Here is a 288,358-nt window from a genome sequence, read left to right as displayed (position 1 = left end):
CTCGCCCGTTCCTTAACTGATCAAGATCCCCCTGTAATTTATGATAATCTTCTTCACTATCAACAACACCTCCTAATTTCCTGTCATCCGCAAACTTACTGATCCAGCCTTTGCATTTCTCATCCAAATCATTTATATAAATAATGAATAACAAGGGTTCTGACACCAATCCCTGTGGCACACCACTAGTCACCAGCCTCCATTCCAAGAATCAACCTTCAACCACCACCCTCTGCTTCCTACCTCTGAGCCAATTTTGAATCCACCTATCTAGCTCTTCCTGAATTCCATGGGACCTAATCTTTCAAACCATCCTACTATGTGGGACATTTTTGAAGGCCTTGTTAAAGTCCAAATAGATGACATCCATAGCCCTACCCTCATCTACCTTTTTGGTTACTTCTGCAAAACATTCTAAAAGGTTCATCAAGCACGAATTTCCACACACAAAGCCATGCTGACTCCTCCCAATCTAACTCTGTCTATCCAAATGCTGGTAGATCCTGTCCCTCAGAATTCCTTCCAGTGACTTCCCCACTACTGATGTCAGGCTGATTGGCCTGTAGTTCCCTGGCTTGTCCTTTCTTCTTCTCTTAAACAACAGAACAATATTAGTCACCTTCCAGTCTTCACAAAATCTCCACAAGGGCCTCCGCAATTTCTCCTCCAGCCTCCCACAAGGTCCTAGGATGCATTCAGACAGGCCCTAGGGATTTATCCATTTTAATGTGCTGTAAGGCTGCAAATACCTCCTCCCTGGTAATACGAATGTCCTCAAAAACATCTCCACTAGTTTCCCTTATCTCATGACATCAAAAAAAGACAGATAACATATTGGAGTTGACCAGGAGAAGATGTTAAAGGCTGAGTCAGGTGTAAGTTGAGGCAGGACAGAGAAGAGAAAAATAAACCCTGTTGCGACTGTAAAATACAGAACGTAGGTGTTGCTGGAAATCTAAAACAAAGGGGATTGCTGGGAAAGCCAAGCAAATCAGGCAGCATCCATGGAGTGAGGGAAGTGAGTCATATCACATTGGTCAATGAATGAAAACTAAAAGAAATTAGAAGCTGGAAATCTTGAACAGTAAAAGAACATACTGCAAATCCACAGCAGGCCAGGCAGCATCCGTGGGGTGTGAAATAGAGTCAATGCCTCTGAATGGCAGCCATCCCCATCATGAGGGGTCATTGACCCAAAACACCAATGCTATTCATCAGCTGCAACCACCTGCTGAACGTCCACAGGGTTTTCTGCTCCTATACCAGCAGAAGCCAGTTCTAATGCAATCTAGAAAGCTGGTGAATTCGAAACTGATGAATTCAATATTAAACCGTGAAGACTGAAATGTGCCTCGACTGAAGATGAAATGCTGCTCCTTGTATTGTACTTACTTTCGGCTTCATTGAGAAAGCATAAGAGGCCAAAGGCAGAGAGGCCAGAGTGGGAATGGGATGGAGAATTAAAGTGACAAGATTGGCAGCCATTAGCAACCTTCTAGCACCGTCTTCCAGTCAGCACCAATCTGTGCCATCTGTCTTCTCCGGATTTCCACTCCATCACTGGCAGTCCCTTTGTTTCCTCCATTTCTCTTCTTTCTTTCAAGTTTACACATGACTGTTTTCTGAAGGCCATCAACCTGAAACCTTAACTCCTCTTCTCTCTCCCCACAGATGCTGACTGACTTGCTGTTTCTAGTATTTTCTATTTTTATTTTAGATTTTCGGCATTTGCAGTTTTTTAATTTAACCATTATATTTAAAAGACTGAAGAATCAGCACGTGAGGACTAAAAAAGAAACATAAATTAGAGCCGCAGAAGTCAACATCATATCAGATGCAGAGAGGAAAACAGAGGAAAAGAGAGGAAAAAATTGGATTAAGAGAGAAAAAAATGTTAAAGTTAAATGTTTACATTATCAAATCAACAATAACAATACTAAAGAAATGAAATTCCCTTCTTGAAATTCCTTTCTTTCAGTGACAGAGAGGACTTACTAGCATAGAATTTCCAATCCAGAATTATCCCACATACTCACCACTGACTTCCAAAAATAGCTTAGCCTTATTTTGTGATGAGGTGCCTCCGGGGAGAATTTGCAAGCTGGAGACTATTCCATCCCCTGCAATGTAACATGATCACATTTTGGGAATGGTGGTGGGTGTTGGAGGTGGAAAACAAGTTCCAGCTAAAACAACAGGCAAAACATTGACAGCCATCTAAGCCATGGAAATCTGTTAGACTGGCGTGCCACGAGCAATGCTTCTCCATTCATTTCAATAGACAAGGATAGTTTGGAAGGATCAAGATAAGTACTAGTTTATTTACTTTTCATTATATTGATTAGCAGGAAGCCAAAGCTATCAAACGTATTCTACGTTTCTGGTATGATACCACATCCAGAAACTGTTAAAAGCTTTAAATAAAATAAAATTAAAAAAGCAAAAATCAAGCTGTTGAAAGAGATATAAAACACTGAAAATATTTAAATAATACAAACAATAAAAAAAGTAAATTAACACTTACCTTGGTCCTACACAACTACCCTTGTCTATTGAAACAAATGCAGAAGCAACTTGATGCAGATTTCCATGGTGGGATTGCTGCAGAATGTCCAAAATTCAACTCCCATGTTGTCATAGATCCATACAGCATGAAAACATGCTCTCCAGCCAACTGAGCCTGCAACAACCATCAAATACCCATTTACACTAATCCTACAATAATCACATTTTATTCTCCTCATTTTTCTATCAAGTCCTGCCAGATTCTACCACTCACCAACTCACTAGGCATAATTTACAGTGGTCAATTAACCCACCAACCTACACATCTTTGGGATTATGGAAGCAAACTGGAGCACCAGGGGAAACCCATACTGTCACATTGGAGAACATGCAAACTCCACACAGAAAGCAACGGAATTCATAGTTGAATCTGAGTCACTGAAGCTGTGAGGCAGCACTCTACTAGCTGCACCACTGAGCCATTGTGTGGCAGAGTGCAGTTGAAAAGCTACATGTGAATAGCTGACTGCAAGTTCAGGACCTCCATGTATGCAAAGGAATCCTGAAGTTGCTGACAGTTACATGGGGAAACGTTATCAGATGTGCCATGTACTGTTAAAGTAACCTTCAAAATCAGTGCCTTTATGTTGTAAGAAAAATAATAAATTTTCCAATTACAGGGCTTAATTTTTTTGACTAAATATAGCTCATAGCTACTATGTAACTATAACAACTTCACAGCAGTTAATGTGCTTCAGTGGGAGGCCAACAGCAAGATGCTGTTTGTGCAAATCTGAATTAAACTCAGTGTTATTTAATTCTGGTCCAATGTCAGTCTTTGTTAGAAATGAGCAAGCAGTACACTATTAATCCAAAATTGTTTGGAGGAAGCTCAACCAAAGTTTCAACAATAAAAATACCAAGTTGAGCAAACAGTTCATTTGAAACTTCTTAACATGTCAGAATTAATTTCATGCATTGCACTGCAGACAGAAAACTTAACATTACCGAGCCCAAGATGGACAGAATGATGAACATGCATGCATCTTGTACATAGAAAATAAAAAGAATTAGACATTATGAACTTTTGCTAATAGAGTTTCTGTTTCACATTCCACCCCACAGGGGTTGATAATCTAATTTCAAGATATAAATCGGCATAAACAGCCTAAATCAGAGATTCTGCTCTTTTTGATTCTAGTACTTCTACAATCTGCAACAACTGCCATCTGGTAAAAATACAACAGATTTCAGCACCTTTTTGCCATATGTGAATCTCATTTCCTCTGCACAGTGAGGAAACTTCCTTTTCCAAAGCATTAATATCTGGACAACTAAAATCTGAAACACATTGCAAAATGCTTGGCATGCAATGTGATAAACCAAATTTTCATTAGTTTTTCATTCAAAAATGAATTGTTAATAATACTTTCTCCATGCAGTTGGTGAGAAAAATACTCCCCCGAGCAACAGCACAAAATCTGTTCACAAGAAATGAAAGAATGCTAGCACCAAATCCACTGGTTTGTCTGTATCTCTTAAATGCCACATTTTCTTTCAGACTTTGTTGATGCTAAACAGAACTAGAGATAAGCAGAAAGGCCTAGTAATTTTGCTAACTGGTGAAAGAAGTTGGTTCTACGGAAATCTGTGCTCCTTTCCCAGATAACAGACAGAATTTTACCCCAAAATGCAGCAAAATACAGCAGATGCTGTTTATCTGGAATAATAACAGTAAATGCTCAAAAATCTGAGGCAGCATTAGTGGAGAAAGAAACATTTGTAGCGGCTGCTACCACGATGTGAAAACAAGATACTAGTCGAAGGGTTTCAGAACAAGAACTGGTTTATCTTCCCGCCTTGCACGGGCCTTTTAAGAGAGACTGTTCCCGCCCACTTGAAACAGCAATGACGTATACGCTATATCATCAAACCTTTCCCGCGTGCGTGTTCTCCCTGTCGCTCGGGGAAGACGAAGGCCCAACGCCATCTTGGGCCTCGCCGCTCTGACGACGCGCAACCCGACCGCCGAGCCGGTTCGCTTGCTCGGACGGTGAGTCGCTACACAATCTTAGTTTCAGGCTGATAACATTTCACCAGTTCCATTGATACTGTAGATCTAGTATTTTCCAGTTTCTAACATTGCCCACTTTGCTAATTATTGGAAAGATTTTCTTGTATTTATGGCCTAAAAATTGCGGTGTTACATGATTATTGATGTGTAAATTGTGCATTTTTAACACATTTGCATCCATTTTCTGTGGAAAACTGAGCTGGTCATTTCCAGGCACAAAGTACTTTAGCGCAGCTGTCATTTTTTTCTAGCAACACTCATGCATATGATGATGTCATTAGCATGCATCAGGTAATAAGTAAGGATCTATTCACAAACTAAATCCCCCATCATATGTTATGGCCATAGACTCAGCCACAATCATTTCCATGAGCTGATCACTCTCCCCAAATATCTGATCTCTGTGTTGTGCACCTCAGTACAAGATGCTGGGATGACTGGCCCCTTGAGCAATCAAATCTCACTTTGGCATAGCCCCATTCACAGCAAATGTGACTACAGGATGGTGGGGAGAGGCTGTCCAATCCCACTACAGAGCACTGTTTCCCTCTTCCCTCCTTGTATTCATTTTTGCTTTCTTAAATTTGGTGGCATTTAACAGGTTCTGAAGCCGTGGGCAAATTAAGTCACCTTGCACAATTGCAGTCAACTACCATAGAACCAAGGGCTGACTGTAGAACTGATTACCTGACACCTAGACTTAAGATAAAAAGAAATATTGTTTATCAGAGTCTTTAGCAAGAGAGAAATTATCAGTAATCCAAAGAAAATAACAACAAAAAAAATATATATCTTCCAGCCAGCTGTGGGATATTTGCTGGTTCATTTCAAGTTATTTCCTAGAGTTTTTCTCCCATATTGAAGTGGCACAGAACACCAGTGTGCTTAGATAAAAAGGATACATCGTAAAGCTAGATTCTCACATGGAATAAGACAAACAGTATGATTTGCCCTAAGTAAATGCTGAATCAGAGGGGTAGAAAAAGAAGGAAGAAAAAAAACAATGAAAGTTCTTGATGTACTCAGCCAGTTGGCAATTCCTGCGGAGAAAGAAACAGAGTTAATATTTCATTTATATAGTAGCTTTCATGTTCCTTTCAGACTACCCTATAGCCAATGAAATATTTTTGAAGGGCAATTGCTTTAGAAATATGATAATTGTGGTAGCCAATTTGTGCAAAGCAAACTCTCAAAATAGCAGTGTGATAATGATTAGATTATTTGTGTTAAAAGTACAGATTATGTGTTAAATACTGACCCGAACACCAGGGGATAATGACCCTGCATTTCTTTAAGATGATGCTGTGGAATATTTTACATCCACTTAAGAGAGCAAGCAGGGCCTCAGTTTCATATCTCAACCAATACACAGATCTCTCCCAGCAATGTTATCCAAGTTTATTTCTGGTGTGAGATCTTAACTCTAAATATTTTGACTTAGAGGTGAGAGAGCTGCCAATTGAATGACAGCTGACATTCCAAAGAGAAACTCAAACTATATATCCCCCCAGCCCATACTATTTCACCACCCTTCCATTCACACCATCTCCTCCCCGCAATCACAAAGAGCAACATAAAAATCATTTGCTGCCACAGTTCAGAAGCTGTCAAATATTTCCATTTGCTCAGGCCTCATTTAAATTGAAATCAAATTTTGAAACTTATATCGTTCTCCAGCCATCAAAGAAGGATATGATTTGTTCCCAAGCCATATAAAGAAACACCTTGGCAATTTTCTGTTCAATGTTGTGAGAAATTTCTGGGAAAGGAGCAGCAGGCTGACCCTGTAGTAGCAGAACTGTGATACATTGTGAATTGTGGCCCTCTGAAATGTTTTATACCATCAAGGACTCTTCTTAATTAAAGAACAGTACAACACAAAAAGCCTTTTGGCACATTGAATCCGTGTCATCTCTTTCAAAGAGCAGCCAATTAACTCCGCTGTTTTCTCCTGATGTATCCCATTTGTTTTTCTCTTTCAAGTATTTATCCATTTCCTATTTGAGGGCTACTGTTGAATCTGTTTCTATCATTCTATCTGGCAATATATTGCAAATCTTAATTCTGGTTGCATAAAAAGGTGTTTCTGGTTCTTTTCCCAATCACCTTAAATATCTTCCCTTTGAAATAGTTCCTTTTTTTTATCTGTTTCATATGAATGTGTCGTGAATTTAAGCAGATGTATCAAATCTTCTCAGCATACGGTATTCTAAGATCAATAAACACATTTTCTCCAGACTGTCCACTTATCTGTAATCCCTCATCCCAGAAAATCTGTAGCTTTTCCAAGCCTTCAAAAAGTACATTGCCCAGAATTGAACCCAATGCACCAACTGAAGCCAAATCAGTGTTTATATGTAGGATTAGCAGATCTTTCTGCCTTCTGGACTTTTTATGCTTCTATTTATATAGCTGAGAATTTTTATGCTTATAAAGTGCTTTGCTAATTTTTCCTGCATATTCAAAACTTTATGTACAAAGCACTTCACTTTTTTCTTTCATCCTTTTCCCCCCATTTAGTATACACTCTCTCCTTACTCTCCCGATCAAAAAGAATCACCTCATTTTTAACTGCATTGAATTTCAACTAATAAATGTCCCACTATTCTACCAGCCTGTTCATATGCTCCTGAAACTTCTTACCATATACCTGCTTACCAAACTACCAAGTTTCATGTCTTATGCTGATCTTGAAAGAGTGCTGTGTAATCCAAGACCCCTTAATGTTTCTCAGAAACAAGCATTTCATGGCATTATAGCCTGGGGAAGACCTCACATACCTCACTCCAACCTAAAAGCAGACATGCATTCACCACAATTTGTAGTTTTCTATCCATCAATATTGTATATATGCTGTGATTGAGCTTTTAATCCCATGGGATTCAACTTTGTAAATAAATTGACTAAATAGTACTTTATCAAACTTCTCATGAAAGTATATAAATGACACTAACCTCATCAAAAGATTCATTTAGTATTGATATTAGTAAATACTTTGGCTTATTTTTGTACATATTTTTGGCTTATCAGTGAGGTAAGAAATTGCACATTCTGAGAGGATTCTACCCTTTTAACAATGAAGGGTTTGCTCAGCAGTGTCTTTGTGTATTCTCGGAGATGGGTGATATTTCCTTATGTTCTAAAGCTTTCTAACAGATGCCTACATAACTGGGTAAGTTTATAGATTTTCTACGGACCCAACAGAGAACCCACTCCACTTGACTTTGGCCTAAAAGCTTTGTTGTGTTTTTTGAGCCACCGAAACAATCTTCCATGACTTTAAAACATACAGAATGTTATTACACTATCATGTGACTGGATTTAGCTCCTAGAGGAATATGTGAAATGTAACAACGGCACAACATAAATTTTGCAGAAATTATTCAATTTACAAGTAGAAAACAGTAGACATCTTGTGTCATGGTTCCATTCCAATCATCCCCATGAACTATGACTCTTTCAAGGCTTTACAAAGGCTTTAAAATTTGAACCAGCTAATTGAATTTGGAGCAGCTGACCTTTTATGTAGACTAAAATTAATTACTTATCTGTTATGTACAATGAATCTAGTAACCAAACACATGTTTGTACAGATTCCAGAAGATGTTTGTATTTGAATTGAATACATTGCCTTTCTTCAAGCATGTGTCAGAGCTGAAAAAAGCTGTAATATTTGAATCAAGATAAAGTGGAATACTTTTTTTGTGAAAGTAGCATTGATTTTAACATTTTACATTGACAAGTTTAATGCAACCATATTTTAGAAAAAAAGCACACTTTTTTTGTCATAGCGACCTCTTACATTCCAAGCTCACTCAAAGGTCATGCTTTTAATCAGAACTGAAAATATATCTGTCTGAAAATAAACAGGCCTAAAAGCCTCTAAAGATCAGCCTTAGTTGATGCATTACATATAACAAATGCGGATGATGTTGTCCAAAACATTTCAACAATTGGCCAGCAGCCAATGGATTCCTCAATGTCTGCACTAGTTTAAAAGCATATTGCATGAAGTAGAACACAAATTTTGGGAATATAGGGCCAAAAAATTAATGTCTGAAGTAAGAACATTAACATAAAATTCAAAGTGATTTTATTTATCTAAATTTTAACACATTAGAAATATTAATATTACTGTTTAGTATGTATCACTTTTCTCTGGCCATTATTTTTGAACAGTCATTGTCTTATTTATTTTAAACCAGACAATGGATTGATTACAACGGCAGGCAAAAACAATACAAATCACTTTTCAGCCCTTTAGTAACCTTTTCAGTGCCTTAACTCTAAGCTTTTTTAAAATTATTTTTGTTCACAGCTGGCAAAATCAACATTTATAGTCCACCCCGAGTTGCACTTTGAACTAAGAGGCTATGCTATTTCAAACTGGCAATCACATTGGCGAGTCCAGATTTACAAATACCCAGACAGAGTAACAGTGACAGACTTTCTTCCACGAAGGACATTTCCTTTTTCCATTAATGGTGAACAAAACTACGACAATCACATAAATTGTCACTTATACCTCAAGTTCAAGATCTATTTAATCATTTAAGTTTAAATTCCTTATGTGCTTTGGTGTGATTTAAGCTAACGTCTTTTGATACCAATGCTATAAATTAACCATTAGGCTTCCATAGCTTGCCCTCCATTTCTAGTCTAGTTCATAGAGAACAACTCAAACCTCAAGTTGTTAGAACTTCTTATTCTACAGCAAATCAAAAGACTGCAGGAAAGTCTCACCTGGTAGTTAGGGAGTTTGAAATAGCTTTGAAATGCATGGGTAAAACAAAGTTATGCTAAATCTGTATGTAAGCACCAAAAAAGATTCAACTCAATTTCAGAAATTCATGTGGGATACAACACATAAATAAATCATTCATCCAACCAGTAATGGCATTCTCTTTTAAGGGTTCAATGAAAGCAGGACAAGCCAGATGAGTGGGCAAAGCGCATTCTTTATGGTTAAGCTATGAATTGGGGGTGGGGTGGGGAGGTGGAAATTAGAGGAATATTGATTGACTGATTCATTAAATAACACTTGTAATTTCTCAAGGGTGACTCTGTAATAGACAAAGAAGGAAAAAGCACATGTCCCTCCCCAAGGGTGGCAATCCCATTGAAATGAAAGGGGTACATGACAGAGGGACCAGATCTGATGTTGTTCAGCCCCTCACCTCAGGATATTACTGAAAGCCCAAGAAAGCAATGGTGAAACCAGGGCAGAGGGAGAGATCAGATGAGTCAGCATGATCCATAACCTCACACTGCAGCATGCAGATGCAGAATCTGGAATACTAATGACTGCAGCTAGCTGGTGGTTCTCAATAGAACTAGGGTGGCACAATGGAGCATCTAGTAGAGCTACTGTCTCAAAGCTCCAGCGACCTGGCTGCAAACCTGACCTCCAGTGCTGTCTGTGGAGTTTGCACACTTTTTTCTCTAACCACAGGTGTTTCCTCTGGGCACTCCAGTTTCCTCCGACATCCCTAAAACATGTGGGTTGGTGGGTTAATTGGCCACTGTTAATTACTCCAAGTGTATAGGTGAGTGGTAGAATTTGGTGGAGGAGGCACTTGATGGAACTATTGGGAGAACAAAATGGGTTAGGGTAGGATTACAGCAAAATATGATGCTTGATGGTCGTCATGGACTCTGTGGGCCAAAGAAACTGTTTCCGTGGTGTATCTCTTTATTGCTTTAGGACTCTAGAAATACTTGATAGCCGGCAGTGCAATCTTGCCCAATAACACAGTTGTTCAGGAAGATGGGTTAAACCACCTGATATTGGATTTATATAGCATATGTTACTGAACATTAGTTAAACAATTATATAAGATAGTGGTTTCATCTGCACTAAGAGTTTATTGTTAAAAATGCATAAGGCAGAAAAATAACCAATTAAATAACGTTCACGGGCCGATCACAGTGATCAAGGACTGGGGTGGCAAAGAAAACCTAGCTCATACAAGAATGGATATTACAAGTATACTTGTTGTCAAAGCTTAGCATGATTACCCAATTAAAGAAACTGAGTGACAAAATTTTCAACTGATTTAATAAAATTAATCATTTGAGGTATATATGACTAATAGAATGAAAATAAAGTGTTACCTACGTGTTTAAAGTATTCCAACAATGGTTTAATGACCTAATTTACCTTTCAATACATATCAGTCTTTCAATATATACATTTATATCCATTTTTAAACAATAATTTCCAATGAAATGTAAATGATGAATATGCCTACAGTTCACTTACTTAATTTGTTTCATCATATCCCTGCACCATGAATTGCTCTGATCAACTGATATCAGAATGCGTTATTGAATATTTTAGAAAAAAATAGATGATCATGGATTTTTGGGTGCTAAGAGTGCCAAAGTGATCCCAATGTGGTGGGATAGGTATGTCCATGCATCTGTGGTAAAGGTCACAATGGCAGGGTCATTGGCAAGTACCCCGCTAACACCCAAAGGAAAAATACCGAGCAGGCATATCTTGATGTAATTCTAAGTTGCTGAAGTCTACAAGGAGTAGTGTAGCAGTGCTGATAAAATTTCAAATCAGTTGATCCCAGATCTGATCACTTTAGTAGATGAAATCCAGAACAAGTGGATGAATGAGCAGAGGGCAGGCAGAACAGGACAAGCTGCTTCGATGGAGGAGAAAGAGGTGTTCTTGGTAAGAAGCCAGATCTGTCTGGGTTTTTGAGTCAACAATTCTCTCACCTGAGATTTAGCGAAGAGAAATATTTGTGACTTATGAAGGACATCCTCACTGGAATCCACTACTTGCTCCAGCCACTGTTGCAACCACACAATGGACAAAGCACCCGATTTCCAATGCTACAAATGTGGACATGGCCAATATCATATACTTTGAGTTCCCTCCAGGCAGGAACTGAAGGTATTTGCAGCATATCTCAGATAACTAGGGGAAATGGGATGTGAGGAGGAAAAATAGATATTACGGTGCCATCATCTTCTATCACTTCAGTCCTGAGTCTTGATTGATCGAGGTTGTTGGTAAATGAGTGATAGGGCCATGGTTTACTTAGCACTGTTTGAGACTGATGATGCAGTAGGCACGATATAGCATTCAAGGACATTAGCCGCATAGATGAACGCATTGAAATTCTTGGTTCATTGCAAGTTTGGACCTTGAGTGCTTGTATTGCCCAGTACAGTAACTTGTTAATAGATTACTGCCTAGACTTTTTTGAACTCATCTCTAAACAAAAATGATGCTCTGCAATCGAAAATTGGCAATGCAGAGTATAACTTTGGCCATTGGAAAATTCAGCTGTGGCTTTTTGGCAGGATCTTCATTGCCCTTTGCACTTTTTTTTTCCTGAACAAGACTCCCACAAATAATGTAACTCTCATATAACATGCAAAATCATCTCCAGCATAATTTTCATCCTCACTAATCTGAATAAGGTTCTTATTTACTCTCAGAACAGTCAGCTGTTACTGACACTGTTCCCCAGAAACCAATATTCTTTCTGCTCAGTGTGATCTGTGACTTCCTACAACCTCAATACAGTGTCACACATGCACTTAACCACTATGGAGGTTAAAGTCATGGCCCCCTCTGCTCCTGCCTTCAGGATCATTTCAGGATATTCCAACATTATTGTTTTGTAAATCTCAAAAATGAAAACTTTATAAAAGTATCTGGGTGTTCCACAGTGCCGTTTGAACAGAATTAAAAGGCAGTAGAGCACTTTGTAGGCTCACATCTCTTCTAGACCAAGGCCTCTGTGCAGGTTCTGTAAACTGTGAAGACTGCACTTTCCCAAGTAACACTAACCTTCACAGTTTCCTAAATCATCTTCTGATAAGGAATGCATTAGCTGCTGGTCAAACAGAGCTCCCCTTTAAGAAGTGCATGCTAGCATTGACTAATCCAGATAAGCTTTAATTGGTGCTACCCATTCAGGCTCACAGTTAAGGCATGGAAGTGCTGCATGTATCAGAAGCAATCATGTTTTCAAGGGCATTGGATTTTGCCCCTGAAACAATTGAAGTGCTCCCTTATCTCATTTTTCAGTTTCATTTCCATCTGGCTGTCTCTTCAATTATTACTTTATAAATTTTAAATTACCTCTATCTGATTTTCCTTATTCAAGCCTTTCTTTAAGTTTACTCACTTGTTTTCGCCTGTGTATGGGAGGGTGGAGCAGGGTGTCATAATTAGTTTAGCAGGTGGAAACATAAAGTAAAAATTATTTGTCTGAAAGCTACTCTAGCAGTCAGTACGAGATTTGAATCACAATAGTTGTCATTATTACTTCATCGCTGTGATTAAAATAACTTTTGGCACAATTTGCAAGCATCAAATCATTTTTCAATTATTATTTTATTGTTTTTCCAGCAGCATGCGTGGGCTTTGAACTCAATGAATTATCTGTACCAACCCTCCGAAGGCTGCTGCTGGTTTTGTGATGAAAGTAGCCGTGAGGTTACCAGCATACACTACTGTAAAGTGTTAAGTGAATAACGTTACATGCACCTTGAATGTGGTGATCAGGAAATTGCTGCCTGAGATGCCATCCTCCTCCAATAGTTTTATTATACTTTTATCACCCAATTTGCCAGAAAAGATGGAGTTAGGCCACACCAACTTAATAGGTCTTACTACCTAGAAATTGGTGCATTAAAGTGGTGTTGCCTTTAACACAAATGGAGGAAAAGCTTCACTAAATAAGACCTATGTGGTTTTTCTCTGTCTGTCTCTGTCTCTGTGTGTGTCTCTCTCTCTCTCCCTCTCCCTCTCTCTCTGAAAGTGAACTTTTTTGTTTTCCTGTTTTATTCCAATTTGCAATTGAACTAAGTATTCTAACAGACAATTCCTAGTTCAGTTACTTTCTGCGTCAGTCAACAATCTGATCAGCTAAAATAGAGACTTGAGTGTTTGTTCTATTCCCACAAGTTTCAGGTCCATAATATGGATTGGCACAAACAGCTTTAATTGTATCCATGTGATATAAATTACTATAAATTGTTTTCAGTGTGTGTGTTAAAGTTGGTGACACTTTTGTATCATTTATGTGCGTGCAAATCTCTAAATATAGACTTGTAAGAAATTAGTGAGCAAGATCATGCGAAACCCAAGGGGAAACTCATGTTCAACTTTGCAGAGAGACTTAGACAGTTTAGGAGAATGGGCAAAGAAATGGCAGATGAGATTCAATGTTGAGAAATGTGCGGTTGCACACTTTGGAAGAAGAAATAAACAGGCAGATTATTATTTAAATGGGGAGAAAATTCAAAGAACGGAAATGCAAAGGGACTTGGGGGTCCTTGTACAGGATACCCTAAAGGTTAACCACCAGGTCGGATCGGCGGTAAGAAAAGCGAATGCTATGTTGGCATTCATTTCGAGAGGTATAACGCATAAAAGTAAGCAAGTGTTGATGAGGCTCCATGGGACAATGGTGAGACCTCATTTGGAACACTGTGTGCAGTCTTGGGCCCCTTATCTTAGGAAGGATGTACTGACGTTGGAGAAGGTTCAGAAAAGACTTATGAGGATGAAATGGCTTATGTATGATAAGCATTTGTCAGCTCTTGGACTGTACTCACTGGAGTACAGAAGAATGAGAGGGGACCCCATAGAAACATTTCAAATGTAGAAAGGGCTGGACAGAGTAGATATGGCTAAGCTGTTTCCCTTGGTGGGTGAGTCCAGGACTAGAGGGCATAGTCTTAGAATTAGAGGGTACTCATTTAGAACAGAAATGAGAAGAAATTTCTTTAGCCAGAGGGTCGTGGATTTATGGAATTCGTTACCACATACAGCCGTGGAGGCCCGATCATTGGGGGTGTTTAAGGAGGAGATTGATAGGTATCTAATTAGTCAAGGTTCAAGGGATATGGGGAAAAGGCTGGAAATTGGGGCTAAATGGGAATAGTTTAGCTCATTGTGAGGTAGCGGAGCAGACTTGATGGGCCGAATGGCCTACTTCTGCTCCTTTGCCTTGTGATCTTGTGATATAATGCACCCTACATTCACCTCTCACAAGGATGACACTGGTTGCATTTACCTTTTGTGGCCACCCAGTTCCTAACATCCTGTTAGCCTGTCTACTGCAGTTACTCTGTGAGTCATTCAGGCAAAAACTAAGTTTATGTTGGTGATCAAGGACATTTAGAAACAGTTGAAAAATATTCAATTCATTAAAAACTAGAACAAAATTAAAAACTAAAACAACTGATGTAATTTAATTAAACATTAATATGAATTAAAATTAAATTGAAAAAAAGAACACTACTTACTTTGGTGAAAGTCAGCAGACCGATTCAAATGATTGGGGCTATGCTCAATACAGTATGTTAGCTTTGGCTGGCATAAAGCTGAGGGCAGGTACAGAGTGTATCCAGCCCCTGAACTCTGTACATTATGGAACGTCCATACAATGTGAGTTCAGGGGTAGAGCAGGAAGTTAGACTTGCCCACATCTGAGTTTTAGTGCGTTCCACACCCACACTGAAGTGCACAGAGACAAAGTCCTGAATGTACTGAAAAGTAGCTGGAGCTTCTGTACAGAACTGTCACCAAGATATCAGTGTGATCCAGTCCATAGATTTGGTTCTGGTGTTCTATCCCTTGCCAAGTGACCACCTGAGTCCAACACAACATGTTTTTATCCAAAGCCCATGGAAAATCTATAAACTTGTGTGATATTAATGCATGATTGCTACCAATCCAAAAGCAGACCTATGTATCTACATTAATTTGTTCTCTGACTGAATTTATTACTAATTTATTACAAGATTTATAATTGTTGATAAACTGCACATTTGAAGAATATATTTTATGAATGTAGTATTTTGATTTGCAGTGGTCCTCAAATTGTAAAAAGTATTTATGTGGGATTGCCTGGTGATAGAATTAGTTTTGCAATCTGATATGCATAAACCAAGTTGCTTTCCTAAGCAGGAAAATTCCTAATTTATTAATATCATCAGGGAAGAGTCTCAGCTTAAGTCATGTATTTCTGAGAAAAGAGACCAGTTGGTAAGATAACAGAGTGATCAGAGCTCAGGCACATCTAACACACTTCTGGTCACTGATAGTCCAACTCTGGGTAATATTCCCCAGAAGCCAATGAATCTTCTTTCCTCTATTTCTTAGCTAACCAAAAGGAGCAAAAGATAAAGTGAAAAAAAGACAAAATTAAATGCTTTTGTGCATCTTATATTTTAAATAAGTTTCACTATACAAAATGGAAGCTTACAATAAGATAAGATATCTTTATTAGTCACATGTACATCGAAACACACAGTGAAATGTATTTTTTTGCATAGAGTGTTCTGGGGGCAGCCCGCAAATGTCACCACACTTCTGGAGCCAACATAGCATGCCCACGACTTCCTAACCCATACGTCTTTAGAATGTGGGAGGAAACTGGAGCACCCAGAGGAAACCCATGCAGACATGGGGAGAACATACAAACTCCTTACAGACAGCGGCTGGAATTGAACCTGAGTCACTGGCGCTGTAATAGCATTACGCTAACCGCTACACTACTGTGCCTGCCCCAACTGTTTGTCGTTTATAAAAAGATGGCTTTTTACCAGCAACCAGGAAGCTAAAAAAAAATCTAATAATGAAAATCAAGAAAATGCAGATGCTGGAAATCTCTGAAGAAGTTTCATGGACCTGAAATGTTACTTCTGTTGCTCTTTCCAAAGATGCTGCCTAACCTGCTGAGTATTTCTAGATTTCTGGATTAGTTCTTCCAGTATTTAAGGACCTAACACAAGATATTTGCCATAAACCTATCTCAGATCAATATTATTTGTGCAATTTATCACCAGTAGTTTATCATTGTTATATATGAAGTTTGTCACCATTTGTTTATACTCATATATTCTGAGGTGTAGCACTCTGGTGTTGTATTCCAGTCATATCACACCCTCACCCAGTCTACACAAAAGGTGTCTTCACAATTCTGTTTGTCTGAATGCATGTGTGATAATCAACCACATCAAAATGTGCACTATGGTAAATTTTAGAACTATTGATTCACTTTCACCTTCCAAATCATGGGCTCCTTCTATGTTTGATTTTATACGAGGGATATTTCACAACATCCTGTACTATAATACCACCATCAGAGCACTTTATACTACATCCTCTAGCATAAGTTAATATCAATAAACCCAAATGGTGCTCTACTAAACATAAATCTAATTGCTAGATTAGGACTGTAGCACTGGCATCTTCCCCTGCTTATCCACGTTTAAAACTGATTGGCTGTCCAGAGGTTCTGACTAGGGATTTTTTTTAACCAGAAATCCTTATTCTGTGGTGAAATACCTTTAGCTGAGGTTATGAGGTTACATAACCCCAATGTAACAGCTAACATAAAAGTACACTTCCCTTTATCTCTACCTCTCTATACTATGAATTGAATCCTGTGCATACTCGTGCCTGTCCCTGGGGTAAACCTGCTGATGATCCAATGAGGCATGGAATCTGGTGACTGTCCAGGCCACCTTTGTTCACAGCAGCCCATGCTTCAGTGGTCCACCTGCTGACAACTTATGGTGACTGAGCAGATCACCCTTCCTGACTGTAGTACCCCTGGTGCCTGGAAGGTCTTACTTATAAGGTAAAACCCCACTTGCCATAAACTACCAAAATTGCAGCTTTCTCTTTGATCATCTCCCCACCCCTCCTCCACCTGGCCTTAAGCAAGCAGCTCTTTTTCACTCTTCTATCAGGTATCTGTGTCAGGCATTTGTTGCAATTTTTAAGATGTTACAATATCATAATTACATTCCAGGTAGCCAAACAAAATTTCAATGGTTATCATGGGGTTAAACCTTTTACTTCAATTAAGTTTTCAGTGGGAGAGATAGATTCAATGAAACTGCACAGTCACAATGGAGACACATTTTAGGTGGCAATTACAAACCTTCCAGCATCTGCTCCCTTTTCAAACTAAGCTAACTCCGTGTTGGCTTGAAATACTGTAGAAATTGAAAAATTTTCTGATGACTTTTAAATGGCTCAACATTTTTTTTACTATTAGCATTTCTAAAGGCTCTGCGTGCAGAACACAGACATCAGGAGCCTATTTTATATTATATAAGTATCATGAATATTATGCCTCTATGAACAGTCAAAAGTCACATGGGGCCAGGAGATAAAATGGTTAAGTTAGTAAATCATGCTTTGCCCCACCATGACACCCCCCCCCACACACACATACATACACTCTCACACACACACTCTCACACATACACACACACACACACACTCACACATACACACTCACACATACACACTCACACACTTGTACATTTTACAGAGCCTTGGGTTTCTCAGGGCATTCTTGGATACAATACTTACACTACAATATATCTGGGATTATGGAACAGCCACTGTCTCCTGTACAGCCATCTACTCAACCACCCAGCCCCAATAATGTAAGTACAATTAGCCACTTTTCCTGCAGGTATTGCTACAGGGTATTATCATAGCTTGAAATTTGTTGGGATTTTCTGGCAAATTAGCACCACTTTTCAGCAAAAGTGCCACCAAGTATCAGGACTCATGCATGAATGCAGATGTCCAAGACGTACTGGCTGAGTTCCATTTCCCATTTCTCAACTGAACTCTACTCTACTCCGAGACATCCCATGGAAGCTCGCTAGACTCCCCAATATTTACATCCGCTCTCAGTTCCTACGGGAAGTTAGAGATGGAATAGGATCTGCACACCTATACATCCAAATGCAGGCTGTAGGGCTTAGGGGATAAAAGGGAAAAGTCAGGTAAGTAAATTTCTTTAAAATTATTTGAGTTTTTTTAACATTTTAAACTATTTAACTCTTTTAATTGTTTTTAGTTGATTTTAAAAAAAAACTTTTTTATTTTTTTCATTTAATCTAAATTCTTGTGAATGAGAGAGGTGTACAGCTCATTCTAGTATTCCCATTTTATTCCATTATAGCCTTAAGGTCATGCTACCTATCAAGATCCTGCTGCTTCTGGACAACTTACCAAGCAGGATTAGCATTTCAGGTTTAGCCAAAGTCAGCTCTGGGCAAAGGAAAACTTAATAAAGGAGGCAGATCCATGTTAGAAAACTCCAGGCCATCTATATCAGTTGATCATCTGGACTCACTGCCAGCAATCCCCACACACTCGCATTTACTTTTTCTGGATTTGTAGAGCTAACTAAGCTGACCCTTCACACCCGACTGGAGTACAGTGAGGCAGAGTCAGCCTCAGGTATCAAATACTGAGATCTTGAGAATGCTCTGAATGGCTTTGACTTGCTATTTAAAAAATTTCTGGTCCTGAGAGATATTTAAAAACTATTCAAATATGCATTTAAACATATTTTTAAAAATAAGAAATAAAGCTAATTTAGCACACATTACTGAGAAAAATTAAAATAAGGTAAATTAAGTCAAGACACCTGCACTTATATTTTTTTGCAAAAGTTTGCAAGCTTATTTAAATGAATGGAATAATCTTTCCTGCATCAATCTCCCCCAGTGTCACTTAGGCACAAATGCATAAATTGCTTCCAAATTGTTGTCTTTTTATAAAGAGAGAATATTTTTTTTTGCAATCTTCCATTTGGAACAGTAAACAACCTGTAAGTAGTTTCTGTTAGGCATTTTGGACATGCATAAAGTAGGAAAAGTGATCAGCAAATAAAATCTGTTCCAATGCTACTCACGTAATGAAATGACCCATTGTGTTATTATTTCAGATTGTAAACACTAATTACGTGTGTGATCATTTTCAAAGTTAAATTTATAGTTACACGTTCATGCAAAACCATACCAGCCTTCCTCAATAACTACGCATTTCATGTGTACAGAGGAAATTGGTACTTCCTCCCCTTGTACTAATTTCATCTTGCAGGTTTTAGACTGCAGCGAGCTATATGACGTCTGATCTGCAGATGATGTCATGAGAAAATGATCTTCAGTAGATCTAACCGCTCTCAAATAGTCACAAACAAAACGTCCATTAATACTAAGACAGGAAGCACACTTAATAGATGCAATCGAACATCAGAGTGGCAATGTCTTATTTGCATATGTTTTTTTGTGGTTTGATGTTTATAACCCAATTTCACTCTTCAATTTTTACCTCCAGAAGTGTTACTTTTTCCTGCTTTGTTATTTTTAAAAAAAACCTTGCTGCAAGTTTTGTACAGTTTTGAAATGACAACATTCACTGATGTGTTTCCATACCATTTTAAAAAAATGAACGTTGCTATGTTTGTCAGGGTCACTTAACTAGATCGTACATCTCCTTTTTCAAACACGGATATTATTTGTAGATTTAAATGTGCTTCAATGCAGTATAAACTACAGGGAAAGTGCATCAGCTGTAATCTCAGTGTAACATTCTCAATTCCAAACTGAAAAAGTTGTAGGTTCAGGTCCCTTAGAATATAGGCTGACAATTTTAAACAGCTCTCAAGGAGCACTGTATTAATGGAGGTGCAGTCTCCCCCATGAGACATTAAGCTGAGACCTGTCTCATCTCTCAAATCAATACAAAAAAAACATTTAATTCTTGAAATTTCTCCTGATGTTCAGGTCATTTCTGTTTGTATGAAGTTGCCTAAAGTGCACTATAAATCCTTTCTTTCATAGAATAACTTCATTATCATACATCAAGAAAAAATGCAGGTTGTTGGAGTTACATTTTAGTTCTGTAATCATAAGTATAGACTAAAGCTTAAAGGGTGAGCCCTTTCTTGGTGCTATAATTACCATGTATAGATCAAGAGTCATAGAGTCGTAGTCATACAGTGATACAGCACAGAAACAGGCCCTTTGGCCCAACTGGTCCATGCTGACCAACATTGCCATCTAAGCTAGTCCCATTTACCTGCCTTTGGCCCATATCCCTCTAAAACACTCCTATCCATGTACCTGTCCAAATACCTTTTAAATGTTGTTAATGTACCTGCCTCAACCACTTCCTCAGGCAGCTCATTCCATATACTGACCACTCTCAGTGAAAAAGTTGCTCCTCAGGTTCCTACTAAATCCCTCCCCTCTCACCTTAAACCTATGCCCTCTGGTTCTTGATTCCCCAACTCTGGGAAACAGACTGTGCACATTCACCCTATCAATGCCCCTCATAATTTTATACACCTCTATAAGATCACCCTTCATTCTCCTACTCTCCAATGAAAGTAGTCCCAAACTACTCAACCTCTCTCCATAACTCAGTCCCTCAAGTCCCGGCAGCATCTTTGTAAATCTCCTCTGCACTCTTTCCAGCTTAATGGCATCTTTCCTATGGCAGGGTGACCAAAACTGAACACAATATTTCAAATGTGGCCTCACCAACATCTTGTACAACTGCAACATAACATCCCAACTTCTATACACAAAGCCTTGACTGACGTAGCCAGCATGCCAAAAGCTTTCTTCGCCACCATGTCAACCTGTGACACCATTTTCAGGGAACCATGTACTTATACTCTAAGGTCCCTCTGTTCTACAACACTCCCCAGGGCCCTACCATTCACTGTGAAAGTCCTACCCTCATTCATTTTCCCAAAATGCAACACCATGTACATATCCGAATTAAACTCCATTTGCCATTCCTCAGCCCACTTACCCAGCTGATCATCCCTCTGTAAATCCTGATAATCATCTTCACTATCTATGACACCATCTATTTTAGTGTCATCTGCAAACTTACCAACTGTGCCTTGTACATTCTCATCCAGATCGTTGATATAGATGATAAATGGCGATGGGCCTAGCCCCGAGCCCTGGGGAACAGCACTAGTCAAAGGCCTCCAGTTTGAAAAACAACCTTCTACCATCACTCTCTGCTTCCTATCATCAAACCAAGGGTAAGCTTCTTGGTGTTTTTATTTACAATTCGAAAATCAGGGTTTCTGCAGCATGGGAATTCCATTACCCACAGGTTATTAATTCAATCCTAATAATTGCTTAACAAGAGTAAACTCTATAGCCGAGTTATTCTAGTTATTAGGGTGTCCTTCCAGTTTTAGTCCATTCTCTTTCATTATATGTAGCCAACTGAAAGTGAAACGAACATCTACAATGTATCTAGGTGAGCACTTGACTTGCCAAGGCATAGAAGGCCACAGATCAAGTGCTGGTAAATGGGATTAACATAGATGGATACGTGATGGTCAACATGGACAAGGTGGGGTAAAGGGCCTTTTTCTGTGCTCTATGACTTTATAATAAGATAAAACTGTCAGAAGCACACAAATCATTCTTAAGTTTCACTGTGGGTCAGATTAGATGTAGTGATGCAAATGTATTGAGAGGAGGTTTTATCTGAGAAAGGCTAGTTTGGGACCTGTCATTACTTTGGCTGCACCAGTTCTACTTAAGGTCTTGAAATTGACTTGAAAATGTAAGTATTTTGGGGGGCTCCCTGGCCCTGAGACTCAAATAATCAGAGGACCCTTAAATCATGCCATGTCTGCCCCACTCCAGACCTAAAATGTCAACACTACTTCTCTCCAAAAGAACTTAAGATTTTTTCTAGAATTTTGAGTTTTCTTTCATGGAGTAATTTTGCAACAGATAGTTATTAGTCATATAGGCTTGAGTTCTGCATGTCAGGGTTTTCTCTTGAAAAGTCTGGGAACATCCAACCTTTAACTATTAAGATAAAATGGCTTACAAAACCTGAGCAGCAAAAACTCATTTAAATATTATAATCACAGAGCCACATCCATAGAGCCAATCATTCCTAATCCATTGCAATTAAATTGAAAGTACATACCACCATATGGGGATTGCAATTGGAATTCACATCTTTATCAATTTAATTCTCCCACACTCCCACTCACTCTCTCCCACCTAGTGGCTAAAACATATCCCATCCAATTTCCATCCTATCAAACCACTTCATAATTTTATATTATTAAATCTCTACTTGTATAACTGAAGCACTGACCTAAGGGAAAAAGGGCTGAAAAGCTCTCAGCAAAACTTGGAAGCTCAAATAAGCCAGCCAAAGACTATTATTTTAAACTTTAATTTCCCTATTTTTTAAGTAAATCTTCAGTCAATTGCACCAGTGAAATGCCCTTCTACATTTTAAATTCCCCCAGTCTTGAACAATTATGGATGGCAGAGAGCTAATGCCTGGTGTTGCTTGGGCATAGGTGAAAGGAAATACTTGATGTGGCACAATTTCCTTTGTTTGCATGGTGTCATAACAAGCTTATTCCATAGAAAATTTGATGGGAAAGATGGGGGAGGGCTTGATTTGGCATACTTCAATCCCAGCCAATATTCCTCTTCATCTAGTCAGATAAATATTATTTCAAGCATTGCAGTAAGGAAATTCCAGACCATTGGGTTTGATCTTGCACTCTCTGTGCTTTGGTGGTCATGAAGGTGCCAATTACTTCAAGTAGTGTTCTACTTTTCACTGAATCCCTTGTGCATAACCCCAGTGTTGGCAGAGATGAATTACTTTACATTTCCCGCCTGTTACCACAAGCTATTTAAGGCAGGCTCAAAGGATCTCTTGTGGCTTTTTCACCTCTCCAAAATCATCCTGAACTGTACCACTCATGGATTTTGGTCCAATTAAGGCTAGGAAAGTTTCCAAATGAAGACAACTTCTTGAAAATATAACCTCAATGTTCTTTCTTTCTATATCTGGACAACCTTACCCAGGAGATACCCTGGTCCATTCTGTGTGTTAGCATTGCAAAACAGTGTGCATGCTTGGAGTGGCATTGTTTCTTCAAATATAACTTTAAAGAGTTCAAAACTGGAAATGCATCATAAAGCTTTTATGCAATGAAGATTGTGGAGAAAAAATTGTTTTCTCTGAACTCGTCATATTGTGAGGGGACAACCACTCAACATTATAATAATGATTACATTTACCCTGCACTTCATGAGGCTACTGAATGCATCTGATAATTGTTCTCAGATTGAACAGACCAGACGGCTCCACTCCCTCCACCTGCACAGTTTGTTAATGGATTTTATCAGGAAGCTGGCCTGCATAGAATCATGGAATGTTTACAGAATAGAAGGAAGTCATTCTACCCATCGTGTCTGCGACAGTACTCTACCAGATCAATTCATTTGTTCCACCTCTGGCTTCTTCTCCATGGCCTCATAAATTTTTCTTCAGAATATACATATCTCTCCAATTCCCTCTGGCGGCCATTTTGGAAGCAGCCTTCAACACATCCACAGGCAGTGCATTCTAGATTCCAATCAAATGCTGCACAAAAGAAACCATTTTTCTAATGTTCATTTTAATTCACTTCCTCTTTGTTTTATACATGTGGCCTCTAATCCTCAACCCCTCTCCAAACAAGAATAGCCTCCCCCTTTCCACTCTATCTAGACCCCTCATCACTTTATGTCCTTCTATTGAATCTTCTCTCAGTCGTCTCTCTAAAGAAAACAGTTCCATTCTCTCTAATCTATCGCTTTAACTGTGGCCACTCGTCCCGGAAACTATTCTTGTAAATCTTTGCTTGACCTTCTCTAACGACTTCACATCCTTCCCATAATGAGGCAACCAGAATTGAACAGAATCCTTCAGCTGGGGTCAGACCAGTATTGTTTCAAGGGTCACTGTGATTGACCTGCTTTTATCTGCTATGTCTCGATTAATCAAGCCCAGAATTGTTTATGACTTTTTTAACCACTTTCTCAACCTGCTCTGCCACTTTCAATGATTCATGCACAAATATCTCCAGCTTCTTCTACTCCAGCACTCCTTTTAGAACCATATCCTTTAACTTCTACCAAAGTACGTCACTTCACATTTCCCCACATTAAACTTCATCTGTAATGTGTCTGCCCATTCCGCCAGCCTGTTCATATCCTGTTGTAATTTATCAGCGTAGTAAAGGTTTACAAGAATGATTTCTGGGATGAGTGACCACAATATTGCCATCTACCATTGTGAATAAAAACTGTTTGAGTTAAAACTGCTCCTTCTTTAAAGACAGTATCACATGACTAACTACTCCTTTGGCTGCAATAATGCTAATCGAAAGTTCCAGAGAGACCGTCTGTGAGGACCCATCAAATAAAGAGGGCACACCTTATTTTGAATTCTTTGTGTCTCATGTGTGTTTATCTGCACGCTCTGTAATGGGATGCTTTTGCATGCTAGGAATGAAGCTAAATCTAAATAATGCATACTCAATGATACTCTACCTAGAGGCACAAGTTAATCAAGGACAGTTTGCATGGATTTCTTAAGGGAAGTCTGTGTCTGACTAACTTCTTTGAGAAGGTAGTAGGGAGTCAATGAGGGGAAGTGAATTTGATATTTTCTGCATGGATTTTTGCAAGATATTTAATAAAAGCCTACATGCCAGATTGATCAGGAAATTAAAAGCCCCTGAGATAGAAAGAAGAGTGACAAGTTGGACTAAAATTTGGCTATGTGGGAGAAAGCAAAGGATATGGTCAATGGGAGTTTTAGTCCCTGGAGTTTGCAAACTGTTGATCCTTTGTATCTGTGATTAATTACTCAGACTCAGCATGAAGTAAAAAAACTGGCTGCTTTCTTTATTACCACATTCAAGATATGGGATGTGCTCAGAACCACATGCCTATAAAGAGAAAATATACACAGTATTCTTTACAAGGAAGTATAGCATTGTGCAACATACCAAATCAATGCTACAGAATGATGGTACACAAAGTTTTTGTGAGTTAGGGCTGGATTGATCACCTTTTAGTAATGCATAACTAGATATTTATATTTCTAGTTACATATGTGAAGATACAAATGCTAATATCTATTAATAGGCATAAACATTAGCACAGTTGTCTTTACACGTGACTAAAAATATAAATACCTAATTACACATGATTAAAAGATAATGAATTCCACAAGTGCCCCTCAGAAGTTGTTAAGGTGATCGATCTGGTTTATAATCAAAAACCACTAGGGGTTAAAGAAGAAGTGACATGGTTAAACTAGCAAACACGACTCTTTCTGTCCCTTCTCAGGACAGGTACATTCACAGACCCCCTTTGTTTTCTCATGACGTGCTGGGATATTAAACACTGACAATTTCTTGGTATGTGGGCTACAAAGTGCATCACCCTACAGCCACCTGCTAATGTAGGTACAATGAGCCACTCCAACTGCAGATGGGGGGGGGGGGGGTGGTATTAAGTGAAAATGTTTGTACCCAAACAACAATGGGGGGCAAGAACTCTCATATCTCAATGGAAGAACATCTGAGGAACCATAACCTACATGGCTAAATACAGAAAGAAATCTAGGAAGTGGGATAATTAGGAGCTTTTTCAAATAAAAAAGAAAGCATTTCCCAATTTTCATCAACACATTATTCTTTGTGTTCATTAATCACCCTGGACAGTCACAGGAAGAACCCTTGCCATCAACATCAGAAACTCGATGATGCCTAGATTCACCAGCATCATCATCCGAATGACAGAGACAACTCTGAATCTCACTTCCCCCACAGCCACCACGAAATGCAAAGCCACTACTACCACTTACATGTGAAGATACAAATTAGGAGCAGGAATAGACCACTCAGCCCCTCTGCCCTTCCATTCAAAATGTCACAGCTGATCTGATTGCAATCTCAACTCTGAATTCCTGCTTACTTAACCTTTCACCTCCTTGTTTATCATGAATCTGTCTCAAAGAAGGTTCATTATTTCAGTTGAATTTTTAAGTGGATATTTTTGACTAAGATCCTTCAGCTATGGAATGCAGTCAGACTTTACATTGAAACTAATGGGAAATGCTTTATTGATTTATGAATTTTCACTTAAGAAAACATTCTCTTGGAATCCAACCATGTTGTAAATCATGGAAATTCCTGCTCCTCCTGTCTACAAAGAAAGTCGTTAAAAAAAATAGGGAAACTTTACTTGCAGGGTTTCTTCTGGCTGTGGAGCTATCCACCTGTTTTCCCTGCAGGCAATATCTGAGAGCTGACAGTTAAATTCACATTGAGATCTGAACGGCATCACTGGTCCCAAATGTTTGAAATATGAGACTGTCAAATCCTTGCAATGACTGCTCCACACAACTCCTGAAATCAAGTCATTTAAATATCAAGTGGAAGAATGAGGTACAATTAGAAATGCAAGATGACTCCCCTACAACGTCTGCCCAAACCCCCACCTCCTACATATAGACAGACAGACAGACACACACACACACACACACACACGCACGCACACACACACACACACACACACACACACACACAGAGTCACGGAAGAACATTTTTCCAAGTGTAGAACTGTTTTAGAAGTTTGGAGGCTTTTAAACAGACAATATCAGAATGATGGGATAGGGTAAGATGCAACGATTTCCTTCACTAGAGTATTGCATAAGGAAGACAGTCAGAAATGTGTTGTGCTAGGAGCTGTAGGTACACAAAGCATGGGTACATTAAGGTGGAGGTGCACAATACAGAGGTCTTTTCATGTGTTGCCTGAGGTATCTCAAGATCCGTTCAGTTCAACTTCACATCAACCTATCAGAATGTTCATGGGATGAGCTATTTAGTAAGGCATCAACATTCCTTGCTACAATAATAGTCAGAATGAATGGGCAATCTGAGAACCTCCAGATGAACCAAGAGTTTTATTAACCACACGAATTTCATTTCATCAATGCAAAATCGGTGTCTGTTCACATGAGGTTCAGATAGGTGTGCATCAAATTTTCTGGGAGCTGTCATAACAGTTCCGCAGTCTAACGCTCCAAACCATTTTGTGGCAGGAAAGTGAAATTAAAGGCTGGCTCACACTAGGCAAAGGATACTCCATTTTAACTTGCTCATGATACCTCTTAAGTATCTGGAAACAGAGAAGCACTGATAAAGAGCCACAGATGAAAAATATCAAGGAAAAATAACAAGGGAAAGAGTGGGATTATGGTATAGAGACATAGGATACCCATGATCCTATTGGGTGGCAGAGTAGGCCAAGGTCCAAATGGCCTCCTCCTGCTCCTAATTTTTATAATAGAACAACCAATCACTGAGTAAGCCATCAGGATGTTTAAGATGCATTCCTGATGCCCATAAAATTCTGTAGAAGCTCCCCATCTTGGTGCAGAACAGTGATGAACTGTGCTGCATAGGTAATTCTGTTTTCTCTTTCAGTGTAACTGACATCACCTGCACTATTGGTTCACGATCTGTGTGGGCCATAAGAGTCAAATTTGAATTTCCACTCAGCCAGCCATACTTTCCATTGGATATTCTTGCAATTTTTGCAAAATTGATCACTAATGCCAAGTTAGACACCTACATCCATAATAGAGAGAATGCATGCAATTTCTGCCTGTGCCTTGTAAAGTTGCTGTTGCATCTTTATTGTTCCCCCTATCAACCATGGGTTCCAGAATCTATGTCCAGCAGAGCTTTGAGTGGATTTCATACTCTCACACCACACTCCCTCCAACACAGGCTTTCCACAGCATTCTCTAACATTCATACTGGCTTATGCTCACTTGGAGATTGTGAAGCACAATATAATAACCCAACCAGCCAGACTTCACAAAATAGCCACATGTCAGTGCAAATACTCTCACTTTGGATATTTTCACTGACATGTGGCTATTTTGTGAAGTCATAAAGGCTGTGGAATGCATGTCTGTGGAGTACATGTAAAGGGCCACCTGGAAGACAAGGTAATTAGATGCTAATTAATTGTGGCAAAGTAACAACATTGACAATCAAATCACTCAGGCTACTCAGTTCGGTTATTGATGAAATAAAGTTGTTATCTGTGTCAGAGAAATTTTTATCCTACTACGAACAACCGTGAGTTCCCAGATGTGATACATGGAGGGTCCAGCAAGGGCAAAAATGGAAACTTTCACATGGATGCTCAGGGCATTGTTAAGGTTGGGCACCAGAAACGTGGCGTCATTTGAGGGCTGCCCCCAGAACCACCTACTACGCAAAAGATGTATTTCACTGTGTGTTTCAATGTATTTATCTTATAAATAAAAGAGGCGCTTCCAAAGTAATAGCAAAAAAGAGATAGTAGAGGCACTAGATATGTTAAAAATTGATAGCATGGAGCTACTAGAATGTTGGCTGAACTTAAAGTAGGTAAGTCAACAGAATTGGATGAAATGCATCTTAGAATTTTGAAAGAAGTACAGGAGGACTGGCCTTAACCTTTTCAATGCTTTTGAGTATAGAAGTGGAGTCAAAGGAGAACATGTTTCTCCCTTGTTCAAAAATGGGTACAAGGATAAACCCAGTCAGTTTAACATTGGTCATGGGAAACCCTTTAGAAACATTGACACAGGACAGGATTAATATTCACCTGAGAGGAAATTGGATTAATTAAGGCAAGTTGACATCTCTAACCAATTGAAAGAATTTTTTTGATGAGGTGATGAATAGAATTTAATGAAGATAATGCAGTTGATGTGTACATGGACTTACAGAAAGCTTTTGATAAGGTGCCACTTATCAGGTTCATCAGCAAAGTTGATGTGCCATAGCATAAAAGGAGCATGGATAGCATGGATGCCAGGTTGTCCCAAGTAACAGACAACACAAGGACATGATGAATGCTTGTTTCTTGGATTGGAGGAAGGTGAATAATGGCATTCCTCAGAGATTGGTATTAGTGTGATTGCTTTTTTGATCTACAGGCTGTCCCTGGGTTATGGATGTCTGTAAAATTGGGACCTGTTCATTCCCAGGGATGCCCCTGTCCACTAAATGATCTATACTCAACATAAGAACATAAGAAATAGGAGCAGGAGTAGGCCAACTGGCCCATCGAGCCTGCTCCACCACTCAATAAGATAATGGCTGATCTGGCCGTGGACTCAGCTCCACTACCTGCCTTTTCCCCATAACTCTTAATTCCCCTACTGTGCAAAACATCTATCTAACCATGTCTTAAATATATTTAATGAAGTAGCCTCTACTGCTTCCCTGGGCAGAGAATTCCACAGATTCACTACTCTCTAGGAAAAGCAGTTTCTCTTCATCTGCATCCTAAATCTATTCCCCCGAATCTTGAAGCCTATGTCCTTAGTTCTAGTCTCACCTACCAGTGGAAACAATCTTCCTGCCTCTATCTTATCTATCCCTTTCATAATTTTATATGTTCCCTCTCATATCTTATAAGATCCCCTCTCATTCTTCTGAATTCAGTGAGTATAGTCCCAGGCAACTCAATCTCTCCTTATAGGCTAACCCCCTCATCTCTGAAATCAACCTGGTGAACCTCCTCTGCACCGCCTCCAAAGCCAGTACATTCTTCCCTCAAGTAAGAAGACCAGAACTGCATGCAGTCTCCAGGTGCGGCCTCACCAGTACCCTGTATACTTGCAGCATAACCTCCCTGCTCTTACTTCAAAACCAACATTCCATTGCCTTCTTGATAACCTGTTGCACCTGCAATCCAACCTTTGCGATTCATGCACCAGCACTCCCAAGTCCCTCTGCACAACAGCATGCTGAAATCTTTCACCATTTAAATGATATTCTGATCTTCTATTTTTCCTTCCAAAGTGGATGACCTAGCATTTACCAGTGTTGTACTCCATTTTCCAGACCCTTGCCCACTCATTTAACCTATCTATATCTCTCTGCAGACTCTCTGCATCCTCTGCACAATTTGCTTTTCCACTCACTTCAGTGTCATCAGCAAACTTAGATATGATACACACAGTCCCCTCTCCCAAATCATTAATGTATATCCTGAACAGTAGCAGCCCCAGCACTGACCCCTGCAGCACCCCGCTCACCACTGATTGCCAACCAGAGAAGCACCTATTTATTCCAACTCTCTGCCTTCTATTGGTTAACCAATACTCCATCCATACCAATACATTACCCCCAACTCCATGCATCCTTATCTTATGGATAAGTCTTTTATGCGGCACCTTATCGAATGCCTTCTGGAAATCCAAGTATACAACATCCATCTGTTCCCCTCTATCCACTGCATTTGTTATACCTTCAGAGAACCCCAGTAAGGGGTGCAAGCCAGAATTTCTAAATTTGCAGATGATACAAAACTTGGCAGGATCGTGAACTGCAAAGAGGATACCAATATATTGCAGCAGGATATAAATAAGTCGGTGGAATGCGTTGATGCATGGATGGATGAAGTTTAACATGCAGAAATGTGACATGATGCACTTTGGTCAGAAGAATGAGGAGAGGCACTACGTAAGAAAGGATACTGTTCTAAAAGGAGTGCAGGAGCACAAGGACCAAGCAGTAACTACACACATCAATGAAAGTGGCAGAGCAGTTTGAGAAAGCAGTTAATAAGGATTACACAATTCTGTGCTTTATCAATAGAAACATAGGCTAGGAAAGCTGGGAAGTCATGCTAAATCTTTATTAAACACGGGTCTGATCTCAGCTGGAGTATTGTGTTCATTTCTTGTCAACCACATTAGAAGAAGATGTAAAGGCATTAGTGAGGGTCCAGAAAAGATTCACAAGAATGATTCTTGGAATGAGGGACTACATTTACAAGGATAGATTAGAGAGGCTGGGTCTATTTAGACTTCTTTTTAGTGAAGGCTGAGGGCAGATTTGATAGAAGTATATAAAATGATAAGAGGTCTGGACAGAGTGGATAGTGTGAGCTTCTCTTTTGATGAAGGGGTCGAGAACTGCAGATCACATGTTGAAAATAAAGGGGTAGAGGATTAAGAATAACATCAAGAAAAGTCTTTTTTTAACACAGCATCTGAAATGTACTGTCTGCAAATGTGCAGGAGGTAAGTTTCACTGTGGTCTTCAAGAGGAAAATTAATAAATATATGATCAAGAAAAATTTGCAAGCCCGTGATGAAAAGGCCAGGAGCTGCAACAAGAGTTGCTCTGGTTGGGAGTTTGCATGAGCACGATGGGCTAAATTGTCACCTTCTGTGCTATAACCATTCTGTGATTCTATGAACAACTTCTGATTGAGGGAGAAACACAGATATGCCATTTAACCCCTGGGCTCCCCCTTCTCTGTGACTGTATGTGCCAAGTTACCTCCAATGCATTCCTGTGTTTTTGCTCTCGTCTACAAGAGGCAGAAAACTAAGCCTGGGTGACTGAAGGCTGCATTTTCACCCTTTGGATGTTCTGCATTCAGTGTGTGTGACCATGCCATAGATGCAGTATATCACATAAAGGTTGAGGTTAGTGGCAGTGGTAAATGGATACATAAGGAAGTGAATGGAAGGTGAAGGATGGGTATTACTGATAGTTAAATGAGTGTAAGAAGCAATAGATGGAGATGGATAAAGTTATGGGGAATTAGTTCAATGGAGACACAAGAAATTCTTCAGATGATGGAATCTGGAGCAATACACAAAAAGTGCCAGAGGCACATTTTGACCTGCTGAGTTCCTCCAGCACCTTTTGTGTATTGCTGGGAGTTAGTTCAATTTGGGCATAATTTTGCTATTGTGGATGACATATTTCTGACATCTTGGATTTTCTTTAGCTGTCTATACCTAACTACACAGTATGTATTCTGGATATTGTGGAAAAGAGTGGAGTCAACAGAATGATTTATGAACTAATGCCTTGCCACATACATTTGCTCTGTACCAGCTTCTGCTGTAACTACAGCTAATAAAATCTGCCTATAATGTAAAATATCCATCCCTTTACATATTCTAAATCATTACTGTACTTTACCTTTACTTTTAACATGGCTTAAAACTAAGCCATATAGAAAAGAAAATCTTCAGGTTCGATTCCCAACCTAGGTTGGCCTAGGTCTTTTGGGAAGGAGAAGACCAAAAGATTTCCAGCTTTTTGGCAATACTCTGTGAAACTTTTATGGATATCAGATGTGGGTAGGATGAGGTTCACTGCTGATGCCCTGCTGAGATCCATCACATTATTAACAGGCACCTAATAAGATATTTGAAACCCAGAATATGCATGCAACTACATTCAAGGATGTTTCAATGTCTTCAATGTAGAAAGAATGAGGAGAAAATTCATGAGATATAACAAGAAAAATATATTTATGTACACCACATGTTCAATTGCTTTAAAAACTGTCTTTTCATATTGGGAAGAGACAATGAAATTATCAAGGTTAATCAGATGAAATTTCTTCTGCAATCATTATAAGACCACAGAGAAAAATAAGTTTAGCTAATCTCCAGATTGCATTAGATGGGATAAATCCACAGCATGAATCTTCACATAACTTGACACCATTTAATATGTTCATGCAGCGAGATCACAAGCGATGGTGTTCGCAGGAAACAGGCCATATGGGCACTCTTCTGAGATTGGTACTAATGCAAGCACATTCATTGAAATAGTAATTGGGTTGACTGGTATTGTTCCACTGAAGCAAAATATCTTTAGCACGGCCTAGATTCCCCCTCAAGCAATTTTGACACTGATCTGGAATGCTATCTCACTGGAAACAGATTTTCAGTCATAGGAATAAACAGATGAAACATAACCCTTAAGTAAAACGGTAACTGTGATTGTAGGATCTAGGTCACACTTACATATTCTTTAAAAATGTAACCAAAAAGATACATGGTTAAAATATGCACAATAGACTGCCAAAGTAGTTTTGTTAACCACAGAGATCCTGCAGCTTTACTTCAGTCATTGATGAGAATATTTACATACTGAGTTATAGCTGTTTCGCAACATCTCCTTACTAGTTGTAAATTTCCTCTTCATTCCAGATGTGTGGAAACACCTCTATTAAACCATTAGCAGTTCTGAGAAGCTGTCTCTCTATCCCATATAGTTCAAAAATATGGAGCACACCCCCTTCCAACCATCTTCACAATAAAAGTACAGAAATAATTCACAATATTCAAAACTAACAGTGCTTATTTTCTCCATTGATTTAATTTTTCTTTTAACACTCTTACATTCTCAGAGTAGTATGTAATTGATTAAGTTATGATAATCAATGCCTATGAAAACTGTATGTTCATTGTAATTCTTTAACTGGCAAGAAACTGAAGTTGGTTCATGTTGGTTGCATGAATTTTCAAAGTGCCATGTTTTTGAAGTTTACATTTTCCACAGAACCATGTGTACCATTACGGATAATTATATCACATAGGTAGTATGAGTTTATTGTTTCTTTCTTTCTCTTTTTCATTTTAGGATATATTTTAATTAGTTAACTTCATTGAATTGCTAGGTAGACAGGCTCATGGGCATTGGTACTGCCAAAGGTTTATTCAACTCACTTTCTAATTGAACTTTGTACTGGGATCAGGCAACAGATGTCAGAATGAAGTTTTGCCAGATAGTCTGGTCTTATTTCAGTAATTCTCTGCAATAATAAAAGTTTTTTGAAAGTGTATTGTATTTTAATTAAAATATGTTTTACTTAATATTTAATGGAATTGGCAGATAAATTGAAAATATAATGGACTGGAGTTCAATACTCAGATCCAGAAGCTGTAAAATTCCATGACAAATGTTTATTCCTTTGTGACATCACGAGCAAGCATCAGTTTTACACTGACTCATTCATGCTGATCACCAGTGTAGGCCAAGAGCCAGTTTCCAACCGACGTCACACTCCACATCAGAACACAATGTGCTGGCAAAAAAGCAAAAACTTACTCTGGCAAAGAACAAGCAAAAACATGTCCAGAAAATTTAGAGTGGTTGTTGAAGCTAAGTGGCTTTAAATTATTTCACCTGGCTTTCATCATTCCATCCTCCTCCTCCCATGACTGCTTCTGACTGGAAGGCACCGACAGGTACAGGTATTAAAAAAGCATTTAGTGGGAACATAGGGCAGATGGGTTTAGTTTCCTGATGTGGTCATTTAATTAGAGCCAGTTAAACTAGAATGATCAGATGATCAGGACAAAGTTGAGTCAGTGAGGGAGGAAAATCCCACTGTTACACCAGGTCATGAACAGAAACTTTCCTTTCATGACTTGTTTTTGAATTTAGAAAGCAGGGAATAATGGTCTACATATATTTCCATGAATATTTCCAAATAAGGAAAGTCTTTAAAGAATATTTAGAAGGTTCTTGCTTTATTTAGCTGATCCATTTTTGTATGTAAAAGGAAATTCAGTGTTATTAGAAATCAAGGTGATGGTGCATAATATCTATTCAATTTTTCTATTTAAATTATGCTTTATTTTCCATTAGTTAAAAGACAACTAGAGTACTGATAATAAACACGGAAATAGAAAATGATTATCTAGTTAATTGTTTATTATCAATAATAACGTTGCTCTTTTCAGTATCATGCAAATGAAAATTTATCTCCCCACTGAGTGATACACAAATGACAATTATTTCCGGGTCATTTCACTGCACAGTGGAAATTCAACCAATGTTTTGTGGCATGAATAACCCTTGTGCATCTGATCTGATTTCCAGTTTGTTGTACGTGGGACATCATTTCCCTTCTTCCTAGAGCATTACTGGGGAACATAAAATAATTTTGTTTTATGAGTGACCAACATTGGACTCTCCTGGATTAACTAGGTCTTTACACCCTGGTATTGGATTGGAAAACCTGTACAATGGAACACTAATTTTTCATCCCTCTGGCAAATGCACTCCATGCCTCCACACTGACCACCTGCAGCTCTCTGTGTCCCACCCTTTCCCCTCTCCCTCAAGACCCAGGGCCAACCCCCAGTATCTCAATTCTTCACCAACGTGAGGCCTTTCTAATCTACCCGAACCCCACCTCCCCAATGATGCCTAACTACGCAATCCCTCCGCCATCACCGTAATGGAAGCATGATCTCCAACCCCAACGCTGATCCACTCACCTGATCACTGTCCCTGATTCCTGTCAGCTTCATCTCAGTCCTCAGCCCTGATGCAATGGCCCTCTACATTCTTTAGCCCACCGTGACAGTCAGTACCTCCACCACCACAATCCCTGGCACTCCTCCTCCCTTCCATGGTAACCACTCACCACTCGTCTTCACTATCCCCCAGTCCTCAGAATTCCACCCCAGTCCTCAGCAGTCCACCAATATATTTGGCAATCCCACAATACTCAGCATTCCCTCCAATCATTAAATGCAATAATCCCATAATTCCTGGCATTCGCTAACCCAATCCCTGGCAATTCCCTCAGTTCTTTGCCACCCCATGAACCCTTGGCAAGCCTCCATTCATGCGATCTTCTAATCAGTCCTCAGCATCTTTCACCCCAATCCTCATTCCTCTACATTCTTGGTCCCTAGTCCCAGAACCTCACCTGTCCAGATACCCCTATTTAGTTCATTCTCCTCTCCCTATTACACCAGTCACAGCCCCATATTGGTCAATGTTCCTCCCCTCTTCCAACCCAAGACATCAATCTTTTCAGAATGCCACCCAGGACCCCTTCCCTCTGCTGATCACAGGCCTCAATCAGTCCAGGGACTGATTTGCCTCACTTCTGCTTCGCCCCTCCTCTCATCTCCATTTGTCCTGATTACCCCTCTCCCACTGCAACGACTGAAATTTATAGTGGGGGCCCATTACAATAACAGTTATTGGTGCCTTATTACAATGCCAATCCATTTGGTAACACTAGAATTTCCAGAGAACTGCAGTATATTGTGATTATTAGCCCATACAGTGCATTTTGTACAAAGTAAACATTTGACTTAACATTGTTTGGTAAAGGCATCTGTATCAGAATATTGTGCTCCTTGTATTTCTAACAAAACATCAATGTAACAAATAATAACCTTGGGTAGGCGGGGGGGGGGGGGGGGGGGGGGGGATGGTGGGGGGAGGGAACCAGTCCCTCAGCTTACTTTTATGGTCCATAGCACCATCTAGAGGATTTCTGAAAGAAAATTGTGTGAGGACAGTCACGAGTGAGCTTCAATTGTCTCAGCACTTTGGGTTATAAAACAAAAACCTGACTCCCACTCCCAATCATTATACAAGTCAAACAGGAAAGGGTGTGTGTGTATGGCAGATGTCAGGTAAAGAATAGAATCCAGCTCAATTATGATGAAGTGGTTAACTTACTGATAATTACTTCTCTGAGTCTCAGAATTATGACCTCAGGTAAATCAGCACCACCTTTGGTCATACCCCCTGCAGGAATCACCTGAAGAGAAGTGAGAAAATACTGAGGAAAACAAACACCTTGCAGGATGTTCCAAAGCTTGCTTAGAATATGGCAAACGGTATGACAATTTCAGAATTAGAGGCTAATTACACTAGACGAATATCAGCTCCTGAAATTCCTCTCAGGTGGATGCAGTGGGAGTGTTGGCTACTTGTGTCATTGTGAAGGTGTTCCTGTATGACTTCTGGCACTTTTGTTCACTGGTGTAATCAAATTGCTGGTGTCCATTGTTTGCTGTTTGCCAGTTTGCCAGGTGAAATGTGAGAGCAGTGGGTGAAGAGTTGTCCCTTGAATCACAGTGTGGATTCCATCCATCTAGAAACAGAATGATGAAAAACATGATGATGCTGGAGGAACTCAGCAGGCCAGGCAGCATCCGTGGAGAAAAACAGGCGGTCAATGTTTCGGGTCAGGACCCTTCTTCAGGACTGAAGATAGGAAAAGGGGAAGCCCAGTATATAGGAGGGAAAAGCAGAGCAGTGATAGGTGGACAAAAGTGAGGAGGCGGGGTGGGCACAAGGTGGTGATAGGTAGATGCAGGTAAGAGATAGTGATAGGCAGGTGTGGGGAGGAGGGGAGAGTAGATCCACCAGGAGATGGGTCAAAGGTAAGAAGAGAGAGGTTTAAAAAAAAGGCTAGGAGGTAATCCCCAACTACCTTTCCCCACAACCCTCCCACCCCCCACCATGCTTCTTCTCTTCTTCCCTTTCCTAGACTCTTTTTTCTCTTTCTCCTTACCTTTGGCCCATCCCCCGGTGGATCTGCTCTCCCTTCCTCCCCCGCACCTGCCTACACTCAGCTGGTTCCAATGGATATGCCTGACACAAGACTCCAGAAACAGTCGCTTTACCCCAAGCTTTGTCACAGCAAGAGGTTACCAGGAGGACAGAGGAAACCATTTAAGGATTTTCCCAAAACCTTCCTGAAAAACTGTAACATCCTCACCAACCAATGGGAGTCCCTAGCCCATAAACACTCGAAGAAGTATTCAGAATGCCATAGAACCTTGAGACCCTATGTTGGGAGCAAGCAGAAGCCCAGCAATAAATGGAGAAAGAATGCATCAGCTCCCAAACAATTTACCCACTCACCCCATCAGGTCTCCTTTTCCCCACCTGTAGCAGAGTCTGCGAATTCTACGTTGGCATCAGCAGCCAATTTTAAACAAAACGCAACCAAGTCATTCTTAATGTTGACTGCTTCCTTGATGAAAGCTGATAGCAGGCTCAATATTCAAAAAGACTCAACAGGACCATAAAGTGGAGGCTGCGACGGCTCCCAGCAATTAATAAAGCCAATATAATATTTAAATACATCACACAAAGATAGGTTATGAGTCATAGTCTCAATTAAACTATGCCATACCTTTCAACATCAGAGGAGACCTCATTTTGTGTTCAGTTCTTTATATATATTTACTTATATAAACATTCATCCATGTATGGAACAGTTTTGCATCTAGAATACTGGAGGCAAAAAAATCCAGGAATAATTCAAGAAACAATTAGATCATGTAGATAGATCTGTAGTTCTTCTGGATAGATATAATATGGACAAATTGGCTTTTTCATTTATGATTCTTGGGAGTGGATTACATCCAAAAGGTCATTTTTAAGACTCTCCCACATTTACAATTATTATCTATCTGATAAGATCACCTATATTCATAAAGGGAAACTAAAATCTGCCCATTGGTTACAAATGAAACATTAACATAGGCCTACAACCTCTGAATAAGCCATCACTTAGTGCTCCATTTATGCTACACTGCAATTGAATTCAGTAACAGAGCAGTTTGGTAGATTTTTCAAGGTGAAATTAATAAACTGTTACTAAACCAAAGGTTATGGCCATATACTTTGGAACCTTTACACAATGTAGCATATTACCGGTGCACAATGGGGTATGCCTCCTTTTAACAGAGGTCATGATGAAGTTACATGGTGAAGCTAATAAATTAGGGAGAACTATGGAACGTACATCAACTGTCCTTTACTTGTATGTGTCATTATTTTCAAATTGGCCATCCAAATATCCAAATGTAAGAATTAGGATTGGCTATAATTCCTGTAGCATTCCTCCTTTGTTTAATCATTTGGGATCGTACCTAATTCTGGAACCCTACATGCAGGATGCAATCTCAGTTGTGATTTCTATTTGTGAAGTTTCTAATTCATTGCCATTCATTATTCCTTTTCCATTGAAGGAGGGATGTCCTAATCCTGCAATGTGCTATAATCCCAGCCTGCACTGTAGTACAAGAAGTTGCAAGAACCAGGAGACCACTCATGAGCAGCTGAAGAGGGAGAACTGAGAAGCAAAACAAGGAAAGAGGCTGTCATCTTTTGGTGTTCTCTCAGCAATGTCTGGATCCTATTATTAGTTGACCTTCTATCTCAACAGCCACATAAGGTAAATGATCCCAGTTTAGTAGCCCTCCATTTAACAAATTGTCTCCTCCCTTCCTGCTTCATTCTTCCTCTTTACTGGCTGATCCTCTCTCAACATTGCTCCAATTCAATAGTCCTGCTGCTGCTCTAGGCTGTGTAGAGAATATTTCTTATGAATTCCTTGGGATCAAGGATAGCTTACTTCCACTCCAGTTTGTGGGTTCTGAGGTGGGAACCACGAATTCTTCCACAGATGGGGCAAGAGTGTTTGATGGGAAGGGCAAGTGGGTCATTTGTGAGATGGTCTGTTTCTTCAGTTATTTATGCAGAGTTTCTATATACTCCCAATGCATGCCCACAAGCTCCTTAATACTATCCTGAAAGCACCTTCTCTGCTCTGAGTGGTCATGGACAAGGATTCCCAAAGGTGAACGAAGACGGTGCAGCTTTTCAAGGAGGCTTTAAGCACACCCTTGAAGCTTTTCTTCTGTTCATCTGGTGATTTCTCCCCACAACAGAGTTCAGAATAGACTGTCTATTTTGGGAGTCTGGTGTTGGGTATGTGAAGGATAAGGCCTGCCCGATGGATGAGTATAATTAGGGCATCAACGCTGGGGATGTTGGTTTGGATCCTGACATTGGTTTGCTTACCATTCCAGTGAATTTATAGGATTTTGCAGAGACTGTGTTGATAGTATTTTTTCAGTGCCTGAGTGGGTAATTAATATGAATAGCTCAATAATACCCTCACCACATGAGGTCCAATCTCCCAACCCTTTTCTCTTTATCTCCTCTGGATCCCCATTTCTATCTTCTGTCTCTTCTCATCCCCAGTTTCAGGGACCCACCCCTCCTCCCCCTAAATGCTGAGAAATCACCTTTCATAAATGCTGAGACACTTTGCAAAATGCTGAATTTCCTTTAAGTCCTGACCCCTTCTGCAAGTGCTGAAAACACTCCGTAATCATATCTCCTCATGAATGTCAACACCCATTTTCCAGCCTGCTTTCAACTGCCTTCCACTTGGTCTTGGCTCTCTACAGAGAAGGCAAGGTGATGATTCAAAGGAGGTGGATTGCAGTGGGAAATCTAATGCAATATTTGCCATTTAAATAATCAGGAGATTCATTCCTGATTTTGCAAAAGCAATGACAATTCTGTTGCAGTCCTCAGCTTTTGTGGAATGGGTAGGTTTTTGCTCAACCTTGTTTGTGACAGAGAACCCTTCCATCACTAGGAAAGAACCATGTAAACTTTCAGTCTCAGAAATAATGCAGTTTCTCTAGTTTTGTGCATGTCAGGTAAAGAGATCCCCTTTCTGCAAATGCTATTCCACAGTGCAACCCTCAACCCCATTCCTATTGGTACGTGTTCAATGTTTTCTGTTAAAAAAGGACCTGTGTATTGAAGATCATGATTCATAATTTGTAAATGCTTGCAGTTTCACAGATACATCACATTCCTATTACATGTCATTTGGGATTGTCAATAACTGATGTTTACAGGAATCTGTTTTTTAGGGATGTCTTTTTGTTTGGCTGTACTAGACAGTGTAACATTTCATCATTAATTCAGCCTCATGAACTGAATCTGTATGGTCAGGTTTCAATTTTTCAGGATACAGTTCAATCAGGATTCAATTCCATTTTTTCAAGCTTTGACATTCTTAAATCTCCTAAGTATTCCGACTAGCAGTACAGTTTCTGTCATCCCGTAACAAATCATTTTGCTCTGCTGGTAATTTTAACAAAATTATGATAAAACTCACAAGGCTAAAGTAGGTAGTCAGTGTCACATTTCATCTTTCCTTCTCTCAAACATTTGCAAAACACCCTTGGCCTCTTTCAAAAAATATAATTAGTTTTAATTTTATCTGAATGAATACACGTCTAAGTAATCTTAAAAAATAGGGCTTGTCAGAGGCTTGGAAGAAACATTATATCATTTGGCTAGCTTAATTCCTACATTTGCATTTTGAGAAATCATATATACTCTATCTTCTTGGAGTACATGATGTGTTTTCAGCTGAAATTGCCAGCAACCTGCATTAAAAAAAATCCAACGATAAGCTTTTGGGAGCTACTGAGGTCTTCATATTAAAACTTCAATGAAGGCATTTAAAACTGGAGAAAAATACTTGAGTGAATAAATGAGATCATGTAATTGTAAAATATGTAAAGAAATTTATTTTAGTATGGAAAAATTCATACATACACTAAGAAAAAAGTATTACTTTTAACCCCTCAACATTCAGATGAAAATCTCATTTGTTAGAATTAGTACCCATCATGAAATTGGCCCAGGTATTTTCACACACTAATTAGCCATGCACAGGAAATGATTTTTGGTAATGATTTGCACCACTAAAGATGTCATCACTGTGAGAGATTCCCTTTTCCAGCTTTAATCTTATAAACTGGAGTTTTTTGGGTGCAGCTTATCACTTTCAAGGTTCACTCACAGTTTAGCTGCAAGTACTTTCACTACTTTGCAGCAGCTTTAGTGATTTAAAACCTCTGGTTGGCCATCTTCATTTAAGCTACTGAAACACCATCCAAACCCCACCAACTCTGCTGAACCACAGTGAGCGACATTTGTTGCATTTAACAGCTAAAGTATTCATGCAAGAGGGGCCAGTAGTCACACCAGTGGGTGCCAATGTTCATTGGAGGAGTCAATATGGTGCAGATTGACTGCACAAGATGTTTTGGAGCTCTTGCCTCAGGAGGCAAATGCATGCCCATCAAAGAAGACCTTATTTCCAGAGAGTCTTCAGAAACACTATTTCCTTATAAGATCTTTCTGAGAACAAATTTCTTCATAGACTAAGCTTTCAAAGCCATTCACAATGGTGATATGCGACCTGCTCAAGGAAAACCTTAAGCCACGTTCACATGCCAGAACTGTTCTCTGCAACAACTTCAAAGTCAACTTCCTTGTCAAAGGATCATTTGAAACACCCACAGCAGATCTCTGCCATGACTTCCAATATGTTGCTCACTGCTGCATCAAAGAAGTTACACAGGTACTTTACATGGAGGGATGCCTTTATCTACTTTGATTTCAGCAAGGAGCAGATCACTTCTTGAGCAATGGGGTTTGCAAAATGGAGACAGAAGAGACTGCAGATGCTGGAATCTGGAGCGATGCACAAAAAGCTGGAGGTACTCAGCGGGCCAGGCAGCATCAATGTAGGGAAATGGACAGTTAACGTTTCAAGTTGAGTCCCTTCATCTGGACTGAAAGATAGAGGGGAGATAGTCAGTATAAAAAGGCGGAGGGAAGGGGTGAAACAAGAGCTAGAAGGCGATAGGTGGATGCAGGTGAGGAAGGGTGATAGGCAGATGGGGGAGGGGTGAGTGTAAATCACAGCAGAAGCTGGGAGGTGATAGGTGGAAGCCACAAAGGGATTACCAAGACTTGCTGGCTACTCATAATTGCAAGCAGCCACTGAATACACTCATGTGCCCAGAGCAATTCCATTCAATGTCCAACTTTTTATCAACAGGAAAGGCTTTTGTTCACTCAACATACAGGCCATGGTGGATCATCAGAAGCTGTTCCCTGTAATCTGTTCAAAGTATCCTGGCAGGACTCACAATATACTCATCCTTAGGGAAAGTGAGCTGCAAATCAAAAAGGTAGATGTCAGAAATCCAGCAAAAGGCCTTGGAGCTGAAACACTATTTCTCTTTCCATAGATGCTGCCTGACCTACTGAGTGTTTCCAGCTCCTTCTGTTTTTATGTAAATTTGCAATTTGGCTTCATTCATTTTGTGAGAGTTACTCAACTGCCACTAGATGGCAATAGATGTACAAAGCAAATTTAATAATGCCCACATTAAGATATAAATTGAACTAAATTTCTGTTTTATATCATGACTCTTGTTCCTAATTATTCCCTTGATAGCACAACCAATTTCTATCAAATCTCTTCAAAGATCTGGGATAATTATTTGCATAATATCAATGTTGGTTTTAAGTCCAGATATAAAGAATAACTCACTTTTATATAGAGCCATACACAAACTTCGGACACGCTAATGAATTTTATAACCAATAAAGTTCTTCTGAAGGGTCATCACTGTAGGAACGTAAGAAGAACAGAAGAAAATTTGTATGCACAGGATGCTATAAGCAGGAATCAAAAAATGACCAGTTAATCTACTTTCAGAGTTAATTGGGGGAATATATATTTCCCAGCACAATATGGCCACTCCACTTTCTTGAGATAATTCCAGGTGTGTCACCATTGGCAAGATCAAAGTTATTGGAAGATATAATAAGGTAAAGAAAACTCTGTTTTACTGACTTCAGTGAATCATGGAAGCTTTATTCAATAATGCCTGCTGGTGTGCAAGACCCACACATCAGTAGCTGCTGCACAGCATAGCAGGATACCCAGTACAAAGACAGTGACATCTGAAAAAGGGCAGCACACAAGAAATCAGTGGCTAATGTCCTTTGAATCTTGCTAGAAAGTTTATGTATCTAAGGTAAAGACTAACAGTGGACCCATGATAAAATAAATGTTATAACATATTAGAGAATAATTGCTGCTTATGATAAATGGTTCCGATGATTGAGCAGTTGTAGGCGATGCAGTAAACAAATAAGAATTAAAAATAACAATAACAATAAACCTTTTAATAGATTGGTTGAGAGTGTTGAAAATAGAGGTCTGAAGAAAGCAAAGGAAAATGAACTCGTCAAAACTCTGATACACCATCTGAAATGTTGTGGTTGACCAAATGCTCACTTGCTTAAATTTCAGGCCTGATCTAAATCACTCCTAATTAAATTAAGCTACTGCAATAAAAACAACCTTCTTGTTAATAAGAGTACATTAATTTTATAAATAACTTGGAAGTTGCCTTTTAAGAAACTATAGTGGCAGTGTTAATTGCTTATATGTTCAAATCATCTCTGGCTCCATTTGAGTAGTTTTAACATTGGGTCTTTGGTAAATGGGCTATGAATCAACTCGATTCATCCTGAGTTTGCTAAGCAAACTCAATTATGTAACTTCACAGAACCTGTCCTTCCGTCATGCTTTGAGATAACACAATAACATATCAGCTCCTTTCTCCTTCAAAATGTAAGTAACAATAAATCAATAGGACATTTTCAAGGAACTGTTAGGTTACTTGCTCAAATACCATAAACGAGCCAACAATTTCATTATTTTTCATTTTGCATGGTTAAATAGGCAGGAAAGCAGGATGCAATCCCACAACATTGTTACAGATTTCAGAAAATCCCATGATTTTTGAAATAAAAATGAAACTTGACATATTAAGTCCATGTGAACAATTAAGATTGAAATGGTTTCCCATCATACAATGCACAGATCAAACAAACCAATTCTGTTAGGTGGCAAGTTGTTAACTTATAAACATGATTAATTTTCTTGCGGAAATTCATGTAATATAACTTGTGCAGAAAATATCCTACTGCAGAAATTGTGCAACATGAAGGGCACTTATTCATTACGTAACATGTAACAGAAGCAGCTGCTTGCTTAGAATATTTTCTTCCACAGTGTAGTATTTCAGACCTTAGATCCAACTATTGACAATTTTGAAAAATGTTTGTCTAAACAGGATGATTTCCTTTTGCAAGTTACATGAAGCCCAGAAAGATGTCATGGGTTAGCCTTTAGATCATAGATAGCAGATTTGAAAGCTATTGCAGGTACATCATAATAGTTAGTGAAACAGACAAGAGATCTTTTTCAAAATCAAGGCTAATCAAGATGCACTTCACTTTTAAAAGCCAACTAAAAAACACTTCAAAATCATAAATAAAATATTTTTTCTTTTACTTATTAACTTGTTTATTTTACAGGGTGCTCTTCAAATATTTATTGAATAACTCCAGCAGAACATACAGAGCAGTAACTCAACCTTTGTTAGCAATGTTATCTTAAAGACAGAAGAACATTTCTATGTGCACTAGCAGCATTCTGCAACATTATCCAATGTAACCTTACACTGTGAAATCCAAAAGATGACTGATCCATAAAAGAAAAATGAAAATATTTTAGTCATAAAGTTAGTCAGTAATGAAATAAAAATGAAAATTATTTTGAGTGAAAAACATAGCTATGTGCATGGGATTTTTGTAAGAAACATAAGAGTTAATTAAATAGTCTGAGCCCACTAACTTTCATCTTGGGTGACAGGAAATGACTTGTTTTCTTTAAATGAGTTAAATTACATCTCTCCCAACTATTCACAACGTTATGCCACTACAGTTGATTTAATAGCAATATGATTGTCTGTTGTTGTATGATTTGACCCAGTCTCAGGCAAACTGGATGCAGGGAGGATGTTGCCCTGGCTGGGATATACGGAATGAGAGGGCTGAGTCTCAGGTAAGAGATTTAGGACTGAGTTAAGGAGAAATTTCTTCTCCCAGAGGGCAATGAACCTATGGAACTCACTACCACAGAAGGCTGTAGAGACCAAGTCACTGAACTTATTTATGAAGGAACAGTTCTGGATGCAAAGCATAATTAAGAGGCATGGAAAAAGGGAGGGAATATGATATTGAGAAAGATGATCAGTCATAATCTTATTGAACAGAAGAACAATCTTGAAGTGTTGAATGACCAAATCCTGCAAGGCTACTGTGAGAGCAAAAAGGTAATTCCAATTGAAGCTAGAGACACAATTGGATGTACGACAGCTGTGGCAGGGTTTGCATGCCATGACTTCCTATAAGGCGAAACCTAACAGCATAAATGTAAGTGATGCTTCACTCCCAGATGAGCTCAACGCCTTTTATGCACAATTTGAAAGGGAGAATAACAGTACACCTGTGCGAATCCCCACAACATCCGACGATCTTGTGATCTCTGTCTCAGAGGCCGATGTCCGAACATCTTTCAACCCTCACAAGGCATCAGGCCCCGACAGTGTACCTGGTCGGGTACTGAAAACCATTTTCAACCTCTCACCATTGCTGCAGTCTTAGGTTCCCACCTGCTTCAAAAGGGCAACAATCATTCCAGTGCCCAAGAAGAGCAGAGTGAACTGCCTCAACAACCATTGCCCGCTAGCGCCCATGTCTACTGTGATGAAGTCCTTCAAGAGGTTGGTCGTGGCTAGAATTAACACCTGGACCCGCTGCAATTCACCTACAGCCACAACAGGTCTACAGTGGACGCAATCTCACTGGATATCCACTCTGCTTTGGAGCACCTAGACAACCACAAAACATACGTCAAGCTACTGTTTATCGATTACAGCTCGGAACCATCATTCCTTCAGTCCTAATATCCAAACTTCAAAACCTGGGCCTCTGTACTTCCCTTTGTGACTGGATCCTTGACTTACTTATCGGGAGACCACAGTCAGTGTGGATCGGCAATAACGTCTCCTCCTCGCTGACAATCAACACAGATGCACCTCAAGGATGTGTGCTTAGTCCACTGCTCTTCTCTCTCTACACTCAAGACTGTGTGGCTAAGCACAGCTCAAACACCATCTATAAATTTGCCGATGACACCACTGTTGTTGGCAGAATCAGTGATGAGGAGGCTTACGGGAGTGAGATAGATCAGCTGGTTGAGTGGTGTCACAACAACAACCTCGCACTCAACGCCAGCAAGACCAAGGAACTGATTGTGGACTTCAGGAAGGAGAAGTCATGAGAACACACACCAGTCCTCATTGAGGGGTCAGCGGTGGGAAGGGTGAGCAGCTTCAAGTTCCTGGACATCTATCCTGGGCCCAACACATTGTTGCAAACACGAAGAAGGCACGCCAGCGGCTCTACTTCGTTAGGAGTTTGAGGAGATTTGGTAAGTCACCAAAGGCTCTTACAAATTTCTATAGATGCACGTTGGAGAGCATCCTGACTGGTTGCATCACAGTCTGGTATGGAGCCTCCAATGTACAGGATTGCAAGAGGCTGCAGAGGGTTATAGACTCAGCCAGCTCCATCACAGACATAGCCCTCCCCACCATCAACATCTTCAAGATGCGGCATCTATCATTAAGGACCCTCACCATCCAGGACATGCCCTATTCTGGTTACTACCATCAGGGAAGAGGTACAGGAGCCTGAAAACCCAAGCTCAATGGTTCAGGAACAACTTCTTCCCCTCCACCATCAGATTTCTGAACAATCCATGAACTCACGAACACTACCTCATTATTCCTTTTTTTTGCACTATTTATTTATTTTAGTATAGATTTTATGTCTTTGCACTGTACTGCTGCTGCAAAACAACAAATTTCACGTCATATGTCAGTGATAATAAATCTGATTCTGATTCTGCTCCAGTTTACTGTTTCCTTTGACAAAAGGTTGTGACTTCTCGGCAATTCCAAGATTTGAGTACATAATGTACACTGGCACTTTGGCATATAACTGGGGTAATGCTGCAATATTGAAAGTAATACCTTTTGGAAAATGTTATGACAGAGGGAAAATCTGCTGACTCAGGTAGATGTGGATCATCCCATGCATCATTTGAATAAGAACAAGGGATCAGAATCAAGATTTATCCTTCAATTAACACTTCCAAGGACTGATTATTCATGACTTTTGTGTATGTGGATAAACTCTGTTACTGTCTTTACAGATACAAACCTATTATTTCCTGAAAGTTGTTATTATTTTAGATTTGCAGCATCTGCAATATTGAGCTTTTGTGTCATATGTACAAATTGTCTACCTTGTCTGTCTGCAAAACAGAGTCAACATTTCATAAATAATTCGTTGTGCAGCACTTTTCAGTATTTTGATGAAGTAAAAGTTGCTACACAAATGCAAGCTATTTACTTCATACACATGCTCTTGGTGATGATTTCTCGTTAGCTTCATGGATCAGGCTCCAAGTTTCTGTCTATTATTTTCAAAATCAGGAAAATGTGGTGATCACCCAGCATGGTGTCCAATGCACCATAATATAGTTAGTGTAATTATTATTCCATTGGAACACCACTCCTTTGACAGAATGGATTCATGTGCAATTTTTAGCTTGTGGAAGATCCAATCTCTTGGTGTATTAGGTCTTCAGTAAAGGAGGTTATTAAACAAACTTAGAGCACAATGCATTGGGGCTAACATCCTGACATGCTTTGAGGAATGGTCCAAGGGTAGAAAACAGAGAGAAGGAATTAATAGGTAATTTTTAGGTTGGGAGGCTCTAACTGATGGAATGCTGCAGGGGATCAGTGCTGGGGCCCTGGCTGCTTGCAATCTATACCAATGATTTGGATAAGGGATCTGGTGTAAAATTTTGAAGTTTGTTGATAACACAAAGCTAGGTGGCAGCATATCCTGCAAGCATGATACAAAAAATTTAGAGGGATATAGCTGGGCCAAGTGTGTAGGCAAAGACACTTGATGGAATACAATGTGGTAAAATATAAAGTGAATCCACTTCAGTTGAAAAAAATAGAAAAAAAACCAGAATGACCTGCCTGTCCTTGTACACAAATCACTGGAATGTAATATTCAAATTTAGTAAATAATTAGGAATGCAAATGGCATGATGGCTTTTATTGTGAAGATTTGAATACAAAAGTAGAGATCTTGCTTCAGTTATATAGAGCCCTTGTGTGGCTGCATCTAGAATGTTGTCTAGAGGCTGGTCTCCCTACCTGAGGAAGGATAAACTTGCAATAGAGTGAGTACATTAAAGGTTTGCCACATTGATTGTTGGGAGGGTGGATTTCTCATACAGGAAGAGATAAAGCAGACTATGCCTGTATTCATTAGAGTTTAGAAGAACGACAGGTGATCTCATTATCACCTACCATCTTCTAGTCCAAATGTATCGCATGTATAGTAATGTCAGCAAAATGATCCACAAAATACCTTCCTATTTCTATTGGCCTTTTTGTTGTCTTTGTCCATAAATGTTGCAAAATCATCAAGTCCCCCTCTAAATATACAGTGCATATTTTTTCTTGAATTCATCTTGCTTATAATGATAGTGATTTATCTGAAGTAAGAAAATTCATATGTATAACATTCATATGGGGCTTGACAGTGTAGATGTCAATGTTTCCCTTGGCTGAGGTGTCTAGAACAAGAGTCACAGATAAGTGGTCAGCCAATCACATCAATAATGGGATTACTTTTCCCACAGGGGCGCAGCATGTGAGTGTTAAGACACAAGGCTGAGGCATTCACAACCACGTTCAGCCAAATGTACTATATAGAAAATTTAATGAGCTTCCTTCTAAGTTCTCCAGCCAATTCAATTCACTCCAGGTTATATCAAGAAACAGCTGAAAACGCTGGATAAGCAAAGGCTACGGGACCAGACAATATCCCAGCTGCAGCACTGAAGACCTGAGTTCTCGAACTAGCTGCACAGCGCCAGCGAGCCGGGTTCAATTCCAGCTGCTCTCTGTAAGGAGTGTGTATGTTCTCCCCATGTCTGCGTGGGTTTCCTCTGGGTGCTCTGGTTTCCTCCCGCATTCCAAAGACATACAGGTTAGGAGCTATGGGCATGCTATGTTGGCGCCGGAAGTGTGGTGACACATGCGGGCTGCCCCCAGGACATTCTACGCAAAAGATGCAATTCACTGTGTGTTTCAATGTACATGTGACTAATAAAGAAATCTTATCATCAAGGTGTTCCAGTAAAGTCACAACACTGACATCTATCCAAAAAATGTGAAAAATTGCCCATGGCACTACCAATCCAATCTAACTAAATTTCACCTAGTTAGTTTATTCTCAATCATCAGCAAAGTGAAGGGAGGTGTCAATGACTGTGCTCTCAAGTGACCCTTCTTCACTTGTTGAGGTTGGGCACTAAATGCTGGCCTTGCCAGCAACACCTGCAAAAATGAATAAAACAAATCATTGAAATTCACTGTTGAAGACTGCTGTGGAGAATCAGTTGCTGAGTATATTCAAGGCAGAGATCAATACATTTTGGATTTTAACAGGATCAGAGGATATGGGATTTGTGCAGGAAATTGACACTAAAGTAAGATCAACCATAATCATTGAATGGCAGAGAAGGCACAAGATGCTGAGGAACCTATTCTCACTTCTATTTCTTACGCTATTAATTTGGCCTATCACGTGCACAATAGTGTTTGTTTAAAACTTAAAATCCAAATTGTAACAGCAGTGAAGGCATGAAACATAATTACATTGCAAAAATATTTGAATTTTAAAGCAAGGCATTCCCAGTTATTACAGCAGTTCCTTTAGGTTGCATTATTTACAATTTCTTTAACATCTTAAAGTTGATTTTTAAGATTTCATGGAAATTACACTGTTGAAAACTCCATGACTAGATTTTATCTTTAACCTTTTTTATGAAGGACCAGATACCATTATTCGGATAAGAAGATCTATTTGCATATGGTGATCTCGGTTTGTTTTCTTCTGAAGTATTTCAATCAAAACAGTGCAAGATTTTAGCTACATCTGTGTGTGTGCGCGGAAGGGGGGGGGGGGGTGAAAGAATTGTCGACGTTTCGGGTGGAGACTGCATGAGAATCTCGACCCAAAACATCAACAATCCTCCCACCCCCACCACCAGATGCTGCTCGACACACTTGAGTTCCCTCAGCGGTTTGGTTTTTGTTCCAGATTCCAGCATCTGCAGTCTCCAGTTTTACTCTTTTGGTGGGGGCGGGGGGGGGGGGGGGGTCCAAAACTGTTTTTTTAAACAATCTTATTTGGAAGCTGTTAAGCTGAAACACACATTTTGGATTTTTCTTCACGCATCAATAAAAGCTAAGAGCTCTGAGACTACTGTATTCAATGATCCATAAAGAACTCAAATTTCAGAAGTATTAGCTGTGGTAGCTGGGCCTTTCCTAAAGCGGAAATTATGAAACTTGAATGTACCATCACCAATGGTCATGGCTTTCTTTCTTTCTCTGGGATGACTCTTCGGTGGGGTGGGCTGTGGCCGGATGCCATGGGTTGGGCTGGGCTGCTCACCCCAGATCACAGTCACCTTTGACTCAGAGACTTCTCCTCCACCTCACCTTGTGAGCTCGGCTTCTCTGTGCGTGTCGATGTGGTTACTTAGCTACCAGATCACGTGGTCATCGGGCTCGGCATCCGGACCGGAGACTGACCCGAGTCCACCACAGCCAATCAGCTTGCTCAGTGCCCGCCCTCCGCCCCGCCCACAACCCGCAGCCCAGCCGGCGCAACCAGCCCTGGCAACGCCCAGAACTACATCTCCCAACAGACCCCGCGAAACGTTGCGCATCCCGTCCGGCCCCAGAGAAACCAACTTCATGACTTTACCACCCAGAAGCACGGGAGATCCTATATTTATAGGTTAAATGCGAAACAAAAATCTGGCTCCACGGTTGTTGTGCCGGGAAGCGGAGAGCGAACGCCACTTCCGAGGTAGTGACTACAATTCCGAGTAGGCCACGCACACGCACGAAGGCGATTCCCCTGCGTGCGCTCTGATTGGTGGGGAGTGACGTCTGTCAGACTGCTGGTGGGCGGGCTGTTTCCGGCCTGAGGGTTGGAGCGCCTCTGATGTCAGCGAGCTGAGATGAGGAGGTAGGGTGGAGGGAGGATTTACAGTGTCAGTGAGGCCCGCAGGGGAAGGTACGGCGTAGCTACACCAGTCATGGAGCAGGAGTTCGCAGAGATCGACAGAAACGGAAGCTGGTCGACGCTTTATCAGGTGAGGGCGGTATGTGCGGCCGCGGCTTGAGTGCGAACACCCTTGATCCTCGGCCTCGACTCTCGGGGGGCAGGTTCCCTGTAAAGAAATACAGGCCGAGGGTCCGGAGTGGAAGCCGCGCCGAGTGCTGTGACTGTAGGCGGATGCTGAAAGCGTTAGCTCCCGCCTGCGTGTATGTGTGCAGGAGTGAGATGCTTGCGGGTTGTGGCGGGCTTGTTCAATTAATTAGTGCTATCAGCAAATTACTCTACAAGCATTCAAACAAAAAGCTGTCACTGTTTCTTGGGCGATTCACTGACTCACACTGGCAATTACTGACAAACGGGTTTGAATGTAGTTACCGTTTGCCTAATCTCGACATTACTTCACCCTTTTAAATGCTGAGTAAAAGATCACGAAGTAACACTTGTTCTCTGGAATCATAAACTTTTATCACTGCATAACATCAAGGTTCATTTTTAACAGAATATTTAACGGTGATTAGCGTTGCTTAGAGCAAGATAGAGTTTTGAAATCTCTAATCGAGTTTCACCCTACAACATCAACGGTCGTCTCCACCATACGCACATGTTACTTTCCCAGCGACACTTCCCCCGCTTTTTATGTGAAACCGACTGATGACCTACAAACTTTTAATTACTTTTAAGTAAAAATTGAAGAATTGTTTAGTTAAGTCTAATGTAAGACTCAGTGGTTTCCTATTTCTATGAGCTTGCAGTTGGAAGAATAAATATCTAAAAAGATTGGTCCTAGTAAAATATGCAAGGCCCCAGAATTCACACTTGCCTCTATCTTGACTTTATCATATGTGCCTCTAAGTGAAACCATACATCTAGGGGTCAATATACTTAAAATAATTATATTAAGAACTTTGCAAATATGCTGTGTTTCAGAGCAATGCTTAAGAGCTTTAATATATCATCTGAAGCTGTGAATGTAAAGTTGCAAAGCTGTCTATTCTATTTTCTGACACTAAGACATATACTTATGACTATGAAACTGAAAATGCATTTGATCAATCCCTTAGATTATCATTTGGACCATTGACTTCATAACTTAAGATGGATCAAGAAATATCATAACTCATTGTCTATGTGGGGGTGACTTATTTTTTTGTTCTGAGGCATCAGCAATAATCCTTATTTGTTAAATGCATTTCAAATAAAGGAAACCTTCCAAAACTGCTTTGCAGATGTATAAGCAAACAAGTGGAATGGAGAGCCAGTGAGGAGGTAGCATAACAGGAGGGTGAATTTCTGAACAGACTGCATGGGCTGTAAGTCTTAGACAACAGCTGCATCTAGTAGTATTGGTGAGAAGTAGGCATTATTAAAAGCTGAAAAGGCCATGGAATCCAGTGAACCTGTGCTTCTGTGATTGATTTTCAACCCATCTATTTTAGTGCCTTGATTCCTTCTCTAAGATTGGATCCATTTTCACTATTTACTTCAACGCCAGATGAGTACTTGAAGAAAGTATGTACATCTGGAAAGTCATTCTTTTTAAACAAAAAAGAGATGGTGTTCAACTTTAATTATTCCTTTTCATAAGTTATATTTGTATTTTTGTTCTCATTATTTCCTTACAACCTAGGAAGAGGACATTTGCCCCATTGAGCATGCTGGATGTCGGAGCATTCCCATCAGTCCTATTAGACTACTTATTTTCATGTATGTTGGGAATTTACAGTAACCAATTAATATATCAACTTTGCACTTCATTGGGTTGTGGGAGGAAACTGAAGCACTTGAGGGAAACCTACATGCGCTCAGGGAGAACGTGTAAACTCCCCATAGACAGCGCTGGAGGAGTTTTGTGGCGCTATGAGGTGGCAGCACTACATGCTGTTCTACTGTGCCACCCTTATTTCTTAGTGCTTGAAGTTTTTCCCATAGTAAACAATTTGTCTGGATCAATTGCGACAATCAGTTACATTATCTTGGAATTGTGTAATCATGAAGAGAAACTCAATTTTTAAAATTATTTTGGAGTAAGACATCCTGGTAACAATTGCCTTTGTTCTTCCTTCAGCTCAAAACTGCTCAAATCCACATGATTAAGTGATGACTGTAGTCAGACAACCAGGTGGTGTCCAACCATATAGCAATTTGACATCCTCTGTTTTGTTTAATGTGGTTAAGAAGATAGTGAAATCATTTAAAAAGGATGAAGACTTGAGAAAATGGGAGAATCAAAGTGAGTTCACAATAAAAAAAATTAGTACAGAAGAGGATACAGGCAAAATTTCAATAGATAATAGGATTGAAAACATGATGAACTTTGAGCAGGTTACTCATTTTGTTTAATGTTTGTCATAGGAAATCATTTAGTCTGCCCACTTTAATGAGTACATTATGTATCTGCCCCACTTAACATGCTTTTTTTTAAACTTCACTTTGATATGATTTCATGCATCCTTGTTGGGTGGTATTTGTCTCACAGCCTGCATCATAAGGATTCCAAACCTCCATCTGCATTCTATTTTTTTAATTTCAGTCCACTGATTTCTTTTAAATTTGTGATTTGCTTATTTCTTAATCTAGATCTTTAAACTCATAAATTATAAAAGGAGATCCTGTGTAACCTCAAAATCTGTCATGTTTTCAACCCTATTTGAAATTTTGCCTGTATCCTCTGCACTAATTTTTATTGTGAATCCATCTTAATTATCTTTTCTTTTCAAACTGTCATCCTTTCTAAATGACTTCACTATCTCCTTAACCATTTGAATCCTACAATCTTGAATTAGCTTGCGCTTCCTTCAAATCAATATTTTTGTTTCAAAAAACTGGAAAACAAATGTGCTGTCTCAGCTCTAAATGCTGACAAAATATTGAATGTTATAATTGATCTGGGTCACTGTATTAACTTTTAGATTTGGTGATGTCCCACAAAATTGCAACTCCGCTTTAAGATGATGCTATAATCTGCTTGTACCTAAGTATGATTGTACTACTTTTGAACCCCCCACTGGTGCTGCAAGGAGTATTTATTTAGGATTGTTGCAGGAATCATCATTTAAAAAATGCTGTCAATGACTCTCTCCTGGTTTAAAAACATACATAGAAAATAGAACAGTACAGCACAATACAGGCCCTTCGGCCCACGATGTTGTGCTGACCTTAAAACCTCGCCTAAGACTATCTAACCCCTTCCTCCCACATATCCTTCTATTTTAAATTCCTCCATATGCCTATTTAGTAATCTCTTGAATTAGATCAATGTACCTGCCTCCACCACTGCCCCAGGTGGAACATTCCATGCCCCAACCACTCTCTGGGTAAAAAAAAACCTTCCTCTGATATCTCCTTTGAACTTCCCACCCATTACTTTAAAGCCATGCCCTCTTGTATTGAGCATTGGTGCCCTGGGAAAGAGGCACTGGCTCTCTACTCTATCTATACCTCTTAATATTTTGTACACCTCTATCATGTCTCCTCTCATCCTCCTTCTCTCCAAAGAGTAAAGCCCTAGCTCCCTTAGTCTCTCCTCATAATCCATACTCTCCAATCCAGGCAGCATCCTGGTAAATCTCCTCTGCACCCTTTCCAACACTTCCACATCCTTCCTATAATGAGGCAACCAGAACTGGACACAGTACTCCAAGTGTGGTCTAACCAGAGTTAATGACCAGAAGTTAGTGACAAGATTTCCTGTAGATCAAGAAATGTAATTTGTGACAAAGCAAGGTAATCTTAGTTTGGATTGTTTCAGAATCAGTAACTCTGAAGTTAACAATTTGTATTGTATAAATCTGCAGAACTTTTAAGCAGGCAACTGAGTTCAAGGAGGCATATTTGATGGATTTTAAATGTAAACATGATGCTTTTAGCTTCATTCTGGGATTTCTGTATCTCTGAAAATGTTAAAACTTTTAAACAATTTATACATGTAGTTATATTTTCCTTTTTATTAAATTTAACTTAAAACAGTTAAACAGTAGACCAGTCATACATCTATTTACTGAAGCTTCTTACCAAATATGAGCTAGCAATGCTGCATGTTATCATTGTGCCAAAGTATTTCATTTTAAGAGGATGCATTTAAACAGATAAAACTGGTTTCAGGACATCAAAAATATCATAAAATCTAAAAAGAAAAATCTTGTAGTGAACCAAGGTAGCCAATTTGTATGTAGCATACTTTCACGAGAAAATGGTGTAGGTGACCTGGAAGAAACCATTTCAGTCCAACCTATGAAGTAGCTATGCACAAAGTAAAAACAATGCAGATGTTAAAAATCTGAAATAAAAACTGAAAATGTTCATCAGGTCTGGCAACATCTGTGAAAGGAGAATAGAGTTAACTGATGAAAGGTCATTGACCTAGAATTTTGACTCTTTCTCTTTCCATAGATTCTGACTGACCTACTGAGTATTTCCAAAAATTTTCTATTGGTCCCTTATTCTACCCAGGAGAGGGAGTTTTCAGTGGTAGCAGTATTTATTGTTGCACAATATAGGAAATTGCAATTTTTTCTAAGTAAAAGGAGTATAATTTTAGAATTACAGCATGAGCTGTCATCTTGTACTCCTTCAACCAGTTGTTAATGTAGATAACAAAACTGCTTGGCTAATTTGTTTACAGCAGGAACTTGCCTGAACAGCATTCAGTATAGGAACTTGTCCAGAGCTGCATTGACTAAGTCGAGTTCTATCTCATCTAAATGCAGCTTGTTCAGAGAAAAATTTCAATAATGGCGGATTACTCTGGGAAGCCTGTGAATGCCATGCCTTGATACTGTAGGGAAATCAAAATTTGGTGATGATCAAGTATGCTACATACATTACCATCTCTTTTTTCCAAAGTGTTATGTTTAGTCTTAATTGTATGTGCTGTCGTGACTGTACATAATATCCAGAGGTGACCAAAAACAATTCTTCAAATTGTATTGTTTATTCTAACCATGTGAATGAAACACATTTGTGCATTTTAAAATATTTGTGTATGTTAACATCGTGAGCCCCTGTTCTGAAATTGTTTCTGTTGCCAACTCCAATTGTAATAGATAGCCCTGGAATTATTTTCTTGCTCATGGTTCATTATGGGTATGTTTTTGACCTAAATGATTCTCAAAATCCAAGAGTTAGTTTATTTTGTTAGTCCTTTTATAGTCTGTCAGGTGAAAAATTCTCCTTTTTATGGCTTTTTTTTAGTAATTAAAACAAGCTTTCTTTGAGGAATTCCAGAGTTCTTATGTCCTGATGGCAGTGCATCCACTTAAAAGCACAGCTTCTTGTTCAGACCAGTTAGCTTCTATGTTTTAACTGCAAAGCTATTTGACTCGATCATGGAAATCAATTCTAATAGCTGCAGGCTTCCTATCCTGAATGTAAATCAAAGATGAGAAATGACTTTGAGCCGTCTTAGTTCCTGCATCCAAATCTGAATTCACGATATGTTTCTATGCATCGACTGGTTGGGTGGTGAAGAATGTCAGGGATATACATGCAGAAATCCTGGAACAATCCAGAGTTGGAGATGGTCAGACGGAGTGAACTATGCCTTGGGGGGGAAACTTGACCTTGAACCCCTCAAGTTCATATTTTCAAGAGCCAAAGTTGGTTAGTATTTGCAAAAGTAGTGGACTTTGGGTAATATATCTGCATCTGACTTTTTGCGGCAATTCAAATGAGCCAGAGATGCACATGGACAAAATATTACAGCTGAAATGCAATGGAAAGATGTGGAGATAGAAGCTTGCCTCTAGGATAAAAAAGATGGCAAGATTATGAATGATATAGTTCATCAATTTTCTTTCCTAACAGGAAGTAATTATACAAAACAAATTGAGTACTCTGGTGTCTTTTAATATAGCATTCATCCGAAGGCACAGTTGGTATCGGTTTATTATTGTCACTTGTACGGAGGTACAGTGAAAAATGTGTCTTGCATACTGATCGTACAGGTCAATTCATTACACAGTGTAGTTACGTTGAGTTAGTACAGAGTGCATTGAGGTAGTACAGGTAAAAACAATAACAGTACAGAGTAAAGCGTCACAGCTACAAAGCAAGTGCAGTGCAATAAGGTGCAAGGTCACAACAAGGTAGATCGTGAGGTCTGAGTCTATCTCATCGTATAAGGGAACCATTCAGTAGTCTTATCACAGTGGGGTAGAAGCTGTCCTTAAGTCAGGTAGTACGTGCCCTCAGGCTCCTGTATCTTCTACTTGATGGAGGAGGAGAGAAGAGTGTGTGAGGTCTTTAATTATGTGGAGGCATTAACAAAATTTAGTACTAAGTTGCATGAGATGCAAGGCCAAAAAAAAGGTTTTAAGGGGTGTCTTGGAGACGAGGGTTAGGGTGCTGCAAAGATTTGGAATGGGAATTCTAGAATTTTGGGGTTCAGCAGATGAAGATAAGGCTATCAGTGGTGAAGACATTTGAATTTGGGTATGATCAAAAGGACTAACAAAGAGGGTGCAGATATGAAGGCCATGGCTGCAGAGGATTACACGAGCAAACCATGGAAGTTAGAGCTGCTGCCTCAGCTCCAGAGACCTAGATTCAATCCTGACTTCAAGTGCTGTATGTGTGGAATTTGCATGTTCTCCGTGACTGCATGGATTTTCCCTGGTTGATCCAGTTTCCTCCCATGTCTCAAAGGCATGTGGGTCAATTGGCCACTGTAAATTGCCCCTAGTGTGAAGATGAGTGATAGAACCTGTGGGAAGCTGATGAGATTGTGGAGAGAACGTAAAAAAAAATAGGATTAGTATAAATGGATAGTTCATGGTTGGCATGGATTCAGTGGGTTGAAGAGCCTGTTTCTGTGCTGTATCTCGGACTCAAAGGAATTTGAAAAGGAGTGAAAGTTTTAAAATTGACATGTAACTTGATTGTGAGCCCATCTATTGATGGGAATGGTGTTGGTTTACTCAGTAAATTACACTTTGCCAATTAGAAAGATTTCCAGGGCCATGACATGTACATTGCTGCTGTGATGTCAGCAAAGTAGTGACTATGGCAAGGGTGGTGGTGAAGGGGGTGTGGCGCATATTGGGGCTCAAGCAGCAGAGCTTTGCATGACATCAGTTTTGGTGGGTAAGCCAAAGGAGATTGGTCAGGCATGCATTGGAATAGATGGGTTTAGAAGGAACAACAAGTAAGAGGGTTTTTGTCTTAAATTTCTTCTAATGTTATTCACAAACTTGTGATTTCTTAAATGTCCCATCTAATTGTCAGCCAATTTGTCCTTGTATTGAGTATTAATCCTGGATTATACTCAACACTCATTTTGTTGCTGCTTTAATGAACGATTCCACAGCTTGCCATTTCCTAGGGTGTACCCATATAGCCTTTCATGCAAAACTTGATAAAGATGACACTTCCTTATAAATCACCGTTTGGTGAGACTGAATCTCAGCACAGTCATTGCATACTGAATGCTGTTCATTTTAAATTACTTTTACAGACTGGTGGCTGGTCTTCAAGTTGCTGTAATGCATTTTGTAGATGGTTTCAACCATAAGGAGTAGTGTGCCAGTGGTGAAGGAAATGAATAAATAGAACATTGGATGGGGGTACCAGTCAAATAGGTACTTCATTCCTAATTCTTTTAAGCTTCTTGTGTTGCTGGATTTGCAGTCTTTTAAACAACTGGAAATTGTTTTCTCACACTCGATTTGTTCTTTAGATGGTGATGTGGCTTTGAAGTGAGGTAGTAAGTTGCAGGCGACCAGACACCCAGATTCTTCTCTCCTCCCCACACTCCACCACCCCCCCCCCCCCCCCCCCCCCCCCCCAATTCTTCTGGTTTGTCCAGTTTAATGTTCTGGATGATGGTGATCCTCAAGATTTTAATGGTGGGGGACTCTGCAATGATACTGTTAAATGTCAAGAGAAATTGATTACATTGTCTTGTTGGAGTTGGGTCATTTTGTCACTTGTATGGCAAAGATATTACTTCCTCATCAGCCCATGCTTGAATGTCGCCTGCTACTACTACATGCATGGACTACTTCATTGTCTGAGGAGGTGCATGTGGAATTGGATATTACATAATAATCAGCAAATATTTCCACTCCTGAAATTTTGACTTTCTGATAAATGAAAGGTTATTGATGGAGTTAGGACCACGATATTCCCCCAAGGAATTTATGGAGCCACCATTGCCCTCCAACAATGATAATTGCTTTGATTATTTTGCAAGATAAGACTCTAGCAAGTGGAAAGTTTCTCCTTAATTCCCATTGACTTCAATTTTACTAGAACTCGTCATTTAGTCAAATGTTGTCTTGAAGTAGAGACCAGTCATTCTTGGTTCACTTTGGCATTTTACTCTTTTGCTATGCTATAATGGTGTTTGGAGCCAAGTCATCCAGGCAGAGGTGTAACAGAGCATCAGCAAGCAGGTTATTAGAAAATGCTGCGTGACATCATGGTCATCAGCATCTTGCATGAATTTGCTGGAGTCAAACATAGTGGGCATGGAGTCAATTATAGACCAAATCGGTAAGAGCAGCTGATTTACTGTCTGTAAGGCCGTGAGTGAATTAGATGAATTTTGCAATAATCTGGATGTTAATGGTCATTATTTATACTGGCTTTTTATTCCAGACTATTTAAGTGAATACAAATTCCTCAGCTGGCATGTTGCTTCTTGTACATGTATTAGCCCATTATTAGTCTAGGCCTTTAGATTACTTAGCTAATAGTTTAACAATAGTGCTGATGTTCCCATGGCCTCCCTCCCCCAACCATGTTTGTTCCATAATTCATTGTCATTGGAAGGAAATCTATTGAATTAATGCTTGTCTGTGCTACCACTTTTGAATATGTGCACCAGAAAACCTGGTTTCCAGTCTACTGATCCTTCTTGCCTATTGAACCCATTATGGTAGCTATTAGTTTCTTTCCTAATCTGTTGCAGCACTGTTTGAAACATATCCCTAGGGATTTGTATTTTGGCCCCATTTTGCTTATCCAAAATTTCAACAGAATTTACTTGGGTAGTTCTGGAAAGGGCATGTTGCTCATCTCTTCCCTTATGGAAAAACATGAAAGAAATATTAATTCAAAATAAGTACTATTTATATTTGTCTTCTCTCTAAGCCTTGTCTGGCTTTTGATTTCCCCCTACCCCAATCATTTATTGCTGACATGAAAGTTCTGTGCCTTTTTCCAATTCTTTGCTTTTCAGTTCATGCTTTCATTTTATCACTTAATTTTCATACAGAATGTGACTTGTCTTTTTTCATCCTGACAGCAATTGTATTTTCCTATTTTGTACATTTCCTTTGCTGGAGTGGAATTGCATATCCTTTTCAATGTTAATTTAATGTCCCACTTGATTTAAATGAAATGCAAAAGGACCTGCCTGCCTGCCCACACAGGCAAATATATTAACATATAGAGATGAGACGGTGGCAGAACAGTCATGGCATATCCCATTTCTGACCCAATTACATTTTCTATTCAACACTTTGCTGTACTCAGCCATGAACAATGAATGGCAACTCGTTTGTGGCAGCCCCACTTTTTTTGTTCTAACCCCATATCCATGAATTCCCTTAATATCTAAAAATCTGTCAATTCTTATCTTGAATATACTCAGTGAGATGCCACAGGCTCCTTGGGTAGTGATAGAAGAACTTGCCACATTCTAGCTGAAGATTTTTCTTCCCATCTCTGTCCTGAATGGTTGATCCTTTATTTTGTGTTTGTGGGTGCCACCCCTGACACCCAACAGGAAAACAGCAACTCAATATCTGCCTTGTCAAGCCCCTTAAGAATTTTATTCATTTCAATGAGATCATCGTTCATTTTTATGCAGATTGGAGATTGGTCTGCTTAATCTCTCCTCGTGACAAACCTGCAACCCGAGAATCAGTCTGAATCTTCTTTGCGTTCCCACAAGTACATTTTACCTTGGATAGGAGACTGTAAGCAGTATTTCAGATCAGGTTTCAGCAGCGATTTACACAATTGTAATGTTTCTACTCCTGTATTCAAATCCACTTGCAATAAGGCCATCATACTACTTTTTTCCAGGTTGCTTGCTGAATCTGCATATTTTGTTATTTGTATACAAGGACACTTGGGTCCCTCTGAACTTTAGCATCTTTCAATCGCTCACTATTTAAAAAAAAATTCTATTTTTTCCCACCAAAGTGGATGACCTTGCATTTCTCTAATTTGATTAATGATGCCCATTAAAAGAACTTTAATGAGAAAATATGAATTCATTCAGGAATAATTAAATTTGACTAGAATTAGGGGAATTTGTTGATACCTGAGACAAAAAACCTCATTTAAAGATTCTTTTGTTTAATTTTATTTTTGTTCGGAATCTTTACTGTTCTTGATTGAAAGTTTATTTTAATTGTGGTTGCTACGTTTCTCAACTCCAAAAAAAAAAGAAATTCTTGCCTTGAGTTACTAGAAATGTGTTACCAGTGTACGCTATCTTGGGTATGCTGTCAAGCCTTTTAGAAAAAATTGTATTTGCCTTTCTTGTATAGGAGAAGAGACATGTTGAATGGATATATTGCCTTTCACTCTCCAGTCCTCCACACCTTCCAAAGAAATTTTCACCAGGTGGAGATGGGATGGAGGGGCTGTATGGAGAAAGTATTTAGTGTTTTAGCTGTTATGATATAGAGCAGATTTGATAATGTGGCTTTATCCTTCCTTCCTTACTTTTGTTTGTTCCTTTGTTGTATATTCCTTCACGTGTTATTTTTCATATCTTTTAGTAGTCCTGTAGTAGTGTAGATGCTGAGCTACAGTCTTGTTAGTATGATTGTTTCCTGAAGAATATGTAGTAATTCAAATAGTAGGAGAGATATTGTCTGACTTCTTGGCTTGCTACTTTACCACAGAAAGGTACCTGCCCACTTTGAAGGAAGCAAGGGCTCAAACTCTGCATCAGTGATTGTTCTGGAATAAGAATAAATCCATTGATTGTAACAACAATATTGTTTATTGTCATTCATTCAAGTTCTTCACAATTTAGATGACATCTTGAGTGATGTTTTGAACATTTTTTCCAGAAGAAATTTTAGTTGTAAAATTTACAAATGGGGCATTTCTTTGTCTTCATTCACTGTAGTTAGATTATGTTGATTGCATTCATTTAACAATATTTACTCTAGGTCAACATGACCCCTTTAGAGATTTGTACTTTGTGTCTCTGCAGATGATCTATTTTGGCCTCCCAGATGAAGTCAAAGATGGCTTGAGTGCCTGCTGCAGCTCTGGTGCAGGATGTAAGCCATACTTGTGCCACATACAGCAACACTGAGAGCACTTCACACTGATGACCAAGTTCTTTCTGTGGCTTTATAGATTCTACTTTTATGAGAATGGAGTGGCCTCCTCTGTGTGCATATCCAGCTTGCTGAAGTCTCTGTTTTGATGAAGTGCATAATGCTGCTTGCAATGAGCAAACCTATCACTGGAGTTGAAAGTCTAATTTTTAACTAGCTAAGGTTGGGTTACACTAGTCAAGGCCTGTATTTGCTTCATATTCTTAGTGGATCTGCCAGAAGCACAAGATGCAGAGCCTCTTTCGCATTGCACTGAAAACTTAATTATTTAATATTATTTAATTTGTTTTGTAATATCTTGCATAAATGAGAATATTGGTAGTTAGAGATTATTTATGAGAGAGTTCCTTCATTTTTGGTATCACTGAAACTGTTTTACTTCTCCCTCAATTAATAAACTTCAAAAAGGTACCTCATGAAACACGAACTTCTCATGTAACACGGAAGTGCAAATTGCATTGATTCTCGCCAAAACAGTGTCATAGTCATAGAGTTAAGCAGCATGGAAACAGGCCCTTCAGCCCAACTGGTCCATGCCAATCAAGATGCCCCCTATCCAAGCTAGTCTCATTTGCCAGCATTTGGCCCATAATCATCTAAACCTTTCCAATCCATGTACCTGTCCAACTGTCTTTTAAAAGTTGTTATTGTACTTGCCTCAAGCATTTCCTCTGACAGCTCACTCCACGTAGATTCCATCCTTTGTGTTTTTTAAAAAAAAAAGTTGCTCCTCAAGTTCCTATTAAATTTTTCTCCTCTCACCTTAAACCTGTCCCCTCTAGTTCTTGATTCCCCAACCCTGAGAAAAGACTGAGTGCATACACCCTATCTATGCCCCTCATGATTTCATACACCTCTAAAACATCACCTCTTAGTCTCCTGCACTTCAAGGAATAAAGTCCTAGCCTATCCAACCTCTCCCTATAAACTCAGTTCCTCAAGTCCTGGCAACATCCTTGTAAATCTTTTCTACACCCTTTCCCATTTATTAACATCTTTCCCATAGCAGGGCAACTAAAACTGAACACAGTACTGCAAGTGTGGCCTCACCAGCATCCTGTACAACCGTGACTGACCTCCCAACTTTTCTGCTCAATGCCCTGACTTATGAAGGCCAGTGTGCCAAAAACCTTCATATCTACTTGTGATTCCACTTTCAGTGAACCATATACTTGTACTCCCAAAGTCCTGTTCTACAACACTCCCCAGGGCCCTGCTGTTCACAGAAAGAAAACTTTTTTTTCAGCAGTATCAGTATTCACACCTGTATCAGAAGGTGTAACTTCATTTGTAATAGAGTTTCCCAAGTCATTTCATTAGCTGTTTTCACACAGATTGGGAATAATAGGTTGTGAGTTATGAGGCGGAATCTGTGATTGCCTGCCCTACTTAGACACTGACTATATCTTCCCCTGCTTAGAATGTTCTAGCTGCATGCTGCTTTGCAACAAATCTTTTGTTTTATTACTGGGGCTTGACAGTCCATTCAAGTAATGTTAGAACAGTCATTTGTTTCCCCAAGTAAAACCATAACGGCACAAATTTGAGGAAGAAAGCTAAGTTTTGGAAAATGTAGGATCCCAGATTCTGAATTCTGCTTGTGATGACAACTGGACAGAGTGATCTGTTGTGATTTTTGTGGTACATGAATGTTTCTGGGGAGCTAAACAGTGAAGTCTGAATGTAGAACTTAGTTGGAAAGAATCTTAATTTGAGCCAGCAGTTTAGGAAATTGTGAATAGCTACAAATATTAAAGGGCATCTTGGAGTGGTAAAATGGAGTGAAATGTTGCGTGTGGGAATTAAATGATGGGGATTGAAATTAATTTTAAAGTATAACGTGCTGCTTTAGCATTTTAGAACCACAAAAATATATGCCTATTTTTGAAATTCATTGTAATCTACTTGTCATTTTAACTAGGCTTGTGTTATGAAGGATAAGGGAAGAGAGGAAGGCTGTAGCTTTTATCCATTTTGTGGGTTGTACTGTGCATGCATACTTTGAGATTAAAAACTGCTTAATTGTTGTCTCTTCTTTCTGTAAGTTTTTTTTGACACTATTCTTAAATTAGATAATTTAACACTAAGCATAATGTATTCCGGATCTAGTGGCCAAAGTGTGTGAATAGGGTAGGTGGCTGTTTCAATTTCCTTCTGCTTTTAAGGAAGTATCTGGTCCCTGCTCAGTAACCCTCTGTTGCCTGTAGGGAACTGCAAGGGGATGTGGTCCAGATTGTCATATAGCTGTTCAGAGAAGTCATCAACTTAAAACATATTTCTCTCTTCACAGATGCTGCCTGACCTGCTTATTTCTGACCTTTTCTGTTATTTTTGAATTCCTCCTCTGTTGTATATTATCATGGCAACCCGAGCATGAATTTAGATTGTGTAACTGTTAAAAGGCCATGGTGTCAAAGCCTTTAATCTCTCCTAGGTGTTAATCTTTGCTCACAGGCATATGCTTTGCAATAAATTTATGGGTTCAAGCCTGGCTTCAAAGAACTTTACTGCTTCCGTAGGCAAAAGATTCCATGGTTCTGTCTTGTATTTTAAAAAAAATGTGCTTCCCCACCCAGTGATATTGCCAGTACACAAATTTCTTGACTTCTGGGCATTTGCTATACCGGTATGGACTGTTTGTGGTATGTCTTCAATTTAGAAAATTATCTTTCACTATAGCAAATAGTGTATGCCACTCTCATCACATAGGAGTTGCACTGTACTGGAGAGTCCAATTTTTTTTTAATGTTGACAACCTTTTGGTTTTGGGTGCATCATACAATTACAATCAATATTTGTAAAATCATAATCAATTTGTTTTTGTTTGCAACTTCACTTCTGATTCCTGTGCATTAAATTATTCTTTTTCCAGTGTTGACCCTTTGTATTAATTTGTGGATGTAAGCATTGCAGGAAAGTCCAGCATTTATTTACCATCCCTCCTAAGCTGTTAAAAAGGTAATGGTGAGCTTTCACAAAGCTGCAATAAAGTTCAGCAGTGAGTTCAGGATTTTGATCATGCAGTGTTGAAAGACTATGAATTCAACACCCATGTACCTGTTGTTTGTGTCCTTCTAGTTAGTAGAAATAGCATGTTTTGCAGGAGCTGTTGAAGAACCTAACGTTGAGATACTGCATTTCATCTTGTGGATGTGTGCTGCTAATGCATGAATTGAGTGCTTAGGAAGATGGATTAGATGCCAGTCAAGTGGGCTTCTTTGTCCTGAATGATATCAAACTTCTAGTGTTTTTGGAACTGCACTCATATAGGCAAGTGGATTGTATTCCATCATACTCATGACTTGTATTTTGTGAATGGTGGAGTGTCTTTAGGCAGTTTAGGGAGGCCACACACTTGACACAATACACGATTCCAACCTGTCTGGTTCCAAATGTCTGGTTCATTTAAAGTTCTGGTCAGTAATAACCTCCAGGATGCTTATGTGAGGAATTCTACTATAGAATACCATAAATGCGAAGAGTTGGTGGTTCTGACTGGGACAACTCTCGTCAGAAATGGTTATTATTTGCCATTTGTTTGGAACAAATGTGACTTGTGATTTATCAGCCCTTGTCTGAATATGCAGTACAAGGTGTACTGCACATATCCATGATAGCATTGTTACCTGAGGAGTTCCAAAGGGATTCTCCATTTGGATCCTATAGTGATTGTAAAACCACTTGCACTCAAACATTTTCACGTGTACAATCTTAAGACTGTGAAAAGTTTATTCTATGTTGAATTCAAAATGGCAAGAATTTCACCTTGTATTTCTATATAGTTAGTTGTAGAACTACGCAGGCATTCCCTAAGGAGAGATCAATGATAGGTTGGCATTGTCTGACAGATTCCAGAGTTCCATGAAAGCTTGGGGGGAAAAAATCCATTTTAAAAGGTTGCTTTGAAGATGTTGTATCAAATTACAGATTTAAATGTTTAATATTAACTGTCAAATATTTAGTAGACACATTCTTTGTACAATTTTGTTTTATATGAAAATTTAACTAGGGCATATTAACAAATTAAGAGAAAATTGTTTCTATATCTGGAGTCTAAATCAGGTTGAATGGTTTGAAAGCTGCAGTCTTTCATGCCTATTAAGTCTCAGGCAATTCAATGTGAGGTCACATGAAAAGTCAACAATACATGTTACAGTTCTCTGGAGGATGAAATAGTTTAATATTCAGGAATAATCAGGGACTAGTTGCTACATGAGGCAAAGTACTTTTGCTTTGAGGTGTGAGCAAACTCCCTAGACTTGGAATGCCTTAGCATTGGTCAGGTAGGAAAAATGCAATGTTTTTATTGCAGTGACGCAAAAGGATTTTTGGAAGAAGAACTGAAATAGAAATTGAGAACTTTTTTTCTTCCTTCTCCTTCTTACTTATTATACAGGTTTGGGCATGGAATTTTCAGAATTTTTCTGATTTTTAGTTTAGCACTAATGTCCATGTCTTTGCAGTGTTTATACTTATTACCATCTTTTTCTTGAAAATGCTGAGTGTCTGACACTTCTGTAGTCCAATGTTAAATGCTTATTTAAGCACTTACTGTGGATTATCTATTGTTAGTGTGTAGTTACATAACCAAATATTATTAGAATACATCTGAACTTTGTGCTTTAGCATAGTGGTCTAAATCTGCCCAATATGCTCAGTTATGTCTGTAGAATTCAGTCTGCCAGGTATCTATATTTTATAATGTTGTGCACTCTTAATATTTGGGTATCCTTGCATGGGTGAGTCTGCATTGTGCTTTGATCTTGAATCTGGTCTAACTCATTGGAGTTTGGAAGAATGAGAGGCAATCTTATTGAGACATAAGATTCTTAGGCTTGTCAAGGTAAATACTGGGAGGATGTTCCCCTCATCAGAGAGTCTAGGACCAGAGGGCATAGCTTCAGAAAAGGGAGTGCCTATGTAAGACTGCAAGAATTTTCCCTTTCAAAGGACGTGAAATTTTGGAATTCCTTACCCCAGAAAGCAATGGAGGCTGAATCCCTGAATAAATTCAAAGCTGAGTTACATATTCTTATAATAAGTAGGAGAATCAAGGTTTATGGGATTAGGGCTAGAAAGAACAAGTAAGGTTGGATCAGCCACAAACTTATTGAATGGTGGAGCAGGCTGAAGAGGTTAAATGGCCTACTAATCCTACTTCTATTACCTTGTGGTCGTAACTCATTAATCTACCTCTTCTGTTGCTACATACTGAACTCCTAGTATATTGATGCTGAAGTAACAAGGCATGACATGTATGATGAGACTATTCAGTATTTTTTTCAGATAATGACTATAGACTACACTCTCTGCATCCAATATTTTAATGACTTGGTTCAGCTCGTGTTATAAAGACAACTAAACCCAAGTTGCCAGTAGTGTTGTAGAATAGATTTTGTAGGCAAGTTATTTATTGGATAAAGATTTTTTTTGTTAGCTACTTATTTTAGTCAGCCATAATTACTTAGTAATATGGAAACTAGAAAGGTTGAACAAGGGTGTACTTGTGAAAGACCTTGAATTTCAATGTTTATAGTTTTTCTACATTTTTCCAGAGGGTTGATGTGGTTTCACACTAGTTGAGCAGTATCATTTCTGTGACTAAGCAAGTAACTGGTTTGTTTTCATAGGAAATTGATGGTTGTGTTGATGTAAAGTGGTAAATGTGGCTCGGTCATACTTTAGACTGAACATCATGGATTCAAACCCCACAGTAGGAGCAAAATACCAAATGTTCTGGAGGTCTTTCTTTAAAAAAAATACGCTGATGGTGTTTGGAGAGAATGTAGAATTAATATTTTAAGTCAGTGACTTTTTTCTTTATGATGTTGTCTAATAGACTTGCACTATTTTCTGATATTTATTCGAATACATGGTATTTTCATTCCATTTATACCTTGAGTTGATGTGAATGATCACATGTTGTAATTCTAAGAAGAACAGGAGGGCTTATCTTGGTGTATTGAGTAATATTAATCCCTCACTACACCACATATCATCTTGATCTATACCACTAGCTTTTTTGCAGCACCTTTTCCATGTTTAAATTGGCTTCTGATTTCTTTGCATTGTACAGAACTACTTAATTTTGTGTGAAGCACTTTTGAAAGTTCTGAGGAAAAAAGCAGAATAACTGTAACTTGGTCAATTGTGCTCTCATCAGTCAAATTCCTGTATATTTTAATAATCGTGTGTAGTAAAGATTTTGTTCAACTTAAATCTTTTTTGTTGGTACATGGCAATACTCTGAGTGGAATGTATAAAATGAAAAGACATGTATTTAAGTTGGTGTTCATCTTGGAAGTTTTTATAGCTTTATATTTTTCAAGCTGCATTTCTGATTTTGTAATTTTGTAACTTGGCTGCTATACCACTAACTGAAGTTAGTGGTATAGCAGCCAAATGCTTGTCTTTGTTCCAGTTAGTTGTGCTGAATTTTTCTTATCAGGACATATTAACACAAGTGCTTGGGAATCAACACTTTCCCATTTCTCATTCCCAGCATGAGCTTCTAGTCCTCCTCTGAATTTCTCTTTATTGGGGGAATGTGCCTTTTAGCCTTCAGTTGCTCTTCGAGCTGTAAGCATTTACCCTGGCAGTGGACCTGGCACCTTTCAATGTGGTGACAACTCTAGTTCTTCCCCATACTCGTGCTTTTTACCTGAAGCTAGTGCATTACAGATTATGATGCTTGTTTCTTTTGTTTTAAATCTATATATTGGTAGGCCTTGCATAATTTTTAGTATTTTGCTTGTAAAAGTTGGGTTGAATTAGTGTAGTAATGCCTCAGAGCTGTTCCAATCTCCTTATAGCATACATTGGAAGTCGAGACCAAGTAAAGTACTTGGATCAAGCAGGGTTTTACATAGACATAACTGAGGAGAAGAGGGCAGGGACATAAGTAATGAAGAAGGGTGTGGGAATTGAGATAAGATTGTCTGTCATCTCTTAGTTACAATCAGCGCAAGTTAAATGTTTTTTGTATCTAATATAAATTTTTCTTTCAGATAATTTAAGTTACTTTTTTGAGTGGGTTATTTTACTGAATGATTAAGATCAGGACAGTTTCTTTGTGAATAGCACATTTATATGATTGAAACAAATTGGAAATATGAGAAGTTTGAGTGAAATGTATAGCATGTCTTCATACTTATGCACATTTTCTTGTGTTTTGCCATTGTGCTAGAGCTGTAGCACTCCCATTTGAGCTTTGCTCAATTTGCTTGTCTTGGTCAGACTGCTTGGTATTAAGTGAACGCTATGTAAATATTTTCTGTAATGGAATTGTTTGGTGAAAACGTACTATATATCTGTGTGGGGAAGCTTAATGTTAATCATTGCACATTGAAAGAATAGCGTGGAAAATCAACCTAAAAAGATTATTATAAGTGAACTAATTGCACTTCCTTACAATGAAAAATATATCTAGAAATAATCTTTTCTGCATTTGCACAATAGCACAGTTTTTAAAGGATAGTAGTTTCACTGGTGCTATTTCCTCCTACATTTGTTTTTGACAGTGCTGTTTTTGTACTTCTGTAGTGCAATTTCTACTTTTATGAAGTACTTTAATTAGTTTATTATAACAGTGCCAATTTTGAATGTCGTGCCATGGCCACTCTGCACCCTTGGTTGTGTTGTGTGTGGATCAGCCACATGTGTAATCCTGTCAGTATGAAATGGTTTTCATTGAATTGGCATAATTTTTCAGTTCTTCTGTTTTGGAATATAGTGTTTAAAACAGAATAATTATCTGCTCTTTAATAGACATTGATAGAATGTCTTTGATCAGACTAATTTGGTTGATGTAGTGTACCTGGCTCTGCAGAAAACTCTAATGTGCTGTTGTGACTGACTTAATAGAAAAGTTGAAACATATGGCTTAAAAATATGATAGCATGGAGACAAAGTTGGTTAAATAACAGACAACAGAGATTCATGATGAATAATTATTTTTGGACTGGAGTAAGGCAAATAGTGTTGTTGCCCAGGGATTGTTGTAAAGGCCTTGCTTTTTTTTTGATCTAAATTAATAATCTAGATCAAGAGGGGATCTGAAGTATTTAAAGTCATGAAGGATCCAAATATAGTTGAAATTGTCTCCATTGGTGGAAGAATCAGGAGCCGGAGTACATGGAATGGAAATGATTGCTCAAAGAAACACAGATGACATGGGGAAAAACTTAACCATGCAGCATGTGGTTGGAGTCTGTCATGCACTAGCAGTAGGAATTTGTTCCACTCAAGCTGTGTCCCATCTTTTCTGTATATGTATTAGTGAAAACCTCTGTTCCTTTTTCCTTTTGTATGCTTGTCATTTCAACCATTCCCTGTGATAGCAAGTTCACCTTCTTGCCACTCTTTGGGTAAAGAAGTATCTTCTGAATTTCTGATTTCTTGATGGCCATGTTGTACTGATAACCTTTTGGTGATGTGCTTCCTCACATTCTCTTTGCATCTAATCTGAGTAAAAACTTTTACATTCTGTTAGGTCACCACATGTCCTTTCCTGATGTGTATATCCACACATTTCTTGTATCATTGTAATCTCTGCACTCTCTCCATCCTCTACACGCTATGGTGATCAGAACTGTGTGCTGTACATAAAGTGTGGTTTAACCAAGGTTTGATACAAGTTTAGCATAACTGCCACTTTGTAATTCTATCATTCTAGAAATAAACCCTGCTATTTGGCTTGCTGTGTTACTGAAATAACCTTTCAGCCTGTGAAGCAACTTTAGTGATTGATAAGGCCTACATAAATTGTAGGATGAAATTTTTTTTAAAAATTATAGCTGAGTTGCAAAAAACCACAGTCATAGAAAGCTAATTTTATTTGGTACTTTGTAGAATTCGGGCATGTTCATTTCTGGAGGAAAGTAAAAACATATTACATTTTGTTTTAGAGCCATTAAATGATATCTGTTTTACCTTGCTAACTATTATTTCAGTTGATGCACTGCACCTTTTCCTCCAAATCAGGGGTGTGATTGGTTTTGTTCATAGTTCTGGTGTAGAAATTAGGTGGGTTGATGGCAAATTAGTAGGAGCCAAGATAAAGGCCAGAGGTACTGAGAGGGACCACAGTTAGACAAGCCAACCTGTTGTGTGAGAGGTCTGTTGTTGTGGAATGCATTATTTCAGCATTTTCATATTTAGCTGGGTCCTTGGTGTCTATATTCCGAAATCCTTTTGTTCCTTTTCTCTACCTAGTCTGGCGAATTCCAAGTGACACCCCTGATCTTCCAATCAAAATGTACTACCTCACATTTTTGTGTTGAACTTCCTTGCAATAATTTCCCATGCTACTAGCCTATTAATGGCTTATTATAACTTGCTACAGTCCTCCTCGGTATTGGTTATCTCTCACCACCACTAAAAGATTGAAATTGTTTTGGATAGTCTGAATTAGTAATGTAATGTGTGATCCACCTCGGTCTCAGCACTGATTCTCATTGAACATTGTTCTCCACCTTTACTTTGAAAAGCTACCCTCCCTTTTTGCTTTCTTAGTTGAAGCTGGACAGCAATCCGTTCTGCTATTGTAACCTAACTTTGCTTTCCCTGACCTTATTCATAATGGGTTATGTTATTGAAGGCCCTTTTGAAAGGGTACTAAAGCAGCTCTTTCCACAGATGCTGCCTGACCCAAGTGTTTCCAACATTTTTCGTTTTTATTTTGGTTTACAGTTCCCTGGTTTGGTTTATAATATTCTATTTCTCGTTTGCTGAATGTTAATAGAAAATATAGGTTGAGAATGCAGCACAAGTTTGTTACAGATTTGAAGTGGAATATTTTGTGCACTCTAAGCTTTCTGATTGGTTCACTCTAAATTTTCCACAAACAAATTACTTCAGTCTTCTCAATGAATTGACGTTTCCCATTTTGAAAGCACAGAAATCATTGGGTTTCCCCCTTCTGATTAAAGTACAAACAATCATATCTTTGTAGCATATAAGGACACTAGCTTCTTTGCCTCAGATCCTCCCTCGCATGCAAGTTGGAATTGCATATTCAGAATGTATAGCTTCAGTGGGCTAAGAAATCTAGCTGCTGAAAAGGAAAAGTATCCATTCAGTGCTTAAGTTTTTGAGAGACACTTGGATCTTGAGGTGAAAAACAAATGGCAATACAATGCAAAAAATTGTTCTGTATTGTATAAAGATCTTTTATTTGCTTGGAATGCATTTCTTTTCAGAAATATTTAAAGTAAACTATTTGGTTGCAAACCTTGTCTGCCACTGTAGACTTGTATAGTAAAACTATATTTAAAGTAGTAGTTATGCAACATGATTTCCATTATAGTTGTTGATATAGGCTCTTTGGTGTTAAATAATTACCTGGGGAAGAATGCAATTCAAATTATTGACTAGAAGTGAGGCACATGGCATAAAATTTGTGCTGCAACTGATTATTAGCATGAACAAATTGTGAAATTTTTGGAGCCATGAGTCATTTTGCAAACTTTTTTCTTAACTACACTTTGTACAAAAAGTTGAAGGGGAAAATAAAGACATAAGCTGTATCTGGAGAAGGTTGGATTGCGTACCTGTTCTTTGATAACAATCTTCTGTTCACAAACAGGATATATTCTGTTTTAAAAGCCTGTAACAGGAAGCTGGGTTGATGGCAAGGAAATTAGATTGATGGCAGCACAAGTGTTTAAAAACCCACTGACCTGCTCAAGTGTTCTCCATTCATTTACCATACGATGCTTGTGCATGCATAGATTGATGAGAGATCTTTCATGAGTATGGTTAGCTGTTTGCTTTTAAAAAATATTAAGTGCTAATTTCTAGGTATCAGTTGTACCAGAGAACTTTTTTGATCATTTTCTTTGAAGAGTAGTCATGGCTGGAAATCATGGTGAAGCAGCCAGCATAATCAAAGACCCCACCCACCCGGGTCATTCCCTCTTCTCTCCTCTCCCATCAGGCAGAAATTACAGGAGCCTGAGGGCACATTACCACCAGGCTCAAGGACAGCTTCTATCCCACTGTGATAAGACTATTGAATGGTTCCCTTATATGATGAGATGGACTCTTGACCTCACAATCTACCTTGTTGTGAACTTGCACCTTATTGTCTACCTGCACTGCACTTCCTCTGTAGCTGTGACACTTTGTACTGTTATTGTTTTTACCTGTGTTACTCAATGCACTCTGTACTGACTCAGTGTAACTGCGCTGTGTAATGAATTGACCTGTTCAATCGGTATGTAAGGCAAGTTTTTCACTGTACCTCGGTACAAGTGACAATAATAAAATAATACCAATACCAAGTACCACCTGATAGCAATTTTCCACATTACTGACTAGACTCAAGCATTGTAACTACTAGGACAGCTTGAAATAGACATGCAGCTAATTCTGGAGTGTGGACTACTTGACAAGTTACTTCATCACGTAGCCTTTCCTGTATCCAGTGCTCTCTAAGTCACTTACATTCACTTTTTTTTCTCTTCCAATTTGGGTGGCAGCCACATTCCTGCTGCATTAACCAGCCACTACCAAGGATCCAAATGTACATCTGATCCTTTACCTTAGCACAACAGATGTGCAAGCACCAGCAGGTTCTAATCCTAATGCACAGACACAGAAATGAAGATCAAGCTGACCCATGCAATGCTTTTCTGGAACTACTGGCTGAACAGGAGCACGGTCTTGATATCACGTGAAATGAATTTCATTGGCTGAAATCAGGTGGCAATCTCGGGTGGTACCTAAGATAAATCATCCACCCGGCACTTCAGACTGAACATGTTTGTGAATGCTTCAGCCTATCTCAAACATATTTGTGTGACTGTTGAGAGTGGAAATGTTCTTGCTGCTAAAGATTATTTAAACAGTTGGAAATTATATTTTTAATCTTAAGTAATTTTAGTTTTATTATTTAGGAACACATTTAACTAATTAATTAGAAAAAGCTAAATTTGTAGCTTCATTCACATTTTCTATCCAAATTTGCAACTCTGTTCAGTTGTATAGCATTGCGCTAGACGTGCCAGCTATGGACAGGTATGAAGTGTATCCAGCCCTTCAGCTCAGCACAGCTAAGCAGGAAACTTGCACAGAAATCAGAAATGCATTTTCCCTTGCAATGCTGTTCACTAGTTGTTCTCTGGGAACGGCTTGTTAAAGGTGAGTACAAGCCAGGTGTGTACAACCCAGGCTATTATCTTGATGGATATTCTGTTTCTGGTACAGTACATGTTACTGTGACAGTCACTTTCTTCAGCAACTTGGAGTTTTATCATAAAACCTTTAGTTAAAAATAACTAGTTTCAGTTTAGGTGCAATTCAACTCCTAGATCTCTATATCATTTTGCAGGCCCTTCAGATTTTATCACTGAGAATTTATTTTTGGAGGGCCAAAGTGTAAACTGCACTAAGCATGCCTATTAATTCAAAACTGGTAACGAACCATGAAATTTGAACAAGGGAAGTGAATGCCTTCTGTACTTGAGCATCTTGAAACTATAATGTAATGTTTCATTGTTTTTCTAATAATGATGCAGCAGAAATATTTCAGTTCTAGAAAATGTAATTTTTCCATGTATCACTAGGTACTGCTTAGAATGAGAACCATTAATTTTGAGCATCAGTGTGGCAGTTCAAAGGTATTGGTTTGTTATTGTCACTTGTACCGAGGTACAGTGAAAAGCTTGTCTTACAAACCGATCGTACAGGTCAACTCATTACACAGTGCAGTTACATTGAGTTAGTACAAAGTACATTGATGTAGTACAGGTAAAAACAGTAACAGTACAGAGTAAGGTGTCACAGCTACAGAGAAAGTGCAGTGCAATAAGGTGCAAGGTCACAACAAGGTAGATCGTGAGGTCATTGTCCATCTCATTGTATAAAGGAACCATTCAATAGTCTTCACAGTGGGGTAGAAGCTGTCCTTAAGTCTGGTGGTACGTGCCCTCAGAGGAGAGATGGAAGAGGAGAGAAGAGAGAATGTCCCTGGTGGGTGGGGTCTTTGACTATGCTGGTCATTCCACCTCTTTCAAGGCAACTCCCCCAGGCATTTGTCAGTTGGATTCTAATTGTTCACCAAGCCTGCCGCGTGCAGAATTTCTCATTTATTGTAGTGTTTTGAATATAGTTGGATCAATAAGATCAATACCATCAGGAGAACATTTCTTGCAATTGACTCCAATTCAAGGTTCTTTTCTAAATTTCCATGTTTACCCAATGTGAGTAATGAACTTTTCTAAAAATAAATTTTTTGTTTTGTAGTTCAGTCTTGTGTTTAGTTCCTGCTCAAAATAAATTGATGCAGGATCATGAGGCTTTGTTTAATTACGACAAAAGGAACCATGGCATTTCAGAAAGAAGCTAAATGGCATGATATTTCGGCACTTTTATTCTCATAGCTGTAAGTTCTTTGAAAATGAAAGCTCTACAAAGTTCATTTTTAAAATGGCATATCTTTAGTTGACATTACACTCAAAAATGTAACAACTAATTACAATAATTAAATAATTAAAATAAAACATTTTTGAGAATTCAGAAACTGTCAGATGCTTTAAGATTCTTAAAAGAAAACTATCAAATTGTCATAACGGAGGTGCAGATGTTTTCTGTAACAATATTTAATATTTTGGTTCTTCAGGGCTTTAGTTGGTAGATGCCAGAGGTTCTATAAAGTTCCTAGTACTTTGATTTATAAGGGTGTGGTTGGATTCTTTTTGCTTTTGCCAGTAGAATCTGACTCATAATATCTGTTCATTCATGTCCTAGATATTAATGTACAGATCCTTAATATATTTTAACGAGGGTGGGGAAGGCTAATGCGCTGTTGCTATTTGTTAGTAAAATTTGTATTTTGATAGCAATACTTTAAAAATTTATATTCAGTGAGATGTTTTTAAAGGTTGCAGTGCAGTTCAGTGGATTAAACTTAAACACTTTAATTTGTTACTGATCAGATGGATCATTGCCATGCACGTTGAGTTATCTTTATCATTTGTACTCAGTTCACAGTAAAACTCCATTAATCCAGCACACTCAGGACTTTGCCAGCCTGGCAGATCTTCTAGACTATTGGATGTTATTCTAATTAATAGTACATAACACTTTTCACTTTTTTTTTGATGTATTATTACTGTACAGTGTAACAATTTCCACTGAAGTCTGTTTCCAGGGGAATGAAGGAAACACAATTCAGGTCAGTTTCAAGGAAGTGTGTGTGTGTGAGCCTTGATGCTGAACCATCAGGCTTTCTAACTGATCCATTGGTGGATTATTAGAGTTTGTATAACTGTGTTGGTGACCTCTTAAAAGGCCAGTCGTAAGATTTTACAAATCCTGGAGTTTTGATTTACAATTTGCTCAGCAATCTGATCTGTAACATAATCTTGGCTAACATTTAGTCTTCAGAGAGACAAAAATGGACCACCAGCATGTAGATACCCATGGTGTTGCTTCTTTCTTTTATCTTTAAATCTTTATTCATTTTCTAGATTTTGTTTAAATGACAGTCTAGATGCCTGCTTCTAGTATTGTAGTTAGAAATGATCTATATTTGGAAATGGCATGGACAACTGCAGGCTTTGCAGAACTTCCATGTGGGGGTTAGGAATTCTTGATTTAAAGAGGAGCCTTGTGATTTAAAGATGAAATAATTTCAATGATAGAAACATGCCATAATCAGTAGTTTCTTCTATTAGGGGAAAAGGTGATCAAAGAGCAATATAGACCTATTGGAAAAATCTTTGCTATAGTAAATAAGTATAAGAAAACAGTATTTTGTTGCAGTCATCCCCAATGATGGCTATCCCTTTATGCTCTCCTAACAACATTTCTCTAAATTTGGTATCATTCACATTTGTCCAGATCTGTATCATTAATTGTGATGTAATCCCAGCATTGATCCTTGTGGAATACTACTACCCACCTTTCAGTGAAAAGCTACACTTTGTTCCCACTCATTCCTGTCTTGAAGCAAGCTAGTAATCCATTTGTGCTACTTATCCCCTTACTTGACATTGTCCTAATTCATTATCTGTTATAGAGTTTGAAAATCTAGATAAATTACACCTACTGTGTTATAATTGTCTACTTTCTGTTGTCTCCCAAGAAAATGAGTAATTTGCATCAGTCTTCACTGTGGAAGACATCAGCAATATACCTGATAGTCAGGGGTCTCAGGAGAGAACTGAGTTCAATCTAGATTACTAGAGAGAAGGTGCTTCGGAAGCTAAATGGACAGATAAGTCTCCCAGACCAGATGAAATGCATCCTCAGGTTCTGAAGGAGATGACTTTAGAGATAATTTTCTGGGCCTCAGTAGACGCTGGCATAGTTCCGGAGGACTGGAATGTCGGAAATGTAGTTCCGCTGTATAAGAAAGGTGGTAGGCAGCATAAGGGAAATTACAGATCTATTAGTCTGACATCGGTGATTAGAAAGTTATTGAGTCGATCCTCAAGGATGAGGTTATGGAATACCTAGAGGTGCATGACAAGATAGGTCTGAGCCAGCATGGTTTCATGAAGGGAAGATCCTGCCTGACCAACCTATTGGAATTTTTTGAGGAAATTTCAAGTAGCATGGATAAGGGAGAGGCTGTGGATATTGTGTAATTGGACTTTCAAAAGGCCTTTGACAAGATGCCGCACAATAGGCTGCTTAAGATGAGAGCCCATGGAATTACAGGAAGGATATTAGAATTGGTGGAACATTGGCTGATAGGCAGAAAGCAAAGTGTGGGAATAAAGGGATCCTGTTCTGGTTGGCTGCTGGTTAGCAGTGGTGTTCTGCAGGAGTCTGTGTTGGGGCCGCTTCTTTTTACACTGTATATCGATGACTTAGATTATGGAGTAAATGGTTTTGTGGCTAAGTTTGCAGATGCCACCAAGATAGGTGGAGGAGTAGGAAGTATTGAAGAAACAGGAAGGTTGCAGAGAGATTTAGACAGTTTAGGAGTATGGGCAAAGAAATGGCAGATGAGATTCAATGTTGAGAAATGTGCAGTTGTACACTTTGGAAGAAGAAATAAATGGGCAGATTATTATCTAGATGGGGAGAAAATTCAAAATACAGAAGCGCAAAGGGACTTGGGGGTCATTGTGCAGGATACACTAAAGGTTAACTACCAGGTTGGATCGGTGGTAAGAAAAGTGAATGCTATGTTGGCATTCATTTCGAGAGGTATAATGTATAAAAGGAAGGAAGTGTTGATGAAGCTCCATGGGGCACTGGCGAGACCTCATTTGGAACACTGTGTGCAGTCTTGGGCCTCTTATCTTAGGAAGAATGTACTGATGTTGGAGAGGGTTCACAGAAGATTTACGAGGATGATTCCCAGAATGAAAGGGCTTACATACGATGAGCAACTGTCGGCTCTTGGACTGTACTCACTGGAGTACAGAAGAACGAGAGGGGACAGAGGGTACCCATTTAGAACAGAAATGAGAAATCTCTTCAGCCAGAGGGTCGTGGATTTATGGAATTCATTGCCACATACAGCTGTGGAGGCCCAATCATTGGGGGTGTTTAAGGAGGAGATTGATAGGTATCTAATTAGTCAAGGTATCAAGGGATATGGGGAAAAGGCTGGGAATTGGGGCTAGATGGGAGAATAGTTTAGCTCATGGTGAGGTAGCGGAGCAGACTCGATGGGCCGAATGGCCTACTTCTGCTCCTTTGTCTTGTGATCTTAAAATTCATTTAGGTTGTCCATGCAAATCATACTTGTTTCCAGATTTTTTTTTTTCTGTTCTTCCATAGAAATTCTGTAATTTTTCTAACTTCAGATGTTAAAATGACTAGTCTATAATTTCCAGAACACACTTTATCCCCTTTCTTAACTATCAATGTTATTTCTAGCTATCTGCCAGTCCTCTGTATCATACCATTATTATATATTTAATAATGCCTGGATGCAGTTCATCAGGGCATGTTTCAAATGTACACAGTCTTTCCAACTGACATGGTATTGCCTTCGCCAAGGTAAGATCTCAAGTCTTTGCGATTCTTGTTCTTTGCTGCAGAGCATACAATCATTCCTCCATTAAAAGTCTCCTATTGCTACCATATTTCTAGCTTGCTCTCTAGCATTCAACCCCTCGTCTTCCCCACCAAGCTTGGTAAGTGGATATTTATTGCCTCTTTGACTCCCTGTTATTCATGAGTGGCCTCCTTGCTTTGGTGCATGTGATTGGATTGTTGATGGCTATTTCATGTGTAATCAGCTTCGTTCTCATTACAACATACTATGCCAGTGCCTCCAGGCTATGTCTGCAGTCATGGGGAGTAAAACTTTTTTTAAGCGCAAAAAAAGTGAGGCTTTTTTTTGAAATTGGACTTCTCTGTTTAAGAGGAAAAGACATCTTTTAAATTGAAGGAATTCTTAAAAAGAAAAATGTCAGTTGCCAGCAGAATGTTGCGGGAGCTTGCCACACACTGTGCTGGTCTCCTGCTCACCTTAGTCAGAAGGGCATCTAGGATGTTACACATTTGCCTGATCAACCAAAATTGCTTTCACATTCACTTTTTTTTTAAATCATCAAATTGAATTTTACTAGTTCTCGCACCAGTTAATCTTCTGAGTTTTGCAGTAAGTGTTGAAATTGGGATTGTGAAATTTTTTTAAATGCACACTTGGAACTGGGTTGGAACTTCTAACACCATTTGAGTTTCTTGTAACAGGTGGAGATTTTATCTAATCAATTTAGGTTGAATTCAAACCTCACTGTGGAGATAGAATATAATTCAAATCCATGCCTTGAAAATCACTATTTTGGACAAGGTGGCTAAATACACTAGTTACGAGCTAATAAGTAAATCACTTGAGTCAGTGACATTATGCAAACTAGTGGGAGCAGCAACTGTCCTTTTGAAATGTCAGCATTACAGTATCATTAAGAATGTCGTCAGTTTTTCTGATTGAGTGTCTTGCACAAAGGTTGTTATTTCAGAAGAACAAACCAAGATATCTGCAAATTTCTAAATGTCTGATTTATCTAGAAAACCCTGAGACCATAACAGGACGTAGGAAGTGAGAATTTTCAGAGAAACACCTCGAATGTATTTCCGTACTTTTTTAGATACTGCACAGCTGTAAAATTTGTAACATACAGAACTTTTAATAAGTTATTTGTGGCAAATTGCACTACTATCCTGTTCTACCAGTAACAAAATATTTTTGAACCATCAAAATAGGTTTAGTTTCCTCTGCATGAAGCTTGTTAGACCCAACCTGCTGTGTTTACACTGTCTTGCAAGTAAACATTTTTAAATATTGGTAGCCAGTTGATCTGTATTTTTAAGAACAAAAGGACTGGACTTTTAATTGAGGAAAAGGAAAGTTGAAGAATAACATATTCTGAAATGTATTTGTCAGTTCGTATTCTATAAATAAGTAAATTGAAAGGTATAAAATTTGATATACAGCATGTGCACACTGGGGTAAACCACAATTATATATTTTAAGGAAGCATTTTTGGTTGTGCAGTTCAAGTTTGATTTTGCTGCTCTGAGGGTTGTAGATGTGTGCACCAGTTTGGCAATTAGCAAATGTCATTTGCTGCAAGTGTGAAATGATAGATTTTGGGGAAGGATAGAATAGGAATATAACCTAAACAGGATAGTACAAATATCCAGATCCTTACAAATAGTGCAGATAGGAAAAATGCTTTCAGAGCCAAATGAGATTCTAAGTTTTTTTTTATATATATGAGATATGGTGAATCTTTTTGGCTGAAGATGGCCAATTGAGCTGATAGCTTTCAGCCTTGATTTCAGTTTGTTTTTTTATTTAAAGTATTGACAGGTTTGCCCTTAGTTGAAGACTCTGCCCAATCATTCTTTACCCTCGGGTATGTGCCTTGTTGGTGGCAGCCCCTGTACATGCTGCAGGCCTAATTGTTGCTGTGACTTCTGCGCGTCCAAATTTGTGTGGAGGGCCAGTGAGATGAGGAGTGAATCCAGGTGTGCCTGGATGGTGAAGGCAGTCGGGTCTGTGCATGATCCCGTCCATTCAGCACACAAAATAGGAACCTGCAAGATATCAGGTAAGGAGGCGTTGTCCAGCCTGTTACATCATTCAGTGAATGGATGAGATATTTTCTGGGAACTGAAGTGAAATCATGTGCGATCCCTTACGTAAACTTCAAAACCCCATGTTGGATTCAGTGGTAATCCAAGGAAATAGTTTGGGTGCACTTAAGAGGAATCCTGGTCAATTTATGAAGCAGATGGGAATAAATGGTTGCACTAATGAATATTGGGAGGTAGTACCTGTGGAATATATTTGTTGACAGGCAGCATCTGTGGAGTAAGAGCGAGTTAATATTTGGGGCCATTGACTCTTTTGTCAGATCTGACAAAAATGAAGATGGGTGGAGAGAGCAACAGGGGTCTGTTATTAGCTGGAAGAGAGGAAGTATTAAATAGCAAGAGGGGAATAGTGTAGGGTGAAAGATGATGCTAATGGGACAAGCAAGAAACTATTATGATGGAGATATAAAAAGAGGAAGCAGAAAGATATCTGGAATTGCAAGAGAAAACTAAATTCTAGGAAATTATTGTTCAGAAGGCAATGTTGGAAGATGTTTTGCCCTTATTGGAGGAGAAGTAGGACAGGGAATTCAAGTGATGATTGTAAGCTTGGCTCATGCTTGTGGTTTGAATGGACGTGTTCCAGAAAGTGGTCACTCATTCTTTATTTAGCCTCAGGATGTGTACGGTACCACATACTGAGTATTGAATTGCAGCATACTACTTTTTCTTTTTTAAAAAAAAGTGTAAGTAAATTACTGCTTCGGCTGAGAAGTATGTTTTGGGTGCTGGATGGTGGGAAGAAAGGAGGTAAAAGGGCAGGTAGTGCAACTCCATCTGTGTGGGGAGTTTGTATTGGTAGAGATGGAAGAGTAATCCAGAGTATTCTGAAGGGATCAATTCCTTTAGAATGCAGGAGGTATCATGTTGGAAATTAGAGGATGATCCATTGAATGTGAGGATGAAGTCTGAACACCCTCTCCTGGATCTGAGAGAGAGGGTAGCGTTGAGAGCAGAAGTGGACAAAATGGCCATGGTTGATTGTCTTATTGACTTTGGAATGGAATTGATGGTTGAAGGGGAGAAAAAGCTTACCAGAAGCACTATTAGGGAAAGCTGGAATGGAGTCCTTACAGAAAATGGTGTGGAACATTATGTAACCATAGGAGCCTTGACTCTCAGTCAATATTGGTAACTAGCTAGTCATCTGTAATGGAGATGGAAGTTGTGCAAGGGTGGAGAAAAGTTTGAGATGGACCATAGTGTGAGAGGAGGGTAGAAATTGGCAGTAAAGGAGATGAAATTTTCCAGATCTGGGCAAGAGCAGGAAGCAGCACCAATATAGTAATCGGTAACTGGAGATAGGGAACCTGAATAGGACTGAAAGAAAATCCACAGATTCCAATAAGAGATGAGGCTCAAACCCGAACAGCTTTTAATGACACGAGCCATGGGACTGGAATCACTTGTAGACTATACCAGATCAGGATTGTAAGTTTCCTTCCCTAAAAGTCTTCAGTGATTCTGTTGGATTTTTATAAGTAGTCAGTGAACTGTTTACTTTCGTTATTTGTGTTTTAATTTTCCAGTACAGTAGCATTTGAACTCGTCTCTAGACTACTTGTCCAGTCATTATAACCACTGCACTAACCTTCAGAGACTGGAATAGCTAATTTTGAAAAAGAAATTTAGCATTGGAGTAGAGAATATTAAAGGTTTTGATGAGGTAAATTGATAAATCTTCTTTCCTCTGTTATGGAAGATTTAATGAGAGGCCATTAATTTTAAAAGAAATTGCCTGATTAGCAACAGAGGTTAATTCAGATTTCTGTAATACAGTTGTAGCATGGAATCTGCTGTGAAGTGCAGATTAAACTCTTATCTTATTTTAGGCTATTTAGCAACAATTTAACTACTTAACAGCTATTATAATTATTGTAATAAAAACTGGGTGGACCAAGTATCTCTTATAGAATTGCACCAGTTACTGTGAAATTGACCTAGTTTGCACTAGTGTAAGCTCTATAGCAGTGAAATCCCTCCCCCTCCCCCGTATAATTACCACTACATGTCCACTGTTTTTCTATTTTGCCTGCCTTTGCATTTTCCAAATTCACCAGCCTCTTTCACTCCTTCCTTTACGCCATGATCACCACCACTAACATAAATGGCTGATTTTCCAATTGGAATCATGAGTCAAACTTAAAATATAGTGTCTCAGATGAAATAATCTACAATTTACACACAGGAACTAGGAATCAAATTCTCCAAATTGTAGTCCATATATTAATATGCCCACAATCACAATCCATTGAGGACAAAGTTGCATTTGATCAAGTATAGTTGTGTATGGTTTAAAGAAGGGTGGTTGTCATTGCTGTTCCTTAACACCAACAGTTCTTCTGGGAGGCATATTTGACCCAGCCATGTTCAGTTCTTTCATCAATAATCTTCCAACAAATATCTTCCCTTTCTCAAATCTGAGAGGAGTTAGTTATTCATAGACTCCACTGTGTTGTGCTCAATTGGAACTGCTCTGGAAATAAGCTGTCCATCTGTGCATACTGCAAACCTAGATAACACTCACATGATCTGAATGCACAGTGTCTGGCAATGACCAAGAGGGAGTATAATTATCTCCTCCTGAACTTAAAAATAAGGTTTGAAGATTGATAACTTCCATTGACATATTGTAGCAACTTCCTGTCCAGAAATGTAAGTTTAAAATGTAGGTTCAAAATGAATATAAATTCCTAAAAGAATCTTTCAGGCAGTATAATTTATTTCATGTCACCAAATTCATTGAGGTGATATTTGCCCAGCAGTTGAATAGCAACAGAATGTATTCTGTTTTTATGAATGCACTTTTTCTCGCTCTTGTTAACACAAAATCATGGACCGAAGACACTTCCTGTGCTGCACTGTTCTAAACTAAACTCTACAGCAGGAATTCTCTTCACACAGGCACATTTGATGCCTATGGACATTTTGTTTTCTGCTGTGTAATGATGTGAGCTGTGCAATTTGTTTCTAACAAAGCCAACGTTAAGTTTTGCACATAATGTATTACAGATGCATAGGAATGAGTTTTAGAGCCTCAGACTTTTTTTAAATGAGCTTACCTGGGAATTTTTGGTATCTCCAGTATTGAATACTGATAGTTGTTTTAGTTTTGAGAACTACATGCTCCTTTGCAGGGAAAAACCCTTTTTAAATATTAGATATTGTAAATTAGAATCCAGTGTGAGCAAAATTTGTACACTGTTATTGACTTATGAACCTAGCAAGCAGCTGCTGAATTAGCTTGTGGTATGAAAACTATAATATTTACACTGCTGAGAATAATGCAGGTGCCTGATGCTTAAAATGTAAGGAGTTAACCATTTGTATTAAATTATGCAAATAAATTATCTTACATACTCAAAGGAATACAGTTAAACATCTGAACTTAACGGATCAGTTAGTTGATGTGTTTAACTTTATGTAATCCAAAATGTCTAAGACTTCATTAACTTTGTATGATTCTAACTTGATCTATTAGCTAAAGGAGTGACATTTGGCCACTTTTGTTAACCACATTTCTGGCAAGGGCTATTATGTTTCTTAGAAAAGCCTGTATGAACAACTAAATAGAATTTGCACAAATAAAAGGCTATCCTGGCAGCATTCTACAGGATGTTCCATGGTAATACATTGGAGCTCACTTTATTTTTGTTCTATCTAGTGCTAATGCAAGCTTCAATGAGGTAATTGTTTTAGTCTACTGTAGCAAGTTGAATTAATATGTATGAACATTTGTTAGAGTTGTTGAATAAAGTTCATTGATCATTTCATGAAGATTACACTCAATCTGGAGATTTAAAAGAAATAGCATCTTTAAGGTGACTGTAATGAAAAGGAATTCCTCTCCTGTCTGTAGGTCACATAACATCGGGGCTAGGTAGAAGGCTTTTATCAATTCAGGTATAGTTTTGTGTGGGGAAGTTTTTTTTTGGTATTGGCACTGGTAATTCTTAATTGTTCTATTCTCTTCAGAGGAAGTGCTGGCCTCTGTTTAGTCTTTCTCCACATAAGACAACTGCTACTGACAGTATAGAACAGAACCTGTCATTTATTTGACATCAGAGCTCCAGCATGCTGTAGATGTTTGAGTTGCACAGATGTTGTCTTTGAAAAGCTTGATCTTATGAAGGTAGTCACTTCCATGCATTGATATGTGCAAATTGTTCTTGTGGTTCAGTCAGATTTGGAACATTTCTAATCAAATCCTGTAAATGGCTGTCCTGTCCTGTGGAAATAAGATGCCATTCCTTCATAGATCCATAATACTGTTAGATGGTGCGTTCCAGGATTATTGCCCAGTGGCAGTGAGCCATTTCATTTGCAGTGGTTCAATGCAATAGTCTATCGCCATGGTCCCATGTCCGATGGATTTTAAAAACAGTCATACTGTTTGCTCTACCAAATCTGAACTTGTCTGGATTTAGTCCCCCTCTAATTTCTCATGTTTTTTTTCAATGATTACTTAAGTTCTTCACTCTCAGACTTTTGGTCCCCTCCAACTTTATTTACATTTATTATCTTCTACAGTGAAGGCATTTACAAACTCTTTTTAATGCCTTGGAAATTCCTTTCTGCCCCTCTCCCTAACCCCCCCCCCCCCATAATTTCTTGCGTTATTATCTCTTATGGGAATTGCATTTATTTTTGCTACTCTTTTTACATAGTTGTAGAAGCAATTAAGATCTTTGTCTTGCTAATTTACTGTAACATGTCTCCTTTATGAATTTTTTTAGTCATTTGTTGCTACTTCCTTAAAATTCCTAATCCTCATGCTTGCTGATCTTTTTGGCATTTTTATAAGGCTCTTCTATTTATGTAATACTCTACTAATCCTCCTAGTCCACCATGTTTGAATCACTTTCCTCATGGAGTTTATATTTTTCCATGAAATGTTCATTTGTTGGAAAAGCTGAGATATTTCTTTAAATGCTTGCCATTGTTTATCTACTGGAAACATTTTCATCTCATTTCCTAATCACCAGCGCACCTCCTACATAATTGTATTTATTTACGATCAAGACTTTATCTTGTAACTGATCTTTATCTTGAATGGCTATAAGATTTTTCATTATCTCAAAACACCAGATAAGCTCAAAAATTCCTCTGGCTTGATGATACATTATTCATGAAAACTATCCTGAACCTGTCTTCCAAACTTGGATAATTTGACTTGCTGAGTCTCCATGAAGATTAAATTCCTCCACAACTATTACATTACCACCTTTTTTTGCTGTTAGCTTTTCTTAATTTTCTCTCCAATAATGTTGCTATTATTAGAGAACTTGTAAAGTACTCCAACTGTTATTTTTGTCTCTTATTTTCTCTCATCTCCACCCAAACTGATTGTACTTCCTGTCCTCTTGTGCCAAGATTATTCCTTACCACTTTTTGTAATCTTTTATTACTAGTGTTTGCTTAAACTACTCCTTTTTCATTTTGTGCTTTCTAAGTGTCAAGTATTTAATTCCCATATTTATCATACTACATTTGTGCATAGCTCTTAAAACATTCTCAAGATTATTTGCCATCTGGTTCTGTGTTTATTTTGATCCTTAGAACCTCAGTCTCTTAATAGATCATAGTTCCATCTATAACATTGGTTCCTATGTGATTATTTGGTTCCTATGTTCCATTGGTTCCTAGGACTATTCACAATATTTGAATATTCTTCTCCCCTTGTGCCCCCACTCACCAACCCCAAAATTTAACCATAGTGGTGTTTCCCAATTTGCAGGCATAGAGAACCATATCAGTGCCCCCAACTGTATTTTCCCTTATCACTACTGTGTTCTTCTGTGCTCTAATGTGTGTGCCCCTTCCCCCCCCCCCCACCCACTCATTCATGTCACATCCAAGCAGTCATCAAATAATTCTTGCCTAATCAACAAAGTCAATGCCTGAGGCTCCCACCTGTCAGGGTTTCCAAACCTCCCTAACTCTCAGTAACATCATTCTGTCCCTGTCTGCTCCCAAATCCAGGTCACTACCTGACTGCTGCTTGAATCAGAGTGACTGCTGCTTGAATCAGAGTAACTGCTCCCCTCCCTGATGCACCATAATGACTGCAGCTATGACTTGAGCTCAGAGACTCTATATCTGGTTCCTAAGATGCATCAAGTTACTACTAGAATTTAAATACTTTTAGCCATTAATATTGAAATATTAATAGCACATTAATATTAATTAAATATTTAATTAATATTAATAGCATATTAATAGAAATATTGAAAGCACAGCGAAATAGTACCTTCTCTCTTTGCACTAAATTCATATGCTGACTAAATTCCCGACTTTCACAATTAATTAAAATTGCACTTCATTCTAATTCACTCTATGACCATTAAGATTATTCATTGGTTTTCATTTATAAATTTTTGAAGTGATTTTTTTGTAAATAGCAGAAAGGAATCTTGGGCAATGGAAAGTGTATCTGTTGCCAAAGATTGAATACAGTGATGGAAGAAGAAATTCCTTGGTGATCTCGTACAATAAGCATGTAGAGAGGCAAACTGTTTTACTAAGAACTGCAAGGAAAAACATTCTTTGTAAAGAATTAAATTTGTTGCTTTTAATTTGAAATAAGATATCTTTATTAGTCACATGTACATTGAAACACACAGTGAAATGCATCTTCTGCATAGAGTGTTCTGGGGGTAGCCCGTAAGTGTTGCCACGCTTCCAGTGCCAACATAGCATGCCTACAACTTCCTAACCCGTACGTCTTTGGGAATGTGAGAGGAAACCGGAGCACCCGGAGGAAACCCATGCAGACACGGGGAGAACATACAAACTCCTTGCAGACAGCAGCCAGAATTGAACCCGGGTCACTGGCATTGTAAAGTGTTACGCTAACCGCTACACTACCATGCCTGCCACTGTAATAAACAACAATATTCCTTGGCTTTGACACTTGATATTAATCGTCATTGCTAATATAGAATAGTACTGTTACATCTTGTACCTAGAAACTCCAGATCCTGAGACACCAATGTTTTGAGCAGTGGATTTTCTAGTCTACTACAATCTGCTCGATAAAATGCCAGTAACAGTGATGGGAATTGTGAGGAAAGAGATTCCCTGGATATGATTGACAATGCAAACAAGGTGTAGGCAATATTCTAAATTTTCTTTGGCAGCATTTTGTCAGTTTTCTTTTGACTGTTTTCTGACTAGAACAATATGCTGGCATTAAAAACCAGCAAATGTTGAAAATACTCAGTAGTCCAGCAGCATGTGTGGAAAGAAAAATAGTTAATCTTCAGGTCAAAGCTCTTTATCAGAACTGTTTCCATTGGTAGAATAAAATAACAGTGGAATGTTCCTGCTTCATTTACAGTATTTCCCATTTTGCGATTCCAGGATATCCGACATCAAGCCAGTGACTTCCCCTGTAAAGTAGCCAAGCTTCCAGAAAATAGAAATCGGAACAGATATAGAGACGTCAGTCCATGTAAGTGTAGGGAACAGAATCATAATTGCTGTGAAATCTGTGTGTCATTTTAATTTCCTGCTGCGTTGGTTGCATATTGTGCAGACCCAGTCTATGAAGTTAAATGTTAATTGACAATGCACGTATAAATGTTGATGTGTGCTAACTACAAACCGTTACAATTGATTATTGGCTTAAAACCTGTTTTATCCATGCCTGTATTTCTAGTCTCAGGAAAGTGAAGAGGCTGAGAAAATGATGAGCTAAATATCATGATTTTGCACCACTTTGATCTTCAGTTACCGATATTTATTCTTTTGGCAACTGTACATGTGATGTGAACTGTGTGGGATCTGTCAACATCTCAATATTTTGATATTTTTAAATTGTAAAGTCCTTTTAGGAGAAAAGATAAAATGGTTGACCTGCTTTGCATTATTAAACATTGGCTCTCTAGAATCATGGAGTGTCATTGCAATAATTAGGGCCACAGCCTTACTGTAAACAAATTTCTACTAGGCGTGTCCAAGATTTGTATTTCTGAAATTCTCAAGAAAGTGAGTGCAGATGTATACCAATGATTTGGTCAGTTGCACTGTCTGTTGTAAATATGAAGATAAAATGATTGCATGTCAAGGGATTGGAATTCATGAGTAAATTTCCTATTTTAAAATTCTTTTAGTTTGTGGAATATGGTAATGTAGTGAAAGGTGATCAATCTGGCTGTATTTTTTTAATCATTAGATGCAAGATGGTTCATTCTGGGCTATTGATACAGAAACACGAGTTCAAATCATATCATAGCAGCTAGGGAATTCACGTAACTAAGTAAATCTGGAATTTAAAGAGCTAAAATTAGAAAGCACAGAATGCTGGAAAGACTTTGCATGTTAGGCAGCATCTTTGAAGAGAGAAATAGAATTTAACACAATGTTAGTCTCGGTAACCACAAAACTACCAGATTGTTGTAAAAATCCACCAGTTCTACTGATATCCAAAGGGTCTGGAAGCAAGAATTTTTTTAATGGGACGTGGTCTAAATTGTGTGGAACACAGCCAGAATTATACATATGAATGTGATCAAAAAAAAATAACGTTTTTTATGCTCAGCTGAGAGTTGATTCCCAAGAAGTTGGGCAATCCTGTAGTTCTTAATAATCAAATGTAAGATTTGTCTTAATCATGAGCTATATTGCCATATGTTATTCTTAACAGGCATATGCATTCTTCCAGGATAACACTGTAGGCTATCTGATTACTAGTTTAATTTTCTTTCCAATTATCTGTCAGATTCAACTATTGTTAGTATTCCTGTTTCAAGTATTAAATGCAAGGAGATCATGGCTTAATTTGTCTGAGTTAATACTCATGCAATTGACTCTGCCATCTAATCCCTTCTCTTGCATCCAACTTCAGTGACTGTACAACTTGCAAACTTTTTAGTCTTAAGACACTTTAGAAATGTACATGTGGCAAATAAATGTCAAACTAAGGAGAAAGTTGAAAGGAAGAGTAGAAGCTTTATCAGAAAGATTTTCAATTGATGAGGATTTTAAATGTAGGACACTGGAGTTTGCATGGTTAGAGGTAAGCAGAACAAGATAGATGCAGTTTTTTAAAAAATAAATTAGATTGGTTTGTATGTTGTTGAATACAAGAAGCTGGTAGTGAGCACATTGATATTGTCAGGTGGAGGCAACAGAAGATTTTTTTTTTGAACATATGATGGACTAAGTTGGGATGAACATGGACAGATCTACAGGTCTAACAAAGACATGACATTTGGATGTAAAGCTTAGATGAGAATTGATTAGATTGTCAAAAGGTTGAGCAATTGGATTGATTTTAAGAGTGGCAAGGGGAAAGAACTTTAGTGGTGTCTTAAGCCAGTGGAAGTTGTGTCCTACCTGCTACTGGTTGTGAGATGAATGCTTAAAAAATTGAGAGAATATGGAAACTACTGTATCTAAAAGCAACCTTGGTTGACAAGTGTCAAGAGGGTTTGGTAATCTTTCAGATTTATTGACTTTGTATTGCATGAAATACACCAATTACCAAAAAGATGAACACAATGCATATCTGCAATTTTTGTTATCCACTATCATTGTTCCCACACAGAATATGAAAGTCCTTTTTGTGGCTGTGTTTTCCCTTCACCCACCCTCCGTGCACCAACACCACCCATATTCAAAGTAGTGAACAAATACACTGATTTATAATAAGTGCATGTAAAATAAAAAAAATGTCATTCTTAGAGCAAATAAATACTCCATTTATCTTGACATTATTACCACAATTCTATCAGTCCTTATTTTCACAACTTTTTGTCAGGTGCCTTATTGCATCTATTTTAAAAATCCAAGTGTACTGCATTTGCACTTCCTGTTTCTTTTGTGGTGAAATAATGTATAGCCTTGTTGTATCCAGTTCCCTAGGTTTAGAGTGATCTTGGGTCCTACAGTAAGGCCCTTTTTGCATCCTTGGATCATTCCAACTTGTGGTAAATCTCCCTACATTAGCACTCATGGGTTTGTCTGTCCATCTATACCCTCTCACACCAAACTGACACTCTCCCTCTTCTGCCTGATCCCCTTTTCCTTGCCTCACTCCACATTGTCTTGTGTTCTAGTGGTTCCTAGATACCCATTCTTGGCCTGGTCCTTGAATCGCTTCAAACCCTGGTACTGGTTAGTTGTCACTTATTACGTTGTTGCTGAGGATTTTTTAAAACAACTTGGGCGGGGGGAAGAGGACAAGAGCAATTGAGTACATTTGGTAAAGAAATAGCTGTGAGAACCTGAATGCCAATGGGAAACATTATAGAAAAGAATGAAAGCAGGACACTAGACAGATGTTCAAAGCGTACATAGGAAAAAATACTGGGATAACTCGTGACAAATTGCCAGGTGAAGAGCCAGATGAAGAATTGGTGCATAAGATTGGCAGAGATGACCTAAATAATGAATTGATTATTGCAGCAAGATAAAATTATTCATAGGCAGGCTACAGAACATCAATCTGAGATTTGTAGAAATTTTGCTACCATCCATTTCCTAGGTTGGTAACTTTCATTTTTGCAGCCAACAGGTAATTGTATTCTGGTTTTAAGTACAGGCCACAAAAAAAAATAATGTATCAAATGCAAGGTTAATTTAACTAATCTTAAGGTTCAGTTCAACAAGCACAAAAGGTCACTCAAAATGAAACATCATGACCAGGGCCAAAAACAGACTCTGATGTTTAACCTAACAGCATCAAAGTTAACAGGATCTAAATTTTCATTTTGTTAGAATAGCATTGAATTAGTTTGTAATTTTGAGGTAAAGGCAGGAACTTTGATCTGTAGGCCACATTATGAATTAAACTGCAAAATGAATTAAATAAATTCAAATGCAGTTATCAAATTTCTGCTATTATTTATACATATTGTACTTCTCTCTTCATAAAACCACACCCCACTGGCTAAAAAGAGAAGAGTCAGTTTCATCATATCTATGCTGATTTTTTTTTTCATTACAGTATGTTCAGTTAACTTTAAGAATGTTTCTTGACCTGTAGAAAAATTGCAATTTATAATGAAACAAATTTATAAATGAAGCATTTGACTACTTAATTTTATATGGAAATTGCTTTTTGTTTCATTTTGCATCTTGTGACTAAACCGCTACAATGTACAAGTTATTTCAAGCTTTGTGTCTAGCAGTATTATAGAATGTCCCTTCCTCTTGTTCTGGGTAAAATACTTGTTTCTAACAAATGGCTTTGTAACAAAGTAAACATGTATCAGACCGTTTAAGGGTTGTACCCTTTCTTTCTTTTGTTACAAGTAGTTTGATTGGTACTTCCTGCGTGCTTCTGTTGCCAAAAATGTATGTAAATGCTCACTGCTTTTTTTTTGTTTTTTTTAAGTCGATCACAGTCGAATTAAGCTGCAGCAGGGTGATAATGATTATGTCAATGCAAGCTTGATTAAAATGGAAGAGGCTCAAAGAAGTTACATTTTGACTCAGGTGAGCATTTTTAAGAACAGCATATGGTTGAAAATAAATTTTCTAAACATTTTGGTTTTTTAAAGCAGGAATTTCCAACAAATTCTGTACCACATACACCAGCCCCCTCCCTCTCCCCATTACCAGTTTGCCAGTGAATCAGACTTCAATGCTTGAAACATGTTCATGGTTGTCCAGGACTTGAATTTCAAGCAGCATCTGTGGAGGCAAAGAGATGATTGATGTTTTGGGTTGAGACCCTGCATCAGGACTGAGTGTAGAGGGAAGATGACCAGTATATAGAAGTGAGAAGGAGGAGTGAGACAGGTTGGTAGGTTGGGATCAAATAAGGGAGGGGTGATGGGCAGGTGGGAGAGGGGATAGGAAAGTGATCTAAGGGAGAACCAGGTGGGAGAGGGTGATGAGTCTTCATAATGTGGGGAGTAGGGATGGAAAGGGTGAACGAAGGGAGAGAGAACCTGTGTGGATGAATGAGAATGAGAAAGGGATATGGGTAACCTGAAACTGGAAAATTTAATGCTCATACCATTTGGCATACACATTTCCTTCATTTCCTGCTTGACTGCTCTCAAAGCCCCCCGCCCCCCCCCCACCCCTTGTTACCAAGAGACATTATCCTCCCCCCCACCTGATTCAATCTGACCATCACCCATTTATCTGTTTGTCTGGGTTTCTTCCACCTTCATCTTTCCTATCTTACCTCCCCAACTTGGTACCATCTGCTCATCATCTCTCCCAAACCTGGTATCACCTATCAGCCTCCCCCTAACTTCCTCCTTCCCTTCCCCACTCGACCTGCTCATCATTCTTCTACCATCTGGCTCTGCCTATCACCTACTGGCCTCTGTCTCACTGCCGCCACCCCCCCCCCCCCCACCGCACTGCTACATCTTCCCTCTACATTCTCAGTACTGATGTGGGATCTCAACCTAAAACATTGACCATCCCTCTTCCTCAACTGTTCTGCTTGCTTTTTTTGCTCCAGATTACAGCATCTGCAGTCTTTTGCCACCACTTGCTTGCATTTAGTTATTTAAATAATGGTAAGATCTAGCTCAATACTTTATACCAAGTGCTTTTAAGTCAATTTTGTCAATTTCTCCAGCAAGGAAGGAGTTTCCAATGCACCTTTTTAATGGAGCTTGCTTTAAACATTGCCACAAGTAAAAAGCTTGTTTGCATATACTCTCTTCTATACTTTGTAATTAGAGAATTGAAAGTGCCCAAAATATCCGTTTTCTTTTTTTGACAGCAACTGAATCTGTAGGCAAAAAAAATTTGATTTGTTAGGATCATCTACAGGTTCAAGCTATAAAAGCACCCACAATATATTTTAGCAAATATACCCATGTACAGTGACAAAGTATTAAATTATTTCAGTCTTTTGTGCTGCCATAAATAAATAAAGAAGCTATCGTTGTTTGGCCTAACATTAAGTTATGCCTTTGGTTTTCTTACACATTTGAAATGATACATTTCAGAATCTTTGTAATTTAGGATCTTCGTCATAGATGTATCCATAGCCACTAAGATTACAGGTACAAATCAAATATTTCTAAAATAAAATTTTGATTTCATAATGTTTTCATTGTGCAACTGTTTGTTCTAACATATTTCATAAGTACACTGCCAAATGTTCATGCAATCTATTTCTAAGTTTGTGGAAGGAAATATGTACAGAAATTTTTCTGATTTGGTTGTTAAGCATCTGCTGCCAGAATGTTAAGATGGCCAGTGTTAGTCATCAACACAACAATGAGTCAAAACCCCCTTCTCACTGTCGCGCCCCCCCCCCATTGTAAAGCCAGTACTGAGTATTAAACCCCCACTTTCATCTTGACCCTTAAGGCTTTTTTTAAAGAAGGTTTTTAATCTACTATTGTTATTCTAGATTGTTGTATGTTATTGTGTTGGACATTATGAAGCAATGTTCATGCATCATTATTTATTTTGCCTGCCTGAAGAGTTGTTCAGTGGACACTTGAAGTTTGTATGCTTTTATGGTTTTAATGGTGTGGTTAAACATTTAATTGCTAATTAAGGATGTGTTTTCTGTAGACTTTTACATTAACGAATTTCTACTTTAGGCTTGGGGGTGGGTGCTGAATCTAAATTTGCAGTTATTATTCATCACTGTTTAAATACACTTTCAAAATGGCATGAACTTATTCTAATCCTTTTTTAAAAGAAATATAGCATTTATTTATATAAACTTTCACAAAGTCAATATTCTAAAGCACTTTATAGCCAGTGAAGTACTTTTTGGCAAGAGTAAACATATAGTGTATTGCAAAGAAATGTAATAAACTTGCACACAGCATCATCCCTTGGATGCCAGATAAATGACCAGATTGTTATAGTGTTGTTGTCTGCAGGCTGAGTATTGGCACAGACACTGAATGAACTCCACAGTTCTTATTGTGTCTAAAGATATACATTTCCAGACGGACAAAATATAGGCAGATTCACATTTCACATAAGTGAACACCTCTGCCAATGCAACACTAAGGTTTCAGTCTGGATTTCATGCCCAAGTCGCTAGTATGGGGTTTCAGCCTGCAACTTCTGAAGCAAAAGGGCTACCACTAAACTGATATTGTCATCAGGTATTTATTGATCCTTAATGCAGTTTTGAAAAAAATTGGTAATCTCTAAAGTTTTCTCCACAACATTCATTGCACTACCTTTCTGCCTCTCCTTCCAATCCTCACCCCCACTCCCACAAAGGCATTCTGTTCTGGTAATTCTATCCGATTGCATGGAAGAAATGTCAATGAAAATAGTTAAAATTGTGGGTTCCAAAATGTTGAGGTACTATGATTCTCTGTAAATTCCTTCCCATTTTAACGAGGATTCTCTGAATTGAATTTATATTGGCTCTTTTCCTTTTCTTTCATGCACTGTCACTTTCTACACCCCATCCCCATTTTCTATTATCTTAACATTTCCAAGTATCAGTTTTTAAAATGTGAGTTAAGAGCTTTGTAAATTTTGATAACTTTTTTGTATCTTGCTTTAGCAGAGGATGCCTGTGGTTTTTTTTTAAAAGAATTGATCTGTTGCTTTTTACAGGGACCTCTTCCAAATACATGTGGCCATTTCTGGGAAATGGTTTGGGAGCAAAAGTCTAGGGGAGTGGTCATGCTGAACAGATTAATTGAAAAGGGATCAGTAAGTAGAACATACCTGCATTCATTTTATAAAGCATTGTGTGAAACAGTTGAAATGGTGAATCTGTAGACAAAGTAAGCTATAAAATTCTCTTCCATTCATCATGGAAGAAGATGCTGTTATGCTGTAAAACAATGTTCCTGGTAAATTTAAACATCAATTTAAAAATAATTGAAACTTAATCTACTGTCTTGGTTGATTATAATTACTCAATCATTATTGTCATGTAAAGAAAAAGAGCTGCTTTTCCAGGCCATGTGATATTAAAAAGCCTTGATAATTGAATGTAGTCATATTCATCTATCTTCTGCTGCCTGAACACTAACTTCCTTCAGAAATAAGCTTTCTAGTGAAAATCTGTACTTAAAAACAAAAATCACTTCACGATTTATCTTGATTTTTACTGATTTGTTTTAGTGCATCATTTATGAGCAAATCTTAGGTTTTTTAATTATTCCCATTCAGATACACTACCTGGCTAAAAATTAATATATTGGACCAGTGAATCTGAAGTATATTTTGTGGTTGATACCCTAAATAAATATGTATGAGATCCATATCTCAATCTTTTCACAAGACAAAGGAGCAGAAGTAGGCCATTTGGCCCATCGAGTCTACTCCGCTGCCTCACCATGAGCTAAACTATTGCCATCTCGCCCCAATTTCTGGCCTTTTCCCCATATCCCTTGATACCTTGACTAATTAGATACCTATCAATCTCCTCCTTAAACACCTCCAATGATCGGGTCTCCACAGCTGTATCTGGCAACGAATTCCACAAATCCACGACCCTGTGGCTAAAGAACTTTCTTCTCATTTCTGTTCTAAATGGATACCTTCTAATTCTAAGACTGTGCCCTCTAGTCCTAGACTCGCTCACCAAGGGAGTCCTGGTTCTGTCCTGGTGTAGTCAAAACTAAAAATCAAGGATATTGCAGAAATACTTGTTAAATTTTCCATTTCCAAGATCTCCAGTACTGACAGCCATTAATGGCTTACTAATACTTAACATTGTGCATTATTGTTGGTTTGTCTCCCTTTTCTTGGACAATTCCATTTCTAGTGCTGTACTCTTCTGTGACAAGCAAAGCTTTTATTTTTTATATACTTAAAGAAATTTCCTTCATCTGTAATCAGTTATTTTCTTCAGTTTATTACTTCAGAAAAGGATTGGATAAATGATGTTGCATCAAGAGCTTAAGTGATTTGAAGTTGATAAATTTTTTTAAAAATACTACATTAAATATTCAAATGTTTTATTTCTATCATTCCTGAAATGTATATTTTCTAGCCAGAAATAAAAATATTTATTAAATCTCAGAGCTGGTTTGGCAGTAAGACTGTGCTTTGAAACATAATATATTGTTGTGTTGGTTCACTTTGGAGAGTAGAAAGTTTGAATGTTAGCACTAGGTCATGCCAATTTATCCAAACATTTTTTGAAATTCTAGGTAAAATGTGCACAGTACTGGCCAAGTAAGGAAGATGTGGACATGATATTTCCAGACACTCAGTTCAAGTTAACATTGATTTCTGAAGATGTAAAATCATACTACACAGTACGACAGTTGGAGGTTGAAAACCTTGCAGTAAGTGCATCAGCACACTTTGAATCATTGTTTTTGTAACTTTGTATTATTTAGATCTTTTTGCAGTCAATCATATTGGTGTAATTTCCCCTACAGACTTTCAATAGAGGGGAAGGATGCCCAAAATTAGACGAAACATTTGTAATATGCCTTCATAAATAAGTTGTTTGCAGATGTCCAAACTTTCATTTATTCAAATTTTACTCCCTCAAACCCAACAAATTTAAGGGGGCTCCTGTGCTCACTGATACAAGAGCATGTGCAAAGGTAACACGGGAGAAAAGTATAAGATTTTTAGATGCAATTAATCATGAGCAAATATTTTTGTACGTCAGAGCTATTCAACAGAAATCAAATGCATGAATTCATAATAACTTAATACAATATAAATGAGCCATCCAGTTCTTTTTGTGCATAATACGTAAGGAATTATAGGAGCCGGCCCCCCATCACAAGCAACATTTTGCTGTGCTTTATGCTCCAAAGCTCTGCATATGTTCAGGGATATCCATCTTTACCTTGTCTAGATAAAACTTTAGCACAATTGGATAATGAAGTAAAAAAATCTTGATTCCACTGTAGAATTTATCCTATACTTTCACGGGCCCTGTCTTCAGTGGTCAATTAAATCATTGTCAGTTGTTCTAATTTCAAAATCATTAATTCTTTAACTGGTCATATTAATAAAGATGCATGGTATATTTCTGGTAATCTTTCCACTTCCCTCAATGTCAGGGGATGGGGCGTGAGAAGATTGAGAATCTCAAATAGAAACTACCCATGTTGAACGGCCTTTTTAATTCTGCTGTTGTATTTTTGAATATAAATTTTCAGATGCCAGAAATTTAAACTGTTGCTTGAAAATTTCAAGCAGAACTAATTTATCTGGAGATCTTTCTGGTGCATTGAGCCAACTAGTACTTTGAGATTTTCAGACCAAACGAAGCAGAAAAATATTTCTTTGAATTATTTTCTCAATTCATCATGGCCAGCAAGATATTAGGTTAAGCTTTTATGGGTGTTGAATTTTTAAAAACATCCGTCATTTACTTTAAATAGATTTAAGGGAACAGCAAATGGGACTTGGACAAAAGTACATCATTTTTGTGATAGCCAAGTTGATCAATTTTTTTGACGTTGATCCAAGGATTAGGAATAGAATGTTCTTCTTTGAATAATGTTATCCCCTTTTACATTTCTCAGAATGATTTCACTTCCATTTTAGTTTAATGTCTCATACAAATGAAGCCACCTTTGATATTGACTGTGCAATATCCCTTCAGAAATTGAGGCGGAAAGAGAATCAGTTGTATCTTTTTAAAAAGGGAATTGTATTCTTAATTCTATCCATAATCTGTGGTGCACTTTCAGTTTTTTTTATTGAAGGTATCTCTTTTTGATGTAGCAATATGAACTGACACAATGAATTGAACTAATGTTAATGTTTTAAGATGAGGATGTTTGTGACATTTTAATTTAACAAAAATATCATTTGAAATCTTTTGCTCCCCTTTTGTCTCAATTCCCTCTCACTGATCACGGGTGTAATTATTGTAACTTTTTGTATATGCCTGGCATTGAACAAATTTCTGTAGCTTGCAAACCTTTTGGAATTGGTGTGATAGTGTAGACCTAGGTGCTTGCAGCTTCCCGTGGTATTTACTGGTTTACATACTTGGTTGTATAGCGTTTTCTTGTATTATAATGTTATATGTATGTAGTCCAAATATATTTTGTGTTTTGTATAATGCACAATACAAGTATAATTTTGCTTAGTATTTTATAATACTTTTATAATGTTGAAACTAAGTTTGAGTGTATTATTATTTCTAGTGTCTGAATATCTGTGGTATGTTACTGAATAACAAGCTTTTTCAGATGTAGTTGTCCAGATGAAGAGTACAGAGTACACTTGATAGGGTTTTTATTTACAAAACTACTGTGGTCAATGTAATTGGGGGGAAATAAAACAGTTCTCCATTTGTAGGTATTGTATATTCAGTTCTAAAAATTAAAGAACATTAGTTTTCACAAGATGCATGCACAAAATTATATTTAGTTGTTTAGTTCAGTTAGCATGATAAAATATATTTATTTTAAAATAGTTTTGGATATGTGCATGTACTTTAATGGTAAAGTTCTCTGAGCCATTTCTATGCATTGATGTATCTATTCTTCGATTGTCTCTTTTCTAATTTAGACCAAAGAAACCAGGGAAATTTTGCACTTTCATTATACCACATGGCCTGATTTTGGAGTTCCAGAATCTCCTGCTTCATTTCTTAACTTCCTTTTCAAAGTGAGGGAATCTGGCTCGCTGAATCCAGAGCATGGACCCATTACAGTCCATTGCAGTGCAGGGATAGGAAGATCTGGCACTTTCTCACTGGTCGATACATGTCTTCTGCTGGTATGTAATATTATAATGTTAAATTGCTTTTCTTGCAGAGTTCTTCAAATACAAAATACAACAATATTATAAATGAATGAAGCTGAGTTTAGGTGTAATGTTGTTACTAGTGTCTGAGTATCTGTGAAAGAAGTTTGCTAATGAAATGATTAACTTCTCTTCCTGAACAAACAGTTGATATGAACAAAACCAGCTGAAATTCCTGGCAGAACATTAGTTATAATTCTCAGAAAAATCACAATATTATCAGCCAATAAAGGCTCTAAACATTAAGAAAATAAGGAGGAAAATGTCAGTAGCAGTTGTCTAAAGCAGTTGTCTTGTTTGAAAATCTATCTCCCCTAAAGGTAATTCATCTAATTTGTTAATGAACCTAATGCTGGAAGAAGTATTATGATTGTCGTTTATATACTTCTGGCGCTTGGACTACTTAACAGGCACATCAGGGCTCTGGAAAAATACCACTGTTGCCGTCTCCACAAAATCCTCTAAATTTACTGGAATGATAAAGAAAGCAACAACAGTGTTGTCTGCCTAGCCAACATCCTTAGCATTAAGACCGTAGTTACACTAAAGCAGAGGTTTTCAACCTATGGTCCGCGGACCCCTGGGGGTCCGCAGTGGGTTGCCAGGGCATCTGCGAGCAAGCCAAGAAAAAAATGGAAAAGCGACCTGTTACAAAGACGTAGCTTACTTGCTTGCTCCAGTTTTCCACTATTCAGAAAATCGGCCATATCTATTCTATCTGTTATAGGCGACAATCTTAGAGACTTAGACAGTGCTCCCTTCTGGTTCTGGTGTAGTCAGAATAGTCAGTAGTGTTCACTACTCACTACTATTCTGTTGTGCACTGTAGTGTTAACGAGACTGAGTGACATTGTTGGTGTGCCTTAATAATATTGCTTACTTACCGTGCATTTACGCCACAGTGACGTCACTGTTAAACGAAAAGTGCGCAAGCGTGTAAATTTTAGATTAGTTTTGATAATTTTGTTTATCAGTAATAGTAATTAAACTGTCCAGCATGTATTGCTGAGTCTGGAGAAATTTCTGAAGAGAAAAGCTGACCAGAAACTGGAAGATTCTGATGACGAAGGGGATAAGGGTGACCTAAAGAGAAAACAACGCAAGTACGATCCAGAATACATTTCATATGGCTTCTTCAGTGGGAACAAATGCGGACCAACCTCTGTGTTGTGTGTTTGCAAACACTGTCCAACGATGCAATGAAACCAGTGAAGTTGAAGCGCCATTTAACAACAGTGCATCCAGATATTGCCGGTAAGCTGAAGGAATATTTTGAGCGGCAAAAGGAGCTGTACCTCAAACAGAAAGGCAAAATGACAGCCTGCGCCACTGTAAATGAGAAGGCTCTTCAAGCATCATATTTGGTAGCATTGCGAATAGCATGTTCCAGTCACACAACTGGAGAAGAGCTTATACTGCCTGCAGCAGTAGATATGTGCAAAGTTGTACTGGGAAAAGAATCCACTCAAAAGCTGAAAGCCATTCCACTGTCTGATAACACAGTAAGCAGAAGAATTGGCGATATGGCAGAGATATACAGAGCCAGCTGATAGCACGTCTTCAGCAAGTCAGATTTGTGATTCAGCTCGATGAAAGTACTGATGTTGCCAGTGCTGCGCAGTTGTTGGTTTATGTTTGATATTGCTGGGAAGGAGAGGCTTTGGAAGACTTTTTGTTTTGCAGGACGCTCCCAGGGCGTACAACTGGTGAAGAACTTCTCCGTGTACTTGACACTTTTTTTTTGCACTATTGGCATTGGCGTGGACACAGTGTATTGGAGTATGCACGGATGGTGCTGCCGCAGTGACGGGACGGAAGTCGGGTCTAGTCACACGAATGAAAGAAGTAGCTCCACATGTAGTAGCAACCCACTGTATGATTCACCGTGAGGCTTTGGCTGCAAAGGATATGGATGAAAATCTTGCGGATGTGTTTTCCACGTGCATTAAAATTGTTAACTTTATCAAAGCCAGGCCGCTTAATCATCGTTTGTTTGAAAACATGCTGTGAAATGGAAGCCGAGCATAAGCATTTGTTGCTACATACAGAAGTCAGATGGCTGTCACGAGGCCACGTTGTGTAACGTATATATGAATTGCGAGATGAACTGTTCATTTTTCTATATGAGCATAACGGATCATTCTCACAGTTCTTGACAGATGAGATATGGGTTGCCGATTAGCTTATTTTGCAGATATTTTCAACATTTTGAACAGCTTAAATCTATCATTGTAAGGACCTGGCTCAAATGTTCTGAAAACGCATAACAAAATCAATGCCTTCCAGAAAAAACTCTGTATCTGGAAGGGAAGATGCAAGCAAGGCGTCTATGATCTGTTTCCGTTGCTGGCTGACTTTCTGACAGTGAATGAGACTAAGACAGAGGCCATTGCAAGCACCATTTTGAACCATATTCAACAGCTGTCACATTATTTCCATGAGTATTTCGGCAACAATGACACAAGCATGTTTGATTGGATACGAAGTCCGTTTGAATGCATGCTTACTGATTTAACTGGATGTGAACAAGAAGAATTGGCTGAACTGTCGTCTGACAGGACTTTGCACTTGCAGTTCAACCGAATGTCACTGTTGTCATTCTGGATAGCATGTTCCTGGGAGTATCCACTGCTGTCTGGCAAAGCCATCAATATTCTGTTACCATTTGCGAAATAGCATTTTCTGCAGTCACTGCCATGAAAACCAAATACAGATCAAGATTGAATGTTGAGGATGACATACGCATATGTTTGTCGCGCATACCACCACATTTGGACAAACTCTGCAGTGCAAAACAGGCACAACCTTCACATTGAACTGAACACTGAAAGACACCGCTGGTGATTATTGGTGATTGAAATAGTCACTATTTCAATATGGCCTATGTGCAATAATTTAAGTGTTGTATGCATGAATTATCGATTGTTTGATTTTGTGGGCTTTGGGGGTCCGCCATCTAACAAGGATGTGTTCTGGGGGGCTGCAGCATGAAAAAGGTTGAAAACCACTGCACTAATGGGCTCTGTTGATCAGGCCATATTCATGTGCTTGATGTCAGATTGTCAGAGTAGAAATTGTATTGCAAGTTCTGTCATGGGATAGAAAAAAATTCAAGAATGTGCTCTGTTTCCTTGAAGAAATGCAGCATCCCTACTGATTCCTCAGAATCTCTGGCCCATGACTGCTCAGAGTAGAGAAGGAGCATTTGGATGGCATTGAGAACCTTAAGCTGTGCATTAGAAGTAGAGAGAAGCCCTGCATGAACAGCAGAAGTACACCATCTCAAACAATCCATCTGTCTCCCTATCAGACAACTGCTCTTCCATCTGTGGAAGAGCCTCTGGTCCCCACTTTAGTCAAGTCGAGGAACAAGTCATCCTCAATTTGAGGGACTGCAAAGAAGATGATGATTCCAGCAAGTGAATATTTATTTCTACAATGTTTGCAATTTGTGTCATGTTTTGTGACTGTAATTAATGCTTTGTAAGTCTTTAAAGCACAGCCTGAAAGTTACAAATATTTGAGGATAATTGCACCCAGAATTTGTATGATTCCTCTGAAACACATGAGCAACTTCTTAATGCAATAGGACCTTTAGCAGCTTGTATCAGAAGCATGCACTAGTCCCCAGACAACTGGGTCATTCTCCTCATTTCAGTTCAGTTACTGAATGTGGGTGCATGGTTACGGAAACCTAGTTTTAAAATTTAAGATCCATTTAAAAATTGTGCGAATTATACAAATGCCATTTTGAGGGCATTGATTAATATGGTTGTCAGTGATTGTCCAGCTATTCAGAATTGGGTGTTTCATCCTGTTGGCCCATCTCCCATCAAACTCAAATGTTATAGAAACTAACTGAGCACTCTATTGTAATTTTCTTCAATATCAATTTAATTTTTTTTTGACAGATGGATAAACGGAAAGAACCTTTATCTGTGGATGTTAAACAAGTTTTACTAGAGATGAGAAAATATCGTATGGGTCTCATTCAAACAGCTGATCAAATGCGTTTCTCCTACATGGCTATTATTGAAGGGGCAAAATTCATCATGGGAGACCCCTCTGTACAAGTGAGCATTCCAGTTTTGTTTATTGATTTGACTGTAACCGAAGAGCTTGCGTTAATGTAGAAACTTGCATATACGAACACAAGAAGTAGGAGCAGGAGTAGACCATCTGGCCCGTTGAGTGTGCTCTGCCATTCAATAAGATCGTGGCTGATCTGGCTGTGGACTCAGATCCATCTACCTGCCTTTTCCCCATAACCCTTAATTCCTCTACTATGCAGAAATCTATCTAACTGTGTCTTAAATATATTTAATGTGGTAGCCTCTACTCCTTTCCTGGGCAGAGAATTCCATAGATATCCTCAACCATTTTAGTAATATTTCAGCAATTACAACAGCCGGTTTATGTATAGGAAGGTCCTACAAATGACACAAAGTAATTTACAATTTTTATTAGATAACCAACAATTTTGGCTGTCTTTGAATAGTCATGTGGAACCTCTTGCATGCAGCTAAATAGACAGATGAGGATTTTACATTAATAAGCTACCTGAAAGTCAACATCTTCAACCATGCTGCGCACACTCTCCAGTGCATTGAGATGTGCTTGGGTCTGGAGTTGGATACAGCTTCCTAAACTCAAAAGTAGTCAAAATCTATTGCTTACAACTTTGACCAGTGTTATGATGGTTTTTCAGTAATATGCATGTAAATTTTGGTTCAGTTGATTGCCTGCTCACCAGAGTTAAAAGCTTGTGAATTCATGTTCAGTTTGAAAACTTGAACACAATAATCCAAGTTGACATTCCACTTCAGTACTCAAGGGGTGCTATACTGCAGTAAGTGTTACGTTGCCGATGATGCATCGTATCAAGAACTCTTCTAACCCCTCAGGTGACATGGTACCATATTAAAGAAAGCATTATTTCCAGTTTCCTATACATTTTGTCACTGGCCAACATCACATTGGTGTTTGAGGGAACTTGGTGTATTCTGCTTGACTACCAGGTTCCCTCCATTACTTCAAGTACACTTTAAAAGCACTTCATTGACTGTAAACTAAAGTAACATTGAGGTTGTGCAAAGTGCCCTGGAAATGCTCTCTCTGCGAAGCTAAGTAAATGAAGTGGCTAGTTTCTGCTCAGCATTCACTCCTGGTGCAGCAGAAGTGAAAACTCACCAAATCCCTGGCTTTCAATTAAGTTGACTACAAATTTAACAAAGAATATGGAATGTATGTGTTTTCTTTTTCCTGTAGTTGTAATAGTTTTAAAATAAGTTTGAAGTGTCTGCTAGTTTCCTGAATTACTTTGATCCTCACAACAAAGTTGTCCATAATTTCACGTAAGGGCTGTAATCTAAGTCTCACTCGAGACAAGATTGATGTAATAAATAAGTAATTCTTGTTTTGTAAGCATTATTGGTTTGTAGTTGGAGTTTGTAAGGGTTACAAGTTTGTAAGCTTTGTAGAAGGCTGACCACAGGTTCAAACTGATGCTTCACCTTTTATCAATGTGGACTTTATCGTATTGATATGGCACACTTGTGTTACAATGGGGGAAAATAGAGGGAAGAACATTATTTGAGTAGTTAGCTGACTTAATTACCTTGTAAAACTCTTCCCTCTGTAATTAAGGAACAATGGAAAGAGCTTTCCAATGAAGACCTTGCACCACCACCAGAGCATAGTCCTCCACCTCCGAGACCTCCAAAACGTGCAACAGAAACACCCAATGGAAAAACGCCAGATCAGAGGATATGTTTTACAGACCCAGATGAGAGAACATGTGAACAAAAAATGGAAGATATCCCCGATGGCAAAGTGAACCAACTTACAAAGTCGCAAGCAGAAAGGTATTTATAAAGATAATTTGTCCCTCATTAGTTGTAAAGCAGTTTAAAATTGTTCCAGTGGCCAGGACTTCTTTTCCTTCCAGGAATGATATCATGCTTTTGAATACTCCTTCACATTTAAATAACTCAAATTTGTTAATATTTATGAGGGAAAAAGTTAAGTTACTAATGCATAGTAAGTGTTAAATTGGGGACATTGAGCAGCAATCTTGAGTATGTTTGCTAATGAACCTCTAGATTTCTAAAGTACAAACTATCACCTTGAATTTGTTGAATCAAGGATTCTGATTGTAACAAAGATAATTTCTTATTTCTGAAAGTCTCCATTCCCAGTTGAAATGCAGGTAATTAGATTGGGAGGATTGTAGAAAATATGTACTGGGCATCCTAATTGAAAGCTTTTGCATTCTTTGAACAAAAATTATGGTAAAGGTAAAACAAAAACAATGCTGGAAGAACTTGATGGGTCAAGCAGTATCTGTGGAGGCAAAATGTGCAAGTCAATGTTTTGGGTCAAGACCCTGTATCAGGACTGAGAGAGAACAGGAAAGGTTGTCAGTATGGGGCAGGGCGTAAGGGGTGGGATAGAGGCTTGTAGCTGATGGGTCTCGTCTTCTATTCTCAAGGTGAAGCCTTCGGTTCTAGAGCTTCTGAAATGTCCTCCTTCCAGAAGTGTTGCTACCCCTCTGCCATAGTTGATGGAGCCCCAGGCAGAACAGCAGTAGTATTCCCATAATACTCACAATTCACCCCACCATCCTTCACAACCAACACATCCTCTGCCATTTCTGCCGGTTTAAACGCAATCCCACCACCTGTCACACCTTCCCCTCTCCCAACTTTTCTGCTTTCCACAGGAACTACTTTCTGAACAGGACACCTGGTCTGCTGTTCCATCCCCTGGCACTTTTCCCTAGAACTGAAGGCGTTATAACATCCAGCCCTTCACCATCCCCAGCCCCTCAAGGTGAGTTAGAGATTCACGGGCACCTCTTCCAATCTGGTCTGCTACATTTAGTGCTTGTGATGTGGCCTCCTCTACACTGGTGAAACCAAATGTAGACTAGGCAATGTGTTGTGGAGCACCTACACTGAACAGCATCTCATTCCACTTAGGTAGCTTACAACCCACTGGTATGAGTGTTGAATTTTCTATTTTCAGGTAACCCACATGTCATGCTCTCCCTCCATACACATCTGTGTGTTTATACCTCTCAGCCACTCCACGCCACCCCCCACCCCCCCCCAACCTGACAAAGTTGTGGGTGTATGACCTTTCATCAAAACTGAACAAACCTCATAATTAAACATCTTTTAAGTTGCAGAGAAAAAGGACAAGGTGGGAAAGATGGGAATGTTTGGGAGACCAAGAGGAACAATGATAGAAATGGCTGTGCTAGCCTGCAAGAGGGTGGTGAAGGCTGCTTTATTACAGATGTGCTTGGAGATGTAAAAAAAGATTCAAGTGAAATTGGAGGGAAGAAGGGGTGAAAAGATGATAACAGTACTGGAACTATAAGCAACACTCTGAAGAAGCAAAACACTGAAGCTGTAAATTTGGAGAAAAAATGCAAATTGCTGGAAATACTCAGCAGGTCAGGCAGCATCTGTAGAAGTGGAACAGTTAATGTTTCAGTTGATCACCTTTCTTACCAACTGGTCAGTTCTGGATAGACTGGTAACCGGAAATTGTTGACCTCCTCACCTAAGTCATGAAGGCTTTAATGTGGAAATACTATTCCATGGGTTTCTGTTGAGTCTCTTTGGAACAGTGAAAGAGGTCAAGGAGAGAGGTCTAAGTGGGGTGAAGAAGTAAACTGAAAGGCAGCTGGAAGCTGGGGATCACCTTTGCAGACTGAACAAAAGTGTTCTTTGAAGCAGTCACCCAACTTGCTTTTGACTTCTGCAGTGCAGAAGAAACTACATGTCCACTAAGTGTGGTATACAAAATTTGAAAAGTTACAAGTGAACCATTGCTTCATCTGAAAACATGTTTGTGTCCATCAATGGTGCAAATTGAAGAGATAAAAAGGCAGATGTTGTTTCTCCTATGGCTATATGGGAAGTAGTCATGACAAGGGAAGTAGGTGTCGATGGGGATTGAACATTGAACCATAACATAAATAGGCTGTTCTTTCAGAATGCTGACAGAAGTGAAAGTCCTGTTAACTATAGTGGAGGGAGATCACAGTTGATTGTACCATATTGTAATGAAAACTACTATTTTTATTACAGTATAAAAACTTTGCTGTTACTTTTAGGGGTTTTAAATGCTCTTAATATTCTTGGGATAAATATTAAAGACTTCTTGGAAGAAGCAAGTTGAAAGCCTGATTGCTGATGAAGCAAGTTTGTTTGTGGTTTTCTATTTTTCATGGTAGTACAGTAACAATAAACTGCTCCTGTTGGGAGTGACATGAGATCTTCCGTCTGATCACATTGCCAGAATTTTAAAAACTCCGTCCTGTTGCAAACCTTATGAATATCAAAATCTAATTTTCAGTTTATTGTTTTAAGAATAGTTTAAGTAACCACAAGTAATGCTACCTACAATTGTATTAAAAATATTATACGAATGATGTATTATTTGTATACCATATGGAATAAACTGTTTTACATTAACAATTTTCTACTAACTATAATATTTAAAAAATTGGCTCCAAGTTAACGTATTCAAATTCTTGTGCATGGTATATTCTGGCAATAGACAAGTAAATGCTTTTCAAAAAACTTTTTTGTAGGATCCTTGGGATAGGAACCAAAGTAGTTTCGTTGCAAAGTTGATCCTAATGTTGTGCTGTGGGAACAGCCAGTAGCTGTTCAACTGCTTTTTTTTAATCAGATTTATTATCACTAACTTGTATGTCATGAAGTTTGTTATTTTGTGGCAGCAGTACAGTACAAAGAGATAAAATTACTATAAGTTACAAAAATAGTTTGGGGGGGAAGAGAAGAAAGGAATAACGAGGTGGTATTGATGGGTTTCATGGACTGTTCACAAACCTGATGGCACAGAGGAAGTCGTTCCATTGGGATAATTTTGATTTTGATCCATACTAACAAAAAAAAATTGTATGCACCTATCAATGAGTTAAAACAAAATACAATAATTTTTATTAATACCATGTGACCTTCAAGATCTTACATTTTATGTCACAATCAGTTACCCCTCAAACTACCCATCACCTCTATGTGCCTCATCCACCCAGATTGGTCTCATTGGCTACCTTAGAATTCACAAAATCGGAGTGAAAGTAAGTCATCACTGATCACAAGGGAACCACCTAAGAAGAAAAGTATGTGCAGCTGTCAGTAATGGTTGCCGTTCTTCTTTTCAGTTCAGAACCAGAACTTCGGAAAAGGCACATTGGAGAGAACGCATCTCTGCCCATACAGACAAGTGAACAGGATAATCCAGAAAGAAGTGAAAAGGACGAGGAGGTGGTGAAGGAGGAAAATTCATGGTTACTTTGGAAACCTTTTATGGTTAATGTATGTGTACTCGCTGCTCTTACAGCTGGGGCTTACTTCTGCTATAGGGCATGCTTCCATTGACAACTACCCTAGAGGATAATGTATTATACAGTAAAGCATGTTTCAAAAAGCAAGAGGGTCCATGTCTTAAGAAGCAAACAATTTATAAGACTGGAGCTTATAAGGATAAGATGATGATGCACTAGGGTTTGTTATAATCCCTTGGTCCCAGGAGTATAACATTCAAATCTCAGGGCCTTGAATATTCAGGAGAAAGCAGTAGAAATGCCAAATAAGGGTGGGTCAGGGTGTGTGTGTGTCTGTTTGTATGTGTGTCTGTGTAGGGCCAGCTGGGGTGGTGGTGTACTTTGAGTTCTTTTAATGTTCACCTTAGAGTTGTGTTCAAAAAAACAGACATCCTTCAGCCCCAGTATACTTATTTCATAATTGCAATGTTAATGATAATTGTCATTGGTTCAACTGGGGGGGAAAATTCCAATATTATATTCTTGGGAAATAAAATGTAGCATTTATGTTAAACTTTTGCTTTCTTTACAGACACACTTCAATAGTCAAAAAATATATTTTTTCATACCATGTTTGGGCTTTGTCTGCTGTGAAATTGCATTAATCTCAGCAAAGTTGTGACATTACGTTGTTGCTTTTGTCAAAACAGTTCTGCTAAGAGGCTTCCACCACTGCTCAGGGTACTCTAGCAAAATGGTTCTCGTCAACTGTTAACCATTTTCTATTATACTTGCAATATTGCTTGCTCAAAGCATTTGAAAGCAAAGTAAATTAACTGGCTTCTAGTCTTTCCTTATTTAGCTACCGTAAAATAGGGAGGTGTAATACAACAAAATGCAAATCATTTCCACCAGCATTTTTTACAGCTGCGCCACACATAAAACTTAGACCATCAAGTCTGCAACCAAGCATTTTTCACTCCATATTTATTTGTAACAGGTATAGCTGCATTTCACTTTTTTTTTAAACCAGTGTATTGAAAGTATAGCATTTTTAATCCGAGCTTTGTATCAAGGGCTCATAGAAAAGTAAAGTAATATACCTCATGCCAGTACTGGAAGCTGAGCTCCACCTGCCCTGTAAAATATAGGGTGCCAGTACTTAATCTGAGGAAAAATTGTAAGTAGTCAGTATATAGTTCTGTTGTCTTGAGAAAATATGAAAATTAGCCGTTTTTGGATCATGTATATCAAAAATATGGGGAAACTGATAATATATAATAGTAGGAAATAAGAGTGTGTAAGCTATAGAATTGCTTTGTTGAATGATTGTCAATAGTCTGGATGTCCATTGTATCCTGGCAGTTGGGTATTAAACACCAATCTGGTTGAATGCATGTAGATTCCAGTACCATCATTAAATATGAAATTGCTTGGAAGATGAAAGATGTACATCCTAATTACTACTGTGAACATGAGTAGCATATGCTGAAAATTAATTGCATGGTTATTCTGGTTGGTAACGATGCCAGTGGTTATGAGACAGACACTGAAAAGTTAAAATTTGTGATTGAGTCCCATGGTGGGTGTTTGTATAAAAGCTAGAGTATTTGTATTTGAATCTACCATGGCATGTGTGTATTAGTGTAATTGAGATGTTTGCCACATTTCAAGTACATGATGTGTAGTCCTGGCATTCCTGAATTGACCATCAGGCTCGTTCACATCTCACTTTTTATTGTCTTATGCAGACCATATTTCCACAAGTGTTGAAATTTGGTGTACTAGAGGCAACCTTGAAGGTAAATTTCTTCAGATTTTTTTCAGTGACCTGCAAATCGGATTTCTCCCTCTATTGTATACATTACCAAGTTTTTGGCTGAAACATTGTGGTAATGTTTCAATTGGCTTATTTCAATCTTAATCCTCAATGTCGAAATATTACCACTCCAGCTTAATGTGTGAGAAGTGAGCAGTGAATGAACCCCGTGTTGCAGAATTTTAAACTTAAAGACTCGTGTATAATGTTTTGTGTATATACAATAATGTTCAAAAATAAGTGATTTGGTATACCTCTGAAATGACAGACACTGCTAAATAGCTGCTTTAATGTAAACAAACTATTAAGCTGCTCTGCTACATGCCTTAATTAAAATTCTCCTTGGCTCTTGCTCTTTACAGATGGTCATACCAATAAGATAATTGAACAGATAAGTAATTAGATTGTGGTATTAAACATTTTGCACATTTTGGTATTATGAACAGATTGTGGACCATTAATAAAGTGTAAGTTTTCTACAAACAAAAACATTTTGGTGAGCATCAACTGTTCGGGAGTGTTTTAATTGTATGTTTTCTTTACAGTTGGAAAGGAAGTATAGTGCACGATATAGCTTTTACTGCCATTCAGTAGCAGCACTATATAAATTCCCAAATTCATTGCCCCTCGTACTACTGTGCTTCTAGTAAGATCTAATAAAGCAGAGCAAAAGATATAGAGTTATTCAGTAATATGCTTTGTAGTCTGAGTTGTTCCTAGCCACTTTTCTGTTGATACTAAAATCTGATAAATAGTGGGAGCTGATCAGAAAAATGGGTATGGAAGTATATCTTGGCTTTAGTTTGGTGATCAGTATTTTTAACCCAAAATTCAGTGGGGCCACCACTTCTGTGTGGTAAACATTGTGGAAGCTGTATAATAAAATCGTGCATCAGCATTCCTTTGATAGAATGGTATTTTTAGTGTGATAGGGTTCATATTCATTAGACTGGGGTACCTAACCTATTCATTTCCTGAGGCTTTCAGATGAATGGAAACAATTTTCCCAAACATGATGACTTAGTTTATCACACTTTTTGTATTCATTCCAGTTGTTAATCTGTAGAAGATTGATTTCAATTTAGCTTCCCTGTGAAGTGGTACATAATTTACATTATCAATGCATGGATTTCAAATTGAGCTTTGTATTGAAATTAAAACTCTTACTTTCTCTCTGCTGAATTAAACTTTTTGGTCAGTAGCAGCGGAAGTGACTTGTAACTCCAGAGTTTAACTTTCACATCAACAATCTAATCAAGGAACATTTTTGTAACAGATACACTTTTGTTTAACATATAATATTCAGTTGCTCACTCTATGTGCACACAGCTAACTGGAAGATTATTGTGCTGTTTAAAGTACAGGTGACTTGTATGCCTTTCTTAACACTTGGAAAGCATATGTAGCTATATGTTTCTGACACATGGTCTGGTAAATGTGACCAGCTTCAGTTCAAGTTGACAGTAACAACAATATTGGATATCCTTTCATTTATGGGTGTTGCATACAATAGTATTTTTTTCAAATTATAATTAGTTTTTTTATTTTTTATTTTGTTAAATGACTATGGGAGGGAAAATCTGTTCAGTATTTTATTTGTATGGCCTTAAAGATAAGACAGTTCTCATGATCAATGTTATTAAAAACTCTTGGTAGGAGCAGACAAATGCAAATGCTTTTATTTCCTCTCTCGTTGTCTTCCCAGAAATGTGATTTTTTTTGTGTGTTTTAGATGGTTAGCAACAAATTCTATAAGATCACGCTAGTTTCCATAAATTTTCAGGGATGTGTCTGACTTGACTGGAATTATTTTTGTTTTTATTGAATACTTTTGGACCAAATATGTACAACAATTTTTTTTAGAATGCCAACTCGTTTTTGATGTGTGTGATATCTTGAGCACACAGTTTGTTTTTATAAAATTTCCATGGAATTCTAGGTTTTAATTTAAAATTACAAATTAATTGCTTGCACTAAGTGTTTATCAACAGCATAACTTCAATCAATTCAGTAGAACAAGAGTTTGATCATTGAATGTTTCCTCCTAAGTGCATTGTCAATAACATAGATCCTAAATGGCTTACTCCAAGGATTATGAAATGCAAACTGTACACCATTTTTACAGTCAGTTTATTTTGTAAATTACAGGTAAAGCACTTGGGAGTTAAATGTTGCACTTTTCTGTACCTAAGATCTTAAAAAAAAATTGAGATATACTGATTTTTTTTTACTTGAGCTGGTGTGATCTTTTAACATGTTCCTACTTGACTGTTTCACATTTTTTAGCTTTTTTGTCACAAGTAGTAAACGGCTTTGTGTATTTTACTTTTTGTATAGTATCTTGTAGACTAAGAATAACTGTATTGTTGCTATTTTCTAGGCAGCATTAGCTGTTCCTGCATGTATTATGATTTTCTACGGTTTTATATTGTTAAACCATTTATCTAAGAAGCAGGGTCTGGGGCTTTCAAGCATTTACAGACTTTTGCAGAACCATTTTCAATTTTACAAGCTGGCTTACAAGTGCATCACAAATCAGCATTTCAAAATAAAAACAATTTGAAAGTAAATTGCTTGTTTTCTCCTGATGTGTGATGTATTCAGATACAAACCTCAAAACCTATAGTTGAAAGTTTAAAATCATGGTCAACAAAACTTAATGCAATCTGATAGAGCTTGGTTTTTAAACTGATAACTATACTTGACTATCAGCCAATTTTATATCAAAAATTGTGGAAGACTCTAAGTTTGTATTCTTCTAGGAAATAATTGAGCAAATTTGTCAAAGTAACACTTTTCCACCAGTTACCATGTCTTCGTCAGTGCCCCCTTAATCAGCCACTGCATCCTGTTTGCTACTTCAGCTGAAGTAAACTATGGATACTTCTATTTGTTTAAAACTTTTTTTTTAAAAAAAAAAGCTTCAGAGGCTGGAAATATGAAATATAAACAGAAAATGCTGGAAAAACTCAGCAGGTCAGGCAGCATCTGTGCAAGGAGAAATGGGTCAATATTTTGGGCCTGTGACCATATGTCAGAACTGGAGAAAAGTGAAATACAAGTCAGGTTTCAGTAGAGGAGGGGGATGTGTAGGACAAAGGGAATGTCTCTGGTAGGGTGAGTTGAAATAGCTTGATGAAGGCAGTTACCAGCACATTAAGCTGCTTGGTCTGTGTAACATGTTGTTAATGGCAAGGTGGTGGGACATCCCCAGCAGGTTGGACTAAGAGTAGAATAAGAAAAACTGAGTGCCATGATGCATACAACCTTTTGCTTCAGGAAAATTTCTATCACTTTACTAGAATTTTCAGATAAAATAACCATGAAGCTGTAAAGGTAAAAATCAGCCAGATTTCAATTGCTTGTGAAGCTCTTGAATATTTTAGAAGATGGAAAATAAGAATTTGTGAGCAGCTATTTAGTTTAATGCCACATCTTGCTTCAGTTTAATCTCCCTCTTCCCCCGCCATTACCATTTCAGTTGAGGCTAGATTATGATGGTTTTGAGATGCACTGAAATGAGACAGACATCATAAACAGTTTAACTCTTTAAGGGCAGTTAAATCATCTGAAGTGAATGCCTTGTCTTTGCTTTTGTACGTGGATGCTATTGACTTCAGCTAATGTGCTGCAATTTATGTCCATTTGTTTTTTTCAATTAGTGGGAAGAATGATCTAATTTTTAGATTTGATACAACAATTCTTATCACAATAGAGCCTCTTTGGATTATCACTTGTCATCAAAATTTTAATTGATTGAATAAGAAATTACCTTCATCCACAAGTGGAGATTGGGTCTCAAAAATTCACTGATCTGTGTGTTAGATCCAGTAGTTGTTACACAATTAAAAGATGTGCTTACAGAATGCTATGGGAGGTAGTTGGTGTACACTGTTCTTTTGCAGCATTTGCACTCACATTTTAGTTTGTAAGAAATTAGTTGGAGTAAAAAAAATGTTAATTTGAAAACTAATGTAGGAATTCTTCTATTCTGTTACTGAGTTTGGTTTAGAAAATCAGTTTGCCATCAAAGGAACTCCTGCATGATATTGTCTTATCACTGTCGTGGGGACAGAGAGGAAATGCTGAGTAGAAGCCAACTAATCTTCACCTCATTGTTCTGTTAATAGAGATTAAACAAATTGTTGGCTGTTCTTTTTAAAAAAAAAGTGTCAACAACATAATCCATAATGTCCATAGTCCTATTAGTTTCATTTTTGGTTATAGGGAAATTGTAAACCTTGTATACAATGTTAGGGGACAGGTATAACTGCTGCTTGAGATCTTATAGTAATGTAAGAATCAAGATTGTCCAGATATCAAAAACCCATTACTAAATATTTTCATCCTGCCTGCCACTGCTATTTATATGGGGGAGGGGGGGTGGCAGAAAAAACCTAATTACAAAAAGATTTCATAAAACTAACAATTTTAGATATTTGAAACTTTGAATTTCTGGCCTTAACTATAATGAAGTTTTGTGTTTAAAAAAAAATCTTAAAAGGAAATTGTATTGCCTTCAAATTTTGCCAATCCTTTTGGAAATTTTTCAGTCCTTTTTGTAACTCCATAAATGATGATTAATGCTAGTAAAATTTTGCATAGAAAAATATAAAATTTACACACAGGCCTTGATCCAAATCAAAGTAGTTTTTATGCTGTTCAGGCCAGAAAAGTTGATGCTAAGGTTTCTGCAGAATATGCTGTGGTATTATTGGCTGCTAGACCAAGATACAAGGTCTAAGCCTCAGTTCTCAATTCAGTTGAATAACAACGTTGAAGGATGTGGATGACAAATATTTATAGATGAATCTAAACCAGAGTGGGGTCCTACTTCATGTTGAGACTTGTTCTTTTTTTCACTTCCCTATTTTCATTTTTTCTAATGGAAAATTTAAAGATCTCTACATGTTGGGACTATAAACTTGCAATGTGGACATTTTCAGTCAACACAGCAAAACCATCAATGTGTCAGTACAATGTCGTGTCCTGGTCACTTTGTGCACTGAAATCCAAAAATGTTTTAACTGAATAAATTAATTTGCAACTAGCAAGGCAGTTTGGTAATATCATCTGCCCTTGTGATTGTACTTCATGCAACTGTGGTCACAAAATTATAATAGTTTATTCCAAATAATTCAAACATTTATTAAAGAATCTAAAACTTATATAGTTTACAGAATATTTGCAAGTTTGATCAATAGTAAAAGGAAGTCCAGCTTTTTCATGTGATCTAAATATAGCCATTTTCTTGCACATCAATATCCTGGACCTTTGAATAACCACAATAAAATCTTTGTACAATATAATCACTGTATAAGCACAGTTACTAAACAAGGATATTGACAAGGTTTTTTAAATTCATTGTTCAGAGAATAGTAATTTGGGTAGTTGAATTTTGCTTCATGCCTTCATACCAAAGTCTGTCAGCCACCTCATAGGCTAAACGACCTCTTTCACCTGCATAATAAAATAAAGAAAATTTAAATAAATTTAAGAAAATTTAAAATAAAATTGAGATTTTGTTGCCAAAATAATTGTCTTAGTTTAAATACATGCAGTTAGAAAATTCTTCAATTTCCTTCCAACTGTGAAACTAACTGAGCAGTACTCTTAAATGTAATCTTGTAGAGTCAGAGCGTTAGCCTAGAAACAGGACTCTTGGCCCACCGTCTGCACAGATCAACTAATCTCCCTACGTTACTATCAATTTATCCCAGCTTCTACCACTCACCTTCATACAAGGGTTAATTCACAGTGGTTAAGAGGAGGTGGGGGTGGAATTAAGCAGATAATTTCAGAGCTTTGTATGAGGGCACCAGAGGGCATACCTGCCAGTTGTGGAGTAACTAAAAGCAGGCTGCTCAAGAGGCCAGAATTGGTGATGTAGATATCTCAAGGTCAGAGAAGAGGAGAATAAGGTCATTGTTGCTTATTTGGAAGCAACTGGAGAATAAGGAGGTTGGCTGAGAGATGGCAGCAGGACTGGTCACTGACGGTCTTCAGTCACTATTACTTTGACTTCCTACCACTTAGCCAATTTTGGATTCAAATTTTTTAAATCAATCTGCCATGTACAACATTGTAAAAGGCTGTGTTGAAATCCATGTGGAGTACATCAAATGCACTGCCCCCATTGCTTGTTCTTGCTACCTCAGGAAAAAATCAATATAGACAGAACCTTCCCTTAATTCCTTAGGTTAATCTCTGACTAAATGATTATGCTGCTACTCAGATTGGATTCCAATAGTTTAAATCAACGTGCCTTTCCTGTCTTTTAAACATTTGGTACAATGTTTGTTAGCAATCCTCTGGCACTGCTTCTGCCACCTGGGAGGACTGAAACTTTTCCTCCCTCGCTTCTTTTAATCACCAAGCAATTTATCTGCTTTTGAAAGCTTAATACTTCCCCACGCAGTTTATAGGAAGAGAATTAATGGAGACTCGGACATCATTGAAAGTAGGAAAGAAAGTCCGAGTTAAGCTGAAGGATGGAATCACAAAGGGTGAACGTCACCTACAGAGGCTATGGGAGGAGACTGAAGATGTCTTCAAGATAATTATGGGCAACCAAGAACGAGGATTTTGAATAAATTGTAGGATGGAGCAGGATGAAGGTCAAAGGAAGAAATGCAAGGGGCCCAACTAAGAGGATTGAGGACAATGGGATTGACAGGATTTGTGAGATCTTTCCCAGGAAATGTCATAACCACTTTTACATTTATTTGGTTCAGCAATAATATTATTTAGAAATTTTCTTATACTTGTGGCTTATTTGCAAGTCCCTACAATAAACCAACTCAAAGTGTTAATCTCTGAAGGTACCATGCTCTATTCCAGCTAAGGTCAATTTATACACTCTGTATCAGAGACCCTGAATCGAGCACAGGAAAATTGGCCCTAAATCATCATCCAGCTCCCTTGACTGAGAGTGTCTCAATGTGGATGCTGATGACTAATAGGCTCATTGAATGTCTTTCTGGTATAAAACATGTTAAAGCTAATGTAAGTGTTGGCCATTTCAATGAGGTATTTTAAAAGAGCTAGTACATTCTGAACTAGCTGCTTGAGGTGAAGGTCAAACAGGTGATAAGAAGAAAAACACCATTACCAAATGAGAGGAGGGTTTCTCTTGCTGCATTGTGAACTTGTGCTGCTTGGGAGTGACATAAACTGGCGATCTGTTCAATGCTTTCCACAGCCTAGAAGGAAGATTAGAAACAAGATTTGCATTTGGTGTAATCTATTAAACTTTAAAGCATAGATTATGTATACAATTTGAGCATCTCTCCACTTTTGTGTACCCAGCATAGCAGCTTGTTAATGCAGACGTGTATTAGTCCCTTCACAACCATTCAAATGCTCAGGCTGAATCCAGAAATTTGCTAACAGAGCCTACACAAGAATTAAGTGGTACAATTAATTATAATGACACTCTATATAACATAAAATAGTGTCACCAAATAGTTCTTGTATTTTAACTAATCAAGATTTGAAATAGAGATTTGTTGTCCTGATAAATATTGTATTTGGCAAGTCATTTGAAAAAGGGTTGAAAACTGAACTTGAGTATTAAATGTACAATGTTTAATCGTGTGATATCTTTACATTTAATAAGGACCTTTTATACTATGGGTATAAAATTTGAAACATTATAGCCTGGGCTTTCCTGCCCCTGGCCTGCCAGTCGTCTGTGGGCTGGGGGTGCACTCTGTTGTCTCCCACCTCGTTCTTTGATAAACATTCCACACTAGGCACAATGAAATCATGGGTCATAGTGGTCCTTATTCAGGGGTGGTGGGACTACTTGTTTTATTCATTTTCAGGATATGGGCATCACATGCAAGTCCACCAATTGTTGTACATTCCAAAATGCCCTTCAGAGTGGTGGGCACTGACTTGAACTGCTACACTCCTTTTGGTGTAGGTACTATCAAAAAACAAGTTGAAGCGTAATGAGAGCCCCTGTACATCAGAGAGGTTTTTCACCATATAAAAAAATCTTTGGCCATCTCAGTGGCTACCTCACATTATAACAAACTCTGCAAAACCTATTACAGCAAATCTCTGCAAGTAGTCAGGGATTATTTCCCAGTACAGACCCGTGACCCTGTCTTCCTTGTGCAATTTGGGCTGGGATCAGTGGAAGTGATCAGGAAGTATGCCTGGGAGTGGTGGAGGTGTTATATTCCCAGAAACCACCCAGTAAACCATCCCCCCGCTACCAAATCTGTATTCCTAAACAACCAGAGTAACATTAAAACTGCAGCTTCAGTGAAAGCTTATTTGTTCTTAATGGCATACGGACAGCATTTAATAACCATCCTTAACCGTCCACAATGACGTAGCGATGAGCTGAATCTTTGGATAGCTGCAGTCCATGTAGTGAAGGTGTTCTCATACTAGTTGATACATGGAGCTTTGACCCAGAAACATTGGAGGAGCAGCAATATTTCAAGACAGGGTGGTATGTACAGTGGCATGCAAAAATTTGGGCACCCCTGGTCAAATTTTCTGTTACTGTGAATAGCTAAGCAAGCAAAAGATGACCTGATTTCCAAAAGGCATAAGGTTAAAGATGACACATTTAGTTAATATTTTAAGCAAGATTACTTTTTTATTTCCATCTTTTACAGTTTCAAAATAACAAAAAAGGAAAAGGGCCCAAAGCAAAAGTTTGGGCACCCTGCATGGTCAGTACTTAGTAACACCCTCTTTGGCAAGTATCACAGCTTGTAAATGCTTTCTGTAGCCAGCTAAGAGTCTTTCAATTCTTGTTTGAGGGATTTTTGCCCATTCTTCCTTGCAAAAGGCTTCTAGTTCTGTGAGATTCTTGGGCCGTCTTGCATGCACTGCTCTTTTGAGGTCGATCCACAGATTTTCGATGATGTTTAGGTTGGGGGACTGTGAGGGCCATGGCAAAACCTTCAGCTTGTGCTGCCTCTTGAGGTAGTCCATTGTGGATTTTGAGATGTGTTTAGGATCGTTATCCTGTTGTAGAAGCCATCCTCTTTTCATCTTCAGCTGCTTTTTTTTTACAGATGGTGTAATGTTTGCTTCCAGAATTTGCTGGTATTTAATTGAATTCATTCTTCCCTCTACCAGTGAAATGTTCCCCGTGCCACTGGCTGCAACAGAAGCCCAAAGCATGATTGATCCACCCCCGTGCTTTAACAGTTGGAGAGGTGTTCTTTTCATGAAATTCTGCACCCTTTTTTCTCCAAACATACCTTTGCTCATTGCGACCAAGAAGTTCTATTTTAACTTCATCGGCCCACAGGACTTGTTTCCAAAATGCATCAGGCTTGTTTAGATGTTCCTTTGCAAACTTCTGATGCTGAATTTTGTGGTGAGGATGCAGGAAAGTTTGGAGTTTGTATGTTCTCCCCGTGTCTGCGTGGGTTTCCTCTGGGTGCTCTGGTGTCCTCCCACGGTCCAAAGACGTATGCGTTATGAAGTTGTGGGCATGCTACATTTGCGCTGGAAGTGTGGCGACACTTGCGGACTGCCCCAGAACTATGCAAAAAGATGCATTTCACTGTGTGTTTCAATGTATATGTCACTAACAAAGATATCTTATTTGCCTTCCTTACTAGCGACTCAACTTGCAAGTTAACCTTGAGGGAACCCTGAACCAGGACTCCCAAGTCCCTTCGCACCTCTGATTTCTGAATTCTCTCCCCATTTAGAAAATAGTCTACGCCTTTAATCTTCCTACCAAAGTGCATAACCCCACACTTCACTCCTCTGTATTTTATCTGCTATTTTTTTGCCCACGCTCCCTGCCTCTGCAACACTACCTGTTCCTCCACCTATCTTGGTACCATCTGCAAACTTGGCCACAATGCCATCAGTTCCTTCATCCAGATCATTAATGTATAAAGAGAAAAGATGTGGTCCCAACACTGACTCCTGCAGAACTTTACTAGTCACCAGCAGCCATCCTAGAAAGGACCCCTTTATTCCCACCTTCTGTCATCTGCCAGTCAGCCAATCATCCATTCATGCTAGTACCTTGCCTCTAACACCATGGGCTCTTATCTTGGTGAGTCTCAGTCTGGTGAAACTGGGACACAGGGCTACATAAATGCTAAACAGCAGAAGCAGCATGGTAGAGAGAGAGATTACCAATCCCAAAATCAACAGATCAGATTTAAACTCAGTAGTCTTGTTATATATAATGATGGATAACAGTGAATAATTAAACAACTTAATGAGCAAAGTGGGTCCCATGAGCTTCCAGATCCTCAACAATATAGCAGTTCAAAGGACATTGCTGAAGAATTTCCAAATATCCAGCCAGAAGAGTTGCTTGGATGTGTCCTCCTCCTGAAGTCCCCACCATTACAGAATGGGAGTCTCAATCAATTTGATTCACTCCATAAAAACCGAAAATGGCTGAACATATTAGATTCAGCAAAGGCCAAGGGTTTTTGCAACACCCTAAATGTAGAGCTGAAGGCTTTTATACTGTATTACAATTAGCTGCATCTCCAACTAAGCTGTTCACAAATGTGACAAAGGAAAATGAGCTGGTATGTCCTAAACAAAAGAAACAGGACAAATTCAATCTGACCTGGAGAGTGTCCAGTCAAAGTCAAGGAAGGCCTCATCAATGTGCTGTTCCCAGTAGTATTTTTGTAATGTCATTCTTCTTAAAATTCAAACCCTTAAGTTGACAATACTGACCTTTTTAAACTTTATAAGAAACGGATGTAATATTTTGTGTATCAAAACTTTAGTTAGAGCAAAAGCATAAGAAACAGGAGCAGGAATAGGTGAGACTGCCCCTCGAGCCTGTACTGCCATTCAATGTGATCATCGCTGATCCAATATTGGCCTCAACACTATTTTTCCGCTCTCTCCCCATATCCCACAATTCTATTGTAGCTGACATGTTTGTCAGGCTCTCCTCGAATATACTCAATGCTTTTCCCCCCACAGTTCTCTAAGTAGAATTTCGAAGATTCATAACCGAGTGAAAAAGCTATTTCTCATCCCTGTCTTAAATAGGTGATCCTTAGTCTGAAACGATGCCCCCAAGTTCTATACACTCCCACCAGGATGAAGGTTGAAACAGCCTCTCAACATTCATCCTGTCAATCACCCTCAGATCCTTATAAATTTCATTAAGACTGCCTCTCATTCTTCTATATTTGGATGTACATAGACCCAACCTGCTCAATCCTTCTTCATATGTCATATGCTTTACCTCGGGAATCAACCTAGTGAAACGGTTCTGTGCTGCTTCCAATGCAAGCAAATTCATCCTTAATTATAGTACCGTAATTGCACCCACTACTCTCAGGCTAGTTTCAGCAGCACTCTGCAAGTTAGCATGAAAAATTTCCTACTTGTCCATATCCTTTGCAATATAGACCAACATTCCATCAGCTTTCCCAATTACTTGATATGCCTGATTTTTTGTATTTCACATACAAGGACACCTGGATCCCTTTGTACCACAACATTTTATAGTCTCTTAGTATAAATAATAATTTGCTTTTTTCAATCTTCCAAACTTCACATTTTCCTCCATTATACCTCTTGTCCATTCACTTAATATATTCATATCCTTTTGCAGGCGTTGTGTCCTTTTCACAACTTGCAAACCCATCCAGATTTATATGATTGGCAGAGATATTTTAATATTATTACTAGCAGCATGAAATTATCAAGATCCTAATTTACCTTCAGCTGCTTAAGTGCCATGCAGGCAGCTCTTTGGTGTTGTATGTCTCTTTCTTGCAAAATTTCTGTGTAGTAGGCCAAAGCCTGAGAAATGTACAATTAATTAATCAGTTATGTCATTAAAATTACAGTTAAATTAACTATATTGAATCCACAGCATAAATATGCACTAAAATGGTATTTAAGCATTATTGTAGGATAAACAGAGTTAACATTTCAGGTACAAGACGCTTCATCAGAACTGGGAAAGAGAGAAAACAGGTTAGTTTTTAGTTGGAGAGGGCGTAGGGAAGGAAAGGACAGGACAAAAGGAATATCTCAATCCACTTCTGTAGGAGGGATGGACAAACACATACATTCTTAATGTCACAGGGCAAAGATTTGAGTCTGCGAATGCATAACCTCACATTTATTGTGTGATTGTTGGGGAGGCCTAGGTCCCTACCTGCCCTCCTTTGTTCACTCCCAGGGGTATTGGTGAACCACAAAGCAAACACTGTGACTCTGTAGTCAATGAGATTAACGATTGAGAAAGACTAAGTAGCAGATAGGATTAGAATTTGTTGTCAAATCAGGCACAGATGGAAACTAAAGAGAGACAAAATGAATAGATTAAGAGTGAAGAGGAGAAAGAAAGGAAGAAAAAAGTGACAATTTTAGTATTTCAAATCAATTGGGAATGACATTACACATAATAGTTTGCTTTCTCGGCAAAATTGATTATCAATTTTGTCATTATCAATCACATCATCAGAAGTGTACTTGGATATAACTTTTTTTAGTGAATGTAGTGGGCAATGAATGTGAAAAAGCAGTAACATTATGAAAACCTTGCCGAGGCTTTTTCACAAAGCTATCAAAATACTGGCAGAAAAATGACCAGCAACCCATGGCTATTCACTAAAAGTTACTTGCTAAATTTCTACATGAATAACTAGGTGTATTGTTCAATTGCTCTCACTATTTCAGTAGAACCTGGCCCATAAGTTCTAAGGACATCGAAAGCTTCTGTTTCTTTCTAAATTCATTGTTATACTTTAATGAGGGATATGATTAATTAATAGTTTAATCAAAGTTTTCTTTTTATCTTGCTTAATCCTATCTTGTTCCTTTGGTATATCTCTTTAAATCATTTTGCTTATTTAATATTATCTGTGCAAACATATTTTTCACTTTCTTATTGCCTTTTTATTTCATTACCCGCTTTGTTTCAACTTTAAGAGAGGCACTTCCATTTCATGTGGAGGCTACGTGTGCAAATAGACACATTGTGAGTATATATTCAAGGCATAAATATGCTGCTCATCAAATGTTAATACTATTCATGATTTGCTATTTTACATAATTTAACAACATTCACAAATGAGGCTAAAACATAATATAGTATTTTTTTAAACTTCTTTATTCATAGCATGAGGATGATAATGCTTACCTTTGTTCTAAATATGTTGTTTGCTAAAGCACTACGAAGAAAGGACGTTGCAGCTTGAGCAACTTTGGGGTTCTCATCCAACTGAAGAATACTGATGGACTGTAATGTTTGACGCAGAGGTTGCAGTTCCGAAACAAGCTTTTCTTTTAACTTTTTCAGTGCCTTAACTTTGTGTGCAGAATGTAGTGCTTCAGGTAGAAATACTAAAAGTATAAAGAATCAAAGAAGCAATATGGAAATACAGTCTTATAAAGCCTTGAAGTATTCTGGTTATTGTTATATGCTATTTTCCAAAAGTTCTTCATTTGATTTATTCACTTTTATTTTAACCATTGGGAATATATAATTTTATCAGTGACAATCCATGTTTTGTCATGTGGTAATTTCAAAAGTCAAAGACTAAAAATGTGCCTCTTACTAATTGCTTCTGTCTCTGCCCTTATCTGATTGCTAGTTAAACTGCTTAGAAATAGTTTGGCAATCACATTCTATTGTTTCTACCCACATAAACCAAAACTTGCAATAATATTGCATCATTAGTATAGAACTATTTTCCATCGAGCTTCAGACCAGTGTAATTTGACACTAAAAGGATGCTAATTTAAAGAAGGAAATGACTATAGACACAGCTATTACTAGATACATTAGCCTGGAGCTTCTGCTAAGTTGTGTTCCTTTCTTCTGGTGCAGTTTGCCTGAAATCAACTCAGTCAGGACAAAAATCATGGAATTTCAAGTGCAATTTATGTTTACCCCAAATTGAGTTTTTATATCTTTTTCGCTGGTTTAAAACACAATTGCTCTGGAAGTCAGTCAGTCTTACCCTGGTGAGTTTTCATTCATGGCATTAATTTGTGAGTGTGACGACAATCTGAGCTATTTTTGGTTTGAATTAAAATTAATTATATAGAGAGTTTTAAATATATTTACCAAAACTAATAAGTTTTATTAATACTTCACGAATAACTGGGGTACTATTCTAGTATTTTTAAAGTCATTTTCAAATCAAGACACTGACAAATAATGCTTTGGACACTTAATTGCTTAATTTTTATAAATCTATTTTCAGCAGCTTTAAACAAACTTATATGTTAGCACACCTCAATTTATCAAGGAGCAGACTTTAATAAAAGGGAATTTAATACCTGGTTTTAAGATAATGCCCCATTATGCAGTTTCTTGGCAGATCTTGTTTGACAATGTATGAATAACTTTGAATGACAAATTGAGAAATTACACTTCTCAAAGCTAAAGCCCAATGTTGGATTCAATTTGCACTCAAATCAATGGATCTAAAGCCAAAACTGTACTTTATTCTATTTGACATACATAGCTGTGTTTGTTACTTTCATTTCAAATAAGTTACAGAACATTTCATCTGGTGTTTTTTGTTGGGCCTTCACAGAAATTATACAGTCATGCTGAAAAAGATGAAATGTCTCCATTCTCACACTTAATCATAAAGCTATACTGGCCACCATTCAATGCTTGTCCCAATGAAGAATAATAGTTTCTGCCTCCAACAATGCTTTGCTCTAAAGATTGAGATTGTTTCACCTTCCCTAATTTCTTTTACTTTAATTCCTCCTATACAGATGTAGTAAAGTTACCATTATTATTCCATGACAATCTATGTTAATGTCTCTCAGATCTGTAGATTCCTTTTATTTACCAAATCTTAAAATGCTGATCATCCAAGAGCTTGAGTGTGTGCAGCCACATGTTTAATATAAATCATCTAATTACAAAATTGAATAATTTACACATTGGCCTAATGGCCTAATTTTGCTCCTATGTCTTGTGGTCTTACAGTTTTATAGTTACACCTCTGAACAAATGGAAAAGCTATTTGTGTTATTTACCTAGTTAATGCTAAGAAGGATCCATGTATTTCAAACACTATAACAATATTTGCACAGTACTTTAAATTGAACAATGTAAAAACAATATGACTAAATGAACACTTTTTTTATTTTGCTCATTAGTAAACATGCAGTTTCTCCTGTTTGTGGTTTTCACACCTATGCATCACAGATTGTACATGATTAGATTTCACTGAGTTGCAAATATCTTGTAAATTAAAAATTATGTGTAATTTGTAATTTTGAGTTCTGAGGCAACCTAGGTTTCATAGTTGGTTTTAACTGAAAAAAAAATACATTTTTTGGTTGAAATCGCTACTGTAATTAGGAGACTAGCAAATAGGAATGCAAAGATCATAACCCATTAAAGTAGTAAACACTTGATAACACTGGTTAACATTAGCTCTGGAGTGCAGAAGTTTAACATTCTATGATATTTAATGTTGCGGTACGTTTAAACTTCTGTCTCAATCTACCAAATTTTATTGATGAAGTTATAACTTGGCCCAAGTGCTACTATATATGTTGTGGTTCTAAAACACATGCTCTATTTATGCACTCTTGCTCCAGCTGCCTAATGTCTTCAACAGGCTGCTAGTTCTGTGTCAAAGAGGGTTGCATTAGTTCATAAATATTCTGTTACTGGAACAGTCACACACTCAAGTTCCAGTACAGGGAAATAACATTTCCTCTTACCTTCCTTTGCAAGGCTGGTCAAATGAGTTCCAAGTTGAGTAATATTGTACTTTTTAACATAGTTGAAAAACTGGAAGACTGTCACCAATTCCTCTGAGACATTAGGGCAAGGCAGTAATTCACAACAGCTGACAATCTGGTGCAGAAGTGTTCTGAATACTTGTAAAAACATGAGAATGATTAACGTTAAATTTCTTAAAACCTTTTAATAGAACGTTAGATAAGTTTTTCATCCATGTAAAACTAAGTTAATGTGGAATCTGTCTTCATAAAGCAATTGATGGGGGATCAAAATCTAAGTGTCATGATTCCTATCGAGCCCTCCCTATAATACCGGACAATCAATGTAGACTGCTGCTTCTACAAATCTCAACTCTACCAAAGAGAGAAGATTAATCAATAATCTAGGACAAGAGTGAATGGGATTTCTGGATGGTGGGAGGCGTTGCGTTTGTTTAAATCTGCCAAATGGTTGGAGACCTTAGTTTCTCTTCTTTTTTAAATTACATATAATCTAATCATTCAATACAGACTAATCAATACTAGTCTTGAATGTTGACATATTCTTGGCTTGGTTCTCTCAGTTGCTGAGAGCAGAACTAGATTAAGTCCCAGGTTAAGGTATTTCAAAAAATTTGTGAAGCATCAGAGTTCTGTGTCTCAGAGGACTGCTTAGTTGACTATATTCATGACAGAGGCTCCTAAGGGATATGGGGATGGCATTGTAGAGGGTAGGCAGACTTGAGCAAGGGAAATAAACTGAATCATAATAAACAATGGAGAAGCTGCAAAGATCCAAATGGCCTCCTTACACTCTTATTTCCTTGTTAATTTATTATTAAACCCCTCCAAAATAGCCTCACAATTATCCTTCCTCTGTTTACATTGGACCTAAATATATTGTTAATATGATCGAACATAACACTTCAGTCTCAGTAAAGTTAAAATTCTCTGCTCTATGTAATAGGGCGGTAGTATATATTTTGCAGCCTTTGCGATTTACTCCCACAGCCATCAGAAGGTGCAGCACAGTTTGTTGAGTCAAAAGAATTAAATGAGAGAACATCTAACTTTTGCAATCCCTGCACCCTGCCCTTTTAACCGTCATGGAGAGACTAGATTCTTCAAATCCACGATGCTTCAAATCCCCATTTAAAACTAGGGGGTACAGCTTCAGAGTAAGAGATTACCATTTTGGATAGAGATGAGGAGGAATTTCTTCTCTGAGGGTTTTGAATCTTTGTAATTCTCTAGCCCAGAGAGTCGTTGAGAATATTCAAGGCATAAATTGACAGATATTTGAACTACAAGGGAGACAAGGGATATGGGGAAAGAGAGGAAGACTTTGTTGAGATCAAGACTGGATCAGCCATAATCTTATTGGATGATAAAACACGATTAAGGGGATCAGCTGGCCAATTTCTGCTTCTGTTTTTATGTTCTTATTTCAGCTTCTACCTGTAATGTTGAGTGCATGTTTCAGTCTTTATTTAGTACTCTGTAAAATGTTCAAAGGATTAGCAATATTTTTGCTTTTATCACCCAGATTTGCTGTCTACGAGGTGATTTCTAACCAGTTTAGCATTTCCATAATTTTCTATTTTTATTACATGGGGAGCCATACATCCAAGCTTATCAAGGGCACATAAATTGTTGACAAAAAAAAAGGTTTGAATGGGGACATTAAAAAAGAGACAATGATATATTGTCAGGGAAAGTCTTGGCAGGATTTCAAAGTAGGGAAGCATGAGTCATACTTTTTGAACAAAAAGGATAGATCGCATTTATTATACCTCCTCCAGTAAATAAGTACGCTATCAACTTCCACTCATTATTATTTTTCCAAGAGCGGATACAAGAACTATCATGAACCTTAAGTTCTTTTTCACCATCTGTTTTTTTTAAATTTCAGGATATTTTTGCTCTGAAAGAATAGTTGAAAGTCGTTAAATGATCACGCAAATTCTAACAAAGCTTATTTATTTGGTCCAGGTCATATTTCATAAATACTGGCAGTAGCTTCTAAGATTAACCATTTTTTTATATATCTTATCCAACTCAACTGTTTGGTTAGACATGACTGCATGCTAGAGCAGGCAAGGAAGTGGTTGAGGCAGGCACAATAGTATCATTTAAGAAGCACTTGGATAGGTACATGGAGGGGAGGGGCCTGGAGGGATATGGACTGACTGCACAAAATTGGGACTATCTGGGTGGACAACATGGTTGGCATGGACTCACTGGGCCAAAGGGCCGGTATCCATGTTGTATTGCTCTATAACTCTATGACTAGAGGAATCAAGGAATATCAGGACAGGGCAGGAAAATCAGCCATGATCTGCTGAATGACAGAACAGATTTGAGGGGCTGAATGCATATTCCCCCTTCTATTTCTTATGTTTCTTATGAAATTATTCACGAGATGTATATTTTGGAAATTTAGCATGGATAATCAACCAGACATGTTACGTGTAGCTTACCTCTCTCTGTCTGTCCTGGGTATTTTGCAGCCACTTTCTGTGTATAACAATTTCTTAGCTGTGTGAGGAACTGTTCAGCTGATAAATGTAAAATACATTCTCCCTCTGTGCATTTACCCCAAAATGACAGGACTGACTTTATCTTCTTTGATTTTGGAACGACTGGAACGATAAAAGTTAAAATGTAATTAGCATCATGAGTAACTCTGAGAAGAATTTAAAGCATCCCAATTTGCTTTAGTAATTCCAGTGTTGATACCAGTTCATATTGATGATATATTTTTCTAATCAACAAGCACAACATCCCTAATATCTAAAACTGGAAGCAAAGTGTCAGGGATTTCTACGTTTTAATAAACTTAATGGAGCTAAGAGACAAGTAGTTTTACACATTCTACTATGTCTCCCAGATTAAAATTATCTTATACCATCTATTGCAACAACTCGCTTGTTATGTAATTGTTCAAGAATTATAAACTGTTCACAATTTTTTTTTACAATTGGGCAATCAAGAAGAAAAGACAGTTGAATGATGAGCTTATTCTGATTTTCTTGAACATATTTTAACTAAGTAATAAATGAGTTTGAGATTTTCCCCTACTATCTTTGCTTGTATATGTATGATAGCACAAAATTATTTCTTTAGAGCTTTATTAATTGGTAAAATAAGCAATGTTTCAATAAGGAAGCAAAGACCACACAACAACCACAAAACCAACATGCTGCGTTTAAATTGCACCTTTAAAGTAACCAAAGATCACCAGGTACTTACCAGAAATGTTACCATATAAAATCGACACTGCTGTTTAACAATATTAGGGAAAATGATTGGTCTAAGAGGTAGATTTTAAGGAGAATATTAAAGGAGATAGAGAGTTGAAGAGGTTTGGAGATGGAATTCCAGACTGTAGGGCCTTGGCAGCAGAAGACATGGTCAACAAAGGTAGAGTGATCAAGTTCAGGGATAATCCTAAAGCTAGAACTGGTACATTCTTTGGAAGGCTGTGGAGCTGAAGCAAGTTAAATAGAAAGGAAGTAGAGATTTGTAAAATATTAAAGAGAGAAAATGGACTGAGAATTAAAGCAGCAAATAAGTTATTGGGGAAGGAGGGAGCTGTTCCGATAGGATGGGCTTCACCTGAACCATGCTGTGACCAACGTCCCGGCGAATCACATAACTAGGGCTGTAGATAGGGCTTTAAACTAAATAGTAAAGGTAGGGCTGGATTCAACAGATTGGAAAAGTATGGATAAAGTAAAAGGGAAGGAGAGTGGAGGAGAGAGGTAACCGAAGTTTCCAGAAAAAAGGGTAAGACAGAAAGTTTAGAAAGGGATAAGAATTTAACTTCAGGCAACATGGAGAAGAAGGGTGGTGAATACAGGACTGAAGGTGTTATATTTGAATGCACACAGTAAATGAAATAAAGTAGATGAGCTTATTGTGCAGTTAGAAATTGGCAGGTATGAAGTTGTGAGCATCACAGAGTCGTGGTTGAAAGAAGATCACAGCTGGGAGCTAAACATCCAAGGATACATATACTATCGAAAAGACAGGCAGATGGGCAGAGCGGCTGGGGTGTCTCTGTTGGTAAAAAATGAAATCAAATCCTTAGCAAGTGAGATAGGATCAGAAGATGTAGAATCCTTGTGGGTAGAGTTAAGAAACTGCAAGGGTAAAAACATCCTGTTGGGAGTTATACACAGGCCTCCGAATTGTAGCCAAGATGTGGGGTACAAATTACAACAAGGGATAGAAAAGGCATACAAGAAGGGCAATGTTATGGTGGTCATGGGGGATTTCAATATGCAGGTAGATTGGGAAAATCAGGTTGGTACTGTATTCCAAGAGAAGGAATTTGTAGAATGCCTACAAGATGGCTTTTTAGAGTAGCTTGTGGTCGAGCCCTCTAGGAAAAAGGCAATTCTGGATTTGGTGTTGTGCAATGAACCAGATTTGATTAGGGATCCTAAGGTAAAGGAACCCTGAGGAGGCAGTGATCATAATATGATAGAATTCACCCTGCAGTTTGAGAGGGAGAAGTTAAAATCGGATGGGTCGGTATTACAGTTGAGGAAAAGTAACCACAGAGGCATGAGAGAGGAGCTGGCCAAAGTTGACTGGAAGGGGACCCCGGCAGGGATGGCAGTAGAACAGCAAAGGCAGGAGTTTCTGGGAGTAATTCGGAAGATGCAGGATCTGTTCATCCCAAAGAAGAATCATTCTGAAGGGAGGATGAGGCAACCGTGGCTGACAAGGGAAATCAAAGACAGCATAAAAGCAAAACAGAGGGGATACAATATTGTAAAAATTAATGGGAAGCTGGAGGATTGGGAAGCTTTTAAAAACCAACAGAAGGCAACTAAAAAACAATGAGAGAAAAGATTAAATATGAAGGTAAGCTAGCCAATAATATAAAAGAGGATACCAATTTTTTTCAGATATATCAAGTATAAAAGAGAGGACATTGGAAAATGATGCTGGAGAGGTAGTAATGGGAAGCAAAGAAATGTTGGATGAACTGAATAAGTATCTTGCATCAGTCTGCAGAAGTCACACGCAACATGCCAGAAATTTGAGAAAGTCAGGGGGCAGAAGTGACTATAGTCGCTATTACTAAGGAGAAGATGCTTTGGAAACTGAAAGGTCTGAAGATGGATAAGTTACCTGGACCGGATGGACTACACCCCCAGGGTTCTGAAAGAGGTAGCTGAAGAGATTGTGGAGGCATTAGCAGGGATTTTTCAAGAATCACCAGATTCAGGAATTGTTCTGGAGGACTGAAAAATCACAAATGTCACTCCATTCTTTAAGAAGGGAGGGAGGCAAAAGACAGGAAATTATAGGCCGGTTGGCCTGACTTCAGCGATTGGTAAGCTATTAGAGTCCATTATTAAGGATGAGGTTTCAGGGTACTTGGAAGCGCATGATAAAACAGGACGAAGTCAGCATGGTTTCCTTAAGGGAAAGCTTGCCTGACAAATCTGTTGGAATTCTTTGAGGAAGTAACAGGCAGGATAGACAAAAAAGAGAGTCAGTGGATGTTATTTACTTGGATTTTCAGAAGGGCTTTGACAAAGTGACACATGAGGCCGCTAAACAAGATAGGAGCCAATGGTATTACAGGAAAGGTACCAGCATGGATTGAAGATTGGCTGACTGGCAGAAAGCAAAGAGTGGGAATAAAGGGGACCTTTTCTGGTTGGCTGTCAGTGACTAGTGGTGTTCCTCAGGGGTCAGTGTTGGGTCTGCTACTTTTCACATTATATGTTAATGATCCAGATGATGGAATTGATGGCTTTATGGCCAAGTTTGCTGATGATACAAAGATAGGTGGAGGGGCAGGTAGTGTTGAGGAAGCAGGAAGTCTGCAGAAGGACTTGGACAGGTTGGGAGAATGGTCAAAGAAGTGGTAGATGGAATACAGTGTAGGGAAGTGTATGGTCATGTACTTTGCTAGAAGGAATAAAGGTGTAGCGAACTCAGAAATCTGAGATAAAAAGGGATTTGGGAGTCCTAGTGCAGGATTCCCTGAAGGTTAATTTGCAGGTTGAATCGGTAGTAAGGAAGGCAAATGCAATGTTAGCATTCATTTCGAGAGGACTAGAATATAAAAGCAAGGATGTAATGTTAAGGCTTAATAAGGCATTGGTCAGACCACATTTGGGGTATTGTGAGCAGTTTTGGGTCCCATATCTAAGGAAGGATGTGTTGGCATTGGAGAGGGTTCAAAGGAGGTTTACAAAAATGATCCCGAGAATGAAAGGGTTAAAATATAAGGAGCATTTGATGGCTCTGGGCCTGCACTTACTGGGGTTTAGAAGGATGAGGGGGGATCTCATTGAAACCTACTGAATATTCAAAGGCCAGGACAGAGTGGACACGGAGAGGATGTTTCTAGTAGTGGGAGAGTCTAGGAACAGAGAGCACAGCCTCAGAATAGAAAGATGTTGCTTTAGAACAGAGATGATGAGGAATTTCATTAGCCAGAGGGTGGTGAATCTGTGGAATTCATTGCCACAGACGGCTGTGGAGGCCAAATCATTGGGTATATTTAAAGCAGAGGTTGATAGATTCTTAATTAGTAAGGGCATCAAAGATTACGGGGAGAAGGAAAGGGAATGGGGCTGAGAGGGAAAAATAAATCAGCCATGATCAAATGGCGGAGCAGACTCGATGGGCTGAATAGCCTAATTCTACTCCTATGTCTTATGGTCTTATGGTTTCCTACACATTTAGGTGCATGCAATATATGCATTTAACTTTTGCTTATGCAACAGATTCTTTTAGTCCCTGGATCTACTGGATTTTGTTACTATTTTTTAAAAGCATTAAAAAACTGTAATGTAAACTATATTTATGTTTCATTAATTCATCCTGGTGTTGTTTCAACTATTGAAGATATGCCATTCAGCTGCAATTTTCAACATGACTAAGTGAAGTTAAATTGAGATACAATGAGATACGTTGAATAACTTTGGCATTTCTACTTCAGTCAACCAATTCAAGGTCAGCAACCACAAGATAAGTCTTTTATCTTTCAACCTGCAGAAACTTTAAAAAAATAATCCAGGGAAATGAATCTAAAATATTGTAATTCTGGTGAAGCTTTCCAGTTTTGATATATTTCCTGCCTGCCAATACACTGTAAACATCATTGCAAGCAATCTGTCATCTAACCAACAGTACTGAGTCTTCCTCTCCTTAACTCAGTGATGACACACTCTGCACAATGATAGTTATTTTCTACAAACCTTCTTCCACTGATTTAATATTCTCTGACTTCTCATAACAGAATGGAGATAGAGCTTCCAACACCAGGATCTGCTGAGAGAGCTCCTCTAATATACATTTCTGAAGGACCAATACAGAATCAACTGATGAAAATCTCTGAAACGGAAATAAAATATTACTGGGGTTTGGGAACCAAGCTATCATGAAGGTCATATTTAAAGAAATATGCAAAATATACCAAATAATATGAAAGGCAAAATACACATAGTAAAATACACTTTTGTAAACAGTATTAATTTTACCCACCTCATCAATTTTGTTAAAAATTGTTACATTATTGATGTTAGCCTAACAGTGTAGTTAAAGAGCTAATTCAATTCATATGAAATAAGATCAGGAGTAAACCATACAGCCATCAAGCCTGCTGTGCCATACAATGACTTGATTTTTGCATTCACTTTTCTCATCACACCCACATCCTTTTGCTCAAGCTAAAGACTCTTATGAGCAGAAACCTCTACCCTAGCGTGTGTCTTAAGTGGCATATCAAGCCATGTGCTGAACTGTGGTATTTACTTGTGGTGTACTTACTATTTTTCTTGTCAATTTTGAAAGCTTTCAGATGAATGTATGCAGGTTAAGTAAGGTGTTAAAGCATCCTTTTTGAATGAAGTAGTCTTTACAATATAAACATGCAACTGGGTGACATTAACCTGCAAGGCTCATTGAACTAAAGGCAAAAGTGAGAAGATAATTCTCTTAAACTCTCCAAATGCCCCTGAGGTGAAAAATCCCAAACACAGACAGACAGATTATTTTACATTGTCCCAGCCTCTAATACCTATTGATGCTTTGGACAAATAATTATCAATGGAACTGGTATCAATGGCAAATAAACTGAAATGGGCTTAACAGATATCTGGGCTCAGGCTATATTTGAAAATATGGAAAGAGAGCTGACACTGAGTGAACCAGAGACAGACGTACTTCTAGTTCACCACAAGAAGCATTCTCTTTCTAAAATACCCTCTGTTTTCTCTGTCCTGATGTGGGAAGGTAGAATGGCACAACCAATCAAAATTTCCACAATGGATTTTTTTGCTTACTGGCAAAAGTCCCATTTAAACAAAATGAGAATCCCTGAACTCATCCTGATTAAATGCAGACCACTGATAGAGAAATCAAATGTGTAAAGCAACATGCTTTCAGTACAATTGGTAATTGGTTTATTACTGTCACACGCGCTGAGTGAGATACAGTGAAAAACTTAGTTTTGCATGCCATACATACAGATCATTTCAAAAACATAAGTACATTGAGGTAGTAAAAAGGGAAAGGCAATAACAGAATGCAGAATATAGTGTTACTGTTACAGTTACAGAGAAAGTGCAGTGCAGGTAGACAATAAGGTGCAAGGTCATAACAAGGTAGACTGTGAGGTCAAGAGTCCATCTCATCGTATAAGGGAACCGTTCAATAGTCTTATCACAGTTGTCCTTGAGCCTGGTGGTACGTGCCCTCAGGTTCCTGTATCTTCTGCCTGATGGGAGAGGAGTGAAGAGAGAATGACCCGGGTGGGTGGGGTCTTTGATTATGCTGACTGCTTCACCAAGGCAGCGAGAGGTATAGACAATGTCCATGGAGGGGAGGCTGGTGTCTGTGATGTGCTGGGCTGTGTCCACAACTCTCTGCAGTTTCTTGCGGTCCCAGGCAGAGCAGTTGCCATACCAAACTGTGGTGCATCCAGATAGGATGCTCTCTATTGTGCATCGATAAAAGTTGGTGAGTGTCAAAGGGGACATGCCAAATTCCTTTAGCCTCCTGAGCAAGTAGAGGATCTGGTGAGCTTTCTTGGTTCCCCTTGCACTGACAAAAGAATTTATATTCTGATACAATGGATGGCATTTTTATTCAACTCTCAAACACCCATTGTCAGCAGTAACAAATGCCCCATGGTACTTCACATGCAGATGGAAGGTGAACCCACATTTGTGGATTTTGCCATTAATGGGCAGAAAAGGGAAGGATGAATAGGAAGGAACCTGGAGTGGATTGCTGGGAACTCTGGTATTGACCATCTCGTAAAAAAAGAGATATTGCCAGAAAGAGCTTGGTCAACTGGATTGTTAAGAATGGAACAGTTAAGATCAGTCTCACCAAGTAGAATACTGGAGAGGTGTTGTGTGGTCAGCCATATCAAACACATCAGAGGTCAGAAGGATGGGTATGTATCATTATCAAAGACACAAAGTATGTCTAGATAAACACTTTTAATCTGTCTGTTCTTTTAAAGAACAGGTATAAATGCAACTGATCCAAGTTTAGATTGAAACTACTATCCGTAACTGTGCTCCATTTTCAAAACATGGCTATAGGTAGGAATTTGGTTAAATAACCAGGTCTGTTTTCTCCTGATCCAAGGAAGATTTAAAAGATAATATAAGTAACAAGTTCTTTAAAAAAAATCTTTGTTAACAATTTTTCTAAATAATATTAAGGTTACAGTATCCCTTTGGATTAATTATGTGTCAGCATGCTTCAAAATATGAAATACTGTGGGGAAAAAATCTCCCTTGTCAATGGAATGGTGAAGCTTTTGCTCCTCCAAAATCTCCCTAAGCTTCCAGATATATAATTCCAAGAAAATGAAGTGGGTGTGGAGAATCCTGAGCAAATGAATGGAGTACATATTCTTGTAAAACAAATTCTGTGAGAGCAAATATTATTCTGTATCTCAACATTTTGGGTAATCATTTTTGAATTCTGTAAGGGTGAATTTCCAAAATGTAGAGGTCGCTTGTACTATTAATTTCACCACCACCTACCTGTAGAAGCTTCTTGCACATCTGCAGGTGCATTAAAAGGATTTTATCAAGGCACTGGTTCTTTGAGGTCAGGGCAAAGGCTCCTGCTGCTTTAATTCCTAAATCTCCACTCTTGGTAAGCTGACAAATGTTGCCTTTATTGTAAGTGCCATTCCTGTAAAACAATAATAAATTGAATAATAAATTGAACCAACACATCTCACGGCACTCTAGATATTTTGGAATTTAATTTATAAAAAAAGAAAACCCTATTTTGGGGCCAAAACAAAGGAATATATTCAACGTGCAAATGATTACACAAAAACATATTGCTGCCTGATTCATGTGCTAGATCCAATGGTACAGCATGCAGTCACGTTCCACCTGCTCATCTATTCCTTTTACTAATTTGGTTTTCTTGACTAGTTATAATTTTCTCAATCTAAGTTTACTTTGAATCCCAAATTATTGATCTAGTTTTGGACCAGAGCTATTTATTGTAATTTCCTTTTCTTTTTTAGAGGTAAGCAGTACAGGAATTTGGCCTACCCTGTCCATGCCACCCATCAAGTACCTGTCCATACTTGGTCCATAGCTTTCTATGCATTGGCAATTCATCTGCTCATCCAGATAGCTTCTTAAATGTTGTGAGATGAATGCCTCTTCACTATTTTTCTTCTACCCTTGATTCTTTCTCAACTCTCTATAATTAGCTCTTGAATAGAACATAGAACAGTACAGCACAGGAACAGGCCCTTTGGTGCAAGATGTCTGCGCTGAACATGATGCCGAAATAAACTAACTTTCTTCTGCCTGCACGTGATCCATACCCCTCCATTCCCTGCAAATTCAAGTGTCTATCCAACAGCCTCTTAAACACCACTATCATATCTGCTACCACCACCTCCCCTGGCAGCCCGTTCCAGGTATCTACCACTCTGTGTAAAAAACATCTCCTTTAAACTTTCCCCCTCTCGCCTTAAACGTACGTCCTCTAGTACTTGACATTTCTACACTGGGAGAAAGATTCTAACTGGGCTACTCTATCTATGCCTCTTATAATCTTAGAAACTTCTATCAGACCCTCCACTCATCTTCTGACGCTCCAGAGAAAACAACCCAAGTTTGTCCAGCCTCTCCTTATAGCTAATACCTTCTTATCCAGGCAGCATCCTAGTAAGCCTCTTCTGCACCCTTTCCAAAGCCTCCATATCCTTCCTGTACCTGATTTCACCCTCGTACTAATTTTCCAATCCTTAAATATGATTGTTCAGAAAGTACCCTGTTACTTGCCCTTTTCCCTCTGATCCCAGATGCCCTCTTTCTCTCACTATGCTGTTGTCAACAGGTCACACTTCCAATTTTTTGAGCTGGACAGTACAGAGGAAAGTCTAAATAAACATCCTCTGTTACAGCAAATACTAGCCCACTCTAACTCTTGCCTTTGTCCTTCCATTGTCATCCTAAATTTGGATTTCTTGTTACTAGTAGAAATAATTAGTTTCATACTTGCCCACTCAAACCATTTCATGATATTAAATATTTGTGTTAACCTTTGCTTCAGTCCCAGATTTAATCAACAATCTCTTATATCTTATCATCCTCAAGGTATACAAGCCTTCTCATAATTGCAACCTATCCTCATAATTCGACCAATTAAACCTTGGCTTCATCCTGATGGAAGTGCATTCTACCCATTCCAAGGCCAATTATCTTATCTAAGTTTTAGCATCTCTGGATGAGCTTTGCAGAAGAGGTTTACCAGGATGCTGCCTGGATAAGGAGAGGTTGGACAAACTTGGGTTGTTTTCTCTGGAGCGTTAGACAACTGAAGCAATACTTCCTCACTTTTGTATTCAGCCTCCTTGAGGAGAAAAGCCAAAATATCATTACCCTTTTAGACTATCACTTATACTGCTGCACTAACTTTGGTGATCTGCATACACGGATACCTACATTATTTTGCACCTCCTCAGCTCTTAGCACCTCACCATAACAAAAATATTGCTATCTTTTTTCCTGGATGCAAAGAGACTGACCTTAACATACATTCATAATATATTGTACCTTGCATAATTTTGTTCACTTACCTGATTTATCATGTCTCTCAGCAAGTTCCTACATCCTTATACATAATTCACTCTGCCTCCTAACTTAATGCATTTGCAAACTCGGACATGCAACTCTAACCTCAAATCATTAATACATTTGTGAAAACCTAAGGCATTCTAAGTATTGCTGCTTGTCATGCCTATCCAAGACCATGAAAAGGGGTGTAATTTAAAAAAAATACTACTTTTTGTACTGTTGTGCAAACATTTTAAAAAAACTAAAATAAACCCTTACACCTCCAACTAAGATAACCAGGACCTGTCCCAAGGTAAAAATGTGCAACTGTAAGGTAAAATAAGATAAACAAGGTAAAATAACTTTGGCATTTAAGTTCATGTTGTCTAAAACACACTTGCTTAGGAATAATTTGGCACCATTTCAAGAGCACCAAAAGATACATCACATCAACAGTTATATTGGTCATGGGCCTATCACTGTAAATTTCAGTGCTGATAGTCCGTTACACATGTCCCTTCACATCATGTGCAGCATGTTCAGGGCCTGGCCTGGGACTGAGGGGAGGAGTGGAGAGACCCAGCAGTCTCAGGCCTGATCAAAGCTTAGGAGGTGAAGGGGATGACTGGAGATCAGGGCCTGCTGGTGGCCTTCAAAGTTAGAGAGTTGGTGTGTAGCCAGAGATTGGGAGCCGATGGAAGGAGGGAGCTGACAGGAGATTGGGGTCCGGTGTTGGGAGGAGGACAAAGAAGCAGCCTTGAGATTAACGCTTGATTCTGAAAGTGGGGGCTAAATGGTGCATCGATAGTGTTGTGAGTTCTTGAGAGGGATTTACTGGTCAGCGCAGTCATGTGATGAAGTAGTTAAGTTTCTTAGGGGAGTTGTAAGTTTAAGCAAAATATTATGTGGGCTGGGATAACACCACCGGTCTGACACCTGTTCCAGGATGCCCCTTTATATAGTTAGAACTGACCAACTTCAATTGTTTCTTAGAACAAAGGTCCCCAGGGAACAATCGTGACTAATCCAGCAAGTGCTTGAGTAATGCAATGGTGGTTTGTGAGAAGTTCATGAACAGAGTGGCAGAATTTGGCCTGGAAAACATTGCAATTACAGTCTTCTTTGGAAATATGCAAGTTTCAACCAAGTGATGTTGAAGTGAACAACACCATATGACAACTTCTAGGCCATAAAGCACAGTTGTGAATTTTATTGTTATATGTTGAGTTACCTACTTTTCATGCTTCATCCTAACACTCCCAGAGCATGAAAGATTATCTTCAACTGAGTCAACATTTAGGAAGTTGAAGCTTTCTAGGACTGTTTCAATACTTAGGCTGACAGTAGATGTACTTCTGCTGTCTGTAACTTCTTTCTGTTTATAAAGAAAGAATGCAGCTTTTAATACAAACATATTCTAATTGTTCAGTTCAATCTTTAATATTTAATGCAAATTATGGGATATGTTACTCATTTGTAGAGAAACAAAGGACTGCAGATGCTGGAATCTAGATGAAAAACACGATGATGCTGGAGGAACTCAGCAGGCCAGGCAGCATCTGTGGAGAAAAGCAGGTGGTCAATGTTTCGGGTCAGGACCCTTCTTCAGGACTGAAGATAGGAAAAGGGGAAGCCCAATATATAGGAGGGAAAAGCAGAGCAGAGATAGGTGGACAAAAGGGGAGAGGCAGGGTGGGGACAAATCTTTTTTTTCCCTTTCTCTCCTTACCTTTGACTCTGCCATTTCCTGCATCTCTCCTCTCACCCCCACCCCTCCCAGACCTAACAGGGATAGGGTCCCCCTTGTCCTCACATTTCATCCCACCAGCCTATGTATCCAACACATTATTCTCTGCCACTTCTGCCATCTCCAACGGGACCCCACCACCAAGCATATCTTCCCCTCCCCACCCCTTCCTGCCTTTCGCAGGGATCGCTCTCTCCATGACTCCCTAGTTCACTCCTTCCACCCCCCCCCCCCCCCGCCCCCCCCCCCCCATCCATCTCGCTCCCACCCCGGGAACTTTCCACTGCCCTCGCCATAGGTGCAACACCTGCCCCTACACCACCTCCATCCAGGGACCCAAACAGTCCTTTCAGGTGAGACAGAGGTTCACCTGCACCTCCCTTAATATCATCTACTGCATTCGGTGTTCCAAGTGTGGCGTCCTCTACATTGGTGAGACCAAACGCAGACTAGGTGACTGTTTCGCAGAACACCCGCACTCCGTCTGTAACCGCAACCTGCATCTACCCGTTGCTGGTCACTTCAACTCCCCCTCCCACACTATCACTGGCATGTCAGTCCCTGGCCTCCTCCACTGCCAGGAGAATTCCAAGTGCAAACTGGAGGAACAGCACCTCATTTTCCATCTTGGAACCTTGCAGCCTAATGGCATGAGCATTGAAGTCTCCCACTTTGAGTAACTCCCCCCACCACCATGCATTTTCTCTTCTTCTCTTTCCTAACCACTTTTTTTTCCACCATTTTCTTCCTTTCTCTCCTTACCTTTGACCCATCCCCCAGTGGATCTGCTCTCCCCTCCTCCCCCGCATCTGCCTATCACTATCTCTTACCTGCATCTACCTTTCACCACCTTGTGCCCACCCTGTATCCCCCTTTTGTCCACCTATCACTGCTCTGCTTTCCCCTCTTATGTCTTGGGCTTCCCTTTTTCCTATCTTCAGTCCTGAAGAAGGGTCCTGACCCAAAAAGTTGACCGCCTGCTTTTCTCTACGGATGTTGCCTGGCCTGCTGAGTTCCTCATCTTCTTACTCGTTTGTAAATTGCTCCCACATTAAATAGTAAAGACATCATAAATTCTATTCATTTGTAAATTCTTTCTAGAGGATTAGGCTATATTTTACAATCATATATATTCTTTTGTTTAAATCTGGTGATATTCAAGATACTTACTCTTTTATTTGATTATTTTAGCTAGCTTATTCTAAAGCTATGTTTGATGAAACAATATAGTGGAATGCAATCGATTTATTCCGGGACCTTTCCCAAATATATTCCAAATTAAAAGGATATATGTGAATTACTGGTTGAAAAAATATTTCTGTGATACAAATTTTGGCATAAGCACTGGAGTGTTTAACGGTTATAAGTTCAGAGTATAAAATGCTCAGATTACGGTAAGAATTATGAAGAGGGTTGGAAAATATAATGTTTGTAATAAATAGGATGGTCTTTGAGGAAGAATTGGGCAAAGTGTAAAGGAGAGAAAAGTAAAGGTAGTAAAGGTGAAGTAGGACTGAATATTTAACGTCATCATGACCAGAAAGTACTTGATATCCAATTTGTATTTTTCCTAGACTTCTGGCAATATTTCTGCTTTATTTTCATCATTGGAGATAAAGATAACATTAACGTGTGCTGATTAAACCATTAAGCTGCGTCCTAAATATAATGTATAATACTGAAAATATAAGAATTTGGTACATAGGAAATGACCATCTGTTGGCTCTTTTGGCAGTATAATTTCCTGCTGACATTTTTGTATTAGCTGTCAATGCTTGGATTTTTCCTGTAGAAATTAGTAATCTCAAATATTACCCAGACGCCATGATAAGCATGATGCTTGTTATCGCACCATTATTACTCCAGATATTCAGCAAAGAGCCTTAAATTAGGGGGACACCTAGATGGTTGAGTTTGTTTCCACGGGACCTTGTTGGGTACAAACAAGTGCAGCAATGTAAAGGGTGACGTGATCCCAATCTGGGAATTACTTCATTTATAGCCTGGCAGAGCATTTATAATCTGGTACATTGAGTAAAGATAAATGTCCTGGAGCAAGGGGTGTATTTGGGGTCTGCCTGGAGAAAGGGCCAGCTTAAAACTAAAATGTTAACTTTTTCTCAGATGCTGACAGACGTGTTGAGAATTTCCATATTTTCTGTTGTTCTTCATTAAATAAAATTCAGATTTGACAATAAAATATACTTTAACTAAGTTAGATGATCTATTTTTCTTCAAAATATTAAATGGTTAAAGAATATAAAATAAATTGAAAAATAAAAATCCCAACCTCCTGCAACCCAAGTTAAAGTACCACTCAATAGACTTAAGCTTGGAAGCTGGCATAGTTAATTAGAGAACTCCGAACTGTGAGAACAGATGGACATTATGAACAAACACAGCATTGTTTACTCACAAAATCCTGACGGTTAGAAAGGACCAAGAGAAGGATCATTTAGAATGAAAATTCAAGAGAAAAAGTTAAAACCTTCACAGATCATGTTTAATATTAAAACATATTTATACCTTTTCATTCGAGATTCATTAGAATATTGTTTTTCTCTATAACTCAGAAATGAAATAACACTTGGAGAAAAAACAATCATACTTACTAAAATGTTTTAGTAGCAGTTTACTTTGGTTTCAACTTTGGGCTGTATAACATGGGCATTCACACAGCTGAAATGAATCAAGATCCACTAACCAAAGCATGTTACCATCAAGAAATATTAATTTACTTATTGACATAAATAACTACAATAATGTTAAATTCTGGACTGATCAGCCCATCAAATTACTAAGGAATGCAAGTATCCTTCCTCTCTAATCACTTACAAATCTTGTCTGTTCCACCATTGTACCCCAAGGGATTAGATATTTCTGACTGTGTTCTCCGTTACAGATGGCTGCCACTTCCTCACAATGAGAAACTTTCAGATTGAACTACTTTGAGCGATTTTTTAAAACTCTCATTCAGTTCTCTGCCCAAATTTCAAAAGATGAATACAACATAGTACCTTCAAAACTATATTGAAATTACACTGACCCCTCAGTTCTTCCTGAGCTAAATGGATGGTGTCACAATTTAGTGGCCATTTACTCTTTTATATTTAAAAGGAACACCAATTTGTATTTCTTTAACCTGAATATTATCTTTTCTGACCTATATTTTCCTGAAATACTGGTCCCAACGTTGGGATTTATTATTAATATGCTTGTTTGAAAAATTGCTATCATCCTACCTTAAGAATATCTCCTAAGTGCAGAACCCGTCGCTCTAGATTTTGTAATTCTTTATAGTTTCTGTGATCTGTCCTCAGAATAATCAATATTTCTTGAAGGATGTTTCCTATATCTACTGAAATGAAATCTGTCTTGAGATTTTCAGAACAGACTGAAGTGCTTTTTCTGCGTGTACTGGATATTGCTGAAGACCTCTGTGAACTTAATGGATCTGTAAGATCAGTGCTCCAGGATCGGCCAGTTGACTTCTGTCCAGCAGGTTTCCCAGTAGGCCACTGAATCGTCGGCTGTGGTCCCATGTACAAAACAGATTCTGTCAATGCTGAACAACTTTGAAATTGTCTGGCTCGTAGTGAATCCTTTTGAAATTCTCTTTGATCTGGAGTTTTTGGTTCTACATGTGGTGGTTGCACAGTTCTTTCTGCAGAAAGACCGCCCTGGAAGCTTTGGGAAAATTCCCTGTGTTTTTCTTGGAAATCTAATGCACCATGTCTATTGTCACTGCCTCCTTGTTTATCTATATTTGCATAATTATAAAATTTCTCATTTTCAGGCACAGATGACAAATGTGTATTGTAGAAACAATTTCCTGAGTGATTAAAGATGAAAGTTCCTTTTGTTTCCTGATATAATGCAGGCAGTTTGTCCTCTTGTCCAATGTTCTGCTTGCAACAGAATAGAAAACAGAAGATTAATACATCCATTCACAATTAAATTATTAAGATACAACAAAATTGTTATTGAGATGTATATAGTTACCATAAAGACTCTTTTGCAGTTTGTGTATTTGATACAAGCCTATGATAATACAATCTACATATAAAAGTCACCACCTGGCATCCATTTCCTTTTTGGATTAATTTTAATTTATCATCTTGACTGCCAAAGTTTATAGAAGAGAACTACAATGAAATATCCTTGTAGTGATACTCACAGAGAAGTACTTGTCCCTGAAGCTGGGGGTGCTGGGAGGTGTCCAGTTATACACAGAGCCTTTTCTACTTGGCCAAGAGAACTTGGATACTGAGCCAGAGGTTACTGATATTTCATCAGCATCAAATGGACTATGGCAAAGTAAAGGGTAAAAGTGAAATTAAAAACAGGGAATAAATAAAACAAACCCTAATTTTGTTTCTGAATATCTCTGGAAATAAAACATTACATTTTATCAGTTTATATTTCTTCTGCATTTGTTCATTTATATAGACCATAATATATAGGAACAGAGTTAGGCCATTTGGCCCATTGAGTCTGCTCCACTGTTCAATCATGGCTGATTTTGTTTATCAATCTCTTTCTCCTGCCCTCTCCCCCTAACCCTTAACCCCTTTATCAATCAAGAACCTATCAATCTTTGCCTTAAATACACCCAATGACTTGACGTCCACAGCCCTCTGTAAGAGACTAGATAATTTATAAAATATGGCAGAATATTATTAAAGGATTTCAGTTTTCTGATGTAACATTATATTCACAAATATAAACAACAGACATTAGCTTTTTATTATTTCTTAAGGGATGTTTCATATTGCAAACAATATAAGACCTTAAGTATATTTCCAAGTCCAGTATGCGTGAAATTAAAGAGACACCATCAAAATGAGTTTTTGTTTCTTAACTGACTCGGGTCTGTTCAGTTTGATCATTAAACAGCATGGCCAATGATATACAACAGCTTGGAACTTTCATTTCATTTATGAAGAAATAACTGTATGAACTCATCATACATTTATTTTATTTGTCCACTGAATAATGCATCGAATTCATCAATAATCTGCTCCAGTTCGACATCCTGCCAGTATATGACATGTCTTCAGCAGAGTTCCAATTAAAGCCTACCTATTTGATGCAGTACAGAGAAAGGGAATAGATCTACAGGTAGAAGTTGAAATTCAATTGAAATTAGACCTTTCTTGTACATCTCACAGCAGCTGTCTGAACATGAAAAGGAGCAAGAAAGCAGGCTATCTGTCCAATGGGGCAATGTGCTTCCCTGTGATTAAACTTTGAGGGAATAACTAAAATGAGTAAGCACTTCCTGTGAGTGTCATAATTAGTTCCCGTAAAATATTCACCATCATTGAGGAGCATCTTCTGCTGATCTCACTTGGCATTTAAAATATCTTTGGGATCTTACATGAATTTGAGGAACTGAATTTACACAAATTGATGGATCTATGATGCTCTCACAGGAGGGAGATTCAGTGATGGATGAAGGAGGAATTTAACCATTCTAATCATAATTCTGCTCTGGCTTAGTTTCTTCCAGGAAGAAGAAGTTGAATCAGCTCTGGAGCATCAAGTCTTTAATGCCAGTATTTGTTAGCTAGTTCCGCATTTAAATATGTTTTTATTTCAGATTTCTATACCTGTGGTATTATGCTTTTATCCCAAAACACAACTTTAAATGACCATTTTTTCTTCATTACAGGATAGAGGAAATAATGCACACAAGCTGGATCTAGACTGCTCTGTGGATGGTGAATTTTGCTGTCAACCTGAAACATTATTGCACATTAGCAGTATATTCTACTTTTCTGATTGAACGTACATATGTTTAAGTCCTCTATATAAACTAATCAGAACTCAAACCAAGGCATTCCAATTATCTACCATCACTGGTCACCATAATCCTACCACTGTTAATTCAAAATCAGTTCAGCACGGATTAACTAAACGAGATTTAACTGACTCCCAGTCCCTGAATCAGTGTCATGTTAATGAAGAAAAATTCAAAAATGTTCTGCGTCTTTTTGATGCTTAGGCAACATTACTTTTCTTTATGTATGCAAATTACCAAGTAATGATGCCGCTTAAAATCTAACTTCCACTCAAAATCTTGTGCATTAAGTACTGTTGTACAGAATGTTACCTTAAGGTGGCAATATTGATCCGAAACTCCTCTGGGCAACCAATTCAAATTAGGAAAAGGAGTACTTTTACACTGGAAATGGAAAATAACTCTGAGGTATATAAGCTGTAATGTCATTTATATTTACAAAGGACAGTGTGCCATGTTGCAAGTCAGAAACAATAGTACCTCAGACCGACCTCTAAGGCAGGATAGACTGACACTTTGTCAAGATTATTTTCAAATAGAAAAAATGAGTTCCATTTGACCTAAGCAGACAGATTCAATTAACAAGCAAAGAACAGCTGATTCAAGAGCATTGTCATTGCTTCCTTCCAATATTTAAATACTGGCTACATATGTGTTGCCATCTTATTTGTAAATTCTTGATTTGGCTCTTTGTTTTTCCAGATTTTTCTGGATTCATTCAGGTATAGTTATGTGGAATTTGAAAGATGGATCAGAATTTAAAGCCTAAGAATTTATCATCAACTTTACATCTTGTTGGGTAGTTTTTGTTGTTTTTCTCTGATGTTAGTCAGTACCTTATGACAAACATCCGACCTCAGTTTAAACATTTTTATTTGTGTGGAATGTTTGTAAAAACAGTGACTAAATACTATTCCTTAACTGTATGTTCTTAGAGAAAATCCAGAAATGGACGCAAATTCTGAGAATGCGGATAATAGCAGAAATTTATGTTTACAACCCAGTTAACATAATAAATGTTCTATGAGGTAGCAGAAAAGATAAGCACTCTTGAAAGAGAGGTGGGGAAAAGCTATATACTAGAAAATAATTAGAAGAATGGAGAATTTTGGTTTGTAAAAGAAAGCATAAGAAGAGAGAACCAACACCACAGAGGATTATAAAAATGAAAACGTTAATATTAAAGTCAAAATATTGGAGGATAGGATAGACACAAATGCAGTAAAGAATATTAGAATTAAATCATTTTCAGAAGATAAATTTGAGTTGAAACCCAGTTGAGAACAACATTTTCAAGACATTCACTTTTATAGATGTACAGTGAATATTGGTCCATTACAATAAAAATAATTTAGTAACTTCAAGATCTCAGATGTGCAATTGAGAGGAAGGTAATACAGCGTAGAACTGAAATTTTCTCACAGGAAAAGCTGGCAAATAAATCACTCTGCGATATAGCCACCTTTATGGTAACACTGGCATAGGCCTCAGAGTAAGTTCCCGTCCGGCTTCTGAACTAACTGAGTCATAAATTTAGCATCCTGAAAATACTATCACAGGAAGATCAAAATATAAAAGGCCAAAAAAGGGTTAATCAGAAAAATAAGCAATCTTTTTTTCTAATATAAGATCCTTTGAAAATTTTAGGTGCAGTTGAGACAGCAAACATAAAGGATATTGCTTCCAGAATTAAAGCAGGAATACAGTTCTGTTCCAAATTAGTTGATTCTGGCTACAAACTAAGATCCAGCTCCCACTGGAATGATTCAGTTTTAGGGGATGCCTAAATAAACATGCACAAGATGACATGGACTCGAAGTACTAAAACATTCATTTCACACAGGTCACACAGGTTTCACTCCCAGCAGAGAGCAGTGGTTACATCTGCCAGCCATATGTACCATAATCACAAATTCCATTGTATAGAGCTAATGCAGCTTAAGGGTTTTGTGTCAATTTTTAAATATATTTATTTAGGCTCCTTTCTTTTTTCCTGAACATACTCCCTGACAGGGAGGTTGGGCAACCATCAGGCCTCTGCCAATTGTATTCTGGAGCCAGTCATAAAGGGATTGATAAAAGCCGTGTGGATTTTCCTGTCCATGCAAATTTTCTTTTCTCCCCGAGAGGCAACTTTTACCTCACTCAACATTTCACCAATAGCCTGTGTGAAATTAGTCAGCAGAAGCAATTTTCCTGGAACTTCACAGCACATTAGAAATTCAAAAACCACACTATGCTCCAGGAGGAAGATAAATATGACAAGAGATGAGAGAAAGAAAGATAATGATACCACAAAGCAAAATTAGTCAGAATGTTGCAAATTATGAATTAAAGCATAGTGATAAAGGCTAATTATTAAAAATAAATCCTTTATGAAGCTCAAACAGTGAGGAATGAAGATCAAAAACTGCAGTTGCTGGAAGTGAGAAATGAAAGTTTGAAGGTAGCTCAAACCCAAAATAGGAAAACAAATCAGAGGTGTAGTATGTAGTTGTAGGGTGTAACCACTAGCCCTAATGATCAAAATTATTCATGACATCAAAAATGAGAGCCATCAATCAATGCAAGTCAGCCATGCAATTACCATGGCAATGTAGTCATTAGTTCTTGTGTAATAATGTAAAATCACGTGATATTTTAGGTTAGCTTTCTCATTTACCTAAACATCTGAGTACGTGATAATATATCATTTGGAACTGCAGCTTTGTAATATCACACAACATGAGTAGACTTTAGCTAAAATTAAATAACATTGAATGCATTTACTATTGTTGGGATCATCTGCCTATAACAAGTGAAAAGCTTACAAAACCAATATTTTGTCAATCAGTCCTACAAAGCCTTTAGGATAAAGTCAGCATATTTTTTCAGTGCTCAGAACCGAAATAAACCATTAGATATAATGAGTATTTAATTTCACTTTTACAACCTTCTCAAAGAAAGGGTTGCTGTGGGATGGGAACTGGGCAAATGGGTTTTGAGAAAGCACGAGGGAGATAGATACAGACAGATAGTAAAAAGAGAGTGAAGAGGAGGAGGAAGAGAAAGAGAGAGCATTGGAGAGAGAGGGGGGAGGGAGAGAGAGGGAGACAGAGAAAGGAGTAAGAGAGAAAGTGGGGAGGGAGAGAATGAGGGGTAAAAGTGGGAGGGAGGGGTAGATGGAGAGATACAGTGAAGGATCAATCTTTCAAAGCTACAGAGTCTAGATCAGACACATAACCCCAAATCTGGAAGTCAGTTTGATTCACTGCTTGCTCTCTCAAAATAGGTTCAGGGCAAAATCATATTTGGGACAATTCTCTCGATGGCAGAACTGGTGGTAACTGGTCACAGATTTAAGTGAAGCTTGTCTGGGTGAAACATAGCCTAGATAGACATTATTTCTCAGTGAAGTCTAAATATGACTTGTAAACTCTAAATGGATGAGGTTTTCAATGATGAGCCCTTCTATATCTCCTGCCAACCACCTCTACTTATTTTCCATTTCCATGTCATCCATTAAGAAGGGTTTTAGGTGTAGATAAAAACCCAGTGGTGCAAAGATTGTAGTGCAATCTGAGGTAGTACAAAAAGAAATGCCAAAGTGAGAATAACAGAATAACTGAGATAGGTAGAATTAAGAGACCGAGAACATGGCAGCATCACTGGGAAGGTGGATATGAAAGAGGTGATTGGTTCAAGAGGTGATTGGTCTCCAAACAGCAGTAGGTATGTGGGGGGGGGGGGGGGGGGGGGGGGGGGGGAGGGGGGGAGCAGCATTAAACGGGAAGTTAGCAATGAATGTAATATAGTAATCATATGTGACTTAAAACTACATATAGGCTTGTCAAACTAAATTTGTACTAATACTATGGAAGATGAATTCCTGAAGTGTGAATGGGATTTTTTTTTAGACCAACTGAGGAAGCAGCTATCCTGGATTGGGTACTATGCAATGAGAGGGCATTAGTTAATAATCTTGTTGTGTGGGACCCTTCATAACATGATAGAATTCTTCATTAAGATGGAAAGTGAAGTAGTTCAATCTGTAACCAGGTCCCTAAATGTAAGCAGAAGAAACTGCAAAGGTATCAGGAATGAGCTGGCCATATTAGATTGGGAAGCTTCTTTGAAAGGCACTGTGGTGGATAGGCAATGGGTAACATCTGAAGAAAAAAATACATAAACTACAATATTTATATATTTCATTCTGGCACATAAACACAAAAGGAAAACACAACAAGTTAAGGATAAGAGGAGTAAAATAAAGTTGCTAGAAAAAGTAGCAAGCCTGAGGACTCGGAGCAGTTGAGAATTCAGTTAAAATGGACGAAGAGATTGATTAAAAATAAAGAATGAGAACAATGTGCAAGGAACATAAAAGAGACTACAAAAAGAAAAAGATTAGAGAAGACATGGGTTGGTCCACTAAAGTCAGAAAGGAGATCAGTTATAATAGGAATCAAATAAATATCAGTGCAACTAAACAAATAGTCCTACCCTTAAGGAAGAGGGCACAGATGACCAGAAATGCAAGGGAATCAAGGTCTAATGAAAAGGAGGAACAAAAGGAAATTAGTATTAGTTTTAATAAAAAGTGCTGGAGAAATGAATAGGATTGAAAGCTGACAAATCCCCAGGGCCCAATAATCTGCATCCCAGAGTATAAAAAGAGATAGCCATGAAAATAGTGGAAGCATTGGTTGTCATTTTCCAAAGTTCTATAGATTATGAAATGGTTCCCGCCAGTTAAAGGATGGCAAATGTAACTTCACTATTTAAGAAGGGTGGCAGAAAAAAAAATTGAAGAATCCCTAATAAGAAAAATGCTATAGTCTTTTACAAAGGAAGCAATAACAGGATACTTTGAAAATATCAACAGGATTAGACAAAGTCAACATGGGTAAAAGAAAGAGAAATCGTATTTGACAAACCTACTGGAGTTTTCTTAGGATGTAACTGGTAGAATTGATAAGGATGGATGAGGTGTATTTGGATTTTTAGAACGATTTTGATAAAGTTCACAAAAGAGGTTAGTGTGCAAAACTAAAGTACATGGGATTGAGGGTATTATATTGGCATGACTTGAAAATTGATTGACAAATAGGAATAAATAGGTCTTTTTTTGGGTTGACAGGCAGTAACTAGTGGGGATCAGTTCTTGGGTCTATCTATCTATCTATCTATCTATCTATCTATCTATCTATCTATCTATCTATCTATCTATCTATGTGTGTGTGTGTGTGTGTATATATATATATATATATATATATATATATACACACACATATATATGATCTAGGTGAGGGAGACAATTGCAATACTTCTACTGTTGCCAAAAACGTGAAAATAGGTGGGATTGCAGGTTGTGAAGAGGAAGCAAAAACAATTTAGACAAGTTGAGTGAATGGGCAAATATATGGCAGATGTGGTATTACATAGATAAATGTGAAATTATCTATTTTGATAGGAAAAATTGAGGTACTATTTATATTATGATAGATTGGGAAACATTGATGTACAAAGAGATCTCAGTGCAGCAAGCAATAAAAAAAGAAAATGACATGTTGACCTTCATTGCAAGAGATTTTGAGTACAGGAGCAAAGATATCTTACCAGAATTATACAGGGCCTTAGTGAGACCACACCCAGAGTATTGTGTGCAGCTTTGGTCTCCTTACATCAGAAAATATAGGAGGAATGGAACTGAGGTTCACCAGACTGATGCCAGAGAAGGCAGAACTATTGTATGAGGAGAGATCAGGTTGACCAGGTCTGCATTAACCAGAGTTTAGAACATGAGGGAGATCTTATTGAAATATACAAAATTCTAACACAGCTTGATAGGTTGAATGCAGGGATCACAGTCTCAGGATACAGCGTAAGATACTGAGATGAGGAGAAAATATTTTCACTCAGAGCGTGGTGAACTGAAAAGATTCTCCACTCTCGAAGGTTTAGGAGGTGAAGTCACTGAATACATTTAAGAAAAACATAGATTTTGGGACACTAAATGTATCATGGGTATAGAAAGAGAGCAGGAAAATTGTATTGAGATAGAAAATCAACCATGATGGTATTGAATGGCAGACCAGGCTGGAGAGCTCTTGTTTTTTCTACATGTATATGACAGTCATTTTAGAGAAAAGTGTGATTGAAATACAAACTGGAAAGCTAAAATCAAGCCTTTCACTATTACTGACGTACTGGAGAGAATTTCACACTGCAATTGCATTTTGATCAATAACAAGCATCCCAACAGAAAGAATGGGCAAGTTTCCCATAAGGACTGGAAATGGTTGCACTTTTGCTTTACTCTAGGATAAATCTATTTTCAAGTGTATAGCACTGTTTTTTTTCAGAGCCATGAGAACAAATTTTTTGGCAATAAATAATTTCCATTATGATTCATGGGCTAAGGATGGTAAGTCACAAATACACAACTTTACTTTACTTAGTACTTTGGCAGAAGGGAAATATTGTAGGGTTTAATTCTTGTGATGTGGCCTGAATCTGGTCCTTAGTCCTTAGTCCATGTAGAATATTCAGTGACTTAGTTTCATATATAATATAATAGGGAGAGACTTCTTATAAAATATTAACCGCACACTGTATTACGCAGCCACCATGTCGTTTCACATTGTGTATGTGGGTTCATTTATATCTTAGAATATTTGTTTATGGATCATTGATGGACGAAATGATAAGTTTACTCGAATGATGCAAAACCGTGACTACTTTTCCTAATTTGTTTACATATGTTTATATGTCTGCATGATAGACATACATTCCACTTCACGTTGATTTTTTTTTACTTAAAATGTGTAAATGACAGAGCATCGAACCATGTTGAGGCACTATGTGTGGGAGGGTGTAGGTACGTGTGTGCGCACATATACACAAATATTTACACATTATTTTAGTCAGTTGATTTTCCCATGCATCTGTAAGACATTACTTGAAAGATTTCAGTTGCAACTTTCAACTATTATTGCATAGCTGGAAACCTGTTTGCAAGTATGTTTCTCTCCGCATTTGGCAAAACAGTTTATTTGTAAACAGGATTTTCAGTGCGTAAAATGAATAAATGTGGGTAACAATGGGCTGCTAATGATACCAGAATAAATTGTTCCTGTTCTGTTTGAGACTCAAAATGGTTTGAACTCACAATGATTTATATGATGTGTTGTATTTCTATCAGCATTCTTCTTCAGCTTCTTGTCGGGATATATCCATTAAAGGTGAAACCAGCCAACTCACCTTCAGTAAGTTAATTATCAAAGGTACTTCTGGCTCAATAATGTTTTTAAATATAATTCCATAAGAGAAAAATAAGATAGGAATGCCATGAGAGAGTAAATTAAACTTCATTGATCAAATTTGTATCTGCATCTAAACAGTAACGTGGTTTACTGAAGCATCATGTTCTCTTTTAGAATGTTAGATCAATACTTACTTCCACGTGACTTCCAGCTGAAGTTTAATAGTGCCTAGGTCAGTAATATCCACGATCATTATCTGCGGCTGTGCTGTGAAAAAATCTGCACTTTCACAAGTCACTGTTCCAACCAAAACAGTCATCAGCCCCTTCATTTCAGCAACCTACACAGAAAAAAATCTGTTCAAGTTTCATTTTCCAATGATTCATAGCTTCACTTGTAAGAATTAGAGATACGGTTACAATATTCGAGAATTTCTTTTTACTTACATATGACATAATAGGACTAGCAAACGTTGTTAACCCTTCAATATACCTGCCTAAGCCTATATGAAGAACAGAGTACAATCTGTCTCATTTAGCAACTTAGTTAAAATTTCTAGCATTAAATAAAAAATGCCACTGAAAACAAGTATAATAAGCAATTATCAAAAGAAATAAAACTCTGAAGAATACAAGGCATACAGAGAGCACCACAGCTAATAATATAACTTTAAAGAACCAGGTTCCTGGATATATAGAGCACATACGATATTTTAACTTTCAAACAGAGTGGATGAATTGATATGAATATCATTGTTCATGATTTTCCCTCTCATGTGTCCAAACTGGCTTATTGCTTATTATAATTCATAACCCTATGACTAATGTGTGAAATTCCTAATTCCAAAATGTTTTGATAAACCATAGAGTCAATGTTCCATCTGGCCTACTGGTGCCTACTTAAGCAATGGGGTCAATCCCATCCGCCTGTTCTGTTTTCTGTTACATACCTATCTAATTTCCTCACTAAAAGGCCTGATTGATTCTGTTCCTGTCACTCTTATAGAGAATGTTCAAGATTATAACTGCCCACAGTTTTCCTCACATCCCCCTTGCAGGTTTTGCCCAAGGTTTTACATCTGTGCCCCCAGGCCGTGAACCATCCACTAATGGGAACATTTTCCCTCTATTTACCCAGTCTGATTCAGTCATGACCATGAGCACCTCTATCAAATCATCTATCAATCTTTTTGTCTGAGGAGAACAATCCCAGCTTTTCCAATCTAATTTAGCAGCTGAAATCCCTCATCTCTTTAGTTATTCTCACAAATCTCCTAAAGAGTCTCTTCAGCAGACTCTGCTTAAGAGGGGTGACCAGAATTGAAAGCAATAAGGTTGTTGGAATCTATCCAATGTTCAATCAAGCCAGTCAAACACGATTTGCCTTTAACAAAGCTATGCTAAATCTTATTTGTTATTACCTTCCTGCTTTTGTACTCAATGCCCCTATTTATGAAGCTTAGGAGGCTCTATGTTTTTACACTCTCAACGTGTCAGGCACTTCCAAGAATTTATTCACATATTTACCCCGGCCCCTTTGTGTTCATATTCCCTTAAGAACTGGAAAATTAAATGCACATTGGCTCTTATTCTTTCCACCAAGATGTATAAATTCACATTTCTGTATTAAATTTCATCTCCCACTTGGCTGCCCATTCTGCCAGATTATCTATGTTTCCTTTTAATTTATTACTGTCCTTGTTCTTTACTATTCTTCCAAGCTTTATGCAATTCACAATTTTAGAAATTTTATCCCGTATACCATGCCCCAGCATTGATGAATGGGGAACACCAATGCCCACCACCATCCAGCCTGCAAAACAACTCCATATCATTCTAATCTGCTTTCTGCTTAAAGCTGTTTTCCTATCCATACTGCTACTGACCCTTTAATTCCATGGGCCTAACCAGCCATGTGAAGCTTTAATAATGTCGTCTATAAATCTGTGCAAATGACATTCCCTTCATCAACCTTCTCTGTCGCCTTATGACAACATTCAATCAGGCCAGTCAAACATAATTTGCCTTTAACAAAGTTATGCTAGACCTAATTTATCAACTCAAACTTTTCCAAGCGCCTATTAAGGTGTTCCCCAATACTGCTTCCGAAAATGTTCCATTAATTGTTTTTGTATTCCTCTTAGTTTCTCCAAGTCTATCTCCTTATAATATAGTACCATTTCCTTCTCTATCACTACCTAACATTCCCACTGCTTTTTACACCTTATTCCTATTTTCTATTACAATAGGCTGGTGTCCACTCTTTGCCAATTCGTATCCCAAACTGGAAAACCTGAAGTCAAGTTTAAAACTGCCATACCAGCAACCCTAAAAATAAAGCTGAAGTTACGTGAAAGATACACTATACGTGAAGCAGAACATTTATACTCAATATGGTGTTATCAATTGTTATTTAATCAAGGTTATGTAAAGAGCTAGATACTAAATTGAGTGCTAAGATTACTTGCCACCACAGAGAACATCTGTGCATTAGGAGCTGACACATATTCAGTAGACCTTCATCAGATCATACTTATTAGTGATTGTTAATTATCTATATGTATTTACAGGCAATAATTATAAAAATCACAGTAGCAATGACAGCCATTAAAGATATAGTTATGGATCACAATACTCTATTAATTACTTTTTATCCTCACTCATTTGTCAAGAATTCACCAACATTATCCCACATATTTAACACCAACTCCAGAATTTCCACATGTGAGTGCAAAAATAGAAATCTAGAAGCTGTTGTCAGTGGTTTTCCACTGGGAAGCCACTACATTCCAGAGATGGAGTTTAGTGGGGTAATGGAAAGTTATGAAGATTTCCTGTCCCTTACAGGGACAAAATCCCCTAAAGATTTTGCACCATTTTGGGAAGGTGTAAAGAGCACTTTGCTATTGATTTAAATGGAAGTGCTTTATGGGGAACTTCAGTAGGTACTCGTTAATTTACACTTGTTGTAATGTGTCTTAAAATGTTTTTGTCTTTTTGCTTTTATATTTTTAATTATTTTTAATGCTTAACAGTTCAAAATAGATTTGATTGTTTTTGAATGTTTCTGACACATTCTTTTGCAGTTCTTTAAGGTTTTATGATGTGAAGGTCTTGTTACAAAGGATCTGACCAGCTATACCCTTCAAATTTCTACTGGGATCGCAAATGGGAGCTTAACACTGACCTAAATTTCAGCCCATTGTTTTTAATCAGGCTGCTGATTTACTGGACCATACTTATGGCTGATCTGCATGACAAATAATTATGAAGAACTGTTTGATATTTGGAAAATAATTTGGTCAATTGTTTTACATCTTATTGATATTTTGTTGGAATTCTTGGAAAACCAAGCCCCTGCCTGCTTGCCAAAGTATTAGTTGATTTTGACAGAAAATAAACCTAACTTTGTGTTTTTAAAACAAAATTCTGAATGAAGGAAATGAATAAAACTAACCTATACTATTTTATACATTTGATTAAAACAGTAAACTAATGGGATGTAAGGCCAGTTTCTAATAATTGCCTTTCCAAGTTATTTTTCCTCCACTGGAGGGACCTTTGGGTGCTCTGAGGATTGCTCCAGTAGACTGCATGTGATCAGTCACTCAGCATGCTGAAAACTGGCCTCCAAGGTATTAAAGACTTGAGTGGTGAGTGAAAAGTAAAACTCCTAATGGTATAATGGGGAGAACTCATCTGACAAAGGCAATTTAGCAATGAAGAAAGAGCTTTTTCAGTAGCTGTACTGTGCTTTGCCTAAGCTAGGAGGTAGCTATGCTACTCCTAGCTATTCAAGAGATTGTTAAATAAGCATATGGAGGAATTTAAAATAGGGGGATATGTGGGAGGAAGGGGTTAGATAGTCTTAGGTGAGGTTTAAAGGTCGGCACAACATTGTGGGCCGAAGGGCCTGTATTGTGCTGTACTGTTCTATGGTTCTATATGCTTTAACAAAACAATAAAAATATATATAATTTACTGCAGGTTTGCAACTAAGTACCTTTATTTCAATATCTTCATTAAGGTGAGGTATGAAGATCATCTCTTCTTCATCCCATGTTTGTCTGTCATCAGCATCGATTTTTCCTTTTAACTTCCATCTCTGTCGACCATACCTAATCAATACCTATGTAAAAATCAAGAGGTGATTCCATTTTTAGAAAGTGATCTTACAAGGAGACACAATATCTTCCCTTCAAAACCCTACAAAAGGTTTGATTACCATCACTAGATATACAATATTGGATTTGTATAGGTTGTTGGATGAAGGTGTACAGCCGATTTAAATAGAGCAACATTAGAACTAACAGATTTTTAAATAGAAATCCTACAAGATCCTCCCCAACGGCTTAGCAAAATCACCCTGTATGTGGTTCAGCAGCTCAGATTAGGAAAGTCAATGTTTTTTAAGGCATCAAATGAACTAATATCAGCAAGGGAGCCTACAGATGTCTTACAATTAGCTTTGGTGCACTTGGGTCAACCAGCAGAAACTGAACTAGTCCCTTTTCCTGACCATTATCTATTGTTTTTTGCATGTCAATTTGATGTCATACTTCAAAAATTAACAGTCAGATGAGGTGTTGGAGCATGCCTAGCACCTGTGGTTTTATGACCCAACAAGTAGCATATCAGCAGAAAAAAACTGAAAGACAAATTTGTATTAATTTATCTTAAATAAGAACTGAGCTACAAATTGCATACAAAAAATGGGAAGATTTTTCTTTCAAGTAGATTCCCAGTTGTGGAAAATATCAGTTCTGCTTCCCAGAAAGCAATCATCCCAAAGCTTGATCACATCTTCATTTAGTGCTCTGCAAATAATAGTAACATCAGGAAGTTTGCAACCTACTTAGGTTTCACACACTGCAAAAATCACACCTTGCTGGTTGTGCCACAATGGTGAAGTAGAAAGATTTGTGAAAATATTAAAGAAAGTTATCCATAGTTTTGTGCTGAAGGCAAATCATGGAAGCAAGATGGCTATGCTCATTTTTGCACAACTTTTATGTATACATATTTCAGCAATGTCCCATAATATAGATGAATGAATAATGTTCATGCAGTTATGACAAAACCAAGAAAAACAGCATGAAATTATAGTCAGGGGAAACCATTCTTGAGAAATGTGAAAAGCTTGAGAACTATATAAGCAAGCAACTAACTTTATTTGACATGCACCCATTTGAGGTGACCACCACAAAGAGATCCATGATCAGAGCATGTGGTGGTTCACAAGATGCACCATACTTTAAGGCACTTAAAAGACCACATGCTGTTTGTGAATCCAAAATTGATAAGGTTTAAGCTTGAGGTTGCAAAGAAATTGAGCAACTGCAGTTGAAATAACAGTCAATGTCCTCATATTCAGAAATCTGAGTTTTATTCATCATTGCGAGTGAAAACTTACCTCATATCTCAATGATTTTGCCCCAACAATTGCAGCTTTTGTATTTCTTTAGGAAGAAGGTCAAAAACTGAGATGTGATAAGGGGCAGTGGGCTGGGGGGGGGGGGGGGCGGGGAGGTGGAAGGGATATGAGAGGTAGAATGAGGGAATTATGTGCAAGCTTACACCACCTGCAGCAGGTAAATCAGAAGAGTTTGTGGGATGAAGGGAGGTGGGATAATGACAAAGAGGATTAGGTATGAAAATAGCATCATCTTCGCTTTCAACCCCATCACTGGCCAAGGACTCAGTGATGACTGCTCCAATAATGGCAGATTCCTCCATTGGGAAAAGATAAAAGAACTGTGCCTGTCACCTGCTGATCACCTGCCCTAGCTGTGATTATGCCCCATTTTATTTTCTGGGTGGGGGCGGGGAAGAGTAATGTTACTTATCATCAGTGATAGGCTTGTCATGGTTAAATGGCTGGCAGTGTGTGTCAGCTGTAATATACAGGGTAAGGATTACAGTAGTCTAAGTTTGTGCTGGCACAGCGGAACCTGTGAATGTTAGTTGTGAGAGAAATTGTTGATGGAGATGTGGTAAAATTGACCATTGGCTGAAGTTGATGCTGAAGCTGGTGAGGGAATGCACTTGAAGAGAATGCCTCTTCGCTGACCACGACCAAGTATGTGAGGTCAGTGAAATTTACACAACGCTGTATTTGGTGCTTAATTCCTGGTACTGATTATCAGAGTTATCTGCTTTATGTTCTCAATTTGTGACTATCATTTAGAACCTTTGTTTACATCTGAGTACTACATTAGTTAGCTTTGTTAGTGAATACAGTTTTATTCTGAACTCAGAGAGCATTTCACAACTTCTGGTGACTGTTCATGGGCTCTGGCAGCATTTCCAATGTAAAAGTAGATAGCAGATGGTGAGGTGGCAGACTGTCTTAATTTCTTAACCACTTCTGCAATTAGGAGGGTCCACCATTCTTCATTTGAGCATAAAGTACCTCAGTCCATTGTGGACCATGCAGTTGATGATAACTCAGATTCTCTTCTGGAAAGAGATATTTGGCAGCTGAGATGTGAGACCTGTGATCAAAGTTTTTTTGGAGACATGTCTCCTCCTCTATCTGGCGAAGATTTACAGCCAGCAGCTTAGGAACCATTTCCTATTTAGACCGGGGAGCTTGAAACCAGCAGGCATACTATTGCAGCATTTAAGGGTTGAGCTGGGTTGCAATCATCAATAATTGTACATTTTAGCATACTTTTGATGGAGTGAGATATGTAAGCACCAGAAGCCGGTGTGTGAGTGTTTTTTATGTGCATCTGTGATTGTCAACAATGCAGAGTTCAACTGGGTGTCAACTACACCCCTATATCAGCTGCCAGAACTGAGAACAGCATGCAGTTGCTGAATATTCCTCAGAAAGTCATGTTAATGCTTGAATAATGGATCTCTAGTTGGTGAAGGGCAGCTTCTTCTTTTTATTATTTTGGGCTATGAGTTCTCTAGTGATGTTCCCCAACATTACTTAAGGCTACGGTTTCAATCAATTGCATTCCAAGATTACATTTGTAGTTTTCAAGATACTTTTTTTTTGTTGCAGTAGGTAATATTCATTTTTCTTGATAGTTCTGCATTGCTAAGGAGGAAAGACAGGAATACAATTTTTGGGCCTTTGGAAGGCACATCAGTTATAGATTAAATAATGTAGGATCAAGCTCAGGGCTCTGGAAGTACCATTTTTACAACATCAAATCAAGCTGCACTGATCTGCAAGATGTATTCTAAGCAAGGTGGGACACCTTTGTAGCATTTCAACACACTTGATCATACTTTAAAGTTTTAAGGGAAGGCCTTTCCACCACTCAATGTCATCAGTTAATGAAAGGTCCATAAAGTTGCTGCTGGGAATGGATGGCCTGCAACCTAAATATAGTCAAGTCATAGGTTTAATTGTGTTTGAGCAATTATAAGCTCATAAACTAATCTTGCTACATGGGAAACAGAAGGTTAATTATTGACCTCATTTTCACCGTACAAACTATGAACAAGCTACTAGAGTGACAACATGATGCACAATGATGCCAACTCAAATCACTCCCTTCAGAATTGGAATAAATGAGGATATTTATTCAATTTCACTGTCTCCAACACCAAGCAGCAGTATTTTTAATCTTGCTTAATATCTGGTTCTCCCACATGAACACAATGTCTTTTTGGATGTTGCTTTGCAGAAACTCTGAGATGGCTTGATTTAATTAAGAACTACATTTACTTGTAGTTATGCTTAATTTTGATTTAATGAAATGTCATATAGCATAGAAGCTTTATAAGTACAATTAAAATTGCCAATGCTCCCTTAATTTAATTCATTTGTTCAAAAAATAATTCATTCAGGTATTTGTAATAACATATTTCTGTCCTGAATAATTTTATATGACTGATCCTTCAGAAATACCACTTACTATGAAGATAAATGAAGTTATTCTCCCAGAGCCACGCTATGAATAATGGTGTGATTGAAGAACAGCTGGCTTGAATAGTAATCTCGCAACTTTATTTTCTTGGAACAATGTCAAATAAGGCACAAAGGAATAGTCACCATTAGAGTGTACTGTACCAACAGAATTCAGATAATTCAGCCACCGGAACATTTTGCAAGATATATGATTGTGCATTTTTCCACAAAGTTTAAAAATATATCTAATAGTAATTTGTAATTCATTTCAGGAAACTGAATGGTAAATAGCCTGTCTTGCATAACTCACTGGTTCATTTTGTAACATTTTGAGTCCTTATTATACAAAATACCTGAAAATGAACACTTTTTACGAGGTAATGATCAAGGATCCAGTGATAAACCTTCATATAAATCTGTCTGCACTGATCAAACTGATGGTATGGAAGACTAAAAGAAGACAGAGAACTTTTGGACAGGATGGTAATAGGTAGAGATGACCAACTAAAAATAACATCGAATGGTGCTAGATTACATGGTCCAGATCGAATACATCCGATCTTGCTAATAAAAACAAAGGTAAAAATAGCTAAGGTTTTGGTCAGGCCTATCAGTAGGAATTTTAGAGGGGACTTAAGGGGATAAATGGAAAACTGCCTTAAGTGGGTGAATGAGGGAAGTACTCTTACCACATTTAAGTATTTAGAACAGCACTTTATATACCATGGCATAGAAGACTAACAGCTGGATGCTGGAAAATGGGATTCATGTAGATAGGTATCTTATGGTCAGCACTGACATGGTGGGCCAAAGGTCCTGTTTCTGTGTTGTATTACTCAATGACTGTATGAAACCACATAGTTAGTACTGAACTCAATACACCCAAGAGGAATAAATGCAAGAGAAATTCTGCTATACCTCAAAGGACTGATTTTCATTTGGAATGGCATTTCTTAATCAGAACTTTATGGAATTGTTGAAAGCAAATCATATCCACCTAACCTGCTGACTTCTTTGATGAAGTGACAGAAGAGCTTGATCACAGTAGTATAATAGTTTTGTATCTATGAATGTTTGGAAGATAGTTAACAAAGTGCTCATAAAAGGCTTATTGGGAGGTTGGAAGTCCATGGAATTAAAGAAAAATGATGGAATGGATACTAGATAACATTAATAATAGGGTGCAAGAAAGGTGGTGAAAGATGGATGTTTTTCGTTCTTTGAGATGGAATGTTGTGGTCTTCCTGAGGGTCATTTCTGAACTCATTATACTTAGTTTTTGGAAATCTCAGAAGTTGGAAGTAGCATAATGAACTCTGTAGATGGTACAGTACCTGGCAAAGTACACAGTGTTGAAGACAACATAGACAGGAAAACTAGGAAGAAAAATAGAAAATGTTGTGATAATATAGCAATATTTACCATGTCTGCACACATGTTTATGATTTAGTGTATTAGTATTGTTTACTATGGTATTCACATTAATTGTTAAAACCCTAGTTACTGAGAGAAGTGCAGCATATTGCTTAATCAAGGGATATTTACTGTGGAGCTAAACTGAACAATGGTACTGAGATAAGGCAAAGATGACATGATTACTGACCAAATGTATAAGGTGATTGGATTTGTCAAGCTAGACAGAGGCCCACATTGAGTAAAGGAATAAACAAAAATATATTAAGTGCACTTCTGGAATGATACGTGCAACAAGATGTGTCAAAACTTGGGAGAGAGGGAGGGAGAGGGAGGGAGAGGGAGAGAGAATGTGCACTCCATAGGAAACCTGTGGGGATTGACCATCTGTATCAGGTAATATTTGTAACCTCAAAGTAACTGGGGTTGTAACAATAAAGTCAATTAGTTTGACATTACTCTTAGCTCTTGATTATTTAAAAACAACATCCTTTGAGAAATTTTCTGCAATGGAGTTCAATGCATAAATGTGGGAGGATTGCTATGAAAGAGAGTGGCCTACAAATCTGGATGTGCAGGTTGCTTTTTCAGTTGCAAATCTTCTGAAAATTGCTGTTTTCCCCTGAGAGGAATGTGATTGCAAATATTTCCTGGTTGAACTATATCAGTCTGGAAATTTGACCAGAAAAATGTCCACTCGTGTTGGACTCCAGCTCAACAGAGAGCTTTTGAACCATCCAAACTGTGTCTGAATAGCAAGTCCTTTCTTGTAAATCAGATATGAAGTGACCATTGAAACAGGAGAGTCCTGCCTCCAGTTAATGTGTGGGGCACAATACCAACATGACTTTTGTCTCCTGTCCATGAACAAATGTAGTCACACAGCATGGAAATGGGCCCTTCAGCCTAACTGGTCCATGCCGACCAAGATTCCCATCTAAACTCATGCCATTTGCCTACGTTCAACAGCACAATTATGTTCACATGGAAAAAGGGGACTTTACAATCATATTCAGAGTCGAGAAGTTTCATCAGTTTCTTTTAGGGAGACTCTTTATCCTTGTAACAGATCACAAACTCCTCTTCACTATCAAAATGATTGAAAATCAAAAAGCTGCATTCACTGGAAATCTGAAATAAAAACAGGGAATGCTGGAAAAATGCAGCAGGTCAGGCAGCATCTCTGGAAAGGAAAACAATTAACATTTCAACTCTGAGATCCTTCCAAGTTGATTGTGATGGTGGCCTTGCATTTGTGGGAGTAGCCAATTACTATGGTGAAATATAATTGAATTGAATATTGCCCTTCAAAACTAAATGCTAAACAAATGCTTTACCTTGCTGCTCCAAGAAGACGCAGAATTCTATCTTCATGCTTGAAGTCATTGATGAGGTTTTCTTTGTAACAGCTGCAGAAATAGCACAAACTACCCAGAGAGGTGGCCTCTTCAAATAGATGTACAAGCACACCTTTAGTTGCTTGACTTCTTCAGATAAATGCCTTCCTCCATAATTGCAACTGACATTTTCTACAACTGACAGTTTAAACTGTCAACTGATCAAGACTGTCTAAAATTCCCTAATCATTCCCATTGCCTTACGAAGGTGCATATTAGATGAGCTACATGCATAGACAACATGACGGCAATTAGCTGAGATTTATTTATAGGCTGGATATTGACGACAATTTATAACATCTAGTCTCCTGTGCAGAGTCACAGCACTCAAAACTCATTTACTGGCTGGAGGTGACCTTCTCATCCATTCCAGCCTATTCACATGCATATTTTCCAAAACCAAACCAACGTTTTTCTCATGTTAATAGACGCCCAGTCGAAGTGAATCGACAAATCTAAGTGAATTGCCCAATGTAGAAATGATGAGCTCAGGAGGATATTTTTCATGCATGAAACAGCAGGTTTCCAATAATGGCTATCAACTTAACTCACCCACCTATGATCATTTTCCAAGGTGCAATGGAGTCAAATGCTCTGAGACTCTGCCCACGTCACCCTGTTTCAAGTGTTACTTCAGAGTGATTGGTCAATATCCTCAAAGAGTCCGCAATAAGGTAGATTTTCCACAAGTTCTCAGCAACTGCCACAGACAGGCCAACTTCTTTACCAAACACTGCAATACTTGTCAATCCACCACACAATTCACACCAGTACCACTCGCTTCCCACTCGCTTAAGCCTGATACAGCCCAGCCTCAAAAATTTGATGGAATGTAAGCAAAGATACAGCCAAAACCCACAGGGAAAGGGGTTAGAGAAGTAGTTCTTTGCTCTCAACAAAGTACAAGTACTGTGACCATCCTGCAAACAAGACATCAGAAAATGAAATATTGGAGCGGTCATCCAAGTCTGGGGTCCAAGTCAGATGCAACAAGTGGAATATCCATGTTGACCAAATGATACCTGCACTTGGTGCAATAGTGGCCACCAGCCAATTCTCCAAAACTGAGAGCAACTGAGAGGTTTGAGCTAGAATCAGTTATGAAAGAAGAGATCTAAATCAATCATGAACCATGCAAAATGGGACACAGTGCTGTGAGCCAGAGTGTATAGAAGAACTAGCACCTCAAGTCTCGTAGAGAAAATTACAGCAACTGAGGAACCCATCAAAAGATCCTGCTAAGGGGCTGGGTATGGTAGGTGATCAACCTTTAAAAAGGGGTTAATTAGTGTGATGTACTTACAGTATTTGTATAGTTCTGTAACTGATTAAATATCCAGCACTATAATTAGCCATACAGGATCATGTGACATACCACATGATGATATTACCATCTGTAAGTATAAATATACATAAGTATCATGGCTACTTCATGGAGCAGCCATTCCGGTATGGGTTCCATCTTGGTAGTGAATCAGCTCTTGAGTAAACCAAATCTGTTCATTTGAGTAACTCCATTAGTTTGATTATACCCATAGATGCCTGAACTAAACTAAGAAACCTACCCACCCAATACACTACGGCAGTGGTTTTCAACCTTTCTCATGCTGCAGCCCCCCAGAACATGTTCTTGTTAGATGGCGGACCCCCAAAGTCCACAAAATCAAACGATCGATAATTCATGCATGCAACACTTAAATTACTGCACATAGGCCATATTGAAATAGTGACTATTTCAATCACCAATAATTACCAGCGGTGTCTTTCAGTGTTCAGTTCAATGTGAAGGTTGTGCCTGTTTTGTACTGCAGAGTTTGTCCAAACGTGGTGGTATGTGCGACAAACATACGCGTATGTCATCCTCAATATTCCGTCTTGACCTGTATCTGGTTTTCATGGCAGTGACTGCAGAAAATGCTATTTCGCACAAGTAAGTGGTTGCAAATCACAACAGAACATTGATGGCTTTGCCGGGCAGCAGTGGATACTCCTGGGAACATGTTATCCAGAACGACAACAGTGACATTCGGTTAAACTGCAAGCGCAAAGTCCTGTCAGATGACAGTTCAGCCAATTCTTCTTGTTCACGTCCAGTTAAATCAGTAAACATGCATTCAAACGGATTTCGAATCCAATCAAACATGCTCATATCATCGTTGCTGAAATACTCATGGAAATAATGTGACAGCTGTTGAACATGGTTCAAAACGGTGCTTGCAATGGCCTCTGTCTTACTCTCGTTCACTGTCAGAAAGTCAGCCAGCAACATAAACATATCATAGATGCCTTGCTCGCATCTTCCCTTCCAGATATGGAGTTTTTTCTGGAAGGCATTGATTTTGTCATGTGTTTTCAGAACATTTGAGCCAGGTCCTTGCAATGATAGATTTAAGCTGTTCAAAATGTTGAAAATATCTGCAAAATAAGCTAATCTGACAACCCACATCTCATCTGTCAAGAACTGTGCCAATGATCTGTTATGCTCATATAGAAAAATGAACAGTTCATCTCGCAATTCATATATACGCTGCACAACGTGGCCTCGTGACAGCCATCTGACTTCTGTATGCAGTAACAAATGCTTATGCTCGGCTTCCATTTCACGGCATATGTTTTCAAACAAACGATGATTAAGCAGCCTGGCTTTGATAAAGTTAACAATTTTAATGCATGTGGAAAACACATCTGCAAAATTTTCATCCATATCCTTTGCAGCCAAAGCCTCACGGTGAATCATGCGGTGGGTTGCTGCTACATGTGGAGCTACTTCTTTCACTCGTGCAACTAGACCCGACTTCCGTCCCGTCACTGCGGCAGCACCATCCGTGCATACTCCAATACACTGTGTCCGCACCAATGCCGATTGTACAAAAAAAAAGTGTCAAGCACACGGAAAAGTTCTTCACCGGTTGTATGCTCTGGGAGTGCCTTGCAAAACAAAAAGTCTTCCAAAGCCAACAACTGCGCAGCACTGGCAACATCAGTACCTTCATCGAGCTGAATCACAAATCTGACTTGCTGAAGACGTGCTATCAGCTGGCTCTGTATATCTTCCGCCATATCGCCAATTCTTCTGCTTACTGTGTTATCAGACAGTGGAATGGCTTTCAGTTTTTGACTGGATTCTTTTCCCAGTACAACTTCGCACATATCTACTGCTGCAGGCAGTATAAGCTCTTCTCCAATCGTGTGAGGGTTTCTGGAACGTGCTATTTGTAATGCTACCAAATATGATGCGCGAAGAGCCTTCTCATTTACAGTGGTGCAGGCTGTCATTTTGCCTTTCTGCTTGAGATACAGCTCCTTTTGCCACTCAAAATATTCCTTCGGCTTACTGGCAATATCTGGATGCACTGTTGTTAAATGGCGCTTCAATTTCGCTGGTTTCATTGCATCGTTGGACAGTGTTTGCAAACACACAACACAGAGAGGTTGGTCCGCATTTGTCCCCACTGCGATGAAGCCATATGAAATGTATTCTGGATCATACTTGCATTGTTTTCTCTTTCGGTCACCCTTATCCCCTTCGTCATCAGAATCTTTTGGTTTCTGGTCAGCTTTTCTCTTCAGAAATTTCTCCAGACTCAGCAATACATGCTGGACAGTTTAATTACTATTACTGATAAACAAAATTATCAAAACTAATCTAAAATTTACACGCTTGCACACTTTTCGTTTAACAGTGACGTCACTGTGGCATAAGTAAGCAATATTATTAAGGCACACCAACAACGTCACTCAGTCTCGCTAATACTACAGTGTACAACAGAATAGTAGTGAGTAGTGAACACTACTGATAACTCTGACTACACAAATCGAATATTAAGCAGCAGCTTACCAGAAGGGAACAGCGTCTAAGTCTCTAAGATTGTCGCCAAAATCAGACAGAATAGATATGGCCAATTTTCTGAATAGTGGAAAACTGGAGCAAGCAAGTAAGCTACGTCTTTGTAACAGGTTGCCTTTCCATTTTTTTCTAGGCTTGCTCGTGGACCCCCTGGTAACCCGCCGTGGGCCCCCAGGGGTCCGCGGACCACAGGTTGAAAACCTCTGCACTACAGTATCTTTCTAAAGAAAAGAGGGGCAAATTTTTCTAAGTCATTGGTGTTAAAGAGATGTTACAGTAATGATCAGCCATTGTACTATTCCATCTATAAGCTGACTTTAATGGAATCTTATATCAGGAGTGGAGTACATGGCAGCAAATTTAATTCAAAAATTATAGTTGGAAGAAACCCATTACCTGCAGTTACATTTCAACAAAACACTCTGAATAAAAGAAGACACCTTAAATTTTTATTAAAACTATTTTACTTTCAACCATTGGTTTCTTAATAGAATAAGTTATTTCAGCAATATTATGAAGAAAATTGTTGGAAGTCTGATGATATCAAAACTCACCTCATAGTGATCTCCTGGACATAAACGAGCAAAACCAATCAAACCTAGAAATTCACAGAGATGAGGTGATTAGAGGAAAAGGCAGTTTTAATCACATGTATTCAAGACAGTGTTTATTACAATGTGCTACCATAAATTAACAAACAAGATACACAGGCTTGCATTTTGATAGGAATATTCATGACCTCGGGACATTTAAAACAGCTTTACAGCTAATGAAATACTGTTAAAGTTCATTCACTGTTACAATGCATCGAAATATGACAGCAAATGTGTACACAATGTCAGGGGTGTGCAGTAGGCAATTAACCTACCAACCAGCACTTAGAGAAGTGGGAAGAAACCTGAGCACCAGCAAGAAACCCATACAGTTACAGGGAGAATGTGCAAACTCCATACACACAGCACCAGAGGTTAGAGTTGCTGGAACTGAGGCAGCAGCACTAATTGCTGCATTACATTGCTGTTTATAACATTAAGCAATTAGCAGTGTATTCCCCCCGCAAAAGCCAGAACATGTTATCTCCTGTGCATGATCCTTCATGGCAAAGAGTCACAAACAGAAGATCAATAAATGACCAGAAAATCTGTTTTAGGGACATTGGCTGAGGGATAAATATTAGCCAGGACAGCAGAAGAGCATGCGTAGACATCCTCAAATGGGATCTTTTATGTCTATGAAAGGTCAGACAGGACCTCTTTATGATCTCAAAGTACCAAAGTACCCACAAGGCAAGAGAAGTACGTTGGAGCAAAAATTGGCATTAAGTTACTAAACAGAAAATTGTGGGACTTCTCAACAGGTAAGGCACTATCTGTGGGGAGGGAAACAGAATTAATTTTTTCAGTCACAAAAAATAAACTGCTGGTGGAACTCAGCAGGTCAAGCAGCAACTGTGGAGGCAAAGGGATGGTCAACATTTTGAGTCGGGACCCTGCATCAGGACTGAGAGTATAGAGGGAAGAGAGCCAGTACAAAGAGGTGAGGGAGGGGTGAGAAAGGTCTGGTAGACCTTAGATGGTAGGATAGATCTTAATATTTCAGGTCAATGACCTTTTATATGTACAGAAGAGATATAGTTTCTTAGAAGCAAAAATTCAACGAAAAGGGGGTTAATTACCAAATGCTGCTGTTCTGTATTTTCCTGGTGACAGTGTAAGAAAATGGTCATGACAACAAAGAGAAAACACTCACTAGACTCAAAAATTCAATCATATTCCTTCCACTATTTTGAAAAGCCCAATCTCATTCAAAAGAAGTTTTGTTTGATTAAAATTTACCTTTCATTCTGATGTGAAATTCACCAAGGAAAATCTCCAGTGTTCTCTCTATCACACACATATCCTGCAGGAAGGGGAACAATAGAAGGATTCCATATTATTGAAAATAGAATGGTCACATCACAATACGAATTTGTATTTGCGTGGTGCCTCCCAAAATACTATACAGGAAGATAATCAAACAAAAGTTAAAATTGATACAATTTGGACTGATAGCCAAGTAGATTTTAAGACGTATCTTAAAAGAGGTGAGAGAGATGGAGAAACAGAGAAGTTGAGAAGTAACTTCGAGAGTTTGGCACTAAGGCAGCTGAAAGCACAACCACCCATGAATAAAATTGGAGAAGTGTAAGAAGCCCATCTTGGAGGTGCACAGAAACCTCAGCAAGTTGTAGGGCTCGAGCAATTTACAGAGATAGGGAGGCACAAGACCATGAATGAGAACTATATATTTTGGCAGTGCTGGACTGAGGACCTATGTGAATTCCTGGGTGATACATGAAGAGTGCTTGGTGAGCATTAAGTTATGTCTTGCAGTTTTGGGGGTCGGTTATGTTTATGGAGGATGTCAAACTAAAGGCTAGACAGGAACATATTGGCAGTGGAAGTATGCTGATTTTAAACTTTCATTTTGGAATTTTTAATATTCTTCAATTTTCTAACAAAGGATTATTGCAACTAATTTATTGCGATACAGAAGGAGGCTATTCAGCCCACTGAGTTGAAGCAATCCCATCCCCCCCTTATTTCCCTGTAATGTATTCTCCCTCACATGACTGTCAACTCCCCTTTGACTTTTTTGCCACTTACATACACTAGGGATGATTTACAGTTGCCAATTAACCTACCAGCATAACTTTGGGATGTTGAAGGAAACAGGAGCACCTGGGGGAAAGGGAGAGTGTGTAAATTCTGCACGGACAGCACTGGATATCAAGATTGAACCCAGGTTGCTGGAGCTGTGAGGCACCAGCATTAACTGCTACACAACTCTGTCACCCGATCAGCTAGTAACTTTGTGCCATTCACAAAATCAACCTCTGAAAGATGAAGTAATTATTGCAATGTTTTTGAAATGCATAGTGCTGTGTTCTCTTCGATGGGAAACCATTGAGTAATAATATATTCTTTTGCAGTAAGTACATTTTTACTCAGTAAATTATAACATTCCTTAGCAGACCAGATGTTAAAAACATTTAGGCAAAACAATTACTATTGGTTGTGCAGAAATACATACTTTATCCAGGGGCCCAAAATGGAACAGCTAAAAAAGTAGTCTCTGGTGTGCTATCTTGCTTATTTTAAAGTAAAAACTTCACTGGTCAGGTGAAAAACTTTATGGTAGATTTACTTAAGTATGGAAGGTTATGAGAAGCACAAATTAAAATCTAACTATTCAAATTAAACTTAATTGGTTGTGTATAGAATGAATGTAGTACACATAATATTGGTTATGAACAATGCTAATTATTTTAAGTTGTCACTCCTTCAAGGATTATGTCATAAGAACATAAAAATAAAAATTGTAGGCTATGAGGCCCCTTATGTCTTTTCTGCCATTCAGTAAGATTGTGATTAATTTTAGGAATACAGCATTGGCACTAAAGTTATGGCACTAGGCCTAAGTTGCAGCCTGCCTCCCTTTCATCGCAGGCTTGTATCTAGGATTCTGTGCAGATGGTCATCTGGGACTCCATTTATGACCTGTTCCATCTTCGTTGTTTCTTATCCATTAAGTTAAGCTAATGGTATTGATGAGAGGCTGGTCATGGCATGCATTAACTCCAGCATCCCAGACAACCTCGACCCACTGCAAATCATCTACCGCTGAAACAGGTCTACAGTGGATGCCATCTCCCTGGCCCTACACTCATCTCTGGAGCATCTGGACAGTAAAGGTACCTACATTAGACTATAGTTTATTGACTACAGCTCCGTCTTCAATACTATAATTCCAAGCAAACTCATCAGCAAACTCCGAGAACTGGGACTCAACACCTCCCTCTGTAACTGGATCCTTGACTTTCTGACCAACAGACCGCAATCAGTGAGGATAGGCAGCAACACCTCCTACACGATTATTCTCAACACTGGTGCCCCACAAGGCTGCATCCTCAGCCCTCTACTCTACTCCCTATATACTCATGACTGCGTGACCAGATTCTACTCTAACTCCATCTACAAGTTTGCAGATGATACCACTGTAGTGGGCCTTATCTCAAATAATGAGGAGTCGAAGTACAGGAAGGAGATAGAGAGCTTAGCGACATGGTGTCATGACAACAACCTTTCCCTTAATGTCAGCAAAACAAAAGAGCTGGTCATTGACTTTAGGAAAGGGGGCAGTGTATGTGCACTTGTCTACATCAATGGTGCTGAGGTTGAGAGGGTTGAGAGCTTCAAGTTCCTAGGAGTGAACATCACCAATAGCCTGTCCTGGTCCAGCCACATAGATGCCGCAGCCAAGAAAGCTCATCAGCACCTCGACTTCCTCAGGAGGCTAAAGAAATTTGGCATGTCTCCTTTGACACTCGCCAACTTTTATTGATGCACCGCAGAAAACATCCTATCTGGATTGGTCACGGCTTGGTATGGCAACTGATCTGCCTGGGACTGCAAAAAACTGCAGCGAGTTGTGGATACAGCCCAGTTATCATGGAAACCAGCTTCCCCTCCATAGACTCTGTCTATACCTCTCACTGCCTTGGTGAAGCAGCCAGCATAATCAGAGACCCCACCCACCTGGGTCATTCTCTTTTCTCCCCTCTCCCATCAGGCAGAAGATACAGGAGCATGAGGGCACATACTACCAGGCTCAAGGACAGCTTCTATTCCACTGTGATAAGGCTATTGAACGGTTGCCTTCTACGATGAGATGGACCCTTGACCTCACAATCTACCTTGTTATGGCCTTGCACCCTATTATCTACCTGCAATGCACTTCCCTGTAGCTGTGACACTTTACTCTGTATTCTGTGATTGTTTTTACCCTGTACTACCTCAATGCACTGTGTAATGAATTGATCTGTACGAATGATATGCAAGACATGTTTTTCACTATACCTTGGTACAAGTGACAATAATAAACCAATACCAATACAGACCGAGAGGGCAACAACCATATGGCAGTACCTAAATCCTATAAGATTGTTCAAATCTATGGGTGTTATAAAGTTATTCTTGATATCATGTATGTGAAAACCCCTCTACCCACATCTTAAGTGTCAACATGGCAGGAATAATGTCCCATGCTTTTGCCTGGTTTAATCTCAATGAGGATAGTCATTGCTACTTGACAATTAACACCCAAAAGGGATTATATTCATATACTTCATGTGTTGGGTAAAATTCTGATATATGATGCATGAGGCCTTCTACATGACTGAAGTTTCCTGCAACAGGTCCTTGAATAAAATATTTGCCAAATCAACAAATTCAAAACCAGGAGTCACCCGATGGATCATTTGAGGATAACTTGTAACTAGCTAATTTTGAAACCATTTAAATGGTTTTGGATTCTGAAATTCAGTCTGCTTACTTAGAAAGTAAAGATCTCACTTGATGAAGCCCATTAACTGCTTTTTTCACAAATATTCATTAATTATTTGCCCACTTGTGATGAAGGGACTTTGATCTTAAATATTAACTCTGTTTCCACAGATGCTGCCTGGCCTGCTGAGTGTTTCCAGCATCTTCTGTTTTTATTTCAGTGTTCAGATTTTAAGTTTAATGTGTCAGTAATTTATATGTCAGAATTTTTTTATTGACACTTAAAATAAACTAGCAGGTAAATTGTTTTAAATTGGCTTTCCTAAAGAGCTTATTTTAAATAAGTGGAACTGGAAAAAAATGCTTCAAACTAAAATAGAGCATTAGATTTATTACTAATCCAAAGTTTAATGCCATTGCAGTCTGCTTTATAAATAGATAAATTAGAGCCTTTTTTTAAACTATGGTCAGATTTACCAAATAAAAATAGCAATGAAGTTAAAAAATACACAGATGGAATACCTCTGTACATAACCTGTAGTTCCTATTAATCTCCAGCAGTGTTTCCCGTGATCCTTTGGTAGAAGGTGATACTGAGTAAGCTCTTCTCATGTTGTTTGCCCCATTGCGTAGACGCCATTGGATGAAATAGGACTCATGTAGTTCTTCTATCTGGAGGATAGTTGACCACAACAGTAAGATTAAAGATTTCATAAACTGGCTTCCATAAACTAAATTCTATGAAACCACTTCTCAAAGCTTTGGACATATTTAAAAATCTTAAATTATGCAAAAATCTCCATTATGCAAAGAGTATAGAATTGTACAGCTTTTTTTGGAAATAACTGATCAATTAATCCCAATTCCATTTGCTTTACCTATTGCCCTATAATTTATTTTGTACTTTCAAATATATATCTAATAGTCTTTTTAAAATTACTATTGAATCTACTTTAGTCAGCCTTTCATATAGTATTGTCCAGATTACAACAACTTGCTGAGTAAAACTTTACTTATACAGCACGGTTACAGGCCATCCCAGCCCAATGATCCCACACCGCCCAATTACACCCAGTACACCTTTGGAATGTGGGAGGAAACCGGAGCACCCAGAGGAAACCCACACAGTCACGGGAGAGCATACAAATTCCTTACAGACAGCAGCGGGAATTGAACCCCGATCGCTGGTGCTGTAATAGTGTTACGTTAACTGCTACAGAAGATGAAGTTGCTCTTGGAAAGAAGTTCAATGGAGATTTAATGGACAAATTCAAAATTATAAGGACATTTGATAAAGTAAATAGAGAGTAGCTGGGTACTAAAGTGAATATCTCTGGAAAACCAGCATTGGTTTGTGATGTGTGATTAACTCTCAACTGTCTAACCCTTGGCAAGGTCATGGAAGAGATCGCAGAAAGCAGATGAGAGCAGATTGGCTGTATGGCAGCATGAAGTTTACGGTATTGGACTAGTAATCTAGAGGTTTGACCAACAATCCAGAGATTTGAAATTTCATAATGTCAACTGGAGAAAATAAATTCAGATTATTAAATATTACAGGAATAAAAAAGCCACTCTAAGTAACAGTGACCATGAGATAACTGGACTGGCATAAAAACCCTCTGGTACACTAATGTCCCTTAGGGAAGGAAATCTGCTATTCTTATCCTTTTCAGACCCACAGCAATACTCTTAAACTGCCCAGTGATGGTCTTGCAAGCCATCACCTATTCAAGGATAATTAGGAATGGGCAATAACATCAGTGCTGCCAGTTATATCTACGTTTTGTGAATGAAAGAAAAACATCAGGTTGTGAACGCTTTTATAAATGTTGTCACTTTTTCTGCAGTAGTGCCCTCCAGAGCAGTCCAGGCAGTAGAAGTTTAAAATGGTTTGATGTACTTATGGCAGCATACTTTTATTTAGAAGTATCCCCTTTGTGGCATGTAGGCTTTAACTAGTGTAAGGTAGCTTAGGAAGGAAAGAAGGGAGGCTGGTGAAGGTCAAAAAGATACTTGGACAGGAGTAAAATAAAGTCAGGACAAGTACCAAATTGTGATCCTTGATACTCAATATTGAATTCAACAAATTTAGATAATCAGCCTTTCCTGTTTGTGTATGAGTTCACCAGTTCTGATGCAAGGTAATCCACCTCTAACTTTAATTTAATTTTTCTCGCTGTACAAATGCTACCTGATCTGCTGAGCATTTCCAGCATTGTCTTTTATCTCAGTTTTCCAGCAACTGCTGCGTTCTGCATCTCACAGTTCCAGCATGTTGTTGGGTTTTTTATTTTCTCTCCCACTGCCCTCATTCACCTCCCTCTGTATACACTGCCTCAGATGGATTAGTGAAACTTTACTAGATGTTACTGAAAGCAATTATGTCACCTGGACAATCTTGTCCTCCACCTTATCACCGGGATTCACTTTTTTTCTGTCCTTCCTTTCCCTCTCTGCCATAAAAAGCAGGCTTGTTTACTCACTTTCCAGTTCTGATGAGGGGTCATTGGCCTGAAACACTCAGTATTTTTTGTGTTTATGCAGATGCTGGCAGTCTGATTTTTTTTGGATTTTTGAAGCAATTATATTACATGGACAGATGAACCCTTAGCTAATGAACTTTTATCACATATATATCAATAGTAAAAGTGTTAAATTTGTATTTTAAATACATTAGAAACATTATTTGCAGAAAGTAAATCATGATAATCATTCTGGGAAATAACCAAGTAGTTTGGATGGAACACTGTTAAAAATTTGTTTACATATTGTTTGTCCTTTGGACACAGGTGATTTGAATTCATTGCCAATCTCTAGTTCCCCTGAGGAGGTGATGTTGAGCTGCATTCTGGTGACTATTTTTGTGTAAGTATGGTTTGCTAATATATTTTGGAGGACGTTAGGAGTTAATCATGTTGTAGTCATTACAAGTGTACCATGTCAGGAAGCTTTTCTTAGTATTATGAACACCTAAGTCAGTAAGTTCTATTCTGGGCTATTCATATTTTTCACTGTGACTATTTGGAACTGAAGCTTCCAAAGGCAACAAAGTAATATTGTACCACTTAGCATCCATGCTATTTTATATTTAACTTTAATGATATAAAAACTCCATTGTAAATGTTCAAGCTTGAATAAGTACTTGGTGGCATGGTTTCCATGCTAATATTGTGACAGCACAGGCTGTTCTTGGACGTCACAGAAAATCAACCCAGCAAAACATTTCAAAATGTGATTTTAAACAAGTTAACAAAAAACAGATTCTAAATTACAAGCCCAATACAAAACAACTGAATAGTATATTTAATAGTTTATCATTGTTTTCCAAGTTGTTATGTAACAAAAACTTTAGCTACCTTACATATATTAAAACTCTGCACCTAACTTAATTAACTCAAGTGATTTATGATTTATCAAGTTGAATCAAGCCCTCAATGCATTTTATTTCACCAAATGTAAAACAGAATTTAGGAGAAAGCCAAATGGGTTATCCAAAACAGCTGTTTTTATTATCCATGTGACGCTATTTAAATTGCCTTCTTTTAATTAGAAAAAAAACAATTCCTTTATTGGAAATCTGCAAAATCTTACCCTGCTGATGTGAAATTCCAATTTCCTGATGTATCTCTCTGTAGTTCTAATTTGCTGAAATACGATTGCTTTCATTAGTGATCAAAACAAATAATTAATACTAATATCTGCAGAAATAACACAATTTTTATGTTACAGTTCTGCAATCAAGAACTCTTCCTTTCATTACCTATCGGTGTGTTCATAAAATTGAATGCAGGCAGTTGAAAATCAGGGATGGGAAAGGACTTTTGGAAGGGCCACTAATGCACAAGACTCCCTGATTTAATGTTCGGGTAAGTTGACCAGCAGCACCCACAATTTTCAAGAAGGTAATTACTAAATAAACAAAGCAAAGTTTTACACAAGTTGTGGTGACTGCAGTTTTCACACAGTGAGTGATCTTACCAATCAATCCTCAAGACTTCACTAGTAGCAGCTCAAGCAAGAGCACTAAAAGATTTCAATGTGGTAATTTGTGTGGGGCAGGAGATTTTGGAGTGCTTTTCCTGGCTTCACAAGAAAATATTGCAATTGCTAATAAACAATGTTCAGCCTCCTTCAGGAGAAGACTCTGCATCCACCAACCTAGGCCAGAGCTATGTGTTGCAGCTTCTATCTAAATCTCAGAATATTGTACACTTCCCGACATTAGCTTCAGACAAATTGAGCAGTTCTATCAGCCTTGTGGGCTATTCTACTTGGATTCAAAATCACCCCCCACCCACCCCCCATATGAATTGAAAATATGCTTACCTTATCTAGATCATATAAAAAAGCCTGAGATAATAAGCATAGGGAAAATGTATTAGTGTTTTATTTTCTTAAGTTTGAATAAATTCCTTTCAAAAAACACTTCATTTGATGTGTTACAGACACATAACCCAAAGCATAGTGAAGTGGAATGATTCCCATTCTATCCAATATTGTATTATTGGTGTTGTAGTATGAAACTTTTATGTTCTAGAGGCCCAGAACCTCTGTTGGTTTCCAAGATTATGAACAGTTGAATTCAGCACACGGCAGTGGCTAATTGGATGGAGTCAGTCACAAGAAGGGACATATTCAGCATTTTAAATTTAGGGGGACATGAAACACATACAGTATATATTATTACCATGCATGTGAGTCCTCAATGTGATAAAATGATTACCAAGGGACCAACAATCCTCCTACCTCTTTATCCCACACATGCCTCCAGTCATGAGAGTAAGTACATTGCAATGGGATTGATGACAATGGATAGCATTCCTAATATTTATGATTAATGGACTGGAACTAGGTCTACAAAATAATGATGTAACAAGCAAATTTGTTGAAAGAAGCAATGTTATAAAGAATAATAATCATTCAGAACTACAATGCAAAAACATAGATTAAAAATTATTTGTGGCCATTTTAATATGTATTTTAGCCTATATTTTAACTGTTATTATGCAAAGAAACTTTATGCCAGCCCATGAACCATTACAGTATTAGTGATTTAAACCACCTGGATATTCCTTCTATAATAACAAGTAATACTTTACTTTGAGTTTCATATTCTGTTTTCTGGCAATGAAACCAAGGGTAATTACAAAATTCTAGACTACCAAATTTTGAAACTAGCTCTTTAACTTTGTTTTAAGGCTTGTGACTGATTTATCCTTGTTGAACATGAGCTGTATTAAATACACCACTCTACCATCCAGGCCCCACCTCCCTTCCCCAAATACCGGCCTTGCCAATGAAGCCTGCATCCTGAGCATAAAATAATCATGTGATGCATACTTTACACTGCATTAGTTTTCTGAAAACAAAATGTGCGTTCAAAAATCAGATAACCAAAATGATAGAAAAGTGCAGCATAGGGCTGGCTGTTCTGCTCAAAGGCCGTATTAAATGAATAGCAATTTTGCTTTACATTGCATACCAATCTGGAGTTTCTTTTCGTGTCTTTCTGTTGCATGGTCAGCAAATCCAACTCGTTTTGGCGTGATTCAAGACAGTTGCTGCAATAAAATAAAGTAACTATTAATCCACAAAAATGTAACATTTTTTTAAAGATGATGCTTTGTGTCTGTCTCATGGATCTGATCTCTGCATGGGTGACTTCCAGAAAAACTTGGTTCCTATAAGAGCTGCAAACACTAAATTATGAGCAGATAGGTGACTTTGCAATGGGCAGACTGGACTTTTAAGACCACATGTTAAAAGCTTCAGCCACAGTTGCTTTGTCAGCAAATCAGTTATGGTTCAACTGTTACTGTTACATTTGCCTGATTTTGTAAGAAGTATCTACTGGCCATCCCCAGGTTATGAATGTCCGATTTATAGACACCCACACATATGAATGAGCTCCCATAATATTAAATTCAAAAGTCTGATGTGTGTACTATGTTCATTCCTCCAAATAGCAGAAATAGTTTCCTCTCTCTCTCCACTTTTAGTAATTGTACTTTCTTATCAGTCTTATGTGGTTTTGATGCCATTCATTATAATAGTGTGAAAGTATGGTTACGTTATCGGATGATTTTTACGTATTTTCTGATTTATGAACAAAATTGATTTCTGTAAAAACAGAATCTGTTCATTATTCAGGGATGGCCTGTACTTGGTAAACAGTAACACTTGATTGTAGATTTGGTTGTGTCAAAAGGCTGTGGGTTCAGGACACCCTCCAGAAGTAAAATATGCACGGACAACTTAGTGCATTATCAGAGATGTTGCCTTTTGTGTGAGGTGTTAAACTAAGGCCTTATCTGTGCTTTCGAGTAGATGTAAAAGATCCACCAGGACAATTTTGAAGAAAAACCATCTCATCAGCAATATTTATTCTTTAACTAAGATTATTAAAAAAGCTTATCTGATCATTATGTCATTACTCTTTGGGAGCTTACAATGTATAAAGCAGGTGCCACATTTCCTGCATAACAATTAAGCCATTTTACACTTTTCAATTTTTGTTGATATTTACATATTTGACATCAATCCAACTACAATCTACCCAAAGAGTACCTTAACAATAACCTGCTTGTAATCAATGCCCAACACTTTCCCATTCGCTAATTTTTTTCTCCTCCGACAACAAGGTTTTCTTTGCACTCTGCAATTCAGTTAATACTGGTATTCTAAGTGGCCACATATTTCTTAGTGTCTCTGCTTGCACATTTCAGTCCTGCTCATTCCTGGTGCTAATGGGCTAAAACAAGTCTCATTGTCCTCTTTGTGCCTCTCTAGCCTATTGACAGGAATTGGAGTCATGATCCAGTCATGATCCACTGTAGGGAGGAATTCATGAGAATTACCAGAGATATTATTCAGAGGCTGCAGCAGATGCCATTTATATTTGGTGAACATAGAGAAGGTAGTGAGATGTATAATAGAGGAGGAGAACTAGGGTGAGAGGAGTTCAGTTTATGCTGACATTGGTCAACAAACATTGATAGGAAGACTGTATCCCCAAATTGTTACTTGGGCACTAACAATTGATATGAAGTGATTGTTAACCTCAAAAGTTAGCACCTTGCCTAATTTTACCAGATTGCACTATAGTGTGGATAGCTTAGTAATGCTGAATTGAGTAAATAGCACTTTACATTGTAGCAAATTTAATAAAGATTCTCACTTTAGGCCTTTCTGCAATGACTTGCATATTTTCTCCACACGGATTGGCTGTGGCTCCAAGATGCTAGAGTTTTTTTGTGAGGTTACAAGCTTCTTTGTTGATTTTACTGAGGAGATTCTTGTCAATGGAGAACTTCTACCAACAAAGGAACCCCTGCAAAAGAAAATAGTGGCATTGGTAATTCACCGTGAATATCACCTTATCAGTAGTTTTCAAATCATAACGACCTCACGTATCCAGAATGGAACATTAGCAAGGAAGGTTTCTCCTAGGATTTGTAAAAATGAAGTAATACAGAGTTCAGTGTTAACTTATTTTTAATTTATTCATGTGGACATTAATGGAAAAAAAATTATTGTTCATTCCTAATTGCCTGAGATGTGCCCAAAGCACTTATCCAGACAAGTGGGTAGTTGCCATCACATCTTGACATGTGCTTTGAATGTAGAAGAACAGTTTTGGGGAATCAGAAGGAGAGTCACTCATAGCTGAACACCCAGTTTCTGACCTACATTTGTATCTTCAGTATCTGTGTGGTGGGTCTAGTTCATGTTCTGATCAATGGTGACTTCCAGGTTGTTGACTTCTGGGGACTTGATGATGGTAATGCCATCTAGGTGGATGGCATGTCTTTCTTGCTTGCTTTGGTACTTGTTGGTTTAAATGTCACTTGCCATCTATCAGCCCAGACCTGAATGTTATACATATCTTTCTGCACTCAGTCACAAAATTACACATTGTGTAAACTACAAAAATATGGTATTTGTTTATTATCTCCTGCAGGCAAACAATCTACAGCTTTAATCTGGTTGAATTGGATAGATACCATTATTTACTTTTAATTTTTCAATTTTTAAGTGAAATAGGTACAAACTACAATGCCAGAGTTTTTGAGCCTGCAGTCAAATCTATTGGAAAAACATTTGAATGAAATGGAGAATGCGTTCTTCTTTACTTCCTGTTTGGACAAATCCTTGCATTTTCCTTCTTTGCTCTCTCCTATCTCAAGTCAGAGCTCTGCCTCTTCATTCTCTCTGATATTCTCCCACCTCCCCCCCCCCCAACTTCTTTGTCAATCTAAAAATTTCTATTCATTTTGAACCAAACTTTCTTGATAAAACGGCACTATTTTCACAGTAAAAGAGATTCATGGGATGGCTTAGCTACATCCATTTAAAAGCATGATTAGAGCATAGAAGAGCCTTGGGACAATCCACGTTTAGATGTGTATGCTTCAGAAAAGTGGCAAATGTCGTGAATTCATTGCTTATCTTGCATTGTACAGGCCACAAAGGACCTATTCCATCAGAGAAAAAGCAGGACAGTTTTGTTATTGACTTAAAAAAGAATTCACTAAAACTACCCATCTTTGAAATATTTTTGACTTCTACTATTTAGGTTTCAGATTAAGTATCAGCATTAATTGTTTGGAACAAATTTTAGTGCCATTTCAACAATATGCACTGACTATTGCATCTGCTGAATACCTGGAAACAAGTCCCAAACTTGATATACCCACCTCTTAAAATGTATTGAGTGCATATATTTCTTTTGAATACCTTGAATGTAATCTTGATTATTAATCCAAAGCAGTAATCTAATAGCTATTAAATTAATCCATCGTTCTTATTTTTTTCTGAAATCATCTCGTCTCCTTAATCAAATTGCTGTAACCACTGTTACATATTGTTAGTCATTCTTTTGTTTCTGTTTTGCACTTTCCCTTTCCTTTCCTGTCTGCATTCATCTTATTCTTCACTGTTGTGCGATACTCAAAAAGAATCCCCAAATATAATATGAAGAACCAAGAAATTTTTTAAATATGTAAATATAAGAATTGAATTTTATGTATGTTTTTGATGGCCTGGATTCCTCTAATGTTTATCATTTTTCACAGTTGACATTTTACAGAATGTAATTGTGGATTTGATATCCGATTGGAACCATATGCATATTTTGAACACAGTGAAGGAAACTTAGGACCCAAATGGTAACATTTCAAACTCATGAATCATTTCTTTCAGGACTGGAGTCTCTGCATCACATCTAAAAATTTCCCAACAATCTTATAATTCCTATTAAACTGTTAAAAAAACATGTCTCATAAATCTCATGCTCTGCTGATATGTTTCTGCTTTAAATAAAATCTGTGCATCTGCGCAAAATATCAAATATAATAATAAACATTAGAGGAATTCAGGAATTTTTTAAAACAAGTAAAAGTAAACAAACTTGTTTTTCAGAATCAAAACAGTTTTATAAACTGGATTGTCCTTTGGCTCTTACATCTATCACTCCAGTGTTCCAACAATTTTTTTCTGGCAGCCTCCAAGAAAATTATTCTCCCACATGAATGGTAGCAATCTCTCACCCACATTTATTCAGATCTACTGGAGATACATTAACTACATTGCATTATAGTGGAGGTAGTTGAAAAAACTTAGTAAAAACCCTGCCAGCTGATCACAGGGCTGCATTTGCCCTGCCTATCTCCATTTGCTGAATATAAAGACCATGGAGCTCGAATTGAATTGCATGTGGACACATAGGGTAAGAAGGCACTGTGGACTGGACCTTGGCTAGATGCTTGCAGGGCAATGGGGAGCTATTTCTTTAAGAGCACAATGTGCAAGGACTCATTAACCAGAGGCACAATTTCCACACGGTTATGCAGAGTTACCACATTTTTTTTTTAAGAGTTGCTTGAGAATTGTGAACTTAGTTGGCTGGAGCTCTTAAAGTGCAACCCCTATCTCAAGTAGTGAGGCTGAAATGGATTGTCTGAATCAGAAATGGCATATGGGAGATGGACCAGGTGTACCCTGACCTTAGACAATCGATTGCGGCAGCAGATGTGGACACCTGGGGAAAGCAAAGATGTAGTTGAGCATGTCCAAAGAAAGAAGATGGGCTTACTTTGAACATATCACATTAAATTCATCAGTGAGGATATCACTGTTGACTTTTGCTCTGCACTACCTGGTAGTGGTTCAGATAAGGATGAGTCTATAATTTAGACTTGAGCAGGCCTTCATCGTCCTGTTAAGATCTGTCTTTTCCCATTTGAGGTCCATTCAGCTTCTTCAATGCGTACATATTCTCCAAGTTCGCAAAAGCCAAACCAAACATATATGGCACACCATTTGGCATTACTACTTCACATCTAGCAGCCTCCGGAGCCTTGTCATGCACTCAAAAACCCACTATCAATTTGCAAATATGCATCATGATTTTGTACTCAAATTCATTCCACGGCTCATAAAATGCAGGCACCTTGGTTATTGAACTTCTAGGTTCACGATACTTTGGCAACTCAGTGGCGCTGCATAGGGCAGCTGTCTCACAGCTCCAGTAACCTGGATTTGATTCTGATCTCCGATACTGCCTGTGTGGTGTTGTACACTCTCCCAGTGACTGGGTGCATTTTGCTGGGGTGCTCCAGTTTCCTCCCCCATCCTAAATGCATGCTGGTTGTTAGGTTAATTGCTAGTGTAAATTACTCCTCATGTAAGTGACTGGGGGGGTGAATCAGGAAGTTGTTAATAGGCATGTGTGACAGAATAGTTTACAGTGAAATAAGTGGGGAAATGGAAATGATGGGGTTGTTCTGAGAACCAGCATAGGATCAATGAGCTAAATGGCCTCCTTCTTTGTCATAAGGAAATATGGAGCATGGTACTTGCAGTGGAAAATGTATTTATTCATGACGACTTTTGTGATACATCATAATTTTTGTTTCCACTTGGATGAAACACTACCAGTTTTACACTGCCATTCCTGATTAATCTGCAAAAACAGTGATATTTGCTTGGTGACAGGGAGTGGTGATACTGTGCGGTTTGAGGTATTGCTAGACTGGGAGTTAATATTGATCAGCAAGTGTGATGCTAACACATATAACATTGCAATGGCTCCTGCATCACAAAAGTTATACTTTAAAATGAGATGAAAAGAGTAAATAAGTGTAAGCTTATCCTTCTTGTCCTAGAGCTTAGTCATGATAAATATATTTTTCATTTAAAATAACCAATTTAATATCAATATATAATTTAATATACACAAGCTAATATTTTATCATGTAACACAGCTAACAGGGATTTTAATATTGAAGTTATAATGAAATCTATACAGTTCAGATAATGCCCAAGAACCAGAATTATTTGTTGATTCTTTCAATGCCAGAGGGCAAATTCCTCACCAGCTGAAATATGTAAGGGTATTAAAGTAAAGCTTGTTACTGCCTCTCAGTCAGCCATTATATAAAGTTGTTTTGCATTGTGTAAGATTAAGCAGTAACAGATCACATTAGCTGCAATTAAACCTAGACGTCGTATCCTGTAATTTTAACACTTGCTCGAGTTTAGCTCAATATCAGATTATGCCCTCAAGCAATTTAAGTGATGCGTATATGAAATGCTCATAGTTAGGTGCCTGTAACGTGACTGACAGCAGGCAAACTAGATACTCATCAACCGATAGAAATGGCATGGCCTGCCATGTCTATATCATTCTGCTATTATGTCATTGCAACTAAGTATTGTGTGTTTCTGAAATATCATGTAATGAAATTTTCATCATATTCAATTGTAAACCCAAAGCTATGGAAAACAAGTTCAATTTTTTTAATCTGTGAGAAAACACGTTTTGCAAAGGATTCAAGTTAATAGGTGTAGTAAAAGAATCCCCTTTAGAGAATGAAAATAAGTTTATTTACAGTATATCATCTGCTGCTTCTTCAGTAGTTGTGTCAGCATAAGTGGAGTGATGTGGGAATTATATGTACTCATCAGTCAATCAGACAACCTCATTTTAAACTATTTAGTGGACATACTCAGGAATTTGTGACTAGCCAATGCTATATCTAGCAGGGAGCCCATAAATTTATTGTTCTGTGATGAACTGTATTCCATTGGTTTGAGTTACGTCTGAGCAACAAATAACAACATTTTGCTTTAAGAAGGACCTTTACTGTTTTAAACAAGAATGTTAGTCCAGAAATTCCTGGCACTGGCAAACCGCCCATGCTTGCCTCTCACATATTTGCTAAGCCTGCATTTATTTTATTCAGATCCCCAGTGAAAACTTCCTTGCAGAAGCCATCTGATCTTCGTTGGCAAAGCAAAGCACAGACATTACTCCCATCACGTGGTATACACAAAACAAGCCAGGCACTGAGAAAAAAAACCTTCTCACAGTCAGCTAAGCCCTGCCTCTGACTTAGTTGATTGTCAAAACTTTCAAGAAGTTTTTAATGTTCGTGAATATCTTTGACATCCAGAAATATTCAAAATTATTTAAAAAATAATCAAATTGCTGAAAATTAAAAAAAACACTTACAAGCATCTAAGTGATCCCTTAATCTTCCATATTGCAGAAATACAACCCTAGTTTGAGCAATTTCTCTTTGTAAGTTGTGAAAATTCAGTGACAGATATATCCTTGTAGACTAGCTTCAATGTACTTTCCATAAAGGGCAGCCCAAACCTTTTCACAGAATTATGTGCCCTGAACAATACTTGTTTCAAACCTGACATCACTTCATGTTCTGTTTTTATTTCAGATTTCATTATCTGCAGTATTTGTCTTTTCAATGACTGCAAGGTTTATTGCACTATTACTAAAAGTTTATGCCAAAACCAGATGGTGATGCACTTCCAGATTTTTGTTCCTAGCCTATCGAGCATGGAGGTCACTAGGCATGTGCAGTCGAATTAAGTAGAATGTAATGCTCATTTTAACATCACATGCACAAAATTGTTCACCATTTATAATGCCTGAGAATGGCTCACACACTGAAGATTGCCTTAACTAACAGGCCTGCTACAGAGTTATTTACAAGAAGCCTAACCTTACTTGGTCACTGCTGGGAAATTGAATTATTTATCTTCTTCCAAGTAGATTCTTCTTTAACTTAATCTATGTTCTCACCATCATTAAGCACCTCCCCACTAACATGCCCTTTCGTCCTGATGTTCTCAATTCTGATCAGTCATTTCCCCATCTGAACCTAACTGTTCTCTTTGCAATCTTGCTTTGACCCCACTATAATTTGCCTCAGCCACCATCCATCCCAACCTCGTCGATTCTCTGACCATCTCCTTTGCCTTTCACCTCTAACAGAATGCCTCTGTGCAATCTCCTCTCAAGCCTCTTCTCACCCAACTTCCTCTGCACTCCACTCTCTGGAATGAAGGGGGATATTGGACAAAGGGCCTTTAAGCATGCTTAGTCAGTTCAGTTACATAACACCTTGGGCCTTGTGTGCAATTAACCTCATGTTGGACCTCATACAAAACTGGTCTGGTAACCCTCTGCAATGCCACTTTGATGTTACACGGTTTCAAGCTCAATATGCTTATTAGCTGTTCTATAATATTCGATTATACTTACTGGGATCTTCTGCTTGGCATTGATCCAAATGCAGTAAATGAACGGCTGCGATTGAGTCCACTAGAATCAGCAGGAGAGGCAAAGTGCAGTTTCACAGACATTGTCCCTGGACACTTGGGTGTGGGTCCTATTGATAGGTAAGAAAAATGCATCAAATATGAGGCAGCACAAAATAATACCTATTCCCATGGACAAAAGAAGGAATCTTTGAAATGGTGAAGCTTTAAAGAAAATTACATTAGCAAAATTGCTTATTTTTATGTTAAGATATTTCTGCTTCTCTCAAAAGTAGGAAAGAACATACTGTATGAACATCTCATAATATGGTATTTTAACAGAAACATCTGAAGAATCACTGAAGACAGAAACCCATAGTGATTCAAGGACATGTGATGCCTCTGGACACTACAACTATCACATGCAATACCATTACTGAATCAACATTAATTTCTATGTAATGGAGCTTCTTAATGTGGAAATATCGAAAGATTCTATAAACTAACCATTTCCTATCAAACTGCAATATTAAGATGGACTACTTTTATTTCTATAAGTATTTTCTCCTTCAGAAAACAACAATAGTCACAGATGTACTCCACCTAAAGTGCGGTAAAGAAACTAGTGATAGTGTGAAGATAATGTCTATTAACACACACTTTTTTAATATTTGAGAACTTGACCATTTTGTTGTTTCTGCAACCTACCAAAGTAAACAATTTCTTGTTTAAGGAGTTTAATCGGGCATTCATTTAAATAAATGGTTCTAAGATTTGTTAAATATGGAGAAAAATTCCATTTTGCTCTAAACTATTTGGCTTCAATAAAAATCTGGATGTTCCAGCAGTACAATCACCATTACATGAAATAACATGTTACAAGTAAGCAGCACATTTGTGTGCTAACATGTGGTGGAAAGAATAAAAGAACACCAGATTTTATAAGTACTGCATTCTGACTAAGATGATGGCACTCGGCCCAATTGCAGGATGCTTCCGTTTCACCTCACACTTACTCATTTCTGGGATCGGAATGCCACTGGCAAGATTACCCTTGAAAAAGTGGGGGTGAAACACCTTCTTGAACTGATGTAGTCCTGGCTAAGTACTGTTGGATAGGGTGTTCCGGGATTTAGACTCACTGTTGATGAAGGACTGCTGATATATTTCAAAGTCAGGATGGTGTGCAACCTAGAGGGAAACCTGCAGGTGGTACGTGTTCCAGTACTCTTGTTCTTCTCAATAGTAGAGGTTATGGATGTGAGAGGTGCAATCAGAGTAGTCTAAGCAAGTACTTGCAGTGCATTTTGTAGAAGCACACACTGCAGTCATGAAATGCCAGTAATAGAGGGAATGAATGTTGAGGTGGATGGGGTGCCAATCAAGTGGACCATTTTTTCCTAGTTACTGTCAGGGTCCTTGAGAGTATTCTACCATGCTCCTGACTTGGGCCATGCAGATGGTCGAAAAGCTTTGGGATGTCATGAAGTGGGTCACTCATCACAGGATATATAGCCTCTGAACTGATCTTGTAGCCAAGATATTTAGTAGCTGGTCCAGTTGAACTTCTGATTCCCAGGATATTGATGGTGGGGGCTCAGCAAGATAATACCATTGAATATCAAAGGATTTGTGATTAGACAGTCTCTTGTTGGAGATTATCATCGCCTTACATTTTTGTGATTTGAATGTGATTTGTCATTTATGATCCCATACCCAAAATGTTATCTGGGTCTTGCTGCATGCAGGCATGGACTGCTTCACTTGAAGAGTTGCAAATGGAATTGAACATTGTGCAGTTATCAGCAAACTTCCCAGTTGCTGATGTTATGGTTGAAGGAAGGTCATCCTTGAAGTACATGAAGATGGTTAGGCTTAGGACAATGCCTGGGAACTCCTGCAGTGATATGCTGGGCCTAAGATGATTTACTTCCAACAACCACAATTGTCTTTCTTTCTCCAACCATTGGAATGTTTGTCTATTGATGCCTTTTGACTTCAGCTGTACCAGGGATCCTTGTTGTCGCATATGATCAAATGTACTGTCATACTCGCCTCACCTCTATAGAGTTTAAATCTTTTAACCATGTTTGGATCAAGTCTGAGAACTGGAGATGAGGGTTCCTAATGAAACCCAAACAGTTTCTCAGTGAGTAAGAGTGAGGAACTGCCAATCATTAACATCATTGATAACAGCTTCCATCACTTTGCCGAGGTTAAGAGTAGTCTAATTAGGTGGCTACTGGATTGGTCAGCACACTTAGGAAAGGCCTTTCCTCATGTAAGGCTGATTTAATAGCATTTGACACCTTGGCCTGGGTACTTCCAAATTTCAGTCCTCCAGCCTACAACCATTGGTGGGCAGGCAGAAACCAATTAATATGGCAGTGGAGGCACAGGTGAATTTCCAGGCACTCATCTCCTTAAAATACACCATTATGCCTTCATTCTAGTTGCTGACCAGTCAGTGTCCATCTTCACTGGGTAGAATTGATCAAAAACAATTGAAAGCAACCACAGCCAGAAACATAACACCCATAACAAAACAGATGGCATTCATCTTTACAACTGAAGGATTTATATTTGGCACAATTTCAATCTGTCAGTGCTGTTTAAACTATGCTGAAATGGTTGCTTTTCCTTGAATGGCTCCAAACTCACAGACAAAATACTTATAAATATCAAAAATATAAATGCTACATTTCACTGGTAAAAAAAACATTTACAAAAAGGATCACATCTTGCAAATAAGCACGAAAATGCATCAGAATATTTTTCCTTATATCTGCCATTCCATTCTTTTTAATTCAGCAAATCTCCTTTCTACTTTTAAGGATCTAGCACAGATCTCTTCTTTTATCAATCCTAGCCACATGCTCAAAGGCTCAAGATGCTAAACACAAAAGTTCAGTGAAAGGAATAGAATGATGATCCATGTTATGATTCTGGAGCAGTATATGGAACATGGTTTCAAACACAAACACAGAAACCAACATATTGTTCCACTCTTTTATAAGTCATAATGTGAAATCACCTGATACTAGATTTCTAAATATCTTTGGAAGATGCATCTCAGTACTGCATTATAAAAAATAGGGCATAAGACATGATTGGCACAAACAGTGAAAATAAAAAAAATCTGCAGATTTTGGAAATCTGAAATAAGAACAGAAAATGTTAGAAATACACAGCAGGTCAGGTAGCATCTGTTTCCCTGTAAGAGACTTCAGGATTCTTTATTGATTATTTAGCAAAAAAATGCAGGGGCAGGTGGTTCTTCAGGTAGTCCTTTTTCTTACTTACTATGACACAGAAAGAGACTATTCAGCCCATTAGGTCCAAGTTGGCTCTCAGCACAGCAATCCCATCAGTCTCATTCCCCCCCTTCTTATATCCCTATCTCCATCAAATACCCACCATCCCCTTTGTTTTGTCACTTGTCTACACACACGGGTAATTCACAGTAGCCAAAAGGGGGCACAATGGTTCTGGTTGATAGGTTAATTGGCTACTGCAAATTCCTCCTGATGTAGGTGTGTGGAAGGAGAATCGGGGGAGTTGAGGGGCATGTGAGAGAGGATAGAAAAGGAAATCAATGGAGGAAATGGGTTAATGGGATTGCCCTGAGAGGTGACATACACTCAATGGGCTTAACAGCCTCCTTCTATTGTCATGAGGAAATATGCAACTATTAATCGTACCACCAATGCCTTTGGCATGTGGGAGAAAAGCAAAGCACCCAGAAGAAACCCATGTGACTGCAAAGTGCGAACTCCACATGGACAGCAGCCGAGGTCAGAAACTGAGCCCAGGTCCTTGGAGCTGTGAGGCAGCTGCATTAACTACTATGCCACCCCTTTACAAATCCTCCCTAAGTTTTTTACTACATATCTTGATTTTTTTTGGCTGATACATGTTGAAGTATAATTAATGTTTTTGGTTGATAACTGGAATCTGGTTTGTGGTTTTATATTGCTGGGTTCAAATTGATGCCAGATGATATAGGATCTTGTTTATGTTTTGGTACACAGTATAACTTAGTCGTTAGCACTGAGGTAGGCAAACAAAGTCATGCACTTCAAGATTTAGTCTGGTACAGATATTGAATAGAAAAAATAATTATTTAAAGGAGATGAATTATAAAAAATCTTTAAACTCCCAAAATTTCAGATCAATTCAGAGTTTGAAGATTTGTCCCTTCTTGAGAGTAACTACCTTTCCTTCAAATATGGCCTCATCAGATGAGTTGGCTGAGAAATAAGTCACATGATGGGGTTTGTGGTGGAGAGGCTGCATTCCACCACTCCAGGAGAACTACTTTCTTATCCAAAAAACATTTGGATACTTCAATGCCATGAGCAATCTGGCACACTCACAACTATTGTTTTATATCTATAATTTCTTTCATTGAATATTTATATATATCCTGCTATCAATCTCTCCTTCATCTTGAACTATATTTCTAGCTTGTGGCATCATTATTTTGATTCATTCATGTAGCCATGTAACACAGATTGGTAGTGTACCAGTGATTAATAAGCAATGAAATTGTTTTAGGGTATTATTAAAGATACATTTGTAGCAGTTGCTACCGCGATGTGAGAATAAAGACACGAGTCTGCAAGCTGTGGAACAAGATTGATTTATTTACCCGCCTTGCGCGGGCCTTTTATGCAGTGCAGTTCCCGCCTTCCGAAAACGGAAATGACGTACGTGTTACGTCATTGAAATCTTTTTACGCACACGGGTTCTCCCCCGTCGCTCAGGGAAGCCGAAGGCCCAGCGCCACCTTGGGCCCCGCCGTTCTGATGAGGCGCGCCCCGACCGCCGAGCCGGTTCACCTGCGCAGATGGTGAGTTGCCACACAACAACCCCCCCCCCACCCCCCCCCAGAACCGGCGACACGGTCCCCAAAGTTCGCGGGCTGTGCTAGCCTTTGCTTAGGTGATCGGCCTCTGCGTCGACTGGTTGTTGTAGGTCTAAATGGGCTGGTTTGAGGCAGTCTGTCGTGAAGACTTCTTCCTTGCCCCCAACGTCCAAAATAAAGGTGGACCCATTATTTCTGACGACCTGGAACGGCCCCTCGTATAGTCGTAGCAACGGTGCCCGGGCCGTGCCCCTGCGAACGAAAACGAACTTACAGTCTCGTAGTTCCTTGGGCTCACAGGATGGGGACTGACCAAGTCGTGAAGTGGGGATCGGTGCCAAGCTGCCGAGTCTCTCATGCAGTCTTTCCAGGACTGCCGCGGGTTGTTCCTCTTGCCCCCTAAGGGCGGGTATGAACTCCCCTGGGACGACCAGGGGTGCACCATACACGAGTTCAGCTGACAAAGCGTGGAGATCCTCCTTGGGGGCAGTGCGTATGCCGAGCAGGACCCAAGGAAGTTCGTCGATCCAGTTAGGACCTTTCAGGCGAGCCATCAGGGCTGATTTCAGATGGCGGTGGAAACATTCTACCAACCCGTTTGACTGAGGGTGGTAGGCCGTGGTGGTGTGCAGCTGCATTCCGAGCATGTTCACTAATGCAGATCATAGGCTGGAGGTAAACTGGGCGCCTCTGTCTGAAGTGATGTGGGCCAGAACACCGAAGCACAAAACCCAAGTTGTGAGCAGTGCCCAGGCGCAGGAATCAGTCGTGATGTCTGAGAGACAGGTTGTCTCTGGCCACCTTGTGAACCGGTCCATGATGGTAAGGAGGTACCACGCTCCTACTGAAACTGGCAGGGGACCAACGAGGTCGACGTGGATGTGGTCGAACCTTCTACAGGTAGGCTCGAACGGCTGTGGTGGGACCTTGGTGTGTCATTGGATTTTTGATGTCTGGCAGTGCGGACAAGTCCTGGCCCACTCACTGACCTCTCTGCGCAGGCCGTGCCAGACGAACTTGCTGGCGACTACTCGGACAGTCGATCTGATGGACGGGTGTGCCAACCCGTGTACTGACTCGAAAACGTGTTTCCGCCAGGCTGCAGGAACTATAGGACGGGGCTGACCAGTTGCGAGGTCGCACAGGAGGGTCCACTGACCTGGGCCAACTACGAAATCTTGGAGCTGCAGGCCTGAGACTGCAGTTCTGTAGCTGGGCAGCTCGTCGTCGGCTTGCTGTGCATCAGCCAGGGCCGCGTAGTCTACACCCAGGGACAGGCTGTGGATGGTTGGTCTGGAGAGCGCGTCAGCAACGACATTGTCCTTTCCGGAGACATGTTGGATATCCGTTGTGAACTCGGAAATGTAGGACAAATGTCGCTGCTGGCGGGCTGACCAGGGATCAGAGATCTTAGAGAAGGCAAGAGACAATGGCTTGTGGTCAGTGAAGGCAGTGAAAGGCCTGCCTTCTAAAAAGTACCGGAAATGCCGGATTGCCAGGTACAGTGCTAGAAGTTCCCAATCAAAAGCGCTGTATTTGAGTTTGGGTGGCCTAAGGTACCTGCTGAAAAACGCCAAGGGTTGCCAACGGCCTTCGATTAGTTGTTCCAGTACTCCACCGACTGTGGTGTTGGATGCGTCCACCATTAGGGCGATTGGGATGTCTGTCCTGGGGTGTACCAGCATCGCGGCATCTGCTAGGGCTTCTTTGGCCTTAATGAAGGCAGCCACGGCCTCGTCGTTCCAGGTGATGTCCTTGCCCTTGCCAGACATCAGCGAGAACAAAGGGCGCATGATACGGGCTGCTGCAGGGATGAAACGATGGTAAAAGTTGACCATCCCAACGAACTCCTGCAGGCCTTTGATCATGTTGGGATGGGAAAAATGGCGGATAGTGTCTACCTTGGCCGGTAGGGGTGTTGCTTCCTTGCTGGTGATTCTGTGGCTGAGGAAATCGATAGAGTTGAGTCAATATTGGTACTTGGCTGGGTTGATAGTGAGGCCGAAATCACTGAGGCGGGAGTACAGTCAGCGGAGGTGGGAAAGGTGTTCTTGGTGGTTACGGCTGGCGATGAGGATGTCATCTAAATAAATGAACACAAAGTCCAGGTCGCAGCCTACCACGTCCATTAGCCGCTGGAGGGTCTGCGCGGTGTTCTTAAGGCCGAACGTCATTTGAAGGAATTCAAAGAGGCCGAACGGAGTGATGAGCACAGTTTTGGGGACGTCATCAGGATGGACCGGGATTTGGTGGTACCCCCGGACGAAGTCCACCTTAGAGAAGATGTGGGCCCCGTGTAGGTTTGCCACGAAGTCCTGGATATGAGGGACGGGGTAGCGGTCTGGGGTGGTGGCGTCATTCAGCCTGCGGTAGTCACCGCAGGGCCTCCACCCGCCGGTGGCTTTGGGGACCATGTGCAGGGGGGAGGCCCAGGGGCTGTCTGACCTGCGAATGATCCCCAGCTCCTCCATGCAGCGGAACTCCTCCTTCGCAGGCGGAGCTTGCATGAAGGTAGTTGTCGTGCTCGGGCGTGAAGGGGTGGCCCTGTCGTAGTAATGTGGTGCTGCACCCCGTGTTTGGGCATCGAATTCTTGAACTGAGGTGCCAGAACTGATGGGAACTCGGCTAAGAGCTTGGTGAACCCGTTGCCAGACAGGGAAACGGAGTCCAGGCACAGGGCTGGTAGGCTGGCTTCTCTCAGAGAGTAAGTTTTCAATGTTCTGGAGTGCACTAGCCGTTTCCGTCGCAGGTCGACTAACAGTGGGCCCGGAGGAAGTTGGCTCCCAGGAGTGGCTGGGCGACGGCGGCAAGGGTAAAGTTCCAGGTAAAACGGCTGTCGTCGAATTGTAATTGGACTGTACGGGTACCGAAAGTCCGTATCGTTGTGCCGTTTGCGGCTTTGAGGGCGGGTCCCTGTTGCCAGCTACGAGTGTCGCAGCCGGTCGGGGGTAAAACACTGACCTCTGCTCCAGTATCGACGAGGAAACGATGCCTGTACTGCTTGTCCCAAATGAATAGGAAGCTGTGTTGGCGGCCAGCCGCCGCAGCCATCAACGACGGCTGGCCCTGGCATTTCCCTGAAACTTGTATGGTGGGCGGCATCAACGGGCCTCCGCGCCCCACCTCTGATGGTAGGAACACAGCTGGTCATCAGTGTCGTCGTCTGCGTTTCTGGGGTGTGGTCGCTCGGCTGCAGGAACTGGTTTGGGTAGGTGTTGGGCATGCGGTCTGGCGATTTGGCCGACGGACGAACTGCTCTCGCGTTTGGCCTTCCACAGGACATCTGCCCAGGTGGCTACCTCACGTGGGTTGCTGAAATCGGTGTTGGCCAAAAGCAGGTGAATGTCATCGGGCAGCTGTACAAGGAAGGCATGCTCGAATGTCAGGCAGGGCTTGTGTCCCTCAGCCAAGGCCAGCATCTTGTTCATCAGGGCCGATGGAGATCTGTCCCCCAGGCTGTCGAGATGAAGCAGGCGGGTGGCGCGCTCATGACGAGAGAGGCCGAAGGTCCGAATGAGAAGGGTCTTGAAAGCCGGGTACTTGCCTTCCTCTGGAGGAGACTGGATGAAGTCTCCAACCTGGGTGGCTGTCTCCTGGTCCAGGGAGCTGACCATGTGGTAGTACCATATGGAGTTGGGGGTGATCTGTCAAAGCTGGAACTGGGCTTCGGCCTAGTCGAACCACACGCGGGGCCGAAGCGTCCAAAAGGTGGGCAGCTTGAGTGCCACTGCATTGGCTGCTGCATTGTCGTTCATTGTGTGGGTCCAAAATCCATTTGGACCATCAGGGTCACCAATGTAGCAGCTGCTACCGCGATGCGAGAATAAAGACACGAGTCTGCAAGCTGTGGAACAAGACCGATTTATTTACCCGCCTTGCACGGGCCTTTTAAGCAGCACGGTTCCCACCTTCCAAAAACGGAAATGACGTACGTGCTACGTCATTGAAATCTTTTTGCGCGCACGGGTTCTCCCCCATTGCTCAGGGAAGATGAAGGCCCAGCGCCATCTTGGGCCCCGCCGTTCTGATGATGCACACCCCGACTGCTGAGCCGGTTCGCCTGCGCGGACGGTGAGTCGCCACACATTGACAACTGTAACGAATGAATGATATTCTTGCTTAGTTGCTTGGTCCATTGCAGTTCCAGACTAGTGCTCATTAGTTATGGAGCTGACTTAAGCTGCATTGGTTAGAAATTCCTCAATGTATAACAATATGATTTGAATTAGGATGTCTAGGATGCCAGTTTTGTTTATTCCAAAGAGGATCAATTTACGAACACACGCAACGTGCAATATGTCCCACATATTGGAACTGATGAGTTCCAAGTATTCTGCATATTTACCACAGGAACCTTTGCTGCAAATAATGGAGTCACCTTTGCAGCAAAGTTACCCTTGAAAATCAGGAACTAGGTCTGAAGAAGGGCACTGTGTATCACCGACAGCTGTTGGAATATTGTACTAGAGAAACAAAGGACTGCAGATGCTGGAATCTAGATGAAAAACACTAATGCTGGAGGACGCTGCCTGGTCTGCTGAGTTCCTCCAGCATCATTGTGGTTTTCATCTGGAATATTGTACTGTTGGACGTGGGATTGCAGGGCAGGGATCATGGTAGTCAAGCTACTCTTGTTAAAAAACTAAGATTCTCTTAGAAGAATGAAGCTGTGTCATCACTACCAGACTCCCTAGACACAGCATGTAGCAGCATCAGAGGGATAATGCTTGTTTTTGTAGCTATGACCAACACCATTTGCAAATAGTCTACTTGAGGCAGAAAATTGCACCCATTGTACTGTCTATAGCCAGATCAATTGTACTAGCACCATCATACCTGGGGAAGAACCAAGAGAAGTGCAGAAATACATGCCTGAAGTCGAACCAGGCATACCAGAAAGTAAGGTACCAACCTGGGGAAGTGGCAACACAACACCAGACATGTGCTTAGTAGCAAAGACAGATGCAATAACCAGAAGTAAAGGATCTCACATCTAGCAAATCAGGCCAATACTCTGACACAAGAGATTCTGCAGATGCTGGAATCTGGAGTAACACACACAAAATGATGGAGGACCCACCATCACAGAAACCATGGTTTGGCAAATTTTACTCACTCCATTCACTGGGAAATCCCTGAGCTAGTGTGCATTCTATGCCCTTAATTATCTCAGTGCCTTTTTCAAGTATTGTGCTGTATGGAAGGGCACTGATTCACCCAGTGAGGGAGAACACCAAGTAGAAATCAGCTGGTGCTTTCCTTGCCTGCGTTTGACTCAATGCCATGAGACTTAATTGAGATCAACATCAATGTCGAAGATTCCAAGGGAAACTCCTTCCTAAAGTATTATCTTATGTCAGCACATCTGGCTCTGGATATATTCAGTAATGGTGGAATCTGGGATTCTATGAATACAACTATATCATGCTATTGCTAGACTAGTCTGTGGGCAACTCTCCCAATTCAGACACCATTCCTTAGATGTTATGAGAGGAATTTGCAAGGTTGGCTGGGCTAGGAGTGACAATACAGAGTCTGAATCAAATGCCTAGGTCAATGCTAGCTAGTCTATTTGGTTTAAATTTTATTCTGTTACAGTGATCCTGATGCAAATGAATGGCTTGTTCGGTTGCTTTAGGGAAATTAAGAGTCAACCACATTGCTGTGGTTGTGAATCACAAGGGCAGTAGATTTCTCCTATCAACCTCCACTCTAACTGACTTTAATTACACAATTTTAATCTCCGATTTGGGAAGATTAAAATTTCATAATTAGTCAGTTGGAAGTGGGATCTAATAATTTAATTCTCCTTTGCACAGATGTATGCTCATTTTTTTTACCTATGTATAATCCACATATGGTTTGCATAAACATTGCTTCCTCAGTATTCAGTATGAAGTATCAACAAAAGTTTTCAAGATTAGAGTGTGAAAGACCACAACAACAATTAGATTAATTAAATGCTATTTTTAGTAGATCGTTAGAAAGACAGATCATCACTGCAAGTGGATGGTATGGGGATTTGAACCCCATTTTTTAATATTCATTTTTGGATCTGGGCATCACTGGCGAGGCCAGCGTTTCTTGCCCATCCCAAATTCCCCTTGAGAACGTAGCAGAGAGCCATCTTCTTGAACCACTGCAGTCATCCAGATGAAGGTATTCCCATAGTGCTGTTGGGGAGGGAGATCTAGGAATTTAGACCCAGTGACAATGAAAGACCGACAACATATTTGCAAGTCACGCAAATGTGCGACTTGAAGGGAAACCTGTAGGTGATGGTGTTCCCGTGCACCGCTGCCCTGGTTCTTCTTGGTGGTAGGGGTCACAGGTGTGGGAGGTGTTGCTGGACTAGCCTGGGTGAATAACTGCAGTGCATTTTGTAGATGGTATACACTGCAGCCACTGTGCACTGCCAGCAGAGGGAATGAATGTTTAGAGTGGTTGATGAGGTGCTTTACAAATAAATTGCTTTGACTTGGATGATTTTGAGCTTCTTGAGAGTCTTTGGTGTTTCACTCATCCAGACAAGTGGTGGATGTTCCTTTACACTCCTAACATGCCTTGCAGATGGTGTAAAGGCCTTGGGATGTCAGAACATGAGTCACTCAGTGCAGGATTTCCCACTCTTGTAGCCAAGCTATTTATGTGGTTGGTTCAGCTAAGTTTCTGGTAAATCTTGACTCCCAGGATATCAATGGCAGGCTCTTGGAAATTGAATGTTAAGGATAGGTGGTTAGATTCTCTATTCTTGGAGATGGTCATTAACTGGCACATTTGTGGCAAGAATGTAACTTGCCACTTCTCAGCAAATGTCTGAATGCTGTCTAGGTCTTGCTGCATGCCACCATTGAGAACATCTTCGAGAGGCGGTGCCTCAAGAAGGCAGTATCCATTATTAAGGACTCTCACCATCTGGGACATGCCCTCTTCTCATTATTACCATTGGGGATGAGGCACTGGAGCCTGAAGACCCACACTCATTGTTTTAGGAACAGCTTCTTCCCCTCTGCCATCAGATTTCTGAATGGTCCATGAACCCATGAACACTACCTCATTATTCCTCTTTTGCACTATTTATTTATTTTTGTAACTTATAGTAATTTATGTCTTGCACTGTACTGTGCCACAAAACAACAAATTTCACAACAAATGTCAGTGATAATAAACCTGATTCTGATGCTGGTATGGGCTGCTTCATTTGCTGAGGAGCAGTGAATGTTATCGAACATTGCACAATCATCTGCAAACTTTCCCACTCCTTATGATGGAAGAAAGATCTTTGATGAAGCAGCTGAAGATGGTTGGGTCATGTGTACAGCTCTGAGGAATTCCTACAATGTGGTGAATGACTTCCAACAATAATAATCATCTTCCTTTGTGTGATGTGTAATTCCAACCATTGGAGTGTTTTCCCTTTTGAAGTCTATTGAGTTCAGCTTTATGCGGGCATCTTGATGGCACATTTGGTCAAATGCTCTCTTGATGTTGAGGACAGTCATTCTCTTCTCATGTCTAAAATTCAGCTCTTTTATCCATGTTTGATCCATCAGTAAAGGTTCTGTATTTGAAGGCACTGAGAAGTGTGAAAACTAAACACAGAACTACTGAGCATCATCATGTTTTTGCCCCAATCAAGTAGAAACTATTGTTTTCTTTGTGTTCTATTCATCGAGTTTTTAAGTACTTAAGTAAATGAACTTGCAATATCTACAGAGCAAGTAAAGAAGTTAACCTCACTTCTGAATGTAAATAATATTCCTTGTGACAGCTAATGGGTATATCTTCCCACTAGGTAGGCTTTTGATTATGACAGCAATGTTTGAAACTTCACTCAAACTAGTCGTCCAAAGGCTCAAAGGATAACTATAAAATTGGGTAGCTTTGAGTACTTATTTTTCAATCAGATAGCTTTAATTTAGTTTCATACTCTGTCTGCCAGAATATGTTCACTTGGTGATGTCTACCCTCACAGCACCCATATCTAACTTGGAGGCATTCATTGGTTGTATTTTAGTGGCTACATGATTAGCCGCAACCTTACGTGAGATGGAACTTCTGGGAATCCTGGGTAGTATATTAATGGCATACTACTTTGAAACTGCTTTAGCTGAGAAAATAAACTAAGACTCCTCCTAAAAATGTCACTTTGAACTAATTATAGCCAGAATAATAATGCCAACATATTGCCTAGAAACAAGACAATCTTAAATAGGTGTTCATTTTATGCAATCTGTGGGAGACTCCTGCTTTAAATCATGGCTGAAAATGCACACCTCATAGCCAGCAGCCAAAGTAGACTTGATTTTAAAATGGCAAAATACAGTGGGCTAGGTTCTCAAACTGTCTGCTGTAAAATTAATTTTGTGGATTACACATCCATTGGTGAAACTGTTCAAATTTCATTGACACTGAGTTCAATGGAAGTGAAAATCAGGTGGTTATTATACAGGTCCTCTCCGGGCTACAAGCACCTGACTTATGTACAGGCCATTCATACGAATGAGCGTTTGGGAGACCGGCGAGATGGATTTACTGGCTGCTATGGGGCTGCGGGCATTTCTGCCATGTGGGAACTCAGTTCGCAGTCACACTTCCAACCTACAAACTATCCGAGTTACAAACAGTTCAGAGGAATGGAACCTATAACCTGGGGAGGACCTGTATAGCTAGCCAAACCACAGCAGCTTTAAATCCAGGTTGCCAAGTTTTCCAGTATATTTTGACACAAAAGATTTTGCTTCTGAAATTCTGGGACAAATACAATGCTAGTACTTGGAACCTTTGGCTAATTTGCCTTTAATATATCCATGCTTAGCTTTGAGGTGGAGCAAACAGCCACTGTCATTAAGCTAGTGAACATGACACAAATTAGCTTCAATTTTTAATGGGCAATATTCAGCTATAGACCTGTTGTGTACTCATTAGCAGTTACAGATCCTCAGACAGTCTTGTGAAACTTCTTTACTGTAGAGCAGTTACATGCAGATTCTTTGCACGTCCACTCCCTTTAATCCCCTACACAATGAGTTCTTAATCTTAGACACAATTGGTTTGGGAATTATTGCCTGGAAGGAAAGCCTTTGGTTGATTCATGATGCACCACTGTTAATGCAAATCCACAATCATAGCCTTGAGCAGTACGTAGGAGAAGTCATACTGTAAACAAATGTATTAGCATGCTTCTTTTACATTTACTTCCTGACTTCATGAATCATTGGAGTCATAGAATCATACAGCATGGAAATGGACCCTTTGGCCCACCACATCCACACTGACCATTTTGTCCATCTATATCAGTCCCATTTGCCTGCATTAGGATTATATCCTTCTATGTCTTTCTTTTTAAGTGTGTCTAAATGCCTGCTAAACATAGTAATTTTTTTTGATTCCACCACCATCTCTGGCAACACATTCCAGGTATCAACCACTCTCCATATAAAAATGGACCCCTCAGATCCCCTTTTAGACTCCTTCCTCTCACCTGAAACCTATGTCCTCTTGTTTTAATACAGCTATCATGGGAAAAAGAGTTCGATTATCTACACTATCTAGACCTCTCATAACCTTATGTCACCCCTCAGCCTCCTTTGCTCCAAGGAAGACAAGCCCAATCAATGCAATCTCTCCCCATAATTAAAGTCCTCCAATCCAGGCAACATCCTGGTGAAGCTCCTCTGCACACTCTAGCACAATCACATCCTTCCTAAAGTGTGACAATCAGAACTGCACACAATATTCCAAGTGTGGCCTAACCGGTGTTTTGTAAAGTTGCAACATAATGTCCCAACTCTTATATTCTATGCTCACTTTTATATTACTATTGTCTCTTTCTCTCTTCCTATCTCTTACCCAAAATTAGTTCCTGCTGTTCAGATTACATAATGTCCCACATTTTAAAAACATTGCTCCTGCATGCTTTCTTCAAATCTTGGAAGGCCTAAGGTTGTCCAATTTAGCTTTCCTCAGTACTGATTTCTACTCTGCCAGAGACAGGCATAGTTTAATCAATAAATTCATAATTAATTGATTAAAATGCTCTTACTTATTCTTATAGCACAAAAAAATACCAAATGCTCTTGTCTTGTCTAGAAACAGATTTGCCTTGAAATAGAATGGTGCTGGGAAAGGTGAGTTAATGAAAATGTGTATGTCAACACAAAGAACATTTTGTTTGAGGAACTGCAGCTGCAAGAATTAGCAGCACACTACAGCCAAGGAATCATGTGTCACTGAACAGGCCAATGCACTAAAATACCACTGAGGAGCAGGCAAAAGTCTAGGACTGGGTCAGTGTGCAGGGGGAAGGTGTTGTTCAGAAAACAATAGGGAGCTGGCTTTGGGAAGCCACGGTGGTGTTGTTGCCTGGTATTTTTTGCAGGAAAGGAAAATGTGGGGGCACAAGAGACTACAAATATTGGAACCTGGAGCAACAAACAATGTGCTGGAGGAAGTCAGCAGGTCAAGCAGCATCTGTGGAGGGGAAAGGAATTGTCGATGTTTGGGGTCAAGAGGAAAGATAACCAATTTAAAAAGGAGAGGGGGAGTAGTGAGACAGGGGGTAGTAGATGATTGGTGGACCGAAGAGGAGTGACAAATGGCAGGCAGGGAAGAGAGGGAGGAGGGGTGAAGTTCACCTGCCTAGCTGTATCCACCTTCAACGCCCTGGCTCCATCTGCCTTTTTTTTTGTCTGTCTGCACCTATCATCCAGCTGCCTGTCTCCCAACTCCACCCCTCCCCTCCCGTATCTTGGTTGAGCATGGATCACAAGCTGCTGTAGGTAAGGGTCATGACTGGGCTGAGTGAGTCATGGTGTCCCAAGAGTTGCAGCAATGGCTTAAAGGGAACATTACTTAAAGGGAACCTAGCTGAGGTTGGTTCCAAGTTATAGGCTGGGATATGCTCATCTGAGTCCAAGTACTGTGAAGGCTTACACATGCACAGGGTCCTCAGTGAGAGAGTATTTTAAATACACAGAAGACCTGGAAATAAAATCCTGGATTTGTACAAGTTGCATTAAAAACATAAACAATAGGAACATGAGCAGCCCATCTGGCCCCTTGAGCCTCCTCCACCATTTATTATGATTATGGCTGCTTTTCTATCTCAGTTCATTTTCCAGCAATATCCCCATATTCATTCCCTTAATTTTCAGAAATCTATTGATTTCTATTCTGAATAAATAGAATGTGTGAGTCTTCACAGCCCTCTGGGATAGAGAATTCTAAAGATTCATCGCCCTCTAAATGAAGAAATTTCTCCTTACCTTCGTCCTGAATAGCTAGCCATTTAATTTGAAACTGTGCCCCGTACTCCCAGATTCCTTAGCCAAAGGAAACATCCTCCCTACATCCAGCTTGTCAAGAATTTTGTTTGTTTTGATGAAATCTCCTTTCATTCTTCTACACTCGAGAGAATACAATCCCAATCTACTCAATGTCATCTCATTTGGCAGAACTACCAAACCCAGAACCAAATTACTAGATCTTTGCGTTGGCAAGTACATCTTTTCTTAGGTAAGGAGATCAAAGCTGTACTCAATACTACATATGCGTTCTCACTAAGGCCTCATATAGTTGCAGTAAGACTTCATTATTTCCTGTCTTTAAATCCCCTCTTACTTAGGGCTAAAATACAGCAATTTTTGTACAAGTACACCTGGGTTCCTTTGAACATCAACACTACCCAGTGTCCCACCATCTAACACTCAGCTTTTCTGTTATGCTCACCAAGGTGAGTGACTTCACATTTTTCATATTATATTCCATTTGCTATGTTCTTGCCTATTCAGCTTGCTCATATCCCCTTGAAGCCTTTGTACATCCTCCTTCATAGTCACAATCCTACCTAGTTTATTATCATTAGCAAATTTGGAAACATGACCTTTGAGTTCCTCAATCAAATCATTGATATAGATCATGAATTGCTCGGATGCAAGCACCAATACCTGCAGTACCCCACTAGACACAGCCTGCCAACCTGAGGAGGACTGGTTTAATTCCACTCTTTGCATTCTGTCCAATAACCAATTCTCAATCCCTTTCAGTACATTACCCTAATTCCATGTGCTCTAACTTTGTTAAACAACCTTCTGTCTAGGACCTTACTGAACACCTTCCCAGAATCTAAATGCACCACATTCTTTGGTTCCTCTTTATTTATTCTACTAATCACATTCTCAAAGAATTCCAACAGATCGGTCAAACATGATTTTACTTACATTAATCCACGCCAAGTCTGCTTGGCTAACAAGTTGGTAGTTCCCAGTTATCTCTTCCTCTCCTTTCATAAACAGTAGGTCATATTTCCTATCCTCCAATCAACAGAACCATTCCAGAATCTAAAAACCGTGGAAGGTGAAGACCAGAACATGTACTGTCTCTGAAGTCACTGCTTTCAAAACTCTGAGAAGTAAATCATTGAGACCTTGAGAAGTATTAGCATTTTAGTTCATCAGCCTCTCAAACACAAGTTTATGATTAATATTTAATTCCTTCAGTTCCTCGTTCTTCCTGGACACTTGATTGTCAAGGTATTTCTGGCAGGGTTTTTGTGACTTCCTCTGTAAAGCAGATGGAAAATAATTACTTAATTTCTCTGCTATTTCCTTATTTCCCTCTATAAGTTCTCCTGTCTCTATCTGTTAGGGGCCCACACTTGCCCTCTCTAGTCCCCTTTATAAATACCTATAAAGTACCTACCTCAAAGTCCGTTTTAATTTTTCTCACCAGTCTACTGTCAAATTCTACCTTGTCTTTCTTTATCATTTTCTTGGTTTTCATTCAGTGAGGTCTAAAATGTTCCCAATCCTCAGGACCATTGGTATTCCTTGCAACCTTCTAAGCCTCTGCTTTTGATTTAAAACTACCTTCAATTTCTCTAGTCAGCCATAGACACAAATTTCCCATGCATAATTGGATAAATAAAAAGAACAATTTTTCTGTTGGAGTTTTGTGCCTTGAAGGATTTTTTTTACAACTTATTTATTATATCTATAACTGTTAATCATTGCCTGTCCACTGTCATGCCAATGAATCACAGTCAACTTTCCCCTCATACCTTCATTTCCTTTCTATAGATTTAAGACCCTCATTTTGCATTGTATACATCAATTTCAAATTCAGTTGTAAGCCCACTCACAAAGGCTCCTTGACAACAAGATTATCAAGCAACCCTTTTTCATGGCACAAAACAAGAACCAAAGTAACCTTTTCCTTTGTAGGTTCCTCAGCAAATTGATCTTGAAAAGCATTTCATATAAATTCCATGAATTGATCTCTCACTTTATTATAACAAATTTGATATGTAGAATAAAATCTGCCATGATTACTGTATTACCTCTGTTACACAAACCTCTTAGTTGCCAGATTTATGCCATGCCCAATATTACAACTACTATTTGATGGCCTATCAATGTTTTCTGCCATTTGCTATTTCTTAGCTCAACCCAAATTCATTCTAGTTCTACATCATGATGTCATGTCAAGATCGTTTCTCACCGCTGCACTGATTTGCTCCCTTGTTAATGGTGCTATACCAGCCCCTTTTCCTTTTTCTGTCCATCCTGAATTTGAAGGCCCTGGAGTATTTTGTTTTCAGTTGTAATCCCCTGCAGACACATTTATGTAACTGCTTATTTATGTTTGTACCATTAATTCATCTACCTTGTTATGAATGTTGTAAGCGCTCAGTGCCTTTAATCCCATCATTTCAACTTTGACCCCATTTTCTGCATTACTTTGTTTTTGCTATCTATTTATTTTACTTCTTCGTTTCCTAACGTGCAATTCCCACCTTGTTCATCTCCTTCCTGAACTTCCTTTGAAGTTCCCATCCATCTGCCAAGCTAATTAAAACCCTTTGCAATAGCACTAACTAATCCCCCACAAAGATATTGATCTCAGCTCTGCTGAGGTACAAGCATTCAATTTGTCCCACCTGTCCTAAAAGTGGTCCCAAAATCTCAGAAATCTAAGATCGTCCCTCCTATATCATCTCTCCAGCCATGCAATCACCTGCTCTATCCTCCTATTTCTGTACCGACTAGCTCTGAGATGACAGCCTTTGAGGCCCTGTAATCTAACCACTTCACTAGTTCCCTAAGCTAAGTCTGCAGGACCACATCCTTTTTGCTATGTATGTCATTGATACTGATATGGACCATGATCTCTGGATATTTACTCTGCCCTTTCAGAATGCTCTGCAGCTATTCAGTCACATCCATGACCTTGGCAGTCGGCAAGCAACATGGTCACATTTTTCAGCCACAGAAATGCTTATCTGTCTTCCTCACTATTGAACCCCTGTCACTATTGTGCTTTCAGAATTCTTCCTCCCCTCCCATACAGCTGAGCTAGCTGTGGTGCTATGCTCCTGGTTCTGACTGCACTTCTGTGAGCAACCATCACCCACAATAGTATCCAAAAGGGAAACTCAGAGGACTCCTGCATTACCTGCCTGTTCCTCCCAGTCTATGTGACAGTCACTCATGCCCTCTCTGCCAGCTTACAACTAAGCTGTGATGTAGCCACCTCCTTATGTATTCTACCCTCGGAGTTCTCAGCCTCACCGATGCACTAGAGTGACACGAGACATTGGTCCGACTCTGAAACGCAGAGCTCAAGCTGCTGCAGACACCTCCTACACATAGCCATTTGGAACACTGATTCCACTTAGCTGAACTGCCCTGCTATGCCTCATCCTTGCTTAAAACTTACAAACCGTAACAGTATCAGAATTCTCAGCACCCACCTACCAGACTTGCACTGATGTCACATTGTTGAACTAAAAGGCAGTCTTGAGATTTTCCTGTAGACTCGACTCACTGAAGACCCCCTTGTTCACACCCCCCTCTGAAGAGACTTTTCTAGAAACCATGCTGTGGCTTCTGAGCCTCCAAGCAGCACCAAGTAGTCAATTGACTTAACTTGATTTCAATTGAGGCTATCCAATTCCCTGATCTTTCTTTAGGGTTGATTTTTGAAATCAAATTGCATAGTGGACAAAAACATGTTGTTATGCAATCAGCTTTCTAGGTAAATGCCTTAAAAATGACAATCGATCAGCAATGATCATTTCCTCAGTGCACTTCTCTGCATACCAGTGTTTGTGCATGTGGTTTCCAATGCAGTGATCCCCTGTTGGTCTCAACATGGCTGATGGATGTTCAGTCAAAGGGGAGCAGATAACCTCGGAGAATGACCTTGAGCAGCTCTGGTCTAAAGCCCAGCTTCAGACAGCACCTTCTTGATATTAAAAGCAACATCTCTACAATGACATTAGCAGAGCGGCCATAGTAGCACCACAAATCCTGTCATCCTGAGTAAGTAGTGCAGATTCATGTGCAAACAAACCAATTACCATTCTCTCAGGCTTCAGCAAGAACTAATTATTGGAATACTGTTAAATGTTAATCAAATTCCTGCTTTTATATTTCTAGATACTATTGTTTTCATGGGAGCCCTGTGAAATCCTCTAAACAATGGTATCCAGAGACATGAAAGCAGGAGTTTGATTTTCTGATGCATCCATTTCTATGTTGGTAAGGATGTGCTACACGACCTGTGCAAAGTCAAGTGCAAGCTTCCAGCTGGACTCTCTGAAAGAGCATGCTTTCCTCCTGACAGGTTGAACGTAGAAGAGTAAAGATGGAGAGGCCAGTGTGGGAGTGTGATGGGGATAATAAATGATAACTGACGACTGAAAATCACTGTCCTGCAAAGTGTTTACAGCTGTACACTAAACTCCTGAATTAGTCATTGTACTGCACAGATTTTTACTATCTGACTCCCAAATGGAAGTTTTACAAAATACTGAATCAGAATATACCTGATGTACTCACCCTACCTTTGAGGACAGAGCATATTTCTACTTGATTGTCACATACCTGTTGAAGTCTGCACAGCCTGTCTTGAGCTACGAGTAGAACAAACTGAACACTACATTTTTTGAGATCTGCTTCTTTTTCTTGGCAGGTAATAGTTTTTGACATATGGAGTAAATTTAGATTCACACCCCACAAATTCTTTGAACCCTTCTCTCAAAATTGTGGGATTTTAACATGAGTGATTGGTTCCAGAGTAGCCAGGAAATCCAGTGAGTTTCAAAACTATATTTTTTCTCTTCTGAGTTTTAAAACATTGATTAGGCCCAGTTTGTTTAACACAGTATGATTTTTTTTAAACTTTGATCCTGTCCTATATCACTTAGGAGGAGATGGTTAACAATTCTTTATGACTGAGTAAATGAAAATTACACAAACAGAACTACATCAAACTATTCAATTTAATTGCTAAAACCCACAGATTAAACTGAAAGCTATTAGAACCTCAGCAGCACAAGAGCCCAGGGACTCCACAATAATGCTATAGTTACTAGTTAATATATGTGCGTTTTTATAGCATACCTTATAAAATTCCTTTTATGGCAAGGCCTATTTTGATACCATGTGTGCAGGGCCTTTGGTAAACTCTGATCTGGCCAACACTCAAGGACTCTTATCAAACATTCCTAAACCTCCCAGGATACATCCTTCCTAATACAACTTGGCTGCAGCAGCACTGTGTTCTTTTGATCCAAAAAGACGCAGATCCCTCAAGTGGCTAAATATCTGATTTCCAGGGGAGTGATTTGCTCGATTTAGCATTTACAGGAAAATCATACATGCATGTATAAAGAAAGCATTAATAATTTGTCCTTTAGTCACAAATATTGGAAAGTACTGCAGTCTCTCCCTCTGATCACTGGCTTATTTATGATCATTTCCAGGAAGAATTTAAATAAATATTGAGCATAAAGACCATGGATGAAATTCACACAAAGTGCTCTGCACACTATTTAGACCTTCCCCATTTGAACCTCGCTGAAATTGATGAAGACACACACTCTGTTCAATTCAGTAGGAGACATTTTCGGGTGAACTTCAAACTGAATGAAGTTTTAATTCCTTCACTGAAGAGTTTTAAAAATTGAATACTGTTCGTTAGATGTTACATTAACATTTATCATTAATTATTTTTGTTCTTTCCTTTCAATGTCCCCTTCTCTTTGAAATGTATTAAGTTAAACTTGATAGTTCCCACAAACAGTGCAATCACTGTGTATGACTATCACAGATAAATTGCTTCAGATGATCATTTACATGATTGGTGTGTGTAGCTAGTGTTATTTCTTAGATAGTCCCTTGAGATTGAAGATGTTTTGCTTATGTTCCAGTTTTGCGGGTCTGACCAACAAACTTCCCATGGGAAAGAAGCTAATTTTCAGACCTAATGAGGAACTCTTCAAGCTACAGAGACCACACTTCAGAATCAAAATCAACTGAACCTCAGTGCTTGAACTGAAGTGTACAGATAACATTTGCATTTGCATGCACTCAGGGACTGTGCCCAAGCTATGTTCATTGAAGCATATGAGAGAATGATGGGCCTTACACTCAACATCCACAAGATTAAGGTCTTCTGCCAACCTGCCCCTGCTGCACCATACTGCTCTCTGACAAAAAATGATTCACAGTGAAACCCTGGAATGTCTGGACTACTTCCCATATCTCAGGAGCCATCTCTCAGTGAAAGCAGACATCAATGATGAAATTCACCTCTGCCTTCAATGCACCAGCACAGCCTTTGGTCAATTGAGAAAGAGGATGTTTGATGATCAAGACCTCAGACTTGGCACAAAACTCACGGTCTACTGGGCAGTCATAATCCCTGTCTTCCTATATGCTTCTGAAACCTGGACCTCCAGGCACCTGAAGCCACTGGACCCAACATTAATGTAGACTTTAGTGGCTTCATGGCTCAGCATACGGCTCAATATCACATGGCAAGTTCACTTAAGGCCAGCATGCATTACTTAGGGTAGTTTGCTGCTCTTAAAGGACAGGTGAAGAACATTGTGGAATATAGTTTGACCTGAATGAAAAGCATAAGAATAATATAACTTGAGAAATAGAAGGCTCCATAGCTATCTGACATTGCACTGGAGATCTCGGTGGAGGAAGTGCAAAATAAGAGAGTTGTGAGCTATCAACACTGAATATATCTGTATGAGGGGCTTTCTAGAAAAACACTGTGAAGACTGTGGGAGGAGATTTATGTCAGTCAATACCAGGCATCAAGCCCTGAAGACTTGTTCACAATGCTGCAAACATTTATGTCATATGCATCTGAGCAACTGCACCTCAGCTACTTATTCTCAATGTACCACAGTTACTTCACACACCTACCAACAGTTATAGAGCCATAGAATCATAGAGCTATACAGCACAGAAATAGGCCCTTCAACCCATTAAGTCCACGCTGACCTTCAAGCATCAATATACATTAATCCATATCATTGTCCCCATATTCCCATCACAATCTCATATTCTACCACTCACATGCACACTATAAAGGGCTTAACCAGATTGCTAAAATTGTAGGTTAGGTGTATTAAATTTGAATAGCGAACAAAAATATGTCTCCTAAAAATATGTCACAGAAACTTAAAAGGGTAACAGAAAAAAAATTAAATTTATTCAGTCACTTTTACATTCCTTTCAGAATGTCCTAAAGTGCTATACATGCATTTACCTTCTTTGGAAATACAGTCACTGATGTAATATTAAAAAAAAACTGGAAGCCAATTTGCACACAGGAATGTCACATGGACACAATGTAATAATTTTCAGATAATCTGCTTTGGAAATACTGTTTGAAGAATAAATAGTTTCTAGGATACTGAGTTTACTTCTTCTTTGAAACAGTACGATGGTATTTTTATGTTTATCAAGAAAACAGATATCACTTCATTTTAATACCTCTTCCAAGAGTGCAGAAGTCCCTTGTACTGCACTGATACCTGACTCTGACTGAACAGAGCTTTGTTTTCATCTATTAAATCTGAGAGCACAAAATTAAACATCTGCTCTATCAAGAACACATAATAGAGATAAAGGGAAGGATCTTTCCCCTAAAATTAGTATCTCTGTAGACTTATGCAGTAAATAAGGCAGAATCCCAGAGTGACAGGATAATTACATCATCCATCCACTCCTTGAATAATTTACTCCAATTCCACTTCCCCACCAAACCTTGAAAGCAAAATCTAATTGGTTTATAAATGGTTCTACACTTTCATCTCAGCTGTCTTCTTCACAAGACCATTCCATATATTGATCACACTACAGTAAATAAAGGAGTCTCCTGATACAGAATCAGAATCAGATTTATTATCACTGACACATGACATGAAATTTGCTGTTTTGAGGCAGCAGTACAGTGCAAAGACATAAAAATGTATTAATCACAAAAAATAAATAACTAGTGCAAAAAAAGGATTAACGAGGTAGTGTTCATGGGTTCATGGATTATTCAGAAATCTGATGGTGGAAGGGAAGAAACTGTTCTTGAATCATTAAGTTTGGGTCTTCAGGCCCAAATTTGCCCTAAATTTGCCTTTTACTGGTTTGAATGTATCCCCCTTCTCTTCCTCTCATAATTTTTAACCTTATTGAATCTCAGGACATCCATGCAGTGTAAAGCTTAAAACATGCAAGGTTACCACCTCAAAACTCCTGACTGACAGTGATGCAAAAGTTTTGTTACACTTGTTCAAAGGCTAAATGGAGTAATGGTTTCTGGCCAAAGAACTAGGTAGGAGAGAGGGAGAAATCAAACAAATCTTGATCTACTGGTTGCAATTCAGCATTTCCTGCATTTTGGAAATAAGAAAACAAGAAATAGGATCAGAAGACCATCCGACCTGTCAAGCCAAGTCTGCCTTTTTAAGGATCATATCTGATCTTCTACCTCAATGTCTTCCCATATGGCAAATCTATCATCCATGGAACTAGCCTAGCAAATCTTTGCTACACTTCCTCTATTACAAGAACATCCTTTCTTAAGTAAGGAGACTAAAACTATATATTCCAGATGTCAAAGCCCTATACATTTGCTAAAAGACTTCTTTACATCTGTAATCAAACAATCTTGCAATAAAGGCTAACATACCATTTGACCTTTTAAATAGTTGCTGCACCTAAATGTCAGCTTTCAGCAACTTTGTACACCTAAGTCCCTTTGAACATCAACACTATACCCAAGCTCTCACCATTTAACAAACACTCTGCTATTACGGTATGTGCACCATATTGGGTGACCTCACATTTTTCTACAGTATGCTATGTTCTCTCCCCACCTCTTTCTCACTCAGTTTGTCCATATCCTCTTGAAATCTCTTTACATTTCCTCCAATACACACTTTCCCATATAGTTTAGTATCATTAGCAAACTGAAATATGACATATTCTCTCCTCAGGCAAATCATTCATATCGACCGAGAAAGGCTGAGGCCAAATGACAGATCCATGCATCATCCCATTCGTCACAGCCTTCCAACCTGCGGAGGATCGGTCTAGCCCCATTCTTTGCATTCTGTCCAATAACCAATTCTCAGCCTTTCAGTGCATAACTCCCAAATCCATGTGTTATAACCTTGTTAACCAATATTCTATGTAAGTGTCATGTACCAGCAACAAAAGAAACACACTGAGTCATGTATAAGTGTTAAAAACTATTTTATTAATAACTACTTATGATAATAAGAAAAATAAAAGTAAAAATGTTAGAATGCTAGAAGTAAAAATGTAAAAATTAACCCCAAAAACTAAACTTGAAGTGTGTGTGTGACAAATTCCCAAACTCCAAGTCCAGGAATAGTTCTCAAAGTTCAGTTCAGCAAGCCATAAGGTGAAACGTGAGCAAAGGCTTCTGCAAAACCACCGTTGACTGAAGAGGAAATGTAGAGAGAAAATAGAGAGTAATTACGAAATCCATATGTTCCACTTTGGAACTCATACGACACCTCAATCACTGATGATCTCCATTCCTTTGTTCCGAAGTATCTGCCACCCCAAAAGGCACTCGAGACGTGGCCTTCCACACAAATACCTGTTTCCTTCTACAGGTTAATGACAAAGTGGACTCTACTGGACTATTCCAAAAACCCATACGTGGATTGTAGTGACAGACACAGTTATTGTTTTTCATCCATCGATATAGAGACCAGCAGGCTGGTGTCTCTCTCCCCCTCTCTCTCTTCTCTTCTCTGACTGCTCCAAAAACGTCATCATGTCCTTATCTCCTGTTGTCGTCATCACGCACCCCCCCCCCCCCACACACACACACACACACACACACAAACACACACACACACACACACACACACACACACACACACACACACACTACTGTGCTATGTCTTAAAGAGACATTCACCAATAGTAACCTAATCCGTAACAATAAGACATTATCATAAACCTTCTGGAAATTCAAATACACCACATACACCAGTTCCCCCTTATCTATTCAACTAATTGCATTCTCAAAGAACTCCAAAATATCCGTCAGACATTAACTTTTTCATTAATCCATGCAGACTCTCCACGATCCTGTCATTCTTTTTATAGTGTTCGTTTATTACATCCTTCATTATAGATTCCAGCATTTTGCCTGTCATTCATGTTAGACCAACAGGTTGGTAGCTGTGTGTTTTTTTCTCCCTCTCCTTTCTTGAAAAGTGGAGTGACAGTTGCTCTCCTCCTATCCACAGGAAACATTCCAGAGTCTGCAGAACATTGGATTTCATAACCAGAGCATACTCCATCTCTTAGGACATATTCAAAGTTCTGGGATGTAAATCACAGGGCCTTGGGATTTGTTAACTTTCAACTGACCAAGTTCTCAAATATTATTTTCTGGCTAATACTTAGTTCCTTCAGTTCCTTATTCTTACTAGATTCTCGATTCGTTAATATATCCAGCAGGTTTGTGTGTGTCTTTCTCTATGAAGACGTGCAAAGCCACTGTTTAATTCCTCTTAAAAGCTCTGAAGGTCTGTTTTTATGTCTCTAGCCTGCCAACACTCATATTCTATCTTGCCTTTCTTTATTAATTTCTTAGTCCTCCTCTGCTGATTTCTAAAATGTTCCCAATCTACCACTATTTCTGGCAACTTTATAAGCTTCTACTTGTGATTTAAAATTAATTGTAATTTCTCAGGTCATCCACAGATAAATCACTTTTCCTGTTGGGCTTTTGTGTCTTAAGGGATTTTTTTTTGCAGCATGTGCTTTGTTTCTTTAAAAGTTAACCTTCGCCTGTCTACCATTATGCCTTTCAATGTATTCATCCAATCAACCACAGTCAAACTCTCCCCTCATAATTTGTTGAGACTTAAGACCCTTGTTTCACATTGAACAATATCACTTTCAATGTCAAATTCTGTCACGTTATGGTCACTCTTCCCCAAAGACTCCTTGACAACAAAATTATCAATCAAACCTTTCTCATTGCACAATATGAGATTGTTCCCTTGTAGCCTTTTCCCTTGTAGGTTCCACAGTATTTTGATCTTGAAAAGCATTCTGTATACATTCCATGAATTCATCTTCCATGTTACTACAGTAAATTTGACATGTCCCATCGACATGTAGGATATAGTCTGTCATGATTACTATATACCCTTGTTACACTCATCTCTAATTTCCAGACTAATGCCTCTCCCAATATTACAACTACTATTAGTGGCCTCCATATAACTCCTACCAATGTTGTATGCCCTTCACTATTTCTTAGCCTGACCCAAATTGATTCTGGTTCTACATCATGATCTGTCTCACCAAGATCACTTCTCACCACTGCTCTATTTTCCTCTCTCATTAAATGTACACCACCCCCTTTTCTCAAATTCCTCTCCTTCCTAAGTGTTAAATACCCTGGAAAATTTAGTTCCCAGCTTTTCTATAACGGCCATGTTTCTGTAATGGCAATGATATCATATCCATTTACTTCCACTTGTGCCATTAATTCATTTGACATTGTGAATCCTACAGGCCTTTAACTTTGTCACTTTAATCCCCTTTGCTGCATGATTTTGCTGTCTATTTATTTAAATTAGTTTCTACTTCCTGCTATGTCTCTCAATATTCAAAAGTACACTAGACTTTGATCAAATTAATCTGTACTAGCCACAACCATAATCTCAATAAATAACAATATTTAATTCATTCCTTCTGTGCAAAATTCAGAATACAGTCTGCACCATGCCGCCTCTCTCTACTGCGATGCTGATGTCAAAAGATTGCAGACCACCTTCAGAACTGGCTTTTTGTTTCCAAGCAACAAGCTGTGGCTGGAGTTGCTGTTCAGAGGGCAAAGCAGCACTGCAAACAGTGTTTCCAACAGAATACAGTCATGTCAGTTTAGGGTCTTCCTCTATACTGATCCTTATATTCTAAAGCAGCGGTTTAGTACACATGGTGAATTTTACTTCGGTCAACTAAGTGGCAGGAGATTCCTTTAAACCCATTTGTACCATTCTGACATTAATCCTCTGTAATATCAACTAATTTGGAGTTCAAAAGGTTCTGCACTCCATATCAACCAGAATAAATAATGACATATTGTTTGCATAATCACATAATGTGGCTCAGAAACAGGGAATAGGGCTTATGCTTTTATAGGAAAACTGCAATTACTCATTGCTTTTTGTTCATTTAAACAGAGGGCCATTATAAGTGCTTTAACACAGCAGTAGGACCATACAATGCCACTGGTTTCTATTAAAAATCTAAACCATTCTGTCTCTTGGCTGATGGACTATAATGGAACATCAGATTCTGATCAATTAGAGTCACATTGTTACACATAGCAAGAATTCTTCAAACATTCCAAGTTTTGAAACACATTTACACAGATCAAGATCTACTATATGTAAGTAAATAGAAATCATTCCATCTTACCAGAAGAAATACCAAAGCTCGAGTAGTTGATGTCCGAAGATTTAGTTGTCTCTTTAGTACTTATAAATCGCCTATTGTTTTGATCTAGTTTGTCACATTGATTTAATTACTTCAGCATTTCCTGACTTGACTAGGCTCTGTCGTCTTTTTTCCTGGACTGTGTTATGAACCCTGAGATCCCCTGTGAGAGTTACTTATGATGAAGTTTAACACAAACTGTTAACTTTTCAATTCCCTATGGTAAATTAATCCAACTGGCAGAATGCCATTGATGATGTTTGCTAGGAACATTGCATTCCTGTGTAAGATAGCTTGTAGAAACTGTTTCATAAATACAAAATCTTAACAAATATGCAATGGGATCACAGTTCCTAATAATTAGCTACATTTTTAACTTTTGTGTTAACTATTGTTAGTCAATTTAAAGTTTTGGTTGAACATCTAATACACTGCATTAGTTATATTCCAGTACACAGTTGGAATTGATGAGAAGTGGTTTTGCTTTTGTATCTATGGAAATTGTTTAGAGTACTTTGGAAGAGAATTACTTAAGTAAACAGTATGAAGCCATCATAAGAACATAAGAAAAAGTAGGGGTAAGCCTTATTGCCCCTCTTTTCAATCTGCATCCAATAAGATTATGAACTTTTTCATCCCACTTTGCACATTCTTTGATAACTTCAATTTAAAGAATCCATTGATTGCAATCTTGAATATACTCATTCATTAAGGATCCAAGATCCATGCTTCTCTATGACATAAAATTCCAAAGATTCAGCATTATCTAAATGAAGATTTTTTTCTTCTTCTTTGTCACAAATGGCAGGCTCCTGACCCCAAGATAGTGATACTGAGTGGTAACTTCTACAGATACAGGAAGCAAACTCTAAACATCCACATTGTGCCCTCTAAGGATTTTACTTGTCTCATTGAGATAATCTCTCATTCTTCTAGATTCCAGTGAATGTAGATTCATTCTAGTTAATCTCTCCTCATTGAATAGCCATTTCCTACCAGATTTCAATCCAACAATGTAATCCCTACTAGTATATTCTTCTTGGATAATTTGGGTGGGCACCATGGTTGGCATAGACTGGTTGGGCCAAAGGGACTGTATCCATGCTGTATTGCTCTATGACTCTCTATGAGACTAAAAATACTGTCATGGTCTGCAGGTGCGAATGAACACCAAACATAAAAGTTAAACAGGTAAGCATTGTCCTTCATACTTAAAGCCAAAGAAGAGCTGAAATCTCCATTTAAGACCACTTTAGTGTGGCTGGCCTGCACTGTTCAAGGGCCTTAGATCGTACAAATTAATTTTATGCTAGTAATGTTGCCATATTTGTTATACATCATTTGAAGGCACTCTGGATACCTATGCATATGTAGGTCATGTGCATGGAAGAACTGGAATAAATTTTCATAAGCACACAGCCTGAATCTAAAGGGTTTAGATTAAATCCCTTAGAGTGGCACCTGAAAATCTTGCACTACATAAAGAATTTCTAGCCCTGCACACCAACTCCTTTGTAATAAAACCTAACATATTATTTTCCTTCCTAACTGCTTGCTGAACCTTTATGTTAATTTAGTCTAATTCATAATTGGAAGATTTTTCAAAACTTTTTAAATTCTAACACTTAATAATTCTCAGCATATTTAAAATATCCCGGTTATCCATTTGTCCAATTGAAGTGAACAATTTCACATCTCCATCTTGGTTCCTGAACACTGACACTTCAGAGTGCTCAGCAAACTTTCTCAATTATCATCAGCAAACATGGATGTGCCACACTCTGTACCCTCATCTAAGTCACTGATATAGATTGCAAATGACCAAGTCATTAATCACTACCATTCTGCAAATGACCCAGTGATTCCCAATCTCTATTTTCTGATGATGTCCAATCCTCCAGCCATGCTAGATTATTACCCCCAATATCCCAATATTATAAACTCTTGTTTGTTAGTCTTTTGAACACCTTCAGACAATCCAAAAATGCAGCATTCTCTGGTTCCCCATTTATCTACCCTGTTAGATACTTCACTAAAAAAAAACAGTAATTCATCAAATGTGATTTCCCTTTCATAGCAATGCATTGACTCTGCAAATGGTGTGAAACAAATCTTAAATCCTCCTAAGTATTACATGGAGATTCTTTCAAGACCGATTTTAATATTTTAATCTTGGCACAATGTCAATCATGTCAACAGCATTCCAATGTTAACATTTAACAACTCTACTTTCGAAGTGGAAAGGACCAGTGGACAGAGATCAGGGGAGCTGACAACCAGGGATTTGTTTTCAACATAGACTGGTGCCTGTAGTGTAATGAAATCCTAGCAGTGGTAAAAGCACCTGTCAGTGGTAAAAGAGTGGCCATTTTTTTCAATGTAGCTCTATGATAATCTTTATTACGTAAAATCTAGTTTACATATACCTTAAATATAAGGCACATTCTCTATTTATGTGTTCCATCACAGAAATGAAGTACATTTACTTATGTGCATTGTATTTTCAAATTAATAATTCAATTTAGTTTGCTTATTTTTAACTATGATGTTGAATTTAGGGTAAATACTTGTTCTATTTTTATGACATGCAAAACATGAGTATTAGCTTTATACATACTTTTAAATTAGACCTTTACTTTGAAGATATGTCTTCATTCCACCATTTTCCGTGATGGATCACTAGGCTCAGATTTAATGGTTCTACTGTTCCAAAAGCTATTCTAAGGCCAGCAGCTGAGTCCTTCAATCCGCAAAACTTCATACGCAAGCATTAGAAATTCTTAATCACTACCATGAAGTCACATTCATTGGCAAGAAGGGAAGGAGAAAAAGTTTTGTGTGTTTGTGTGTGTGTGTGTGTGTGTGTGTGTGTGTGTGTGTGTGTGTGTGTGTGTGTGTGTGTGTGTGTGTGTGTGTGTGTGTGTGTGCTGTTTCAGCATGTTTTGGTTGCTAAAGCAATAGGGAAAACTCAATAAATAATAAAAAAGGAAAGAGATGTTATTTGTGTTGTCTTGCTATTTTTAGAATGTTTAATTAGGAATTCCATATGCAGTGGTTATATGGCAGGGAATAACTCCAAAACTGATTGATGGACTGTGTATTTTGGGGTGAAACAATTGCAAAGCAGGTTTTAACTGAGAAGTATCCCTGTTTTAACTGAGAGTACCTTTTTTTAAAAACTGAAAATAACAAATCCTTTAATTTTCTCCTTGGACTCCTATCACCTTCAGTGAGGGAAAGATGGGAAGGAGGGCACAAAGAGGTCTTTTGCTGGGATAATGCTACACTACTTTAAACTCCACCACTGAAAAAACCTTGGGCGGGATATTAGAAGCTGCCTGTAGCAATTATTCCTGCAATTTCTTTCCCAGGCAAGACAGTCTACATCATCTCATCACAACACAGCATCAGAGATCAGGAACCGCAACCCAACTTGTTACAGTCATAATTCTGATATTCCAGCACATTAAAGCAAGGGCAAAATGAATTCCAACACACAAATTAAGTACAATTACGTCAACACTTAGAACATATAGTTATTTTCATTGGATTTATAATCTGAAAACTGAGACATGTTGATTTTATATCGTATTAATTGAGGTGCTGGGATTCTGGTTCCAGATGTGCTCTGTGCCTATTCCAGAATAAATGCCAAAATTTCAGTGAGTATAATCTACATTTGGCTTTCAATATACTATAGATTTCCATTTTTCCAAAATCTTTGCCTAGAAACCAGGTGACATAGTACTATGTTTTTTAAATGCTAGAAGAGTAGATATCAAAGGTTTTGTGAGCAAACCACAAAAACACAGAATCAGGTAGTTGGCAAAATTTGACCAAGCTTGCAAATGCAGGATGTGTAGGGCATACACTGGGTGACATCAGCTATTAAACAATGTTCATTTGGAGCATGGGCAGCTGAAGTGGCCATATTTTTCTGATTTAGAAAAATTGATGGCCACTCACATAGAACCAGGCTTTTATGGAACTGTATTCACTGGAGTAAGCTCAATTTAAAGTGGTATTTATCCCATCCACTTAACACACTCTTCTGCAGTCTGCCTCACAGGGGGTGGAGGATTCAAAGATATAGTCATTTTGAGTGAGGTGCACTGCCATTTTTCTAGTTATTATCTCTTTGCCATGGATATTTCTGCAATGGTTCTGTTGTATGAGGTGAAACTGCAGAGCACTAGAGATAGAAAAGACATGTGTGGTGATCTGCAAGGGGAAGGACTCATGTCCTAGAGTGTTCAAGGAAGCACACTTCTCTCTCCAAAAACCAATGTATTCTGAGCAACTTTTTCCAGCTCAGTAGTTGACAGGGATCTATGAGCAGAGCTACAATCAGACACCAAGCCTGGATAGCTCAGCCCGAAGGAGACTATGATTAGTAAGTAGAAAATATGGTTATAAGTTATGAGGTATGTTTGGTGGTTTGTGGACAGGGAGCTGGGAATGGGTGCAGGGGTGGCAGGGTGGGATATTGATGTTAGTAGCTAGGTAGAGATAAGTTGGCAGAGGGTTTTGAGGATGGCAAATGGAGGTTATGTGGAAATCACTCCAGGTTAAGGTGAGAAGACCCAAAAGAGAACAGCATCTGACCTGCTCAAGTTACAAAAGTAGCATCTAGGCTAGCATCACATGCCAATGGATGTCACTAAGCATGTATGTATTCCTTCATCCATTAGCACATCACAAACATGGAAAGCCCAGAACAAAAATGGCAGACAGTGCAATTTGTGTGAAGCCACCAATTTTAAAATACATTTTATCTTTCAGTGAAATTGGACTACAAGGTGCATAAAAACATAATTCTATGCAATCCAATTTCTAGGCAATAATGTCTAAAATTTTGTTCAAAAAATTATTAATAACGTATCTCACAATAATGCAATCAAATCTACTCACTGAATTGACTTACTATCTTTTAGTACCTTTATTAAAATTTATTGAACAATAGAAAATATATGGAGGAAAATGCAGAAACAACTAGAACATTGTTGGAATGGCACTTGTGCCCTTGTGATGAGCATTATAAATAAGGCTGATGAGCTGCAGGAGGAAAATAAGGAAAAGAACAGTATTAAGGAGGATCAAGAATTCCTAAAAGATGTTCAGAAGATCTTTAACCAATATGGTTCAGGACCAACAAGGAAGGAAGCAGTGCCAGATCTAGGGCTAGTTAATGGAGTTCATCAAGTGGATTCTAGATCATGATCAATATAAAATCAAAATGATCATAGAGAAATCAGCGGTGAAAATAGCCATCTGCAAAAGAATTGATGTTGATGATTTGAGAAAGGATATAACACAGTCGGGCTGGACACAAAATCTGATCAGTACACCAGTGAATGGAGAATGGCAAGCCTAGGCCAAGACAGAATAGGTACAAACAAAGAATATTCCTTTAAGGGGGAAAAGTTGGACATCCAACGTTACTGCTCATTCGACGACATTGGAAAGAGATGTTAAAATAATAGAAACCAATAGTTTACGAGAAATGCCAGTTCAGAATACAGTGGAAAACCAGGCAGACTACAAAGTGCAAGAGAAAATGAAAAGGAAAGCATTAGGTTAAGGAGAACAAAGTTAGTGGATAACAAAAAGGAACCAAAAATCTTTTGTAGATATATTAAAAGAATTTTAAAGGAATAGAGGGGTTGATTAAGGACAAAGAATGTTCTGTTATGGCAGAGAACATGACTAAAATCATCAATAATTTTTTTTATAGTATGTCCATAATAAGAGAATAAGATTAGCATTGCGGTATTGGAGGGGGACTAGTGATATCGTAAAGTATAAAATAGATGGAAAGGTGTTTGATAGATTGACATCACTCAAAGTTAACAAGTCATCTGCTGCAGACAGGAGGCACCCTAGGTGGCTATCTTTCAAATTTTCAATCTTTTATGTGGGAAGGCTGCCAGAAAACAGAAGGATTTCAAATATTGCATCCCTATTCAAAAAGAGATAGCCTGATAACTGCAATCCAATGAGTCCAAAGTCAATAGTGAGAAAACTATTGCAGTCTCTTGTCAACAACAGAATTTATTCTCATGCAGAGTAAAAATCAGCCAGCATAGATCTGTTGAAAGCAAAATGTATCTGAATAACCTGAATGAATATTTTGATGAAGCTTTCTGTAGAACTGTCATCATTTTTCAACAGGTTCTGTCCCAATATTTTTCCATCCTTTGTGATTTGTAAGTAAAAACAAAAGTATAGAACTTTAATGAAAAATTTCATAGGAATTCCATCTATGTGTTATAATTCCAAATCGCATCTTCCACCTGACTCAGGCAAGTATTCTAGGCTCCTGGGGTGCAGGTCTTCGTAAATGGACATGCAATACCACCAATACTTTTTTTGAGGATGCTTCTGTCAGGTGAAAGATCGTCCCTAAATATCCCAATCAATTTCCTGCAACTTTTCATGTGTGCATTTAGTTGTGTTAAAGTGCATAAGATACAGACATACATGAGTGATCATTTTAACTATGATAGTGATCTATTTCTTCTGTAACTAATCTTGTATGATCATTTGGTTTATTAATATTGTTGAATGTGGAAACGAACAGCAAGGCTTTGGTCAATATCCTTAAGGGAAGGAAAATACCATCATGGCCTTTCCTGGTTTGATCTATATGTGACTCCAGACCCACAACAATGTGATTGACTCATGACTTCCTTTTCAAGTGGTGTGGCAAGCCTGCTACGTTAACACACAATAAGACTGAAGCAGATCAAACTACCTGCAGCAATCAAGGCAAGAGTCAGACACAACAAAATAGGTTCCAACTCAGTTGCTTTTCCAAAATCCTCCACATGAGCAGCCAAGAACATTGTCTAAATTAGAACATCCATCCCAGAGGCTAGATACACAACAGCCTCAAGTAGTCATGTTGGGATGGGGAGAAAAGAAGCTCATTAACCTGCAGGGAGGGTGGGGGAGTGGGATGTCTCTGATAGAGTAACAGTGGGCTGATCACTCAGATGAGCTGTAAACAAGGTTATCTGGTCAATGAGTGAATGGGAACAATTAGAGAGTGAGAACATTGACAAAGTAACATGGACAAAAGAATGTAAGGGTTCCAAATGTAGAGCAGGGAAGTCTGGCATGTCTTCCTTGTCTGCATTTGGCAAGTCTGACATTCTTTTGGTTATGTTCTCGCCCTCTAACTGCTCCCACTCCACTCATTGATTAGATAATCTGGTTTCCAGTTTTTCTCCATAGTTACCCCAGTTTTATCCAATCAGAGACACCCCCTCCCTGAAGTATAACAAGTTTCTTTTCACTCCTTTCCAATTCTGATAAAGGGTCCTCAATCTGAAACATTAACTCTGTTTCTCTTCCCACAGGTGCAGCTTGACCTGCTGAGTATTTCCAGCATTCTCTGTTTATATTTTAGATTTCAAGCATCTGCAGGTTTTTGGTTTCTACTGTAATCATTTTCACAGAATCATTGCTTGTGACAATGTGCCAGACCTCTCTGACTTCTTCACAATCCCCAGCACATCCTCTCCACTGGCAGAACAAACCTACCAATCGTATGGAGAGGAAAGTTTTAGAGGGACATGGGCCAAACATGGGCAAATGGAACTAGCTCAGATGGGCATTTGGTTGGCGTGGATATTGGGCCAAAGAGCCTGTTTCCATGGCTCTAAAAGTAGTGCCACAGTAGTATATCAGTAATACCTAAATTGTGTCATCCTGGTGAACCTACAACACAAAGCCATATGCATTGTTAAACAGCAAAATCAAAATGCAAAGGCTAAGCAATTCTACAACCAATAGATCAGATCATAGCTATGCAGTTCTGCCACATCTGGTCATAAATCATGGAGACTTAACAAGCTAATAGGAGAAGGATTTTAGCAGTCTTCAGCCATGTGTGCCAGTTAGATGATCCATCTCAGTTTTCTGCTAAGGTCGTCACCATCATATGAGCCAGAACTCAGCCAATATGATTCACTCCAAATTAAATCAAAATACTGGATACAGCAAAGGCAATCGAATCAGACAACATCCCAGCTGCGACTCTAGCCAAGGTGTTCTAGTACAGTTACATCTACGCAACAATGTGGAAAGTTTGTCCAGAAACTGGAGGACAAATCCAATTCAGCTAATTACCATTCAGTCTACTATCATCAATAACATGATGGAAAAAAGTCTTGTTCACTTTGGGTTTCACTAGGATATGTGCTATTTTACTGCTCATTAACAACGTAAGTCATTTCATTTAAATGGGTTACCACTCCACTAAAAATATTCATAGGAATGTACAACAAATAATTTAAGTGTTGTAATAAATAACATTTTCAAATTGTAGAACTAATTACCATGATAAACATACAGGATTCCTCAGTATGATGTATTGCATACTGTAAACATTACTTTCTTCATAGTTTAATGGTCAGTAACACAAAATTAATAAGAAGTGCTGTGGTTATGCTTTGAATGTGAAGTTTAACATTTAATGACTGACTGGACAATGACCTATAATTTTCCATGAGCAAAATTATTTGAGATAAGGAAATAACCCATTAATCACTAGTCATCCATTTTATATTTATAAATACCACAGTAGCACTGTGTGTAAGAAAAATCCTTTATATGCATAGATTTTCATATTTAAACATTTTCCATCCAAAAGGAGCTTGAGTTGATGTGAATTTTCTTGGAATTGAAGATAGAATGAGTAAGAAATTGCAGTTACATAGCAAAATACCATGTATTTCTTTGCACTTAATAGCTATACAAGCAAATTCAGCATCCAAACAGAAACACATTAAAGTCTGGCAAACAGTGGTGAGATATAACCAGTTGATCCATTTTTATTTTGTTAGTTTAGGGCTAAAAATGACAGTTCTTCAAATAATGCCATAGGATCTTTTATGTTGACTTGAGTAGGATAACAAGATGTTGGTTTAGTGTCTCATTTAGAGGACTGCTCCTCTGACTAAGAAGCACTCCCTCAGTAGTTCATTAAGTATTGTTTTTGATCATATGCTCATATTAGAACATAGAACATTACAGCATAGTACAGGCCTTTCGGCCCACAGTGTTGTGCCGACATTTTATCCTGCTCTAAGAACTAGCTAACCCTTCCCTCCCACATAGCCCTCCATTTCTCTATCCTTCATGTGTCTATCTAAGAATCTCTTAAATGTCCCTAATGTATCTGCCCCCACAACCTCTGCCGGCAGTGCGTTCCATGCACCCACCACTCTCTGTGTAAAAAACTTACTCCTGACATCCCCCTGATATCTTCCTCCAATCACCTTAAAATTATGCCCCCTTGTGTTAGCCATTGTCACCCTGGGAAAAAGTTTCTGACTGTCAACTCGATCTATGCCTCTTATCATCTTGTACACCTCTTCCGTGGCACTTAACCCACAGCCTTCCACATCATTGTTTAGAAAGTATGATGATCGCGGAAAATTCAGTGTGACTTTCAGTCCACTTTTCACACAAAGAGAACACACATATAATATTACAACTCACTCACCCTTCTTCTTAGGTAGTTCCTCAAGATTGAGGATGATTTGCTTCCATTTCAGTTTTGCTGATTCTGAGGTAACTATTGAGGCCAAAGTGGAAACTGCAGATTCTTCCACAGAAGAGTCATGGGTTGGATTGGTGGGCATTTTGTGAGGTCATTTGCTGCTTCCGCTGCTTACACGGGGCCTCTGTCTACTACCGATACATGGCCTCAAGGTTCTAAAAATTATCCCAAACACTCCTTCTGAGTGGTCATGAACCAGAGATTCCCAGGAGTCAGCAAGAATGTTGCAGTTCTTTGAGTAGGCTTTGAGCACGTCCTTAAATCTTTTCCGCTGGCCAGCTGGTAAGTTCTTCCCACGACGGGGTTCAGAATAGGTCATCTGTTTTGGGACTCTGGTATTGGGCACACGAATGATGTAGCCTGCCCAGCGGAGTGTAACCAGGGTCTCAGTAGTGAGAAATGAGTGGAGCAGCTCCAGCCATTATACATGGCCTTTCTCAACCTTACTAAAGCCTTCGACTCCATCAATCAGGAGGGACAGTGAAATACCCTCCTCAAAACTGGCTGCCCAAGGAAAGGCATCTCCATCTTAAACTTGCTTCACAATGGAATGCAAGCCAAGATACTTACTGTTGGAATAAGGTCATCCCTCATTCTTCTAAAGTTCAAGGAATACAGACCCAAACTATCTAGTCCCTCTTGTTAGGACAACCCTCTCATCCCAGGAATTAGTCTGGTGAATCTCCTTTGGGCAGCCTCCAATGTTACTATATCCTTGTAGGTGAGGGGACCAAAACTGTGGACAGTATTGCAGGTGTGGCCTCACCACATCCTGTGCAAGTGGAACAAAATCTCCCTATTCTTAAATTCCAACCTCTTTGCAATAAAGGCCAACATGCCTTCTTAACTACTTGATGGACTTGCCTGTTAACTTTTTGTGTTCATGGACTACAACATCTAGATCCCTCTAGCCGACTCTTTTGTAGACGCTCTTCCTCTCTTCATTTTGATAATAATGTACCTTTTGATTCTTCTCACTGAAGTACATTACCGCACACTTTCCCATTTAAAACTTCATTTGCCAAGCTTTCAGCCAATTACTCAATCTATCTGTATCCCATTGCAGAATCACAATGTCCTCATCACAACATGCCTTTCCACCTATCTTCGTACTATTGGCAAACTTGGAAGCCTTACATTTCATTCCATCCTCCAGGTCATTAATGTAAATAGTAAGCAATTGAGAGCCAAGAACCGATCTCAGGGGCACTCCACTAGTTACATCCCTCCAGCATGAAAAGGACCAATTTATTCCAACTTTGTTTTCTATGTGATTGCCAGTTTCAACCCATGCTAACCTCCAATAAGTTATGCACTATTCTCTTACGTGGCAGCTTGTCAAATGCCATTGGAAAATCTAAATACAGTACATCTACAGGTTCCACTCTATCAACTCCCCCTGTCACATCCTCAAAGAATTTGAGCAAATTTGTCAAACATCATTTATCTTTCATAAAACCATGTTGACTAGTTTGATCATATTCTGTTTTCCTAAATGATTAGTTGTTTCTTCTTTGATTATTGACCTGAGCATCCTGACAACAATAGACGTTAAACCAATTGGCCTAGAGTCCTGACGAAGGGTCTCGGCCTGAAACATCGACTGACCATTTCCGTCCATAGATGCTGCCTGACCCACTGAGTTCTTCATGCATTTTGTGTGTTGCTCCAGATTTCCTGCATCTGCAGCTTCCCTTGTGTCTCCATTGTGTGGCCTATATGTTTTACGTCTTCTTTTTTTGGTTTTCTAATCTTCTGGTACCCTCTCCGAATTTAGCAAATTTTGAAAAATTTCAATCAATGCAACTACCATCTCTGCAGCCACTTCCTTTAAAACCCTTGAGTACACACCATCACGTCCCAGCAATTTGTCCACCTTTAGCCCTGTGAGTTTCTCTAATACATTGTCCCTTGTGATTAGCATTTTTTTACAAGTTCCTCCCTGTTATTTGTTAACCCATTTGTTATCTTAGAGATATTTGCAGTGTCCTCCATGGTCAAGACTGAGGCAAAAAATTGATGTAACAAATCTGCCATTTCTTTTTTTCCTGTTATTAATTCACCAGCCTCGTTCTCTAGAGGTCCCACACCTACCTTAGCTGCCTTCTTCCTATTTATACAGTATATCCATAGGAACTCCTACTGTTTGTTCTGATATTACGCACAAGTTTTCTCCCTTCTTAGGAACTTTTTCATTTTTCATTGCTTTCACTTCGAAAGATCCTGCGTGTTGCTGTACCTTGCTGCGTCTACAGGCCTAGTACAGTTAAAAGCAGGCTTTAATCTCGGAAAAGGCGGCTTGCAGTCTGCATGAGATCCAGGCCCATGCTTTCTAACTCACACTTTTACATTCAAAGCTAATGTCATGTAAGGGGAGAATAGTACAAGAGAAGGCTCTGTCTATATCTGAGAGCAAATTGCAAAGAAATTGAATTAACCTACGCTTTGGAAGTTTGAAATTTAACCCTTCTTATGACCTACATGGATGGTAGCTAAAACCATCAAATAAAAAGGCATTTAACATATGGATTCATGTTATAACATTGTAATTTTTATTTAAAATTGATTATGATGCACCCAGAGCCTTTTCCAGTATATTTCTCCAGATCTGATTAATGGAGAAAGCCAACAAAAATTAAACCTCATGCAAGAAAACAATTTAAGTCAGAAACAACTATTATGTTATCATTATATTTACTCACATTATTCAGTAATTGATGTCATATTGTTATTGGCTTTGTTGGCTTTGTGATTTAAACCAGTTGTGGAAAGGTTGGGATAACCATGGGTCATTAGCTGGTTCTTCATATGAAGAAAGAATTCTCTGAGAACCTGACCTCAGTGGTCGTTTTGGCACATGCAGTAAGATTTATGAAAATACAATCCACAGAGGAATTCCCAAATTTCCTGCTCGGTAACCTTACCCTTCCTCCCTTATCTCACAATCATCCCATTTTTCTAAGTATCATATCCAAGACATATAATTTAGTCTCAGAGGAAAAACATTCCTTCTCCTTTTAATGAAATTCCTCAATTTATATCACAGTGTGCAAAATATATAAAAGACATCCTGAGTAAAATTACATCTATTAGGAAAAGTGGGCTACATGATGGACAATTAGTTAGATTTTGCAAGCATGATAATAAATTATGAACTTGGTCTTGTTAACTTCTCATTGCTAATTACAAATACACTTATTAGATTGTGTGCCGATTAAAGACAGAAATATTCTCTGAACAGTAAATCACTTCAACACTTGGATTATATCATAAACAGTGACAACAAAATAAATTCATAGATTCATAGAGTTATACAGCATGAAAATAGACGCTTTGGCCCAAATCATCCAGGCCGATCAAGGTGCCAATCTAAGCTAACCTCTTTTGCCTGTGTTTGGCCCAAACCCCTTTCAACCTCACCTGTCCAAATATTTTTTTAAATACTGTAATTGTACCTGTCTCTTCCATATCCTCTGGCAGCTTGTTCCATATACCCACCACCCTCTGTTTGAAAAACTTGCCCCTCAGATACCCTTTAAATCATTCCCGTCACACTAAACCTATCCCCTCTAATTTTAGACTCCCCTATCCTGGGAAAAAGAATGTGGCTATCTACCCCATCTCTGCTGCTCATAATTTTATAAACCTGTATATCATCCCTCAACCTCCTTCACTCCAGGGAAAATAGTCCCATTCTATCCAATCTCTCCTTATAAACTCAAATTCTCGGGTCCCGGCAACACTCTCGTGAATCTTTTCTATACCCTCTCTAGTTTAATCACATCCTTTGTACAGCGTGGCAATCAGAACTGCACACAGGATGCAACGCAAGCAAGTTTTCCAGTTTTGCAAACTGTGCCATAAGGAGAGAAAATTGGTGCTTTAAACATTAATTTCTTCAATATCAGTTGTATGATAACAAAGGAATTTTCTAAATGTTCTGCAACTTTTTCGGGTGAGAGTTAATTGCTACAGGCAATAATTGCTGCAGACTTAGTTAGATATCTTTGTTCCTAGAGCAATTGAATTGAATAAACTGATCAAGAATTATACAGCCAACTCCAAACCATAGACAGAAAACATCTGTGTCTAGTAGCTGTTAAGGGTCATAGGTACAATGAATCCTTATAATGTAAATCCATTGTCCATTGAACAACAGCTCACATATGTCTTTATCTTTTCTCTCTGTTTGGAAATCACTTGCCTGGGTTGCAGATTTTGGCTCTTTGAAATAAGGAAAGTATGAGATTGAGCTGCGGTGAAAGAAGAGAGATGGAAAAGTAAGAGGTGCATTTAAATCAGAAGACACTATGGGCTGAGTGAGGTGCAGTATCAGAAAGATAAGTAGGTATGGGGATATCTTGGTTTCTACAGGGATATCTATGGTTTCTGCTTTGTCACTGGCCACAGACTCTAACAGTGGTGAATAATATACACTTCACGCAAGTAAGATGATGAAGCCACACCTACCCCTGCCAGTTAGCTGCTATTGGCTCCAATTGTGTGCCATCTTATCAAAATAGGAACGTGTGTAATTGAGTGTCATGCAATACATCAGGGCAATCTGCCTGTCATGGTTGAATTTAAGGCAATATGTGATATGATATGTGGTGCGAGGCTTGCAACAATGCTAAATGTGTGATGGTACTTTAGGGCATGTGAACGTTAGATATGTGTGTTGATGGAAAAGCTGCAACTTGAGTCTAGCTTTGGTGAGAAATAATATTTGAAGATCTTGACCATGCACATAAATTTATTGAATTGGAGCACTGCATTTTAGCCCACAAGATTGACTCCTGGCATCAACTACCAATGCTGTCTTCTATCACTGATCTGAGTTTGTCTCAAGGGACACCAATCTGGGAACAGGACATCTCCCCTATTTTTCATCTCTTGCATTGATTACTAATGCACTTCAGAAAACAGTGGAGCTTGTGCTCTTCCATCAGGCCCTTTTTTTGAATTTTTCACAGGTCACCTTTGGTTCCAATATACTTGCCAGTGTCTGTTGCAGTCACAATGCAATTCCCATTTAAGAACTGTAAGCTAGCTTTAAGTTGTGCAGGCAGGAAGAGAGTTAGTGCCATCTCATGATAATATAACAACTACAAGAATTAAGTATTTCCAAGTGAGAGGGTGCTGCCAAAACAGAGGATAATCACATTGTAGATTTAAAAGTGGGGCAGAAAAAAAATCTAACAACATGACTCACTAGAACTGACAGAATATGCCTATGAGTATTTTATTGAAAGAAAGCACGGCAACTGGAGATTGCACAATCCAGCACAGACTTGATTTAACTCATGCTAACCACTTACTAAAGTTGGATTATTGCTGAAGCTATCAACCAATAAACAGCAAAGTTAGAACTGAATACATTCTTAATTCATTTTTAATGAACATGCAGCACAAGATATTTGGTACCTATATTTTGTCTAATGAATGCTTGTTAATTGTGCATCATGATCACTGTGCCTTTAACTGAGGGCTATCCAATTCATCCACACTTGCCTTTTAAACAAGCATTGATTTCAGTTTGAAAACTACTCATCATTCAGAAACACCAACTTCAGCTGGTGATGCAAAATCATGAATTTTGATTTACAGTATAGAAAATAGAACATAGAAAAACTACAGCACAATTCAGGCCCTTCGGCCCACAAAGCTGTGCCGAACATGTCCCTACCCTAGAAATTACTAGGCTTACCCATAGCCCTCTATTATTTGTGACTTTATCCAATATCAAAGATGACTTAAAACTTGAGCCAACTGCTATTTAGTGGCAAGAAAGGTGCAACAAATTTGCTTTAAACTTTAACTTTGACAACAATTGGATGACAAATAAAGAACAAAACAGATATTGGTTCATGGCAACCTGAGGACAGATTAGCTTCCTGATATATATTATATTAATTTCACTCTGCAAGGTTATCAGCCAGGTACTGAAAATAATCAAAATAATTTAGCGATGTCTTAGTGTCACCAATAACATCACGAGTAACTCAATGTATACACTGTGTGGTATTTTATGAGATTTGGACCAATGATAAAACTCCTTTATACATCTACACTTCTGTGTATTTTCAGAACAATTTTTGAAAAAATGTTCACAACAGAAATATTTGGCACAGCAAAGAATATCCACATCCTAATTATAGAAAAGTTACTTAAAGTCAAAAAAGAGCAAGATATTTTTGGGCTAATGTCCCACTTTGAATTAAGATTATGTAACGAACTCCTATTCTGCTCATATTGTTACTATAGCAATATGCCTTTCAAACTGATAGGATGTAATGCAACTCTTTCTATCTTGTATTCACAGGAAGTGAGTCATAGCCAAGATAAACATTTTATACAACAGTCAGTAGCACAGATGCATGGTCCAAGATGATATTTGGTGACTCTGTTTAAAGATATTGGCTAGGGGATCATCAGGCCGCAAAAAATATGGTGCTGCACAGGGCACCCAGGATAGTTTGTCAATACCATTGCCATTAACGTTTGATCTTCTGCATTTACCTCATGTAACCTTGTGCATTTTGGAGTAAAACAATCACAGTTTTTCTCCCCATTAGTTCACATTAAGTGCAAGTAATTTCAGAAATCCAGTGCACCTGCACCTGCTGACTAAATCTAACTATAAGTGCAATCGTGCCACTAAAAAGAGGAGGCGACTACAGAATCTAACCTCTGCACAAAGTCACTGAGCAGCCCTGGGAGTACTCACCACAGCCACTGCAGCAGAGACGTGGGAGCAGACAACCCCTTTTTACTTACACGAGAGTTTCTGCAGATGCTGGCATTTGAAGCAACACACACAAAACACAAAATGCTGGAGGAACTCAGCAGGTCAGGCAGCATCTATAGAGTGAAATAAATAGTTGATGTTTCAGGTCGAGACCCTTCATCAGGACTGGAAAGGAAGAGGGCAGAAGTCAGAATTCTGGCAAAAAAAAGAGGTCCTACTTAAAGAGTCTGAGCAAATAGGGTTTAAATTGAAATGTTTGTACTATTACCCCAGCCATGAGAAAATTAGTACAGGGTTAATAGGATCAGGCTCAAAGACTCTGCAATAGCAGTGAGTTTCAGTGTGTGGGGGACAGGCATTAATACTGTAAAAGATTAGCTCTGGGATGGACTTCAGTTGAACCATTCTGGGACCAGACCTAGTGAATTAAATAACTATAAAAAGGGCTTTAAACTGTATAATCAGGAGAAGGGCCCCAGTGGAGGTAAATCTGAAATACTAGAGAGGAACAACAAAGAAACAGAGCAGGATAATGTGGGGGTTAGGGATAATCAGATTGTTTTGGAAAAGATAAGAGCAGACAAACAAAAGAGCATGTTAAGAAATAGGGTCCAGGCAATAAGACAAATTAAAAAGTTGATACCTAAAAAAGTTTTAAAAAATGAATCTCTTAGTCTTAGCCTACCGACCTGAGAAGGATCTATTTACTCACACTCTTTGCTTTCTGTCCAATCACCAATCTTCCAGCCATGTCAGTACCTTATTCCCAATTCCAGATGCTCCAACCTTGTTAACCAACCTCCTGTATGGGACTTTACCAAAAGTCTTCTAGAAATCCAAATACGCAATATCCACTGATCTCCCCTCATTTTTTTCCACTAGTCACAACCTAAAAGAACTACAACAGATTTGTCAAACATGATTTTCCTTTCATGAATCCATGCTGATTCTGCTCAATCCTATTAGTCTTTCTGAGGTTGTCTTTTATTGCACCCTTCATCATAGACTCCAGCAATCTTCCTACCACTGGTGTTAGGCTAACAGGTCGATAGATTCTCATTTACTTCAAATGTACCTCTAATTGCATTACTACTATACCATTTGGCGATCTTTGCATTTCTTTTATTTTAAACCATTTTTAATAAATATTAATATTACCTAGACAAATTTGTGATACCAAATTTTTGCGGTTATATTGGAAGGAAAATGTATAGAACTTATTTCAAATGATACAAATATTTGCTTAGAAGCACTGAAGTGTGTTTTCTTTTAATCTCTACTAAATCTATGATATGTGTTGTGTGGAACAATTTATTATGGCAACATTTTTCCTGGATTTTCAGAAGCTGGAATACAGTTTTACATGCACTCAAACAATCTGTCCAACTCTGGACCTACCAGGTTATGCCAATCAATCAATCATAGTGAGCTCCCAGGCAGAACTCAGGAATTTAGTTCCATTTTGGACTTCACACAATGGGCTTCAGAAATAGCTGCATGTGGCAGAAAGTACTTACAAAAACATCCAAAAGTCTAAGTTAACAGGCATTTGGGATTTATGCTTCTTTCTAATTTTAAATGCTCCCTTGCACCATGCCAAACAATGTCTAATGCTGAGGCAAATAGATATTCCTCATGACAAGCAATGAGACAAATGTGGAAAATGTGTCTGATGATGTGTTTCATTTAGTAGGTACTGACATGGTTTCAAAAGAATTTACAACTTCTGTCATGCTCAACAACCAGTTAACTTCAAGAGGAAAAGCACAATTGTTTTTAAGAACCATTTTAAATTATAGATGATAAATATTGATTCTAAAAGAAGCTAACTATAAATTCCAGAACTTGTGAAAGTTGCCATAGTGAGAGGCTGGTAAGGCAGTAATGTTCTCTTTGGAAAAGAAAAGGTTAAAAGGTGATCTGAAAAAGGATATTTTCAAATGGCCAATGATTTTACTAGAGCATATAAAAGGAAAACTATTCTTCTGTCAAGTGGGTCGATAATCAGAGGCCATAATTCGAAACTTAGCAGAATATCATGTGCCTAACCTTCAGAAAGAATCAAAATCAATTCAAAAACTATTGCAATCAATGGAATAATTAAAGAAAATTTTAAAATTATATAACATTTAAAAAAATTTAGTAACTCAAAGAACACATTTAAACAAATAGAAACATTTAACTAACTTTGGATAATTTTAAAAAATGTAATTGAACTAATGCATACCCTTGTCCCTTGGAACCATTCCTCTTCATTTATGTGAAAGGACCTGCTGTTCCTGCATGATTTCTAACCTGGTTCAGGTTCAGCAGGCAAATTTCCCAGCATTGAGTACTGGGGAATTGTGGCAAGGTCATGCTCCTTCGCTAGCTCCCCAGGGCCTCTAGAATTAGAGCGCAGTTGAAAAATTGCCAGAAAAGGGCAGTCAGCAGTTTGAGACTTCTGCATTCACTCAGGACTTCTGAATTCATGGCACTTATGTGGAGAAAAACTAGCACCTCGACACGGAACTGCCAGCATTTACTTGCAAGCCCTGCCATAATCTTTCCTTTCTTCTCTATTCAATCAAAATAGCAAAATATTTCAGCTTAATTGGTCAAGAGGAAAATAACAAACTTGCAGTGGAATTCTGCCTCTCATCTCCTCATGACCTTGGTGTGACTGAAGAGTTAAAGTCCATTGAAGCCTATGTGAGCGGAGTCTTGAATGTTGATGGCATTTTGAAGTATTCTGTACTAATCAATCATTAATCAATTAATTTTGATTGACTTTACAAGCTATCATGATTCCTGCATGATAGAGTGTAAACTAAACACATGGGGAGCTATATTCAATGTAAACCAGCAACCACCTACATTGCAAACAACATACAAATTTTCTGCTATCTGCTCACTTCAATAGTTTCAACATGTCACTATGATTTGCTGAGTTATTTACTGGTGGAGCAACTCATTAGGGAGCCAATATCACGAGGTACTAACTCCATTTAGAACAAGCTGTTGTTAAGACCATGGTTATCTTAAACCTTAAAGAGTGCATAATGGCTGCAGTTGGTGCTGACAGACATTCTGACCCAGGAGACTTTGCACAATGACCAATATAAGATAAAGTGGTTCCAAGGTTTCCTGATTGCACTGAAGGCTTTGTTGGAGGACGTACAAATTAGGATCTTGTTCCAGCAGTCAGTAACATGACTGATCTATAATCTTATTTCTTCCTCTATCCCCTCATCCAACACAAGCACACTGTGTAATAACTTTTTAACAGTACATCCCAAAGACATGATGTCTACCAGTAAGAAACCAAAAACAGTAGGAAATTGGTATTGGTATTGGTTTATTATTGTCACTTGTACCGATGTACAGTGAAAAGCTTGTCTTACAAACCGATCGTACAGGTCAATTCATTACACAGTGCAGTTACATTGAGTTAGTACAGAGTGCATTGATGTAGTACAGGTAAAAACAATAACAGTACAGAGTAAAGTGTCACAGCTACAGAGAAAGTGCAGTGCAATAAGGTGCAAGGTCACAACAAGATAATGGGAACTTCATCACATACAAGTTCCTCTCCAAGTTGCACACTCTCCAGGGATGGAAATATATAACTTCTTCTTCTTTGTTGCTAGGTCAAAGACCAAGGATTGCCTATGAAATAGCACCTTAGGAGCACCTTCATAAAAGGAGCATGGTAATTCAAGATGGCAGTTTATCAATGCAATTCCACTTTATTCTCTGCTACACTTGGTGCTGCATCAGACAACTTTTTCCTTCCTTCCTGACATCAAAGATCACAAACTTCAACAGTTCTTGGATTTCAGTACCCCACTTGACCTTTCTCCCCCTGTTCTGCCTCAAAGCCCATCTCCCCCCCCCCCCACCCCGAGTTCCACCCCCTGCCATGTTTTCACCATTCATTCTGAGCTTCCCACTCTCTGATCTCAAATAATCAGTTCTCAGCAGGGACCTCAGCTTCATCCCTCTACATTCCCATCTTAATGAATTCTAAGCCCAACATGTCATTGAACTCTCCTTTTGCTGTCTCCACCTCTGTGCCTATTTCTTTGGCCAGGAATCCTTACAGACCCACTCTTCTCTCTCCAGAATTCCCAATCCACCTGGTCTCTTGTCTACTCTAGATCTATTTGTTGCTATCTGCCAACAGGACATTGACTGCCTTGATTTTTCCACACCCCTCACTCACTCTAACCTACTTCCCTTTGAACTTACTGTACTCCACTTGCTAAGAACCAATCCTGATATCTTTATCAAACCTGCCAACATGGGTGGTGCTGTTACAGTCTGGCAAGCTGACCCCTATCTTACAAAGACCAAATGTCAGACAAATACCTCCCTATGGACCAGGACCTCACCATTGAACATCAGACCACTGTCTCCCACATTGAAACAGACCTCTTTTCCTTGGGAGATCTTCCCTGCACAGCTTCCAACCTTGCAGTGTCCCACAGTCACACACTCGCTTCTACCTTCTGCCCAAGATCCAAAGCAGTATTGTCTGTGCAAACCTATTGTTTCAGCCTGCTCTTGACCCAATGAAGTTATTTCTTCTTATGTTGACTCCATCCTTATCCAATCACTTCCCACTTACATCCATGACATTTTGGATGCTCTGTCCCATTTTGACAGTTTCCAATTCCCTGCTCCTAACTCGTTCATCTTCACCATGGATGTACAGTCCCTCTATACCTCCATCCCATATCAGGAGAGTCTGAAGACCCTCCACTTTTTCCTTGAACAGAGACTCAACCAGTTCCCCTCCACCAACACACTCATTTACCTGGCTGAACTTTTCCTCACATTGAACAATTTCCCCTTCAACTCCAGTCAACAGACCAAAGGTGTAGCTATGAACACTCACATGGGCCCAATCTAAGCCTGTCATTCTGTGGGATACAGAAATAGTCTTTGCTCAGCTCTACTCAAGCCCATTCCCCCAATCTTTCCTTCGGTACATGAGCAACTGCTTCAGTGCTGCTTCCAGTGCTCATGCAGAAATCAAAGAAACTTCTTGCTGCCAATTTCCATCCTGCTCTCACTTTCACATGGTCCATCTCTGAGTCTTCCCACCAATTTCTGGATCTCTCTATTTCCACCTCAGGGGGCAGGCTAGAAATCAACATCCACCACACCCTATAGACTACAACAATTATCTTGATCATACTTCATCCCTGCCTCTTGTAAGGACCACTCCACTCTCCCAGTCCTTCCATCCCTGTCACATTTGTCCTGATGATGAGGTCCCTGAAATGTCTTCATTCTTCCCAAACTGTGGTTTCCCCTCTACTTGAGTGGACAGAACCCTTGACTGTATCTCACCCATTTACCATGCTTCTGCTCTCACCCCTTTTCCGCCTGGACAGAGCAAGGGCGGAGCTCCAGTGGTCCTTACTTTCCACCCAACCAGCATCCACATTCAACAGATCATCCTTTGCAATTTTCACCACTTCCAACAAGATTCCACCACTAGACATATATGCCCCTCCACTCCCATTTCAGCATTTTGAAGGGATTACCCCTTGATCCACTCTTCTGCTCCCACATACCATGCCCCATCTTATTGCATATCGCCATGCAAATCCTAGATGTGCAACACCTCTTGTTTCACCTCTTCCCTTCCCAAGAGACTCAAACAGTCTTTTCAGTGGAAGCAGTGATCCACTTGCATTCTTTTCAACCTAGTGTTCTGCAGTTAGCATTCAGAAAGTGGTCTCCTCTGCACTGGTGAAACCAAACACAGATTGGGTGTTTGTTTTGCAGAGTCTGGAGTGATCCTGAGTTTCCAGATGCCTGCCACTTTAATCCCCTTTCGCTACTGTAGAAGGCAAACTTTCAGTGATGCAAATATCTCCATTTCAAGCCTGGAAAGAGTCAGAGCCATTCACATTCATTGTCACAGTCATCTTGACAGCCACTGGCAATGTTGTCCTTGCTCTTCTCTGAGACTGTAGCTGGAGCAGATGGTGGATTTCAACAAGCATGTTCTTTGCACCCCTCTAAGATTCAAGCAGAAAAGTTGCTCCTGAACAATGAGGAATCATGCTGAAAGCCTTTCTCCTTTTCTCTTTCTTCTTTCAACACTTTATCTTAATTTGCATTCTCTCAATTAAATTGTTTTGGAAAACAATTAGCCACTAATCCACCCACGTCAAAGAAAACGTTTGCAAAGAATCCTAGAAGTCAGTAAAATGTCCTTCAGTGCTGGTCATTAACTTATCTCTCCATGTAGACTTCAGCAACTTGAAATTACCAAAGAGAGCACAAAACACCTGTAGAACCATAACAATCGCCAGAAGAAATCAACTAGCAACTAACTATTAAACAGTTAATAATAATTTGAAAAAGCACTGATCAGGATCCAGTCAATCAGCTGGTTGCCTTTTCAACCATGATTTGGAGAAGCATTAGCTGTCAAGTTCCAACATAGTTTAGCATGCATTTAGATATCAGATTTTCTGCTATGGTGGACAAAATGTCACATGAGATTATAGCAAAACATTCACCTCTCTATCAGATTCAAGTAAATTTCTCCCTTTGCCTTTAGAATGAAATTTTTGACTAATGAAATTCATTTGCCCCAATTATAACATTATCTCAATGTAGCTATGCTAAATTAAATGCAAGCGCTAAATCATGTTTGCCTGGTGATTGACATCATGGTGTGCCTCCTCTGCATATTTCCTGCAGAAGTTCGTTTCACACTTGCTAACATCCTCAGGAGTGGGCATGTGCCTTTGACAGCATTTGGGAATACTGAAAGCACTCACAGGCCTTCAAGAAAGGCCTCTAAAAATTTTGCCAATCTAAATTTGGAGCTGACAAGGAGTTTTGATTAATTAAAACCCTGATAAGAATAATCTTAGCTTAGCACACAGCTTCAGTGGGATAATATTGAAATTAAAGCAAATGACTTTTGTTCATCAAAAAATTCTTCTAAAGGCAAAGGGAGAAAATTGTTTCTTATTTTGCTTTATCATGGGGTTGTTTTACTCATCTACAATCTATAAAAAGTAGAATTTACTTAAATCTGATAGCGCAGGGTGGTTTAATTTTTACTATCACCTCACGTGGCACTTTATGCCCACCACAGCAGAAAAATTGATATCTGGGAGCAAGATAAACTGTGTTTATGACTGAAGGGCTGATATTAATCTTCTGCTATCTCAGGATTCTTAACAACCTTAACGTAAACGGCCCATGTTTCCTTTACTGTATAACCGACAGGGTAATGTGCCTACAATTACATATATTACCAGCAATTTATTTTCCAGATGCATACTGTAAATGGATTAACAGAAGTTAGCACCACAATGAAAATCCATATCCACATTAAAAACATCACAAATATTTTGCAGTAACAAATGAAGAGAATCCTAGAATGCCAGAATCTTGTAGCACAGAAAAAGGCCAATCTACCCACCGTGCTAATGGTGAAACATTGAAAGAGTTAACAAATTAATCCAATTCCTGTGCTCTATTCCTGTAGTCTTCGACGTATGTGTTTCCTTATTATGTATTCAAGTCCCATTTGAAAGTTACTATTGAATCTACTTCCACCATCCTCTCAAGAAGTACTTTCCAATATATTTTAACACTCTTTATTTAAAACAAAAGCATTTTAACATTTCAGTGAGTATTTTGAAGAATGAAAACTGCTGATAAAACAAGCATCTAAGACTCAATGAAATTTAGAGTACAAGACTGATTCAGGATTTGTGAAACCGTCACTTGCTGCGGTTGTTTCTTCTGTCATTGAAGAATTTTACATAATGTCAGATGAGAAATATTTCAGACCAGTTGCTTTTGTAACAATGTTTGTATTATGAAGTGTAAGTACTGGTTCAAGGGACAGAAATGATAGTCATTCTAGAATGATTTACTTGTCTTATATAGCTAATTACTTCCCTTGGTAGTTTTACTAAAATTTTTCTTTACTTACCTCTGTGTAATGTCCTGATGCCTTTATTCCTTCTGAGGTCACATGTGGCTCAATGCGTCTTGGGATATTTTTGCACTGATGCGGTGTTTACAAGAATTACATAAGGCACTGTATGCATGTTACTGATAAGAATATATCTTAGGAGTGGTACTTGGAAACGTTATCAAAAAAGAAATTCCAAGAAGCAATAAAGAACTTTCTGTTCTGCGGTGCTTCAACATACTGTCACTGAACAGGATGGAGTTTAAACCCTATATTTCCATCTATTTCCTGCGGTGCAGTACAGCTAACTCTGGAACTGTTAAAGTAGTTCTTAAATTAACAGTATGCTGAGTCTGTATAGTGTTTCCAGTATGCCATCAGCTGCATGCCATAAATCAAACATCTGTTTTCATTTTTTAACCGGATCTTATGGTTTTCTCTTTTACCTGGGATGCTCAGGAGAATCATTATAATTACTGCAAACATTATGTTTTATTAAACTTTAATTGACTTTGCAAGAAAATACATATATGTAAGAAAAAAGTATCTATTGCTCTGGAGGTATCTGTTTAAATAGTTGGTGTTGAGTATTGTAGACACAATTTGCAACATATCCGTAATAGAAAAGTTGGGGAAAACCATATGAAGCTTTTCTTCCTGTGCAGAGTCTTGCTAGAGAACACACACAAAATGGAATGTCAGGACTACAGCATTGTATCCTTATACATGTTGCTTTATTCTCTTCTAGAGCTTCTGTTGAAAAATTATACTTTCCTAAGAAATTCTCGTCATGGCTAAGGTCAGCTATTTTAAAATGCATATCTAATGGAATACCAGGTAAAGGCAATAGCTGGCTCGATGCTAAGACCTCAGATCAGATTAAGTCGCCATTCTGTGGCCAGCTGTGTGATCAGAGCATTAGGAACTAGAAATGCTTGCAGAAAGTGTTGGTTCAGAATAGGAAAAGAAATCTAGCAGGATTATCACTCCTAATGGTTATCTAACGATCTTCACTCCAAAGTATAGATTTTGAGTGAATGAGTGTGGTTTTAACGTACATGCAACAGCATGCATTGTTTATCCTTGACATAATAAAGGACCTCTTGAGAGGGCTAGGGTGGTGAACCTGGAGGTTTTACCAAATGACTGCTTGCCACTTACCACTTTAACTGCACATCTCCATTATTGTCTTGTCCAACATATCTATTTTTATGGCTTGCCAATTCTAGGCCAATTGGAAGGCCAACACCATATTTTTTATACAATTGAGTACATTTTGAAGGTTGAATTTTTGATATTTACCCCATCTCCAGTGTTTTTATTATTGGTAAAGTGTTCAAAGGAAGAGAAAAATAAAGCCTTTTTTTAAACATCATATTTCTTTACAAGTAGCTCACAGCAATGTCCTGGAAATTTATCTTTATTTCTGAAAAGTCTGCAACAATATTGGAAGGTTGGTAATCCAAGGTGAGGAATCAAAATGTTTCTGGAAACCTATCAGATAGCCTCAAGTTCAATATCAAGGCACAAGGAAGAGTCCAGCACTAGTTTAGAACAGGACAGAGCAGAGAGGTTAGAATCCACTCCCTCCAAAATGAAATTGGTGGCCAATTCTTGTGAACCCAACTGCAAGGCAGTGTTTATTGCTGATGTTTCAGTGCTTGTTACAGTCATCCAACCTGCTGCCATGTAAGCAGATTGCTGTTGCCATGGTTATGGATAACAGATTGCAGAAGCACCACCTTGGTGAAGTGGCAGTGTCTCCATGGAACATGAACCTGCTGTCCTTCCCCAGGAACACAGCACTTTGTCTGCCACTCCTGTTACATCATCAGTTCCTTTACCTACCAGCCAGCCAGCCTGGACCACCTCTACCCATACCAAAATGATGTAATCCACTGTCAGGAGCTTCTGGGTCAAAATGCTCAAGGTTGTCCTCCCTGGCCATCCACTATCCCCTCCATTGTAAAATGGCAGCCTTTCACCAGCCATGCTGCACCCACTGGCAGGCACGGTCACAATGTAAGAGCACCAGGAGTGGGAAGTGCTTTTTGGAAGACAGGGAATAAGGGGAGCACAGAGTGTAGGTGTGTTTATTTAATATAGCATGATTTCATTTATAAATTTGCTTTGGAATCTTTACTATGGGGGGAGGGTCATTTACTTTTGCATTTTGGGCATGGCAATACTGTTATAGTCATTGACAGACTGAAGGTAATAGAAAGAACCATTGGTGAATGGGAATTACGTTTCACATGATTTCTGATGTATTCAGATGAATTCTTCACTGACTGCTTGAAATGTGGGTCTTTCTTTGTTCTGTGATTTAAGATGTGGCTGCACTAGATGGCAGATTTCATCAAAGACATCCTTAATGAAGTGCAGACACCACACAAACTGCTCTTCATTTAGCTTCTAGGGAGGCAATTTGTCTTTGAACGCCCTGGACAAATATGTCCTCCTGCTGAAAGCCTTTCTCCCCTTCTTCTCTTTCCACATATTGTCCTTCTCTGTATGCCTTCTGCATATCCTTCCAATCATACTATGTTCCAAGTGAAATTCTTATTAACACACCATGAATGTGAGTAACTGTGTCAAAGACTTCACAGACCTCTGCACCTACTAGCCACAACAGATGGCCAAAACACATCAGAGTAACCACCAGAAGAAAACAACAAATCTAGAAGTGTTTGATAATTCAATTCAATAGCTCTAGTGAGATCCAGTGAAAGGTCTTCCTGATGCTTAGGAGGGATTAGGGATAGTCAGCATGGCTTTGTGCATGGTAGATCGTGTTTAATGAATCTTGTAGAGTTTTTCGAGGAGGTTACCAAGAAAGTAGATGAAGGAAAGGCTGTGGATGTTGTCTACATGGACTTTAGTAAGGCCTTTGACAAGGTCCCACATGGGAGGTTAGCTCAGAAGGTTCAGACACCAGGTATCCATGGAAAGGTTGTAAACTGGATTCGAAATTGGCTGTGTGGGAGAAGACAGAGAGTGGTAGTGGATGATTGTTTCTCAGACTGGAGGCCTGTGACCAGTGGTGTGCCTCAGGGATCTGTGCTGGGGCCATTGTTGTTTGTTGTCTATATCAATGATCTAGATGATAATGTGGTAAATCGGATCAGCAAGTTTGCTGATGATACTAAGGTTGGAGGCATAGTGGACAGCGAGGAAGGCTTTCAAAGCTTGCAGAGGGATCTGAACCAACTGGAAGAATGGGCCAGAAAATGGCAGATGGAATTTAATGCAGACAAGTGTGAGGTGTTGCATTTTGGAAGGACAAATCAAGGTAGGACATACACAGTAAGTGGTGGAGCACTGAGGATTGCAGAGGAACAAAGGGATCTGGGAGTTCAGATACATAATTCCCTGAAAGTGGCGTCACAGGTAGACAGAGTTTTAAAGAAGGCATTTGGCATCCTGGCATTCTTAAATCAAAATATTGAGTATAGGAGTTGGGATGTTATGGTGAGGTTGTATAAGACATTGGTGAGGCCAAATTTGGAGTATTGTGTGCAGTTCTGGTCACCTAACTATAGGAAAGATATTTGTAAGATTGAAAGAGTGCAGAGGAGATTTACTAGAATGTTGCCGGGTCTTCAGGAGTTGAGTTACAGGGAAAGACTGAACAGGTTAGGACTTTATTCCTTGGAGCGCAGAAGAATGAGGGGAGATTTGATAGAGGTTTACAAAATTATGAGGAGTATAGACAGAGTTAATGCGAGTAGGCTCTTTCCACCTAGATCAGGAGAGATAAGTACGAGAGGACATGGCTTTAAGGTGAAAGGGGAAAAGTTTAGGGGGAACATTAGGGGGAACTTCTTCACTCAAAGAGTGGTGGGAGTATGGAATGGGCTGCCATCTGATGTAATGAATGCGGGCTCACTCTTGAGTTTTAAGAATAAATTGGATAGATACATGGACGGGAGAGGTTTGGCGGGTTATGGACTGGGTGCAGGTAAATGGGACTAGCGGAATACCGTTTCGGCACAGACTAGAAGGGCCGAATGGCCTGTTTTCTGTGCTGTAGTGTTCTATGGTTCTATGCTGAATGTATGTTCACTGACGCAGAGTTTAAGGTGAGTGTTTGATAATGCCGTGAATATGGCAGCACCTTTGTCAAATCATCAAACATCATGATCTGCCTGCTCTATATAATTCTAGCAAACAATCAATACCTTCACCTAATGTTAGTCCATTGTGTGTACATGATGCAGGAATCACTCTGGAGTTCAAATGGGATCTTAGGCCCAGGGGAGGGAGAGAGTTGATTCCACGTGTCTATGCCAGGTCTTTTCTCACTCCAACACTGATAACACTTTATCTCATACTCATATCTCTACTTCAAATATATATTCAATTTATTCTAAAAGATACAATGTTCTTCTCACAACTATACCCAATAATAACATATTTTATGTTCCAACAGCCTTGCTACTAGTTTCTCCCCTACCTCTTGACTGACATTTTAAAATATTATCTATTATTGATGACTTCTTAACCAGATATTTACTCTGTCAAGATCTAATGTTTTTTTTGAATCTACTATATTTCTTAGCTTTCTTTGCTTCAATGGAAATAGTCTTAGCACCTCAAAATTATACCTGAAACTATGTTATTTTTATATTTGGTGTTATCTTGTTGAAAATACTGCATAAGAATAATGAAATACCACTAGCCTAATAAAAGCTGCTGAGTATTTGGATGAAATCTTATAGTGATTTACTTTCCAGGTGAAATAAAGATTTAATAAGAGTCCATTTTTTAATTCATAGAAATTCATTGAATGGTGTATCCAAATTTCTAAACTCTTACATACAAATTAAAACTCAACATGACCAAATCAAAATTAAGATGTTCCTAAAGATATAGCAGAGATGCTATCTAAATGTGAAGCAATTACTTCCTTACCAAATCTGATTTCATACTTTCAAGATCTCCAAATGGTAAGCTACATGCATTAACATGCACATTTGAAGTTATTCACTATTGCCATTTAATAAAGATTCCATTTGAAAAGAGATGCATAGTAATCTATGACTCTCTTCTAGAAAGCCTCAACAGGCATTAACAGGTCATCAATCATTCTATTCTTCTGTTTAGTTGTCAATGACCTTCTCTTTAAATTGGATTATCAGTTTTGTTAAGAAAGTTAAAGTTGCTAACAAACTTGCCTTTCCCCTTGAGTCCTAGACCTCAGATTTCTTTCCCAAAATCTTTACTTTGTAATACCTCAATGATGTAATTGTATAACTTATAGCTTGATGTAAACAGCAAGAATGATTATTAGTTTTCTGTAATGTCAGAGAAAAATGCAAACTCCTGATAACTCTAATGGCATGAATCTGAAATCTTCTGAAACAAACTGATTTTTAGGAACTGGACAAGGAGAGCTTGGTTTTCAAGGCCAGCCCCGGCAAATATATCATGCAATACCCTGCACGATTTCTGAAACACCATGTAGGAATGTGGTTCCATCCATTGTTAGAATATCGAAGGCCATCGCACCAAAATGTTTATGGTAAACTTGGAACACAGACTAAACAGGAAGTTACTTGCAGCATTCTGATGTTTAATAATTTCTTTCTTTGACTTGGTCATTTTTATTAAAGCCAAAGTAGATGATGATCATAAAATGTTCAATGTTGTTCATAATCTTCAACAGAGAAAAGCTTCATAGCATTGGCAACTTGGGCTAAATAAAGAAAACCATGAAAAGCCATGATAAGATACTGGTACTGTTTCTCCATCAATAGATCCCAGTCTTATAAATTCATAGGTCATTAAAAAGGACATTCAATTGGGCACAATTTTTATTTAATTTAGGAATCTAAAATGCCATACATTTTTCAATTTTGAATATTTCTGTTCTATGTGCAATTACCACAATCCTTTTGCATATCTGAAAGTCTATCAGTTGTTTCTATATCACCAAGAACTGTGGTTTATTAAAGATAAGGGCAATATAATAGTAATCTTGATTGTAATTTCAACAGAAAAAAATTTGCATAATATGCAAGGATATCAACGCTCAACATTCTAATGCAGGAAATCTTACAGCAGCTTCTGAAGCAAACACACATATAGCATGGAAATTTGTCATTCCTTACTGTCTCCCAGGGTGTACTACTACACTGCTACAGACATTGCCAAAGTAATCCATGCAGTCCCGGTAAATTGACAAGAACACATTTTTTAAGCTTTATTATCACTGTAAATACTAAAGAAATACTAATTAAATTGAGGAACATTTCTTTTGGCCATTGGTTCCAAACAGAACCAAGGACATTTATCCATTTAAATGTGAGCAAGTTCAGGACTTTCATGCCTGCATTATCAAATGCAGAATTCCCAAACCTACTGAGAGTTTTGGAACACTACATCTGTCAGTTTGCTTCATGGAGCTTGATCTTGCAGATATCCCCAGAGTTTACACTCTGTAATCTGCTCATAGATTTCAATGGGGATTGTACAGCTGCAGATTGCAATGTAAAGGAGGGGAGAAGTTAATTTATTTTTAATTATTTCAATTGCGTATAAACTGCATTTGAAACATTTTCACTTTTTCCACTCTGAAGAACAATTTTAGTAATTTTTAGTTTTTATTTAATTATTCACTACACTTTCAGTAATGTTTAAATGTCTCTGAACATCAGGAATATTTAATAACTATGAAAGTTACCTAACAGCTTTTATAGAGAATGAAGCTGGGTTCAAGGCTTCGTCAGTTGTCAAAGCCTTCAGGGACAGAGGCTCCATCAGCACATCATTGGAGGCAATGACACTGGAGCCTGAGGGGTTTGAGCTAGCAAAATGGGTCCCATGCATCTGGGCCAGGTAAGTCGAAGCAATGGGAGATTGCAAGCATTAATTCCTGCAGGCAATGGGCCTGGGTCAATACCATTCCGCCCTGAGTTTTAATGGCACACTAAGCTATAAGTACTACTCAGCAATCTCCCTAGCACTGAAAATCTAAATTTTTATGTCTAGATTCTCATTCTCACAGGATATTTGATAATTTGATAAGTGAATGGATTTTAAAGTAGTAAAAATAAGTTAGTTAATGTAATATTGGTTGTGAACATAATAGTTACTTTAAGGTTGGCATCCTTTCGAGATTGTTTCCATTTAACTAACTGCTCACTGGGTTTCACATCTTTTATTGTTCCAAAATAACTAATCATTCGCCCTTGTTTGTTCATGTATGGCCTCCGGTACACAGTTTTTGGTCGAAGCCAATGAGGTTCCTCCCCCAGACGCAATAGATGTCAAAGCTGTTAGCATGATTTGAATCAATGAACATCTGTGCATATCTTTGATTGTCACAAACATTCCATAGTATTCAAGACACATAACAAAAATCTTTAAAAAATTAAAATACTAAAGCAAACATTTGACTTTTTAAAAATCTAAAGAGTAGATCCATATACTAAAAATAATTAGTCATTGAAACTAACTTAAATAAATAAAAACATAATTACTTACCCTTCTCCTGGGAGTTCATGTCTTCCATGCAGCAGGTGAGCTTGGCACAGAGTCAGCAATCAGGTTTCCTAGCTTGAGAGCTGGAAGGTCAGCAGAACATCGCACTGCCCCACTGGATTCCATAAGGAGTCCATTGGAGTAGCACAGGGAGAAGCTCGGTAGAAGATACCACCACTGGCTGAAGTCAACATTATAAACCGGGGCTTCTGTAGGGACACATGGGATGTCCCATCATTAGAGCTGGCATTGGGTCAGATGATCTGCTTTATGTTTATTCAAAAGTTTATGAAATGTTTATGAAAAGCCCTTGAACAAGCAATACATACCTTGTTTGAGCTCTTTGTGTGTCAGATGTATAAATACGTAGAGTCTCTAATGTCAAAGACTAAGCGCCCACTAAGCACTACAGCCTGGCTATGTGACCTAAGTCCAGGATGCTGACCCCATGAAAGAAGGGTCTTTTTTCTCAGGTTGAATCAGGTCAGTTCTTCATAAATGGTCTAATGGATTATCTAAAGAAGTCTCCAAATGTTTTGTTATTTTAAAGCAAACTTTTTACGATAAATAAAAATCTATCATTTACCCACACATATTGACCTGTCTTACACCGCCCAAATCAGTGAGATGGGGAATGTTTGGCACAGTTGACGCTGAGTCACCATGCACGTACTGTGAGGCAGCCCTTTGGGTAAAAGATTGCATGTATCTCGCCAGCCGCAGGCAAAGATTGCTGCTGAAAGGGCAAAAGACGCAATTCAGACTGAGGATGTCTGCTGGTCAGAGTTGGTGAGTTTGATTGTGTGAGTGGGAAAAGAATCACATTCCACATTAGGGATTTTCATGGGGACCATGTATAAAAGATGGGCACATATGGAACCCCTGAAATGGTGGGTTGAATGGCCACAGGCTGTGGGCTGTGCGCCTGAGTCAGGGCAGCATTCTTGGCATTGGTTGATTGGGTATCAAAAAATCTCGAATGCCTTTGGCTCAGATTATATCTGATTGGGGTCAATTTCAGGCCAGATTTTAAGTCTGTAGTAAGCAGGTCACTACTGAATACCCACAATGTAGAATGGCGATATAGTAACCTTCCTAATTACACACAGAGAGGCAGACGTGCTGTTAATCAGTGTCCAGCCTTTTTATTTCTCTACTCACGACTCCCTCTGCTGGATACCTGCTAGGAAGCCAGCACTATGGTAACCCAAGGCAGACAAACACAATGAATTGCAAACATCAATATACTACATCCCTTCTTTGACAAGGGTACAGAGGTTAAAACTGCTCATCAACACAGGAAATAACAGTTATTAACTCTTGCACTAAAGTAGACTGTTCAATGCTAGAATAAATTCAGGAGGTTAGTCTACTCACTTCTAGAACTCGTTACCCAACTAACAAAACATCATCAGATATGTCCGGTTTAAAGGTTAGGTCTCTCCAGTGGCTTCAGTTCAAGATTAACAGATGCTGGACAGGTCTGGTCAATTTATCATGAGCTCTCTATTGCTACAATTGAAGTCTGGAAACTGTAGAGGACAAATCAGATTTGAGCAAGGTCATCCAAGTGAGAGGATGGCTTTTCAAAAACAACTCTATAGGTGTCCTTTTGGTCACCTTATGAGATGTTTTCCAGTATGCAACAAAGAACAAAGCCAACTTCTGGGAAGAAGGAACAGACTAAAAATCCCATTTCATCCAAACCCTCTTCAATGTTCTGAGTGGCACAGTGGTGCATGTTTTAGAGCTGCAGCCTCAGAGAGCCAGAGACCCGGGTTCAAGCTTGACCTTTTGCACATTTTCCCTGTGATCACATGGGTTTCCTTTGGGTGCTCCAGTTTCCTCTCACATCTCAGAGACATGCAGATCGGTAGATAAATTGGTTACTGTAAATTGCCCCTAGTATGTAGGTGAGTGGTAGAATGTGGAGAGAATTAAAAAAAGGGATTATTGTAGGATTAGTGTAAATAGGTGGTTAATGATCAGTACAGACGGTGGGCCAAAAGGCCTGTTTCCCTGCTGTATGTATCAATGACTCTATGTTTGTACAGCCTGCTCAGCTGCACCATTAGTTGTATCATATAATAGGGACAAAATATGATGGACCTCATCTTATTTCAGGAAACACTCAAATTCAGGCCAACAAACTAAATACCATTGTCTGACACAAACTCCCTTTGTAATCCATGAGATGCAAAGAGATGCCTCAGAAGATGCACAGAGCTGTCAGTGGTGATCAGTTGTGTGAAAAGCACTTCTAGCCATCTCAAGTAGACATCAGCATTGGCCAGAACATGCTATTTGCCCCCTTCAGCATAGTCTACATGAATACAATCCATTGTGCAGTGGTTCAGGATTGTGGATACAGGAGTGCAGAGATAGGGTGATTTCGAGCAGCCTCAGGGTGCACATTGATTCACAAAATTCTGTTTGTCTTGAAATAAAAACGGGAAATACTGGTAATACTCAGCAGGTCAGGCAGCATCTGTTGACGGATAAATGGAATTAGTTTTAGATCACAAGACAAGACAAAGGAGCAGAAGTAGGCCATTCAGCCCATTGAGTTCAAAGACCCTTCATCAAAACCATCAAATCCAGGTCACCATAGCTAACCCTGGACCAATGGCTTCAGGTTAGACAACAACCATTTGCTGAACTCTAAAGGTATTATGACTTTGGAACCCCACGGAATCCAGTCTTGATCTGTGAATAGCTGGTTCTTCTTAATCAAAGGACAGACGCAATGTAGAACTTCTCAGAAAGTTGTATCTAATACTTTTAAAAGGACAGGGTTCTGTCTTGTTTCTCCAGCAATATCACTGGACAGATATGGGTCCCTAGTTTGCAATATGCAAAATATTGCTCCATCATTGTCACTTCTTGCAGGAACTTTGCACGGCAGTTGAGACAAAGCTTTGGCATTTGCATGGACCTGATAACATCTGTACTCAATTTAGTAGTCGCAGGAAATAAGGTTAAGGCCCAGCGCTGCACTCTTAATGCTGCAAGGACTGGTATTGCTGACTTTGGACTAAGAAAGGTTTGTTATCTGTCAGCACATAAAATTTTTGACCTTACAAATATTTATAAAATTTAATGACCACAAAGATTATGTTCTATACTCCTTTTTCAATTTGAACATATTGCACCCACTTGATGTCATGGATCTGGAAGCGAAAGTGATTGAGTGTTTTCCATCTGAAAGTAATACATTCAAGATGACTGTATCAACTGCATATGGGGATGCATCATAAAAAGTCTCAGAGGCTTATCTGAATCATAGTCTTGCTATTCAAAAGTTGCTGAAATGCCTCTTCACGCTGTGGAGACCAATTCCATCAAGTCTCTGCTTGCAACAATTCATGTCGTGGCTGTAGCAATGTTGATAAGTTGGCAAGAAATATCCATCATAATTCAACACACCTAAACTTTACCAAGTTACAGTAGCATTCACTTTGCTCTGAGTTAGGACTTGCACATCAATACCACTGACCTTTGGTAGGCCTTTTGCTAGCTTTTTTCCGTCTCACTGCAATCTGGATATTACCTTCTTCAGGGCTGTCTGATGCTCTGTTGATACAGGTGCTGAAATCAGGACAACATGCAAAATCAGGTCCATGGAATACTGGAAAATGGCTAGCGCTGTTTAAACCCAATAAGTTTGGCAATGATATCTGTACTGCCCCTTGTAGATTTTAACAGTAAGGTAAACTTTGGGCTCTGGATCTAACCCCTGCTTTTGGAGTTTACTGAAAATTCTTCCACTCACAAATAAATCCTCTGCATTGTCTAATAGATATGTTTCAGCCTTTACACAGAGATTTACCATGACCTTATAGTCACCATATAGTCCCACTCTTTTGTCTTGCTTTGGTACAACTACAATAGGAACTGCCCAGTCACTCCTTTCTATCTGTGACACAATGCTATGTCTCTCTAGGCAATCCAGTTCGTTCTCAACCATTTCCTTCAAGATATAGAACACAGCTCAAGATTAATGAACAATGGAAGTGGGTTTTGCTTCCATGTTAATCTTCACTTTAAAAACCTCTAACTTTCAATGCAGAACACATTGCGAAACACTTGCTTTACTTAGTAAGTTGAAGATGTTTTCCCAGTTCAATTTAATATTTTCCAGACAGTTACACTCCATTAGCGCAATGTCCCCTTCACTGCCACTGAACTTCACTGGAATCAATCCCACAGCAGGAATTCTGTCTCCTGGATGTGACAAGAGGTGAATGTGTGAAAGCTACAGAGACCATATCATAAGCTGTGTGTATATAAGTGTTCTATCACAAGTGACATCAATGCCGTTCCTCAAGTTGTGTCCTTTTTAATGTCAATCACAAGTTGTGCACTTTGACATATTTTTGACTATTATTTGTGACCTATTTTCCCACAATTTTGGCAGTTCTCCTGATAAAATCTACAGGAAATTTATTGGTGGTTTCCACCGTAATGGTAACATACTTGTTTGTGTTGTGTGACATTGGTTGAAGAGTGTGTTTCTGAGCACCCTGTGTTTGCTAAGGAAATGGAGGAGATCCACTTCACCCCTATGGCACTCCTGTTGCCTTAAAGTGCCATGTGGATTCTTTGAACAGCACTTCAGGTTGGGTCAGAATGGCATGTTAACTCCTTAGTATCCTTACAGGCTAGTTTCAAAGCCAATGCAATAACACAGGCTGACTTAAAAGTCAAATCCTCTTGTGAAAGCAACTGCTTGTGATAAGCTTCCCCTTGGAGACCAAAGACAAACTGATGTCAGAGAGCATCTTCAAGGAATGCATCAAAAGCACAGGAACTTGTCAGACACCTCAATACAGTGATGTTGTCAGCAAAAGCTTCTCCTTCCTCTTGATGCCAATAATTAAATCTAAAATGTTCTGCAATGGGAATTGTCAAAACACTTCAAGCTCAGGCCAGTGTTTCACTAAGTTCTGTATAAGTCAAATCCACCAACTTGAGAAGTCCAACATAGCAAGGAATATATCTGCTTTTTTCTCATCTGCAACATTATTTGCCATTAATCACCAATTAGAATGTTCCAGAGAGGAATTGAAGTATTTAGATCGCGCGTATTGTGCTACATTCCCAGTTGGTGCCATTTTACTGCTCTGGAGCTTTTTTTCCCAACTGTAGTGGCTTAACTGTAATAACTGCAATAGCTGGTTAGTCAAACAATCCAAAGCAATGTATAGGACATTTGTAGTATCCATTGCAAGTCAATTTTATCTCATGGGCCGGTAATAACCCATGTCAGGATAATACAGAAAGGACGATATATTGTTCATTTGCAAGCAGCCATCTTTTATTTTTCGCTTCCTGACTCCCCCTACTGGCAACGCAAGATACAACAAGTTGTCCAACTCAGTAGTCCAGAGGTGATAAGGATGGATGGCAAGGAACCAGGGCAATTAAAAAGGATGAAGTTGTAAAGTATATCATTTAGCTACAGGTCTGCATTTGTAGGTCGAGCTTGTGAAGCCCATTTTTAATTGCAGTTAATCTGAGGTGCATTCATAACCACAAGCAAAAAAAGGTAGCACCTGCAAATTTGATGTAAATAAAATGGCCAGCCTAAGAATGGTCAAACTGGAAGTACAAAATGGCATCCAATCCCACACTGGTTACCTTGCAAATCTCAGTAGTTATGACAAAGTGCATGGGCCCTTTCATTTTTACATCAAGTGAATGAAAAATATTTTTAGGTTGAACAACATATAAAAATAGCGAAGTAAAATGTGAGGGCAAATGCTTGGAATGAGGCCATACAGGAATGCAAGAAGGTGATCCTGTGAGTAGAAATAGGGTCTGATACTTATTTGTACCCTTTTGGACAATTCAAGGCTCACTTAATGAAATAATGGAAAAGCTGCAAAACCATTTCAACCCTGCACCATCACAGATTGTGGGGAGTTAAGTTTAGAACCCAAAACCAGAGGTCAGGAGAGATGATTAACAATTATATTAGAACATAGAACATAGAACAATTACAGCACAATTCAGGCCCTTCAGCCCACAAAGCTGTGCCAAACATGTCCCTACCCTAGAACTTACTAGGCTTACCCATAGCCCTCTATTTTACTCAGCTCCATATACCGATCTAACAGTCTCTTGAAAGACCCTAACGTATCAGCCTCCACCACAATTTCCGGCAGCTCATTCCACGCACTCACCACTCTGAGTAAAAAACTTACCCCTGACATCTCCTCTATATCTACTCCCCAGCACCTTAAACCTATGTCCTCTTGTGGCCATCAATTCAGCCCTGGGGAAAAGCCTCTGACTATCTACCCTATCAATACCTCTCATCATCTTATACACCTCTATCAGGTCCCCCCTCATCCTCCGTCTCTCCAAGGAGAGAAGGCCGAGTTCCCTCAACCCGCTTTCATGAGGCATGCTCTGCATCCCAGGCAGCATCCTTGTAAATCTCCGCTGCACCCTCCCGATGGCTTCCACATCTTTCCTGTAGTGAGGCGACCAGAACTGAGCACAGTACTCTAAGTGGGGTCTGACCAGGGACCTATATAGCTGCAACAATACCTCACAGCTCCTAAATTCAATTCCCCGATTGATGAAGGACAATACACCATATACCTTCTTAACCACAGAGTCAACCTGCACCGCCACTTTGAGCGTCCTATGGACTCAGACCCCAAGATCCCTCTGATCCTCCACACTGCCAAGAGTCCTACCATTAAGACTATATTCCACCAACATATTTGACCTACCATATTATATTGTTCTAAAAATTCTGTCACAACATTGCAGCTTAAGAATGTTCTTGGATTTGAACTCTGAGATAGGTTTGTATGTTAACTAACTGATGAGCACATTTTATCCAAGCTACTAAACACACTATAATTAAAAGGACATACAAGATAGTTACATCAATGAAACTGTCCTCTAAAAATGCAAAGGAATATTAGCATAAAAATGGTATATGGACGACAGGACCAATGGCGGGTGGGGTGCTCTGACACTGAGTATGCATTATATGAACATGAGTGTCATGAAAGCAGATTTTGTGGAGTCTCTCACCATTGTAATGTGAATCATTTTGAGAATAATTCAACAAAAAATGTATCAATTCAGATAAGAGCGATGTTTCTGTTGTAGAGAGCAATGCTCCATAACTGCTGTGTCAGGTTGAACAGAATACAGCAAGCTAAAGTGGTTGTGGACCTGAGGGAACAACTACAATAGAAAACTACAGAAAGGCCAATTCCTCAACATCAGGTAGGATAAGCGATGCTGGGAGCACATTTTAAATAGCCAAGATGCCAATACCATTGATTAAAACAAAACTTTCAATATTAGAGATTAATAATCAAGACAATGATATGAAAAATGACAGTGTTAGAGACTATTCAATAACGAGAAATGGATATGTCTAGAAGTTCAGAAAGATGCCATTACCAATATGCACATTAAGGTTGATATTTTTGCATTTGTAAGTCGACTAACTCATCAGTTAGTTGACATACAAACTTATCTCAGTCCAAGTGCAATGTTGTGACAGAATTTTAAAACAACAATATAATTGTTAATCATTTCACCTGACCTGAAGGGTCTTTGACCTGAAACATTAACTGTGCTTCTCTTTCCATAGATACTGCGTAACCTGGTGAGTGTTTCCAGAATGTTCTGGTTTTGTATCAGAACTCCAGCATTTGCAGAGATGGTGGGGGGATGATGGATGGGAGAAAGGGAACGTCTCTAACAGGGTGAGGCCAGGATTGCTCTGGTGCTAAGCCATTGATGACACCATCTATATTGATAGGGGAGAGAGAGAGAGGGAGAACACAAACAAAAGGATAGGTACAAGCTGTGAAATGCACATCTGTGGGAAATGCCCAGTAAGTCAGGCCATGCTAGTGGAAAGTGAAAAGCTGAGTCAATATTACAGATAGATTACCTACATCAGAATTGGCTAGTTCCGATGCAGAGAGAGTATTATATCAGTGCAGGAGGCCACAAACTCATAGGTCAGAGTGCGAGTGGGATGGAGAATTCATGTGGCAAGTAACTGGAAGTTGAAGGTTGCTCCCGTTGGACTATACATAGGTGCTTTTCAAAACAATCACCCAATCTGCGTTCGGTTTCTCTAACGTAAAGAAGACCACATTGTGATAATTGAATATAGTGCACTAGATTAGAAGAACTGCAAATGAATCACTGTGTTTATAATGAGATTCAATGTAAGTTTGAGGAACAACACCTTTTCTTCTGTCTGGGCGTGCTGTAGTCAGAACTGGCTAGTTCTTCTAACTATCTGTCTTCAAATAAAAGTGGAAATGGAAAGGTCAGTCCATTTGGCGGAGGAGGCATTGCAGAAATAGGTCACAGAAGGTCAATCAAATGTCATTGTGAAAAAAATGGCTTGTAGCGTTATTTTCCAGGCTATGCACACCAGGACACACTGCAATGGAAATGATAATGCATAGGAGTCTCAGGACATGGTTAAATCTTGGTCAGTCCAGTTTAGAAGCAAAAGTAGAGTTCAGGCAGAGAAAAGGAATTCAATCAGAATGATAGAGTCTGGGTACCGAGGCCTCCAGGAAGATTGGGGATGAGGAGATGGGACTTTTTGAAATAGTGGAAATAGATGGTACCAGGAGATGGGTGAGAAATGTAGATCACTTGCTCCTAGTGCATGATGCCAGGGACAATAGCATAAAAAATGCAAGATCAAATACATTCCTGAAGTGAATGCTTTCTTTGCTTTCCATCCAATAACCAATGCTCAATCCATATTAACCCCAGTTCTGTGTGCTTTAACTTTGTGGACCAACCTCCTGTGTGGGACCTTATCATAAGTCTTCTCAAAATCCAATTACACCACATTCACATGCACTTTCATCTCTAAGAAATATATCTATAAGACTCCATTGTAGTTGAACAAAGACTATGGCTGTTCACTTCTGTAAGGCCTTTATAGATGACCAATAAGTGCTAGCCCGTCATCCCATAAGTAAATAAAAATAAAGAAAATAGTTCCTTGTACCACTACAGTTCCCATCCTATCCTTCCTCTGTTCCTTATCAACACAGCATCTACTTGAACAAGATCAATGTATGCAAGAACAAACAATACTCTGTTATATTTATACATTGAAGCAAGACCAAAAAGAAAGAAAACTAATCATCCTTGTACAAATCTTTTGTGTCCATCTTCCATGCCTTCTCCTGTCCAGATTTCATATGCAGCATCCCTCAAATAGCTACACCATGGCCAGTGGAAGACTGCTTTGACGCTGTAGGCTACAGGAAAGAAAGCCTAGAAGCCCAATTTAAGAATGGAACATCACTCCCTGAACACAACCTGTCTGGACGCCAAACAACAGGAAAGGCATTAATCGGCTATCCTTAATTCTTGAACAAATCTTTTGAGAGATGCAATTCATTGCATGCAGATACCATCTTTATGCAACCCTTTATGGCATACAGTGTCAGCATCTGAGTTGGTGGTTACGGGTGTCAGATCAAGTAACAGCATGCCTTCATCGTACCTGTCATGGTTTGCTGACTTATTACTTGTGGCAAAATTTAACCTTCACTAGCAGAGTGGAACCCATCCAATTTTTTTTCTATTCAATAAAGCACAGAAGTATGCTATTGAGGCAAATGTAGGCTCTTCAATTTAGCTGCTCTTTCTTATGGTGCTGCAAATCTTTCCCTTCATGTACTTAGCCAAATGTTACTGTTGAATATCATAAATGAATCTGTGTCTTCCACACTTTCAGACAGAGCAATTAAGATTGTTGTGTAAAAAAAACTTCCCGTGTTACCTCGGCTTCTTTAGCCAATCACCTTAAATTTGTGTCCTCTGATTACTTACTCTTTTGCCATTGGACGCAGTTTTTCCGAAGTCCCAATCATTGTGTTGGTTCGACAGCGTAATAACATAGAACCATAGAACCACAGAACAATACAGCACAATACAGGCCCTTCGGCCCACCATGTTGTGCCGACCTTTAAACCACGCCTAAGACTATCTAACCCCTTCCTCCCACATATCCCTTTTATTTTAAATTCCTCCATATGCTTACCTAACAATCTCTTGAACTTGACCAATGTATCAGCCTCCACCACCACCCCAGGCAGTGCATTCCATGCCCCAACCACCCTCTGGGCAAAAAACCTTCCTCTGATATCTCCCTTGAACTTCCCACCCATCACTTTAAAGCCATGCCCTCTTGTATTGAGCATTGGTGCTAACATCCCATAAGCTTTCTTAACTACCCGATCCACCTGTGAGGCAACTTTCAGTGATCTGTGGATATGAACCCCCAGATCCCTCTGCTCCTCCACACTGCCTAGAATCCTGCCATTAACCTTGTACTCCACCTTGGAGTTTGTCCTTCCAAAGTGTACCACCTCACAATTCTCCGGATTGAACTCCATCTGCCACTTCTCAGCCCAGCTCTGCATCCTATCAATATCCCTCTGTAAGCTTCGACAGCCCTCCACACTATCCACAACACCACCTATCTTTGTCTCGTCTGCAAACTTGCTAACCCACCCTTCCACCCCCTCATCCAAGTCATTAATAAATATCACGAAAAGTAGAGGTCCCAGAACCGATCCCTGTGGGACACCACCAGTCACAGCCCTCAAATCTGAATGCACTCCCTCCACCACAACCCTCTGGTTTCTACAGGCAAGCCAATTCTGAATCCACATGGCCAAGCTTCCCTGGATCCCTTGCCCTCTGACCTTCTGAAGAAGCCTGCCATGTGGAACCTTGTTAAATGCCTTACTAAAATCCACATAGACCAGATCTACACTACCCTCATCAATCTTCCTGGTCACCTCCTCAAAGAACCCTATCAGGCTTGTGAGGCAAGATCTTCCCTTCACAAAGCCATGCTGGCTATCCCTAATTAGTCCATGATTCTCTAAATGCTCATAGATCCTATCTCTTAGAATCCTTTCTAACAGCTTGCCCACCACAGACGTAAGGCTCACTGGTCTGTAATTCCCTGGACTATCCCTACTACCTTTTTTGAATAAGGGGACAACATTTGCCACCCTCCAATCCTCCGGTACCACTCCCATGGACAACGAGGACTCAAAGATCCCAGCCAACAGTTCAGCAATCTCCTCCCTTGCCTCACAAAGCAGCCTGGGGAATATTCTGTGAGGCCCTGGGGACTTATCTGTCCTAATATTTTCTAACAGCTGCAACACATCCTCTCTCTCTTGATATCTATACGCTCTAGAACATTAACCTTTCCAACACTGTACCCAGTGTCATCAAGACCCCTCTCCTTGGTAAATACTGAGGAGAAGTATTCATTGAGAACCTCACCCACTTCCACAGCTTCCAGGCACATCTTCCCACCTTTTGTCTCTAATCGGACCTACCTTTACCCTCATCATCCTTCTGCTCTTCACGTATGAGAAAAAAGCCTTGGGATTCTCCTTAACCCTACTCACCAAAGCCTTTTCATGTCCCCTTCTTGCTCTCCTCAGCCCTTTCTTAAGTTCCTTCCTTGCTACTCTGTATTCCCCACGAGCCTTATCTGATCCTTGCTACTTACACCTTATGTATGCTGCCTTCTTCTTCCTAACTAGTAGTTCCACCTCTCTTGTCACTCATGGTTCCTTCACCCTGCCATTCTTTCACTGCCTCACCGGGACAAATTTATCCCTAACATCCTGCAAGAGATCCATGAACATCGACCACATCTCCATAGTACATTTCCCTACAAAAATGTCAGCCCAATTCACACTCACAAGTTCTAGCCTTATAGCCTCATAATTTGCCTTTCCCCAATTAAATATCTTTCCATCCTCTTTGCTCCTATCCTTGTCCATGACAATGCTAAAGGTTAGGGAGCGGTGGTCACTGTCCCCCAAATGCTCACCCACTGAGAGATCTGTCACCTGACCCGGTTCATTACCTAATACTGGATCTGATATGGCATTCCCTCTAGTCAGTCTGTCAACATACTGTGACAGGAATCCGTCCTGGACACACTTAACAAACTCTGCCCCATCTAAACCTTTGGCACTAAGCAGGTGCCAATCAATATTTGGGAAGTTGAAGTCTCCCATGATAACAACCCTGTTATTTCTGCATCTTTCCAAAATCTGCCTCCCATTCTGCTCCTCAGTATCCCTGCTGATACTGGGGGGCCTATAGGATACTCCCAATAGAGTAACTGCTCCTTTCTTGTTCCTAACTTCCACCCATACTAACTCTAGAGAGGATCCACCCATACTAACTCTAGAGAGGATCCTTCGACATTATCCACCCTTTCTGCAGCTGTAACTGTGTCCCTGTATCGCCATCCATCCAGTGAAGATCAAAATTTATGCTAATGCCTGAAAATAAAAATTGTGTGGTAAGTTGGAGAATGCCAGAAGAACAACATTTGAATGTGACTAGCAAAATAGCCAGTGGTAATATGAGGAATGTTTTCATAAGTAAGCTCCTGTGGTTTTGATTATCAGATAAATAAATGAAACTAAAAAATTTTCATCATACTGTTTAATGAATAAATAATCACTGAACATTTCCATTTTTTATCTTTCACATTACATCTTCAACAATATTCTACTGATTCCTAATGTTGTGTATTAGTATGTAGAAATAGAAAGGTCTGAATTATAATGGAAACATTTTTCACTGCAATCTTTCTACTTTATTTAGTTTGATGGAAAATATATTTCTGCAGGCCTCAAAAAACAGTCACACATAACAAGTACTGACTGAAATATGTTAATATAGATAATAAATAACTTTACCTTGTGATGCATCCTGCAACATTTATGATGAACAAATGAAAGTGTGGAACAATTATCAAGTTACATTAACTCCAAGACCCTCACAACCAGCTCTTTCTAAGCTTTCCTTGAGGAAAACTTAAAGCCAGGATTCCACGTCTTTGCTCAGCATTACATCAACAGAATAGTGTACTTTACATACCTATGACTTTTTTTTAACAGTTAAAAGACTTTTTTACCCTTGAGCTAAATTTTCAGCAAAATTTCTTACCATTCTGTGGTGTAGAACATGGTAAATCTGTACAGTGCAATTTAATGATACATTTGTCCTTTAGTTAGATTACAGTAACTAACAAAACAATAACAGCTTTCTTTGCAAATTGTACCAAATGTTTGTCACATGCTTAGCACAAAAAGGCTGGAGACTGGAAAAATAAAGATACTGTTGTCAAAAGGAACCGAGATTTAAAATTAAGCTTTACTCTTTGAATATGAGCATTGTTTTCCTTGCATGTAAACATATAAAAGGCCTGCTCTAGTATTTTTTATTACTACATAACTGATATGTTTCTAGGCCAATTGAACACCCAGACATAACCACCAAATTAAAATTTAACTGTCCACATTTTGTTCTATTTCCCTGATCTTATCTCTTCAGCTAAAATCCATTAATGCAATAAGAATGCTTAAATCATAAATGACCCAGATTGTTTCAAGAAACAATGTGATGCTAGTCCACTTTCTGTAGACTTCTGGCTTTCATTATGACATGGTCATACATGGTCAGCACAGGGACTTCGCTGATCTTTATCAAGTCTAGTCTAATGTAGAATTTTAGAAATATTAAAAACAGCAATTCATGTCTAATTTCCATGCAGCTTCCTAAAGCTATATTTTATTATGAAATTTAATTGAATTATTTTTAAGTCCAAAAACATAGATAACAAAGAATAATTTCTTCTCAATTATTACTATTCCACTAATGGAAGGAGCTGACTGGTTCATTATAACCTTTATTTGTTTAATCAGTCCCTCAGCCTTACCTTTGATGTCCTTGTTCCACTCTTGTCAATCCCCCACTACAGCCTGCTACTTAATGCTTTTAAAGACTTGAACAAATATGGCACAGGATTGGTTTAGCTATTCATTCCCAGATGAGGATGGGCAAGATGAAGATTTTTGTTATAATGCAAACAAAATATAAATCACATCAGGATCTGCATTAAAAGCTGTTTATGACTATATGCACGTCATGATAATTCATCTATTGCATAAATTCTTGGAAGTTTAATGGATCTTAATTCTATTAGTTTTCCAGTCTCAAACATTTGGCAATTTACATCTGGCAAAAAAAATCATCCTTAAAATTCTTGATGGTCTGGGAATATAGGGACACAGGTCTGATTATCTCACTCTACAGTGAACCAGTGAAAATCAACTGACAGAAACGCAGTATCCCATCTATGATATCCCAGCTTTTATTTCCAGTGAATTAATTCACCACAGGAAATAAAAAATACATCTTATTAAATACTTAAGGGAAAGAGTGATGTCCAGTAGTGGGCCATCTGCCCCCAAATGAATGGTCAATGATCTGCAGTTGCCACCTAAGGGTACACAATTTGCTAACAATTCCAAAGACAAATGACATCTGCAGAAGGAAGAGAAAATGTACAGAATATTATCCCTCCTTGCCAGGATCTAATCTTATGCCCTTTAATTAGGCTGCAATAATGGGGGTATCATGCTCTACTTTAAAATAAATGCCTTATAATTGCTGCCAGAGCTATTTACCAGCATTACCCAGTGCAGGAGGTCAAATTCAAGCAACGTATCAATTGACCTGCTTGGTGCATTTCCCACTAATAGTGACTGTGGTCTGTATATATGGAATCAATCATACCATACAGTTCGGAAATCCTGATATTTGGAAAAATCCCAAGCTTTCCTAGTGATCCTTCTTGCCCATAAAGAAACTAATATAATACAAACAGTGCACCTCATCTGATTAATGTGTATGTAGAATGCAGCTGATGTTGCAGATATCCTCACCCCAGCCTGCAATATATTGGAAGGTAAAAAGAGTTCAAAGCTGTAGTGACATTTAAAGCCAATGGCAATAATATGCTTGCCCCGGCATGTGCTGGAAGTCACTATATAAAACAAGACATACAGATCTCAGTCTATCCCTGATGAATCTCAGCCTTTGTGAATGTATTGTTGCTTATGTGTCAATTATTTGCATCATGGCCAATAGGTGGTGGTAGAAGCTCTCCTCTCGCGATGCAGCTTTGTTTCCATGGCATGTATAAAATTCCCATTATGCTCCTTTTTAACTGCAAAACATGCAGGAAGACTTTCAGAGGGAAACTAAGTGTAATAAGGGGATATGATGAGAGACGTTATACTAACTTCAAGGCAACCCTGCATGAATGAAAGATGCTGAATCCAGGAGAACTACAGAGCCAGAATTGCAAATGAAATTACAGTTCTTTCTTTCAATAATTGTGTAGGTATAAAGGGAATAGAAATAATGACATATGGAAATGTGGCTTGAAAAATACAGCAGATGTTATGAATATCTCCCCCTCATTATAATTTTATTTGGTGCAGGAGCTTCTTATGCCAAGCCCCAAAATCTAGCAGTGTTTGGATACCATATACATAGCATACAGAAATGATTTGTTACAGGTTACTTTCCCTTTGGAATGGTCTAATATAGCACACTTCACAACAAAAGTTGTCCTCTACCAGTATTACTCTTGTACGTAAATGTAACGTGGAAGGAAGAGGCTGTTATATCTGCTGATTTCAGTACCAGGTGTAGATAGAAAAGTTCGAAATATGGTAATACATTAATGACTTGGATGAAGGCACCAAAGATATGTTTGCTAAATTTTCTCATAACAATACAAAGACGGTAGGAAATTAAACTGTAAAGAGAACATAAGGAGGCTACAAAATTATGAGTTGTGAATGATCAGGGAAATGGAGTACAATGTAGGAAAATATGAATTAGTTTATTTTTACATTCAAAATGTATGTTACCTAAAAGGTAAGTGATTACAGAAAAAAACATATCATCTAAACAGTGTAAGACTACTGAGCTCTGAGATGCAGAGTGATTTGGATGTCCTGATGCATGACTCACAGGTTTAGTATGCATGTACAGTATTAGGAAAGTTAACAGAATATTATTGTTTATTGCAAGGGAAATTGAAAATAAAGTTAGAGAGGTTATGATTCAGTTATATCGGGCATTGGTTTTACCACAGCTGGATTATTGTGTGCAACATTAGTCTCCTTATTTAAGCAAGGAATTTAATGCATTGGAAGTGGTTTGGAGAAGTTTACTTGAGAATACCTGCAATGGGTGGCTTGTCTTATGCAAAAAAGCTGATCCCCTGAAGTTTAGAAGACTAAGAGGTGACTTGATCGAAACATGTGAGATTCTAAAGGGTCTGGACAGGGAAGATATGGAGACACAAGAGACTGCCGATGCTGGAGCAACAAACAATGTGCTGGAGGAACTCAGCAGGTCATGCAGCATCTGTGGGAGGGAAGAAGGAGTCCTCCCGAAACCTCAATAATTTCTTTCCTCTCACAGATGCTGCATGACCCACTGAGTTCCTCCAACACATTGTTTGTTGCTCCAGCATCGGCAGTCTCTTGTGTCTCCATATCTTCCCTGTCCAGACCCTTTAGAATCTCACATGTTTCGATCAAGTCACCTCTTAGTCTTCTAAACTGTTAATAATACAAGTTTAAAAAGATGCAAGAACAGAAAGGCTTGGGTGTAATTGTACACAAATCTGTACAGGTGGAAGGACAATTAATTCAGTTAAAATAGACTAACTACGGCAGAGTTTACGCTAATCCTATATGGAATTTTGTTCATTCTGAGCTGCGATACTGTATCTTATAAGGGTACAACACTTTAATAAGGATATGAAGATTCTGGTGAGGATACAGTAAAGATTTACTAGAAAGATGGATCATTGTTCACCCAATCACAGAACCATTACTGCGCAGAAGGAGGCCATTTAGTCCATTGAATCTGTACTGGCTTCATGGAAAAGCACACCAGCTAGTCCTACTTCACCAATCTCTCCCTATAACCCTACAAATTCTTTCCTTTCAGATACTAATTCTGCTCCCTTTTGAAGGCTACAATTAAATCTCCTTCCACTACTATCCTGGCAGTACATTTTAGATCCATAACCACCCATTGTATAAAACAAGTTTCCTTATGTCACATTTGGTTCTTTTGTTCCATTAGTTCTGTATTCCTCCTCCAATGAGAATAAATCTTTGCTATCTATTCTGTCTATATTCCTAATTTTTAAATATCTCTTTCAGATCTCATTATGACTGCCTCTCTTCCAAATAGAACAATTCTAGCTCCTCCATTCTATCAGTATAATTAAAGTCGCTCATCCCTGGAATTATTTCGCTAAGTACCTTCTGAACCTTCTCCAAAGTCTTCACATCTTTCCTAAAATGTGGGGCCCTGAAATGGACACAATAGTCCTGTCTTGGCCAAAACAGTATTCTCTAAAGATTCATCATGATTTCCTTGTCTCTGTTTTGCCTTTAGTTTATATAGCACAGGATTTTGTCCCTAAAACCACTCAATACCCTAGCTGTGGCCTAACAAGTGCTTTACAAAGGTGCAACATAATCCCTTTGCATTGTACCTCTGTTGACAAAGGATCTTGTACGTTCACCTTCAAACATTTATGCACATGTACACCCAGGTCTCGCTGTTCTCATACACCTGTTAGAGTTATAAAACTTACCATATTCTGAGTTTTGTGTCATCCACAAGTTTGAACATTTTATTTTGCATAACAAAGTGACTAATATAACCCAGCATAAACGCCCGGGGAACACACGTGTTTAATTCCATCCAATCTTAAAAAAGCTACCACAACTCTCTGTTTTCTGTGCCTAAGCCAATTGCTGGTTGTAATCTTCCACCCTAGATATGGAAGCAACAGAAAATCAGGGAAGCTGCCATAGTCCCTTTTATTCCACTAGTGTCCATGTTGCATATCAATGATTTATGTGGGAATTCTTTCAAAAGTCTACTTACCATATTATCTTCATTAACACTTTCTTATCAAAAACACAGTGTGTCTTTAACAAGTCTGTGTGGCTCTGCTTTATTAATTCAGGTTTCTCCAGCTACGAGGGAAAATAGCTGTCTGAAAGCTTTCCCACTACCATAGTTAAACCAACCAGTCATTGCTGAATTGTCCTTTTATCCCTTCTTGCCCAATGGTATAACATTTGCCATTCTCCACTGTTTTTGAACTACTTCCATAGGATGGGGGATTACGGCCAGCTGTTCTGCAACTTCCATGCCCACCTCTCTCAGCAAATAAGATGCAACCCACCTAGATCAGGTGACATTCACTTCAGGTATTTCCTTTCTAGTATTCCCTCCTTATCAATTTTCACCCTGGTTGGAGAGTGCTCGCATGGGCTCATAAGCACCGAGATGACTTGATGAAAAACATAATCTCAGGAATCATTCTCTTTGTAAGAGACCCAAGAATCCTGTGGGGGTACAACCAAGTAATCCTGGCAGCAGTTTGCCAGGAAGGTCTCCTTGAGGAGTAATAATGCATGAGTAGATTAAATGAAAGTTTCCACTTGGGGGAAGTCTTCATTGTACTCAAATCCTAGTGCTGCTCTACCTGCTTTTGCGGGCTGAAAATAATGTATCAGTGGATGTATCTTGTTTCTATGTATATAATCTTAGCGTATTACACTCTGCATCAGTTCCCTATACTATAGCTGAAGTCCTGAGTCAAGAAAGTATTTTGTCCTCCTATCATGAAAACTATTAAAATGATGGAATATTTTTGTATATTAATTTCCCAATGGAAATATTAGTACAAAGCAGTACTACAATCAACTTTAAAGCCAACCCTAAATCAAATCATTCAGACCAGAAGGGTGATCATAGAATAAGTGCTGAATACTGCCCTCTATTGAACAAAGTGCATAAAAACAAAGTCAATTTAGATTTGCACGATGAAAAATACTAAGATGCTGGAGGAACTCAGCAGGCCAGGTAGCATCCATCGTGAAAAGCAGACGGTCAACATTTCGGGTCAGGATCCTTCTTCAGGACTGAATATAGGAAAAGGGGAAGCCTGATATATAGGAGGGAAAAGCAGAGCAGTGATAGGTGGGCACAAGGTGGTGATAGGTAGATGTAGGTAAGAGATAGTGATAGGCGGGTGTGGGGGAGGAGGGGAGGGCAGATCACCAGGAGATGGGTCAAAGGTAAGGAAAGAAAAAAGGGGTAGAAAGAGAGATAGGCTGGGAAAGGGAAGAAAAGAGGCATAGTTGGGGGTGGGGGGGGTGGGAGAGGTGTGGGGATTATTTAAAGTGGGAGAATTCAATGTTCATGCTATTAGGCTGCAAGGTTCCAAGACGGAAAATGAGGTGCTGTTCCTCCAGTTTGTGCTTGGAATTCTCCTGACAGTGGAGGAGGCCGAGGACTGACATATCTGTGATAGTGTGGGAGGGGGAGTTGAAATGACTGGCAACGGGGAGATGCAGATCACAGTTCATAACCAGTGCTGCTTGGCCTGCTGAGTTCCTCCAGCATCATAGTATTTTTCATCTAGATTCCAGCATCTGCAATCCTTTGTTTCTCTAGATTTGCTAGATTTGCTAGAAAGAAGAGGGTTGTGGCGGAAGGAGTGCCCTCGGATTGGAAGGCAGTGACTAGTGGTGTCCCGCAGGGATCGGTTCTGGGACCTCTACTTTTTGTGATATTTATAGATGACTTAGATGAGGGGGTGGAAGGCTGGGTTAGTAAGTTTGCGGACAACACTAAGGTCGGCAGTGTTGTGGATAGTGTGGAGGGCTGTCGGAGCTTACAGAGGGATATTGATAGGATGCAGAGCTGGGCTGACAAGTGGCAGATGGAGTTCAATCCGGAGAAGTGTGAGGTGGTACACTTTGGAAGGACAAACTCCAGGGCAGAGTACAGGGTAAATGGCAAGGTTCTTGGCAGTGTAGAGGAGCAGAGGGATCTGGGGGTTCATATTCACAGTTCACTGAAAGTTGCCTCACAGGTGGATAGAGCAGTTAAGAAGGCCTATGGAATGTTAGCTTTCATAAATCGTGGGATTGAGTTTAAGAGCCGCGAAGTGATGATACAGCTTTACAAAACTCTAGTTAAAGACCACACTTAGAATACTGTGTTCAGTTCTGGTCGCCACATTATAGGAAGGATGTGGAGGCGTTGGAGACGGTGCAGAGGAGACTTACCAGGATGCTGCTTGGATTAGATCGTATGGAATATGAGGAAAGGCTTAAGGTGCTAGGGCTTTATTCACTGGAAAGGAGGAGGATGAGAGGAGACATGATAGAGGTATATAAAATATTGAGAGGAATAGATAGAGTAGACAGCCAGCGCCTCCTTTCCAGGGCACCAATGCTCAAGGCGAGAGGGCATGGCTTTAGGGTTAAGGGTGGGAGGTTCAGGGGAGATGTCAGGGGGAGGTTTTTCACCCAGAGAGTGGTTGGTGCTTGGAATGCACTGCCTGGGGTGGTGGTGGAGGCAGATACATTGGACAGGTTCAAGAGTTTGTTGGATAGGCATATGGAGGAATGTGAGATAGAGGGCTATGCAGGAGGAAAGGGTTAGATAGTGTGAGGGTGGTTTGATGGACGGCACAACATGGTGGGCCGAAGGGCCTGTTTTGTGCTGTATGGTTCTATGGTTCTATTACTGTGTGACCTAAATGATTTGCTTTTAAGCATTCAACTTCTCTTAAATTACAGAAACTTGATTGAAATATGAGACAGCCAGTTAATTTAAGTTTGTCCTGAGATAATTTCAACATGTATATTTTCCATACAGAGGTACTCAAACCTTAGTACACAACATATGGTCCACAGGCTATATCCGGCCTGCAAAATCTTTCTTATGCGCCTGCTCCAGAACCTCCAACATGACAGCGAGCCCTAGGTCGAGAGAAGTTCCTGCTAGCCATCTTGGCTCCCTTCCATGTAGATGTCAAACTTCTAGTAGTTAAAGCTAAAAACCTAAAATGCAAACCTTTCTTTTAACTTGATAACCACCTACAAAACAGAGGCACAGCACATCTTATCATCAACCAAACTGGCTACTACTGACTTACATCCACCATGTTGTCAGTGCAAGTTGGAAGTACTCTGCATTGTTCAGTGGTTCAGTGACTAAGTGATGTCTGTGGCTTGTTCCTAGCCTCCAAATAGGCAGCTGAAATTGGCAGGAAAGATTATTTGCGATAAACTCCATTCTCCAGTATGTTGCCCTACCAAACAACGAAATATCGTAGGGATAATCAACACACACGTTGTCTGAACTGTTTCTAAATTCACACAGGTAGAGATTGGGAGAAAATTTCTAGTCCATTCACTGTTTATGGAACATTAGTTAAAGCTTCAGCAGATGGACAGGCATTGAAAGTTTGCAAGCAGGAGACATGTTAAAGAAACAGTAATTAACATTAACAAACTATTCCCTCTAATCTCCCTTCCTGTATTCTCAAATTTGGAGAAGTACATTAGGACTCTGACTAACGAGTGGGTCTTGGCTGATATGCTGTACAGGGGCATGGTGTTGATACTATTGTTGGGACTTTAGATGAGATAAGGAGGAGGAATCAGGACCAGCAGGATTCTCCCATTCAGCTGCTAAGCATCTAGAGGAGTATTTAAGTATCTATCATTTACGTTGTGAAATGGGGGAAGAGACTAAGCAAAATTTTTGGTCTGATGTTGATATTAAAAGGAGCTCCATCAGTTTCAATATCCCAACCTGCCCTACAGATCTGCAAATTTATTAGCAGTCTTCCATGGTGAGATGTATGGTTCTCCTAAAAATTAATTGCTCCCTATCTCTTCTGTCAACTTACTTGTAGACTTGCTGGATTAAATTCAGAAAACATAATTTATAAATTGACATGGCCAAGATTTTGTGGGAGAGGCACAAATCTAAATTGTTTTAACAATTAAAGCATAAAATAGTGTGTAAAATTATGGATACTTGATGTCCTTTTCAGATACAAATGCAGAATGCTCTAAAGTCCCTAGGGCTTATAAAGACTAAAAGTGAATGCAAGCAACTTATGCTGTCAAACAAGTAAAACCACAAGTGATAATTTCCTGTACTCTAAGTGAGACCATGACTGGCTTATTGTTGTTTAGTAACCACATGAATAGAAACTAGGACATTAGTAAATTCTAACATTTGTGCTTTCATGTATGTAAGTGAAAATGTAACAATCTGGCTATGAGTGGTTAAAATAAAACACTTTTTGTAATGAGAGCTGCTCTAAAATTATCTGTATTGTCAATCTGATCCTTCCTCAAAAAATTTGTGCACTATTTTATCGGGTCTTTATAAGAGAGTGTCCTGAAAATAGGTTTAAATCATTATAAATCTTTGCTTCTCTGTCCCTTCAGTAGGTTTACAATCTACACCCTTGATTCTGAACCTCCTGTTGAAGTTGAAACAGTAATGCGCCTATCATTAAATTTCACTACAGGTGGTCCTACAAAGAAAAGCATTTTTTAATTGGATATAGGACACTGTGAGAGTGGTTGTAGGCTCCTCATGAGTATTAGCTGTCCAGTAAATTTATTGATACTACTTTCAGCCCATTACAATCTCACTCACAATTAAAACTGAGCCCAAGATTTATCCATTGTCTTCTTCAAAGCTCTAAAACAAAAGGTTGAATCTCCCCTGAATGGATCTTGTAAACTAAACAAAAAATTATGGAGAGCTACGAGAGTCATCTATGTTAGATGCTTAAAACATGGTAACTCTAAAGAAGGTATAGCATGGTGAGGTATTGAACATGGCTTTAACCTGAACATGAATCAGACTCAATAATTTATGAAGTGATGACTGAACACCTTTTGAGCAGCATGTGGAAAATGTTTCTTTCAACATATTATTAAACAATGTTCTAATTATGTTGCAAACAAAGATGACTCATGATGAAAGTTAAAAGGACGGGTTACTTTTTTTCTTGTATCTGTGCAGCTACAAAGCATCTGAAAGTTAGCGACAACCCAAAATTTAGTCAGTTAATATAAGCAGGTGAGTTCAAGAGACAGTTGTTTATCTGTCTTCAGTCACATGGTATCAACACCATAATGTCATTTTGACATTTGGAACATAATAAAAAGGGCTTTACTCTAACTTTGGGTTTTATACGTAACCCAAAAGTACTTCCTATTCATAGATAGCTAACAAAAGTGTTCAAAATTTACTTCATAATTTAAAGTTTATCCAGCTAGATAACCAAATGCACTGCATGTTGTGAAGTCATATTTTATAACACAGGGCCAGAAACAATTTCTGCTGGTTGGAAAGTCTAGGACAAGAAAGCAAATGAGACGTAGGCTTTTCAGGAATAACGATAGGAAATATTTCCAAATACAAAGAGGGGTAAAAACTAGGAATTCTTCCACAAACACTGGTTGACACTACATCAATTGTTAACTTTAAACCTGAGGCTGATATTAAATGATATGGAGCAAGGGTAGATATATCACAGATTATCTGTGATCTCATTGATTAGTCGAACAGACTTGGGGGGACTGAATCATTGACTCGTGGTCCCATGATTCCCAGTTAATTTTCAACATAAAATTGAATGTGCAACCACACAAACAGAATCTGACTAAAGCAGAATTAGGTTTGAACTAAACATTTGCAGACTTTCCTAACAGGAAGACATGAAAAGTATCGATTCTGTGCCCTGAGTAAGAAGGTGGCTGGTAGTAGGCAGCGGTTGGGGGAGGGGTGGTGGAATGGTATCGGAGAGAAAGAAATCAAAATTGTGCCTTGAGCTGGGAGGGCGAGAAGAATCAGGCTGTGCTATAAATTAGTGGGTGGAGAATGAAGACTGAGACCTCCTCTGGAGATTGAGGAGTAGGAGTATTGGAAGGTCAGGCCCTGTACCTTGGGGAGTTGGCAATACAATGACATTGGGCAGTCGGTAGAGGGAGGAAAGGTCAATGCAGTTTGGAGTCACAAAACCTGGAAAATTACAGTAAAAACTTATTCAGAGTTGCATATTGTTTCTAAGCAATGAGAAAATAAAATTGAATAGGTTAGCGCAATATATTTATGCAAAAAGTCTCAAAGAACATGCAAATGCAACTTTCAGGTTGTGCTAATTTTGGTCAAAGGCTTACCTTGTTAAGTAATGTCCCCAAAGGGACTGTGTTGTTTTCCTTGTTGAAACACCTAATTAGCCAGAAATCCCAGCTGTATCCTGTACCTGATGGAAGCTATTGTTGTCAGTCCAATCAACCGGCACTTATTCACCAATAATAATCTCACAGGTGCTAATTTCGGTTTTGCCAGAACCACTTATCTCCAGACTTCACCACAACCTTGGACAAAACATGGACCAAAGAACTGAATTCCAGAGAGAGTTGAGAGTCATTGTCTTTGATATCAAGAAAACACTTCACCACTATTTCAACAAGAAACTCTGTTAAAACTAAAATCAATTGGCATCAGGGGGAAATATTCCAATGGCTGGAGTCATACCTCACAAAAAAGATAGTTCTGGTTGTTGGAAATCAATCATCCCTGCCCTAAAACACTGTTGCAGGAATTCTTCAGGGTTAGGGCAGCCTAACCATCTTCTGATGCGTTATCTATGACCTACCTTCCATCATAAGATTAGAAATAGGACTTTTTGTTCATGATTACACAATGTTCAATTCCATTTGCAACTTTTCAGCAAATGAAGCACTCATAGTGGTTTACAGCAAAACTCAAGACAACATGCAGACATGGACTGGTAAGTAGCGTGTAACATTCATGCTGCAAAAGTGCTAGGTAATGACCATCTCCAACAAGAGAAAGTCTAACCTCCTGCCCACATCATTCAATGGTATTTCCATCGCGAAGTCCCTCACTATAAATATCTTGGGATATTGACCAAAAACTCAAACGGACCAGTCACATAAATGCCAATAGCTACAAGAGCAAGTCAGAGACTGGGTATCTTGAAGTAAGTGAATCCCCAGAGTCATAAAGAGACATATCACAGAAAAAGGCTCTTTAGCCCACCAAATCCATACCAACTATTCATTTACATGAATCCTACATTAATCCCATTTTTTATTCTCCTCTTATTCCTATCAGCTTCCCCCATATCTACCACACACCTACACACTGGCAACAACTTACAGTGGCCAGTTAACCTACCAACCCGCATGTCTTTGGGATATGGGAGGAAAGGAGAGCATGCAGAAGAAATCTATATACAGTCACATGAAAAATGTGCAAATACCACACAGGCAGCACTTATAGTCAAGACTGAATCTGGGTCTCTGGTGCAGCTCTACTAGATTTGTCATTGTGCCACTCTAGTCTTTCCACCATCTAAAACAGTAAGTCAGGATCATGATGTTGTACACCCCACATGCCTGGAGGAATGCAGATCCAACAACAATCAAGAAGCTCAACACCAACCAAGTCAAGGAAGCCTTCTTGATTATTATTCATCCATTCCCTGAACATTAATTCCCTCCACCACTAGCACTCTGTGGTTGCAGTGTGTACTATCTATAAAGCAGTTACTCACCTTGACTATTCTCACAGCATTCCCAAACCGAGGTCTCTACTACTAAGATGGACAAAGGCTTTAAGTATAGAGGAATACCAACACCTGCATGTTCCCCTCTATGTTTTACACATCATGACTTGGAAATATGTCACCATTCCTTCATTATTACTAAGTCTAAATCCTGGAACACCTTCTCCAACAGCATTGCAGGAGTATCTTCATTAAGACACCTGCAGCAGTTCCAGAAAGTGATCCATCACCATCTTGTCAAGAGCAATTAAGCATGGACAGTAAATACTGTCCTTGCCACTGATATGCAGACCCTGAAAAACTAATAAATTATTCAATAAATCACTCCTTTTCAAACTCCAAAAGCTGTACTGTAATAGCTGTAAAGATAACCATGAGGAGTACAGTTTACATATTCTGTGTGCAGGAGGTATAGTGGAACTGTGCACATACCTGAAATCTCCTGTACTCCAAGCTTCAAGTTAATTATTGGCTGGAATATTGCCTGTCACTTAAAAGGCTTATACGAGCACTATCTTTTCATATCTAAATAATTGTTTTTCAAATGTATTACTTACACTCAGCTATTTACATATATGTATATTTGCAGATAATCCTGAGTGTTCTCATCTGATTACATTTACAGGTTTGTATGGAATATTCCGTATGGAACAATAAGGGAAATAGAATCATAATGACGAAGCTCAAGACCAAATCCCAAAGAAGAGAACTTCACATTTGAAGTTTGTCGGAATCCACTAATATCACTGGCAGGAAACTAATTTATTTAGGCTCCATTCTAATATTCTACAATAGTTTTCCATGACCAAAGTTGCCTGCCTGCTGACTGGGGGAATCTCTGTAGTTCCAGCCTGAGCAATCTTCCTTATGAACATAAAAAAGGAAAACTATAACATCAGAGTTGCTTTATTTCAAATGAAATATTTATCCAAAACTATCTGCTTACTCAGGTTTTGTGCTAGAATAAAAACAGTGGAGTTCACTAATGGTCTTTTAACTTCGATCACTATCCCTGTACACAAAATATCTAGCCATCTTTATAGCAGCTGTTCATAGATCTTGCTGGACACATATTGGTATTTATGTTTTCCTCAGTTAAACCAGTAACTACACTGCAAAAGCAAATGATGAACTACAAATCATTTTGGAACAACTGAAGCTGTAAAAATGTACATTGCTACAATAAGTTCTTTATTTCTTAATCTTTCTAGGCTGAATCCATCATAATGGCTGCTTGCGTCACCTTAACTTTGTTTTATGTGTTCATGCAGAATGGGTGTTACCACAATCGCAGCATTCATTGTCTATTCCTAATTGTCTTTGAGAAGGTAATTATTAGCTGCCTGCATGAATCGCTGCTGGTTGTGTTATGAAACTTATCCCAAATTACTGTCAGATAGGAATTGTCAGGATTTTAACCCAGCAATGATGAAAGAACAGTGATATATGTCCACGTCAGGATGATGTGCTACTTGGAGAGGAACTTTGAAATATAGAACCAAGTTTACAACAAAGGAGAAGGCCATTTGGCCCACTGTGTCTGTGCCACATGGAAAAGAATCTGATCCTACCTCCCAGCCCTCGATCCGTGGCCCTGTAGATTCTTCAAGTATTGAGGCACTTTTTAAATGTGGTGAGGATTTCTGTCTCTTCAACCTTCCGGGTTATGAGTTCCAGACCCCTACCATCCTTTGGGTGGAAAAAAAATTCCTAATCTCCCCTCTAACTAAAAACCTATGCCTCCCAGTTTTTGATTTATCAGCTATTTATTCTATCTAGGCACCTCATAATTTTATATACTCCAGTTAAGTCTTCCCTAAGTCTCCTCAGAAAATAACCCCAACTAATCCAATCTTTCATCAGAGCTAAACTTTTCCAGTCCTGGCAACACCTTCTTAAACCTCCTCTGCACCCACTCCAGTGAAATCAAATTTTTCCTGTAACGCAGTGACCAGAATTGAACGTGATGCTCAAGCTGTGGCAATAACAAGCTTTGTTTACAGTTCCTTCATGATCCTCTTGGTCTTATATTCTATACCTTGACCAGGAAAGGAAAGTAACCTATGTGCCTCTTTCACCTTTCTTGCTACCTTGAAGGATCTGTGGGACACATGCTCTCTCTGTTCCTTCACACTTTTCAATATCCTCCCACTTATGGAACTTGGAGCTATTGTTCCCATGTGCATTCTGTTCTTGTTCTTCTAGGTTGTAGAAGGCACAAGACTGGGAGATAAAATCTAAAATCTCTTAATGAATTGCTGCAGTGCATTATGTAGAATACAGGTCCTCCCCAGGTTATGAACAACCCATTCATACGAACGAGTGTTTGGGAGACCGGCAGGATGGATGGTGATGGATTTGCCGACTGCTGCAGGACTGTAGGAATCTTCTGCCACGTGGGAACAGGGTATTCCAAAGTGCCTTCTTACCCTACCAGCCCCTCCCCCTTCTCCACACAGCAACAGTTGGGGGCTAGGTTGAGCCAAACAGAAGAGGGACCACTGAGCAGGCTCACTTGCTCACTCACTGAGTCAGTGAGGTCGGGTAGGAGCCACTCTTCCTGCACCTGCTCACTCTCCCATCGCAGCTGTTTCTGAGATCCTCTCCCACACACCGTTTTTGTTCATATCTGACTTACAAACAGTTGTCAGGAACGGAACTCTTTGTAACCAGGGGACTGTCTGTAGTACAGAGTTTTTTCTTGCCCTGCACCTCATGTTGCACATCTCAGATTAATTTGGAAACAGCCATCTTCTTTCAAAATATTAATTTCAACTTTTGTTAAGTCCATTACTGTAAAGTTATCCTCCAATTTTCTCAAGATTCTTCACCTCCACAGTTTTCTGAAACTAGGTTTAGCAAATCCCTCTGAGGAATTTTGATTGTCAGAAGACAGCAGTCATCAAAGTGGAAGTATTAACTTCTCTCCCACCACCTACACTTGGAAAAATTACCTTCTTTGCCACCTTCCCATGAAGATCACTGCTCTAATAATATCATGTGTGTGACAGTTTCTATTTAAATGCATCAATATCTAGAAGGTAGGATTAGATTGGGTAGCTCTTTCTGAATGACCCAGACACACAAAAAATGTCGCCAAACCCTTGATGTCAAAATTTTGAGAGGTAATTCAGCAGCTAACAAAAGCTTGTTTTAAAAAGACGGATCTTGACAGGGCTGTTAAAGATTGGGAGTTGTGTGGAAAGAGATAGATAACAAGGTAGAAAAGTTTATACAAGAAGGTCAGACTCCAAGGTCAAGATAGCAAAATCATTTATCAGCAATGACAGGAAGGAGAGTACATGGAGGCCAGAATTAGAAGGCAAAAGAAGAATATGCAAAGGCAGACAAACAGACAGATGTGGTGGTTGTGAAGTGTACAAACTAAAGCTAAACACATCTCTCTTGACCCAACCCACTCTGTTTATGAAGATATCACTGATGTCAGTGAACAGATGAGCAGGAAAACAACGTCTAGCATAAATCCTTCAAGAACTCAAGAAGTGATAAACTGAAATAGAAAGGAAAACCATTACTTGCAATGAAATTGTTACATTGAGCTAATTGAGATAGCATCACACAAGGGCAATAACATAGAATGAGTCAATTTCATACATACTGTGAAGCAAGGTAGGATCATCAAATATGTGGAAGTCAGTGGAGAGCACGAGAAGGATAAAGAGGGATAGTGAATTATGGCCATAATAGCAGAGATTTTCATTAATAGCTTTGATGAGCAGAATTTTAATTTTGTGAGCAGGATGGAAGCTAACCAAAGGTATTGAAGCAGATCATTGTGAAATAAATAGACATGTTATTGGGAGGTATTGGCATATTCAAGACCTTGAAGAAGAATGGTAGAAATAGGGTGTTGTGGTAGCTTAGATGACAAGGGTCAAAGAGATAAGCTTTTCAGACGGGTGGAGAATGGACATTTGCACTTGTTTGGGGTGGAAACGTGAACAAAGTGTTTTATCAACAGTGCATAGGAGATTCCTCATGAATTAGGTGGCAAGACGATCAAAAAATTAGTAACACCAAAATATCCCTGTTTTTACCACATCTTGAATAAGAACATGGAACTGAGAAAAGATTTAAATCTTCTAGATAGACTGCAAGAAGAATGAACACAAAAAAGGTAACACACATGAAACCCATGCTTGAAACCCACAGAACAGAAGTTCTGTGATGTGGTTATGCAAAGTTTTATTTTGTGGTTTATAGTCTACCAAAAAATTAAGTCTGGAATCATCAACAACAATTGCAGTACATGCAAATATGATATGCCTTCAAAGCAGAAGGCAGTAATATAAGGTTAGTGTTTGGTGAGGTTTCCAAGAGGATACAACTTTATAATCATACAGCTTTGAACAATTCCAAATTATTCTGTTCCAAAGATAATAGTCTGTTGTGCAAATAGCACCAGTAAAAATAAAACTGCATTTATACTTCTTAGGAATTATGTTAAAGGTGCTTCATTAATGCAACAACAATGAGAATTTCCAGCAGATAATTCCATATCCTAACTGCATTTATATGAAAATATTTTTCTAAGTTTTGCATTAATTCTCTTTGAAATTTCAGTTCTCATTTCTATTACTCTGAAAGCAGGAAAAGAATTCTTATTTGTAATCTGGTTTGTATTTTATTAAAGTTCTGTAATTGCAATTGGAGATAAATAACAGCTTTTTACAACTTTTACTTGTAAAATTCACTATATTTCAAACTACTTTGAATTCCGAGATCCTATGAATGCTTCAGTAATATTATAAAGGTGATTTCTCAGAAGTGTTTGTGGTTATACTAGAGAGTGATATGGCAAAATCTTCATGAGCCTATTACTAGACTCATTTGAAAATTTAGTAGACTGTGCTTCCTGTAAAGGAATCGACCAGATATTTTTTCAATACATTAAGTTCAAAAACACAAATTGAGTGTTTTTTTTTCTCTTTGACCCTTGCCACCTTGCTTCTGTGGCACGGTAGTGTAGCGGTTAGCGTAACATTTTACAGCGCCAGCGACCTGGGTTCAATTCCGGCCACTGTTTGTAAGGAGTTTTTACGTTCTCCCCGTGTCTGCATGGGTTTCCTCCGGGTGCTCCAGTTTCCTCCCACATTCCAAAGATGTACGGGTTAGGAAGTTGTGGGCATGCTATGTTGGCGCCGGAAGCGTAGCGACACTTGTGGGCTGCCCCCAGAACACTCTACACAAAAGATGCATTTCACTGTGTGTTTCGATGTACATGTGACTAATAAAGATATCTTATATATCTTTGGTCATCTGATGTTTGCTGTGTTAGTCTAATCAATGTGTTTGGGTATAGGGTCCTATTGTGAATTAAATTGTGAATTGTGAATTCCCTCAATATGCTTAAAATATAGACACATTGACTTCTGTTGTTTTCTGGTTAATAAATCCCATACATAAGTAACTTGACATTAACAATTTACATACCATTTCCATATTAACTGTAAATACTACAAACAAGAACTGAAAATCACTATAACAGCAACTAGTAAGTATTCTGATACATGTTCTATGATCCTTACCAACATCTCTGAAGGATTCTGCTTGTTCATCTGGAAGTGCATTTAATTAAATTCTGTGTTTTTGTGCAGTGCACCTTTCGTTAATTAATAATTGAGCCATGAATCATGTGACAATAATTTTCCTGTCTTAAAAACAAGCTCAATGAATGTTGACTGAGTACCTTATGAGAGCCTGGTGCTATCATTGGAGCAATACAACCTGCTGCTCCCAATTATTTTGTTCCAAGTGGTAGATTTATTATAATATGGTGAACAATGTTCTTTCATTTTTACATTTTCCTCCAAATATTTATATTATTGCATCACAAATTCATGGTCAATTATGCTTTAGAATTCTTACTTGAATCATTAACAGATTTGCCTATTACGTCGATGTCAGTCCCAATCTAGAATCTAAAACCCAAGTTCACATCTCTCCTTTTCAAGCAAGAAGTAAATTCAAGTAATGTTATATTCACTGTTAGCCAAATTATCACACATTGTTGAACTGTTAAATAAATTTGGCTTATTATATATCAAGTCTAATATGGTTTATCCCCTGTTGATTCTAGGAAATAATATTGTAGAAAGTTATCCTGAATACATTCCAGAAATTCACTACCTTTCTGATATGACAATTTGTTTATCCTAATTTATGTGTAAGTTAAAATCCCTCATTGAAATCATTGTCTTTACTACCTTCTTGCCTTATCTCTACAATTATATGCTCTAACACTTTGCAGGTATTACTGTCAGCACAGTCTTCTATCTTTCTATATTCCTTAATACTACCATAAAGTTTCAACTGTTAACTTAACATTATATCATCTTCCATCATTTAAGTAATTTTCTCTAATTACTGGGATGGCCCCTTAAACTCTGGCATTTACCTTATATTCCTGTATATTGTGCAATCTGGTATGTTTAGCTCATTGTCCTGAAGGTCTCAGTAATGCTAAGATGTCGTGTTTTTCAGTTTGGTCTCCTGCCACAACTCGATCAATCTATACCCACAACACTATGTCTTTTATAAAGAATGATTATTTGAACCATAGATTCTAATCTGTCATTCACCTTTAATGTTTCTCATCTATTTACTAACTCTCTCACCTGTTTAATTATTTAATATCTTTCAGTTTTTGCTTCACCTGTACTGGCTAAAGCACAATTTCTGACTTTTATTCTACACCCTTCCCCTATATTTGTTTTAGGATTATTTTCCTGGATATTGTAGTCAGAAGCAAACAATCTTGAAGAAAACAGCACACAATGATTTAGAAACACTGTGGCATGGATTAGCCCTTCCCAATATTAGTTACTGGATTTCAGCTACTTGAGACCAGCCAGAGTGATGTCATCAAGCAAGCTGAGCAATCACGCGCATTGAATAATTCTCACAGGTAACCACAATATTAGAAGATTTTGTTAAACTAATTTCTTAAAACATATTGCAAAGAACAGAAGAAAACATCAGATATACACATGAGATTAAGGTAGAACCTAAAATATTAATTAAACGTTTAATTTTTCTCATTATTTTCAAGACCATTGAATACCGCCTCATTCTGAGGAAATTATATTCCACACATAAAAATGATTTATTTTCAGGGGAAGAGAATTTGTTCTATGGAAATGATGGTTTAGTATGCTGGTAACAACTCAGTAATACCTCATTCAATAAGATATACATTTCAGGAGTACTTACAGGGAGATGGGAGATTGTGCAATGAGAGAAGTATGCGTAAGAGGAACAATACAGTAATCTATGAAACTTTACCCTACGTATAAATGGAGAAAGCAAATATATACCAGAGTTGTGAAAGATAAAGTTTTTAGAGATAGTGGATGCTCTGTTTTTCATCTTCCAAAGTTCTATAGATTCTGGAATTGTCCCTGTAGATTAGAAGGTAGTAGATATAACCCCATTATTTTAAAAAGGAGGGATACAAATCAGGTCCTTGGGACTTACCCACTTTCAAACTCACCAACATCTCTAGTATTTTGTGATTAATTCTTATTTCCTTCAGTTCCTTGTTCTGTTTTGACCCTTGATTGTCAGGTAATTGTACCATGAAATTGTGCCTTTTAGTCTAAAGTGTAAATGACAAAGAAAATGCTGCAACCTATAATGAAGAAGGTAATATCAGAGCGTCTTGGAAAGAATAATAGGATTGAGCAGAGCCAATGTGGATTTTGAAAGGAAGGAAGACTAATCTATTGGACTTCTTTTAAGGATGTGGCTCGGAAAGTAGATAAGGTGGAAACAGGATGTTTCAAGGGCATTTGATCAAGTCCCATATGGGAGGTTAGTCACCAAAGTTAGATCATACAGAATTGAGAGTAATATTCTAGCTGAGACTGAGAATTAGTTATTGGACGAAAAACAAAGAGTAGGAATGAATGGATCTTTCTCAGTTTGACAGGCAATGATTAGTAGATCACTGCAGGGATCAGTGCTTGGGCCCCAGTTTTTCACAACCTAATGTAAGACAATGAATACCCAGCACCTGATTGTTTGAAAATCCTGATAGTTTGGCATCTTGCTTACTCATTAGTCCAGAACATGAGTTAGGTAGGGGTCCAGATGTGCAGCCAGAGCCAAGCATCTGGAGTCGGGGTCCAGACTGTGGGCCAGGTATGTGAACAGAACCGGGGATGTGATCAGGAACACCAGAGGTCAGGAATGTGGATAGGTTATAATGGAGCTTTTTGGTGATGTAGGAAGCAAGATAAATTGGAATACAGAATCTATAAATTTTAGAAGCTAACTAATAAGATACCACACAAAATGTTGTTTCATAAAATAAGGTCCAATAGGATAGACAATTGGCTAAAAGACAGAGAATAGGAATAAACAAGTATTTTTCCATTTGGCAAGGTGTTACAAGTTGGGTATCACTTAATTAGTGAATACTTGTTCCAGTTGTACAGGGCTTTGCTGAGTACAGTTTCCATCTTTATACATAAGGAAGGACATACTTGCCTTGGACTTAGTGCAGAGAAGGTTCTTTCCTGGAACAAAGGAGTTGACCTGTGAGGAGAGATTGAGTATGGACGTCAAAGGTCATTGGAATTTAGAAAAAAAAGAGGTGATCTCATTGAAACATGTAAAATTCTAAGAGGGACTGACAGAATTAGGGCCATAATCTCAGGATCTGGGATCACCCTGTTAGGATTGAGGATGAAATCTACCCCAGGGGGGTTTGGATACAGCACTTAATATACTTAAAACTAAGGTCATAGATTTCTGGATATCAAGGGAATCAAAAGACATAGAAATGAGAAGGGAATGTCAACCTGAGATTTAAAATCATGATCTTATTGAATGATGGATCGGCTCAAGGGGATGTATAGCCTGCTTCTACATTCTCATGTTCACATAGAAGGTGGGTGATTTGATCAACGTCTATGTTTCTCTAAAGTTTCTGCTCTTACAGTCTATCTTATCAACTAAAATTATTCAGTCTAGACATTAAATTACAGGTAATTCATGTGCATTTGAACCTGGTGGGGAATGTTGGCCAGGTTCTTCAAAAGCTGCTTTTGCTACTTCACTTAATAGGATATCTTCACATAAAAATCAAAGCTAATATTTAATCTGATTGAGAGTCAAGTGAAACTATCACCTTTGGAGTTACACTTTCTTAACCTCAAGATGTCCATACAAACCTCCCTACCATATACCTGTTCTTTCCTGTGCAATGCCATCATTTACAGAAAGTCTAAAGTGAGCCAGAGTTAGGTTACCAAATCACAGAGAAGAAAATTTGGAAATAAACCCTAACAAATATTATTTGCAATTAAAAGCACAGGGGTCAACTTAAATTCAGGAATATCATTGTCCAGATTAGTTTCATAGGTTACACTCGCCACTGTTAAATGCTTGCTGATGAAGATATAGTCCACAAGTCTGGTTCATATACATCTTTTAATCCTTCACCTAAATCCAGTCATTTTAGGAAGCAATCCAGAATTCAATACCGACATTTCCTCAAATGCTCTAAGATGGGACTAAATACCTTTTATTGAATACATGGTTCCTTGAACAGTTATCACAATGAGAATAACCAAATAATTTTTCACTCTTGCAGATGATTGTAATGTCAAACTTCCACCAGGAGGTGCAGTTTAACAACATTACTGCAAAAGAATAATGGCTCTGAAATTTTTACATGTTGTGGTCTTTTTGCAGTGCTACATTTATGAACAACAGTTTTTCTGGATCAAATGTGACAATACGCTGGGTAGAAGCAATCTAACCTGGAAAATCAGTTAGGCACTCCCAGTTCTGAATCATACTTCTGCCACTAATGCAATTTCTACACCAGACACACACAGAATTACAGAATTTCCTATTCAATCTGTAGAGCGATGCCTTGGAAATTAGGCCATATTATTCTGAGATGTATTTGGCACTGTCTGCTCTCAGAAACACCAGCACTATTCCCTGAGTAGATCCCAACCCTGAGCTAGGAACACCATTCAGGCAGCTTAGCATGTATCCTTTGGGAACTTCACACAAGGTACCATCATCACCACCCGACCCATTCTTCCCATTACCAATCCCAATGACTATCATCACCATTTGATCTCATCCCCACTCTCCGCACTCATCAATCTCACCCCCAACTTCACTTTGGTCCCTTGACTCCCTGATTATCCCCAATACCACAAATATCAAAACACTCCATAGTTCTAACCCTTAACAAGATTTTAACTCTCAGATCCAAATGCTTATCTTCATCCTCTTCCCACTCCCTCCCTCTGGTGCTATTTCCAAATTGAAGCATTCTCCAACTCAGGCCCTGATACTTTGAACTGATTCCCCTGTCACTTCCACTCCCCATCAAGTATCTGACTCCTAGACATCCTAAATCAACAATGATTCTAAACCTACCCAAGGGACCAATTTCTCAAGTCATTGTAATCCCTCACTAAATGTGACCCCTATTCCCTCTTGCTTCCTGACTAAGGCCAATTCACCTCAATCTAAGCCTCACAACTACACAATTATGCCTGACCAAGGCCTTGGCTCACAAATACAACCCTCAAAAGGACTACTGACCAAAGCTGCATACCAAGTCATTACCCTTCAGCTGAAGCTCCAACTCCCCATTTACCCTCTGGCTCCTTGAATCCAAGTCCCAAATAGACCTTTGACTAAGGCCACTGTGCAAGCCTCAACTAACGACCAAGACCTCAATTCCCTATTTGGCCTTTTACAGAGGCTTTAATCAACAATTGCTCCCTGACCAAGGGAGTGACTCAGCAACCACTCCATGACCAAGGTCCCTACAACTCCATGCTCCCGATGGTCAGCCCGCTTTTTCCTAGGGGTCAGCCCCAGTTAAGATCTTACCCAAGACTTTTCTTCATGTGTACTGGAATGGCATAATAAATGAAGTAAAGCATGTTCAGCAGTATCCAAGGCCTTGAGCTTCAAGTGCTGCTAAAAAAAAATTTATAGTAGTACAATGATCAAAACAATATTGGCATGACAATGTGTGTCTTCCCCATCACCAATAAAGTTCTAAGCAGACCAAACTAAGAATATTTGTGTCTGTGTGACATAAGTAATTAGGTGAGTTCAATACCCAAATGAGTGTTTTTCAAAGAAATCCATCGTGGGAATCTCTTTGTGGATGTAGGGAGCCAATACTATTATCTCTTGAAAATAAACAAAATGACTCTTCTGTGACATAACTGAAGTGCATTGAGCTACAAAACTTTATACTTTAAATAATCATCAGCCACTTAGAGATATCATCGCTTCACATTTTCATCAATTATACAGATACTTAAACACCTAAATAATATGCCCTCAAAATTCTTTTCCATTGCACAATGTTTTTCTGTACTTTGCAAAGGAATTTAAAGTATTTACTTTGCAGTTTTCATAGAACAACAAATTTGTTCCAGGCCCTCCATGTGTCCTTCAATGCACATTTTGATGTCACTTGTACTAACTTCACAGCAAACTTCATTTGCACAACAACATAGACAGTCACACTATAGGTGGTCTTAAGTGACAAGACCTGTCCTGACACATGTTTCAAGAAGCCTTTAACTAGAATGATGACATGAAGTCCAAAGCATTTAGCATTTTGCAGGTAGGCCTTCTTTAATTAGTGTCCATATTATTTGTTCCAAGCTCTTCCCTACTGCTGATGTTCAGTTGACCACCACCATCACCAGAATCTGCCCATCCAGCCAACTCCCCCACTGCCATTACCAAATTATGTTCAACATTCCCCTGATCCTCAATTGTCCCAATGTCTGATGCTCTCCTGACTTCCATACTTCCCTTCTCCTGATTCATGATGCTATAAATCAACAAACTCCCAAATGTGATGATCCACACCTCAATACATCAAATCCTGTGCTCTGGACCTCCAGTGCCCCAATGTTCTTACTTCATCCTCCCAATGTTCTAAACCTTGGGTACTTTGGATTCCAAACTCTTGATGTGATATTTCATATCCTAAATGCTTCAAACTCCCAAAGATATTTCAGGAATGCTTTTGGGTAAGTAGTACCAGAATTTACAGCCAACAATGGTGAAGGATTGGCAATATATTTCCAAACCAATTTGTGAAAGAATTATAGAGGAACATGCAAGTGGTGGTGTTCCCATCTGCCTGATGCCCTTGTCTTTCTTGGTGGTAGATATCACGTGTTGGGAAATTGCTGCTAATGTAGCCATAAGGAAATACAGCACATTTTGTAGCTGGTATACACTGAAGCCACAGTTTGCCAGTGGTGGAGGGAATTAATATTTAGGGTGGTGGGTTCCTTTGCGTTTGAAGTATCCTGACTGGTTGCATCATGGCCTGGTACAGCAATTCCAATGCACAGGAACACAAGAAGCTACAGAGGGTAGTGGACACAGCCTGGTCCATCACGGGCACAGCCCTCCCCATCATTGAAAGCCTGTACAGAATGTGCTGCCTCAAGGCAGCATCTATCATCAAGGATCCCCACCATCCAGGTCATGCCTTCTTCTCACTGCTACCGTCAGGCAGGAGGTACAGAAGCCTTAAGTCCCACACCACTAGATTCAGGAACAGCTAATTTCCTACAATCAACAGGTTCTTGAACTGACCTAATTCTAACCCTACCTTTGCAATGGAACACTACAGAGCACCTCTTGCAATACCATGCACTTTTCTCCGATTGTGTTGTTTTGGACTAATGTCTTATTTTGCACATTTTTTTTCTTCACTGTCTGGTATAATTTAGCTATAATTTATGTTCAGTGTGTTGTCTGAACCTATGTGCCTGTGATCAGAATGAGAATCAGGTTTATTATCATGGATATATGTCATGAAACTTGTTGTTTTGTGGCAGCAGTACAGTACAAGTCATAAAAGTTACTATAAGTTATAAAAATAAATAAATAGTACAAAAGAGGAATAACAAAGTAGTTAGTGTTCATGGGTTCATGGACTGTTCAGAAATTTGATGGCAGAGGGGAAGATGAATGGTGCTGCTGCAAGCAACTTTTTCATTGTACCTGTACTTCACTGTACTTGTGCATATGACAATAAACTCAACTTGATATTACTTGACTTCAAGGTGCAAGTTTCTTCAGTGTTGGTAGAGATCTCTGACAGTGACTTGGAAAATCTTAGCCTCCAGATACATTGGTGCTGAGAGAACTGGAAGGGGGGGGGGGCGGTGGGTCTGGTTATATGTATATTCTTGGGGACATAAGTCATACAAACTAGGGGCTGGATTAGGTCACTTGGCCCCTCAAGCCTGCTCTGCCATTCATTAGATCATGACTGATCTCCTGATTGTAACTCAACTCTGCATTCTTGCTATAACCTTTCATGCCTTGGTTTATCAGGTATTGATCTACCTCTGCCATAAAAATATAAAATACTCTGTTTTCACCAAACTTTGGGGAAGAGAGTTCCAAAGCCCGATGACCCTCCGAGAGAAATAATTGCACCTTATTCCTTTCTTAAATAGGCAGTTCATAATTTTAAACAATGACCCATAGTTCTATGATCTCCCACAAGAGGAAATATCCTCCACATTCACCCTGTCAAGATCCCTCAAGATCTGAAATGTGGTTCAGTAAGTTTGATAGGAGTGGCAATATAGTCAGTTGATTTATATTAGATTAATTAAAAACAACTTTTGTCTTTGGAGATACCCTCACAGAAGTAAGTAGAATACAGTTCCAGCAATTCTTATGTTCTTGTACATAATTAAAATATCTTTGTGACAATAGAAGTTAAATCCCTTGCTGCAAAATGCACTGCTTCCTACATGCCTATACAGCTAAGGTTGTTGGGGCAGTTCAGTTGGTCAAAGGTCATCCCTGGGATCTTGCTGCAGGGCATCCAAGAAAGGCTAATACTGTTAGATGACAAAGGGAAATTGGCCTTCATTTGGGAGATCGCAAGTACCAGGTATTTGAGTCGTACATGATAACTTGCAACATATCATGACAATTCAATTATTAGAACGATTTTGCTGTAGTAGGCATAGACAGCTTCTTCATCTAAAACCCTTTCCAATCGAATAGAAATTTCAGCTAAACTGTGGGGTGTTTAGATGGATTCTGACAGCATAGCCAGTGGTCTCTCTTCATCACTGCCTGTTTCATTCATTCCCATTCTTTTCCTTTTGCAGCTGCTGTGTGGTAGCAGGCAAGGGTTGTGCCCTCATTATAACAGAATTGTTAAAAAGATGTAGAAGGCATGCAAAGATGTAGTGGGAGATGCTCTCTGCAATGCACTAATGGGCACCCACAGATAGGTCCAAGAACCAAAATATCTGAGGATACCAATAGTTGCCTCCACAGTGCTTCTAGTGTCTCCATGGTTCTGGCTATAATTCCCATCCTTTGATTTGGTATAGCAGCTGAAAGATCATGAATGTACAGTGGACTGCACCAGAGTGAACTTCCCAGGCTTGCAGAATTGAACAATGAGATCTTTTAACAGTGATCACACACTATTTATGCTCAGGGAGTAATATGCCAAGAAACTGGATTTCACTTATTTGTTGGTGCACAAAATCATTATTGCTTCTCGCAGTGCCAAACAAAATACCAAAATGGACAAAGGCAAATGTGGAATAGTGTTAAGAAAGAAGGGCTAAAATGGGACTTGCGCAGCTGCAGATAGGAGCAGGCTCAAGTCACTGTTGCTGCCAACACTTTACTCCACAACAATCACAGAAGAGTGTCAACTGTGAAAAGCACACAACTCATGGTAGCTACACACCAGCAACACATACAATGGTTCCTAATGGAGAGAAG

General features: G+C 38.8%; 2 protein-coding genes across 8 annotated transcripts; one reads left to right on the top strand and one right to left on the bottom strand.

Moving 5' to 3' along the window:
* Nucleotides 1-51,274: 51,274 nt before the first annotated feature.
* LOC127578834 (tyrosine-protein phosphatase non-receptor type 1-like) lies at nt 51,275-114,357 on the top strand. Of its 2 annotated transcripts, none has more exons than XM_052031343.1 (9): nt 51,275-51,682; nt 89,388-89,478; nt 93,367-93,467; nt 96,540-96,638; nt 98,090-98,227; nt 100,428-100,637; nt 104,576-104,737; nt 106,311-106,528; nt 109,867-114,357. In XM_052031343.1, exons 1-9 carry the CDS (start codon nt 51,626-51,628, stop codon nt 110,081-110,083), a joined length of 1,293 nt encoding a protein of 430 aa, XP_051887303.1. In that variant the 5' UTR covers nt 51,275-51,625; the 3' UTR covers nt 110,084-114,357. The 2 variants fall into 2 exon arrangements, with proteins under 2 accessions (XP_051887303.1, XP_051887304.1); XM_052031344.1 differs by having other exon boundaries at nt 89,365-89,478.
* Nucleotides 114,358-116,074: 1,717 nt separating this feature from the next.
* On the bottom strand, nt 116,075-240,761 carry ripor3 (RIPOR family member 3). 6 transcript variants are annotated; one of them, XM_052031487.1, is made up of 23 exons: nt 240,703-240,751; nt 228,092-228,254; nt 187,766-187,892; nt 181,376-181,528; nt 179,681-179,759; nt 178,525-178,548; nt 177,790-177,843; nt 174,718-174,867; nt 170,707-170,770; nt 169,426-169,469; nt 158,348-158,473; nt 154,540-154,685; nt 145,476-145,605; nt 144,541-145,206; nt 140,787-140,926; nt 137,506-137,659; nt 134,701-134,836; nt 129,949-130,110; nt 127,469-127,627; nt 124,911-125,113; nt 123,479-123,562; nt 118,899-118,989; nt 116,076-117,247 (listed from the first exon to the last, which is right to left on the bottom strand). In XM_052031487.1, the coding sequence occupies exons 3-23, from the start codon at nt 187,864-187,866 to the stop codon at nt 117,156-117,158; spliced, it is 2,958 nt and encodes a 985-aa protein (XP_051887447.1). In that variant the 5' UTR covers nt 187,867-187,892; nt 228,092-228,254; nt 240,703-240,751; the 3' UTR covers nt 116,076-117,155. The 6 variants fall into 6 exon arrangements, with proteins under 6 accessions (XP_051887445.1, XP_051887450.1, XP_051887447.1 ...); XM_052031485.1 differs by lacking the exons at nt 228,092-228,254; nt 240,703-240,751 and adding an exon at nt 234,973-235,109 and having other exon boundaries at nt 116,075-117,247; XM_052031490.1 differs by lacking the exons at nt 228,092-228,254; nt 240,703-240,751 and adding an exon at nt 216,412-216,482 and having other exon boundaries at nt 116,075-117,247.
* Nucleotides 240,762-288,358: the final 47,597 nt, after the last annotated feature.

This window comes from Pristis pectinata, chromosome 16 (genome assembly GCF_009764475.1).
Source record: "Pristis pectinata isolate sPriPec2 chromosome 16, sPriPec2.1.pri, whole genome shotgun sequence".
NCBI lineage: Eukaryota > Metazoa > Chordata > Chondrichthyes > Rhinopristiformes > Pristidae > Pristis > Pristis pectinata.
The sequence above is the reverse complement of the archived record's forward strand: the minus strand, read 5'-3'. Positions and strand labels throughout refer to the sequence as shown.

Coding starts and splice junctions, on each gene's coding strand:
- ripor3 (XM_052031485.1), bottom strand. Junction 118,990..123,478: donor TGGCACTTAAGCAGCTGAAG/GTAAATTAGGAT, acceptor TCTTCCTTCTAG/GCTGTGGAAAGCATTGAACA. Junction 117,248..118,898: donor AGAAACCCTCCTCTCATTTG/GTAATGGTGTTT, acceptor TTTATTATGCAG/GTGAAAGAGGTCGTTTAGCC.
- LOC127578834 (XM_052031343.1), top strand. CDS start 51,626: ATGGAGCAGGAGTTCGCAGAGATCGACAGAAACGGAAGCTGGTCGACG. Junction 51,683..89,387: donor GCTGGTCGACGCTTTATCAG/GTGAGGGCGGTA, acceptor TTGCGATTCCAG/GATATCCGACATCAAGCCAG. Junction 98,228..100,427: donor TGGAGGTTGAAAACCTTGCA/GTAAGTGCATCA, acceptor TTTCTAATTTAG/ACCAAAGAAACCAGGGAAAT.